Here is a 288,358-nt window from a genome sequence, read left to right on the forward strand (position 1 = left end):
ATGTCAGACTCGAGAAGTTGAATGTGAATTATAGACTAGACAGACTTGTACCCACATTAAAAATACAGTAATCTGTAGGTTAGAGATGTGATATAATTGTATATATCAAATATTTGTGATATCAAATGATATTTCATAGATTTGTGTCTTGCAAAATATCAGTGAGTGTCAAACAAGTGTAAGCAAAAGCAAGCCATGTTTTTATAGGGTAAGGCAGTGTCTTTCATATGTGTTGAATGAAATTCACTTCTCATTTCATAGCATCTCCTTAATCAAGAAACAGAGAGGGCCATCACATTTCCTACATTCTGCCTCTTGCACCATACAGTCTGCACACTCCTTAGCTGATTCCTTAGCTAGTTTTTGTCAGGCGCTGTGAGTGTCGGTTAGAAACAGGTGAAACCTGATTTTGCCCTCGCCCTCCACCTCTTTGTCACAGCTTTCCAGCTCATGCCCCTCATTTTCAGCAGGAAAAGATCCTTTATTATGATATATGTCATCCAGATACTTCCATGTTTGAAAAATGAGATACTGTGTATCTTATATAAAAGAAGATTGACCAGTTTTTTTTACATTTTATATCAGATTTCTGCCACTTGTGGGAGTGGAACAGTCAAACAGCTCACACATCAAGCTGTACCAAACGGTCATTGCTGTTCCTGTGGAAATGTGCTTGTGTCCATCAGATACAACCATTATATATATATATATATATATATTTACATTTCTCATTTTAGCTCTGCATTTGATCAGCTCCTGTGACGCCAACTGGTCCATGGTCAAAGTTAGGTCTGTGCTGGTAGAGTTGCTGCTGGCTGAACTTGATCATGACACCATGAGAGTGGTGAGATTGAACCAGAAATGTGTGCTTGCACTCTTGGCCAGAAAACCAAAGAACAGAAGTGATGTTCAAAGGAAAGTGGAGACTGCTACCACAACTGACCTCTTTTACATTACATGTGGTCATTTAACCCTTTGGTTCGACAAAAAAAAACTGCATTATAACCACTTACACCTAGTGTACATCAACAATACAGATTTTAACATGTTAGATAGCCACAGAATAGCCTTAGTAGTTAAGTTAAAAGGTCACCAAGTTTTTCATTTCCAACAGAGCAGCAATGAGGCATGACAGATGTGGGCATCAGGGGAATGGAACAAAGTACTGGTTCACCTATAGCAAAGTTGAGGTACTTAAACATACTTTGTATATATTTGAAATTGTATTTTTCTAGATGTTTTTCCTGCCCTATTTCTCTATATTTGCTTTAGTCATTAGTTACTTGTAAAAAAAAGAATTGATTTGTATGATAACATGTATTCACATTTTCTATTTTTGCTTAGAGCGATTTTTGAAAAGTATGGTCACAATTTAAACACATATTTGTTTAACTTGAGTTTGCCCTTTCAGAGAGGAACGTTCATATTCACTGTTCCTAAGAACATTCAGAAATCATGTATTTTCTCATGTCTTCCAGTCACAGTTCAGTCGTGCCTTTTCAGGTCGTAGCAGCAGTTTGTTTTTCAGGAGAATTAGGTGACTTTGTTTAACCCTGGAGCTGTGTCACTTGTTGAATTTGCAGACTTAATTTTGTGGTTCCCACATAGGCTTGAGGCAAACAAAGTACAAAAGTGGTCAATGCGTTTGTCAGTTCACTAGAGGAGCGGACACTGCTTCCTTTGCGATATATCATTAAAGATTTCGGTTACAAGTGAGGGATGGGGTGGAACAAGGTGAATTACTAACTTTGCCATTCTTTTTTGAGGTAATAAATGATGGGAACGAGTCAGTCTGTTCAGAATGAGTCTGAGTAAGCTTTAAGTGGGGAAAACCCAGCACAAATGCTGAGAGACTTTCCTGCAATATGTGAGAATGGAGGAGAAGTCTGGCCCCTAAAAATAATCTGGAGATGGCTTTGGGGGGTTTCTGGCTCAGGGCCGGATGGTCGTCTTGGATGGTTGGCGGTTATGGTAATTAAATGTGTTCTTTAATGTAGAGTCAGCATATCCTCACTTTGTTGGACCGGGTCTCTGTTGACTAAATGCTGCCAAGATTTCTGAGCTAATCTGCCAAACAATTTTCAGTAAGTATATTTCTGCTGTTGTCTGTCAACACAGAGCTAAAGTCCAAAGATAGCATTTGTGATTTATACAAGGTCGCTTTGTTTTTGTTCAAGCTCTTTAAGAAACAGCAGCTATGTTTCTCTTTCCTTTTGTTTTAGAATCAGAGAGGAATCTTACTCCCACCAGTGTGTGATGCCTGAGATGTGTTTGTCCATGTTCAAGCCTCATTTCTGAAGTGATACACCTGCCAAAGTGCAGATGAATGCGGCCCTCAGGACAGTTTTGTGACATCTCATGTTTGCACAGAAAATACTTGAGGAATTTATATTAAGACACTAAAACAGGGGCTAATACAGCTCCATGCATCTGCTTTATTTCAATATTTCACCGTTATCCTTTTTTTCAGATCTGGTATGATAATAAAATGCTACTTTGACATTAATTACTCATTACAAAGATGAACGTTTTTACATATTTGATTAATATGCCCATCTACTATTTGTTTTGTTTATGCATTTTTTCTCCATTTATATCCATCTGTCCAATGGCATGTGTTCAAGTTTAATGAGATCATGTAACATTCAGAGGAGGCTTTTTATTGTATTATTTGAGGTTTACCACAAAAACGAATATTAGAAGCTGTGTGCTCTGGCCTGAATTTGCTCATACAATAATGTTTCTATCACTAATGCATGTCATATACAACTAAAAAGAAACCAAAGTGTTTTATAAATTTGCTAAAAAAAAAAAAATCTGTGATATCCATTTTCATAAGGATTCAGGCGTTTCACTCAGCACTTAGTTAAGCACCTTTCGCTTGGCAGCTTTCCCCATTTTTATGGGCAGAAAATTTTCAAGCACAACCAGATTGGATTGGGAGAGTCAGTTTCACAGCCATTTTCAGGTCTTTCCAGAGACTCCAGAGACTCGGACTGTGTCACTCCAGGACTTTCACAGTTTCCCTAAAACCACTCCTATGTGTATTTGGTGGTTTGGTTTGTGTGGCTTTGTTTCATCATGTTGAAATGTAAAACCTCTCCCCAGCCTCAGATGCTGAGCATTCTAGATACTCTATATCTTACGGCATCAAACTTTCTCTCCTCTCACTGCTTCCTAACCCCTGTCACAGAAAAACATCCCCATAGAGTGATGCTGTCATCTCCATGTTTTACTGTAGGAATACTATTGATAAGGGGATGCTCATTGCCTCGTTTCCTCCACACACACACACACACATCCCCTCAGCACATTTACATGTACAGTTGAGTCGAGCTACAGTTACAACTTGATTGGGCCATTTATTATGTACCGCTGTCCTTGTAAATTTATTCATGCACAAGAGGGCAATCAATTATTGACTGAAGTATGTCAAATGCTATGACACCGTGGACAGTCTGAGAAAACGTTCCAGACATTCTGTCACTTCTAACTTTCTCTGCGGGAAATGATTGTGATAAATACATGAACACATACATGTAAGTACAGCCAAATTCATTGCACAGATGTTGTCTTGAAAGCCCTTGAATGGTGATTATAAATTCAGGAATTTGGCAAAATTGATATACATTTGAGTTTTACTGTTTTTGTTAAAAGATGGGATTTGTGGAGCATGTGCGGAGTGCCTCTGGCAATTTGAGTTGAGTGTATATAGCTCAACTCGATAACAGGATTCTATAGGACATTATGCATGGTAAGCACTGTATTGTGTGTTACCTAACAGGCTCTTTATCTTTTCAAATTAGCTGGACAGAAGAATTGATGAAACTTGCAAAACGTTTATAAATTTGGTTCAAAACGTCTACAATTTGGATATGATGAAGGCTGCTTTGCTTTTGGGAACCAAAATATTTAATCCTTCCCCAGATCTGTGGCTTTACACAATCCTGTCTTGTTGATCAGTGGAAAATTTTCTCAACGTCATGGCTTTGGTTTTCATTGTGACATAAACCCCTGCTAGTTTTGTCTTATATAACAGCATGCATAAAATTAAATGCTGTTGCGTCATAGCAAGGTGTGCTCACTAGTTCGCTCACCTTCGCTCTCCAGCATTACCTTTGTCAGGGGGATTTTTTCTGAGTGATTCACTCATTCACGTGCAGTTCAAAACCGTTTGTTAAAAACACTGTAATGTGTTCTTCCTGTTTTTTTTTTTTAAAGTGAAAGGACTGATGTCAATCACTTTAAATATTTTACATTTATTAAGCAACCTTGACACAAATCATATGTCTTTGCTTAAGGACAGAATAAAAAGAAAACGGTAAGCCTAGTAACAAATCAACCTGCATTTTGCTTTGTGTGTGAATTCACTCAATATGAGTATGTTGATCAGTTAAATTAGAAGCATAGGTGGATTTTATTGAATTCAGATAGAGGCTTAGATGTGCGAGTGGTATCAGACGGCCGTGGCTCAGCGGTGAGAGTGGGTCATCCAATACCCTGAAGGTTGGCGATTCCCACTCTCACTGTTCAAAGATTGTTGGGAGCACCCCCATGCTCCCTGGACGCTGTGAATGGCTGCCCTCTTCTCCAGTGTATATGACATCTGTCTCCATGGGTGTGTGATTCTGTGCATGTGCATGTGTGTTCAACAGGTGCCAACCTGGATGGGTTAAATGCGGATGAGTAATTTTGTGTATTTCGTGTATCTACATGACAATAAAGTCTTAATCTTAAAATCAGTTACTAGAATGGGATTAAGTACTTTCCCAAGCTGTCAGTTTTTCATTAAAACCAGTTTGTGCACTCAGAGAAAAAAGAAATAAACTTAGGCTACTCACACAGTTTTTACTGGTTTTGCCACAGAGTGCCTGTGATCAAAGAGTCATGAAATTTTACGTCAACCTCAGCTCTCAGTGGTGACTGCCTCTTAGAGTTAAGTATGATGCCTTTAAGATTTTCTTGACAATCTGAAATTCTTTCTTACTTAATCATTGGCCTGATTAACTTCCCAATGTTAAGCTGACGGAAGAATAGCTCAAATTACTTCAGCGAGAGCCAGCTCTGACTAAACAATCGAAAGTTAGTCCTTCTGAAGTTGACCATTCATTCCCTTCAAACCAAAGACTGATGGATGCTGATTAGATCAAGAGTCAAAAGTGGCAGTGCTTCATTGTTTCCCTTTGCAGGTATCCCTCTTCATCAGTAAATCAGCAATGCTTTCTCATTGTGGGAAATTGTGTGCAGATTGCCAAGAAAGAAAACTAATTTAATACATTTTAAGACAAGTTTGAAGCATTGCAAAATATGAAAAACTTTTGAAGAATCTCTGTCAACATTTGACGCTGTGATGATGTCATACATCATGGCTCCATGCAGTCATTAGCTCTACAGCTGTAGTTTTGTGGTTCGGTTTGATGTTTGGTCATGTCAGTGGGTGTTACATTCTTGTTGTGTCCTGTGCTGTTCTGTCCCTGCTTTGTTAGGGATTTTAGAGTGTTTTCATCCTTTCATTGTGTCTGCTGTTTCTTTCTTTTTGTTTCTTGCTGAGTCATATCAACGTGTACTTGGATTAATGGCAAAAAAATAGCCTTTTAGCTAAATCTGACACATTTTCAGTCATGGAACATGCAATGTGGACAAATGGTCAGAACCGAAGTGGTCACTACAGCTTTTCATAAATAGCCTTCATACTGAACCCACCTCCATTATTATGTACATATTTTTTTACAATTGACTGTCTCGAATATGTGTCAAAAACTCTTCCAGACCTGGAGCCTTCAGTCCTTATTCTTGGCTGATACTAGTACCAAGGGGAGAGCACGCTATAAGTGTGTAAGAACAATTATAAGTGTGACATGAGAGTGAGAAAGCTAAGGCAAAACTAATCCCTTGCCAGCTAGTTTACAGGTCATACTTCACTGCAAAGGTCAGTTGACAAGACTTTCACCAAATAATGTGTTTAATGTTTTTTCTAAGATGGAGGCTAGTTGGTCAGCATGCTACAGTGAAAAACTCTTTGTGTTGATTATTTTAGTTCATTTTTTTTACAATACAAACCATATTTCAATCCAACCCATTTTCTAATTTTGCCCTTAATGTGCTTTGGATGATTGAAGTTTATAACACATTCTCTCAGACTCATAATGTTATATGACAGCAGGAGTGAATGAAACATTTTGTTGCATCATTTTGTGTTGCAACCATGTTGCAACTTAGTGAGAAAGTGCATGTCATCTGACACATTATGTTTCCACTCACCTTTGGCAGGTAAATTCTTTCCAAGTGATTCACTCATTCACATGATCTTCAACACCATTTTTGAACACACTTTTTGTGACTAGTGAGTCATTCCTGATTTCTCTAATCAAGGAAAAGTACTGGTATCAATCTTTCTAATCTATAAATGCTTTAAATATATTCTTACACACCAGCTAGTAAGAGCTAGTTGATGCTAGTTAGCACCACCATCACTCTTTTGACAATCCTCTTTAATGAAGCTGAGGGCTTACAATGGATCATTTGGATGCTGTAGTTGTGTTTTATACATCTTAAAGAGGTCGATAACCTGCCAGATACAAGGCAAAATGGGAATCACAACCTGTCCTCTTGAGAAGCTTCATATTTATATGTTTAAGCAAAAGCTAAAACTTAGTTTAGTTACAACAACAGATATTAAAAGGCACGAGGCTCATAAACAGACCTTTAACCTACAGTAGAACACAGAGAACATATAAAATGTTGAAACTGAGACATTTTACTGCTTAATGAAAAACATTAGCTCAAAAAAGGTGTTAGAGGGGCAACAAAAGGCTGGAAAAGTAAGTGGTACTAAAAATAAATCAGCTGGAGAAAAATTATGCAACTAATCAGGTTAATTGGCAATGGGTTAGTAAAATGATTGGATATATATATATATATATATATATATATATATATATATATATATAAAAGAGCCCCTTAAAGAGGCAGAGTCGGTTAGAAGCAAAGATGGGCAAAGGTTCAGAAATCTAAATGGACTAAGGCAAAGGAGAAAACTGTTCCGTGGTCAGACAAATTAGAATATTAAATTTTTTGGGGTAATTATGGACACCTCCTCCAGACCAAGAGAATATGGATCTTGTAACCAGCACTCACTTCTAAACCTTACATCCCTTATGGTATTAGTGGTATTAGTGCTTATGGAGTTGGACACTTACACATCTGCAAGTGCGCTTTACTGTTGATTAAGAAGCAGATTAGACTGAAAGAAGTGCTTGATGGACCTGGATTTATGCAAAATGATGCAATACCCCCCTCTGCTGACTGGCTATGCTTGCTTCACAGCAAGGGAATTTTACTGAGCTAAACCAGACTGTGCGAGCTGTGGTATTGTGGCCTCACATCCTCCCCACAGCTGCTGATTCTGAGGGGAAAAGTATTCACTGGTATCAGCACAGCAGATCAGCCTGTTACAGTGATGATGACACAGGAATGAGGTGATTATTTCAGGGCAGAAGTTTACGTTGAGGATAGATTCAAATCAGCTTGAAGGGGCAAATATCTTCACATCTATCTAATTATCACAGATTGTGTGTAAACATACGTTGATTTGGAGGAGCTGCAGCACCTTCGCTGCCGTTTTATTGTTTCAGCTGGTTGAGCTGAGAGGGAGAGGAACAATAGAGGCCAATAACAATAATGTAGCTGTCAGGACTGTGAGGGAGGTAAGGTCAGTGAGGTGATGCAGTAAACAGGCCAACCCCATTCCCTCCCATGGCCTCCTGGCTTAACTTAACGAGGGTAAGAAAAGTTAAAGTTTATGCTATTTCTCATAAAGGTCTATTGTGGGTCTGATGAATGACTGGAAGGAAATGTTGATTTGGTTTTGGCTTTCGTGATAGATTGGAGCAGCATGGGATCAAATCAAAACAAAAAGCGGCATCAGATAATTCCTCTTACAGTTTTCTGTTAATAAACACATAAAGTAAAAAAAAAAATCATTCCATCATGGTCCAAAAAAACGCCTGCGAGCTACATCTGGTACATCTTTCTCCGGTGCTGTTTGTTCCAAGCCCTCTTCTCCTCTTTCTCTTACCACGCCTGTTTCCTTATTTCAGACCCAAATCCCCTCAAACCCCACTTCAACCCAGTTTTGCCTCCCCTGCCCCTGGGGACCTCACTTCCCCCTGCCTTATACCCCACCAGTTCAGCTTTATTTCCTGCTTGCTGGTGTCCTCAACGATCCCTCCAGTTATTTTGGTTAAACTTCCAAATCAATTAGTCTCACATTAACTGCCATTTTTTGTTATAATGAACTGATTTCCCCGACAATCTTTACCTTCCTCTTGTTTGTTTCTAGTTTTACATTCTCACATCCAAAGTTAATCCCATTAATTAATTTCAATGTTGTTTTATGACTTAAAGGGTAAAGATAATTTAGTCTCTGTGTGCCTGTAGATGTGTTAATGCTTTATATGAGAACACACTGAATTCTATAACTAACAAACCTGAAATCTTTGATTTTACAATTTCAGCACAGAGACACATGGGGGGAAAGTTTAAGAAGTTACATGACTCCAGAGTAGTGAAAAAATATGAGGAAATGCAGACTTTGTGGTCATGTTTTCGGCCACACAGCAGAAAAAGCTTGTGCATGTCATCAGACTTGTTACACTTTTAGCCTCCTCAGAAAACAAACATTACTCATGTCCCTACAGCACCAAACGCTGGCTGGGACTTTATCACTCGAGATCTTATGAAAAGAGAATTTGTTTGTATTTTGCACATCAGGTTCAGAATTAAGTCACTGCTATGTGTTTATAATGAGGTGCTGAAATCAGTGCAGCAGTTATCCGTCTCATTTGTCAACACATGCCTCAGAGGGACAGTGGGGTGATCACAGGGGGTATCTCCCACTGAACTCCCACTGAGTTTTTGTGTTTCATTCCAGAGGTGTAATTTGTCTCTGATGAAGTTGGTTCACTGTTCATTTGGGTTGTTTGTCTCCTGTTTGATGAACATAAATCCACCAGCGCCAGATTGTGTGGTCATGACCTTGTTTTAGTTATTGTTAAAACAGCTTGGAAGAAATTCCTCATCTTCTGTTTTTGCTGTTATCGCATGTCATAATCTGTTTTTAGATGTTTTTTGAGTCACATTGCTGCCCACATCTAGCAGTTAATCATAAATGGGATGGCCGTTCTATATCACAATACTTGTAGTTACCTTATGTTCATTCTCTCAAGTATTTTAATAGATGCTTTTATAATATAAAGCAAGCTCTACAATCCAGATGAGACAGTGGTTTTAAAAAAAATCACAATCAGAATTTAAAACACTTGACCTTCTTCAGACCAAGCTGAGGAGACTAGTAAAGTTTCAAGTGTTATCTTTACATCTTTTTGGTTGAACAAATTTTGGATGCACTTATCAGCAACATAAGTTTTCATCTTTTCATACAAAGCTTGTGCTTTGGGAGAGATTTCAAAGGAGAGATTTCAATGACTCTAAAAAGAAAAAAAAAGAAAAAGAAGAATTAAAAACTGCTTCTTCCAAAGAATTTGACTATCTGTGCTGGTTTATCTCACAACTGGCTACAACCTACCAGGAGTGTCTAAAAATACAAGATTTCAGTGCTCACAGAAATAGCCAAGCTAGGCTGACGGATTGCTAAAACATAATAAGATTAACACTCTCATTTGAGAATAAAATAAATACCCAAAATGCAATGTTTTCAAAAGGTTTCTGGACTGGAATCGGAGTTACTCTTGATAACCAGATGGCTAATTCATTCATTCAGAGCACTGCTTCAAGTCAGGCCTCTGTGGGGGGGCTACTGGTGTAAGATGTTATCACTGAGGATGAGCTAGTTGGACCTTTCTGTGTTGATGATGGCCAAAGAAAATCAACTCACAAATCTGCTGCCAGTTTCTGGAAGGTCTTCCTGCAACAGGAAGAAGGGCACGATCTTTATGCAGGACAATGCTGCATCACAGTCCAAAAATTAGATATGTATGATGAGTTTTTTTCCATATGTAATGCATTGTTATGTGCTTTGTTGTCATCTATAGTGTCAATTTAATTTATCTTTATTGATTACCACTGTTAAAAGCACATTCATATTAATCCAATTATTTAGAAAAATCAGTCAAACTATATTATATTATGCAGAGGGCTTTTCCTGCTTTTCTAAGTAGTCTTTTTTTTCTTTTTATAAGTTTATTTCTCTTATCTTTATTTGTAAGTGAGTCTTGGCTCAGTGTAAGATTGCTGCTAAAGTAAAGTATATTTTAAACTATGCTAATGCGTATTTTATTTTAATTTAATTTTGATGATATCGATACACAACGTGGGGGCGGTATTGCATCTCTAACTAAAAAAAAACTCAGCAAGGAAGAAAGTAATCCGGAAGTGAGCTTTGTTTTGGTTTTAACAGGGCGGGAAAGCTCGGCTGGGAAGTCTATATTCTATATAGTAAGTTTTCTGTCAAAGCTTAACTTATAGCACAAGTTTTGTTTCAATGTAATATCAGCTAACTATAGTTAGTTGGTAATTGTCTCCACAATCTGTCATTAATCGGCTTTGATGACGTTGCTGTTAGCAACGGAAACCTCAGTTGTCAACGGGAGCGGTGCAAAAACTAGCAAACTGCTCTCTTTAGCTTCTTCCGTCCATCAACCACACTCGAAGCGATTCGGCTTTGTTACTCCCCTGACAAGAAGCATGGATAAAGTCAATTTGAGTTTTCTCAGCCATATCCCTTTCCTGTATAAACGGAGGACGTTCAGAGCAAAACACAACGAACTACTTCATACGAAGCGTTCATTTTATGACGCTTTCAACTAAGGTTTATAAGCTGTATGTGCTGTTAAATCAGACTTTCTTATAGTCAGATAAAGAACAGAGAACTGAGTGATTTGAAATTGGTAAGTAGTCTTGACTGATTGTAGTGATATTTGTCACTGTCATCGGTTCTCATAAAGGGTTTCACCTCTGAGTATGTAGATTGCTGCTGCAAAAAGAAATGCTCTCGTTGATGCCAAAATTACAGCCATCTGATAGGAATCTGTTTTAACATTTAATTGCTTGACTGAACATGTGTCCTATATATGCAATGGGATCCGTCTTCCTTGGACAAACTGACTCACTTTTTATACACATCTGTATTAGGTTTCTTATTACATATGTTTAAAGTTTAATTCTTGCACGACAGAATTATAGTCAAAATACCTTTAAATTCCTAAGGTATCTTTTTAAGTTTAAGTTTCAAACAATCACGATTTTTTTTTTTACAATAATGTATAGATTGTAATGTAGAGTAATGATATCTTCACCTTGACCTGGTTCTTTCTGCCTGATATGAAGGTCATAACAGCTAGACTGAATTAGGGTTTCGACTTGGCATGATTAAGTTGCAGGCAAATGTAGTTCAGCATCACAAACTACAGCAAGTGGAGGCAAGAGGAGTGGTTTGGTATTCAAGCATGCTGTGGGACTGAAACAGAAAATTCATGCATTTATTCATTCTTTTTTTTTTTCACACCAGCTTATCTCAGCTACAATCAGGTGGCAGGGTATGGTCAGGACACATCGTCAGTCCATCACAGAAACTAAGAACTCTGCCCTTATTTATGATGATGCAAATTTATTATGAAGCATGGATATTTTACAAGATCCATTCCAAATGCTTGCATAAGTTTTCCAGTCACCTCCATAGTGAAATCTCTAGAAGATCTCCAAGTGAGACAATCTGGGAATGTTGCAGTTGATCTTCAAAATTTACTATGAGCGTTGTGATAAGTCGCTGGTTTTGACTCCTTCATGTTGATCTGTACGTTCGATTGCACTCTTCAGCTGTATCATAGATAGTTCACATACATGCTGCACTGATATCAAGACAAAACAGTCATCTATCAGCTTCATCTTGCACCCTCTTCAGCATCCTTTGCACTATACCCTGACACCAGTCCCTCACATTTCCATTTGAGAATAATTTTCCACCACAGAGTCTTCTGTTGTAAAGTGTATGCGCAAACAGCCGGACTGTGGTGAAAGTCTGGACTGCGCTGTCTGCAGACCCTCAAGAGCAACATGGCAACAACTACTTCCCCTGCCGTTACACAATGAGTATTTTTTTTTTTTTTTTTTATCTGCTGCTGCTACTTCAGAGCGGTTTGAAATTTGAATATGTTTTCCTGTGATTAAATGTCATCTTCCAGGTATCTTGACCATGCCATCGAAACAGCAAGGAGTGTCTCAGTCAATTTCCCCAGTCCTCTTCATGACTGTGGATGGTGCACCCATGTCTTTCTTCCTGCGACCGGGTCCTGTCAAACGCAAGCTCCAGCCGCTCATCACAGCTGGAGGGGGGTTGTTGTGCAACGTCCAGCAGCCAGGAGCAATACTGCTGATCGATCCTGAAGAAAGGAGCTCTGTTCTTGGATCTGCTGTTCACTGGTAGGAGCCTCAGAAAGGAGTTCTACTCTTGGCTACTTCTTTAAAGCTCGCTAACATTTACTAGTCAACCTTTTTTTTTCCAGGTACGTGTCCACCCAGTATATTCATGACTGTATTGAGAAGGAGGAACAGCTGAATATAGAGGACTACAGGTTAAATCCCGAAGTGGCCCAGAGACACTCACCTCGACTCAACAGCAGCAGAGACGGCTCTTCTGCGCTCTCAGGAGGTACGATGTAAACAACAACAGCAGTGAACTTTGTAAGGAGCTTATTCTGGGTCATCAGATGTCACCTTCTGGGATAAAGTTTCCGATAGCTTGCTTGTTTTGAGCCGCACTTACCTCCCCTCTGCTTTCTGCGTGTTACTATTTTCAGTTCTCTTATCTCATTTTCCGCTTTGCACATCCTCAACTCCTACTCCTTGCCCATCATTCCAGTCATTCACACAAGCAAAGGGGACAAGGACAGAAATGAGGAATTGAGATTGCAGGAACAGATCAGATTTAAACGGCCGTGCTTTGGAGCAACGTCAAAATAAGACATCAGTCAGACATGACGCGACACAACTGTATAATCTAACCTTCTAGGTTTTTCACCCTCATCCATTAATGTTAAATCTTCGCAGCCAAACCATTTTCCAGCTCTGACAATATAAGGACTGTAGCCTCTCCTACAACTTCATTGTAATTCTGTCTAAAACTGACTTGGGAAGTAAAATGTGGTTAAATTACAAACCGTCGTCTACATTTTTTATTCTTAAGTTTGTTCTCAGATTAGGAAATTGTATAAATCTGGTCAAAGCTTGAATTTACTCATGTATTTACATTTAGTCTCTCCTTAATTGTCATCAGGCAGGGTTGCCTACACCCCTGAAGAAGATGCTGCCATTTTGGAATATGTCAGCAAACGGAAGACAGAGACTGGAGGGAACCGTCTTTGGCAAGAGATGGAGAAGGGGCGTGTGACCGGGCACAGCTGGCAGTCGATGAGGTCCCATTACAAAGAACAACTGGCTAAGAGAGAGTCGGGGGCTGTGGGGGTAAAACCAACAGAAGATGACAGGAAAGCAACAGAGGAGAAGACAGAGGTAACTAACTACCTGGAAGATGTAGAAAGGTATCGTTTCAGGTACACTGGTCCAGATCACATATTTCTTTTTAGAAGTACGCACGTTTTCTCACTGGAGCATCACAGAGCTAACACAGTGAGACAACCTTACACACAAACACCTAAGGTCAATCTGGCCTCTCCAGTTTATATATGACGTGAATGATTTTGGCTTATGGGAGGAAACGGAGCACAGGTACAGGGAGATGATGCAAACGCCACACAGAGTGGCCCAAACTAACCAGCAGCTGCTAACAAAACCTTCTTGCTGTGAGGTGACGGTGACCACACTTTTCTTTCCTAACAATTGTTAAATGAACATATCACGTAGCAAATTAGCTTTCGATTAGTTGGCACGCAGAGCTAACATTAACCAGCATTTATATGTTCCTATTCTGATGTTTCCTGATGTCAGACAGAACTGTCAACCTCTTATGTTGTGGGAGCAGATTATCTCTAAGGTCTGGAACCAGGCAACATTTAAATGACATTGTTCTACAATTTATCAGAAGATACCTTTTTTTAACTTTTTTTTTTCACATGTGTAGCCATAGCTGCCACTGGGTGGCGCCAGTTTAAAATGATATTACTTACTACTTAAGGTATATCCATTTTTTTCAAGCATTATCATGAAAATGAACACAAATGAAATGCAGTACTGTACTGATGTACACATTCAGCTGTCCCAGTGCACCTATAACAGCTTCTCATATGTCTGCTTTTAGGTTGGAGCAAATCAGCAGCTGGATGCTCGAAAACCCTCAAGTGAAGGAAGTGACGCTCATCCTCACACACATCCAGCAGAGTCAGACTTAGCACAGGTACTGCGGTGTCCAGAACTCACTTGTGTTTCGTGTATGGCTATGACAGCTGAAGATGTGAAGATTGTGACGTTTGTGTGTGATTTCATAATTAATTCAGTTGACAGAAGTGGTTTGATGTCCTCACAGATCGATATCCAGTTCATACCAGCAGAAAGTGTCGACACGCACACTTCCATCCCTTTGAAAGAAAAAGAGCAGCCTGTGAACCAACAGACAGATGAAGAAAATGAAAGCACACAACCAGAAACTGAAACGTCTCACTCCCCACAACAGATAGATACCCAACCCAGCACAGCTGACACCACAGAACCAGACAGAGATGGACTTCAAACAGCTGCACAAAAACAAAGCTCGCCAGAAGACTCTCCTTCAACCCAGCTCGAGTCGTCCCCCAAAGATACTTCTTCTAAGAAACAAAAGGAGAAGCTAAAGGCCTCTGACAGCCTGGAGCAACCAATGCGTCGAATAACACGCCGGCAGCTTGATCTTGAGGCTCAGTCATCCCCCGAGCCTTACGGGAAAAAACTCAGATCGTCCTCAAGCAGTGCCACATCATCTCCCCAGTCCTTGAAAAAGAACAAATCAGCAGTGAAGTCTTCTCTTCAGAAAGACACGGCGACCAACCAACCTCCTCCCAAGAGAGCAAGAGAAAAGATCTTGGCCGAGGCAGAGAGTCGGCCAGAGCAGAGTGGGCAGGATGCTGCCTCTAAATCAGGTATGTCACACGTGGGAACTATTACAGCGTGGGAAATATTACAAATAACATGGAGAGTGTTTTATTTTTGACACGCTTTACACTACAGAGATTCAGGTAAGTGATGGCAGACTTTCTCTTCTGTTTTTCCAAGATGAATCTAATTCGGCGCAGCAGAAAGCAGTGAAGAAAAAGGAGAAGAGACCGCTGGGGATTCTTGAACTGGCAACAAAGGAGTTTGAAGATGAATCCGAGGTAGGATTTTTGAGACAGTCAACACGATCAGTGCCTTGTTAACATGAAAGGTAACTTGTGTGGTATTTAACTACTAGCATAAAAAGTTCTGTCATGGAAAGTAAAAAAAGTATATCCCTATCTTAAAAATACTTTAATCATCTTTGGTACAGTTCCTATAGATGCTGGTGATATTCTTAATGCCTGTCCTGACATTAGCTTGATTTTGCAAACTGCAACATGTTTGCAGGTTTTCCTACATGCTGGTTTCAGATCCAACCGTTACATTTTACTGGGATACAGACTAAGCTAAATATTAAGTTGTCACCTTTCTTCAATACGAGTGCTTCTCACCTCCTCTGGTCAGAGCAAAGAAGCTTTCATTTTACAGTGAACGATGTTGTATCTTGATGTCGTAGTCTGGTGAAGATGAAGCTCCAGATCTCCAAAACAACGCTGAAACAGTAATCAGGCCGACAGGACCCACCCCCCCTGATTCAGACACCGCTGCAGATCCCGCCTCTGCACAGTCCAAACCTGACACTGGACCCAGGCCACTGGAGAATGTGCAGAAGTCTCAGGCCTCGAGTGACAACTGTGTGCCAGACACAGGCTCCCCCGATCCTGCAGCTGCTGAGCCGGCCGTCTCTGAGCCTGTCGGTGCAACCTCAAAGGCCCACCTGTTTATATTTGACAACGAATCTCAGGAAGAAGACTCGCAGTCTGTTGTTGGCGAATGTTCAGCGGCTCCATCCCACCAACAGCCCAACGTCAACAAAGACGCTGCACTTTCTCTGACTCAGTTGCAGTTAGAGGAGGACAAGCAGCGAGTCAGAGAGCTGATGAACCAAACAGGACAGGTGAGGGTCTTGAGTTCATGGCTTTTCATTTCATGTTTACAGTGCAACTCATTTCAATGCACACTTGTACATCTATTGCAGTCTTTCCTTATTGGATATTTTCTTTATCAGACAGAAAAGAAGCAATGACACAAATCACCACACTGATAAGGTTTTACTTTCTCTCTGTTTCTTTTCCCTGAAGGACTTGGTCAGCGTCACCAAAGCTTTATTAAAGAGCAATGGAGACTTCTCTGCTGCACTGGAGCTGCTTTTGAATCCCTTCACTGTTTCTTTAACTTTTTGGAATCGCCACGACGACGGTCTGTTGCAGTCAGCTGATCCCGTTGTCCGTCAGCAACTGCAGGAGAAATATGGTGAGGAGAATGTGGCCAAGAGAATTGTGTTTCTGGAGGTGGAGGGATAAAAGGGGAACACAGTATCTTCACCCAAGACATCAACTTCCAAGAGACAAATCAAAAAGCTCGCTGCTGACCTTTAAAATGACAATTTCAACGTTTTAGCAACATTTTAGCAACAAGTTGCCTGTTCCTTCTAGACTGCTCTAGACTGCTCTTACCGACAAAATTTGAAGAAATGAAGATAATTGAAACTGAAGAAACAGATTAACTCTTTTTATATAAATTATGGAGGCAATACTGGATTTGATGTACATTTTTGTTTGGTTACAGAATCTGTTGTGCTTTTTAGCATGAAAATACCTAATTGTATATGTCTTTTATGTGTTTTCATTAAATTTCATAATAAATATGTGAATACCGCTTAGTAAGTTGTTTTTTCTACATGCTGTATTAACAGGGAGGGGATGGATAAAATGTGCCCTTTTCTCCAGTGGTTTTCCAGATTTAATCGTGTTTAAGGAAATGTTCGACAAAAGAAACTTAATTACTGTATTTGATTTGTCGTCATGTGGAGTAAATTCTCATTGGCAGAAATGACCTCATGTAATGTTCTTTGTTGCAGTGGAGCTGAAGAAGCCTCTGCCTGAACACACTTCTCTGTCTGATCACTAGTTTGTGCAGAGGGTGAGCAGTATTGTCCATTATGTTGAGCAGCTTTTGCAGCACAACCAGCACCAGGGGCTCCAGAGCAGTCTCCAGCTCTGACCCGGCCCTTCTTGATCAGTTTGTCAAGTTTCTTTGGATCTGGCTCTGATGCTGCTGATCCAACAGATGGCTGCAAAGCAGATTGTTAATACGCTATTAATGGCTCAGTCCTGGTCCTCCTAAAATCCACAACCATCCCTGTTGCCTTGTTTATGTGCTAGATGGGGTGATTGGTCTCTTGTTCATCACTGATACAGTTGCACAGTCATCTGATTATTTCTGGAGATGACAGGACTATGAGTAGTACTGGAAAGTCTGAGGTGTACAGAGCTAATAAAAACGGTGAGGGTACAGTCCCCTGTGGTGCTGACCACTGTCTCAACCCTTTGAGTTTGGTTTGTCAAATATTTCTAAGTCTACTTCATTAGCACGCTGAATAAAACCTGATTTACATGCAAATGCAAATTACTACAGCCTGAAGCCAGTTTGAATAAAGTCCGTAACCAAAAAAGGTAATTTAATATGTCCAAATTTGTGGGTCTCACCAAAAACTGACGAACAGTTGAAGCATAGTTAGAGTCACATTCACTGATATAACTGTTTAAACTATTAAGGTTTTGTAATTGTGAATAAACTAGAAAATAGACACAAGTTAGCCTGTTAAAAACCTAAAGTGAACACATCCTTTACACAGGTTTTTAATATTATTTAATACTTAACCCTAAGATTATATGCATGATCTGCATCAGAGATATTGACAAGTATGTTCTGTTTTAATTAGGTTAGTGCTATCTAAGGCTTCAGCAGGATACCTTGTTACTCCCAGATTGACAGTTGTTCTCTTAAAGGTCTGTTAAATTAAGTTGATCGTTATGAGCCCTCCCATCCACATATTTTCTGTACCTGCTTTAGTTAGAAGCACCAAACTCCAAACAGGAAGGCCACAGCAGGCTCCGATATGTATATATATCACATAGATATATATATATATATATATATATATAAATACACACGTGTTTATACGAAAGAGGATGTACATAGGAGACAAAACAGTTTTTTTAATAATGAGACCAGAGAGCTTTTTTTAACCAATCCACCACTTTATTTACTTTTACCCCAATATCAACTGAGTACATTCATAATTTTGAAACTATGTCTGACCTACACCCACATGAATACATTGTATGAATAGTTTGAACCAAATATAATAAACTTACTCATCTAAAAATAAAAATTTTAAATAAATCAGCCAGGAAAATCAACCTGATGCTACCTGCAGGGGCAGATCAAACCCAAAGACCAGTCTCTAACATGGTTCAGCAGCTTTTACCCAAATATTGCTGTGACTTTTGCACCCCAGCATGTTTTCTGAAATTAAAAGTGACACTGACGTCAACAGCAGACATGTATGCAGGTGAACATGTAAAACTGTATGTTGACACAACAGTTAACACAACCATATAATCCCAGCGCTTCACACATAAAAACCGCTCATATAAAACCTAATTTGACTATGAAACATTCACATCCACCAGGACCTAGTTTACATACATGTCGATCACACACCCTAACTTGAGTCAGGTTGAGAAACTATTTCGTAAAGCAAAACATACCAAGGTTTCCAATAGGTAACAGAACACCGTGTATCCCTGGGTTTTTAACAGTTTTTCGCTCAGCTTTTACTTGAAAGGTCTTCAGAGGAAGCCTCTAGTCAAGCTGCACTGAACAAACAGAGGTGCTACAGTATTTTCAACTGATATAAGTGGAACCTGCTTCAAGAGATGGGCGAGTGAAGATAATACACGTGACTTCAAATGATTGCTTTCGGAAAACGTCGACATTGTTACAAATAATATAGAAGTCTGCAAACTAACACCTGTGTGGTAGGCATGTACACTGAGACTGAGAGTGCAAAACTCCAGAGTTAGCAGGATTCATAGCTTGATTTACATCTTTGTCACGTTACTGTACATGTTTGCTTTGGTCGGCTGGTTAGTGTGATGGTCAGAGTTGCGTGAAATGCAGCGCCCTGCTGCTCATGGATGTTACAGCCACACAGTCATTAAATGTCCCCCGTTGCAAAGTGCAGTGCCAATAAAAGAATGGCTCTTTGTGACTTATCAAGCTGGTTGTCAACTCAGATAAAAATGTGACATGTCCTCTTCGAGCGAGGCAACTCCTCACTCTTGTCTGATGTTAGTTCGTTTTATTATGGCGGATGATCTGTTAAGAGTCAATAAAATGGCCAAAGTGATAAAAGCTGAACATGGTGGCACAGTTTTTGGTTAACAGACTGACTAAAAACAGTGAAAAATATGCTTTCTGCCACAAGTACAGTTATATAATGATTAGAATAGACACTGTTTGGATTAAAAAGCATATCACACAGTTTGTATTGCAGCTTTTTAGTTCAAAATATAACCTTATAAAAAAATAATAATAATAAAAAAAAAAAACAATGGTTGTCCTCCACACAGCATGCTTAAACAAAAGGCCGGTATTTTAATATTCTGCCTCTGAAAAACTTCAAGATTGAAGTAGCACTTAATCTTTGTTCCAGCAAACCGTACATACGTTATAATACAAAGACGTGATTAAAAAGATCTCCTCTGTCACCATGCGTCGATCAGTTTCTGCGCTGAACAGCAAAATTGTCGGACGTCTCAATCTGTCACAAAAAGACAAATACAAACACAAAAGGCCTCTGGGGTATATACGATCGCATGCCTACAGCCCTGTATGTACAGTCTGACATTTCTAGACCCATTCGGAGAAACAAAGCAGGAAGTGCAACCCGTCTGGAACAGATTCCCCCTGCAGGACAGCAGGAAATAGTCTACAATCAGATATATAGCCACCCATACTGAAATCCCACATCAGAAAGCAAGTCATTACTTAAAATGAGTAAAAATGATAACATGTAAGGTTAATGTGAAAGAGAAGCTTTATAAAATGTGTCCCTTTGGTTTTGTTTAAAAGGTTTAAGGGAGTTGTTTTGCTTTGATAACATTTATCATTCAGTTGATTCAGGTTCTTTTAATGCAACTCCTGGACCTTATCCTTTTATAATGATGTGAGATGATGTGCAAAAATAAACTGTACAAGACAAGAGTGATTCATCGGAATCAGGGCAATGCACCGTCTGCTTCAATAGCAAGTAACACCTGCCAAACACTTGGTGTTACTGCCATAAATTAATAGAATATATTAGGGGGGCGCTGTTCCAGTCGACATTCAAAAAGAATAGTCTCCAAACAAAAATGAATATAAGACAATCAAACATGTTAAAAAACAACAACAACAAAAATCTGCTTTGCTTAAAAGGCTAATGAAAAAAAAAAGAAAGAAGGGACAGCCAGTCCAAAAAATACGGCCAGCTGAATTGCATAGAACTTCAGTAGTGCACCGATGCATTAAAAGGCTGTGCTGCTTTCCTCTGTCAACTTTGGCAAGCCTGCAGAGTTTCCTCAGAAACCACCAGAACTCCAACACTATTTGTTTCCACTTTTTGTCTCACCGGCAGAAGACACTTAAACCCCATCACTTTAATTTGGACTGTAAATACCCCACTTGGACTCATATAGCTCAAAAACAACACAATGCCAATGCCAAACAAGGGGAGACGCTGTTTTGCTATCTTAAATGAATATGATCAAATCAAAAAGATGAAAGTGTTTTATTAAGGTAATTAGAAGAGTACAATATGTACTGTATTCAATTCCTTTAGAAAAAAAGGACCATAACAGGGTAGAAAATACTTTTTCAGCCAGTTAACAGAATTTTTTTTCTCCTCTTCACGACAATGACGTGAAGACCTGGACAAAGATCCAGCAAGGCAGCAAGAGGAGGAGAGCACAGCTTGGTTTCTGTATTCCCTCTTTTTTTTCTTTTTGAAGCAAAGACACCCCCACCACCACTTTCTAAACAACAGAAACAGTATAAAAGCACCAGTTCTGGGCCTGTGCCAGAACTCTAGTCAAACAGGCCCAGATTTAGGTTGTTCCACCTTCATTCAGGTAGAGCTCTATATGCATTTAAACCCCATGATTAAAAGGAGCAGTCAGGAAAGTGATGGGACAGCATCCGGCTGTACAGCTATCAACTAACGGGGACTTCAGCCTCCGCGTCCTTGTCTGAGATCTCGTCCTGGATCTCATCTGTGTTCCCTGAGTCGCTGCTGGCCACAGAGCTGAAAGAAGGAGAGTTCCTGCCACCTTTAATCATCCGCCGACAGGTCTCCATCTGCACATCGAGGCCTCTCTTCATGCTACACATCTCCATGTACTCGTGCAGATGTCGATTCATATCGCTCTTTGCTGTGGCCAGTTCCATCTGAAGGATTAAGTCAGGATTTAAATGACAGATGTTAAAATCATTACAAAGAATCCACAGCAGCTCTGAGACACAGCAGCTCACAAACAGTTGCTGGGAAGCATTAAAGACAAAGCTCAGTTGTGAAAGAAATAGAATTGGTTGTGCAGATATTTTGTTACAGATCAAAATATTAGACAAAGTGAGTCAGTGTAGTGGCGACAGTGCTTGAAAAAAATATTTCAAATGTCATTCTGAGGTAGATGCGGATGCATGAACCAGACTTTGTGACAAAGTGGTATTACATAGAAAGTCATGTTAATCCTGAGGTTTTTTTTTAAGACTTGTCTGCACTACAGAAAAGGTCTAAATAACCAGAGTCTTTGCAAGTTGTCTTTTGAGAAGTCACATTGGCCATCGTCTGATGCTGCAGCCTTTGAGGGCAAAAGACAATCAGTATGTTTACAATACATAAAAAATAAATCGTTGCGGTAGTATGACCAAAATTCAACGGAACTAAGCTCATTAATGTGAAGGAAGAAAAAAATTGTGTCAGGTTTACTTTAAAATATTTTGGAAAAATGAAGGTCCAACTGCATGTGTTCACTCAACATGACTCAAATGCACCAAGGAGCTCCACACCTGCTCCAAAGTTAAATGTAAATTATATATACAGTATGTAATAGTATATCAATACATCCAAAATTCCAGTAAAAAATGCTCTCATTTGCATATTTTTCGGTTTAGTGAGATGGCTAAATACGTCAGAAATAGTAATTGAAAATCACACCATTAAGACTGCCTGTCAACTCAGACTGTTGTTTTGCCCTGTTAAAATCCTCATTTAGTAACTGCAGAGTCATCAGACATAATCACCATTAACGTAACTCTAGACACTGATGATCTCCCACTAAGAGAGCATTTTGAGCATTTTCTCACACATTCCACAGCGTCGCTGCATCAGACAGACTTTAGTCAAAGCTTCCCCTCCTGTGCATGTGTACTGGAACAAATTAGATTAATCCAATTAACTTGCACAGTCGAGCTGTAATCATGGCTCAACTTGACTGTCCATGTGAACGTACCGAATGTCTGGGGCTTCAAGTGAAGCAAGCAAATATCGGCATAAATTATATTCTAGCCAGGCCTTCATTCAGCTTATAAAAAGTTCAACATTGTAACATTGTCAGTGATTTCACTACTGTATTTTTACTAAGGTGTTGCACCTCTTTTGCTCTCCAGGTGTTTACTTGCAAGCAACTAAAAAAAACCATTCAAATGTGACTGGTCAATGCTAAAGACCACAAAAGAAACCAGAAAGCTTCTAAAACTGTGATATTTTCCCTTACCTACAGATTCAGTACATGAATTTGTGCAGATAAAAATTGTCGCAATCAAACAGATAGCTGCCACAAAACTTTGGTCTGGACTGACATGCTGGACTGACAGACCAACTATTCATTAACATAGCAAACAATGATCAGCAAGCTGCCGAATTCCCTTGACTCTGTGTTTCGTTTTCATGCACTTTGGTGTTCCAGTGTGCAAACAGAATGTTTTCTTTTCACTTCAAATTCACACACAGATCAGTCTACCTCGATCTGGCCGATGGTCTCCTGGTACTCTTGCTCTCTGGTCTTAAATAGGGACTCTGTCTCATCAATGAGGCTGCCAAGACTTCCATCCTGGGAATCCTTAGAGAGCACAGACATAGGTCTCATTCATCATGCATGAGTTGATGTCTTACACAGCATTCACAGAAATGATAAACAACAGAAATGGTAAACTCTGACTTTTATCAATTTGAAAACCCTGTGCTACTGATGCTGACGGCACTCACAGGATCAGCAGCTTCGGCGCTGCTATCGCAATGACCGGCGGTTGTGCAGGTTGCCGCGGCGATGGCGCACGGCACGTTGTAGTTTGTGAAGTCTTCCCACAGCAACAGAGTCTCTTCGTTTTCCTCCCACGTCAGGCTGTCGCAGTCATCATCGATTTCAAACGTCTCGCGCCTGGCAACAAAGGAGTTATCTGAACAATGTCTGTGCGGGACAGAGGCAGAGAATGGAAAGGGACAAGAGAGAGAAAAAGGAAGGAAAGCAAGTATAACAGCCACCAGATTCAGCACAGGTCACATGCAAAGAGAAAGATACACATATAAAGATGCTAGAAAAGGAAAGAAATACAAAAAAGAGCAGGAAGGGAAAAGAGGGAACACGCAAAACTAAAAACTAACTGTACTGGTATGCAGAGCGAATTCAGCTTCATTCAGAGCACAGAGGACTTTTTCTGGTAGAAGTGCCTGAGAAGTCACTTACAGCTGGTTGAGCATGCGTTTCATCTCGTCTGTTATGTTGAGCGATCCCGGAACCTCCTCCTCCGAAGTGCTCGGCTCTGCATCCATCTCCGAACTCTCCTCATCAGACACAGCTTTACGCTCTTTTCTCCTGCAGCACGCCATGGTGCCCTGCAAACACACCCAAAGGCATACACTCACACTTTGTTTGAGTATAGCCTGAGAACCTAAGGAACCGTGCAGCGAAACACAATTTCAGTTGCTCAGTTTCTTGTTTCATCAGCATCTCTGTTCAGTAGCACTAAGCACAAATTGTATAAAGCTGAAGGGAAACTGCACCTCTTCAATGTAAAAACAACACAAAAGACATAACAGACTATAGTTCAGTGCACTGTAGGTGTGTGTCTGTGTGTATACATACACACCCTACTGTGATTTATATAGCCTGTTTCATAAATAGAACTAGATAGAGCCAAATGTAACAACAAATGACGTGAGGTAGCTTCATTCACAGAGGATTCGTATACCTCGGCTTCAGCCAGTAGTGTTAACGTGATAACCTTGCGTGCAGCGAAAAGATGCCAAATCAGCATTCGACTTGTGTGTGTGTGTGTGTGTCTGTGTGCATAAGTAAGATTCAGTACTGTAAGTGTCTTGCATGTCTACTGTCTATTTATATGTTCGTGAGTATATTAGCGAACATGCACTGCTGCAGCTTCAGAGGGGTCACTAGGTGCACAATCAGCTGGCAATGAAAGTATCAGTCGCCACACAGTGAGCGACTGGTGGCTCCGATTTCATTTGCGCTGAATGTTTCCCGTAAAGAAGAATTCATATTTCGGCTGCATTACTGTCACCTTTTGGAGCCACAGTGGATATAAACTCACCTTCTCTGGGAGAGACCTGGCGGGGCTGACAGTGAACATTTTAGACATGTCCTCTGAGTTGCGTTGCTGAGCCACGTCACACAGCTTGGCCGTGATGTCGATCCGTCTGCAGATGTCCATGTCCACCCGCCTGGCTTTCTCCTGGATCTTCGAGTCCAGGTCAGACATTTGCTGCAAATGGATGGAGAGCTGTTAGATGAAACGAGCAATAATTTCCAGCATTGTTCGTTAGATATTTCATGGTGAATTCTACTTCCGATACGTGATGCGGTATGAAGCACTCTGACCATTTAGATATGATAGGTAGGCTTACTGTACAACTTGGCCTTTTAAATGTTGCTTTGACTGAAACTGATAACCCTGAAATCTCACATTTACAACTGAAACCATGTGTTACAAAACTTTATGTAAACTATCACATTTCATTTTCCCTCATGAGTTCATTAGGTTTATAGGGGTGCTGTAATAAAAATACAGACTAGCCCTCAGAGGATGGCCAGAATTTATTCCAAACTGCAATTTGATACATTCTTCTCTGTATTGTTATTGTACTTTTTTTTCACTGTGGTCTTTTGGCAAATTTGTTTTTTTGCTGATTTTTGCTGTAAGCCTGTAATTCACTGTTACTGCTGCTTATTATGGCCAAACTTTCTCAGGCAATGTGTGCCGTTCTAAAATTATACTTGTGTATTCTTATTTTGTCCTTATAAATTTGCAAAACACTGAATTCTGGTGAGGTTTCCGGGGGCAGATATGGAGCATTCAATTATACATAGTTGGCTGTAACTGGAGGACCACAACTTTCCCTGTGTAATGATGTGAGGGTCACCGCATCCAAAGACACATCCTCAGCCACAGTGCACAAACTGGCTAACTTCTACAAGGCAATAAGCAATCTACTCCTCCTAAGCTATCCTCTAATTCTGCTTCACTTACCAGTCTCTGTATTCACACATCAGGGATGAAGTAAAGTACAGAAAATGACATGAAAAATTGACAATGAACAGATGCCAGACGCGAGATAAGCAGGATAAACAACAGGGGTATCCAAAAACAAGGTCTGACTATATTTATCCATTAGCAAGCACCAGCTGTGACTGGGCCCACTGCAGTATATTACAACTGTATATCACTCCAGAGCACACCTGCCAAGGAACAATACAGGGTTGCACAGAACGGGAAGTGATCTTGATCTACAGCTGCTATATGAGCTATTTTCAATGAATGCTTGTCTTGGAGGCTTTATGGCATTACATATTTTTATGAACCCAAATAAGGAAGAGAGGAAGGGTGTGTATTACAGTATCTATCCTGATAATTCTTAGGGAAACAGTCTGGATGCTGTTGGAACGCATGCACAATTGCTTTGAGTATGGGAATTAAACTCAACACTCTTTGAAAAGAAAGCCTTGTCAGACTTAGGGAAAAGATGATAACATCAGCCTCGGGGCAAACAAATACTTACGTCACTCATCAGGCTCTTGAAGACCACGAGTTCAGCCTTCAGTCTGTCCACCTTCTCGCTCAGCTCATCCTGGACCTCTGATGACTGCCGAGCGCTCTGAGTGGACGCCACAGTGAAGGGATCGAACGAGACACAAAAGAAGTCAACAGAATACTTTTAAGCACAGTGGTCACTGCTATGAAATTCATTTGCATAATAAAGTTTGGTAACCATTTACAAAATGTTGAACATTTTTACAGCAAACATTTGGGGAGGAATTTGAGGAGGAAAAAGTAAAGCTTTCAATCACCGAGGATGTCACATTCTGATTACTGAGTGTACCGTTATGTTTATCGTCCAGTTTAGTGTACCTTTAGTTTACTGTTTAGTTTCCCCATTCAAAATGTACATGATCCAAAGAGGTTAACTGGAAATGTTAACGCAAACTCCAAAAATATGTCAACATTTTATAAAATACGCTGATTTACTTTCTTTCTCAGAGTTGGATAAGACGATTGAAACCACTCTTCTACCTTAGTTTTTTTTTCTAAATGATAAATTGCGTGATCTATTTTTTAGCAATACAGTACCTCTCCTAAACTGTCGTTTTGGGCCTAACTTTAAACTGTTTTACATCGTCACAGACTCTACAGCCTTGTATTTTGTCTTTATTATATATTTTCTTATGAGCTAAAAAGAATACACTCTTCCCATAATTTCTAAGCAAAGATAACTTAAATAAACATGTATCCAGTAGTTTAAAGGTAAAATTATACACAAGGTAAAATAAGGACTAACACTGTTTAATTTCTCCCTTGACGGGCCAGGTTATTCTCCTTTACATAGTATTAGTCTTCTGGCTCTGGTCCCTGGACAATAAACGGCTGCTTGCGCTGAATTTACTATCTTTGAACAGATTTCTGCCTCTTCCATACACAGCTGCATCTGCCTGTGCGCTCAACAAGGTTAAAGCCCCCCGGGGGATGGCACTCCACCTCTCTATCTGGCGTTTTTGCTGACCCAGAATCCAAGACAAACACACATGCTATCCCCAATCGATTTGTGCAAAAGCAGAAAAAGGGAAAGAATGCCAACTAGATGAGGTATTAGAACCAGCTGGGATAGCACTTTGTGAAGCGGTTATGGTATAGCCTTAAGGTGTGACAATTTAAATTGATTTTCCCTCTACATCTATTTCTTTTTGACTGCTCTGAGCAGAAACATAATGCAATATTTGATGTTCATATCTATATCTAGGCCAGCAAGCTCCTCTTGATGGGTTTGTAATGTGGTTTTTCTGATCTGACACTTGCTCCTGGCTGTTTCCAGTCCATGTTCATCAATGTTTTCAAAATGTTTGTGAACATACTTTCACTTGTATTCTGTTTGTGCTCATTGTTTACACATAGTGAAAGGTCCTTAGTAAAATTTTGATTTGTGCGTGTGAATGTTAGTAGGACATAATTCATTGTTTTTGTTTCCCAACCTGCTGCAGGGATTCCACCGTGGACTCCAGCTGCTGTCTTTTGGACAGCTCCTCCTCCCATCTGCAACACAGGGCACAGAGGTGAGTTAGTTACTGCTCAGCCCAGTCCCCCAGGGGCCCACCATACGGGGTAATGGTACTTTTGTGGGCTAATACTCTCATCTCTGATTACAAAACCGCCCTTGACAGTATGGGTCACACCCACTACCACCCTCCTTTTTCACTCTTTTGTCTCTTTCCTCCTTTGTTGTCTTTGCAACCCCACTGTCTCAATAAAAACTACAAAGAAGAATGGAGCACTAGCCTTTCACAAACCTCAACAAACATTGCTCATGAATAGTTTTTGAACTTTTGAGCTACTGCAGGGTGGAGTTTCTCTGCTGTAGCCTGAATTCCTGCAAGCACGCTCCAATGCTCACGAGTCTCAGGAGACAGAAATCTGTTTCTAAAATGGAACATTTCAAAACAAATTAAAATGTTTGACAGAGATAAAACCAAGCAACCAAAACTGCAAAGAAATTTAGTGATGAAATCCTACTAATATTGATAATAAAGTAGGCTGAATTATTACCAATACATTACCAATTCTGCAGATAAGGGTTAGGGTTATAGGTTTTACAAAATAATTAATTCGGAAAATAAAATTATTTGTGGCAGACAATTTAAATGCACTACGTTTTCATTTTGGCCTCGGCATAAGGTGTTAAGTATTCAAAAGGCTCAAGCCTGCCAAAGTCCCTCACAATGGGTGTTAAAATACAAACCAAAACCTTTTTTTTTATTTAGTTAAAGTCTAAAGTCATCAAATTTATGACTTGATTCTTGAACACATTATGCAATAACAATGTATCATACAATAACTTCCATAAGAGTAGTCACATTTTATGATAAACAAGCACAATGAAATGGATCATAAATTTCACTGCATTTTGTCACTTTGCTTAGGGGGTATTTTATTTAGGCCCTGCGATGGACTGGTGACCTGTCCAGTGTGTACTTAGTGTGTATTTAGCCTTTTTCTAAATAGCAGCTGGAATAGGCTCCTGTATCCCTGAAATGGATTACAAGGGTTTAGAGAATGAAAGGATTGTGTTTTGTTTAGCATCTTTGTGTAACTTGTTAGCATGCTAGCATATGTAAACTAATCACTTAATCACATATCAATGGTGAAAAAACACCATTATGTTTAGCTAGAAACCAACGCTAGCTGAAAATATATGGGAAACCACTAAAGTAAATACGTTTTATTCTGAGGTTTATATAATTATGTGTAGCAAATTCAATCCAGCAACAAGTTGGAACATTTAATTCAAATGTCAGCCTTACGGTTATAGGATTCCTCTGCTGTGGAATGTTAATATCTGTACAGTAGCTCATGACAGTCTGTAGATGGTTTACCCATAATCCTACTGACATTTGACATCCATAGAGTCACATCACTGGCGTTACTAAAAATAAAGAGCCAGACCCTCCGATTTGCTGCAAGCTATGATTAGCGAGACAGTTCTTGTTTCCGTCTCTCTTTCCCTCTCGTCATATGATTCTTTTGCACCACAGCAATTATGTATAAACAAAGATTAGGAGCCGATTTAATTGTCTTGCAGCATGTGTTGCACACAAATCCCAGAGGGCTCAGCTTTCTGCATCAGTCCTGCTCCTAATATACACTCATCTTGTGGGAGAAAGCAGCCGTGCTGAGTCACAGATGCTTCCCAAAAGACAGTTTGAGGTTCAGAATGAAGAAGAGAGTCATTCAGATGAATGAGAGTTATGCAGTAACCCCGCTGTATCACACACTCATGTGACAATGAGAGTGGAGAGTATCAAAACAAAAGTTGGTTTCTGTGTGTGTGAGAGAAAGCTGGAGGAAATCTGGCGAGCTGTGGGAGGATTTGTGTGCACCGGTGAAAGTAGCGCATGCCAGACCATTTATGTTTACTGGAAGGGAGAAAGTTGACATGGGATGACCACTGGTGAATTCTGGGTTGTTAGCTTAATCAGAGCCTTTTCCATGGAGAAACACAAACCCTGCCAAAAGTTCAAATATTAACTTTCACAACAAAACTTAGCCTTGTTTCCATTCAGAGCCTACTCAATGTACACTGTCTAATTAGAGAGAAGTATTCCTTGGCGGGGCTTGGCAGCTCGCTCTGCGATTGAATGCTTGTTCTAAAAATGCTGGCACTGGTGCTTAACTGTGTCCACAACACTCAGCCCGTCTGCCGCAGGACTCTGGCCGAGGTCACGGGAGTTCACAACTGCACCACATCCTCTGCAGACGCACACTTGTCACAGCATCTGCATTACTTGTGCTGCTACTTCCTGTATGCCCACCACAGCCTTTTCTTTCAGACTGTGGGTGATAACTGGACAACACAATTAAATGCCCACGAGGTGAAAGCCTCTCATCAACAATATGTCAGAGCTAACTATGTCATCTGTCAAATGTAATGTAGTCGTTTAAGCAGTAAGTGCTTCCACTTTAGAAATCAGTAATACATAAATGTAAGAGAAAAAAAAAACACCAAATGCTCATCAGTAACCAGATGAAAATGGCTGATCCAAACAAAGGTGAGATTACAGCAAAGCAATGTTTTTCCATCTGGCCTCTGCCTTAGCAGTAGCTCTGGTCTTCCTGTACTTTCGGCGTGACTGAGTCAAAACGAACACGCTGTGAGTCTCCTTACAAGGACAAAGGCAGCAGGAGGGTTGGAGCCTGTGTCACCTCATAGCCATTTCTTCACTGCCAAACATATCCTCTGAAGTCAATCTCGAATAAATCAAAACTGTGATATTGAAGATATCCTCCTTCAGCCAACAAAAACACCTAAAACTGCGACAAGAATCAAAGCTGTTGGTGTGAATCAAAATGTATTTCCCCAATAAGATAGTTGAAAGCCAACTTGTGTGTTCTGTAGTCACTGCACACTACTTAGATATGCTCCATCTAATCCATTATTATAACTGAAACATAAGTTAATAATTTACTAGATGCTAGTTGCAACAATGGAATTGAATGTGATCATTTCTCATAATTTTTTTTTGTCTGTTTAACAATAACATACCAGCAACAGTTGCCAACTAATACTCCCTACCTTGTTCAGTGTACATGGAAGTTATCTTTGGATGCGAGCTGCCAGACAGTTTTCCCATTACCGTGCCTGAGGACACAGCACAGTCTTATAACATCATACATGGATCCAGATGTGATAAACTAATGATCTGGAGCTTGATTCTATTTTGTGACCCGCCTCATGTGATGCTGTTCTAGCACTCATAATGATTTAGACTGATGCTTGGTTTTTCTGTGCCAGAAACAAATTATTGGAGATGACAATCAAATCACTGAATATCACTTTAACTATCAGACATTTGTGTGCAGTTCGGCCTCCACAGTTCCTGTGTGTGCGTCTGAATAATAATCTTATGCAACAGGCAGTAAATACCAAAAGGAGCATTGGGAAAACTTTGAGGTGTGGTGCGTATATTATCACAAAGCCTCTGTAGCTCATCGAGAATTAAATTCTTAACCAGACAACACCCTGTTTAAACTATTCTGTGCTGTAAAGAGTGAGTACAAGGAAGATGTCAGTAACAAGACATTCAATTTAAAGCTCAACCACAGATCCTATGTGTAAGACCAGATTGAGTTCCTTCTATTCCTGAAGCCATTTATCTTAAACGACTTTATGATGTCAAAACGAGTCTTGTTTACTTTGCTGTGATTTAGGATTAATTGTTTAACTTTTGGTATAGTTTAGAGTCATCTTAGTTTCATAGTGATTTGTGTCTGCATGCAAGTTGTAAAATCTGTGATGGATCGTGAAACCTTTGCACTTGTTTACCTTTGAGTTAATTATTTCCCTATCTTTTCATAGTTTAAGTAGGCTCGATCAACTTCTATGCATATGTATAAAAACGGATCTATATTTTGTCCATCTATCAGATTACTGTCAGTGAGACTTCACAGAGGTCAAAACATAAAAATAATTTATTTTCAGGGATATTCTAATGGTAATAAAAACATACGCAGTTTGAGTTTTGTGGGGTTCATAATTCACTTTCCAGCTTTTTCTTCATGGTAAAAAATAAATAAATAATAATAACATGTGAATAACATGTCAACAGGATGCTCCAAGAATTTTATTTCTTTATGTTTAGATTTATGTTCTGAAAATATGTGCTTGAATATGTTCTTGATTTAAATATTTAAAATTTCAAAGTCAATTCTGTTCAAAGTAATTCTTGAAACTAATGTTCTCAAAGCAAGAAATCAATAGTAGAACTTAGCTGTAATGTCTATTCATTTTAATTGATACCCTACATATTGTCTCCTTTCAGAGTTAGAAGGTAAGTAATGACTTCTTAAAGGGGAAATATTGCTGTATTAAATTATAAAGTTTGTACAGTCTAGAAAGTTAAGTTTCACTGCTGCCTTAAGATGAATATGCAGTCAGATTTACTCCACTATAATGACACTAAAAATATAAAAATGTTATCATAAAGAGTAAGACTGAAACTAGCCACAAAAATTTGATATGTAAAATAATATTAATACACTTTACATCTTTGTTAGTAAAGACCTGATTCATTTTAAGTAGCAAAAATATGTAAAAAGACAAATCATCATGTGCTTTTTCTGAAATGAGACTCCACCGAAGAGAATCTTACATTAATGAAAATTAATCCTTATGAGAACAGGCATTAAAAAAGCAGGAAGGGCTGGATGATAACATTAGAAGGGATCGATACATCTGGCTACGTACAGGACAAACACTTCATGGAGCTTGGCAGCATGTATGCAATGAGGCTAGAGACAGCAATGATAAATCACATCCGAGGGTCCAGAGCGTATGTGATTTCTCCCTTGGCGCTCTGTAGGTGTGTCTGAGCTGTCTTCTCCATGACAGCAGCATTCCCCATTAAATGTTACACAGAATGTAAAAAACATTTTCAGCATATTTTTCCAGGGATCTTAGCTTTTAAGGAGTAGAGTACTGTGAACACATATCTGTTGCACAGAGACATGAAAAGAGGGAGCAAAACATGCATTACCTGACTACAACTTTAGTAGGTCATCGATTGAATGTCGGCATGCTCTGTAATCTATAGCCTCCCCAGACCCCACAGAGACACATATATGGCTCACTAATGAATCAGTCGCGTGAAATGGATCAGACTGGTATGTGGAGCAGCTCAGGATCCAACCATTTGGCTGCACAGGGATCTCTGCTGAGGACACAGCAACCCAAGGTCAAGACTCATTTAATTTCTCTGATTCAACTCCATTTTTGACCTTAATGAATAACTATTACTACACCCATACACACACATACATTTTGTAACCACATCTTCTTCCCATGGAAATCAGCATCCAATATGTATGCAGATGAATTCCTGGCTCACTCAGAAATGTAAGCTGTAAATACAGAAGATTAGATTTTACTGACAAACAATTCTTATGCTTTATGCTCCACAAGGATCCGCGGTCTTAAATATAACCATGTTATTCCAGACAGGACACAGACACCAACAAGAGGCCTGTTGGTGTTGCTAAGTGACTACAGACTGAAGAGCTCTTACATGTGTAATATCTAAAAGATGTTGGATTTTTGTGTGCTTATGTTTTGTTGATCATTTTCGTATAGCATCTTTAAACTTTACAGTCTTCACGATGGTATTTTTACTTAATTCAAGTTACAAAGATATTAAGTCAAATAATTTACAAAATTAATTTGGTAAAATCGCTTGTTTGGGGGAAGAAACAATTATAAGTGTCACAAATAAAACATTGGCTCTTCATTGAAACCCAATGTTTTAAAAGTTTCTCTTCAAAAAGAGAGATTGAGAGGTTGGGAAATGAATGGCAAGTACTGTTGCCAGACAAATATGTTTTTCTTATGAGATAAAAAGCACGTAAATATGTCTTTTTATTTCTTTTTTTCCCCACTTCCATATCTCTATGTTTTATATAGCTCACTTTAATCTAAGGCCTGTTTGCTGTGAGAGGTACTGTACTGAACATTTTACCTTTGAGAGACATTTTATCCAGGAAGAAAATACCAACAAATATGATTCAAATCCGAGAGGTTCAAAGAGAAGTACATTTCACAAGGTTTCTCAAACTCTGAATGACACTCAGTTTTATCTTTTATCTAATGATGTGTCATATTTTTATGTAAATTTGCACTTATGGTATGTTGCTTTCAGACAGATATGACCAAAACATCACCAAGACAGTCTGTGATCAAATGAAGACACAGAAGACACTGAGATCATTAAAACCAGAAGAACATCAGAAAGTTCTCAAAGATAACTGCACAGCAGCGGGTGTTCATGCGCAGAGGTCAATATCTAGTAAATGCAGCGACTCAACCCCCACTTATTTGTAACTTTCTAATATCAATTTCTTCTTTATTTTGCACATTTCTTATGTGATTATGACAGACAGAGTTTGGTTTATTTTTAATTGGAATGTAATTGAATTTAATATCATTCAGAAAAAATGCCACAGTATGTCGTTTTTAAAGTATGTCGTTTAAAGTTTTAACCACTTTAAACATGTGTTCAGAGGGGCCTGATGTGGTTCTCACTATGAAAAATGCTCAATTGAACTGGTAAAGTGACACTACATGATGACCGTAACATGTTTACATCTAATAAGTGGAAAGTAGTGCAATGTCTTGAGACGATAAAAACTTTGCACGGTATTATGTCATCTTGTAGTTGTTTGCATGAATGCAATTATAGCAGCATTTCATTACATTTACAAGTGGAATGCAAACTAGGGACATACTCTGTGTAGGGAAATTACCAATAGATACAGTATATATGTACAAATGCATGTGTGTTTCTGAATTTGATGGATGTTTTCTGTCTAAATGTTTAAGCAACAGCAGTATGTATGTGCAGAACAACGCCATGGGCTAACTGTGGCACAACAGGGCAACATGATGGAATGATGTTCCTAATGCTCTTGAGAACAAAGTAAAGTCATAATAAAGTACTCATCACTAATCCGAAGGTATGGCTCAACACCCACAGATCCTCCTGGCATGTTGATGACCTGGCAGCATTAATGTTTCAACATGTCTGACCCCACAAAACTGACTTTCCCCAAAAACAAAGGTGTGTGAGCTTGATTTGTTTGCACAGTGAACCTGAATGATCTAATTGCCTAACTCCCAAAGCAAATCCTACCACCCTTTTCTTTGGCCAGAGGGCAGAAAGGTGTTCCCAAGTAATTACGAGCTGTTTGCAAGAAACTGGTCTGACTTTAGAATGTTCTGAAAAAAAAGGAGGATAATAGCTTATTTAATTGTTAGTGCTGGCTTCAATTATTTTAACTGAAAGAACTTGCAAAGGTGCTGACACTGTGAACACACCCAAAGATAATAGTTTTTTCTGGCTATGATAGCATGGCAGCTGGCAGTTACATGTCTTTGTGGAAAGAACTGGCAGAGATGTAAATGATTTTGTGCCAACCAGAGCTTGATAATGATACCTGAAAGTGAGATTCTGTTTTGTAAGCTGTCTTCTTGATAAAGTCATGAAAAAGAATAAGTACAACTTTGAATGACCAACATGTCCTTAATTGTTTAACAATTTTTTTTCTTTTTCAGCCATTCTTTTGCAGATTTGCTGCTGTGCTTGGTAATGTCCTTCTGTATAAGTCAGTTTCAGCCTAGCTTTAGCTGTCGGACAGATGGCCTCATATTTGACTCTTGAATATATATATTCTGTATATATACTGTATTTTATTTTATAGCCTAGCTGACCACATTCACCTACTCATATAACCACTCATGTCTATAAAAATGTACACAGTACATAGTGCTTCTTTTCACTATCACACACTTCGACATGTGGTCCAGGGAAACTCAGGAGTTTGTGGTCAATTAAATGACCATGCATGTTGCAAGGTGTCCAGGTCCTACAGCTGAAAAACAAGCTCAAATCATCAGTCCTCCACCTATGAGACAGTTGATATGAGGTATTTGTGCTGACGTGCTGCACTATTTGGTGCTGTGCATTGTGACCAAACGTCTGGTCTGTACAAAGGACATTATTCCAGAAGTCTCTTGATTTGCTCAGATATAACTTTGCAAACAAACTTAGCAAAAAGTTGTGCTGCCATGTTCTTTTTCGAGAGAAGAAGCCTTCTCAGTACGGAACAAATCATTTCTTAGTATGTCCTGAAACCTTCAAATTAAAATAGGTTACATTGCTGTGTTCTCTCCCAGAATTGTGAAAAGCAACCAATTACAAGGATCAATGTTTCTGTGCGTCCCATTTGTGCCCTATACAGGAGTAACAGAGCAATGTGACAGAAAGTCACTGTTTTCCCTGCAGTCTTCACATCTCTCACTGCATCTCTCACCCCACCCTTCATCAACAAATCACACTTCTGTACTGTTAAGCTGTGATGTTTCCCCTGATTTAAGTTACTCCTGCCCATGTAACAGCATGATCATAACAGCTCTAGGCTCCTGGGTACTGACTTAACATGCACAAAGATGTTTAATTGCACTGAAAAGAATTATAAAAAACACTTCGCTTAAGGGGATAAACAACATCAGTGTGTTTAAAATCTGATAATGGGCTATGAGTTGGATGTTCTCTTTGACAGATGGCACATATTTGTGCGATTCCTTGCAAGTGCAAAAGAAAAAGCACACAAACAAAAGTCTGCAAGCCTGAGCAATGATTGGGTGGAGCTGTACTGGGAGTGATGTCCCATTGAAAAATAAAAGAGGATGAAGATGTTCTCTTCTGGCACAAAACCTCACTGGTCAGGGTGTGTACAGCGAAGTTATGTGACACATAAAGGAGCTATGAGACATCACAGCCAGAGCAGACAAATGTGCCTTTGTGCCTCCAGGTACACACACCTAGTTCTTGATGTTTCAATTGAGCATGTGCAACTGTGGTGTAAAGTGTAAAGGTACTAAGAGTCAAATCCAGCCCATAAATGGTATCAGGTTGTTTAGGGCTGACTTTGTTTGCTGGTCAAACAAAACCAGCCCTAAATTTGTCCATCCATTTTCTAAACGCGCTTAATTCCATTCAGTGTCTTTTTCGATATCAAAGATTCTTTAAAGGTTGTGGGCTATCATTTAGTGAAATTTCAAGGATACTTCTTGTTTGTCCTTGGTGCTCTCAAAGCACCCACAATCCTATTGACATGTGAAAGATGGAGAGGATGGACCCAGATTGATGTGATATGCATTTCAAATTTTCATTCGTTTTCGCCATATTAGTAACCCTCGTTAAGTTTTTAGCATCAAATTGTGCTTCATCTAAGGACAACAAAATATAAAATGCTGGGAAAATGCCTGTTAGCCAACAGCTACAAGCTAACTAACAGTCAGTTGTTTGGCTGTTGTGTCTGGGGGACGAAGTAATTGATGCTGCAACTTAGACACACTTGTTAGGACTGTCCCATTATGTGGTTTCAGAAAGGAGTTTTTCTTAGATGAAAAAATTATGTGACTTGGAATTATCCGTTCTAACAAAGAAACATTCGTGACCTGAACAGTGTAGGGAAAAACAAACCCGAGTGCTTTCTGCAAAATAAGCATTTCAAATTGGCCTCCTTTCCTTAACCATGACCAGGTCCACATTCTTCTCATTTTCCTCTTAGAGATTTGTTTCCATATATGGCATAGATATATAAATAGAACTACTACAAGGGCTTGTTTAGTTATTGTTTTTATTGTCCATAACTGAACAATGAAGCAAGCCTAATGACATGTGACGCATGCTCAACTCAACTTGAGTACAAAGTTGATTACTTTTACATAAGTCAGTGTGATTTACTCTTCAGGAGTCTCAAGGAATGCAAACATTTGGGAAACAATACTCTGTGTTGTTTTGAGTATTCAGATGTGCAGAAATTAGACTTCTCTCCAAAAAGCTTAAAGTTTAGGTTTAAATATTTTAAGATTTTAAATACAGTAAGTTTTTTTTCAGTTTTCTCCTACACAGAGTGTGAAAATGGAAAAAATTAAAAGCCATGCAAATGTAATGGTCATAAAAAAAAGTTAATATTGCACCAGGTTTCAGACATTAGTTACCTTTTCTAGAGTCTGGCTTGATGATAACAATTATTGGGACGCACATATCAAAGCTCAAACCTTATCCCTTAAAGTAAAATGACTGATGCAGACAAAGCAGAAACTTATAAGAAGAGAGCAGAGCACAATTAGGTAGCCGTTTCTTCATTTTACGTTATCTAATAAAGTGGCAGTTAACAGGAATTTTGAGGGTTTTCATGGAAGAGTCATCAGATGAGAACTTGTCCTGCATCTTAACCACATTAATTATCAGAAGTTTACAAGTGAACACATAAAAACAGCCTGAGGCCTAGTGGAAATCAGATCTGAAGTTCTAACAGAAAGTTTTAACCACAGTGAGTGAAAGAGTGTTTGGGGACAAAATGGTGCAGAATTTCATGGAAGAAACGCCCTTCCAACCGCACAAAAGACCCGTAAGACTCTTAGTGGCACAAAGTAGAGGTTAATAAGAGCTGAACATGCAAACTTTACTTTTTTGTCCTTTTCCTCTTTTTATCATTTTGAAACTAAAATAGATGACAAACCACTTTGATACCCTTTAACAAGGGGCTCCCAAAGTTTTGTATTCTACTGCATCTTTAGAGCAAAACAAACAAAAAATATCTCAAACATATATATGTAATTAGATTCAATATTTTCAATGTTATTTTAGCTGGTCATGAATATAAATACATTACTAATCTGAACAAATCTCAGCAGAGCCAGAAAAACATTACAGAATTACTTTCAAGCTTCTTTCCTAGCGATTGATTAACATTTAGCACCTTTAACAGATATTTCTTGTTTCTGTAAAAGCTTTAATGGAAATGCTGCCAAGGACAAATAAAGCATTTGATGTCTCAATACATCAGGATAAGACCAAAGAGCCCAGAGGAAAGACACATGTGGTTGGCTGTACTTTAAGGTCAAGTGTGTAGAATCACTCAGACAGATTTAACACTGCTGTCAAGACTCTTGCACGCCATGTTCCTATCACATGTGCAAAGTTATATACAACCCAAAGACATGCATGTGACTGTATGTGCTTTTTCAGGTGCCTGGCAAACCAGTCTTTCCTCTGGATTAACATGCCTTTGAAAGATAGAGGTAATTGAGTCTGCATACTGCATCACCATTCCATCTTTTGAGAAGGTGTAAGCTGTTAAAACTGATCAGGTCTGAACGAGAATATGAGACATTTGTGAAATTATCAGACGCAAGTAAGTGTTTGTACAGATGATTACGGACTTAACACACTTTGCTTGCAAAATGCTGCAAGACTTATCTGTGCTTGTCCAAAACAACTCCCGACTAAACCTGCTGCACAGCCAGGTTTGTCTCTCTCTGGGAGGCAGGTGCATACCTGCACATTTAAATATGGCACTGCACCACTGTTCTCAGCTGTATCGATACCTATGAATAATCAAGCACAGACGCACAGAGGAGCAGCAGCTCCAGACACATGCACAGAGTGAACCAAAGCCTCAGTTGCCATACTGTAGTCTTTTTCTTGTACTAATTATCATTTGAGTCCCTAAACAACTACTTTCCTCTCTCTTTGTGTAAACGTGTCCAATGAAAAGGCTTTATCCAATCGTGATGGATTTCTGTCACGACTTTCTGTCCTCTCAGCCCTGTTGGTAGCTCTCCAGTCTGCTGGAGATGCAGTATTTGTTATCAATACTCTGTTTTCCACCCAAATTTAAACATTTACTCAACCAATGTACATGGGGTATTCTTTGGGGTCTGACTGACTTTTTTAAAGCAAAACACTTAGATGCTCACAATCTCAAGCAGCATATGCACAGCTATACAGTATGTTTATTAGCTGTAAGTGGTTGACCCAGAACAACTTGTTATTCTCAGATAGTTTCAAATGAAAAAAAAGATTGGGTTTGTGTTGAAGAAAGGTGCTTATTTTCTTTCCATCTAATGTTGTGCCATCTTAGAGCCTTTCATTAAACATAAACTCATCTTAATGGAGACTTTGTCACTCAGTTCAAGTGAGGCTCATTGGCATATTTTTAGATGACAATGTTGTATGGTTCAAGAAAGTAAAGTTTATCGACAACTTTCCCTTTTAAATGGTTCCTCTAAAGATAGCTTGGGTTTATAAAGGTGATAATACCCACACAATAATACTTCATTGATGTGATGAAGAATACTTATAATCCCACACACAGCTGTTTGCATTGAAAACACAAAAACAAGTTGTGAGCTCAATAGGACGTAGCCCGCAGACAGGAAGAGAGAAACAACATAGACTCCAATCTGGAGCTCATTGTCTCGGTGAACTGAGCTCTGTGTCTCTCTGTCTCGCTGTAACTCAGCAGCAGGAAGTCTCCCACTTCAGCAGGCCCCAATGCAGCGCAGCGGCTGCGTGCCAGGACACAGCGCAGGGGTGGTTGGGTGTTGTAGCCTCGATGCTAGGTGACGGCTTAGAGAAAATCCCTCTCCTGAATAGACGGCCTGGATTATTAGCAGGGCAGGTCAGCACCAGAGACACACAGACAGAAAGGCTGAAGTGCAGCACACTGCTCTTCTTCAATAAATATGATATTTGAAGCACAAACTAAAACATAAACTTTGGAACCGCAGTTGACTTCAACTTATAATTAGTTCTTGTTCTTCACTGAGCCAAACTTGGATCCTGCCTCTCAACCCCCTAAAACCAGGAACCAAGATCAAAGCCTCGGAAAAGTGTCTCCACTGAAATCTCATTGCATTGATCCACACACACGCTAAATTCAGCTGCATGTGAATTATTCATGCAGGAAGAACAGGCCCAGGAGGCTCAGAGACTGTTCTGGTTCACTATATGTTCTGCATCACACGCACACTGTGATCCAGCAAGACAGCTGTTTGGCCTCTAATCTGATGGAATAAACATCCAATTAGAGTTGGCCAGAGTAATCAAGGGGGATCTTCGGCTCAAATCCTAACTAGACCACAGCTTTTCTCTGACGTGTCCTTTAACACAGGTATAGAGTAGATCTAAAAGACAGCAGTTTCAGGAGCCTAAAATTGGTTTTAATACTGTTAATTATTCTGCACCATGACTTCCTCTCACCCCAAAAGCTGCAGCCCACAAAAGTCATGTTAACTACAGTAACATCAATTGTATAAAGTGCCCTTATATTCTTTATTATTTGTAAATGAACAAGGCACCACTTATCTGCATTCACAGTATTTGAAACATTTTAGCATAATATTGCATGTACACTTGCCATCTTTTAGTTCCTATCTACAATATAAAGCTGTCTGCAGTAACATGCAAATTCTAAACAAATGTGCAATTTGCCTTTTTGGTCACATAAAGACAACTGTCACCGACTGCTGGACTTGCTATCTGTGTTTAGTCAACCTGCAGTGTGTGTTATCAGCTGTAAGATAAGCTCATCAATGTCAGCTACTGTCTCCATTGACTTTTAAACACTATTGCATGTTGATGATAATTACTGTTGGAGCCTCAACGATGATGCCAGACTGTAGGATAAAACAAGTGTCTATGAGGGAAACTGGCACTGACTGTACCCATCCTGCTTTTCCAGTCGTTTATCAGTGTGGGAGGAAGGTAACCCCACTGTCCACTGTCACATGTACATAAGCTGGTGGTCTGATTTATGAAGATGGTGCTGGGACAATAGTGTACGTGTACATATGTGAAAGACAAAAGGAAGCACTGTGTGTATGTGTGAGCAGGAATACTTCTGTAGATTAGAGCAAATATGACCTGAAATTCACTGTTTTCCTCTTTTGTCTATCTTTTAGTTCTCGAAAATTGGATTAGCAGTTAATGCGTAATATTGCTGACCAATCGCCATAATCACATAACCCCTGTTCGGCTCTTGCCTTAGCGCAGGAATAAGAGGCGCAAATAAAAAGGAACAATGTTCTCAAAAATGAAAAAGCCGATTAATCCACAAATACATGCTGTAACTTTAAAAGAAGAATAGAGTTTTGTGTTCAGAAATTTAATTCAGGTCAGATCTTTTCAGAGCATTGAACTTTAAACCGTTGATCTCTGCTAAACGTTTAAGAACTACCGGTAATATGGAACCAGGCAGCATTCAAGATCTGTAATTCTACGATTTAGTTAATTTATGACTCATGACGTGGCTTCGTCTAAATCTGTGACTGGTCTTTATGACAAAACTGCAGGTTATAGGATAAGGCTGTAGCTCTATGAAAGGTATTTCTACAAGATAAAGTGGAAAATTTGTATTCTGACTGTATTCAGAAGTGTATTCAAATCCCAAAGTCTTTGTTAAAATATTAAATAAACCCAAACAAAAACTATTTACAATCAAGAAAATATGTCAGATCAGAGATATATACACTTTCTTACTGAACTCACACTTGATTTTTTAAAATTTTCCTCATTTTTCAAATTTCCATTTCATCGTATATGTCATTTTATATTCTTATCTTCTTATTTTTCTGTTTCACAGACTGTTAATGTTAGTAAAGGTTGCCAAGATGAGCATTCAACACTGCTGATAGATTCTAAAGCACTATACTGACTTTCTAAACTATACATACTATTTATGACAGATATTGCAGCCACTAATTGGAGTGAATAATGACTGCAAACAGGTTTGTGGTTGTTCACACCACCTTAACAATATATAGGGGTTCAATCCAAGTTGAAATAAGGTTAAAGAAGTCCTTCAAAGTACAAAAGTGAAAATTGTGCTCTTTTTACTGTTCTTTGATCTATCTTCATCATTATCCTGGTATTTGCGTTTCCATAAAGCAGCCTCCCAGCTAAATTCAAAGTGCAACTTCCTAAGCATCCGTGTAACAAATTGCACTGTTTTTCCTCGGGTTTAGAAAAATAGCCTCTCAATCAGAGCGAGGGATACTACAAAATGACAGACCATAAATATCTGAGTACTTCATGGTACGAGCGCAAGAGGTTGAATCAGAAACAGGCAAACTAGCCATCGATCTTCTTGTGTGTGTCCACACTTGTAATACTTTAATAAATCAACAGGGCTGTGTGGTTGCTCTGGGTGGGGGGCCCTCTAGGAGCAAGGACGTCTTACAAAGCAGCCCGTATGTGACAGAGAGAGGAGCAGACGGGTGGGGGGCCTGTAGAAGGGTGGAGTGAAGGAATGGCTGAACACAAAGAGTACAGAACAGAAAAGGCACAACAAGATGGGGCTCGGGGATTGAATGCTGAAATGTGACTGTAGTAAAGGGGATTTAGACTGGGAGACAGAAAGAAAGAAACTAGGCAGTGAACTCAGCGATGCAATTGCTGAGCTCGGAGCAAGGAGGGAAAAGAGAGGCAGGGAAACCATTTGATTGCCAGAGGAAAGGAGAAAAGAGGAAGAGAATGTGTCTTTTTCCTCAACAAAATATTTGCTAGTTCAAATTGAAATTAATTAGAACAGTCTGTTTGGATGATTTATAAAGTCAAAAGCTTCTAGTTTTGCCTACAGATATCCAGACATGGAATTTTAGCTGCAGGAGGTTTCAATATGGCAGCTATCCAAGCCACTGCTGTTCATTTTGTCTGGCAGGAATACACAAAAAAGGATATGCTGGGGTTATAGGGGATGACTGGACAGGATATTCAGTTTCCCAAAGGAGTGGGAGAGCACGCACATTCTGTATGACTGACTCAGTGCTCTCACAGGCAAGTCAGTGGTTGTCATAGGCGACTTCGCCAAGCAGACAGAGGCCTGTTAAAATGCCTCTCTGCTTAAGTCATGACGGCGAACAGAAGCAGGCGGTTTGCTTGGCACATCTCCCTCCAGTAGTGAGCTAAGCCGGCCAGCAGCAGTGACGTAGTGCAGGCTGGGACGCTGCGGTCAGTCCTCAAGGAAGCCCGATTAATATGATTCAGAGAAGAACAATTGGTGGGGTCTGAGCCATGCAAAGGAATTTCCTCATAAGCATGAGAGAAACAGGACCAGCTCAACTCAAAATGCTGAGCAGCCCCTCACCTCTGACATCCTTCATGGGAAATAGCTCAAGTGTAACTCTATCGCTGTGATGTCTGTCATTTCTCCACTCCACAGTCAGATGAGCCATGATGGCCATTAACATTCAGACGGGAAGAAATGAAAGTCACAAATAAGTGAGAAGTCACAAAGTGAGTGGTCGATTCACGCAGTTTCTTTAACTCATTACTATTCTCTGTCATAAAACTGCCTTTTCATCCCTAATAATCCAATGACCTATTTCTATGAGAACGATTGGCTGTTTTGCAACAAAAGTGTCTAAAAAAGCTAAAACAGATTATTGCACAATCACACAGGAAGAAGTCATTTTAGACCGTCTCAAAATAAATTCAAAATAGTTTCTTAGTAAATTCCATTGAACTTGTCATTTGAGCTTCAATGTGAACCACCTAACATTTGCAAAATGAGTCTATCTTCAAAAGCAATATAGAATATGCTCCGAGATACATGTGGCACCACAGCAGAACTCCTTGTGTTGCAAACAGACAGATGTAAACTAAATGACTCAAACTTTGCGCATGAAGCAGTTGAACGACTGCAGTGTGGAATCAGTTTAATTAGACATTACTAACGGCACTGTAAATGACAGGATGTGGGGTGACTTTTCCTCCTTTTATTCAGACACAGATAGCACGCATATTTGGGCCTTATCTGGGCCACTTTTGGCACTTAAATCTTTATGGCACATGACAGGTGTTGTGACGGTCAGACATGGCCCAGAGGTCAGCAGACTTATGTCTGGTAGACGTGTGGTTGAGTTAGGGTAGCCACAGTGAGTCAATGCAGGCCATGAGAGAACTGCAGATGTGAAGGCTGTGATGGTAGCTTAAGGGCCCACAGACTTGTGAGTTGGTCTATTTAAACAGAGACAGGCCCCACTGTAACTGTAACAAGCTGCTCCCCTGCAGATGACACATTCTAGATTTGGTCACATCAGGAAACCAGCTCTAAATTGACCGTTTGATGAAGAAATTGGATTCATCATTTTGAGATGATGCTCATTTTACTCACTTTCTCTTGTACTCATCCCTCTCTCTCTTGACTTTAGCCAGCACGTTATACAGTGCCCTCACTTCTGGGGTGATGGTGTCAATCTGGACCCCAACTCCGTCCGGATGCGTCCACGTCACCCCGGGTCCGCGTAGGGTCTCCAAACGCTCCCCTTGCCTCCGGACGTGGGTGAAGCTCCAGATGGTGCCCGGCAGTCTCGACTCGGGACCGTCGGTCTGCACGGCAACCTCACGGGTAAAAGCGTGGCGGTATTGCGGTCTCTGCAGGGCTTGCTGCAGCTGGCTCTCCAGGAGTTTGTTTCTCCTCTCCAGCTCGTGGACTTTGGCAAGGAAGCAGCGGAATCGCAGGTTGAGGGTTTTCAGCACATGGATATTGGAGCCCAGGTCGTTTCGCAGGGCGCTGGTCACCGCGCCCGACCCGGTGGGGACGTTGCAGACCGGACCGGGCAGAGAGTCGGAGAAAAACAGCGAACTCATGTTGGCACACAAAAACAAAGAAATAATAATAATAAAAAAAAGAATAATCCAACTATGGCTCTGTCTTGTTTAATTACAACAACTTAACCTGTTGTTTTTTTTTTCCCTATCAATGCATATTCCTTCAAATTCCCACTCCCACAGGACGTTTCTCCTCACAATGCAGATGCTGAAGATGGGGAAACCATCACTGTCCCTGCTTGATGTTTACCCCCGCGACACTAACATGGACCCCTGCAGCGTGGGTAGCAAACAACAACCCCAAAAAGTCCTTTAAAAGGCACAGAGGGCATCATCTCCTGAAGGAACGGGAGTTTTGACGCAGACCGCAATAAGCACCAGCAGCCCTTCCCGTCACCCTCATGTCTCAGTGTGCCTCTGCTTCGTCAGGAGCTGCTGATGCTGTGCGGATGCATAAAGCCAGTCGACAGAGGAAAAATATGGTCCGCCTTCTTTCTTTATCATTCCCCGCTTTACTGTGGCTTTATCCGGTCTCCATGTGGCGCGATGCAGCACCGCAGAGCCCTGCCTCTCCGTGGATCATGTTGCAAAGTGCTAAACTAGGCACTATCACCTATATCAACCCCTCCCACATCCCTCCCCCTGCCTCTCCCTGTTTCTCACACTCAGAAGAAAGGCATCACAAAAGTACCCTATAGCCAGACTTAAGCCATGCCGAGGGATTCGCAACATTTTAAAACCTATTTTGATATATTTCAGTCTTTTATACGATTATTTGTTTGATAACTACCATAATTTCCCTCTGAGTTCTCTGTGGAACTTCATTCTGATACATTGCAGTCGTCATAATCTTTTTTTTAAATGCTGAAATATAATTATACAGGATAGATCTGTAACAACATCTCATTTTCTATACACAAGTATGTGAGCCTTCTCAACATAATTGGCAATGTCATTTCAAAAGCTATTGAAGTTTTTGTTTGATATCTTTTTATTTTTATTAGACAAACCAATCTTTAACTTAAAAAACAACAACAACAACTGTGTTTTGTCTCTGGCTCAAAACAAAGACTGTAAAGTTTGCAACTATAACAGTACTAAAATGTGCAAAAAAAAACATTTATAGGATGACAAATAGCTGCATTTTCTACAATAGGCTCCCTAACATCTGACAACAATACAATGTCACCATATATAAAAAATGTGTTTATTGTTATCACAATAAACAGTACAATATAGTATAAAGTGCCCTTATATACAGTATCATGGTTACCATCAAATCCTGAAGTATTTGTGTCATTTTGTTCAGAAATATTCTTTCCCACTTTAAATCAAAATAATCTGTATGCTATGAATCTAAAAGTGACATAACACGTATCATGCCTGCAGCACAAAGACATTTACATTTTGTCATATTCTGCCCCCCAAAAAAAAATCCAAAAAAAAAATCCTGATCCATGAAGATTGAAAAAAGAATAAATTAAAGATGACCATAGAAACACCAAAAATATGTCTCACCTTAAAAACAGATTTACTGATACCATCATAAAATTCAACAAACAGTTGAGTTATTGGTGTCTTTACTAGTATAATCTCATGCACCGGCATGCTGTTGTGTTGGCCCAGTTGCAGGTTACTGTTAATTCGTTCATTGCCTCAGACAGCCGCTGTTTTTCGGTCATGTTACACATACCGTTGAGGTAAAACATAAAAATATGAAGGAGGGTTGAAAAAGACCTCCCAAAAAACTCCTCTGCTAATAACGTTTACTCACTTTAAACGTGTCACATAAGTAAAATGTCATACATATCGTATTTCACGATTGATCCCTCTCGTGCATGTGTCTAAAAGGCCAACGTTGTTTGGCTTTTTAAATTAAGGTATTTTAGAAGTCGTGTTTTGATATTTTTCAATCAGGCGCAACATGGCCAGCTTCACCAAACAGAAACACTTGGGGTCCTTTTACTTCACGTGTGCGCCCACTGCTCTGCCATCGTGAGGGAACCATGCCGAAATCAAAGAGGGACAAGAAAAGTAAGTAAAAATAAGTTGAAATTGAGATATGTACAACATATCAGATTTTTTTTAGCTCTTTAACAGGTTTTAGATTAGTTAGATTTGTTTTTAGGGATGAACGCGATCACAGTGCGGGTTATAAGCAAAACTGTCTCCCGTATATCTGTAATTCAGCTGCTTCACCTCTAACTCTAACTCAGAGGTATCAAACTAACCACGCTTCGCATGATTTCCCCCCTTCAGTTTCGTTAACGAAAACCACCAAGAAGGGTCTGGAGTCAAAGCAGAAGTTAATCGAGGAGGTGAGTGTTTTCTGCTGTCCTCTGTCACCACACAACCCTCATCTGTGCCTGTGTGAAAATCTCCTCCTGACTCTCCTTCGCAGTTACGAAAATGTGTGGACACCTACAGACACTTGTTCATATTTTCTGTGGCGAATATGAGGAATAACAAGCTGAAAGACATCAGGACGGCATGGAAACACAGCAGGTAATGACACCTTGCATGCAGTGGTCGCACAGAGTTGCCATCACCATAGTTAATCGGGTGCGTGCGTGGCGAAATTAATCACAGTGTTCGTGCCTGGTAAGACCGCAAGCTTGTGGGGGATAAGCAGAGGTCATTGGGACAGACTTGGGTCACTCCATGACCTGACACAACCCTGTTCGGATGATTTTTTAGAACCACAGTGTTGCAGGAACAGTCAGGTGACAGTATTTATAGATAAATAAATTAATTTAGGGCAGAGAAGACAAAGTGAACTGATGAAGACATTAAGGTCATCTTAATGTCTTTATCAGTTCACTTGGTGTTATGCCCCAAAAATGAGTAGGTTTCCCTATCTGCCTGAAAAGCCATATAGTCTTTGTTTAAGCGTTATTTACTTTTATAATATTATGAATATTACTCAAAAGACATAGCAGGACAAGGCATGATTATATTTTACCTTTCAGTTTTTACACAGTCAGTGTTGATTAACATCAGACTTATGTAATAGAACTAATTTTGTCTTGACTTCCAACACATACTTGTCTTCTTGGGACCACTGAGTGTTGACAGTTTATTCCAATTTTTTTTAACTCCTATGACAACAGTGTGACAGGCTTTCGCCTCTGCTCCACAGATTCTTCTTTGGCAAAAATAAAGTCATGACCGTTGCTTTGGGGAAAGGACATACAGACGAATATAAAGATAATTTGCACAAGGTAAGCAATGTCTTGACAGCTGTGCCACACATGAAAATACAATGATAACCCCTCTGACCAATGACCAGAGACTTATTCTTTATACTTTTGATGTCCAGGTCAGCAAGTACCTGCGAGGGGAAGTGGGTGTGCTTTTCACAAATAAAACAAAAGACGAAGTACAAGAGTGAGTGAGGTTTTGCTAAATCCACTGTTGTTTGGCGGGAATCTCCAGATATTGTTTAGCAACAGACTAATTGTTGGGCTTTACCTGCAGATATTTCAATCATTTCAAAGAGATGGACTATGCTCGCGCAGGCAACCCAGCCCAGATGGACCTAACGCTGGATGAGGGACCTCTTGAACAGTTCCCTCACTCGATGGAACCTCAGCTGAGGCAGTTGGGACTCCCCACTGCTCTAAAGAAAGGTATTAGAATAAAGGACAAGTCTGCTGATGCATATTCTTCTCCAAGATGGGAAGAAAACCCATGAAAACAGAACAGCCCATTAGTTCTTACTGAAGTTTTAGCCATCCTCTAAGCTGCACAAGAGAGAAGGAAAGGGGAAGTCTTCAAAGTGCAACACTGAAAGGCAAAATGGGGAGAATAAAAAAAAAAAGCAAGCCAGCTTAAGACGTAAAAATTTTATTTTGCATATTACTGCTGAGGTGACCGTGTTCTAAACAAAATGAGTTGTTTCAAAAGCAAGTCAATCATTGCTCAATAAACCGACATTTAAAAGCAGATAAGAGCACTTTCCTTTTCCTTTAGCTACAAAAGATGAACTTATTGGCCTGACCCTTGTATGTGTCTCATTCCTTTTTAATCACCATTTGAATATGAAACGTGTTTTTCTCCTTTACTGTAGGAGTGGTAACGCTGCTCAAAGACCATGAAGTCTGTAAGGAGGGAGACTTGCTGACTCCTGAGCAGGCTCGGATTCTGGTGAGTCGTTTTAGTCGGTTTGAAAAAAGTTGACTTTCTGGTTCCGTTTTTCATTGGACTGGTGGCTGATGTCGTCTCCCTTTTTCTCCACAGAAACTCTTTGCCATCGAGATGGCAGAATTCAAAGTGCAGATTAAATGTATGTGGAACTCCGAAACAGGCGAGTTTGAGAACGTGACCGGTGAGGAAGAGCCCATGCAGGATAACGAAGATGATGAAGAGGATGACGATGCAGAGTGAAACTTCTGCAAGGGCCAGAGATTGTAAACACTCAGTTTTAGTCATTTTTACGTCAAACACCAGAGGAACATTTATTTGGAGCTTTTCCTCCCGACAGCACGTACGGTGCTACCCTGCAGCCTCGTGTCCATATATGTTTTTTTACCCTCTGAAACCCAAGCTTCTGACCTTCATCTTTAATTTAACGTATGGACAAAGTGGTTATTCAGTAAACAGTAGGAACTGGAGTCAAAGGAAACAACCTTGTACGTGTCAACATGCCGATGCCATCTGCTTTCAATATTTGTCTACATGAATGATTTCCATTAAAGGCAAATGCTTTTCCAAACAACCGACACCATTCTTGCTCATGGATCATGTTCGTGTTAGAAAAAAACATTTTATTAACATGAGATTGTGTTTTTTGTTGAAAATATTACATCATTTCTACATTTTTACAATTAAGTGCTTTCACGCATCGACAGAAATCTCTGCAGCCGATTCACTCGAAATAAAATTAATCTTCCGTGTGATTTAAAGAAAAAGCTGCAAGAAGGCAGTTAAGAGAATCTGAGCTTAAGCAGATGTAGATTTTGTCTCATGATGTTCGATTTCATTCGAATGGACAGGGATGAATCATCTGAAGTAGTTTGGACACTCGTGGGCTACGAGGTTCCAGGCATCCTTGAAGGCATCGACCACTCTCTGATCCAGAGGACCTTCCTCTGCAGCAGCCAGGTTTTGCTGAAGCTGCTCCATGCTTGACATGCCGATGATGACTCCGTCTCCAAGATCACCCTGGAGACAGATGTTGGAGAAAATGCATCAAAAACAAATAGTTTTGACTTAAAAGGGAAAAAAAGGCTGCCTCGCGACTCATCACCAGCAACAATTCCTCAACTGAGCATTTCGGGAGCAATGTAAGCTTTAGTGACGACTAGTGGTGAAAATTAAAATTGCAAGCAGTTAAAAATGCCTGCCTCACCTCACCTCACCTCCAGTTACAGCAGTAAGGACACTAAAGAGGCCTTTACAAATGTAGAAGGACCTGTGTAGAGCCCAGGGCTTGTTTCTTTGTAGCTCTGAGCTACTATCCACAGATAAAATCACATCTTTTGAAGTCTTTCCTTCTAGAAGACTTAGATGAACTTTAATTTGTTTAATACAACTGTATTGACTAAAAACAGGACTAATGTCATGACTCATACTTTGAAGTATCAAGTCTTATCTGCACACGAGATGTAGCATTTGGGATTTCTGTAAGACATGACAGTAGCCTTTTAAAATGATATCGGTCTATATATTATAGAATTGACCAAAGATTTTCCCTGCTCATGCTCTGATTAACTAATCTTTGCTCAGTAAATATTTGAAGTAATATAAGTAAGTATATTTTGTATACTGTCTTTTCTTAAGAACATAATAGGATAACTGTTGCTTTACAAGCACTTTGGGTACCTTAAGTTGGGAGTGGTGGTACATCCAACGCATGGCAGCAGAAGTCAAAGAGGGTTTCTCTGAGCCATACACTGTCTCTAAGGTCTTGAGGATCACATCTATAGCCTGGAAATGACTCTCCTTCCAGTATCTTACAAAGAACAGGATAACAGTCATGGTCACTTTTGGTGTCGTAACATGGTGGCAAACAGACAAGTGGTCAAAAGCAAGCCGCTGCTCATTCACCTGTCCCTGTATGCTGCAGCCCAGCTGTTGCCAAAGAATCGTCCTACAGGCTGAGAGCCCTCTTTGTCTTCATAGTGGTACTTTCCTGTCAGAAGGCCACCTGGGAGAGGAGGAGTCACGTCAGAGCTCAGGGTTGTCGGGGGTGTGCATGTATGTTACTAAGTGCTATGACTCAATGCGCAGTCTGATGCAATACTTTTAATGCCCAAACTAGAATATGAAAACTCTAAGAAATGTAAGAGGGCACACTGATACGTAGCAGTTCTCGTTTACCACGGTCGCTATCAATTTTGTGCTTCAGCATGCAAACATTTGCTCCATAAAACACTATAAGAAGTACAATTAAGGCTGATGGGAATGTCATTGATTTTTTTTTTATGTTGCTCCCATAAACCAAAATATCAGACAAATGAGAACTCCACAGATGCCTCAAGATAAAAAAAAAAAAAAGGATCACCAAAGTATACAACTGATGCTAAAAGGGGGCATCGATCCATTTGTGGAACAAATTTGAACTGATAACACTCCATATTTGAGTGTTCTGCTTTCTAAACAGTCTGACAATATTTTAGTCTCTACTTCAGCGGTGGATGAACAGAAAAACCCTGTCTGCCATGCTCCTAATGTGGCTAAACACAAAGATTTAAGATGTGATCTGTAAATATGCAGCACTACTCCTCCTCAGTAAGGGACTTATTTGTCACAATCGTGTCTACTTTTGAATGAATCATTTACAAACTGCAAAGTGCACCCCAGAAGACCGACACAGTACCTGCTAGAGGGTTGTAAGCGTAGAATCTCATGCCATAGCATCTCAGGCATGGCAGCAACTCTGCTTCCACCTGTCTCGTAGTGGCATTGTACATTCCCTGTGAAAAGTTGAGAGTCTCTTAAGTTCCAATGCAAACAGTAGTGAAACAGGCCAAATCCAAGGTGAAGTACATGAAATAGAAAAAGTACAGGGTGTCTGAGGGGGGGGGTGAAAGTTTGAGCAACAATGACTTTATTTCCTGCACTTTGAGTAATTATTTTTGCTCCAATTCTTGCATTTTCTGCATCAGTTCAGGATGAAAATATCTAAAGCAACTGCAGAGCTCAGGCTGTAGGTGGTAATTGTCGGCTCAAAGGCATCTTTTTATGAAAGATTCATTTATCCATTTCTTCCGTTGAACTCAGCAAAGTGGGCGTCGTTTTACCGTTTAAGCCGAAAGCAAAGCATACATCGCGTCAACACATTCCAGACTTACTATTTAGTCTTTGAAAAATGCCGATAAACTCGGGGGGTTGGTAACTCAGAATGAAAGCTTAAAGTCAAATCTCTCCACTGGGTTTGATTTCATGTTGCTAGTTTCTTCAGAGGCTGAGGAATAACAAGTTTGTGAATGGTTTGAAGTTTTCCAGTAAGCGCTCAGCTTCTAGAGAGTCGTTTCAAATAAAGCTTTAGACATGGAACTGGGTAATATCACCACTATCAGCACAAATTATCATGTTTTAGTTTTATTCTCCTCTTTATAGTGTTTTGTGTGGGGCAGTTACCTCTTAACATGTGCATGTGTCGCCTCTACATATTAATGAAACTGTCATTCACAAATCCCTGGACTCTAAGAGCTCATAATGTAGCACATATCCAACTTCTTCTCAAAACCATCTGCACATTCTAAACAGAACAGACTTAAGTGTTTTGGGATCATTTTACAGAGTTGTGTACATCTCAGCGATGTTACATAACCCAAAGTGCCTGAAGATTATATTAAAATCAGCCCTTTTAAACATATCCTCTCCGACTATAACCATTATAGAACCATTTAGGAGTAAAAATTAACACATATCTGACCTCCTTCTTTTTCCTAACTACAGACTGATCATATTCCTTTAATGATAAGAAGTCCAATATTACCTGATACACTGTGGGAACAATCCAGTTGTTATGTCTGCAGATGCACACTATTTCTGCCACTTCCCACGATGCATAGTTCGACAACCCGAGCTCCTTGAATTTTCCCTGAGGGCGTTATTTTAAACATCAAATCAGACAGGAATGTAATGTTGTTACAGGCAGAATACGCGTCTGCACGACTTTTAACAGAGTCGTTTCATCAGTTTTGTGATTGACACACGTTTTTCTTCAACTTAAAGCGGATACTGTCAGCTCACCTCTTTGTGCAGCTCATTGCAAGCCATCAGAGTCTCCTGGATGGGGTTTTGGTGATCGGGGGCATGGAGGTAGAAGAGGTCTACGCAGTCAGTCTGCAGCCTCTTTAGGGAGGTTTCTAGCTGGGAGCGCACACTCTCTGGTTTCAGCGTCTTCCCATCCCAGGGGTTGGCTTTGGTAGCTATGCTCACTGTGAACGAATAGAAATTGTCACTTGCAGGTTGCGATATAATTTCATTACAGCTCTTTACTGTAGAAAACCGTGTGACCGTTACATTATAACATCAAATTAGAACAAATCACGTTTCATGGAAAAAGCTAAACTTTACTGTTGTGGGTGGAGCTCATTTTGAACGGTGTTTATAAAGCTGGAACAGAATGCAAAGCTTTTAAAAGAACTATGTTTAAGTGGAAATTGATAAAAGACAACACAATAAACACAGAAACTCAGGAATTTGGGTTTTTTTTGTAAAAAATGTTGAAAATATGTTTGAAAATAGTTGCCATGTTTATCAATTTGTGTTGCATCCCATCCAACTATAATGGTGCATTTTGTAACTGAGGTTCCAGAGTCTGGAGTTATATTTTCCTCCTCTTGCTTGATATGGGATGTCAGGGGCTCCTTTGTTGAAATGTCTGCTTCATAATGTACTAACACGGACGATATGTGCAAAACGTGTTTTGGCATTATCCTGCTGGAATAAGCAAACCTTTCCATGAAAAAGACGCCTGCATTGCAGCAAAATGCTGCTCTAAAACTTTGTTTTATTCAACATCAATGGCGTCTCCATGGATGTTCATATTACACATACCATGTGCACTAATGCACCCCTGAGCCACCACAAATGCTAAACTTTCTGTGGATGACAAGCTGGATGGTTTTCAACTTGCATTTAAAAACGCAGCAATAAACTTTGTTCACCAGCAATGATTTCTAAATAGGCTCCCAGGACAATGCATTGATTTCAACCACAGAGTCGAGCGGTTTTTAATGCTGTGCCATCCGAGTGCCTGGAAATCAAGGCCAATCAGTACTGATCTCCCATCCCTCGTTTGCAGAGATTTCTCTGGCTGCTGTAAATCTTTTAGGAACGTTAGAAACATCAATGATAGTCAACTGACGGACTCTCCCTAACATAAGAGGTTGAAAACGTTCCAGTTGCATTTTGTTGTCCCTGTTCCAACTTGTTACAAAACAGACAAAAACTTTAATATTGCGACGTTTGGACGTATGAAATTATGCTATTCACGGAGTCTGTAAGTGGCATAAAAGAAAAGAAAGAAAATACACGTCAAATCCAAATCTGTGCACGAGCACACAAGTAAATGTGTTTATTGGGTCCCATGAACTGCACACAGCTGATGGAGTTAACCGCTGCTTGCCCAGAATTTAAAGGAAACCCCAACTGTCAACTTGCATGAACGAATTTAGGTTACTTTGACATTTCAAGTAGCAGATTGCACCGTGAGCTGCTAATATTACCTGTATTAGGCAGATTCATGTCCCCTATGATCGTCTCAGACTTTCCGTCCACGTACATGAAGGCTGTGTCCAGCTGTTTGTGGCCACTGTCCAGGAAAGCCTTCACCATCACCCGACTCTGCTCGGCGTCAGCTCGCCCCCCAAACGCCATGGTTCCTAGCAAGGACACCGGCCGTTTAGCCTGGGACGACATGCTTCTACCAGCCACGAACTTCGGCAAGTGTACGAGGACGTCTTTTATGGTGTGAGCCTGTCGGAGTGTGCAGAGTCCGCCTGTCATTACCCACAGCATGCTACAGTACAGTTGCTAGCTTCTTACAAAGGCCAAAGGTCGATAATTAGGGAGCGTCGCGAAGCTACTCAGATGGCTTAAAACGGAAAGTATTCAAGGTTAAATTAGATCAACTATTCCGCTGCTTTGCGATGTTGCCTTTGAAACAGTGCAAAGTTCATTTTTTTGTGACCACTTCCTGTTGTTTTAGACACGAATGTTAATATTTGTTCACGACTCTGTTGCATCACATTCAGGGTGAGTGTGTGTAGTTATCATTTTTGACCACAAGGTGTCAGCAGCTCACTATTTTACCAAAGGTGTTCACAACACTCCTGCCTCAGCTCTCACTGTCCGATGGTGGGTTTCATTTAATACACCATTTTATCCCCTTCTTTCCACCCACACAAACAAAGCCTGTTCATGAAATAAGATACAAATGAGTTATTTGAACATAAACACTATAATAATATAGTGCATCAGCCGCAGAACAGGTGGGTTTGCATATGGCAGCTATATATTACTGGCATGTTTTTTTTTGTTTGCATATAACATATAACATTTTCAATTACAGACTCAATACTGATCACAATAAACGAACGTTTATTACTAATTTGATGTCTATTATTATTTGTTTTACTGAATTAGATCTATGCTCATTATACAGTAAGTACCAACTTAGTAAATGCCCACAAAAAAGAAAAAGATTTCAATGCTGTTTAAAGCATTTATCAGCACGTTGTTATATCCATTGTTTCTGTGAGCTAATGAACATTTGAAAACATAAAGCAACGTGGTCTCAATAAAGCTGCTTGTGTTGCGTCAGTGTGTGTGTTTTTTTTTTTTTTTTTTAGTATCTAAATAATGGATTAGTTTAAATGTATTAGACATCGTGGTCCTGGCAAGGGCTGGAAGTTCAATTTGTAATTTCTTTAATCTGCTCATCAGTTTGATTAAAAAGCACATGGTCACATTTATGTGTTTTGAAATACATTATTTTCGTTTGATCAAGGACTTTGGTCGTCGTGGGTCGCCTGGTTTGTGCGCTTATTTGTGAGATTGCCTCCCAACTGATAAACCCGCTCCTCCACGTGTGTGGATGTAGAAGAGCAAAAAAAAAACCAGCAGATTCACCTGACGGTCATCGGGCTAATTTGGGTGGTAGAGGTGAAAGAACAAGGCTCGTTTCTCAGCGGTCACTCTTGGGAGCAGATGTCTGAGATGAGCTCAGATAGATCTGGGAGCTAATTAAAACAACATGCAGCGTGGCCGGTAGCCTCGGAGGCTGCACGGACACCACTGACCCGGGACTCTTTCGGGTCATGAACACACATGAGGGTAATGAAAGCTTTGTTTAGCGAGTAGCAGCGGTCACTTGTGGCTCCTGACCCTTTGACCCTTCCCATCAGCCGTTTTACCCTGCAGAGGGACCGCTGCCTGCTTCAGGCACCCCCCCCTCACCCCAACCTCCAGATATCCACTGCTGGTATATCACTCAGGTTGCCTTGATATCCACGAGTGAGTTTCACATTCCCTCGTGCGAAAGCTCGCAGCGAGCGCAGAATGCTGGCACAATCCTGGGGAAATAGATGCATAAATCTGCGCAGATTAAAAGCGTCAAAGTCACAGGCTGAAACACTGAGAGCTTCCAGGTTTTCTAGCGATGATTGAGACGTGATGAAAACTTCCTAATTCAGACTCTTTGCCGGCTGCGGGGCGTCTATCAGATGCTGCAGCAGTTTTGAATAATAGATGGATCCCTTTGCCCCCCCCCCATCCCACTCCGCCCTTCTCCTACCCACCCCAAACCCCTTCCATCATTATCAAGTCAATGGAGGCGCAGCACAGCCTCTTCGGGTTGTTGGCCGTCACTCCAACATCTGCCGTGACGACTCGTAGGTGAGCTGCGCTTTTCAGTCGGCTCTCACCGCCTGGCAGAGTGGGAGCGACACGCATGGGGCGGCTGTGTCGTTTTTGGACAGTACCTAATGGTCTTGTCCGCGCCGAAGATAATTTCCACGCATTTAAAGCTTTTTCCAAGTTTGCCTCTCGGATTTTTTTTCTTTTTTTAAACATCAATTTCGCGCTTAAGATATGCTGGGAAGCAATGACATAAACTCAGGAATGAGTTTGTGAATGGTTCATATGTTGTTTTTTTTTAAACTAATGGTTAATCTATGAAGATGAGGATGGAGAGTGTGCTTTTTTCGTTTTTCCTAATATTTATTAAAGAGGCTCATGCTTTCACTTACAACATTGCCGGCAATCTCCAGCCCTATATGTAAGTAAAGTTTTGTTCTGTTCATACAGCTTCTAGTCTCTCTTACTTGTATTTAGTTGCACTTTCTCTTTGAGGATGATACTCTTCATCTTCAGCTTCACATTGTCTTTGAAGTTTGAGGGTTCACCTGTTCATCCACAAACTTGTGGCAAAACAGAAGAAAACACAGGCAGGAAGGAGTATGAGTCAGATGTATTTTGCTGCTGTGCTCTCTCATCATTTAGCCTTTAATGGCTCTATGGTGTCTCTGTAATTTGCATGATTTTGAAGCTGCAGTATCGGCTCCTGATGGATAATCTGCATACAGTTCTGAACTCGAAATCTGTTTGTTTTAAGCTCCTTAACTACAGAGTCAGTTGGCTATAACAGACATTTTAAACCTCAAAATAATGAGGAATTCTGCCAGGAGAGATCCCTTAACAATAAGGTCTTTCATCATGCAATTATGTGTACAGCTGGAGGTGATAGTGATTACTGTTGTTTATGAGACGAGCAGCTGGATGTTGCCTAAGGATTCCTGCTGATCTCCACATGCGGAGCTTTCCTGTCCCTCTTTGGAGAGTTTCCAAAAGAGTAAATGTTTCAAAGATCATGTTGCACTTTTCTCGACTGGACTCCTCTGTGCGGCGCAGGGAATGTTGGGCAGACGGATGTGATGGTTAACCCAGACAGACTTAGTGCAGCGAGGACCTAACATCAGATTAGAGGGCTCACCATATTTTACCTGAGGGAGAAAATGTTGCCAATCTTTTCTCTCTGCTGACGCTCGGCCTCATACTGACAAGTAAAAACATGAATGTTCTGAAAATGTTGGCTTTTTAAAAAAAACTTTTTGGTCTGTTTATTTATTTTGAAACTTGCACATTGAAGTTTTTACACTTTCCCTTTTTTTGTGAAACATACGGCTCACATCTTTTTTGACGTCTTTATAATTTTGTGTTTTCTTACTGTCAGAGTGGAATATCACTGGCTGTATATAGAATATACTCAAAATTAATCTGAAACACATTTCAGATTCATTTTGAGTATGTTCTGAAGCGTGGATCTTGTATCCTCTGCTTTGGCCCTCAGCATCCTGCAAGGTGATGTACTATATGAGGAATTCCCCTTAAGTCTTTAAAGAAATACCAAAACCCAGACTCAGCACAGGTAATGATCTAACAGGCATTATGTTGTTGACAACTGGAAAAATGGCTGACAGAAGCTTCTTCCATCTATCTTTGCCACTTGAAGCCATCATAAATTGCCCCGCTGCCATCCGTACATCTGTAAAAACACGGCAGAAGATTTTGACACGTTAAGTATTTTCACTGCTGTTTTTTTTCTTCCCAGGCCCAACGTGTGTGTGGAGAAGGAGGTGACGCTGGTCGCCCAGAGGCAGCCGTGTGTGCAGGCCTTCACACGCATGGTTAAAGTGTGGAAGCAAGGCTGTGTGGGGCAGTCGTGGTGCATGGGCTATGAGAGGAGGTGAGTAACATACCTCATTTGTTGTCTGTCTGCTCCTCCCTTTCTGCTCTCAGAGCCTTTGAGTCTGTTCCTAAACAAACACTCCCAACTTCACCTGCAGGGGATGCAGTGCTTTGCTGATTAAGCTCTTTAAAGAGCAAAGAAACTATTGATGTTTTTTTTTTCTTTCTGTCGTCTCAGTGACTCGTGCAAACAAAATAATTTATCCAAAAGGCAATGATCCTTTATTGAACTCCATCTTCAGACAGGATGAGCCGTAGCTTCCTGATCTCCTCCTTCCTCTTCACCGCTCACTTGTTTTGTAATCGCAGCTTTTAACCTGTCGTACAAGCGGTTTAACACACAGCTTGTGTTGGCTGTCTCTGCAGCCAACATTCCTTTGAAGGAGAGTCCTAATGTGAACTTTTTTCTTTCCGTCTCACGGAGAATGTTACAGAAGTTCCTCACTGTGTTGCTCACGCTCCATTTCTTCGCATTATTTACCGTGTCACAAAGTCAAAGGCTGCTTTGATGGCAACCAAGGCCACAATTACTTGCTTTAAACTCAATGCGTTTCCACGGTGTAATGAGAGCAGAGCAATGAGAGGGGTGCCAAAGTACAGGGACAGGCTTCCGATAGTGTCACTCTTTAACATCTTGGAAGCCTGGGAAATTTTGCTTAACTTCAAATGACATCTACTTCAAAGACTCTGAGCTGTTTGATCCAGTGCTACATGAAACAATAAAGATTACTATCAGTATAAGAAGTAAGCTACTCCTTAGCATGTATGTTTTGAATGTGTGCTTGAATTTCCTTCGGGATCAATAAAGTATCCATCTATCTTTCTCACATTCTACTGCTTTACGATATAATATTGTGGAAAACGAGCATGTTGTCACTTGTTATCCAGCTGCCTTTTGTAACAGGTTTGATGAAAAGTTTTTAACTGGATGTTTATCATATTAACAGGACGGCATACTACACAGCGTACAGACAAGTGTACCGACAGGATTTTCAAACTGTGTACAAGTGCTGCCAAGGATGGTCTCAACTGAATGGAGAGGCAGGTTGTTTGTATCGTGAGTATCTTCAGTTTTATCTTTTATCCTCTGTGCTTAAACAAATCAGGTTTTGATTGGACTGTATCCTCATTGTGCAAAGCAGAGCAAATGCAGGTTATTTATAGAATACAACCTGTTTTTTTTTCTGGACTCAGCAAGAGGATGGTTGTCAAACATCACTTCACCATTGGCAGAGACCTCTGAGTGAAAATGTTTCAGAGAAAGGTCTGACAGGGTCAAGAGTCACTTTGCCCGTCCAGACTCCTAAACAGATGTTATCAGTTAGTGCCACGTCCAAAGTACTTGTGTTGTTGCAACACTCTTAACTAGATGCAGATGTGGATGCTGGGGAAAATCCTAATTATTGACAGAGTCTAAGTGTTGACATTTGGTTTCCAATTGGATTTACGTTGTTGTGTCTAGTTCTATGAAATAAAAAAATTTAAAAAACATGCAGAATCTGAGTGTTGACAGGGCTCTGCAGCGCTCTGTCTGGTGCTCAGCTCCTGCTTGGCTGCAGATGTTATACAGTGTACAGACAAGTTGCTAATGGTCTAACGGTTAAGTCTTTGTTCACATCCACCTAGCCATGTCAGTTATTTTTCCTGCAGGTGTGACATGGCAGCACAGGTTGGATGATTGCATGCTGGATGGGAAAAATGGCCCCGTGCAGTCACAGTTGCTACTTCCCAAGATGAATATGAATCTCCCCACTGGTTCCATGTATGGAGAAGTGGTTCTGCTGGTCACACTGAAGCTGCCAGCAGCTCATCTCTTTATGGATAAGCTTAGCTTCACACTGCTGAGACCAAGAAGCCTCCTTTGATGGGATTTTACAGCCAGTGATCCAGATCGCATGGCCTGCATACCATGGACCGACCCTTGGCAAAGCTTTCCTGTAAACAGTTTGTGCCTTGGCTGGTAGACTTGCAAGAAAGTTCCCACTTTGATATCCTGCTCTCATTATGTGCTGAAGAAGATTTTCCATTCTTCTCTTATTCTTTTTTCAAAGTGGGGTTGTGTTGAAGTAGGCTACTTACGAATATTCAGTGAATTAGACAGCAGTCAGAGCCCTCTCAGTTTGTAGAGGCAGGGAGGGGAACTGATGGATGAGCCAAGTTCGCAGCTGCTCACACAGAGGACAGGACAGGTGTGAATTTTCACCATCTAAAACAAGCAAAACCTCTTAATCTTCTAGCAGTTTGAGCAAACATTACATCATGGATTTTTACACCGCTTCACTTTGTCCTTAGACAAATGTCGACGTCGGCAGTATATTTTTTTCAGCCAGGGCATCCATGTTGTGTTGGTACCTGTGCTACACTGATGTTCCATAGTTGAGAAAATATATTGCCAATGAAAACCACCTGATGCGAAAGTTGAAAAAAAATCCACAATCTGACATCCGCTTGAACCCTGATGACAGTTTTGAGGTTGTTTCAAGAAGGCCAAAATTCCTCCTTAGTTCTGCAAACTGAGAGCACTCTAACTATTGTCCACTGCAGGTGAGACATTAGCTGCTCACAAGTACTTGACACAATTCCACTTCAAAAAACAAAAAAAAAAAACAGCCATGCTCAGCTGTCATACAAAGAACATCACCAGTTCAGGGGAATCACTTTTTGGGATCACCCTTTAATGGGGAGCGAGAGAAGATCTCCTGGATGTTCCTGTCATCACGTGTCTTATTATTGCCTCTATGCACTCTTCAAAGAGCTCTTTGTTTCTAAGGGGAAGGTTACAGTATTAAATAATACAATGAAGCAATACACTATCTGCACTCCAATGAGTCTGGTTTGTTTTAAAACACTCAGAGAGAAATGCCTTAAAGTGACATTCCTCTGCGCTGCTCATTGCCTGCACTTAAGTTAGTCTGTTTGGCGCAACAATGGCTTCTCTCTTCGACATGAGGCACGGCTTTTATCCCTGTAACCAAAGATGTGGCAGCACTTTGAGATGGGACAAACTAATCACCCCTTTCTCTGAGCCATTGAACCTGGATAAAAGAAAGCTCACACCACAATCCTCCCACTCCTGCGCGGTTTGCTATGTGCTATCGGTACTGTACTTCAGTCAGCACAATGCAATCTGTGTGGTGTTTTCAACAGGACCTCCAACATCCAAAAGAGAAAATCTCTATGCAAAACATACAGCTTTAGCAAATCCTTCAAAAACCTCAGAATGGGAGGAAGATGGGAATGCTTTGTATTGAGATAGTGATTTAGTGTCTTGTACATTTGAGATCCCTTTGTGCCCTTTTCTCTTTCATTCCTGTTGTTCTCATTCTGTGTGCGTGTTCTTCACATGAAGCTGGTGTAAAGTAATTAGGGCAATGACCCCTATTCAGCTGAACAGAATTGAGGATGTAATGGTGTACGGGACCTGCTAGTTGAGTGGTTGAGTTGCTGGTTACTTCCCACTCAGCCCTGCTCTTTCTAAATGTAATTTTGTGTAATGTCTCCTTTTAGATCCATAAGTCTTCTCACAGACTTGCAGTCTGTGGTTTCAGTTGTTGTGAGCTTTAGCATTCTTTGCAAAATATAATTAATCACATATTTGGAGAGAATTTACCACAGCACAGCAAATGTCTGGTTATTTTCTGGTTTCATTGCGCTAATTCACCCCCCCCCCCCTCTTGTTTTTCATATCTTTCTATTTCAGAATTCTATTTAATTAGGAGGGTTTGTGCATTTTCCGTTCTCACAACATGATTCAGAATATTTGAGCAATTTGCAAATATCTGAGATGTGGATTTTAAATTTTTTCCCCCAAAATTTTGATATTTTCAAGCCTTATTGCACAAAAGTTTCACAAAGGGGAGAAATTGCACAACTGAAACTCCTTTTAAAATATATAATTATCATTATTATGTGGGGGTTTTTCCAAGGCATTTTATTTCTCCTTTTGTGCATAAAGTCAGCCAGGTGGAGTGAGGAGTCAGAATGCTGTGTTGAAAAGCAAAACAGTGGTGTCCTTTGTGTGTTTGGAAAAGCTCAGTCACTATCTCGTTCTATTAAAAGCGAAGTGCTCTTAACTTTGTCATGGCGACTTCCTCTACTTATGCATTTGGAGGGCCACTCAATCAGCGAGTTAAACCTTTTACTTTGCAAGCAGCCGAGGGATGGGTGAGGATGGCCAGGGTGAACTGGGATGTAGAAACGAGCAGTTATGTTGACTGAATGCAACAATAAGCTTTGTGACAGGGGCTGAGGGGCAGGGACAATAGCTTCTGCAGTTTGTCGTCCTCGTTAACTGCTCAATAGGAACTGGCCTCCTTTTGTGGTGGGACTGGTGAAGGTAGCTCCATGTGAAATGGACGCAGTCGTCAGAATGGAGGAAATGGTCCTCTGTCTATCCATGGGTGGTCTTTTTTTGAGTGTGTCATGGGACAGTGGAACAACTACAGTATATCAGTGCTGTATAGCTAAACATAAATAGACAAAATTCCCAGCGTTGTAATGAGTCATCTGCAGCAGAAACATTTTTTAAAGCCTGTGGAACTGCTCTCAGATATGAGGCTCGGAGCATCTTGAGACCTGCTGAAAGCTGTCTTTGCCAGCCGGAAGAACTTGTCACAGGGGCACTTAATTGAATTACATTTAATCTTGTGTGCATCTGGTGAGCAAATACCAAGGCCTGAGACAAGAAGTAGACAGGAACCTGAACCATCACATGACATTGCTTGCCAGCTGTTGGTAAACATGGCTGTGTGGAAGTTCGCCAAGCTATCGCTGGAGGTGGAACAGGATGCAAAAAAAAGGAAGCTGCAGGATTTTGTTTACAGAATATCGACAACTGAGGACAAAGCTACTTTTGTATCCATAATATATATTTTTTTTATCTTGATATCTATACTATATGTGTTTGAATGTATCTGCAATGAGTAGAAAGTAGAAATATGCAGACAAGCAGAGTAAAGAATGACATTTTCTGCACTTAGCTTGCAGGGTACACTTTGGCAAAAGTCCAGCTTGTTAGGTACAGTTACAGTATGTGTTCTGATACGCAGCCACTTAAAAATGTGTTAAAACATTTATGGGCTTCGGTGCATGTGTGAAAATGTTTTTTTTTGCTTAACCTTATTGTACTGCTTTGTCAAGCCAACCTGATGTCTTGAACAAATAGTATTTAGTGTTTCAAAGAGGTATTCTTGCATAGCTGGCCTTGGTTTTCACAAGACCTATTTGAAGTGACACATTCCTCAGCGGAGCAAAACATGATTTGTTGCCTCAAAATACAGTGCTTGGCTCTGCGCGTACCAATTATGGCACCATACCGAGACCCGAGTGCAGGCCTTTGTTTCTGTGAAGTGCCCCGAATGTGGTCTCCCAGCGGATCTCACTCGGGGGGTTAAACAGATCTGCAGAGCCTAAACAAACAGAGGGGTGCTTCTGTGTTGATGTGGTCATCCCTCTCAGAAGCTGTAAGGGTGACAGCAACTCCTCTGTTTTCCAGTTCTCGCCGCGAATCACTGACCCCTGCCCTGTCCTTTCAGTGGAGGCTGCTAATCCTCTCAGAAAAGGTGTCCGCAACAAAGCGGAGGCATTCACAGCAACGGATGAGAATGAGTTTTATGCCATGCTGTATGCCACATTAAGGATTTATTTCAGTGAAGATTAAGCAGTGTAAGGGGCTCAGGAAGGGGGGAGGCCCAAAAATGCCCTGGTTAGCTGCCAACAGTCTTGTGAGTCTCGCATCTCTGAGGGAATGTACTTTTCCCGTATTGTCGCTTAGTTGTGCTGCCCTGTAGTGACTCAGAGAGACACCTGACCTTTTATTGTGCTGCTGCTGATTTAGTTGATTCAAAAAACTTTTTAGGAATCTCTCATTAGTTTGATCTTTCACAGCTATTTGGATCTAGTTGTAACTGTGCAAGTACACCTGAGCACTGGCTGTTATTTTTCTGGTTGTCTGTCATCCATTACTTTCGCCACATTAAAATTCCTTCACATTATGTAATCATAGAAGTAGGGAAACATATTTTACTGTGTCATGGCCTCAGTAGCCACATAATCTTGAGGAACAGGAAGTCATCAGGGAGCGATGAAAGGTGGCAACTTTTTGCGGTGGGATTTTAGCAGCTCCACAAGTTGAGCAAAATGCTACATTATGACATATTAAGCATTACATAGTGTTTATTGAGCTTCTGGTGACTGCTGGTTTGTTTATATAATGCACAGAAGACAGAAAGAGATGTCTTTTTTGGGTTGTTTGTAATATAGACTGTTAATATAGACTGCTGCTCTAAAGGATCCAACTGTTAAGCAGGTGTCTGAAGCCGGGGCCAGATGACAGACGGATGTTTAGGCTACGGGTTGATCTCCGCAGAGCTGTCTGAATAAGCTGAGAGACATGCATGAAATTACTCTGGCTCATCTGTAATTATTAGAGAAGCCTTCTCTTCACATTCTCCTTTGTCCGAAGATGTTATGTGATGCCACATGGTACAGCTGAAATTGGTGCAGCTTAAGCCTGATGGGAGATGTACTTAAGTCATCTTAAACTTTCACACCCTGAAGCATCCTCTTGTTTCCTAACTAATCAGCAGTGCCTTTTTAATTGTTCAAACCATCTGGGAATGTAAGGGGATGAAGCTAATACTTGTTTTCCTTGTCGGTCAATTAGTCATCTATTTTAAATAAACGGATACCTAATCAGTTCATACCTAAAATGTTAGAATCACCATCTTCCAGAATGAAGGGCTTTTTACAGCAAATCATTTCAATACCTTAGAGGAAGACCAAGAAAAATACTTTTTCTGACATGGAGATCAACGTGCTTATGGACCAGGACATTTTTGTGGTCCCTGAACGCTCATTCTCTCCAAATTCTTCCATCCATGCAGTCCTTTACAAGCACAAGGGGATCCATCATGCAGCATTATGTACAAGTATCACAGCAATAATCGGAGGTAATGCTTCATAACAATCACTGCAATCCTTCAGCCAGAGATATCATTCGTGATTTTTATTCATCGAGTTGAATTCTAAACTCAAATACCTTATGTATCAAAGTCATAATTAGGATATGTAGTGTAACAATTGAGTCAGCTCTGCCATTAGCTTTATATCTTGACTGTGCCATTTTACACAGTCTCCATGTTTAGATAGTGATTATGTTGAAACTGATTGCAGAAGACAGTTGGTGAGGAAGCCACTGCAGTGTTTCCAGAGCACAAACTGCTGTCTGTTCAGTGATTTTACACAAAGATATATGAGACCTAAAATCTAACTTTACGGTATATTCAGTTTCCAAAAACATCATTGGAAACCATCAAAGCTCTGTTCTGTGATTGTTTAATGCTTTTTGATGTTATGTTGAATGTCTGCAATGATAAGAATTTCTTTAGTTCGCATCATTAAGTAGTTAAGGTAAAATTACTTAAGCATGTTCACAAAGTATAGAATGGCGAGCCAGACTTTTCTCAGTCTTCTCACTCCTGACATCCTTCGTCAGGATCCTTCCTGACATCATTTCAGAAGCTGCTCATTACACATTTGAAGAGGAGTGTTAGTTACAATTTAAAGGCACTGAAATGTTTATTATTAAGTGTATCTGTAATGTGTGATATAAACTGAAATAAATGTTTGAAAGGCTCTCACATGGAATTTATGCAGTCCAGTCTTAGTTCACCACCTCTCCACCACTTTTTCCAAAATGTTTGCATAAACATGTGAGTGTTACTGTCCGGGAGCGCACAGTCATCTGTCAGGTTTGTTTTTAGTAGATTACAGCTTTTGTGGAAGAAATGCCTTTTAAAAAAAATGTGTCTAATAATTGTAAAGATGGTTATTTAGGTCTTCAGTGATAGAACATCAATTCTCTGGACTTGTCAGCAGTAAGCACTTCACTCTGCTCTGGAGAATGAAAACTACATGCTTGACTTAAACAGCTGTACCTTACTTCACAGTTACTTCCCATGGATAATGGCCTTAACACAAATCAGATATACATACAGGCAGGGACGCTCAGGCATAATAAACACACAGCGTATGGCTGTCATGAATAATGTGAGTGCTGTGTGGGTTTATGGAATGTGATGGTATACCTATTAGATGAATTCACATGTTTTGAGCTACCTAATGGCTCTGCTGGTTGTGTGTCCTCGATTCTTTGAATTTCACGTTTTAACTAGTGAACAATTTGAGGTATGGGGGATTTATGGACACAGGTTTTGGCTGGTTTCAAGAGATGGATGAGACACGCCCACCCTGTGGCAGCTTGATTTTACTCCGTAACTCATCCAGACATATCTGAATTATCCCAGTTTGTGATAGTGATCAAACATTCGCTTAATCAATCACTGTCATTCTCAGACAATGTTTTTTTTACTTTGTGTGGAGAAGAAGGGAGCTTCCTTTCAAACAGCCCTAAAAAAAAGCAATCTTACAAGCTGTTGCTGTCAATCCAATCACTACTGTGATTCTGTGAAAACAAAGTTGGCAAATTTCTGTCAGGCTGCCAAAAGCATGCTCTTATTCTCCAAGCCAAGTGGTGGATTCCTCTTACATTGGTTAGTGTGAATAGAGGGGAGTCGGTGTCCTTCTTCAGACAGGAGTTAACAGGCTGATGATAAATCTCTGATAGAAAGAGGTCAGTGTTTGAAACCACAGATGTTGACATGTTATGAAAACAGCCAGGTGTCCCAACTTCACTCACGCATTTGTTCCGTCTCTCCTCTTTTACCTTCTTGTCTGTCCACATCTGTGCACATGCAGCGGTGTGTAGTTATGGAGTTTGCTTCAATGGGGGCCAATGTCGGGAAGGATCCACCCAGCTTTGTGACTGTCCTGCAGGTTTCAATGGGCCCAGCTGCCAATATGGTAAGTAGAAACATCCTTGCAGTGTTTCATATTCGCATCCTCATCTTTTCCTCTTTTTTTGTGCTCCACATCATATTTTTATCACAACGGTTTGCATTTTTCAGCGTCAATTTTTATTTTTTTATGTAGTTAACAAATGTGATTGTAGGGACAGAAAATGTCTCCATCAAGAGTTAAATTAAGCTGTTAGCATTCCACTCGTCCAGTTTTCTTTGGATGCAGTATGCATTTTTAAAAGCAGGACTCAGGAAAAAACTAAACTAAACAAACTAAACTCTCTACAGACAGATTAAGACTGATCAGCTGCTTTCCTTTCCTGAAAAACACCTTTTGAAGATGTTTGCTTCAGCCTACAGTCCTTATACATTGCAGACTGACTGACCTCAGTTTGAGTGCTAATGAGAATCTCTCCACATCAGCAGTTGGCTTACCCCCCAGAAGCCCAAGTATTTTATCAGCTACTCCATTGTTGAATTTGAGCCGTTGAAGTTAAACAGTGGAAGACTCTATTGTTTTTCAGATAACACCACACGACAGGAAATTCTTTTTAGTGTCAACTTTTTACCACCATGATCCAACTCACACCCGAGTTAGGCCCTCCTAGACACTACAGTCTTCATTGCACAAGTTCAAAGTGAGGAAAATTAATATTAAAGTCTCTTGCTCTCACATAATCATTCATTCTCTGTCTATCCTACAGGAGCTTTTACATTCATCTCTAACTTACCAACTTCATTATCAGCTGTTTCAAAAGTTCTCTGGTGCAACATACATTATGTAGTTTCATGACACTTCTTAGTACTTTTCCATGGCTCTACATTTTCAGAGTCCTCCGGGCAGCTTTGCTGACTTTCTTCATGTCTGATTTCTTTCCACTTGAATGACATACTTAGTCGTTAGGAGAGATGATCCATGAACACACTGTGTGATCTACTCTGAATAAGTTCATTAGGCAGTCTTATCCTAGCAGCACTCCATTTTTTTCCTAACACATAATGTAAACATGAAGTTTGTTACAAGAAGGTGTGATTCCTACCAAAGATTACTAAATACCGAAATAACAGGGTGCAAAACTTTTGCTCTGAATTCTTTTCCTCCTTTGTTATTTTTATAATGCAAGAAATTTCAATTAAAAAGTAATCTTGGGCCAGCGCAGAGACTAATGCGAAACACAAGAGCTCACACTCACTCCGAAGGTTAATTTAGAATCAATAATTGACCTAACAATCATGTTTTTGGATGGTGGGTGGAAGCCGGAGAGAACCCACACATACATGGCGAGAACATGCAAACTCCACACAGCATGGCCTCAGCGCAGATTTGAACCAGGAACTCTTGAGGCAACAGTGTGGATCAAAGAGATGTGATCCTTATTCTTTTTATCCGCTTTTCATCTCTTCTCTATTCACAGTAACAAAAACTGTTCCAAAACTTTTGCATTACATTGGAGTTTTGATCTCTAATCCTAACCAAGTGATGTCATTTCCAAAAATCCAACCGGGAAAGGACAAAGGTTTTTAGTAAGGTGCTGTTGTTTTATTAGTTGGACATAACTCGGCTCAAATTGAATGAAAGTGCTTTATGTAACTGGGGCAATAATACAAGAGCTTGAATAAAGGCAACTGGACTTCTTCTTGTCTAGTTGTTTATTCGAGCTCTTGGAATGACCATGACCTGGATGACTGAGAATTTACACCAACATAACTGAGGGAATAAAGTATCTTGACAAACCCCTCTTTGCAAGCTTTGATGAGACCGGTCATGTTTCTCTTGCTTGCCTCTGATGCTCGTAGTTTAATACAAGAGCAGCCATCACTACTCCTTGCATTTCCACGCATTAAGATCTAATGTTATTGTTCTGCTTTGTGGAGGATAGGTATCAGCAATGGGTGACTTAGAGGCCCTTGCTGGTGGAGCAAAGTAGCCTCTAGTCCCTGATCTCCCTTCTACTAGAGCCTATTCGTCTGTAAACACTGACAGTTGTATTGCTCTGTGACTGGGACTACAAGGGGCTGCTGTTTGATGGCGTGGGGCTGTCGCCATACCAGGGGCAACACATGTGATGATGGAAGTCCAACACAGGGTGAACTGAACTCACAGCTGTTCCTTGTTGTGGTCCCTCATGTGCCAAGTAAAGGTCATCTTAGAGTCCTGAGGGCAAAGTGAATAACTGCTTTCAGAGTACAAAGTGGCCCACGGGAGAAAGAGCAGTGACATCACTTTAACTAATGACTGTTGTTGAGTGACAGCTTAATATATTGCTCAGCAATTATGTGGATCTCTCCAGTGGTCAAACACATACCATTTTTCTGTTATTGTCATATTCTAGAGCTTTGCGGTTAAATAACTTTAGCAGTTGCATAGCTTTTAGCACATTGCTCATATGCTAACGTTCTAATGGAGTTACCAGTGTGGTCTGCATGTTTTACACAACTGCCAGTCTCTCCTGCTGTCATCTGACATGATTATGTTAAACCTGAAGCCACAGTGGAGGCTGGGCTTCAATCCACTCAAAGATTCACTCATCTTTTTATCACTTCAGACTGTCCTCAGCAGCATTCCTCTGCAGTCGCTTGTGGTGATATCACCCCAAAACCCTTCTGATGTGGTTTGCCCTTGTTTGTGTATGGCAGCTGGGGTGTGTTTAAGTCATTTAAAGGGGCCAATTAGTCTCCTACTCACAATAGTTCTCTGAAGTGTTCATCTGTTTTGCTATTTAGTAGCATTGTGATGTGTAAGACAGTAATTGCTATTTTGTTTTTGTGTTTAAACTATGTAGTAAAGTAAGAAATGCTGCCCAGAGGCATTAAATGTCATGTGACAGCAGAAGGCTTATATGGATCAGATACTGTACTTTTGAAGATCATCATCTTCAGTAATGGAGTTCTACTTGAGCACAGCATCATCTGAATGAAACAATAACTTGTATTGTTCTGAAAGAATGATTTTCTTTCAGATTTTTGCAGGTTTTTATCAGTAATTGGAGGTGGCTCAAAATGGCTAATGCTAGTTATTTTCATACCTTAGTCAGAATGTCTCCACATTCCAAGCAAAATGTAACTATGTCTAAGTAATGATAGGAGTGCCACAAAAAAAAAGAATGAATCGGGGAATAAAAAGAGAAATAGATTTCATTGAAGACTCTTTCATTTAGTTAATGGAGGTTATTCATTCAAAATGATTGGAGGCGTTAAGCTTTTGTAATAAACTGCCCAGGTGTGGCTATTTATTTATTAATGATTAATCAATTAATTGGTAAAGGTTATTGGGGTGTGTTTTTTAGTGATGCATTTCCATCACTGTTGAAGCCGTTTCTGTAAACCAGTAACAAACAGGAGCTCTCACCACACATTAAACAAAGCATCCATTGGCTGCAAACAACTAAATCAATGCAACACAAAATAACAAATGATTGGACGGATGAGACAGATGTGGAAAAAAAGCTGTGGGAAGGCTTGAAACAATTTGTGATCCGTAACAAAACAACTTCATCTGTAAAAAACAAAGGGAGTGTGATGGCATGGGCTCTCATTGCTTCCAGTGGCTGTGGGTCCCTAATGTTTATTTAACATGTTGTACAGAGCAGCCAGCATAGTCATACGTAGGGCTATATTTAGCCAATATTATTGGTTTAAAGAACAAATGTGCAGTGACCGAAAGCAAACTACGACAGCAGTCCGTGATTTTTTTTAAGGTAAAGAGGTGAAATATACTTCAGTGAGATTAAAGTTTGATCTCGTACTGACTTAGCTGCATTTAATTTACGGAAAATAAATTTAAAAGGCAGAAAAACTCAAATAAAAAACAACTAGTCAGCTGCTGTGAAGGCCCGATGAACCATCAGACAAGAAGAAACCTGTGGTTTTGAGACCCTTGAGGCCATCATTACCACCAAGGAGTTCCCAACAAGGAATTAAAAGTACTGTAGTGCAATGAATTATTATAAAGTACATGTGTGTATATTTTTCCAATTACAGTTGAGCCCCTGAAATGAGTTTCTTACTTATTAAAGAACTGTAATGACTATAACCTTCTCATTTAGACACAGACACCCTTCACATTACTTCCATATTCATTAAAGAACTGTATGTTGCTCAGTAAATTAATAACAATCTTTTTACTTCAGCTTAGTATTTTCTTTTCCCCTATTAGTGTCTTATATTTTTCTTATTTTATCAAAATATATTGTTTTGGCTCTTGTACCGAAGTGGCAGCCCTCTGCGCATGATGTTTTGTCTGCTTTGTGCTGCAGTCCCTTTTAACATTCTTGTCTATATCCGATAGGATTTAGTAACTTGCTGTCTGATGTACTTTGTATCCAGCCTGTCATCAGCGGACAAGTGCTATCCTCTGAGATCAGCACCTTACAGGCTTTCAGGCCACTGGCAGGGCAGATGTCTTCATACCAGCTGACATCTGTGCTCAACAGCAGACAAACGGAGCGGATGGCCAACACTCTTTGTAACACAAAACTTTTCCTCTAAGTTTAAGAGTCTATAAATTTCTTATCTCCTATGTTGTGTTTTTACGTCAAACGTGAAACAAAACTTGAGTCAGACCTAAATCTTTGAAGTTAGAGCAAAAGATTATTCAAACAGAAAAATGCAGTGTCTGAAATGCTGCGCTGAAAGAGCTCTTTCTCTGACAGAAATTTCATCTGTTTTTTTTAGATTTCTAAACGATCAGCTCATACCTTGGCTCAGATTTTGGTCACTGCAATGCCAGGAAGACCAGCTTGTTCTGGGCATCACTCATGACGGATCTAGTACTCATGACTATGATTATTATTATTATAATACTGTATGTGTCTCAACCTTGTTTTTTCAGTTACTGCAAATGCTACTTTATCATTCAAAGTTGGTAACGTTCATCAATCCAGAGTGAAGCTGAATAAAATAATTCTATTAAAATCTTTTTTTGTACTTTATTTTAATGCTTTAAGACTCTTACCAATAACAATAATAACAATGATAATAAGTACAGAGCACCTCTGCTTAAAGCATGCCCTCCGAGTTTTAGGTAAGCATATTAACAGTTGAATGAAGAGATCAGTTATGAGGTCGGTTATGAGTCTCTCTGCTCACGATGAAAGTCCTCTATAGTCCAGCAGTTGTTTTTATTGATGTTGATTAAGATGTCTGATGCCAGATTTCAGAGCCCCAATTGGATCATGAAAAAAAAACAACCTATGTACGTGGGTACAACTTTAATGCTTTGGTTCTGATATTTTCATATACTTTCAGTATCACCTATTCATGTTACTGTCACAGTGTGGCGTCGACGTGGAGATGAAGGACCCGAATGGAGATATCAAGTAAAACTGGAAACTAGAACAAAAAAAACACGGCAAAAGGCAGAATTCAAAAACCTAAATTGCCAAAACAAAAACCCTAAGAACAGACAAAAACCTAACTATGACTGAAAAATAACTTGAATTATGACAAAAAACCTGCCATGAACAGTGACGGTAACAATAATGAACCTGATTAACAACACAGATGCTGGTGAGGATTTGACAATGAGTGTATGACAAGAGAGGGGGGTGATTAGTGAGGGAAGGCAGCTGAGGGAAGAAACACAGGTGAAGTGAGTGGAGCTGACGACTGGCAGGAGGGAACAGGGGAAATGGCAGGACTAAAACACTAAAACACAGACGTGACAAAAACATAAGATGCAGATCATGACAGTTACTACATCTAGATGATTGTATTAAAGAAAAAAATGGATACTTTTTATGGTTGTCAGATAGATTTCTTCTCCAATTAACTGATAAAAATAGTTTAAATCTAGTATATTTTTTACTTGAACGTTGGATTTACAATATTTTGAGTGTTGATAAAACAAATGTATAAAGGCGGTACGGTTCTATTACAAGAGAGAATGTTCCCTTTCCCTCTGTGTGTGTTGTCGCCCAGACTTTCCATTCTATGTTGTGGCAGCGTGTTGGGCAACATGTACACAATAGTTTATGTGAATCCACCCCTGGCTGTCCCAAACAGGCAAACATAAACCACATTCTTTGTCTGAAAATGCTTACTAATAGAGGGGGATGAGACCAGTGTCAGTGTAGCTCAGAGTTTCCCAGGTAAGCATATAAATGAACTGTGTAAATATAAGAGCTGTTGAAGGGCTTGAGACTCAAATCTGATGCTCTTTGAGTTCGGTATCGAGTTTCTTCCTTCTGCTATGCTGAATAATCTGGTTGTGGCTACTTTGTAAAGTTGGATGCTTGTCTGGATGGTTTCAAGGCTAGGGCAGAAACCCTGGTGCTATTGTGGGAATTCATTGTCCCGTTAAAGGTCTCTTGTTGAGTTGCACACAGCCTTTTATGTACACAGACATAAACCAAGGTCATCTGGTCAAGGGACAAAATGTCTTACTGTAATGTGACAGAAATAAAGAGCTGCATGAAATAATGTCAACCAAACTGTAAGAAAAACTTTTATTAGTAGTTTGTAGTTGAAAGTAGTCTGATAGTTACTTAAACTGTATTTGACAGGTTATGTTTGCACATCCGTCTTGATCCCTTGCATCTTCTGACTGATGCTCACCATATTTGTTAAGGTGAACAACTCGTTTAAAGGCACGTGTATTTGGATGCTATGTGCTTCCGTTCATCTTCAAAGTTTGTGTGCATAACTGTTGTCAGCTGAGTGATTTCAGATGTTGCTCTTTGAGCTATCTTTTTTTCCTCCTTAAAAGCTGTCTTTCTCTACACTAAGGTCCAGCAGTGTTCTTTCCTGAGACTAATAGACCATCAGCCTGTTGTAACCTGCCTTTTTGACACTTCCCTCATACCTTTTTAACAGTGTAAGCATCATAAAAAAAATCTTAAAGCTAGTCAAACGACTGACCAATACTGTTTGTTTTCATCTTTGACACACCTAGACTTTCTGTCTATTTGGCACAATAAGGTCAAATGTAACCAGAGATGCATGGGATATGCCAAATTCCAGTTAACACAAAAGTAGCAAATTACAATGTTGGACAACTTATAATTCAGTGATAATGTTAATACATTAAGGGTAAGAAGGATAATGGTTGTTGGATTGTTATTTAAACAGCGACTTTTACCCGCTCCCTCTGTGTTGAAAATTTCAAGGGAGCAGGGATGTCAAAGGTCAAGTCTCTGCCTTTTTAGCACAGGAGGAACTTCTTAGCTGTAGTCACCTATAATGAAGAGCAAAAATGCCACATGGCATCTCACCATATTTGAAAATGCACGGTCGCGGTTAGTTTGTTTTGCTCATCAAGCTGTTTGGAGACTGATGGTGATATGAGCGAGCAGCAGTGACACAGATGGCACCAGGTGGCCATCTTTTTGCAGATGCTGGTTCACAGGGGTCATGTAAAAGGGAACATCTCTTTACCTTATGGTAAAACCTTTTCACACGTGATTCTTACCCATGCTTGGGTAGGAGGTTTTCGGTGGAATGTGTTTAATCTATATAATCTTGTTTTTCTGTATGTATATAGTCCACGTGTTTTCTTTACGTGCAGAACCAATATGAAATGTGATGAGAAATCTGCTTTTGGTATGTCGACGTTCTGATCCTCCACATTGGAAAAATAAATCCCTCAACTCCAAGACCCATTAAATGTTTTTTTACATGGCATAAAGAAAAACATTTGCACAGCCTTCATGCTGAGTTAGCTAAGCACTTAAGCAAGGAATAGCCCCAAGATTAAACTCATGTGTGACCTGTGGATAGTATAGTTTCATTGCTTGTGCACGGTTGCTGTCATGTTGTTTGAGTTGCCACTTAGCCTTTATTTAGCAACAATAGAGGGTTTTGGGGTGTTTTTGAGTCTGTAAATCCACCGAAGAGGGAAGAAATGGAAGACACCCAAATATGGTCATGAAGATCGTGTTAAAAAAGATTAGTTTTTTTAAAGTTTTACTATAACTTTGACCTTGTTAGATGCCTTAGCAACCAACTTTGATGAGTCAGTTACTTTGATTATTACAAATTATAGTAGTTTCACCATGAAAAGGACTTCTCAACTGACTGTGGATCACAAATGGGAACAGTAGGTTGTGCTGGAAGGTTTTAACGCGGCCCCATAACTCACAATTCAATATAAGCATGAAGGATTGTAAAGGCGTGAGATACCCAGCTGTGGCAGTTTGTCTCGTGACTGCTATGTCCATCTTTCACAGAGAAGTCAAAGGATTTTTAACATTGGGGATTTATATCTACAGTATTTGCTTTAAGTGCTCATCTAGCCCTGTTAAAGTGAAAGGTTGAGCATGGCTCTGTAAATGTCTCTCAAATCAGAGTCGATATGAATTCTGTTCAGGCTGTTTGGTCTGTGATGGGTTTAAGAGGCTACAGCTGAAACTTCTGTGAGCAAGTTCAGCAAGTTGAAGCCTGCTGGGGTTTTTTTTGTATAGTGGAGAAAATGTATGTATTTGGTTCTAACCTTAAAAACACAAACCTAAGGCAAAAAATATATATATATTGAGGTCTGTGTTAGTAATAAGTTCATGGAGTGGACTAATCATGCTCTTGATAACTTGTATTACAATGAAATTTCTCCTCTCAACCATAAATTTGAGTGTAAATGGTCCATTCAGAGTCATTGGTATGTTTTCTTTCTTTTTTCTTTAGGTCATTTGAAGGTTTAATCCTGTTCTTTCAGTATTGTTAGCAGTCAGCATAGTGAGAAGTTGAAATGAGGGAGACCCTGGTGATGCAACTGCTGCAGAGCAGAGCAGAGACTTCTGGCTGAAGTTTTCTCACGCATTCTTCACCTCTTTGTCCTGAACTCCTTTGTCTCAGTCTCTTTATTTCTTTACACCCTTCTCATTCCCCCTTTCTAACCTTCATACTTCAGTCTCACAAACTAAGCATGAAGAGATTGGTCTTAATGTTGGAAAGTCATCTTTTCTGTCCAAGGAAGCATTTGGTAGTTTTTTCAGTTCCCATAGATATGTTGATGAAGTCTAGAGGGACAAATCAATCATTTGTTCTTATTATAAACTTATTGAGTTTTTTTGTTTTAGTTTGACAGTCTAGTTTAAAATTGAATCGAAGTTTCAATTATTTGAAATGGGTAAAATAAGCAAATCCTAAAACGTAAGCAATGACGAACCTTGGCATGTTTGGTATTTTTGCTTCAGAAATAACCAAAATGTACTCAGGATTACTTTTGATCGTCATCAAAGAAAAGAAAAAGCACATATGTTGACAGACATGATCAACACTGTCCCCCAAACTGGTTTCAGCTGGTTACTAATAGAGATGTGATTATGGGCCATCAAAGCCTTAGAGTAAACAAGGATTGTAAACAATATTCAGTGTAGAACAGTATTTTAGAAACAATTTATCTTTACAGACACTTTTTAAGGAACAAAATGCAATCAAGAGGCTTCTCAAGCCGTAGATACAAAATGTTTTTTGGTGAGTACTAACAAATGAAAGCAAATATATAGAAAAATGTTTTTTTTCTCTCTTTTAGACAAAAGTACAGGCGTGTTAAGTTACTGTGAGATATTTACATTGAGCCGTAAGGGAGCAGCCATGTGCCTGTGAAGTCAGGAAAGACGTCTCTAATTAGAGGGAGTGCGTTGCTGTCAAAGGGTGAGGCACATCCTTGCCCATCTACCTGCCTCTGCATCCTGCGCTGAAGCCTAATCTCTTGTAATTGTTCTGAGTCTGGGCTCCCACCCTGTCTCATTAGGCTCTTTACAGCATTCCTGATGAAAGGTCACTCCTGGTCACAGTTGGGTAAAGGCCACTGAGTCTGCGTAAATCAGATGTGACAAGAGTTTGTAAAATACAGTTGCAGGACTAATGATCGTGGACTGATCCTTTTCATCAGCCAGTGTTGCACTGATTCTCCCGATATGTGTTACATATTATACAAGTGAAACTTCTTTATCTTCCCCCATTTGTGTCCTCTTTGTTCTTCTTATCAGACCTCTCTGTAGTCAACTGCTTCTGCTCTGTATATTTACTGTATTCCACTGTTGTGTATATTTTCCATATGGGAGCCACTTAACTGCAGAATATTTAGCCAGGAATGTTTTCTTTTCTAAGTGCTGTTGCTACTGTGGGTGTAAAAAGCAAATGCCAATTTGTGCAAAAATTAAATGAGACATATCAGTGACCTTTCACAGGCAAAGGCTGTTTCTTGAAACCAGACTATTCTTTTAATCTTGCTCTGTTCCTTATCTTAACTCAGGAAAGACTAATTTACTGACATTCCTTCTATATAGTCAAGTTAAATGTCCTCTTTGGTGAGATAAACTGTGCAAAACTGTCCATTTGTAGCCAAAAGATACGCAGTTGATCTTGGCACAGGGCTCTGCTTTTTGAGGGACTTTTGAGGGTCAGTGATTCTGTTGATAGGTCACTCTTTAATAAACACATGCTCAAACATAGATTCTGTCACGGTTTGGAGGTTTGACAGGAGCCAGGAGGAAACTTAATGTCAGTTTTATTAGAAAATAGAAATGGAATCCTTGTTTACGCTGGAATACCACAAAAACTAAACTTGAAAAACCAAAAACACCAAAGAAAATAACAAAAACAGATTGTAATGTACAGGCGCCAGAACAAGCCTGACAGGGAAAACATGGGTACAATGACAGAGGATCTGACCAAGAATGAGGAGAACTGGGATACTAAATACTGTGGGGAGTGTGATTAGTGAGAAGGTACAGCTGAGGATGATTAACACAGGTGAAGGGAGTGGAGCTGATGACTGGCAGGAAAGGTGAGGAAATGGCAAGGCTAAACTAACTGGAAACTAGAGACTAAACAGAAAAACAAACACAGATTGTGACAGATTCATGTTCATGCAGTGTGTGTCAGTAAGAAAAAGCCCATGAGCAACTGTGTTGCAAATTATGTTAGCTTAAAAAGAGGATGTAAAAGCATCAATTAACTATCACTGTATGTGAAAATGTGATGTTGCCTGGCACAATTTTCTCTCGTTCAAAAAATCCAAATATAAACATAGTTCTTGATTTTTAAATTTTAAATTTTTTTTATCATCATTTGTAAAATGAATGCTAATAGCTACATTATATAAATTATGCCATTTCTGCTTAGCATCTAGTCGTGTTTCATGATAGAAACTGTCGCCCGCTTCCACCTGGAACTGGATAGAAACTAAACCTGAGCATGATGGCGGATGTTTTCCCACCATGTTGGTTTCCATGGTGGCAAAATATCACAGATGTTAGAATTATATGTTGTGTTGACATTAAATCATGATGTTTTGCTGTTGTTGGGTTTTTTGGTTCCCATAGTATTCTGTGTTAAGCTGGTATCAACATAAAACATTTTGAAGATGCTGGATTTTTCAGTAGTAAATGGCAATCAAAAATCTCACAAAAATATCTATAGTTATTCTGTTGTTCGTCTTCTATTCAATCTAACATTGTCGGAACACTGAATCTTGGTAAGGTCAGCTTGAAGTTCCCATTAAGTTGTGACTCTCCTCCCACCTTTTTTACTTTAGGCATAAAAACAAAAGACACTGGCAAAGCTCATTTCATAGTTGGGCAAATAACTACTTTCATTGTTTTCCGAATCTATTCTAGGAATATAGTTTACTGCTTTTGAACTACACATACCCCAGGGTTATGTGTTTTAGTGTTGTTCCTTTCAACTTTTACAACACTTCAAACATGTATTGTTACACTTGAGCAGGTGAAGCAATAATCAGGGGCCTTAACATTTATTTGCGTGGTATACCTTGAGCGTGACAGTCTGTCACGTGTCTGTCCCCTTTTGCCCCGTAGGTAAATGGATTTGGTGACGTTCTATCTGCTCAAGTCCGACACATACCTGTGTTGCGTTTGGCACAAATGCGCCCGAGAAGGAGACAGGCTGGAATCACAACAAGTAATTTTTGGATTCCTGCAAGCCTTCATGTCACGTTCCAGGCGTTCAAAACTCCTGGGTCAAAGCTGGAGAAGACAGGTCGCAACAGGAGGCGCACTGATGGCGCACACGCTAAGGGTCAGAAGGGCAAACGCCTGAGGTCCATGAGGTATTTGTTCCTCCTGTTCAGCTGGTTAGACCATAAAAAGTTATCCTGGAGACACGAGTCGGTTCATACAGCGTACTTACTTTTTTCGGACTCTTTCTTTGATTTGTAAAACTTTGTAACCAATTGTGAAAATGATCGACAGAAGTCCGGAACTGTCTCGCTTGTTTCTGGAGGTAGACACGTTGTAAAGCATTTTGCCCTTTTCGGCTTCCATTGTACGTCAAAACAGAGCTATGAAAGAACGTTGTGTTGTTCTTACCCAACAGGCAACATTCATATTTCCAGTTTGAGGTCACTGGCCGTTGGTGAAGCTTTTTGAGTCTCCCCAACACGATTTGAGCTGTTTGTGTCGGGGAATGAAGGAGTCGTGATAGCGCTCTCAGCTTTATCACAGAAAAGAAGTAAACTTGTGCAGTAAGAGGCAGCTGGCTCCAAAGAATGAACAATCCTTTAACTCATAAACATACAGTACATGAGCACACATGTACACAAGAAACCTTTAAGCTTGCCTTGCAGCGCAGTGAAATGGATCATCAAAACAGGGATTAGACGAGTTTAGGACTCAGCAGAGCAGAATGTTCACTAAACAAACTTAAACACTGGATTTTACTGTCTTTGATATCACATGGAATTCCTGTGTGGTCAAACATGAACAAGTAATACATCTGGAGGCTCAGTGGTCAGTGAGCTGCACATACACTGCTCAGTGGTTTAATTGATATTTGTATTTATATCCCAAAGTAATGTAACGTAGCGCCTCTGACAGAGGAACTGTCTGCTGCTTGTCGCTGGTGTCTTGTCAACACATGCCTTAGAAAGAAGAGTGTGATAAAAACAAAATACAAAAACTGAAATAGAACTTGCAGTTTAAGGGAAACGACAGAGCTCACTTTGATTAGACTGTAAATAAGGCAAAAACACCTTAACACATAAAATAATTCTTTAAATATGTTATGTTTCTTTAATGTAGACAATATTTTTGAAAATATACAGCCAGAGTTTTGACTGAAGATGATTAGTAATTGATTATTAAGTAATTTATATTTGGTGAAAAACGCTGACGTCACCACACCAGACCCTGCTTTTTGTTTCATTTCCAATAAAATTACTAGTAAACTTATGACAACAGCTCCACAGAAGACCCTACATAATATGATTAGGGGTTTGAATATAAATCATAATTATTAATGATTTGTTTACATGGTCTTTTCTATAAATTCTAATGCCACTTTAGTAAGTATAAGCCAACTAATAGTCACTCACTCAGTTTTCTATCAATTTCTATCAAAAAGGTTTAAATATCTATTTTATGATATTTGGAGATGATGATGATGATTCTGCAGTCATGAACATGATTATCTGAAATTATCATAATAACACAATTAATTATTGATTGTGACAGGCCTGGTTATGATGATTTAATATTTCAACGGTTAAATTGGAGGGTGTTTTGTTGACCACAGTAGATAGTTATTCCAAAATATTCAAAACTATTCCAACACTCCCCCCAAATTGGAGACAGATTGTTGATTACCTCATGGAAGCTAAAGGCTTGCTATTAAACATCAATAAATATACATCACAGAGGTCTGTGTGTGGTTAGTCTTTTGTCCTTACAGGGACATTTTTAACCTCTTTGGTTCCTGGGGAAACCTCACCACTTCCAGTTATACTGTCACTTAACAACTCTACTGCCACGTTGGCCACAATTACAGACCCTCGGGAAGAAACTCTTGCTCAAAACTGGCACCAAGAATTCATCAAATGGTACTAATGATGGAAATTAAAGGCTACAACGTACGTAGCTCTCTGGTATAAGTCAGTGTGGTAAACCAAAGTGAAAAATGTTTTACCAGAACAGAGACTTTGACAAGTGTGGCCCACTTTGATGGTGAAATATTATAGTGTGGCAGCTGTGTTTTAGTTACGTGATTAATAAGAGTGGAGCAGAATCACATAATTTAAACTTTATAAACATTCAGCTGCACATCTGGGCTATTATTGAGGAAGTAGAGATTTAACAGCAGGGGGCAATGTTGAACTCGGGCTGAGGCCTATGATTATTTTTTATATTACAGAACCACCTGTCAAGTTGTTGTCTTTTGTAGTTTCAACCATTTCTTTTTATGTATTGATCTGTTTTTATTTTTCACTTAAACAAAGAACTAAAAATCAAGTCACTGACTCAGCAAATTATACACGTGAAAAGTAAGCCAGCTTTAGTTGATCTCTGCTTTGTTTCCATGTTGTCTATCTTTAAATATTGTATCAGCAGTCAGTCAGTCAAGCCTTGCATTGAAACCTTTGTAAGTATGTAAGTATGCAGTTGGGACACTTTTCACCTGCAAAGCAAACACTTGAATAAAACCTTTTAAATTGATTTTGTTGTTTCTCATTATATCTGATTTCAGTTAAGATTCTCAGAGTGAAAACGCTCATAAGAAAACTTTTTTTCCAGATTTTACGAGCTTAAATTAGCATTTTTCCCAAGTTTTTGTCTGTTCTATTCGAGAATCTAAGAGTCAGGTTTATGCTGCTGTCTGTCAAACGGGTAACAGAACATGCCCTTTAGAATAAACATCTTTAACAATCAGTTATACGAGAGGTCAAAGGTGAGGATGAGTTTTTTGTGAAAGGGTGTGAAGTAAATTGTCAGTTCCAGTTCATAGATGATTAGTTTGTTAGTTGAACATGTTTCTAGATCATGTTTCGCTAGTTGCCACATGTGCAGGTCAGCAGCAAAGACATGCTCCTCTAACTCTTCTCTGAACGAAACCTCTGACTCAGATACGTTTAATGGAACCCACAGGCGGTCCCCATCTTTATAGCACCTGGTAAATGAAACCAGCTGTGTGGACTGCAGGGAATGCAAGCAGGAATGAACATTAGAAAAGCACAATACTACACCAGAAGGCTTCTAGATCAGGGCACTAAAAGAAAACAGGTTGGAGCTGTGCACAGCATCCCAGCTCATGATCCTTGAATGAATGCTGTAATTTTCTGGCCCATGACCCCCCCAAAGATAATATCAGTAGTCTCGCAGTTTTCTTTGGCCCAGTAAGCCCCTCGTGGTCAGCCGAGACATCAGCTTTGTCGCCCTGGGAGCGGTGGTGGTCATCCTTATCAAAGGAAGTCACACAATACAGCAGAGGAATGTAAACCCAAAGCTCTGCTGCAGCTGAACTTGCAGAAACATCATCATAAGTTGTTGTGAAGATTTGATTATTTTTCATTCTTTTCCAGGTTACTTGGGAACAGAGCTCCACAGATTAGCATGTTTTTACCAAATTCTCCACGTTTGTATTACATTTCTTTCACCAGAGGACATAACAGCATAATTTGGCTCTCACAACAGTCGTGTTAAAACTCCATCTTTATACATAGAGTATGTGTTGGTAACAGGGTTTGGAAAACTCCAAGACATTGTTTAACTGGCTTTGGGACCCTATAAGGTCCTTAGAATTTTGTCATCTTGTCATGAGTTTAGTCAGTAAATTGCGGTTTAAGCAAGAGTCACACAGTAAATATGTTGTGTTTGTTATGTAAAAATGCTCTTTTCTACACAAACTTTACATTTTTTAATTTTATTAAATCTTTTCATTAGTCGAAGTGGTCTTGATTTCCGCCCATCTCTACTGTAAATATAACATAAAACCTTAAACATTGCAATAAAATACAAATGATGCAGCATTTCTTTGATAGAAAAATAAACCACTGCATTAATCATATAAATATGAATTGACATTTGCCTAAAACAGTTTACTGAAATCTGTCACACTTTTTCTTGCATTTATGAAGGAATATACAGGAAACAGCTCAACATTTTCTGAGCAAACTTGTCCATCTCAGGATACTTATGAGACAAGCTAACTAAGAGAAACCCTTCTCATAAGTTTGATACTACTTTTATGTTATTTGTTTACCAATTGATTAATTTCCATGCTTTAAGCTACAGTAAGATAACTGATCATCTCATCTTAGTGCCAAATGTTAGCTCATTCTTTTTCTAATTCATCACAATGATTACTGACTAATCGGATTTGTCAGTCCCAGTCATATACTTAGATAATAGATTTGACTGCTCAGATATTCCTTGTAAAAATTTTACTCCGTGTATGATGTCTTGTTAAAAATATTTTAAAATATCCTCTGATTTTTGGATGGTGCGAATGACCTGTGGTCGATTTTTCTCTTGCCAAATGGATACACGTGCCACATAATTTATATCTGAACATCTGCCGCATAGTCTTGTGTGATTCTTCCTGAATGGGTTCAACTTGAGCGTTGCCCTTTGACTCTGACCAAGGACATAAATTGGACTGCAGACAGACCGCGATGCTCCAGGCATCTGACCTCTCTCTGGAGAACGAGCACTGAAACACCCCTCCATGGTGATTTAATGTTCATGGGAAGGAGAAGTTTAAACTGATGTTTAAACACTTTTCTTCTGTAAAGTAGGTTGCAAGTCTTGTTTTGCACCCATAGATGTGTCTGGACACACTGCTGGAGGTTCAGCCAGGCGATAGATTGATGGATGGGTGGGAGCGACGTACTATCGACTGGAAAAAAGGACGTAGCATTTAAAGAGAATGTTGCCTCTGTTTCAGCCACCAGACTCACTTCAGAGGTCACTGAGTTTAACTCAAGTTTTTTCGATACATTTCTTTTTTCCTTTTTGTGCGTGTGTCTTATGCCAAGTTTTTTGGATATATTTCACACGTCTCAAATTTGCTCCTCACTTGCAAGTTTTTCGATGATGTTTTTGATTTGCAATCTAAAAGCTGTAAATAAGAAAAAAGTGAATGGGAAAGGTGAAAACTGTCTGTTTTGAACAAGATTTGATATGCATTAGGGGGAATGGAAACACAAATCGCATCGGCAAAGATTTGGGGAAAAGAAAATGATCGTCTTCCCAGATATATTATCACAAATGAAAATAATTCCTGAGGAGGAACTCTCAATTTTCCTCTTGTAGATTACCACTGCAGTTTTTTCACCCTCCTCGAGGTTTGTTACTTCATAAAACAAGAACACCCACACAGCCTAGTTTGTTCAGTAACTCTTAAAGAAAATAAACAAAAGAAATACATCGCAGTATTGGTTATTTTTACAGAATGCCTTGAAACATCATCTTGGTCTTACGAAATTGCTGACATGATGGCAAAAATAAATACTTTCTGTCCAGTATTTGAAAGAATGAAGGTACCCAATTTGACATAGATATTCAGTTTTCCCCTGTTGCTTTGTGTCGTCTTCTGACCTGCAGTAGTTAAACATTCCTGCTCTCTTATTGGGCAGAAAGATGTTGAGAACGATGAGCATGACACTGACCCTTAGCAGACCTCTGCTTAAGCTGCTACACAGGTGTGGGACCTCAGGGGGTAGAGGATGGCGGCGGGTGGGGTGTCATGCACATACAACCCAAACACAGCCGTCTAGCCGTAGGATGCTGTAAGGACTTTAAGTCCCATTCAGCTCTGTTACCAATGTATTTTCTTCAAATCTGCCATTGCAATGCTTATTTTACAACCTATAAAACTGCACTAATGGGCGGGCACTTGGGACACGGACTCATTAAATCGAACTCATGTGATGAAGTGGCTAAATGAAAAATTAGTGAGCATCCCATTTTAAATTTTTGTAACCGCAAACTGTCTCACACTCCTAAGGACTGGTGTAATAAATTACTTATATTGTTTGACTTATTGTCCAATAAAAAAAATTGATCTTGATGTTGAACATGACACTTCCTGGAGTATTGTACTTCTTTCAGGGTTTTGCAGTTTTCAACCCTGTGACAATACTAAGAGTGCAGTATTTTTCATGTGAACATTTCCAGATGTTTTAAACGAAGAGGGAAATCACTTAATTGGCTGGTAAAACACTGGTATTGCACTGTACCACCATTTGCTATAAGGGGGAAAATGTTCCGTGGGGCTGTTTTTTTTTTTTTCATTTTTTTCTCTTCTATCTGCACAATAACTCTTCTCTTTTATGAGCATGGAGAGATTATACAAGCTGATTTTGCCAATTTAATGTTCCTCCTTGATTTGCTTCACCACTTTCACCTCGAAAGATTATATCTGCTGGCATACAAAATAAAACAGCCCGGTGTCATGAAGAATAAACTTTTCGGTGAGCATAATCTCTCCTGACAAAGCCCCATATGGGCAACATGAAATGTCAGTGAAGGGAATGTGTGTCTGTGTTCTGACAGTGCCACGCAAAACTGGATAATCCACCACACGTTCTTCCTTTCATTCTCAATTTTAATATCTCCTTATACTTCAGAATCTCTGCAGCTCCAATTATGGTAGACAGAACTGTCAGCACCTGTATATGACCTTGGTCATTATGTGTAGTTTGGGAACTGGAGGGAAACATTTTATATGGTTTAGTTGATGACAGGTTTGGCAGCATATTTAGCTAATGGAAATTAAATGGAAAGCTGCAACTTCGTGTAGATATGTTTTGGATTTTTTCTGTATGATTAATGAAAACGAGTCTTAGTTCGTGTTGGATTAAGTTAAAAGACAATCGGGTGAAAATGTCCCTGCTCCACATTTCCTTTTGTCCCATTTAATCTATCACTGCATACATTTTTATTCCATTCTGGCTGCATTGTATATTTTTAAATTCTATTGAAGTTTCTACTCGGAGACCAATTAATGGATGGAAACAGTATTCGGTGTCCCACAGCAATACTTACAAAAGTCATATTGAAATTTGAAACATTCAAGAATAAACACAGTAAACATTTTCTTTTTATTGCAGTTGTTCAGAGAAGGCCTAGCCAAAAACAACCAGAACACAGTTTTAATAAACCCTTTAAAACACAGAGTTCCTTTTTGCAGTTTTAACATCTGGATGGCTAACTTTGTCATGTTTTTTCCTCAACAGATGTGAATGAATGTGAAGAAACCAATGGAGGCTGTGAGGCTCTGTGCTGCAACACCATTGGAAGTTTCTACTGCAGGTGTCCTCCTGGGCAGAAACTAAATGAAGATGGCAAAACATGTCAAGGTTTGTTGTTTTTTTTTTGCTTGGTTTCAGGTTGAAGGAGCACTCCACAAACGTTACACAGTTTATTACACTTGTAGGTAAGCAGTTTGCTCTGGAGGGATATTCTTAAAGTTTTCTTGGTTATCTCCATGCAACAAATTGGGGTTTTAAAGACTTGGCTATTAACCAGTCAGAGAGAATCTTGAGAAACTCGCTACTGGTTTTATTGTGGAAAGTCGGGAAATAAAGTCGATCAAAAGTAGGATATTCTGGCGTGTATTGTTTTGACATTTACTTTTTTGAGGGACAGCAGTTGGCGTCTGACCTGAAACCTACTAATATGATTTCTGGATCAGTTGGATACATCTGAACTGGAAAAGTGAAATAGCAGAGCATGCTTTTCAGCCATTACCCATACTGAGTTGTGTTTGAGCAAAGCTTTTAATCATATGCTTTTTTGAGGGAAACCTGTGTAAGGTTTCAGTTATCATTATTATTTATTCATAATGGGAAACCTCTTTGATAGGTACTGATCCTCATATGCAGTTGGTTTGTCACAGTCTGCATGTCTCATTTGAGAGGAGCACCAGACTAAGGTCACATCAGCAATATGAGCAGTCCTCACTCAAAAAAATGAATGTCACTTTAAGTATTTGCTGTATTTCTACATTTTCCCCACTTCATTATGCCATCAGACTGGAAGCTTTTACAAGGTTACTTCAGATCCAAATGGTTAATTTAAACCCTAAAATTCCAAAATAACACTAACACACACATAGATTGAGGCAGTGGTGGACAAACAAGTTTGGTATTTCAGGGAGTAAAGTTTATTGTTAGTGTATTGTGTTTAAGTTGTATTTAGAATGCAGCAACACCATAGACTGCATAGTCACATGTAACAGCTTTTTTATACAAACCTTCTTTTAGAAATCCAAATCAACACTTTAATGTTAAGATTTTCACAAATAAAAATATATATATATATATATATATATATATATATATATATATATATGTATGTCTCGGATATCTTGGCGAAAAACAAACAAACAACTTGTCAGTCTTTTGTAAGTGTGACCGAGAGCAGTTGCATCTTGAATCTTGTATTGCTTTCATAAATCTCACCCCACTCTTCTGATCGTGGTTAATATCTTTACTTTGATCAACTTCTGCAACACTGCCCTTTATTTTGTATTTCTTTTCTTATGTTTATGTGGCCCAAACTTCACTACATTTTGACTCAAATGGGCATCAGTATCAGATGCTTTTAACTTTTCTTCCTGGAATTATTTTGGCTGCAGCAAGTACATCTATGCGTCTTCTGTCAGTCTCCGCTCACCAACACAGACCTTTTTCCGAGCATTTTCCCATGAGATTTTCTTTTGCTCCATCATAGTTTGATGTTTGTAATTGGGGGATCTCCGCGACTGGTTGGTTTAATCAGAGTAATGATTCTTCTGTGCAGCAGCCAAGTCTGGAGGAAAGATTGTAGCTGTCTGCGGGAGGAACCCAGTGAGAGATCTGATCCAGGTCACGGTTGTTAGGAGGGCTGATGTGAACGTGGCCACAGCTGGCTTTCATAGCTCCCTGCCCTTTGCCATCGGTGTGGTTGTTGGAGGAAAACGGCAACCCCCGACATTAATGCCCTAATTGTCTGTAATTGGCAGGAATATTAACAGTGGTAAAAGAAGCTGGCTGGAAGTTTTTTGTTTAAGTTAGATGTGCATGTGTGCTGTGTCTGCAGAAAGTGATCTGCTTTCTGCTTTTGCATGGAGGGCTGCAGAGCAGAGCTCTTTAGTGTAGTTGAGAGACAACTTCCATGCAGTTAGCTCAAAAGATAAATAAGTCTTAGATGGACTCTACATAGGCACATATGGGGAATCTTGTCCTTGGGGCTGTGTATTTTTTTTCAATGTGGAACTTTAATGTGAGATATTAGTATTTGGCAGGGAACGAAGTGAACAAATACAGCGTTTGTTTTGTGCAAATAGAAAATATTTCAGATTTTACAATTTAATTCCCCTTGCTGACTTCCTCTGGGGCTCCCGGCTAAAATTCTTTTTAGTTATGGCTTTTGTTGGACTCACTGGAAGCATTGACACGAATGACGTCAGTCAAAACAGAAGAGGCCAACAGTAACAGCTGTCATGCTGGGGGCAGTGTAGCAGTGTGAACATTTTTGCCGTCATGTCAAACAGACTTTACAGCTCAGGCCATTACAAGCATGAAGTTCTGCCAGTGCCTGGCACGTGTCACGATAATGAGGCACCAAAATCAACAGGTATTCGTTTCTTCTTTACCCCTTAAAGGCGGGCAGTGTGTGTGCATGCGGGGCTGTAAATGTGCTGGCATGCGCTGTCACAAAAACTATGATTTTTTTCTGCTGGGCTGACTCTGACTTGAGTGCGTCTGTACAGATGTGTGTTACAGAGGCTTTAAGAAAGAAAGGAAAGTCATAAATGTTGAGCTCTCGGTCATTGAATGTTGTAGAGGTCTCTGTGGGACATTTATCTACAGGCCATTACTCTTCAGATCAGGGAAGGATTCTGAGCACAAACATGCTTTTTACAGTTTTATAAGTTCTGTAAAGTGCTGCTGTAGTCCTGCTGCTGAGTTCACATGTGTTGGCAACAGATGAGAGAGCATAGTGCTAAGCTCCTGAATAGATTATTTCACTGTAAGGCTCATTCCTTTCTCAGATGTTTGGATTAAAATATAGAATTTGACTTCTGGCACTTATCAAGTTTGGCATTCCTTTAGTGGCATTTTCTTTTTCTTTTTTATTCATGTCAATATCAAAAGAAGAATATAGACAGCACATCCTTTAGTCTTTGTTCTTTAGCACCTTAAGTATGTGCCCTCATAAATCCTTACTTTGAATCACATATTCTTTGAAGAAACAGTCAAATACAGTGGCCCAGTAATGAAAATATATATATATATATTTGTAGTTCATACAACACTTGACATATCTTTTTGTGAAAAAGAGAGTAAAGGCTGGCAGTGAGAGGGAAGTGTGAGGACAACTGGGGAAAAGAGAGACGAAAGAGGAGGATCTTTATATGTGAGGTACATAGCTTTGGTGGATGGGAGGGTGAAAAGGAAAAGAAAAGGAGATGGAGGGAAGGAAGGAAGCACATCAAATAAGAAGTACTTAACACTTTATTCCAGACCAGGAATCTTTACTGGAGAAGTGATCATTATTTTGTGTTTGAGTCGTACTTCGGCCATGGCTCTGGCATCAGAATGGTGGATTTTCTCTCTCGTGGTCATTGAAGCATGTCTGGCTGCAAACTACCCACATATTTACTATAGAAGGATTTGCTATAGACCTCACTGTTACCATGGAAACCATGGCTACAACCTCGGCTACCTGGCACCAGGTAAGTGATGATATCTCATGCTGCAGGATTAATATTTGTGTCATAATAGTTTATTAACAGTCAGAATTTCACACTGTGACTTTGACTCGAAGTTAATTCCTTCTGGGGACGAAGTGGGAATGAGTTTGTCTGCGTTGCTGTGTTCATTGTTGGTGTTCAGGTAACTGTGTCAGGTTAGAGGAGGGGAGATTATTGCACGTGAATATATGAACTATGACTCATCAAAGATGATGTGCAATGTGAAACCCAAACAGGGCTTCATGCCAGATACTATCTAAACCCATTATGTCAGTATTCTTACGACTGAATATTTATTTTCACGTTTGGCAGGACCAAAGTTCTCAGGGATAAATGCGCATTATGAAAGATATTTTACATTTATTATCACCATATTTCTGACATTCCCCCTGGTCCTACTGTTTCTTTTTTGGGGATGGGGAAAGACTTTTCTGAAATGATTTATCTCCTGTGCACAATAAACAAATCAGCAATTATAAGCTGACATGCAACAGTTTTCCATGTAGACGAAGAGTGTACTGTGGGCAGCAAATTAATGTACTTACCACAAAATTCAGCGCCTTCAGAGGCCTTGGCTCAAGTTTACTTGGGATCATGTTCTGGATGTGGAAAGCGAGCTGGAGCTGACTGTGAGCTGCAGTCGACAGGGCAACCTCAGCTCTGCAGCGCTGGTCTCGTTACATGAAAAACCAAACCAAGAGACGGCATGCTGCATTGATGGAAAAATGAATGGATGGCTCCAGCCAGCTTTCCTGGATGAAGTGAAGCTTAAGTTTGGCAGCAAAGAGACGAAGAGAAGGAAAGTTTAGAAGCTTGTTTCTGCTCCAAAGACTAAATCTGAAGATGATGTGGGATAATACCGTGAGAAGATAGGTTTAGCCAAAGGTTTTACAGGAACCGTTATGCAAGAAAATGTTTATGTTTATGCATTTAGCAGTCGCTTTTATCCAAAGCCACTTACAAATGAGGATATAACATTACAGCTAACATCAAAATCCGCGTCTTTATGCTCCTGCCCTGCATGTTTGTCCTGATCCTAATCCTGTCCTTGATTTTATTATAAAGTATAGTATAGTATAGAGTCTGTTTTTTATGTACCACATAAACTGTAAAGCTCTAATACTTTTCAACCCTGCTTTTCCTCCATGTGCTATAATGTCAGGGGTGACAGTCTTTGGGCCTTGTAAAGACCTGATTTATCTGTAGATTGAAGGTCACATTCTGTAGCCAAATGAATTGACATGGATGTGATGATCTTTATTGTGCACGGTGAGGTTAAGATCCTGAAATAAGCCTCGTCCCACAAAACGTGATACAACCTCTTTGGACGCCAAGATTCTTTCTCGGGGTTATAGAGAGTCACAGATTCATTTTATTTCTCTTTAGACGCCACAAAAAGTAATACTTGAGCTGCCATAATCAATATTTTCACTCTGTGAAATACATTTCGCTGTGTTGCAGGGAAATGTGAGAGGGGTCAGGTGAAGGGATGAATCAGAACTTTTATAGCTGCCACTCTTCTCAGGTCTTTGGGGTTTTATATAGTTTCGCTTTATCCTCATCATCACCGAGTGAATAAAATGAATAGTGAAATAGAATTTTTTTTCTCTGTAATTGTGATGGTAATTGGGTTATTTATTGAACAGGAATTTCAGTGAATTCTTGGAATAGTTTCTTGCAGAAAATAGCTGCCTGGGGTCAGGACTATATTCTGAACAACACATGTCTCAGCGAGATAGTTAACTTGGGACTGACTAATAGTATTTTATGAAGTGTAAGCTATTTTTACAGAAATCAGCCCGCAGCCAAAACATTTTCACACTCACCTTTTTAATGCGTCACATCTCTTTCACTCAGCCACATTTCCACAAACTCCACCGTGATCATTTTAACATTGTTGAAAGAAATTGGCGACTTGTTATTAGCGTGGAGGTGAGGTGGTTTGACTTAATGTCCTAATTATCTTGATCACAGCAGACAGGCTGTTAGCAGGAGTCTAAACAGAGGCAGGCTTCATAAATCAGCTCAGATCTCACAGGGGGTCTGCTGTGAAACCCTCAAAACAATTTATTAGTCTTTGACCCTGAAATAAGCACTGTCTAGGAACATGATTTGTTTCATTAGAAATCTGCCCTCAGTGAGGCATCGTGTTTCGCTCACCGCAACGTTTCTCCGATGAAGAACCCGCTTCTTTATGTGTTTACAGTGGACTCGCTCAGCTGAGTGGAATGTGTGTGTTTTGCATCCTCTGATTTAAGTTTCCATATGTTTGCTCACCCAGGGGACTTTGACAAGAGGTGGAGGAATTTAAATTGGGTTTTAAATGTTCAGTAGTTGTTACCACATGGGAGATATATTTGTTTGAGCTGTGATATACTTACTGTGTAATACTCTTTTCCCCTTCTCATCCATCAATTCCGTTTTTCCGATGGCACATCTTTATCCTAAAGATTGCATGGTTTAATGACCCTTGCAGCCTGGTAGCTCTTGTACTAGCGATTCAGTTCGAGAGGACTTTGAAATTGCACCAATTTTTCTCCCCATTCTTTCCATCTTCCTACTTCTCCTCAGATATTGATGAATGCCAGGTCCATAATGGAGGCTGCCAGCACAAATGTGTTAACACCAGGGGCTCCTACTACTGTGAATGTCACCCTGGCTCTCGCCTTCATGTGGACGGCCGCACCTGCCTTGGTGAGTAGAGTGACAGCGATGTGGCAGGGCTCGTTCTGCACAAGCTGAAAACATTTTAAAAAACATGCACTTATAGACAAAATGTTAAGAATATCAGAACAAGTAACATCAACTGGAACATTGTTATGTGATAATTTGTGGTCTCGTACTGCATTTAATTCACTTAAAAATGGAATACGAAGCCCTTCAAGAGGCGGTATGAAATGAAACACTCACATAAACAATGAAACACTGTCCTGGAGTGATCTCAGAGTCTTTACTTAAGCATTTTGTGGTCATTATATAATTGAAATTAAGCCACATTGGGTTTTGATGCGGGCACTTCATCATATGGGGAAATTCATACATGTTTGTTGGTTACATTTTAAAAAATGAACACAGTTGGGACGGTTTGATTTTTCAGTGTGTAGTTGGAGATAGCTACTTTTTAAAGCTTTGTTTCTGCAGCTGAATCACATCAACCAGCATTAATGCAACTGATGGTTATTTTTCTTACAGGCCACACTGTCAGTTTATTTCACCATTAGTCAAATATGTGTGACATCTTCTCTCTACAGACAAATTTCTAAAAACTGTTTTTCATTAAATGGCTTTTTAAAAAAAAAAAAAAAAAGATATTCAGGCTACAACAACAGTGCAACAGTGGACAGAAAGACAACAAATGCTCACAACTGATTGTGTGGGACTGTATCATTACACACGCCTCACAGATATCTATAAAGTAACTTGCGGGGGGCGTGGTGCAAGGTTTTCATAGCACAGAGTTTGTAAAAATGAAATATTTCCTGGTTAATCAAAAGTGTGTATGACATATCATAACTCTTCAGATGATATTTGACTCATGTGATTGAACGCACCAGAACACAGAGTTAGAGCTGGAGAGTGTTGTGTCCAGAGCATCTCAATCCAAATAGCATATTTATTTTGTTAAGTTGTCATTTAAAGTAAAATACCCAATATAAGCAATTATAAAGTACAAAGCTATAGTCTGTAGAAATAAATGAAGCCATTATCAAAAACTGCTCATGTACTGAATCTCACATGAGCAAATGTAAGTGAAGTCCCATCACTTGACCTCTACAGCATTCACTCATTGCCCGTATGTAATTCCTGTCACAGCAGATGCATTCGCTTTGGAATTATCACAAATGGCTGATTGAAGAAAAAGAGTATAAACCTGGCTCTGGTTTCTACAGACAGGAATGTATACAGAGAGTGCTGTCTGACACTGACAGTGTAAATCATCCTGCTTATCTTGGCTTCATGAAGAAAAGTTGTTCCATGTCTTCTAGTGTAGATATATTAGCAAGGACCCATCTGTCCCTGAGAGGCTTTTGCTTGACAGCTGTTACATGAAGAATTGACTGATTGCACCAATAATAACCTTGTGCATGTAGACTCAGTCATGGTGAAGATCATGTTGATGCTAAATATGTGAATGCAGGAATCTTGCTTCTCCTATTTATGAATAAAATGAGATTTTGTAGTTTGCCCTATGTGGCAACAGCTTGACTACATAAAGGACAACACACCAAGAAGCACAGAGTTGGATGTGCTTGTATCAATTCTGTCTCAACTTTGCATGTCTTATCCAGCTCGATCTGCCAGATAAGGTCAGCTGTATCCCACACACTTAGCATGAAGCTGCATAATATTTGAGCTGGAAAGCCCTCTGTGGTTTGACATGCACTTGAGATGGATGGATCTTGACTCCAGCCTCTGAGAATGAATAACACCATCATTGAGAGCATCGGGCTGTTTGGCCTCTACCTGTTATTTTCTCTGAAGAGATTCAGATCCATCTGTTGCTTCAAAGAAGAGAAACACTGGCTGGAAAGATTGCTGAGCTCAACTTCACTCAACCTCATCAGCACACGAGTGTGTGTCCACCACAGGCACCCTGTCATTCAAGGCTCTCTGTGATTTTTGGCCATTTTATTGTGATGGATCTCTCGAGGCTCACTGCATAGCAATTCTCTGAAGTAATTGGTGCGTCTGCAGGAATGTTAATATATCAGTTATGGCCTCTCTGGATTTCTGTAGATATTTCTGTGATATTTTAGTCTGTCACTTGATTTGTTCAGATGCCTTGTTTTTCCTCTTAGTGACCCTGTAGCTAGTTAACTTTGTCCTTTTTTTTTTAGCTGTCCACACTTGTGCCATCAGCAATGGGGGATGTGAACACTATTGTGTGCAGCAGTCTGCTGCTCATTTCCGCTGCCGCTGCAAGCCAGATTATACGCTGACAGAGGATGGCAAGCATTGCAAATGTGAGTATCCATGTTTTCAGACTCCAAACATGCATGTAACAGAAGACAAAAAGGAGGAATAATAAGTTGATGTCTTGCTGAGGAAAGGGTGCCAATAAAGCTGAGAGCTTTGTGAGATGACAAAGGTGTGATTCTGAAGATTAGATCATACCATTAAAAACACATTTGCTGCATCTGCTGCCAAATGTAATTATCTTACAGGATGTCTGAGCTGGAATATGATTAACTGTCATTCATCGGATAAAACATCAAGCTGAAATGAGTCACAGCCATCCTCATTGTTTTTTTTTCTTAATTTGTGTTTTGATGTCCTTGCTTCTTTTAATCTCTTCAAATCTCTGAGGCTGTGCAGTCAAGTACAGTTCTCCAGAGGTAGGAAATGATACATATATGTATTTTAAATTACTGTCTTGCAGAAGCTTTTACTTTGTAATTGTTGGCTGTGAACAGTCTCCTCTAATTTTTGCAGAGCTAAAGGTTCTCATCCCAGATGCCAGACAGGCTTGCACAAGTTAAACACACGCATAACCGTGCAGAGAGAGCAGTAAAGATGAGGTGGAGGTGAAGGGTGGATTTAAAGCTCTCCACATGCTGTATATTAGGATGTTGAGCAGTCAAGTTTTACAGTTTACTGTTGTGCCTGAAGCACTCTTCGCTGTGTGGGTTTGTTTTAAATGTGTACTGTTTTGTGTTACAGTGCAGAATCCGTGTGCAGATCAGAATGGAGGCTGTATGCATGAGTGTCGAGTTGATGGGGGCAAGGCTCACTGCGACTGTAAGGTTGGCTACATGCTGGCTGAAGATGGGAAAACCTGTGAAGGTAGATTCAAACTTTAACTATTATTAGAGATATCAATGCATCTTGAAGTAAAACTTGTGTAGACTTGTTTAGTGAGAAACACATTACAAATGTCATTGAACCTGAACAGGCCAGATGCATGTCTTCCCCACAGTTAAGTTTTTTTTTTTTTTTTAAATGCTTTGTTCCCCAGATATCGATGAGTGTGAGACTGAAGAGGCCAACTGCGCTCACGGCTGCCACAACACTCTGGGCTCTTACACTTGTGTTTGCAATGCAGCCTATGAGCTGGGAGCTGATGGAAAACAGTGTTACAGTCAGTTTAAATCCTCACCTCAGTATTATCACTTGTTTAAAAAGTCATGCTGAGCTTATAGAATATACAGTATGTTAATGCTTATACTGTTATATACACATATACACATTCTGATCTGAAGGAATTGAGATGGAGATAGTGAACAGCTGTGAGAACAACAACGGTGGATGTTCACATCACTGCCAGCATTCAACCAGTGGGCCTGTTTGCACCTGTAACCATGGTTACAGGCTAGATGATGACCTAAAAACCTGTGTTGGTAAGAGACTGACGCACCATGTAAGACATAAAATCAGTGCTTTTTCATAGAAATTCTCCATAAACTGCAGTACTAAATAAATTTTTAGTCAGTTTTCAGTGTTTTATGAAATAGTGTTTTGGCAAAACACTATTACCCAGGGTTACCCAGGGTTCTGTTTTCTATTCCCAGTTTACGTCAGCTTCTAAACTTGCAAAGCATCCATATTTTCTAAACTTCAAACAAGAGTTCATCAAAGCTCAGTCGACGTGAAAAAACTGAAATAATTCTGATTGATGAACTTGATGTCTTCACCGTTAAAGTGCCTGGTTTTGGTTTCACCTCAGTCTGTCTGTCTATTGTTCTTATTGAAACAATATTTCAAGAATGGTTTCACTTCAATGAATGTTTTTTTTCTTTTTAATGAACCAAGGAGTTATTTATAGCTTCTATTACATAAATGGTTTGGAGCCAAACTAGCACACCCTCAACAGTTACCAGTTTATTTGGAACAGCTGGATAAAACCAGACGGCTCATTCAAGAATCATTTCCTCTGTTATGCCCCTGCCCCTTATGGAAGCTAGCACCAGAGTCTGTGTGTTAATGGATACAATTTATTTTGCTTCATAGCCTTTGATTGGATTTTTGGACCCATTTTATAGAGGACCACAGGAGCTGAGAACAGCCCTGTTGTTATCTCGTGTTGATAGATAATGGCTTAATTTTTATCATTATCTCCAGAAATCAACCTTTTTCTTCATTGGGATGAGGTAAAATAACAGATAAACTTTGCAGACTATTGTTAAAAGAAGATAGGATGCTACACAGACTTGTTGTGGCCATCAAATTCAAAATGAGGTTACATATTTCATGAAGTTGCTTTCAACACTTTATATATTTTCTATGTTCTTTTTATATATTGGTTTATGAAATTTGCATTATTACAGCTGTTCTTATTAACATGTTACACAGCAGCTCAACGTCTTTGGAAATGTGGTTGTGGAACTAGTTTCCTGTAATTTTTCCCCTCTTTCTGAAGTAGTATTCAAGTCTACATCTTCCAAAATTACCTTGAAGTTTAATCAGCATCTTTCTGATTCTGCTTCAGCTAAAGCTGAACTCTAGCTTCTTTTTAAGTGCAGGACTCTTGAATTAGACTGGATTTGTTTAATTCAGCTGCACTTAGAAAAATCGACAATTGAGCATAAATTCAGAGTGAAGGATTCCGGTTCTAACATTTCATTCAACATCACACGATGTAATAAAACACGTGAGAAACATGGCTCTGCATGGTTCCTGAAGTACATAAAAAGGGTTTTAAGACAGGCTCACAAAAATCCTTTACCACTTAAGGGATTTGTAGTGCTTAGGTTAAAATGTTGCTTAGGTTAAAGTTTATGTTGTCAGAAAACAATTGAACATTTACAGATACAAGTCACTGTTTATTGGGGGAAGAGAAGAAGTTCAGCTCCACAGTATTGTTCTTTATATGTAACTTAATCTTAATTGGCTGTTAAATCAGCACAGTTTATATTATGTCATTAAAAAAGTTTCAGTCAGTGAACCGTGAAGCTGCAGTTGGATCATAGTTTTTGTCGTCCTGCTTGTTGTGTTTGGCAGATGTCGACGAGTGTGGAGAGCAGAGCTCCTGCTGTGAGCAGGACTGCACCAACTACCCTGGGGGTTATGAATGCTACTGCTTAGCAGGATACAGGCTCAACTCAGATGGTTGTAGCTGTGACGGTATGTTTAACCTTCATTTAAAACATATAAACAGTGTAGCGTTTGTTTTCTTGAGCACCATGTGGTTGTATTGACTTTTCTCAACTTTACCGCTTGATGTTGCAGAAGCCTGTGACTCTGGGTTGTGTTTGTGTTGTTTAGATGTGGATGAGTGTCTGGCAGCCAACGGCGGCTGTGATCACACCTGCCAGAACAATGCAGGCTCCTTCCAGTGTTTCTGCCGCCGAGGTTTTCGGCTGGATGAGGACCGGCAATCCTGCATCGGTGAGTGTCAGCAATCACGTTGAAAAATGTGTGCGATGGGAATTTACACCAGAAATCTGACAAATGTGTGCCAGATCGTACAGCCAGCCAGCATCAAATTTATTTTTACACTGGAGAAAGAAGGTGAGTCAGGATTAATCATACTAATAGTAAATCACAGTGGTAGTAGTTTTTGATATGAGAAAATTTAGTTTCCCATGTGCAAGCAGGGGATTGACAACTAATCAAAAGGTCGTTGTACCCTGACTCCTCCAGTCTGCATGTTCCAGTGTCTTTTGGCAAGATACTAAATCCTGATTGCTTCTGATGTGCTCATCCTTGTCTGAATGTGCGTGTAAAATAAGCCCCTTGCACACATGCACTGCTAATTCAGCACCGCTAACTGAAAAAGTGCATGTATGTTATCTAAAGAGTGCTGCATGAATGTGTGGGTGAATGTGTTTTGTAACTGTAATGGACAGTGATGATAAAAACACTATAAAAACTAATTTACCATTAGATGTGCCGGTGACTTAAATAAGTATTTCCTCTTTAAGGTTTCAGTGACAGATAACCAAAAATCAAACTAAAGGATGACATTTTTTTCATCTGATGAATGAAACATTATAATGATATTAGTAAAGCTAAAAGCCAAATGCTTATGTGATCTATGTATTTTGAAAAATAAATGTTAAGATAGTAAACAGTATATTCATAATTTAGTTTCAAAATTTGCTGAAGGCGTAAGAGGTTTCCTATTGAATTTTCGTGTAAGCTCACCCCAAACTGCTGTGTTTGCTTTTGTGGTCTAAAAAACACACTTAATTAAATTCTTTTGTCAGAAAATACTTCAAGTGCTGATTTTCAAATAAGTTCGTCACCTGTATTGTGTTCGTCTGTGAATCCAAACGGGTGCGTTACTACGTGTCTTGAAAGTATCTTGATGCTATGGTCAGTTTGATAATCTCCATGAATTGGCAGGAATGTGTTCGCATCAACTGTGTGCACCTAAGAAGAATTGTGTGTCTTTGTGCTAATAAATAAGAAACCCATATTGGGCATACACTCATTATAAAAAAGCCACCAGTCCATGTTCATACAATCAAACTTGTGGGCTGTTTTTTTGCCAGTCAACATGTATACAGTCCACAGTCTTGCCTTCATCCACAGTTGAAAACTGTATGAAATTGATTATTGAAGAAATATTTGGAAACATATATCTGTGTAACAAATGATACATATGCATTCTGGCTAATGTGTGCAGTTTGCATCTTTTCTGCCACTGCAGCACTTGAAGGTGCCATCGAGGCCCTCTCCAGCGGAGGGACCATTGAGCTGCCTCTTGCTCGCCCTCAGCTCACCTTGCTGCAGGACTATGGCCAGCCACTGGAGCGCTTTGATGACTACGAAGAGGATGAAGGGGAGCTGAGGGCTGAGAGCAACCTGGCAGAGAAATTCGGTGAGTTCCCTCACTGCCATTAATGAATCATTATCATTAACAGGAAACCTGTATCTGATTACCTGGCTCTAGTGAAGCAGTCTGACAGACTCATTTAGTGAAAGCAGAAGCAGACCACACGTTGGGGGTTAATCACTTTGCTTCATGCCCCCAGACTGTTCGTACATACCAATAAACCACAACAGTTCTACTGGCAGGAATGCTGAGGCTCATGTGGCCTGGCAAATGGTTTGAGTCTGAGGCAGGGAGTCATAGCTCTGCTTTGTGGTACTCAAACTTGATGGAAGCACTTGTTGAACATGTAAAATGTTAAATGTCATAGTAAGGCCAACTATAAGAAAATCTAAGCTTAAATTTGACTAGCTATGAATGTGACTGTAGCCAGTTACTTGAGTTAAAAAGCCATGTGATAACTCTTTTGTCTTCAGTGTGTTTGGATGACACTTTTGGCAGCGACTGCAGCCTGACGTGCGACGACTGCACCAATGGGGGAAAATGTAATATTTGGAAAAGTGGCTGTGATTGCCCTGATGGATGGACAGGCTTCATTTGCAACCAGAGTGAGGAATGACCGAACACACACTCCTTACACACAAATATCAGCCTACACCTGTGTGTTACTTTCATTCCAGGTTCTCCTCAGAGTTACATGTGTTAACTGTGATTTATTTTTCTACCTTACAGCGTGCCCTGAGGGTTATTTTGGTAAAAACTGCTCCCTCCCTTGTAAGTGTAAAAACGGCGCCAGCTGTGATCCCGTCAATGGAAGCTGCCGCTGCCCTCCTGGTGTGAGTGGAGACATGTGCCAGGATGGTGAGAAGCCTCGCTTTTTCCAGACAGCAGTTCAATAGTTTTCATTGACAGTATCTAGGATACGACTGAGTCATTGCAGGGTTGAAGCGGTTATTATGTTTTCTCCCTGTCCAGGTTGTCCTAAAGGCTTTTATGGGAAACAGTGCAACAAGAAGTGCAACTGTGCCAATAACGGCCGCTGCCACCGGACCTACGGAGCCTGTCTGTGTGATCCTGGACTCTATGGACGCTTCTGTCACCTCCGTGAGTCCCACCGCTCACACATGAGTAGCTTCTCAACTCTCATGTCAGACGCTACAAATTATAAGAACAGTTTGAACTTTAATGTCGTATCAGATGGTTTCTCTGCACCATGACGTGAAATCTTCCACATCTCATTCTTTTCATTTTCATCTTCAGCGTGTCCGAAGTGGACTTTCGGACCCGGCTGCTCCAAGGAGTGTCAGTGTGACCAGAAAAACACTCAGGAATGTCACCGTCGTCATGGCACCTGTGTCTGCAAAGCTGGTTATCAGGGCAACACCTGCAAAGAAGGTGAGAAAATGTAGCTTGTATTCTCCTTTGAGATCGTGTTTAGTTTTCAACTTTCAACGATTATGTAAAATATCATCCTGAAAACAGACTAAATCTGGTGACACCTGCCTTGTGCATCCACAGGCAAAAGAAAAAAGCTAGAGAATCAAATAGTTTTCAATGCAAGCCAAAATTTGCTGTATCTTTAATGTCCATAGGCACTGCAATGCAAATATCCACATAAATGCCACTTAAAACAAGTCAAATGCGAGTAATTAATAAATAATACAAGAAAGTTGAACAAACATTTGCAAACAGACAAAATAAGCACATGCAACAGTATGTATTCTATGTTTGATTCCCCTTGGCACAAAGTGATGTCCAACCTCTTTTAAAATCAAAAGCATTTAGCTGTTCCATATGGCCAAACTCAAAGATAGAGTAAAGAGATGGCAATTCCGGAGAGATTAAGGATGCATTTTCAGCCTCTCTTGGGTGGCATTCATGGTGTTGCTACGGTAATATGAGAAGTGTTAGAAATAGTGTTAAGAATGAAAGAAAAGTGACATTCAAATGTTCTCCTCCACACACCTTGGCAATCGTGGTGTGAAGTGGGTGTAGAAGTTGGAAAAGTTGAAGGAACAGACAAACACATGCTTCACAAATGTGACAATGGAAAATCTGGGCCTTCCACAGCTACTTGGCCATCCAACAAACGATTATACGGAGAATAACGTCCCCTGAAATTGCAGCCATTTTAACATATTTACAAAGTGGGTTAGACAGATTAATACAGTGTTTTTGTTTATTTTGTTTCTAATAAGGATAAGGAGGAGAGTTTTGTGCCTAGGCCCTCATGACACTATTCTATAGGTGGTAATTGGAGCGTCACCGTTCTGTTTCTAGAATGCAGACCTGGTACTTATGGAGCCGGCTGTGAGAAGAAGTGTGCCTGTCCACCAGGGGTGTCCTGTGATCATGTGACCGGACAGTGCCAAAGAAAATGCCCTCCTGGTCGTCATGGCGAGAACTGTGACCAAGGTAGATGAGTGGATAGGTGGGCTTATTTGTGTTACCTTATTGGCATCCTGTGTTGATGAATATTCGTCCTGGGTGTGTCCTCTGTCAGAGTGTCCAGAAGGAAGGTTTGGAGAAGGCTGCATCCAGCCTTGTAACTGCACCGGTGCCCCTTGTGACAAAGTGACAGGACGATGCCATTGTCCGGCTGGCACTTTTGGACAAAACTGTGAGAGCGGTGAGTGCAGACATATCGTTTTTTCAGCTTTTGCACAATAGTTTTACATGATAACAGCTGTAAAGAATGAATAATCTTTCAGTGTGTGCCGAGGGCTTCTGGGGTCCCGGCTGCACAGAAACCTGCCCGGCTTGTGCGAATGGCGGCGTGTGTGATAAACACAACGGCTCGTGTCAATGTCCTCCAGGATTCATGGGAAGACTCTGTCAAAACTGTGAGTAACAGCAGTGGGCTTTTTTTTTTACAAGGCTTCCATAGCAACATGCATTAAACAGTCCAACAGATGAGGAAGATGGCAGCACTGTGGAATATTGATGCAGTTTGGATGTGAAATGAAGCAGCATGCTGGAAGACAGAGAACAAGTTTTTCTCAGAGGTCATTAGTTGAAATCCTTCAGCAACCTCCAATGTTTGGTTTTTTTCATTTAATTGATTGGAAAATAAGCTCTTATTAACAGCTCTTCAAGGCTCACTTGACGGCTGAATCACAGAGCAGAAACTGTCACGGGAAATTGTTGTCCTTCACATGCAGTCTGGTGGAGTTTGTTCCAAAGATTCATTTTGATGTTTGTTTGTTTTTTTCTGTTTACAGCGTGCCCGATTGGACGTTTTGGTCAAAGATGCCAGATGAAGTGTGTTTGTGAGAACAATGCTCGCTGTGATTCAGTGAGTGGGCGGTGTAGCTGTGCTCCTGGCTGGACTGGTCACAGCTGCAGGAAAGGTAAAAAAAAAAAAGTCATCCTTGCAGATGTAACCATTTGCAGTTACAGCTGATTTTCTTTGACTTTGTCTGATACTTGCACACTTCGTGTTGCAGCCTGTGATGCAGGACACTGGGGAGCTGACTGTGCAGAAACCTGCAACTGCAGAAATGGAGACAGCAGCTGTGACCCTGTGACGGGCCTGTGCAACTGTGAGGCTGGCTTCACTGGACCGCACTGCCATCAGAGTATGTGATGTGTTGGTGATATGGCATTGAACACAAGCAGGACTCATTCTGCTGTGATGTGAAATTATGATGTGATACATTTTTCAAGATCTTAACGTCTTTCCATATTCATTGACAGTTGTGGCAATTAAATTCTGTGACTGTAAAATAATCACATGAGGTTATACTCTATCAGACTCACTCTAATTATACTGTTTGGCTCAGAGATGAAGGTCTTTGGACTGAAATGCCATTAGGAAAATTAATACAAGTTTTAAGGATTAAGAAACTGCTCTAGATGTACAGTTTAGAGTATTTCACCCAATCTGAATTTGTTTCTTGTAACAGGGAATTAATGCTGATCATATCAACACATTCTTTCACATGTATTTTTGCAGTTTACACTGCAATCACATCTTTATTTCAGTTGTCTAATTTCAAATCCACTGTGGTGGTGTATCGAAGTCAAATTACACAATATTTATCCATGTCCAAGTACTTCTAGATCTGACTGTATATTGACTTTACAGAGTCACGTCACATGATCATTATAAGAAGACATAAATGACCACCACCATAGAGCGAGCTGGTTAAAAGTACAAATCCTCTGTGAAGAGTGAATGATTATGCCTTCTACCAAACTTCCAGCATATAGCCTGCAGTTATGGAGCAGATCACTGTGACTGCACTATTTAGTCAGAAATTCTTTACAGTTTTGTTTGAATTTTACACAGTTTGAAGAACTTGAGGTTACCTCATGATGGGATGATACCAGTGAAGGCAACACCAGTGATGAGGATACTTACAAATGCATGAAGGAGAGAAAAGAACGTGTGAGAGGGTTGTAAAGTGGGAAGAAGCCAGTGGCTGCTTGGTCCATCTTCTCCTAGTGACTTTTACTCACTTCTTAGTTGGGCCATAGTCATTTTTTGATTAAATTCTTGCGCAGTTCTGATGCTGTCCTGTTGATAAAACGTGAACACAGGCGTTTAAGGAGATTGTGAAAGTTCTCATTGCAGTGCGAGACTCTACTGTCTATATTTTGCTAGCGATGACAAATGGACTGACTGAAAAGGAGAAAAACGAGCCAGCGATGTTATTGCTTTCCAGTTATCGATTTAAAAAGTTGCAGAAATTGGTGAAGTGAATGTTTTTCTTTCAGCTCCTCCTTTCATTGTGTCACTGATATTATAAAAGCTATCAAATATTCAAATGCCCCACATAACGTTTTTGATGTTCCCCTGAATATTTGTTGTTGCTAAATGTTGGAATTTTTCACTTTGATTATTTTATCAACTGTGTTCTGGTGTGTGTGTGATATTCCCACAGAGTGCCCAGCAGGTATGTTTGGTCTCGGTTGTCGCCATCAGTGTCAGTGTGAAAACAAAGCGTTGTGTGACCATGTGAGTGGAGCTTGTACGTGTCAGCTGGGATGGACAGGCACCTTCTGTGAAAAAGGTAAGAGAAGCTGCTTGATTGTTACGCCAGACTCACTGAATGTACAGTAAAACATGGTGCTTCTCATGTGTGTGCGTGTGTTTCAGCGTGTCCTCAAGGTTTCCACGGTTTAGACTGCCAGGAAAAGTGTTTGTGTCAGAACGGTGGGAGCTGCGATCACATCAGAGGTGCTTGCGCCTGTCCTGCCGGCTGGATCGGTCCATTCTGCAACCTGAGTGAGTGACACGTACTGAAAGATGGTGTCATTAGAGGCTCAGTATCAGGACGTTTCTGTAGCAGCTTCACATCAGAGAGAGCATCTTTCAAAGTCTCACTCAAAGCAGAACAAAAAAAAAACGCTCTAGGTTTCAGGATTATTTGGGAAAGCCCAAACCAGTCACACATGAGAAAGTACCAGCTTGATGTTCCCCATGCCGAGGCCTGTATTACTTACCAAACACTGGAATTCCCACTTTTGATCAGCAGAGTTCATCAGGAGGTAATGATATTGTTTGTCTGTCTCCTGGCAGCATGCCCAGCTGGTTTCTACGGGGAGGGATGTAACCAAACCTGTAGCTGCCGTAACAGCGGCATCTGCCACCCGGCCAGCGGGCAGTGTGTGTGCACGCCAGGTTGGACCGGGCCCAACTGCACAGAGGGTGAGTTTACACCACAAAGACAAGTGATCGTCCATGCTACAGGTAAAGAGGAGGTCACTAAATGGGTTTGTCTGTGTTTTTCTCCCAGAATGCCCTGCTGGGTTTTACGGTACAGACTGTCGGCAGCGCTGCTTGTGCCAGAATGGAGCCACCTGTAACAAGACTGATGGGAAATGTACATGTGTCAGCGGATGGACCGGTACAGCCTGCGAACAGGGTAGGACTCAGAGTCTTTTATATATAAAAGGTCCTATTTTAGTACGTGTTATTATAAATTAGTACGTCATTTATAATAACACTGAACTCTGAATAATAATCTAAGCTAAATCTGGAAAATGCTGACTTCAGCATGAAGCCCAATGAGGTTCAACCACTTTATGTAAACCATTCACTGTGAAGGTAAAATCAATGCAGCCAAAATGCTGCAAGTAATTTGTCATGGAACAGGAAACATTGCACATGCCCAAAAACAAATGTCTGCAGCTGCAGACGGTTGCTTTGTTTTCCCTCAGATACTGTTAACTGAGCTGGGACACCTTTTTAAAACTATCACCATCCTACTATATGTGCTCTATATGTGTTTTTTGTTAGCTCTAGTTTTATATTGCCAGCTGGAATTGGCTCCAGCTGCCGGCGACCCTGAATTGAAATAAACGGGTATAAAAGATGGATAGATGTCATATTTGCAGTCAGATCTAATTTTCTGTTTGTTCCAGTGAGAATAAAGACCAGAACTACGGTAATCAGACCCAGTTTGTTTGAAGCTTTAAACAAGATTCAACATTAGGAATTAATATTTTAGTAAGTTTCTTTAAACTGACATGAGCTACAACCACTGCAGGCAACTAACCAGAAGATAAACCAACCAATTAATCGACGGGCACACCCATATCTTCAATGGGATACACTGTAATATGAAATAAATTCAGTCATGCTGAATTAATCCTCATCGTTCAAAACCATCCTGTAAGACACAAAGACGTCTGATTTTGCAATGCCATAATGATGATGGTTGTTTTGGAGACGAGAGCAGAGGATCAGCATCACCTGAACCCAGAAGTCAACTTTTAAAGCAGCAGCCTGTGGTTTCTTTTCCCTGTGCTCTGGAAAGAAATCAGTCTGATCTTGTTTAATTTGCAGGCTGAGCTCATTTGTTTTAGCCTTAAGTCTGGTTATTTGCTGGAAGTGCGTGTGATTCTGCACCACAACAGTCTGCTCAGCAAAAGGGAACAGGCATCGACATTCCAGCTCCTTTTCCCTCCAACCTCTCCTTCTCACACTATCCTCGCTCTGTGCCTGCAACAACATTTCCCCGTTGAGCTCTGTCAGGCCCCGCCCCCTTCCATTCTCAGGAAACCTCTAATTTCATCACAGGAATATCTTTACCTACCAAACTCTGTGGCTCCTAACCCTCATTTCCAGCCTGGTTCTTGGTTTGATTATAAAGTATTTGGAAAAAGAAAGACTCAGCAGAACAGTGATGGGGCAACTTTCCCTGTTGTCTGTGGGTCACATCATGTCACTGTGTTCTTTCTCTCCTCTCATACCGTCATGTGTGCATTTGTGTATGCTGCTGCATGTCTCCACAGAGTGTGTAGTGGGTCGATTCGGGGCAGACTGCCAGCAGCAGTGTGAATGTGAAAACGGCGGCCAGTGTGAAAGACAGACGGGACGCTGCAGCTGCAGCACCGGCTGGATCGGACAGCGCTGTGAGAGAGGTGAGCCACTGACTCTGAATGATGACCTCGTGTGAACTGCTGCACTGTGGAAACTAAGCTGCCGCGATGGCGGTTCTGGGACTTTTTGTCAACCATAAATTCTAATCTCCACCTTCCTGCGAGCAGCTTGTGAAGCGGGCCTGTTTGGTGTCGGCTGCGAACAGCGATGTCGGTGTGAGCACGGGGCTCCATGTCATCATGTGACCGGAGAGTGTCAGTGTCCGCCAGGATGGAGAGGGAAACTCTGCGACAAAGGTAAAAACCTGCTGTTGAGGAAGACTTTAGATTTTCACACCAAAGAGCGTTATTTTCTCTATCATTAGACTCTGCTGTCAGAGTTACCAGCTAACATCAAAGAGAAGTCATCAGTAAGAGGATTTGTTGCTGAAATGGCAAAATGATGTTATGTGTTTTTATTTAATGATTCCATTATGTTATGATGTTAAACTGTAATTACTACATATGATACACATAGAACTTGTGTCTAACTAACTAAGCTGAGCACACCTGAGTCCTTTTCAGATTATCAATTAATTAAGGAAATTCTAAAATGATTATTTTGGAACTGTAACTTACTAACCAAACAGATGTAAACCACACGGAGAAAGTCACTACTGCTAAAGGCAGTCTTATCGTACTTCTCTGCATAAAGTAATAATGTTATTTAGAGATAAAATAAGCACATTATTTTATTGAACCGAAAGAGACGGGGAGCCAAAAGAGAACATTTCAGGGAAAAACATATTGCATCAATGTAAAGCATAGAAACAATTATGTAAGTATATAATGAACTGAATCAACCTTATCAACTGAATCAACTTTATGATATGATATCAACTTTAAGATGTTGTAATTATTTTCCCCCATAATTGTACCTGTTCCTATCTGTAGTACAATAGGGTAGCAGTAATTGCATATCTGGCCTGGATGAGTGAGCCCTGCTTTGTTGGTCATCAGGGAACATGTTTTACTGCAATCACTGTCAGATTAAAGATGAGAATAATTGATTTATTGACTTGTATCTGGTATTGTTCTGCGTCTGTCCTCCAGCATGTCTGCCGGGTACATATGGAGAGGGCTGCAGGCAGCGCTGCAGCTGTGCACAGGGAACGTCCTGCCACCACGTCTCTGGAGAGTGCGGCTGTCATCCTGGATTCACCGGCAGCGGCTGTGAACAGAGTGAGTCCGCTGCCATTCAGTTCTCAATAAGAAGCATCTGTTATAAGTTTCACCAGCTCATTTAAGTGTCAATAAAATACAAACTCTCGTTGAGTCAGAGAGGAAAAACACCTCCGGCACACTGCTAAGGCTGAACCTCTCTCTGTCAGCTTGTCTCCCAGGAACATTTGGACAAAACTGTAACCAGGTCTGCCAGTGCTCAGAGACGAACCAGCTCTGCCACCCGGTGTCTGGATCATGTTACTGCGCCCCTGGTTTCCACGGCCTCAAATGTGACCAAGGTGTGCCCAAACAACCATGTCATACATAAACAAGACAACAAGGGAGTGAGTTGGAGCAACGGGAATTGTCTGACTTTGTTTTCAGTTTGTGGAGAGGGTCGTTATGGTCCCAACTGTGAACGAGAGTGTCAGTGTGACAACGGAGGAAAGTGCGTTCCTTCAACCGGAGCCTGTGAATGTCCAGCAGGATTCATCGGCCCGCGCTGCAACATCAGTAAGTCCGTCTCAAACTTTGATAAATAACTGATTGGACTGTTACGGCGTTAGGTGAGAGCGGTGTGTGTGTGTGTTTCTGTGGTGACAGCGTGTCCAGCCGGGCGTTATGGCGTGGACTGTGTGCAGATGTCGCTGTGTGGAGATGGAGCACAGAATGACCCGGTCACAGGTCGCTGTGCGTGCTTTCCTGGACACACAGGAGATGACTGTAGAAAAGGTGAGCTCTCGTTACCGGTGACATGTTTCTGTGGCGTCTTCAGATCTCTGAACAGGTCACAGCAACTGTGTGAGTTATGGTGACCTGTTCACTTGCAAATTTGTTAGTGAATTTACGATATTAGGAGACCTTTTTAGGTCTTTTCCTTTTTAACTATCATGCACCTTTACTTCTGTGGAAGTTTTCCTCGGTTTAGCTCGAGCGTGTGTGTGTTCCACCCCAGGCTGCCCTGCAGGCTGGTTTGGGGCAGATTGCACCCGACGCTGTGACTGCAGTAATGGAGGAGTGTGTGACTCCGAGACCGGCAACTGCACCTGTGCTCTGGGCTGGACTGGTGAACACTGCAACACAGGTGACCACATTTTATGACTGGGATCTGTTGTGGAGCGTTGAGTCTAAATATGGGACGTCATGAGGTTGATATTTTTGTCTTCCTGTCTTGTATGTCAGAGTGTCCTGCGGGTCGATTTGGTGCCAACTGTCAGCTGAGATGTAACTGTCAAAATAACGGCTCTTGTGACAGAGTGATGGGAACGTGTCACTGCGGTCCGGGCTTCTACGGACATCTGTGTGAACACGGTGAGAAGTGAACAGACAAGCACACAAAGAAGGGCAGAGGTGTCACAGGGTATCAATCTGGATTTAAAAAAAAAAAAGGATTCTATTTTTTTTTTTACTAAAATCCCACTTATGTTAAAAACAGCAATCTGATATCATGTCTGAGCAAACATACCCTGCTGTCGTGCGCTCCTGTGTGCCTCAGGCCTCCACTGTTGTACACATCAGTGAGTCAGAAATTGAACTGGCTGACGCATTCTTTGATTATGATGAACATGGACCCAACAGCAACATCCTGCCGCTGCAAATACTTTTCATGCCTCTCTGTTGTCGAGTCGTCACAACTACATGACTCAGCTTTGCCTAAAGTAAAGTCAGCTCAAGACAACCCGAAGATGTCGTGGAATGTACAAGACACCAAAAACCACCAGAAGCATCAGCAGACAACGCAACACCGCCCCCGTAGTTTCACCCTTCGTTACCACACACATACATGCTGATCTTGTAGTTCCAGAGGACACTTCTGGCCCTCAGAGATCTGTTTCCACTTTTGGAAACTCACAGTTAAACTCTCTGGTTATAGTTGTTTATTAATTGAGCTTTTTACAAGCTTAAAGGTCAACTTTAAATCTCCTCCCTGCCAGCCTGCCCTCCTGGACTGTACGGCCCGCTGTGTCAGCTGCAGTGCGACTGTATGAATGGCGCCTCGTGTCACCCCGTGTCGGGCCAGTGTATCTGTCCGCCAGGATATCACGGAGCCCGCTGTCACAGAGGTCAGTCGAATCTGTTCAACTCCCCCCTCCCTCCACAATTTAATGACAGAATAACAGGCTTACTGACATTTTTCTCCTCCTCTACCTCTCAGTATGTGAGCAGGGCAGCTATGGTCAAGGCTGCGCCGAGGTGTGCGACTGCGAAGAAGACGCTGCATGTGATCCCGTGACGGGAAAATGCGTCTGCCCCTCAGGGAAAACCGGACCCAGATGTGACGCTGGTAGTTTTCTATCCTTTTTACTGGAGTCGCCGAATTTAAAAAAAGGGAATTAAAAGAGAATACTAGATAGGATTTCCTTATAGCAAGAAAACAAAATGTTTTCCTGTCACAGTTATCAGACATCAGTGATGTATGCCAGCATGCAGAAACAGCAACTTAACAACAGAGATGTCTTAAGCTGTAAAATCTGTTGATAGGTTTTATCTGAGCGGCTGCTGGCTGAAGCAGATGTGGGAGCTCTTCAGCCACTCTTCTGTGCTGGTTACAAGATGTTTTCTGTTCTAATGACTAAAGAAAACATAGATGACACTTTAATACCTTATAAATCATCCCTATAATCCTTTACTACCATCTTGAGATGTGATCAAATGAACCAAAACACAAATTTTCAGATTTTCCTGATGCATTTCATGATGTACCCCAAGAAAAATTCTGCATGGTCATGTCAACAACAATCTGTTATATTTCTGACTACAAAATAATCAAGCTGTGATCTTGAGATAACCGTTTGAAAATCCTTACAAGTCACAGATTTTCTTGGCTTCATTTAATTTTTTTTATATAAATTTAAGTGCTGTTTTTCAAGTGGTTTCTTTATTCAAATGTGCTTCATAAAATAGAGGGTGTTGTTTGTATTTGAACTCTGAATCTGAACGACAGCAGTACAAATAATATGTTATCATTATCGAGTCAATGCACTTTATTACCGCCATCATATTCAGTCACATGACTAATCGGGGGGGTGTTTACAAACACGCTAGAGGCAGGTCAAGATCAAACTGTGCGTTTGTATTAAACTGTGTTCTTGTGTGTTTCGTGTCAGACTGCAGAGCCGGTCGATTCGGTCCTGACTGCACAGAGACCTGCAGGTGTGAGAACGGGGCGCCGTGCGACCGGCGCAGCGGCCGCTGCCGCTGCCTGCACAGCTGGATGGGACTGTCCTGCCAGGAAGGTAAATAGGAGACAAACACACACTGTGGCAACAATCACCTCATGACTAAATCCACACCGATGGCAGGTGACCTCCTTTGGTCCCTCGAGTCAGAAGCAAGCAGGCGTTCATGCTGACTTGGTGAAATGAGAGTAAGTGCTGACAGTGTTCGGTTACCGTCTGTGTGGCGTAGAACTGCAGCTGCTGCGCTTTTTTATCGCTGTGACTTTTGTTCTGATCAAATACGAGTGTTTTTGCTGAGCTGGACTCACGGCTCCGTTTCACTTCAGGTGGACCTGCACGTTATGTCTCTGGGAGCAGCAGAGGGGACTCGGAACACAACAACTCGTTATAGCAGCTCCGTGTAGCTGGAAAACTCAAACTGGGAGCGGGAACTAAAGTGACTCATGTGAGAGAACACTGCTGACAAGAAGCTGCAGCAGCTGGAAGATCCAGGGAAACAGACTCTGATGAGAACAACAGCTCCTAATGAATGTCCGAGCAGGATTTTATGAGTATATAGATAGATGTGCCAAAGAGTGTGAGCTGGTGCCATCGGCCTCGTGGGAACATGAAATCTTCAGAATAAGAATGTCGACATTTCCTCATCCAGAGTGCAGCATCAACAGACTGTGGTTGTTTTACTGCACTTTTAGTACTTGATGAAATACTTTCCTCAAAATACCTTTTTGTAGGTACTGTATATATATAAATCCCAAAACAGTTTTATGCAGTTGGTAAAATTAATCCAAGCTGACACTGAAGCCGTTATGAGAATGACATTTTTTCACTTTGAATTTATTTTTCTGTCTACAAAATGAAGTATGACCTTCAGCTAAATGGTGCCCTCCTCTCAGATTATCACAGCCGTTTGTTTCTGTTGACAAAAAAAAAAAAATGTAAAGCTCGAATTTTACTTCTCTTACAAGTCGCCTGCATTCACGTGCACCTTTTGGCGCCGTCGCTTTTTTCTTTTTATAGATTTTCTGTATAAATTGCTTCGTATTTATATTTCACATGGTTGTTTACGTTTGAACGAACCATGAGTTTGAAGCTTAACTGTTTTTCCACTGATAAACCCACTAAAAAAAAAAAAAGAAAATTACAAATAAAGACAGACACATCCAGGTTTGGTTTACCATTCTTATCTTTATCATTATTTCATTGAAGATCGAAGCTGTACATCCTGTCTAAAGTTCTGATTCAAGCACAGTGCAGATAGCAACGCCTGCAAAAGAAAAATCAAATGAAAAGAAAAAAAGGCAGAGGTGATCACAACGAGAAATATGTACAAAGGTCAGTATGTACAGGCTCTCACTAGGCCGTCCTCAGAGTGAATTCAGTACACTGCTGCATTCGAGCATTCCTCATAATGCACACACAGCACAAAAAATTGCTTCTTTTTGTCAGTCTTAAAGTTGATACAATACTGACAGGATAATGCAGCATGATGGAAAAAAAAAATAACAGTTCTTTTAACTCTCTCTACAGCATTAAAGGCTAAAACATAAAAATATATTCTCTGTATCACCGAATCTCCGTCTGTGGGTCTGTTTCATGTCATCAGAATGTCAGAAGAGCAAACATCATGAAACCAGGACCTCTTAAAGCATTAATTATACCTGCACAGGTAAGGGCAACACACACACACACACACACACGAGCCTCCAACGTGAAGGTTTTCCTACAGAGTGAATCTTTGTGGAGCAGGAAAGCGAATAACACGAACAGCCTCACAGCGTAACAGTTCAAAGGAAAAGAGACAGTTTGGGAAAACTTCTTTTTTTTTAAAAAATTTTAAATCAAATTTCTTGCCAGATGAGAGGTTTGATAACACCATCATGCCCGGCTGCTAAGTATGATGTTACACTCAGAAGTCTGCTGGATTAGATAAGCATAAAGACTGGCAGCAAAAAAAAAGCACAACCTGTCTAACAGCTCACTTTGAAATTCATCACGGGAGTTTATGAACAGCTCACGTTGTCGGGAGGGTTCTTACATGAATAAAAGCGAGAGACACTGTAGAGATGAAATATATATTCTTTAAAAAAAAAAAAGGCAATTATGATGATTTTCACATCATAAGCACAGAAGAACAGAAATTCACAGAACTATTCCGTATTTTACAAGGCGATAGAGTGAGAAAATGAGCGGGAAGCTGTGGGACTTGTTTGCTACCAGTGTGTCATTATTGTTCAGGTTCAGGCCATTCGAGTTGCTGCTCATAAGATGTTGGTTTCTTATCGTCACTCGAAAGGTACAGCCAGTAGACATCCACTTAGAGACTAGAGACTTCCTGGAGTCTCTGCCGGGCTGCCAGAAAAAAGGAGAATCTCGCTGCAGATCTCGCTCAGACTGACCTCCGTTTGCTCAACTTGTTTTAGATCGAGGCTTGACCCAAAGTTTTTCTCGGATTTTTTTAAACCACTCACCCTTCTGTGGTGTTAAAACACCAAAGCAACTCCTAAGTTGTTGAAGGTCAGCTGTTTTTGTTAATGGACTCTAATGAGAGCATAAAAGGAAGGTAAAAGGCTGCCTGAAAGATTTTTTTTGCTTTAATGACTTCAGTCACGTTATTGTTTTATTGCTTAGTATCAGTTTAATTGTCTGCTTTATTCAGATTACCTTTAACTTGACCTTTTTACTCCCTCCTGAGGTTCCAGTTACAGCAGCTGACTTTTGAGAGTAAATACAGCACATTGTGAAATCCTTCATCTGGTACCTATGTGAGTGGCTTGAGGAGCTGGACTCAGCCCAGCTCATTATTACTTGTAATCATTCTTCTATCACTTTTTTGTTTTTGAGTAGAGCATTTTTAAGGAGACCAAATCTCAAACCTCTGGTTGCATAGTGAGAATTACATTAATCTTAAATAACACTTCAAACGTCACACTGCAAATGATCAATTTTTACACTGTCGTTATGTATGAATAAACAAGCTCTGACATGTTAATTAGTGAGCTTTAGAAATGCTGACAGGTGGATTTTGTTACTGTTGGAGAGCGTCACAGCAGCTGTTTCGAGTGTTTCCAGCTGAGCTACATTAGGCTCATCGTTAGCAGACAGATATGAACGTGATATCAGACTCCCTTTAAGTTTCAGCAAGAAAGAAAATAACCGTTTCCCCCCCCCAATATGTCGCACTTTTCTTTTAAGTCTCAGACTTCTTCTCCGCTCCCTGCAGGTGAAAACATCAAGAACACGTGAACTCTACAGACAAATCAACTCTTCTGAGAAAACAGCATCTGTATGTGCCGGTTTTATTCACTCAGACTTTACACAAGAGGTCAAATCAAACTCAAACAGGGATCAACTAACACGACAGACTAAAGCGTGGGATTAGTTTAGTTGATCCCCCATTTCCACAACACGCACACGACAACACACACAAGATTAACAGCAGACACCTTAAATGACGTTAAAAATAACCTACGAGTAGAAGCAGACTGTTAACCTCATCCACACAAATCACTTTGATTATCCCCTCCACTTTAGCTGAGAAACTCTTAGATCTCAGTCATTTGCCCTTGACAGTTTGCTCAATCTGCGCTTATTTTTTTCAGCTAAGAATCCACAGCTGATCAGCTGTTAGTAAAGACTTGTTATCTACACGTGTTAGTAAGCTGAGAAGCTGCACCTCTCTTGTCCTTTAGGTACTGTAGGCTGGGTGAAGAAGGTCCATGCTGAGAGGATGTGTCACATGCTATCCACTTGTGCTTTAATCACAGTAAGAGAGCACCCAAAAGGACAAAGAATGATACAGGGCGGCGTCATAATGTCTGTAATAATACTTCTGATACGTGTCAGGCCGTGTGCTGCCTGAAACAAACCTTATCAATACTAAAGCACTTAGTCGTACTATGCATTCTGTATATGAGGGTCATAATTGTTAACTAGTATAACAGCTTGGTCAGGTAAAGATATATACTGTATGGAGTACAGTCCATACCATAAATAGATAACAAGCTGCACATGCTTCAAGATGACTTCTATAATCTTGCAGGAAGTGAGAGTGAAACACTGGAGTGTGTCGGCTAACGGAGAAGAGGGTGAAGATGATCTTTGGCTCAAGCCACGCTAAAAAGTCACTGGTCCTCCCCAGTGTCCACACATCAAAGAGACAAAAGACGACAAAATACAACCCGACCGCAAACACACCTGAAACCATCTGCTCCGTTCCCTGAGCTGCTGCCACCGGCTAATTTAACTGACACACAACTCCTCCGTCCAACAAACACCTCCACCAGTCAGCGTTCACTGGGGACATGTGACCAGCTGGCCAAAGAAGCAGCTGTCGAGCTGCTCGCCTACACCCAAGCACAGTTTGACGCAACTGCAAATAAGGCAAAGTACACCAACGAAACTTGATTGAGGAGCGATTTCTGTGAGATATGATCACTCCCCGTGCAGCTGAGCCTCAGCCTCAAGGCCGAGGACGGCGGCAGGGGAACACAGTGAAGCATGGGGGGGGGGGGGGGGTGACTGCAGCTCCTTGTTAGGGAGGAAAGAACAGCTCATCTGTTCAGCGGCAGACAAACACATCAGCCTAAGCTCATTTCACTGGTCAGGATGGAGAGGTTTCTCCTGCAGAGGGCAGTCGTTTCTGTTGAGTTCTGGACTTCAGAGCGTTAGGCTGGACAAACACACTGCCAGTGAAGACACAGAGGGAGGACGAAGAGAGGGGATTTTCAAGAGGCGACGCGATTCTATAGTGCAATGGTTGTGAGATAAGACTATGTTAATACCCATCCTCTCCCTTGCTTAAAACTACCCTCCAACACCTTTACTGACAGTACTAAAGTGCTGATTGTTGCAGCCCACGAGAGGGCCGGTAATGTCACAAACTTTCCTTCAGAAAAACCTTGACGGACTTTTACAGTACACAAGTGTTTGTAAACGGAACGTCTCGGGAACAAATGCATGGCTATGGTACATGTGCAACAGCAGTTCTCATATATTCATACAGTATGAACTTCATCTACCTTTTAATTGCATTCAGTTTTAGAAAAAAGAGCAAAAAACAAAAAAAAAAAAAGAAAAAGAAAAGAAATTAGAAATCTGGCTGTCAAGCAAGCGTGTGCTTTATTTTTTAAAAAGATATTTTTTCTAATTTTTCTCTATGGTTTTAAAATACGTTCAGCTGAATTGATGTATAACTGATTTTACGTATGAGCACATAACCCTAACCCCCTCTTCCACTTCTGTCTTTGTTAATCTGGTCCTGTACTGTAGAGGTGACTATTTTTTTTTTCTTCCCCCTTTTCTTATCTTATCCCTGTAACTCTAAATGAGGTGCCCTGCGTGGCCTTGGTGTGGCCAGACTCATGCGTCAGGGTCTCACTCAGTAAAAGCTCAAGCAAACAGAGGATCAGGCAAAGGTGGGGCCGCTGCAGCAGCAGGCCGGGTGCAGCCCTGCCGGGCGGGGCCGCACCGCACGTTAGGAGCGGTAGTCTTTTTTACTGTACGGCTTGTTCCCCAGGATGCTGTCCACTTCGTGTGTGATTGACGATGACAACTTTGGAAGAACCTGTGAACACACAAGACGAACATACAGTTTGTGTTCATAGTCACCGTTTGGCTTAGATAAAATCATTAGAAATCGTCAGTCAATCAGTCATTTAGGTGATTTTCTTTCATTTTCTTAAGAGTGGCAAAAAAATATCATACAATTTCAAGTAATATTAACATCAAATGATTTTAATTATTTTAATTCAAACTTCTCATCATGTAGCAGGGAGCTCCGGCTGTGTTATGTTTCTATTTAAAACATTCTGTTGCACCTGATTAAAGGAGTTTAATCGCCTGTGCATCGCACTTTTCAAGCTGTTAAGCTTTTCTGCGACAGATCAGTATAAAGTAGCAAGTTTTAAGTTGGATTATTTAGTAAATTTCTGTTTATAATGAAGAAATATGAATATATCACATGTGCATAACATTTTTATTGTGCGTTTAACGTAAATGGCTGCTACAACAATCTAATTTCCCCCCTGGGTATCAATAAAGTCGTCCATCTATGACTATAAAAAGGTCGTTTTGTCAATACAATATAGACAATAAAACAACAAATAAATGCTGAATAAAAAATTAACTCAATTTCTTTGGACTTCCTGAGAAAAAAAAAAACTGATTTGCACCAGAGACTGTGGTCTATTTCAGGGTGTGTGATTCAAATTTTGGCAAAAGGAAAACTGCAGAGCCCTTGGGAAATGTGAGCATAACATTTGGAAACCGAAATATCACTTGTACAGGAGGAGAGGAGCTTTATAGTGCACACACGATGCATCAGAATGCAGGAGAGGTGGATGCTCTTTACTGCAGGCCACAAATCATGTGAAGAAAGGACGTAAACCCCCACCAGTCTGAGAACCCCATTAAAGAGTGCATCTTATCAGCAGTGCAGGAAGTGGCTCGTCTCCCGTCCCCCGTGGCAACTGATACTCCGCTGACCTTATTAACGCAATACAGTAAAGCAGCCGAGTGTGCGGCGGCAAACTGCCCAAAAGGCCGAGCTGTACTCACGAGTAGAAGCTGCTGTTAGGCACCGGAAGGCACGAACATGGGCCCGATTAAACGGGCCCGGTCACATTTTTCACAAATGAAGTTTCTCATTTGAAAGGACACACAAACACTTGCTCACATTTTGCGGCCTCACCTGAATCGCTCCTATGTTCTCCATCAGCTGGTCGGTGCTGGACGCCCCTAAAAGGACAGAGCTCACCCCCTCGTTCCGAAGGCACCACGCTGCAGGAGATCAGTAAACAGCGATGACACCCCCACCACGACTAAACACACACACATTCACGCTGGCAACATCCATGATTCAGACACAAATATATGCTGCACAACAAGCCACACAATAAGCTGTTTTTTTTTAAACATAAAGAACAATAATCCCTTCAAGACTAAATTATCCTCCTAAACAAATTCATAGATGAAATATGACAACATTATATCCGGCTAAAAACCTCACACAATCACACACAGTGCTGCTCATTTACGTTTCAAAATGCAAAAACCCCCGAATTCAATTTCATTATTGTCCAATTTAGGAATTATTCTGAAAGCAGCAGCATTTAACGTGCAGTGGATTTAAAAACACATTGTGATCCTTTCTGTGGAATATTTCCTTAAAGGTTAAGACGTAACTTGAGCTGTGAGACTAACATCACAATCAAATCAACTCCATGCGTGGAGTTCATTGGATACACGTTTCCTGCAGGTACTGAGAGGCAGGAGGCTTGCTGCGTCTCACCTCCACTGAATAAACGTAACCAAGAGAAGAACAATTATTTCAAAATAATGTTGACGAACAAACGTTTGATGAAGATCGGTCTGGATTTGCTCCTTATCAGAGCGATGCTTGTTCGCTACGTGCAGTGAAGGAGAAGCAGAGGTGAAAACTATCCACGAAGAAAAGCTGCGTAAACGCACGTTGTTGTGTTCCAGCGGTGCACTCTGCGGAGGACATGAAGGAAACCTGCCTTTCTGTAAACACTCTGAACAAACCGACACAAAAATAACACATCTCTGCTCCATGTGCCATTATATTTGTGAGCTGTATTATGCAATACAACAGCTTGCTCTTGCAATTGAGGAAGATACCACTTCTAAGAAGATTACAGTATAAAGGGAATGAGAATATGGCTGTAAAAATAGCAGGATTATGATTCTACACAAATCTTCTGCCAAATGAGAAAAAAAAAGAAAGAAAAAAAAGTGGACACTTGAAGGTTTCCTTGATTTGAAACAGCAGTAAACTGTCCCTCATGTCACTGACACCCACACCATCTATTAACTCTGTTCTCCGGCCACAGCCACAGTCTGAATCCTGAATTTAACACCTGCTTCTGCAGCACCCGCCTCAAGCAAAAGTCAGGAAGGAGTGTGTCATTGTTATCTAGTTCTTATTCAATATTGGAGTGCCACCGTGATTTAGAGGGCTACACGGTACATATAAATCTCCCGTGCTGCCTTCAGGAGCACTGAAAGGATTTATGGAAATTGGGAGAGTTCAGGCTGTCCGCTAATGGGCCGTGAAACCTAATCCGTGACAGTATATTACTGTGAGGATGAAAAATCTGCTGTGATCTGCACTGAGATCTGAGCCCGAGCTCCAGATTTATTCTGGACGTCCCTCATGTCAGTCGCTTTAACAGCACTCACAGAACTGCGCATCTTTGGGGTTTGCACATTCTCACTTGGCTGCCTGGCAGTGAATCGATATCTGTCACCCACGAGATTTATACGTGGGACGCTATTTTAATGCCAACACCTTAAACTGTCAAATAAATGTAAACACCAAGGAGAGCCTCACACCTGCATCTACAAACATACACTGTGAGAGCGTGTTTGCATTCCATGTGTTGATATTTACAGCGTCTTTGTAGGAATGAGTCAGATACGAGCTTGGAGTCGTTTCTGTATTTATGTCCCTTTTTTTACACACCGTTTGCCTTTTTAATTTTCTTTTTTTTTTACAACCAAGTCTTTCACACTACACCGACTGCAACACAAACACACACACGTGACAGCACAACAGTCAAACCAGACGGCTGCGATGAGCGCCGCTGACCCCGGCCCGTCCGAGGCAGAGGGACGAACAGACAGACAGAAAGAGAGAGAGCGGCAGAGTGTATCTGCGTACCGATGGCAAGTTGGGGCAGAGTGCAGCCCAGCCGCTCCGCGATTGCCTGCAGCTCTTTCAACTTCGCCTGCTGACGCCGGCCCTCCTCGCTCAAGATCTTGTCCTTCAACCACTGGTAGCCCTGTTGAAAACACAGCACACCTGCTCAAAAACACAGCCCTGCTCACACTGCTGCGCTGCAGCTCCTGTGTCACCAGGGCCTGTTTTTAAACACGTGACTCTGTCTCCTGCTGTCAACGCCTCAGCCAAGTTGGTTATGTCATAACTGCAAGTTTACAAACATTTCAGAAAAATTCGGTACGAAAACAGACGACCGCTAAGCTGAAAGAGTACAGGAAGCAATGTGTTTTCTAACAGGAATGTAGAGCGTGAAAGGATGCTATTAGTAACACATTAGGACCAGTGAGAATAATCAGTTAGTTAAAGAGCCAAAACCACAAACATCCACAGGCAACACTGAGCTGAACAGGTACAACACCAACACAAGGAGCTAGTTTCATGAACCAGAGAGGGTCCGACCGACAGTCACTGACACACAATCCACAGAAACACAACATGCCACTTCACCACAGTGGGACACAACACTGCATGAAGTCGGGTGTTAGCTTAGAGTTTACAGCTGAAGCTTAACTCAACAACACAATATGGCAGCAAAGTAGATAATGTATGACCTGCCTCTTTACAGCAGAATATCTCACTTTATAGTGTTTCTGAATGTTTACCCTTTAAATCCTGACAACCGCTTCCTCTCTTCATTAATGTTCAGTTAAATGGGCTTTTTGTTTCCTCACGTTGAAAGCAAAGCAAGTTTCTCGCATATGATTTGCCTGAAAAAACACACCGAGTTGGGTTCATGATTCAGTTTGCTCATTTAGTTTCAGCTAATGCTCGCATCCATAGCGTTAAATTAAAGCAATTTGTAAGGGTGCACGCATGCTGCGGTGCTGCCGTTCTGTGAGTTCGGGTTGGATCGTGTGCGCTTAAGTGCGTGCGCTAAAAATGCATTAAGCCGCCACCGGCTGGCAAACTGCTTGTGAAGAGGTGCCCAGTGCATGGCATCAACATGGCACTGAAAACACACAGGTACACAGTATGCGGTGCGCTGTTACAGAACCTGAAAGACACAAAGGCACAATGAAACACACAACCAGCAACCGGAGGGAGAAACACCAAACAGTGGGAGCGGCACAGATGATCGGAGTGGGGTGAAGGCGGGAAACAGCGAGCGGGGGTTCGTCTACCTTCAGAGATGCTCGAGAGTAGGGAGGCACCCTGCCGTCGTATTTCCCTGAGATGATCCCGCAGGCCAGCGGAGACCACGTCATGGCCCCGACACCTGAGAACAGAGACGAAAGCAGGTACAGTCGAATTCACGGCACAGACGTACTTAAATGGGCATTTTGTTTTTGACACTGCGGTTATAAAAATCGGGATTTTATCAGAGCAGAACGACAGTCTAAATGCTTCAAGTCTTAATGGGACGGTTTTCAGTCATAATTGCTGGTGTGTTTAACCATCTCACGAAAAAGAAAACCACATGAATTTCCTGGGATTTGGCTGTATTAACATACATGTTGAACTGCTTTTGAAAAAAGATGCACACTATGGCTTGTGGTTATTCTTTGTCGTTACCAGCTTCTTCTTCTGTGTAGTGAACAGGGATAGTGGAGCATGTCTGGGGCACCTAGATCCATTTGAGTGTAGTTGAGCATGTGCACGGCAGAGTGATTTGAGTCCCACGTGCATTTTCTGAGAAGGTCCATTTTGGCTGGACTAACATAATCACTTGCATTTGAAAAAGTCTAGTTTTAGTCTGACGAACACAATGATGTTTCTTTGCTACACTTATATGGTCATATTGTATCGATAAGGAACTTAAAAATGCACTAAATAATGTGATGCTGCGACGACAACAAGGAAATATTCTATTCGTGTTTCTTTTAGGCTGAACTGGAGGTTTGTTCATGAGTCAAAAATCTTCCCACTGAATTCTTGTGGATTAGTGTGAAAAACTTTGTTCAAACTACGTTGCTTGAAGGCAGCCATGGCTCAGATCGGAAGGTCTGCAGTTTGATCCACAACCCCTCCATCTGTTAAGAGATACTAAACCCTGCACTGCCCTTGAGTTTCTCATCACTGTGTGTTTGTGTGTGTCCACAATAGGAAAAGACAGCAGCACACTTACAGAAATAGAAACACTGTATGAATGAGTAACACATTGTAAAGCTCTTTGAAGAACCCAGCCAAGGTTTAAAGGTGCTGTATGAGTCAGGTCCATATACCATGTAGAGGGATCCATTCCGGCATCGCAGCTTACCTATCTTATGGAAGAGCTCGGGCAGCTGCACCTCCACTTTCTCCCTCTGAAACATGTGATACTCAGCCTGCTCACAGATGGGAGGAATCTGGTTGAACTGCCGTGCAACCGAGTACGCTTCCTGAAGGAAAACGTATTATTAACACGGTCAGGCTTTTGATATGATACATATGGGGACTGAAGGCACAAAACACCCCTATACAGCATTACGGCTACAACTCTGCCTTATGAATATCTGATTTTATAATTTACAGTCGTCCACACAGGCACACTTTGTCTCACCATTATTTCCATCGGGCTCCAGCGGGATGTTCCCCAGTACATGGCCATGCCTTGATTTATCACATGGGTCATTGCTCGAACCGTTTCTGTAAATACACACATGCAAAAATGCTAAAAACACCACCGGCGCTGGCAGGATCTTGTGTTTTCTTCAGCGCGCTACTGTATGTTGCGATAAATGCCCTCTGAGACTACTGTATGTGTATCCGTTTGTTCTTTAATCCTAAAAAAGAGAAATGCGTTATCATTTGCAATCCAAATTGCCTGCGCCATTCAGGAGGGAGGTGGAAAAGCTGATTATGTTAATCAGAAAGCTGAGCGTCCTGATGCGGATGACATCTTTCCTTAAAAAGGCACACTTGAATGACATTCATGTTAAAAATTCACAAGAATCTGCCTATTTTTTGGGGTTTTGTTTTTTGATCTTCAACATGCTGTATAAAGAAGGAACCCGGTGAAATAAATAAGAGATGACAGCCATATGTACACCAGTTCAAATCTTTAATCGCACACAAAGTGGGTTGACACACTGAATGACTGCTTATGCATTTTAAGCACTGAGGGTTGAAAATATGTTAGGGATGATCCCCCCCCCCCACCACACTTTAGTGTACAGGGTGAATGTTAAAGAGATTTATCTCATGGCATTGTGTTTTCACATAACTATCATTTAAAGGTGTGGATTTCATTTAACAGCCGCATCTGACCTGCGTGTGCAGCTGACTGAAATCTCACATCACTCGGGTCTAATTTACGTCTTTTTTTTCTGTCCGACGGCAGAACAAATTATCAAACACGTTAGAGAACGTTCGGGATGAGAGTGTAAAAAAAAACCAAGGCTACGTCCACCCTTTGTAATCCTTCGTCCATTTATTAACTTTACTGATGCTTCTCTGCTTTAACACATCGACCCTCTACATCATAGAGAGGGCTCTTGGCTTCAGGGTTTTTTTCATAATTGACAAAGAAGCAATTTGCCACCTTTTCACCCTGCTTACCCCTTTAGCTGCTGCCAAGACTAAATACACCAGATGGCTTAACCACTGGAGATTTGCAGACACATTCCCAAAGCTGTCTATGTGAGCTGCGTGCAGTCGCTAAAGGGCAGATGGGCTAAAGAATCGCCTCGACTTCTCCACCAAACACCGTCAGCTACTTCTGCCAAAAGGCACGTTGAAGTATTGTGAACGAGTCCAAGCCAATGAAGCATCAAACTGGAGGCAGCAGAAAGATGACCTCTGATTCAACTCTAACCTGAGGAGGAACTCTACTACTGGAGCAGATGGATACTGTGCGACCAGCTGAGCCCACACACGGTTAAAACTCTGCCATTTAAAGGTCTCCAGCATCAGTATCTATCATCGTTCGGACTGTGGAGGTGGAAGCAACCCGGACAACATGCCGCATTTTAAAAATAGATGTTTCAGTTACAGAGGGTTTGTAAATCCCAGTCTTCTCACAGCAGTAGTCATAGAGACGAAAAGGGGTGTTTATAAAAATGACAAAACACAGCAAAAATGTGAAAGAACAGAGAAAGATACATCTTTTTCTTAAATAAAGAGACTTTACAGTTACCTTCCATGGGTGTGTTAGGGTCCGGTCTGTTTGCAAAAACCACATCGACGTAGTCTAATTGCAGTCTTTCTAAGGAGGCTTTTAAACCTAAAAACAAGCAGCACACATTAAAATGCACCACCAAAATGAGTACAGAGGATTCTTAGCTTAACTGGGTTATTGTTCCCAGAAGTTTTCTATGCAGCTGCAACAACCTCAAGAGGAATTTGTCTAATAAGATGCAGCCATGATTCCCTCGACCCCAAAGCAACTAATTAGGAAGTAATTTGTTGTTGCAGCAGCAACCTTTAATCCATTAGCACGTTGTGCTGCTACCTACCTTCTATAATGTGCTTTCGGGATAAACCTCTTTCAGTCTCCGCTCTACAAAAGAAACAAAACGCAGACCTTGTGTTATGGACAACTTTTAAAGGCTCTCACTGGTGGCATAACATCATCGTTGTGAAATATCAGAGATTTTTTCAGTTTGTCTGGAAGAACCTGACAACACATCCCATGACCACAGGTACCAGGAACATGCAAGTCAGGGGATTCACGCAGGATAGTCTTTCATTTGGCAGCCGGATGAAAACTTACTTCCCGCCCCAGAAGATCTTTGTCGTTATCACCAGACTTGAACGTCTAAAAATGGAGAAGCACATCTGTAAGAACACCTGCCAAGCAGATCCACTCAATAAAGTCAGAAGTATCAAAGCAGCAGTCCACTCTAGACACGGGGTTTATATTCCAACAAACTATGCATTTCTACCTTACTCTATCAGTGTCATAATCACCCACATCCTGCAACAAGTGTGACCGCCACTGACTGAGTATTGTGAATGAGTGCATAACCTGATCTCATATAACATACAAATGCCAATCCAGGAGTGATAAGATAGAAGACAAGGCACTAGAAGTTCATCCATTATTCAGCATCTTTGAGGAGGGACACTCGACTGAGGGCACAGCACGGCTGCCCACATTAATCTCGCGTGTTGTGAACTGGAACAATAAGTTTCCAGCTCACAACACACAGCTTCCTGACATGAGCGAGATGATACAAGATTAAGCACGCTGGCAGGGACGGAAATTAAAAAAAAACAAAAAACATGCTCAATCGAAGCGTGCCTCGTACCTCCATCCCTTCTTCTTTATGATGTTTCCGAGCACCACCTCTGCCCTGCGGAGCAGACGGAGAGAGAAAGATCAAATAAAGATAGCAGAGAAATTAAACGATCATTTACACGACACAGACTGGGGACTGCTCTCTAAATGAAAGGAAGTGGTCTGACTCGACACACCCGCTGTATAATGCATCAGGGGAGCTTTTACGAGAAAGAGCACCTGTTTAGGGGTTGGCGGGTGTGAATGAGCTGCCAGGTCAGAGTCAGCCGGGCGTGAGCCCAGCTGTGCTGTCAACCCACCACTATGTGGTTCATTAACAGTGGAAGGGGTGCTAATGAGCGACATTACGTTCAACATGGGGCTCATTAGGGCTGGGCAGAAAGCTGTCAGTAGGGTGTCTCTGTGGTGTCTAACGCCCTCCCCCCTGCAGCCCAGTTTTTTTTTGTGAAAAGCTTTAAGATACTAAGGGTTAAAAAAATAAAAGAAAAAAAAGGAAACAACCAAGACATGTTTGGGATTTATTTCAGGTGCAATGATGAATAAAGCTACGTTTTGCTGGCAAGTTTCAAAACTGTGAAACACTGAGTAATGCACCTCACCTACAACGCAGTGCACTCCTGCCCCAGGCAGTGTGTGTGTGTGTGTGTGTGTGTGTGTGTGTGTGTGTGTGTGAGGCAGTCCGACATGTTATAATCAGTCAAGATGTTCAGTTCCGTGCAAAACTTTACATGTACAGGATCTTATCGATCACAAGCTAACTTCAGGGTGGTGTTCGATCGATCATCTGAAAATGGACTCTGCAGCAGGACGAAGAGTCTAAACAGGCAGCTAAAGTCACAGAGAAATTTGTTCAGTCACAAGAAGAAAAAGATTTTCTAGCCCGACCATCCTGTCCAGTGTTTATTGACCGTTGTTGTTGTTTCTCGGTCTTACTGTCCACTCACCCCCACTGGTTGAGACAGATGGCTGCCCTGCCTGAGTCTGTGTCTGATGAAGCTTTTTTTGTTGTTAGTCTGTCTTGAAAAGGGTCAAAATGTTGGTCTGCATCTAGCAAACAAAACAACTGAGGAGAACTATTAAGACTGAGTTAAAAACTGTTCAACGCACACTTATCACCCAGAGGGACAGTGGTTATCAGTTCACTACAGTCTTCTGGGAAGAAATGTGATCATCAGCAGAATTCACCACAAGGTTTAAAAATGAAAGTAAGAGCATTTCCACTTTGTACAATGTGAAGTGAACTTAATGTACTGGGGCTAAACAGGAGTGTAGGCTTAAGAAAACCTGTTATCGGGGAGGTTAATTGGAAAAAAAATGTACAGCTCGCCAGGCAGCAAAAAGACTGGACTCGAGACAAAGGTCATGTTGTCTGATAAGTCCAGATTTACCTTGATCCAGAGTGATGGGTGCATCAGGGTAAGAAGAGCTGCAGATGAAGTGCTGCACCCATCATTCTTAGTGTCTACTGTACAAGCCTGTGGGGCAGAGTTATGATTTGGAGGTTGCTTCACTAGTGCCCAAAAAACCGTCAACTGACCGACATCAATAGATTTTTCTTCTTCCCTGATGGCATATTTCAAGAAGATGACAAATGCCAGGATTTATCAGACTCAAACTGTGAAAGAGCGGCTCAGGGAGACACATGATTCACACACGGACTGGGCACCACTGAGTCCTGACCTTAACCAAATTCAGAATCTTTGGGATGTGCTGGAGTACACTTTATGCAATGATCCAATTACCAATACAAGATCTTGGTGAATAATGAATGCAAAATATAACAGTGAGTCACTTTTTGTTGTGTTTACACAACTTATGTGACGGTGCCAACGCAGCAGAATCTTCTGATATCTGATATTTCCTCTTGTTTCTTATACAATTCAATTCAATATTTATACACCACCCCAATAAAAACCCACTGACTCGTGTGTTTATGCCTGGTACGCCCTGCAGATCCACCCAGTACAGCAGTTGCCTCTCTACGATCAGCAAATGCAGATCCTGCCAGCTGGATGCACATATTTTCAAACAGCTGAAACGCTCTCCTGAGAGTTAAAAAGGTGTTTGGGAGCTTACGGTAACGACGTGCACGTGTCCTCCTCAAAGACCCACGCAGAGCAGGAGGGTTGTCCTTCTGAAATGTGAGTAACTCGAGAGCCCAAACAGAAGGTTCGGGGTGCCTTGAGCAGGCCGACTTTCTTCATCCACTCATTAATTAGGCCTATATGCTGCAGAGCTGACGCTATGACTTGTGGCAGAAGCTGTGATGTAACGGTACATTATTCATGCATTAATAAGACTGTATTGCTTTCATATTTCTCAGTAATTAAGACGCTGGTTTCACATGTTAGACATGTACTACGCACTTAGAGTAAAATGGAGTTTCTTGCTGATAACTGCAGCTTCATGGCATGAGAGGAGCAGGGCAGGGTTTATTTGTGCATATTTACCCATATTTACTTCTCAGAAATGGTGGCCTGCACATTGGTACGGAAATGCTAGTCAAGCATGATAACCAATGTTTAATTACTCTTGTGTGTAGATTTTTTTTTTTTTTTTGCTTTGTGACTGTTTTCTATGGCTAAGCTCCAACAAACAGCTTAAATGTCGTGTTTATCTGTCCAAAAAAAATAAAAAAAAATCAACATTACAGCAGCTGACTGCACAGCGACCCACATCGTGGCGCATTCTCAGAGGCTGGCTGATTAAAGAAACAAAAGCCAGACGGAGGCCTTCACGTGAAAGCGTGTGCATGCAAGTAATATCGGCTCCTTGGTACTGCTTTGCAGAGGAGGCTGTCAGGACTAACACCTGTGCAGCACAGACAGATCGGTGCTGCCACACAAACACTCGCACTGGGCAGATTTGGCTGTTTAGCTGGGGGTTGTTTTAAATAAGCTGGTCAAGGGCAGCGGTGTTTATACTTCTGTGTCAAAGATCGAACTTCACTGGCTCCGACATAAAACGAGCAGTGAAGTAAGTAGTTATGACGCGTCAGATAGCATCTGCAGAGGCATGAGAGGAAGATAACCACTGAGACCTACAGCTTATTTCCTCTTTGTTTTCTACCGAGACACTCTAATGCAACTCTAAAAACATAATGACAAAAGTAGAATATTCTTGGGAGGATTTAAAAAGGACCTGCTGTAGTTAATCAGATATACTGTTTGCGAAGATAATCCCTTCGATTATTTTGAAGCACCCAAATTGCTACAAAGCCAGATTAATCCACAAAGGAATTTAAACCATCCTTACATCCGTACGTAAGGCAGCACGCACAGGGCTGCTTTCTGAGCTTAGAATATCATCTATAAACATCCACCAAATTAACCACGACTGGATCTTCGTGGAGACAAATAATTTCATAATTTCAGTTGCGTGAATTCACTGTTCAGCTAAAGGGTGAAATAAGTAGACGTAATTAGCAAGATGTCAAACCTCAAATGAACTATGATGTGGAAAACGTGACTGAAAAAGAGTGTTTATTTTTGTTTTATAGGTGTGGGAGTTTCAGCTGCCAGAATTTTTCATCTCTCCACTGAAGGTGAAATTTCTTGGGTATTTAAGTCCCATGCTGTGTGCCCAACTTCTTTAATAAATCTGTTTTCACTGCACCCTGAAATTGAATTCATGAATTTCTCCACCTTTTTTTCCTTAAATTTCCAGCATTTCGACCTCTATTAGTTGGAATAAATTGAAGATGCGAAGAGAGCTTTAACATGTGTCTTTAAGTGCGTTGCTCTGAACGCGTGTGAAAATGCCCTAAAAGTGCACTCATATACATATTCAGAGGTGATTGAGCATATGGCGATATTCTTTCAGCAGTGTGAACACACACCTACTCGAGTCACGTGCCTCGAGCCAATAAAGGGCCAACGACACATTTGGCAGCGTCCTGCGTTGTGTCAGATACCAGCAGCTATTTTTAGTCATTCCTTTTGAAAAAAAGTGGAAAAGGTGTTGGCCAATTTGCTTCCGTAAACTTAAAACATTTGAAAACGAGTGACACTTAATTTGACTTGAGCGACACTTGTTTGCATCTGTACATCTGCTCTCTTTAAACTGAAAAAATGTAACCCATTTCTTTAGATACAAAGCAAAAAAGTAACATCTTTACTGGAGATGAAGATGCTTTCTAATACCAGCTGCAAACTGGCAGCTGTCTGCTTGTGATAGGATCACTCAGGACAGGTGTTAAAGACAGGAGAGAGCAGGTGATATTTTTACTGCTTTGAACTGCTTTCAAAGATTGTTGTGGAGGTTCTCGAAGCTTCTGCACATTTATCAGCAGTGGGCTTACCACAGGTATGAATTTACACCCATAATGCCAGTAAATATTCGATTACGCACAGTCTATCAGATACTTCGTAACGATTGTAGTTATTGTTTGCCGATAAAAGAGCAGGACACTCACTTCCCAGCAGCGTAGACCTCTGCTGTGTCAAATAGATTGATGCCATTTTCATAGGCCAGAGTCATCAGCTGCTCTGCCATCTGTTGAGAGAACGGGGGGTAAGGAACAAGGAGAAGGTGGGGGTGAGAGCACTGATGTGAGGTGTTAGGTCTTTTCAATTATTTATCTTCCCTCACAGGACCAAAGAAGGCCACAGTAGCTTCCTATACAGTTTATTCTGACTGTGTTTTCACTCCAGGTACATATAGGTGTCTGAGAAACTTCCGATATGCCAGATCATATGGAAGGTTTCCATTCCCGAGCTATGACTGATGGAGGATGACAAAATCCATCTGCTCTCACCTCATCCGTTATTTGTCCACCGAACGTCACCCATGTTCCTACAGAAGATGACAGGGAGGCTGGGTCAGGGTACAAGCACACACGCTACGTTCACACAGATTAGCAGTTGAGCAGTGATGCCATATGTTGTGCACAAGTGGCACGAGCATGTCATCTACAAGAAACAAGATCTGGCTTTAAAGGAAAAAAGAAAGAAAAAAAAAGGCATTTTACACCTTCTGGAGACTCAGTTTTCCAGGTGCAGCAACGTTCTTACCTAATCCCAGGCAGGACACCCGCAGGCCGGACTTCCCAAGGTTTCTGTCAAAACAGAGAAACACATTTGCATTAAGTTGGCAGTGATTTGTGGTGCTTTCGCACCCCAGCTGAAACCAGCAGGCCGCCACTGCGAGCCTCATTTTTTGGTTATTTTACAATGACAAATACAAAAACAACATTAGCCTCTCTGTTCATCAGGTTCCTCTTTTTTTCTTCCTTCTGCAGCGGAGGCTTACAGTCATGGAAGCTGAGAAGAAAGAACAGGGCTTTGTATGGATTTGGAGTCAGCACTGAGACAGTAACGCGTGAGCTGATGATGAGAATGTGCGTGTACGCGTGCACAGTAAAATGTCAGGGAAAATCAGAGACAGGAAGTGGGTCTTAAGCATGCCCACCATGACATCCACTGAAATTTCTCACAGCACGCCAGGATCCCTTCGCCTCCCTCTGACTAAAATCCCCTGCAGCAATGCGGGAGCTTGACTACTCACAACAACTTGCTTCTAAAGCTGGCGTCTCAGAGCCAATCGCAGGCCAGACCTCCTCCTTACGCCTTTGCTCTGGTCTTTGATTTGTGCAAACTTTTAAATATTCCAACAATGCCTGTGGTTCTTTGTTAGAACGCAGTGTCTTAGCAGAGTTGTCGAGCACTGAAATAACCCCTCTGTTACAAATCATTTCAAAAAAGGGACTCGAACCGCGTCGTCACACCTGCAAAAACTGTCAAATGTCTACGATTAAATGTGCAAAATTAAGTGTGCTACTTCTGGTCAACTTTCCTCATGAGATAATCTGGCTGTGTGTTAAACATAAAATGTGCCATCGGTGGTGATGTAACATGTGCAGGAGTCAAAGTGTGCATGTGGGAGGAAATCTAATACATTTTTACAAGACCTGGCTGTATGGAACAGTTCAAATGAAAAGGAGTAGAGAAGGAGACCGAAGCGTGTGCACGTGTGCAGATGCACGTGTGCAGATGTGTGTGTGCTATGCGACTGCTTGGGACTGCATGTTTGAGTGGGACTGTGTGTGTTTTTGAGCGGGGGTGAGTTAGGAAGCCGTGAAAACATTGCCGAATTGCCGCAGTGACAAGATAAACACATTCAATGTAACGCTGTAAACCATTTCACATCTCAACGGCATCATACGTCCCTCTGGGTGGGCTGGCTGCATATATATATATATATAAAAACAGAAAAACAACAATGGAAAAGGTGCCGTTTGTTTTTTGTGCCCATATGCTTTCTACTTTTAGAGGATTTCAACGATCACTGTGTTGTCCAATGTTAAGAATTCCAAGGTAACCAACAACAATGCTTCTCGGATCCCTGCATTCACTTTTATTCTTTGTTTTCCAACGCAAGCAGCTTATCAACACAAAAATGTACCAGTGTCTGATTTACGGGAAATAAAACAATATCGAACAATCAGTTTGTAGAAATAAGCTGAACGCAACGAGCTTACTTACAAAATGCACAAAGAGCCTCATTAAAAAGATATTTTTTTGTGGTCAGTGACGTTCGTAATCATGTTACAGTGGAGCAGATCAACAATTAACTGCCTCTTAATTGCATGAGTGAAACAGCCCCTCAGGGTGTTGGCTGCTGTGCAGCTTCACAGACATCACTGAAACCAAAGGCAGCTTTCTGGCCTAAACTGTTCGTGGGGCATTTTTGCTCGGGTGTTTTAATGATGGACCAAGACATCTGTCAAATGTTCAAGCAAAATTTCTCTGATTCTGCTTTCTTTAAATAGGCTGTAATCACCAGATTCTTCCAAATCTCTGCTGTGTGGTGGAGCAGAATCTTTGTCAGAGATGGGACAAATCTAGTCCCGTTTAAAACGTGTTCGCGGCACACAAGCGTGGTGAAAAACTGAGATGTGCAGTAAACCTGGCTGTTACTGGAGGTAAGTCAGCGTGCTATGGCTCATAAAAGTGACACAAAGCAAACTCGCTGCACAGCGTGCGAAAAAGCGGGCTTTAACCATGAAAACGGCACATACGAGTAGTTTAGAAATGTAAAAACAAGGATGTCCAACGAGGATATCGGAATACACAGCTCTGCCCTTGCCATTGCTCCCATTGTAAGGATGTCCCATTGTCAGCACATTGTTCTCTTCAATATTTTACTAGCCTGGCCTTGTATGCTGTTTTGAGCCGCAGCGACCCTCTGCCAGGGGCTGTGAGCAGGCAGGGTCAGGTTGCAGCTGAGCCTCAGCAGACATGAAGCCCCACAGTAAAGTCTTCCCTCTCACACCCTGCTCAATAATGAAGGAGAGGGTACGGTACAGCACAGGACAGTAATCCACTGCAGCTGCACAGACAAAGCCTGGGAACGTCCTGCTAATAAGCACACGTAGAGACCATAGCACACGCCAGGTCTGCTGGTTTTCTCTAAAAGACTCAACTCTCCTGTCCAAACAGCACAAAGCCCAACAGCAAGGCAGCGTGTTTTATTCTTAATATTATCATCAGCTAATCGTTGGAATTACATTTTCTCTTCAGCCAGGAAAGCTTTAAGACAAACGATATCTGGGGTCACCCAAGTACCCTTTAGTAATCAATTATTGATTATTGAGTTTCCCACTTATTCTGCACCCAGACAACGACCCCGGCGCACGGTCGAGGAATCAAAGAACCTTCCTCAACAAAAACCTCAGGGTCATAAATACTTCATATTTTCTTCCACGGGTATTTCCATTTGCACTTGCGACACATTTTTTGAGTCTACCAGCTTCATAAGTAAGTTGATACAACACTCAGGACTCTCCTGAGACACTGAGCAGGACACACAGCCGTCCTATAGTCATTAATGGCAATGTGATACTCTTGTTTAAGAGCATCTTGTAGGAACTTCACACTGGTTTGTGATTTGTTTTTCACTGGTTTGTGATTCTCTCAACAGAGTGATTAGGAACATTTTAAAGAGCCACTCCAACGTAGCCGTCTGGTCATTAATGATTTTGACAAATTCTGGCTTTACGAGGCTGATGCTGATCCATCAGACTCAGTATACTACAATTTTGATCTATAATAGCATCACTTTGTTGTTGTTTTTAAGGTCGCTTCATGTCACAATAATGCTGTGATGATTATAATAATAATAAATATGCTAACATTACATCAGTGATGGTCCATTATTGGCCCTAAGAGTCCTACTTTGCATCGACAAAATGTCCAATCCATTGTAAAAGTGTGCTTTAGATTTATTATTGTTGAGTGCACTGACTGGGACTGATATCTTAATTAATCGCAGATTAAACGGCTCTGTATGAGAGCGCGTGCATCGGTTAAAGGGCATGAAGCCGCGTAGACTGAGTGGCAGGAGGCCGTGCTGTCAGCGAACAGGACAGGACAGGATGATGAACGAGGAAACAAGGTCACAGACATGGAACGTGTTGAGAGATATGTTCACCGAGCAGAACTATTAATACAACCTCACCCGTGGCTTTAACTGCAGAAAAACACACATAGCGAATGCCACTTGCACCTGGTTTCCTCCGTTCCTTCGTTCAGGTTTATGCAACATCGGCTCCACTTGGAGGGACGGCGGGATGGACTTGAGACACCGTTTTAAAACTGTATAGTTATAGGGATCAGATAGAGGATCGAAAGAATCCAGCAAAACAGTCACATTTCATCATCATTTGCTCTTTTTTGTATTAAAAAGCATACAGCTCGCTTGGCCCAATTATCCAGTAACCTCAGCGGTATGAAACATGAATCACTGATCCCTCTGTTGTGCACAGCCTACAGATTTCCTTCTTGAGGTTTCATTAATTTCCGCCAGCTGGATGACCTTCTTTTATAACTCCGGACAAAAAGCTTCTGTTCTTCTTCAGATGAAAGCCTCGGACGGATTTGTGAGATGTCAGTCTTGACCAGAGGTGAGCGAATAAGAGATTTTTCATGAGTTGAATTGAGGGGAATAATTTGACATTTTTGGGGTATATGCTCATCTGTCTTTGTGGTCAGTGTTAGATTGATACCAGTCTCATATCTGTATGCAGAGTATGAAGCTACAGAGAAGACACAATAAGCTTCACTTGACAAAAAGTCTGACAGGAAGGCAAAACAGCTGGTCTGGTTTTGCCAAAGATATCTACAACTCCATACATAATACAGTAGACCATGCATCTCTAACCCATCTAATGTAAAAAAAAATAATCACAAGCTGGGATTTTCCTGTTTTTACACTTTAAAATCAACAACAGCAGCAACATCTGTCTCAACTGACATGTTAAGGACAAATGTCAAACAGCTGATTGAAACCCATAAAAATTGTTTTCCCCCCAAATTCTTTGTTTTCTTCCTTGAGGCAAACGCATTTTTTGTTGTTTTACCATGAAAAATATAAATATTATAACCAGTAAGCATGTTAATGTGACACACACACACACACAAAAAAAAGAAGAAACAATTACGTTCATCAGATAAACATTGGTCTTTTAAAATGTATGCAAAGGTGTTGATCTGACAAAAATCATACTAAAAAAGTATGGCAGGACTAACAAACTCAGAATGTGGTTGGGGTTTGAATCACTCCTGTATGTAATGACTGAAACGGGCAGAGCTGCTGCACACAGGCTCCAAAGTTTGGTCCTCATACATCTTTCTTTTACAAAAAGCGTAATTGAATATTAATGCAGCTGAATTTCCAATAAAGCTGCTCTCGGCCACAATTTTCCTTTCTGCCACTTTTGTCAGACGACTAAACACATCAAAAACTGTGACTGATGATCAGCCGCATTAAGACTTGTGGTTGCTTAAAGCATCTCTACGCCACTCTATTCTGTTAAGTTCACAAGAAATGTCATCTCAAGGCACTTCAGAGATACAGTCCAAGATATTAAAATCCTTATTAATATGATCAATATGATGATCGACTAATGTTTTTACTTTATAATTAGCAGAGAACAGCTTCTCTGACGTGTCCTGAGTGTGAAAACAGTCTCCATGCCGAGCCTTTAAAAGGCAGTGCGAGCTGAGAAGCACGTCTCATGCAACCCTTGCAGATGCTGCCATTTTGTTAACATGGAAGCCAAAATAAAGATCATCACGTTCTGCACATGTCGCTCTCCCAGTGCGAAGCAGGCCTGCCGTGGACGATGGTCTCTCACAGAAAGTCAGAAGCAGCCGGATGTCTTTAACTCTTTCTCATAGCGTTGCATCTTCTGACATCCTTTGGTTGCTCCCCTGTCAGTGGATGCCGGTAAAAGGACAGTGGTCCAGCTGGAACTAACCATAGCTCATCTCAGCTGTGGTAATGCAGACCTCAAGATTATCACCAAACAACTTTAAAGACTTTTAAACACAGCCGCTCCCATTTTCTTGATGATTTGGCCAACTACGTCTAACATGAAGTTTCTTTCAACTCAAATCATTTTAGGTTATGCATTTAGAACGGACTTTTGTGTTTGTGTTTCTTTTGCAGAATGGAAATTTTCAGATATTATATCATTAAAACACTGCAACACGCTGCGTTTTGCTATTTGCTTCCAGTGTCAGCTCTGCCAGCCTGAGAAAATGTCAGATGTGATTTAATTTGCTGAATGGAAACAGCTTCAAAAGCCAGATACATAGATAGAGCCACTGGCATTAAAGCACTTCAAGACAGCTGTCAATGGCAGTTTATTCTATTTTTTTTTTTTTTTATGCTCTGGCATTAACAGATTGCAGACTCAGAGGTTTTTCCTCAGGCTGAATTTGTTTTTCGTCTAACTCATGCATTTCCAAAGGCACTTGTTAGGGAATAAATCTGCCAGTGCCCACAGAGACGGAAAATCATTTGCTATATGGTGCAGAGGAGAAAGCTGGGGACTTCCACATCTATACGATGGTTCTTATACTCTCTTTAATGCGACATTTGGCTGTGCTCTAACATGATATCAAATCACAGCCAAACAATCCTGATGGTTTGTTCATGAACAATGTATTCAATAGATCCCAATTTAGTAGAAAAATGGATTAAACAGCTTTAAAAGGTGTCAAACTATCCCATCTATCCATCTATCTGAACTATCTGGGCTCTTTTCCCTTGAATTTGGGTGTAAATCATGGAGCTGCAGTGTTTAGCTGATCTAAAAGTGAATTTGCTCTGCAAACCTTTCTCTATCCTCGGAGGAGTGAAGTTGGGACTCGTTGTGCTGTTTGTACACTGCGCCTTGCAGTGTTGACTAGGAACAGTCAAATAAGAGAAGAAATCTCTTATCGGAGAACTTTTTCCTGAATAAAAACGCTCCTCCAAGAGCAGAGAGGCCCTTCTGGAGCCAGAGTTTAGTTGCTCAAGTTCACTCCCCTCTGGCTGTTACTCTCCTCCTCATGTATTGCATTCAGCTCTTCTTCTGTATACTCCAGCTGAAATAAATATAGGGCAGAAAATATGATTCAAACATCGCCTTGACCAAATAGTTGAAAATCAGCTAAATATATGAGCCACTAAATCTGCGTCTGTGGGCAGTGATGGATCGAGCAAAAGTTTAGGCCTGATTAGAACTGATGTCTTAAGCAGATCATCGCATAAGACGATGCCCCCCTGCACAAGCAACACAGGCTCCGAGGGGGATGACGCAGCTGTGATCGCAAGAAGAAAAGCAGAACAAAAACTCTTCTCTGTAGGAATCCTGTCCAAAGCGTTGTCACACACTATACAAATCTGGGACAGTTGCAAATACAATTAAGCCGTGTTTGAGTCGGTGTTGAAGGAAAAAAAAAAATGGAAACGAATTTAAATATGTTTCTCATTCTTGCATGGTTGCAAATGAAATATCTCATCAGGAAGACAGCCGGGGGATTAGAGGCGCTCCGATGGACCCTTTTTCATTATTGTCTCTTTGTATTTTAGAAACCAAACAATCAATCAAGAAAAGCCAAAAAAAAAAAACTAAATAGAAATTAAAATTCATAGTAGCCCTAATCACAAATACACACTGCCAGTGTAGAGATCTGCCTACATGTATAAAAAGTATAACAGTTTATGTTTATTCATTTGGCAGACGCTTTTATCCAAAGTGACCCCAACATTTGGGGTCGAGCGTTCATAATACACATGACTGAGCACGATGTCGTGTCGGCCTGCTGATACAGTACAGCCCCGCTCCAGTGTGTGCTGCATTTCTTCTTCAGCCACTGGCTTACACGCTATGTGACGAGCATAAAACGTCTGTCAGGCAGAGACTAAAGCTAAAGCTTTAACACCGAAACACAAATCAGCATTAGCAGTAAAACAGTCAAGTGCAACAGTTTTTTAAAGCTAGGAACAAAGCCTGTATATATGTAGTATGTACCAATGGTTGTGATTGCAGCTGTATGTTATCGCACAACATTATAATACAGAGAAATATACTCAAGAATGTTCTTTGTCTTGGGAGTGTACAGCAACATTAATAAATCTAAGCCAATTCTGGAGTATTAATGAAAATAACATGCAGAGAATTTGCTGGTGATGATGTAACACACACACACACACACAGAGGCTCTAATTAAACCTTATCAGTGAGGCGAAAAAAGAACAGCTGTCTTGTTTTTGTTCTTCAACACAACACAAGTGTGTTATACACGCAGACAAGCTTATTAATGCACGCGCAACATATTCCACACAGACAAAACCTTTTCTTCTGTTTAGTGCAACACAAGCCCACTCTGCAAGATTGACCATTCCACTGTTTGGCAGTGTCTCCAAACATGCCCGGTGCAAAAAGACGCCAAATGCCTGCGCGCTAAAGTTGGTACCAAAAGTGGCTCCTGTGGCCTGAAATCCCGACAGCGGATGAGTCCTATTGAGTCGTATTGCCTTCAGAGAGGCTGGAGTGTATTGCAGTATGTGTGTTCTGTGCAGCTATCACTGCCTATTTATGATTCATATTTCAAGAGGGAGCGCAGGCAGTGGAAAGTTGGCTCCCTGATGATGAGAGCCCTCAGAATGCAGGAAAACGTCCCAGCGTTCACCCACACTCACGACGCCCCAAATCTCACACCCACAGCTTTTAGTCACTTGAGCCAGAGCGATGGCGAGGTTTTCCATTTGTGCAACAAAACAGCAATTGGTAGCTATTCTTAAGAATTCCTTGAAGCTAAAAGGCGTTCCAGTAATTGAGCTCCATCACTTCAGCTTTCACAGTCAATAACATTAAGACCGTACAGTGATAATTGATGTCTGAATGTGTTAAAGTTTCATTTGCAAATGTTGCCACTCTCACATTTATGTGATCTTTTTGGTTTTTTTTTCTACCATCTGTTTTTAAAAGTGACTTCAAGGTGTGCTAAACAAAGACAGCCATTGCGGGACAGGATTTAGGAAATTGTTGTGATAATGATACAGGTTATCTTCCTGCAACACAACGGTGGGATTTCAATGCCATACGCTTATACATGCTGCCAGTGGCCATCCACCGAGTGAACTTCCAGACATGAGAGGAATGCTAAGACGAGTTACTTGTAGATTTATACCCGGGGGGGTCGTGAGTCAGCTCTGACTTGCTTGGCCTTTGCAATAAACGACACTGAGTGCAGAACAGCAGATGCGCACTGTGCTGAAGATACTTTGCTTTTGCAAGTGCATGAAGTACAATTGTTAAGCACAGCGGTTTCAGGGGAATTCTTACGTTTTTGTCAGCACAAAGCGCATAAGTGGCGGTCCAGCTGAAAAGTGATACTGAGGCTCCACTACATCAGCATTACTTTGCATATTTTTGCTAAACCTTAGAGAATAAAACGCTCATTCTGCAGGGTTTGGCTGACTGAAAGAGGAGCTAATACCAGAATAAACTGCAGGGGACTGGTGCCTCACCTGCGCTTCTCGCCCAACCTCACAGACATTCTTCCATTCTCTGAGAAAGACTACTTTACATAATCACAAGCCGTTTTGTGTGCATCATTAATTCAGTCCCGACTGAAAGCATTTAATCACTCCTTGGAAGAGGTGCGGGCTCAAAGTCAGGCTTGATGATTTCAACCAGTCGTATCAGTCAGAAGCAGAGTCCCATTAAAGGACAGGCAGCCCAATAAAGCTGCTGCAATCTCTCCGTTCTTTGAAAGACTTTCACTTTGATGGTTTCCGCGGCCTTGTGGAGAGAGGTCACTCCCTACCTCACCCGCATCCTTGCTCATGGATGCAGACAGGCTTGATTCAAGGCTCACATTCAAGGATACGGTGAGTACCGTATGCAAATGAGCCTGATCTGAATTTCACACGACGACTCTGCAGTGCGGATAATCGAGGGGAAGTTTTGTTTGGTGGATGAGAAGGCTTTAGCTCGATTGATTCGGGGCAGTTATAAAACTACTAACCTCTTTAGCTGTCAAAATGGCAAAATGAAAAAAATTCTCTCCATCTTTAGCGGAGAGAAAAAACACTCATGGATGAAAAGAGAAAGGGACGGCCATGCTAAAGAGTTTCCCAGCTTCAGCTCCAAGAGGCATGTTTGAGATATCCACAGTGACATGAGGACAGATCACTCCGGCCCAGTGTACTTCCTCTTGGGCATAGTGCATGCTCCAGCATTAACCTTAGCTATTCCCCTTCCTTTCTTCCGCTCTCTTCTTCCTTCCCTTTCATTCCTCTCTCTTCAAAACAAAAACCACAAACAATATGCGATGCCCTTAGCGCATGAATTTCTGAGCTTTACGCTGCAACAAGGCGTGCAATACCTTCGGCTTACATCACACACAAGCCTAGCTAACAAACACACATCCCGTTATGTACTTTGCACAACACTGCAGGAGCAAAGAACACAAACAGCCGCTGGCCCCTTGAGCTGAAAATCGTTTTTTTCCTCATTCAATATCGTTAGCCTCAATAATGACAGAGTGCCAACATGATGAGGCTGCCGCCAGCAAAGATACAAAGATACAAAGGATTGTGATGCGACTTCAGACAACAGCACTGAGGACGGGTAAAGTTGTTCCTCTAATCAAGTCTCAGATCTTGCTTATTTCAGTCTTTTTTAGCTACAACGTAATCTGCTTTAAAATGCATAACAGTCAGTGAACTTCAGTTGTGTCTTCGTTATCTTCAGGTTTGGGGCTTGTGAAGTATTTCTTAAAAACAGAAGAACACAAGTACAGCCGGGCAATCGTTTGGAAGCATTGTACACAGATAGAAAATAAGATCTTCTAGTGTCATGTGCTGAAAGATTAGACTACATAAATTACAGAGGGTTTAAAAAAAATGTACACATTTTGATTGAGTTTATTTGTCGACTTCTATATTCTGAGCTTCCGGGTGCAGATTTAATACCAGTGCTGTAACAAATACCTGCATTTCATATCAGATGATGTGTGATGATTGTAATCTTCACTAATAACACACCTTTTAGCAGATAAACAGTTCTTTGGTATCATTTAGGCCAGAGACATGAAATGAGATGATGAATATCAGTCAATATTTTCATATATCATTAGCTTGCTGTGTAGAGAGTGGCTGAAAACATAATGAAAATGCTCGTACTGTTCTGCTGTTTTTGATTTTCATTTGAATGAGTTCTTCGTATCAAACCATCAGACGCCAGCAGGGTCACATATACGCTGGGAAATAAAATGCCAGCACTACATCGGGGGTGATGCAAAGCAGAAACGCCGCAGCATTACTGACCAGCTTGCTGCAGATCATGATGCACTGTACCTGACGGTGCTGATTCTGCACAGACTTTTAGATCTGTGCCACTGCTCAATCTGCCACTCACTCCCCAACCCTCAGTGCTTTAAAGGAGTGTCAAATGATATCACACTTTATTCGTATTCCTCTCCTTGTGTAACAGTGAGACTAATCTGAATAATTCACCACGCAAATGGAAGACATTTGCATTTTGATATAAAGCATTTATGTAAAAAAAACCAAAAACATTTGCCTAAATGCTTAAAAGAAGGGGTGAGATAGATAAAACTCAGGCTTTATGTCCCCTGAGGTTACTGCAGACAAACCAGCATAGTCATTTCTCATGAATAAAATAATAAGCCATTTAACCACCAGATCAGAATGAAAGTAACTGAACTGTAAATACTACAACTACTGACTGAAAGGTAGGATAAAAATTCTGTGTTACATCATACTCTGCATACAAGCTCCTGCTGTATTTCCATGACACTCATTACGCAATGTTTGTTTTCAATTACATGCAGAGGATAATCTTTAACGTCGAGTATAAAACCAAAAATATGTCACGTTGTGTAGCCTTTGATTGAGCGAGTGCGAGAAAAATCTAATCATTTAAAGGATGCATCTAAACTAACAATTTAGAAAATCACAGGATAAGGAATTCAAATTTAAGCAGTAACAAAAAAGGTAATAAAAAAATAAATAAATTGTAAAGTATTCTTGAACTAAGCAGAGCAATCTATGAAAACAGTAATTGGTTCCCCTTTAAATCTGAACAAAAGCAGCTTACTGAGCCTTGTTTGCAGGGCTTGTCACTGTAGCATAGAGCAGATTAGACATCAATGAACTGAATGAACTGCCAACTGAATTGTAATTACATACCAACCACTTAAATGGCAACTTATGCATAAATAAAATCTGATCAAATTAAAAGGTCAGCTATTTCCTCATCGCAGATGTTTAGGGGAAGTTAGAATATCGGGATTCTGTCCTAAAGAGGAACTGTTGGGCTTCGGCCAATTTTCCCAAAAAGGTAACAAGGCTGACAAACTAGCAGAGCAGAGTGGTAACACACATCATTCTCTGTCCTCTATTGTAGCCTCAACCAAAGACAGTTTTAATGCTGAATGTCTTAAAGCTGTGGAGCCAGATTTCAAGGCTACCAGTTAACATTTCAGACGTGCCCTACCTATACTTCATGCCCGTCTTGATACTTTGCTCACTGGACAAAGGCACACTCTGAACAGAGAGTTGCCCAAGACTGCGAGCCACCATCGCCACTGCTCTGAACTTGCTGCGGGTGCCTGTGTTGGGGCTGTTTGCATTCTGTCGGTTTAGCCGGTCCTCCGTGTTGCGGCTCACCCCCCCACGATGGTCCGTGCACACTAATGACACCTGCATACTGGCTTCTGGGCGACAGTCCCAATTAGGGTTTCTTTAGTTGGATTCTCCTCTAGATAAATCAGACGGAGAAAACTCCCCGAGGTGGGAAGTCTGAGGATCTTCTCAAAAGTCTGAGGCAGTTTAGTCCGAAGGATGCGGCTGCTCCGAATCGAGCCTCACACTGTTAGAAATCACTGCCCAGTCTCTATAAATGCCTCACAAGCTCAGAGATGTTAAGTTAAAAAAAAAAACAGGAAGGGTAACAGGGGTGGGAGGGCAGATGAGAATGTGTGCAAAGAGTGATGGTGAGGTGAAAGTCTTGTTAAAAGAAGTCACAGGAGCTACATCATAGCCTTCTCTTCCTCAGCTGGTGTGAGAAATAAATCTGTCCAAAAAGTCCAAAAATCAAAAACCGGTTGTGTGAATTTCCCTCCAAGTTGTTCCTTGATTCATTTGGTCGTCGTCTTGCTTTTTCCACCTTATCAGAGGCTGACAGGCAGATTCACGTCCTGCAGTTTCCTTTTAAAACTGAGCTCAGAATGCCGGAGATAACACCTCTCACAGCCAAGCTTTAAGAGTGGCAACGAATAGATCCACACAAAGAGATGAGAGAATAAAACACGGCACACAGTTCCAGTAGCTTTTCATCTCCTCCTCCTTGTCCGCCTTGACAGTTGCACCGGCTGATGCACGTTATGCAGGCTACTGCTGCATGTTAGTCAAAGGGCAACCTCATATTCACTTCCCAGCTTTGACCGTTGCCTGGATTAAACTTACATCTGCATGCCTTGTGCTCAGCATAAAACAGCACGGAGCACACAGGCGAGAGATGGGAGGAGAGAGGGGGAGAGAGGGAGGGAGGGAATGTGGTGGGAGGGATATGAGGAGGAATATTCAGAGAGCCAAAGCAGCGTGAGAGCAAGGCACAGAAATCTGCTGTGTTTACAGCACCTCTGTAAGGAAAGAGTAGAGCATTTTTGTGCACATCTTTGTCCGTTTGCTGTCCTGCAGTGGGGTTTAATTTGGCTCATTCTGTCTGGAGAAAATGCATAGAATGACTTCTCCGTGGTCAGGACTTTGCAACAATCTATGACCCCAGAGAAGGGGACGTTCATGTGGGTTTTGTTCAACTGCCCATGAAATATTCATTATGTAACTTTATCGGTTACAATATGAGTCGCATAAATAAAATCAGTTGTACCGTATTATAATGATCAATTAGAAATTATTGCATTAAGAATAATAGCTACTCCTTGGTGAACATTATACTCACAGTTCAGGAAAAAAAAAATGGAAAAGTATCTATGAAAGCAAACACACGGAGGCTGGATTCAATGCAACACTGACTGCAGATTGATGAGACAATAGATGAGGCACGCACTCCCAGTAATATAATACTGAAGCTTATCTGAGTGGACCAGCGTGTGTGCTTAAGAGATAATTAAAAGAGATGCCATCAGGAGCAGACATGTATCGTGTAGTAAAGCAGTCAAAGAAGTGGCCTGCATCAAAGGAATAAAGCAAAAGGGCTGCTGCTAACTGACAGGCCTATTCTTGGAGCAACAACCTTTTGGTCTCCTGGCCTTAAATAGAACCTGAGGGGAAAGGTGGTTTAATTGAACTGGGACTCTGATTTCTGTCTGACAGTGAGTGCAAACAGTGGACAAAGCAAGCTCTAAAACTACCTTGTGAATGATCCTTCCTGAGACAAAAACAGAGAAAAGAGTTCAAAGACACAGCCTAATGCTGTGCAGGTTGATGGTTTGGGTTTTGTTGCCTCTGACATTTCTGCTCATTTTGACAGCACAACTGAGAACGAAAGCAGCAATCGGACCGGACGTCTCTTTAACAAAGGATATGCTCCATGCGCTTACAAGCCACCGTTCATCCTGCTCTGCTCCAGGGCCCCCAGGACTTGTGACATGGGGGAAATACTTAGAAGTGGGAGAGGCCAGGGACAGGAGCCCAGGCCACACAGATACAGTGACAGCCTTGTGATTTATGCTTCCTCCATGCACATGCATGGCAGAGGAAAAAAAAAAAACAGCAGCTTGCAATGGGAACATTTTCTCAACATCCAGCTTTAACACGCGTTTAAGTCCTACAGCATATCTCTGTCACAAACGTGTGTTTACAGACACCATAAGTTTTTATCATTACCACACCATCTGGTCTCTGTTGACCCTCGATCCTCCCACAGCTGAAATCTGCACATTTATTGACTGCTGCGCAATGCAAGGTACTGCAATCAATATAAGCCTGCATCATCTGACTGGCGAGTGATCCATCAACTAAATGACTCAACAGGGCTTCTATCTTTTTTTTTTTAAAGCAAATTGCTTCTTCTGGCATTTTATACAGCTGACCAACTCCCTCCGTCAAATGCAAACTGTATTTCAACAGTCTACGTTCACTTTAATGGTCCTGAAAAATGACTAACAAACGACAAGACACCACATGCTCCAATGCCCTGCAATCAACAAATACAACAGGAGCTATTAACTGCCACAGAAACATGCCAACACTGTGAGCAAAAAATATGCTCAATCCAATAAGCCCTGCCTGTCACACTTACTATGATTTAATAATTCACAACTGGCACAACTGCCAGCTCAGCCTGACAGCATGCGTTTCATTCCTTTTTCCACTACATCTAGAAAACAAAAATGACCCAAAAGAGCAGATACACAGAAGAGACGATCATTAAACATGATTGACGCCTCATCGCCGCATGATGACATGTACGGCTCTCTGGAAGGAATCGCAGCGTTAGCAGGCCTCGCTGTGAGCAAGTGTGACAGACAAAAAGGTCCACACCAACAGCTGTCAAGTGAAACGATGAGCAGGAAAACCTGCGCCGTTGTTCTAGGAACCAACATATAACACTGCTGAAAGGGAATAGTTTCATCCAAGTGCCTTTCAAACCCATTAACATCTGTGTGTTTGATCATTTCTAAAGCTTTCAATTGGAGGAATCGGATTACTCTGCGCAAGGTAAGACGGAATCAAAGTTAGTTTGGAAAAATACCAACACTTTAATGATCCTCTTCAGTCATCCAATGAAAACATTAATGGATCATTTTTTTCCTGACACCGTTATCGAGTGAATGCTGGTCTGAGCTATGATCTGCTTTGTGGTCATTCATCAAAGCGCGCCAGAGAGCACGCAGAATTAACTTCTACTCATTGTTTGTCACAAGAAAGAAATTGGATGCCGAAGTGGAAATAACTACTGTAGGTGCCACTGCTGAACTGCTCATTTGCAACTTTGCGGTTAAGGTGTACGAATAGGGCAACTCAGAGCGATCTAAAGCCAATCGTCAACTGTTCTTTGACGATAAAGTTTATCTTTGCATTAATGTAGACACAAACGACTGAACAATACCTGAAAACCAAATCCTATTAGTTTCCATTGTTAGACTTAGTAGCTGGTCGTTAGATAGCAGAGCTGAACAAATCCCCACCCACTCCACTTATTATGACAATGTCCTCCCATGTGTCGGGGTCTTCGCCCACTTGCTTTGATTGAATGCCCGATTTATGGCTATCTAAAAATCTAAGCTTCTAAAATCCTTTAGACACTCAATCACCATGAGTGAACGTAGAGGACTGATGGAGCCCTTTACCTCGCTCAATGTGCGGGGGAGGAAGGGGAGAGAAAAGCTGAAGATTCACAGAGGAACTTGTGTGTTTCCCTGATCACGACTGAGTAAAATTAACCAGAACAAACGGCACCGTTTTTCCAGAGAGTGCAGAGAAGGAAGCAAAGGACTGAGGCAGAAAAAGGAATTTAATGGCTATTAAAAAGGATGGCTCTGGAAATATGTCCAACCAATCCTTTATTAATGAGACTGAAAAAGAAAGTTGCCAAACACACCCTCAGAAAATCTCACATATTGGTTTTGTTCAGCTCGTCTTTGGAGCCCTGGTCTGAGAGAGGCTGAGGCCATCGATGATGCCATGCCATAATGAGGCCTCGAGAGTCTGTCCTGCTTCGACAGGAGTGTCAGCACAGACAACTGACCTCTGCCAAACCACAACCCACATACTGGAGCCAAGAAGCCCAGTGGAACAGAGGAGGAGACAACTACTTCAATCAGAAACTACTCGGACCACAGAAGTCCTGTTGGGTACTGTCACAAGCAGAGATCCTTCCCCACAATCACACCATCAGCTCCTAAATTAAACTTTTTTCAAGTATATACTCCAGACAGTTCAAGCGCTCCATTTCACTCCTATTCAGCCATCCACTGCGTACAAACCTGACCAAAAGTGCTTATCCGGGGGCTTTGAGTCAGGATGACAACTGTCAGTGAAGCATATAACCAGCCACAAAAAATAACCTCAGCTGTATCATTTCTAACTATCCGCCAGCTGTTCAATAACTATTCAAATACCCCTTAGTCAGAGTCTGACAGCACATCATTCAGCAAGATTTGACCAACTGAGTGAAAGCAAGCTTGAGACGTGGTGGGGAAACAGGAGTGTGTACGGGAAGTGAGTGTGTGAGTGAATAAAGTACTCTTTTCAGTTCTTTATTCTTTATTAAGAGTAAAGAATAAAGAACTGAGGAAATGGAAAGAGATGCGAGGTCCAGCTTTTCTCATAGCTTAATGCATCCAGAGGGTGTGTCTCTCACATTTCTGAGTGCTGACTGTTAAATCCCTGTAACGAGAATGTAAAAAACCCCAAAACATTCGAATACTGCTGTTCGTGAGACATCTTAGCTCCTGTACTTTGATCAAACACCTCCAGCAATTACTGATCTGAATGATGTCAACTTGCAACAAAAGCGACAGAAGGTTTCCCATAATAGACAACATAGACATAGACAACATAATTCAGACAATTAGGTGCAGCTCTTCAGAGATTCTGGGAGTTCCTGATGAAATAGAAGAGAGATGAGAGACACAGGTCACATCTGTGAGCAGCGAGTGCTGCAATTCTTAACTCTCCAGTGAACATGACAGATTCCCCGCAGACAGCAGAGCTCAGGAGGAGTTGTCAGCTCAGCTGTCCCCACTGACACGTCCAACAGTGCAAGAGAGCTGAGACAGTCAAAAAAGAGAGGACAGGAAACCCCTGTACTTATGTAACATAGAGTCACGATAATAATTATTGGCTTGGACTTTGTTATAAAACAAAGTATTCTGTGTCAAATGTGGAAAAATGGTGCTGATAACGGCGCATTCATAATGCTCATTCCACATTTACACAAGATTACACACGCATCCATAAAAGGGTTTCTAATATACCATATGTTGAGCAGTAAATAGACCATGCAAGCGGATATGCTGACTATTACAGTACAGCAGCGATCTCAGATTCATGTAGGCATGTCAGCATCATGACCTGAACAACAAGGTATGTTTAAGCCACACAGGGCTGACTTGCACAGTCGAATGGAGCACGTTCACTAATCTGAAGGAAGAAAGAACGAGCAGAGGAAACAGAATAATGCGTCCTGATCCTCCTGCCTGCCTGCGTGCATTTATCATAGCTGCAGAAAACGCTCACACAGAGGAGCCTTGTAAGGCAGAAACGCCTTCTACTGCATCACTACACAGGAAGGATGAGGGTAATTGCTTGTGGTGCACTGACACACTGTGTCCATAATATTGGTTCTAAACTTTAAGCAAATAATATTTACCATGAAAATAAATATCACAAAATCCACAGAGATCCAGCGTTCCAAAGGCCAAAGGGCTTCTTGCAATGACCCCATCACCTTTAAGCAAATGCCATTTGAACTACGCTTTTGAGGGTCCCGTGCACATGAGAAGAAAGGGGTTAAACTGAGCCTTATATAAAACAGATGGCTCCCATTTTATTCTTAGCTGCTGATTCTGTGACCCTTAATGGCCTCAACCTGTAGAGCACAGAAACAAGGCAGCTATAATGTGGTCAGATGTCTGTTATTAAATCCCTGATCTCCCCAGTGAGAGGAAAACCTTTTTTCTGCCTGAGGTATCAGTCTGTACAAATACAAGGACCCGATTACGATTACAATATGTTAGAGCACTGGATTCAGCAGGATCTCTTCCACCGTGTTCCCAACGATGACGCCAAACAAAAATATAAAGGGCATCAGCAGAGCCAGCAGTGAGTGTTCGGTGTGCTTTAAAGGTTTGCTGAAAATTTGCAAATTTAAACATTTTCCGGCTTTTAGTACAACACCTGTGTCAAACGAAGACCTTCTTTTTTTTTCTGCTTTTCTGAAAACTCTGTCATGTGTGAAACTGAATATTTCCCTCTGAATTAAATTTGCATCCCCCACAAAACCATAGAAGTGTAGAAAAATATTCAGCAGACTCACGACAAACACTTCAGCAAAGCGAACGCTTACCACAGAGCCGCGGTAAGGCAGACGTCATGCTTATCGAATCATATTTTCAGCTGCCTGAGGACCCATTGTGATTCATTATTGAAACACATTATGACAATTAACGCCAATGCTGCATCTTAAGTGATGCGAGAAATTCAATAAATGCGGAGATGCGTAGTCGGAGTCCTGTCACTGTGAAATAAATGGAAGTTCTCATTTTATTCAGATAGGAAATACGGACACAGTACGTGCCGACTGTTAAGTAGAAACTTTTATGGGATGCAGAATGACAACGGCACAAATGCAAAGCCTCTGAAAGGCTGCAGACAGCCTCCGGTCACAAGCACATGTACACAAAAAATAAAACCAAAGTAGGTGAGAAAAACGGTGTTAACACAGGAGTGAAGCTCGTGGCTCAGTGGTTAGAGTGGGTCGTCCAATAACGGTGGTTCGATTCCCACTCTCACCACTCAAAAGATTGGTGAACTGACAGCTGGAGGGGTGGCAGTCCGCCTCCTTGCCACGGCCGAGGCGCCCTTGAGCAAAGCACCGTACCCACATGCTCCCTGGGTGCTGTGAATGGCTGCCCACCGCTCCAGTGTATGGCATCCGTCTCCATAGTGTGTGACCCTGTGCATGTGTGTGTTCAACAGGTGCCAACCTGGATGGGTCAAATGTGGAGGAGTAATTCCATGTAGTTCCCTTAATCTTAATCTCGATCAGCCACCACTAAAAAAAACAACACATTCAATATGCATTTGAGGTTTCCAAACTATTTAAACGTGTTAGTGGAAGTATGCATTACAAACGCTGGATATTACTGTAGGAATTATGGTAAGTAAGGAGCTGCACTTGACAAACCTATGATGATACAGTATTACAACTAGGGACTCAAAGATTTATCTGCCCAATATTACTACTCACCAGTATTCAGCTTGTTGACCATTCAAATGTGTTAATGTAAAAGGTTGCAATAAAGACTTTTTGATACATTCAAAGATAGCAATGAAGGGCTGAAATACTGTAAAACCATTCAGTTATTTTCCTATAAAGCATATTTGATTGTTTTCCCGACATTAAAGAAGAAAAGAAAATAATAAATATATATATAAACAATCTGTATGGACAATATGCCACCAGCCACAATATACTTTGGTATCAGTCCAGACTTTCCCAGTAGGGGCAACAGTAACAAGCGTAACAAGGATTAAATTATAGTAAAGCACACCATCATGTCACACTCGTGGCACAATCCAAGGTAGGAATTATTATACACTGTCAAATATTTAAATAAAAATATATATATATACAAAAAAAAAACACACAAATGATAACCGAGGATAATTTATTTGAGCTGTCATACATGACTGCTGAAGTAAAAATACAGCAATCAAAGAACAACTAGAACACAATTGTGTAATCAGTGGCATTTTCACCTCTTGTGCCCACGCTACAGATCTGACTAGAACATTTTGACAAGCTGTCAGACTAACTAGCCCGAGTTAGCTCGAAGAGGAACTGGAGATGTCACCACAAGGAACCAAATCTGTATCACCCCAGATACTTTAACATCTCCTACACTTGAGCTAAAGATAAAGATACAACAAAGCTGAACAAAGTTACACGACTATGAGGCAGTTGAGGAAAAAAATAGTGGATGGACAGGTTAATGTGCAGACCACTCATCTGTATCTAGCTACAGCTGTGGAAACAGGGTTAGTTGCTAAATTAAGCCTCTGAGTAGGGGATTGCCTGAGGATAAACGTCACTGCAGTCCAGACTGAAACACATGCTGCAGTAATACTGAGATAAAGAAAAGGATAATAACAGCCTGGAGTGTCTCAGTGCAGACTTGTCTTTCATCATCAAAAGGTTTGTGTGTGAAGATAAAGAGAAAAATAAGTGGAGAAAAAGGAGACGGGTGGAGTCGATGAGAGAATAAGAGACAGAGGCACGAATGTTCAAACATAAAGCAAAACATGTCTGAAGGATGCTCCGGGGAAAAGGCAGAAAAATTTAAAGCAGAAGCATTCCTCCACACTGCCACCTTATGACTGGCTGCCATTTTAAACGTCTTCACTTCTTGTTCATATTGCAACAAGAAACTGATACACATTAGTTGACAGGATTTTCGACAGTGTAGGAGTGCAAAGAATGACGCTCTCGCTGAATTCAGACACTGCACTGTGAGGTGGGAGGTGTTTCCATTATGAGCCACTTTTTCTGCTCAAGTGGTGCATTGAAGTGGTCCACCTGCACCACCCAGTGGGGGCGCAGCGTCAGCTCATCTCCACAAAGCCTCTAAAAGGCTGGTTGGATAACTACAGCGATAACAGGGCTGATGAGAGCGACTGAAAGAAATGGTTTGTATGTAAAATGTCTCAAAAAAGTGAAAAGCGGCTGTGGTTGTTTCTCGCAGCTTCATGTGAAGACATTAAATGTAGCTTTGTCTCACCATCACGCAGAAATATTCAACGCACGGATTCGAGAAAATATTGTTGCAGATCTGCTGTGATTTGGCTGATAAGTTCATAGAATGATTCCGGCAGCCATATCTGTCCAATCACACTGCAGGATCTGAGAAAGTTCATTTGCTCAAGAAGAACTTCAGTTATGAAAGAGTCCATGTTTTTTAAACTTGCATTATAGCTGAAACTGGTAGACTAATAACAAGTAAATCAGCAGAAAAGTTATTTGAAATTAAATTGTTCTTTTTTTCAAAGACAGTTTTATAATTTAATTAACAAATAGGTGAATAGATCACCTTCGTCTGTCCACATCTTTTAGGCTGGAGTATCAAATCATTGAACTGCACATAGGTTAGCTCCAAGCTCTAAGAAGCTTTTCGGTCCTCCATTAAATGTTTCAAAAGCTGACTGATAAGAAAGTATGACTATTTGAAGACATTTTCTCAGAAAAGATAATTCATCAACAGACCATAAAGAACTTAGACTCCAAATTAATGCCAATGCTCCTTTAGAAAGCAAAAACAATGGACCTACTCGGTACAATATGAACCACAATGACTAAAAACCAGTGTGTTGAGGTGTATGTGCCAGCTTTAATGTTCTTCTGCCCCCTAGTGGAAGTTGGTTATTACTGCGTTGATGAGAGAAAAAAAACAGAACTACACAAAAGTCTCAATTTAAACGAGGGGATCAAAGAGCCTCTATAACAAGGTGGGTTTAAGTATATTTCATTAGAGAAAGGTGAAGCAAAGCTGTGCGTCAAAACTTCTCACAATGATAAGGAAAGCTTTACTGTACATAAACCCTTATAGTCAAACGTAACTTTCCATCTATGAACACCCAAATGGACATCATTACCACGTCCATTAGTGTTAAAGTCACTCAAGAAATCTATACTCACTCAGTCCTCCTCTATACAGTCCAGGAGAGACTGGACTTCCTGTCTCGCCTCACTGAACAGAAGCTGGCTCCGTTACCCACAGTCTGGCTCTTTCAGTTGGAAGACATGAACACAAGTTTACTGTTGTTCAGAAGGACTTGCTTTGTGGTAGAGTCTTGTTTTAAGGGGGATATAAGGGAAATGCTTTATTCATTGCTTAATGCATAAATTAATGCTTTTCAATAATGTGACCTGCCTGGTTTTCATAACATTAAAAAACATCCTTAATTTAGATCACAGAAATGGAACTTAGGATAAATGTGGGTCAGCAAGCATTCATATCTGAGCATTAGTATGAAAGCTGCTCATCATGTCTGATACACAGTCTGCTTTAGAGCTGTAAATATTAATCCCATCTTTTCCTGCTGGTGAAAACAGCCCCTTCATAGCACTGAGCATTCATCCCCGTGAGTAAGAGCTCAGGGGATATTTACCCTTAAAGGTTTTCACACACATGTAATTGTGGGGAAATGTGATGTGCTAATAAAATTAGTTACAGTAAAGAGGGCCTAGTGGCAAAGCTGGCCCGCCTTCCTGACCACACACCTGAAATAATCATGAGTTTGAGTCAGGGGTTGCATACACTTGCTGACCCAGTTTCAGCCCTAATTACAGTACTGAAGACGATCACAGGAAAGGGATCCTGGCAGGATTTCCTCAGAGATGAGCCAATACTCATGTGGTAACCAATACAAGCAGTTAAATACAGCAACAAAAGAAAACAACATCATTTATACTTAGTTTTGAACTTACGACTCTATTTTAGGAGACTTTGTAATAACAAATAAGTGGAGGGCTACATATTCTATCAATAACTGTTTAAGCACACTCAGAGAGCTGCCTCAAAGCCCGTCACGGGCCACTGACTGAGCTTTACAAAGCAGGAAGGTAACTACCAGAGGTGACACACAACACTGCCGACAGACCACAGGCATACTTGGTTAATAAATTAAAAAAAAAAAAAAAATCAGCCAGCGTTCTGGTCGGTGGTCCGAGTGAAAGACAACAGCAGCCATGCCTGTGTGTGATGAAAGTTCTCCATGTCAGCGACAATAACAACATCAGCCCAACAGGCCGTATCAGCCAACACAGCAGCTTGCTGCTCTGTCAGCTCAACAGTCCAGAAAATAACTTGTTTGGAAGCCTGTCATGGATGAAACGGGCAAACATTTCAAATTGTGCCTGCCTTGCTGTTGCACGTCATACACATTTGAAAAGTACCTGTACCAGCGCTGTGTAGAAAAAGTAAATCAACAAAAACAGCATATGCTTCATATTCCACTTCTGCCCTGTGATGGACTGACGACCCATCCAGGGCGTCCCTCCCCTCTCGCCCAGTGCCAGCTGGAGTAGCCCCCCCCCCCTCCCCGACCAGCAAGCTTGTTTAAGTGGTTATAGATAGTGAATGGATGGATGGATATTCCACTTATGAATTAAAGCTCAGCCCAGTGTTTCTGACATAAATGTTCTAATCTAGTATAGATAATACAGCCAATATACAGCAAATTACTGTATAAACAGCTCATCTTCAAATCATGGTGGATCAAAAGTTGTAGCCTTGTTTACAACTTTAAGACTCAAATTTTAGTAGAGTAGTAGAGTCCACCTGGTTGTTCAGAAAAAGAAGTTAAACAAGAAAACGTTTCAGATTATCAGGCACATGTTTGGAGGCATATGATTTTCACCTGCCATGAAAGCATTTATCACTTAAAAAATAAGAAACTCAGAAAACTGTTTGCTTCTAAAAATATTACAACATTATGAAAGGTCAAAACCATGAAAAATATCCAACCTAATACTATCTTAATAACTAATACTGCTTTTCTCCAAACTACGTTGAACATTTTGGTTTTGAGGCTGAACGAGAAAGTAAAGCTCAACAGGAAAGAAAGACCAAGATCAAGGGGAGAAGGAGTAGACAGACTGTGTGAATTTAAGGGGCCAGATAACTCCTTATGGAGCACTCCGTCCTTCCCATGTAGTTGTGCAAATATGCCACCGACCTAGATGATTAAAATAAAACCTGGGCCCCAGTACCTTTGCATGAGTGCAGTCTGACCAGAAGGCAGAACAAGGCTGCGGTGATGCTCACAAAGAAGGAGCAGATCAATCTTTAAGACATTTATCAGTAGAAAACCAAGCAGTCTGAGACAGACCAAACCTACTACAGAAACACAGACAACTGCACACACCTGTTCAGGAGACCGTTTCACCTCCACAAAACTGATTTCACCTGCTGCCTCTCAGCATCCACCCATGTCTCGGTCTGGGGAGTAACTTTAGTCCCTGTGCAGCTCTGCCTCTCTCTTACCTGTACTTCATGCCTGTTTGAAAAGACACACACTCCTCCAGGGCCAAGCCATTCATCTTCAGGAAGTCTTCCATGTTTTTAATCTGAGCAGCGATCCTCTGCTCTCGCAGTCTCTGGAGCTCAGCCTGGTCAGTGGGCCTGGTCGGAGGCTGATTCAGCCCCTGGTCCGAGTGGTAGCGGTTGATCCCGCTCCGGATGCTCTCGCTGTACGACATAGACAACATCTTGCCGCTGCCGCTGCTGCTGCTCTTCCGAACACCGCTGCTTGGCGCTGGAGGTTTGGAGATCTGCAGATTTTCAGGAGGACAATAACTGGACCTGCGCCTGCCGGGAGGCCCCAGGGGGCCGCTACTGTACCCTCCCGCAAACATGCCCCCCCTCTGCTCCTTCTCCTCCTCGTGATGCTGGGTTGACCCGTGCAGTGAAAAACAAAGTAGCGACACGGACGAAGCGAGAAGCTGGCAGGGCACATCCACCTCCTTAAATAGCACCTGGCCCCGTGAAAAAAAAAAGCTCTCCTGCTTGGGGCAGCACACGGCCATGCATCCTGTAATCAGAGTCGCGTAACATAGCCTAGCGCCGCCCTCCCCTTACAGGTACATAATGGCAGGGTTACAATGATAGGGAGCATCCGGGTGACTTGCCGGTGATTAAGGAACAGGACAAAAGGAAGGGCACATGCCATGTGCAAAGGGGAGACATTCAAACATGCACCAAACAACAGGAGGGGACACATTCCTTCCATCACTGCTGATCCAAGTAGAATAATGTGGAGAGCAGAGACACAAACTTGCTGAGAGTAGTCAGGGATACAATTTGAGTGTATTCAACCCAAACAGTGCAACAAACTCATCTGGATTGAAAAGGTAAAAATCAGCGCAACAAGGAGCAAAAAAAGCCATCAAATAACTGCACAATATGAACTTGCCACAATTCCTTAATCCAACGTTAGGCTCAGTGTCAAGTTCAGAGTTTAAAGAGCTTCAGGCAGCTGAGTTTCCCTTACAAAGCAGTATTCTAATGTTAAGCTGTTCCCTCTTTTCAAAAAGTAGTTTGCTAAAATGAATCAACAGAGGGCAGCACTACGTCAGTTCCACCGTCACTACAACAATGAAACTTGATACCAAAAGTACCAGTGAGCACTGACCACAAGAGCTCTTTGCAGTACAGGCAGTGCGACGCGTTAGGACTGCAGCTCTATGTTTTTACATATCTGGTGCACAAAGACGCAAACCTATAAAACAGTATTATTTGAGTAGTCAATATTTTGCATAATTAGTATTTTCTAAATTTAACTTCTTAAAAAAAAATGCATAGGAATGGATCTAAAATGGATGCAGCTGTTGAAAATCAGACATATTTAAAAAATCCTGCTGAAATAAAACGCCTCTAAACACATTATCACATAAACACAATCTCTTTCGTTGCTATATCTCATACCACACAACTTCCTTGTTGAATCTAAAATTACTCGAGGTAACCTTCTGCAAAACCTCATTTTAACAGTATTTTAAATAAAACTGCAACTCCACGATGCTTCTTATGGTCTGCAGCCTGCATCAAATCCCAATGCTGCTGGATGCTGGTCTGAAAGACCGCTTTAGCTCCAGACTATATTGATCCTTTAAACACGAAAAACAACAACACCTGAGCAGCACTTTCTTTGCATCTGAGCAACGCTTCATCTGAGCGGAGTTACAGCGAGACTGAAACGAAACCTCCATACAAATTAAGATTTTTACCTAACAAACATTAAATTTCACATTATGGACGCAGTTAAAAAAAAAAAGAACCACTGTAATGCTACTGAAAACAGAATTAGACATATCACTGATGCCATGACGACATGACTAAAGTCCCAATTAACAACAAACCTCATTCAGAGTTTCTTAAACAACTATTTTCTCCACCCGCAGAAAAAATACCTAAATGCAAAAGGAGACTTCAGGCTAGGCTGCATGCAGACTACTCACACACACACACACACACACACATACATCCACATAGTCTCCACACACTCAGCTCCTCACACACAAACAAACACACTCCCGACACGTTCTTAAGTGCAAATCATTCCTCGAACTCACCCGATTTCTTGGAGGTCGGCTCATGAGCGAGGTTGTGGGGTGACAGTTTGCTCTTATAAACACACACTGCGGACAGTCATGAAGCAGGTCCACCCAAACTGGGAGTGTCTTACAAGGAAATGTCTAAACCAATTAGTGAATGAGAGAGTGCATCCCTCCCCTCGCCACTAAGACCGTACTCTATCACCACAACCGACACCTCTCCTCCTCCCCTCCCGATGAGATCTCATGGAAGAAATCCATTTATGCCGTTTAGTGGCCCCGTCTTGTTTTTGCTCACCGCAGCAAATAATATCAGCCCTGAATTATTCACAAAAGCTTTTGCACTAAAAGCCTCTGATTGTTGTTCCACAGGAAAGAATGCTAAGAGCTGGACAAAGATGAGTGTTGTGCGGACACGTAGCACACAAACGCACACAGATTGTATGTTTATACACATGCAGGAAAATAAAAGCCACAAAGCAGCTCCAAGGATTCTTTATCCAAAGAATTTTATCCAAAGAAAGTTACACCGGTTCGTATGTGCCCAGCATCTCTTCACATATCAGTGGCCTTATGCTGAGGTGAATATTAATATTAGAGACTTCTGCATCATAATGACACTCAAAGCAGCACACGAGCGTCATTTTTCTGCCGATTATGGCAGCACACGAGACTCAAACTGATCCGTATCACAGCGAGAAAACATGAACTGACATGACAAAAGTACTACAAAAGACACAGAGGGTTCGCGGAGAGCTTTCTTTGGCACTGTTATTTGAAAGCTATAAAATCAGAGATGCCTTTTTGACACAAAGACCCAGGAGTTTGGTTTATATTTACTCTTATCTTCCAAAAAAGGTTTTTAAATTGATTGAGATACAAGCAAGCAACTGGTGATTTCTTCAGAGATTTGGCTATTTGAAATGATTCTGTTGTAATCTCACGTGATAAAGAATCAGGGTCAAATTGAACATTTTTGTGTACATTTGGCATGTTTGGAATTCAAAGTTTAAGGCATCTGGCAACGCACAAATTTATCAACCGAGTGCTTTTCCTGTTGTTCACAGGTGGGGAGACCCATAGATGCAGGGTTAACATCCAAGTCCATGTTATAGACCCCTATAAACGATAGAAAGCTGAGCTCTGTCCCACCTGGAAACTAGAAGTAATTCCATTAACTGAACTTAAACAATCAATAACTGACCCTCAATCTCAGAGTGTGCCTCTGGTCTTTATGGGTCCATAATTTCATTATTTACTTTAAATGACAAAAAACTAAATACAGTGGCAGCCATCCCTGCCACAAACACACAGCGACATCTGCTAAGCATGGTTAAAGCTTTCAACAAAGCACCTTGTTCACATTATCTGTTTTTTCCCCTCCATTTGGCCTGCTCTACATTAAAGTCACAGGTCATAAGTCCACCTCCTTTACTTTAGGAGAACTTGCAAAGAACAAAAGTATGGCTCCAGACTGGTTAAGTTATAAAGTAGATGCAAAATAGTGCAAGTGTCTGTGTACATTTTGAGCCATCCAGGTAATGATAATAATCGATGCTCTGGAATGCAGATACTACATTGTAAACTCTAAATCAGATGCATAAGATGCAGCTCTGAACATCCCTCCCCAGGGCAGTTTCAACACCAGCCACACTTAATTTATCCGACTACAACTTCTTGCATGATGGACTTGTAAGTAAGCAACCCACAAGTGACAGTGGCCCTCAATAAAAGAGGAATGTTTCATCAAATACAAAATGTACAGCAAACAGTGTTCAGATGATGACAAAGCGGGGCTTGGACTCTGTCACAATAGGATAAAACCTGAGTGTATGTGCACCCAAGCAAAGGCTGCGTTGATGAAAAGATTCCAGTTTGTGTGTTCCAATGGTAAGAAAACAGAGAAGAATCAGAAGAACTCCCCTTCCCAGCATCATCCCACTTGGCTGTTTGAGTGATAGACGGACAGGGATAGGAAGCTTAATCAATACCCCTCACACAGGCCGGGAGAGCTGCTAGCAGGACGGTTTGCACTTTAAAAAGGACAGAAATGTGCCAGGCGCCAAGATAAAAAGCCGATAGTGTGCTCATTACAAGCACATCCACATAGTAAGGGTTTTTTTATAACTGGATCAGCAGAATAAGGCCCGATACTAAGACCATAAAATATGATCCCTTCTCTAAAGCAGCTGAAAGACTGACCATCGAAATGCTCACTTCTGGATGAGTGTGTGGCCTACTCTACGAGAGCATCGTCTCATCCAGACAGGTCGAAAACGATCTCTCTGGTTTCAAGAACGAGACACATGAGATTCAAAACTCAAAAGCATGCAATTTAGAGGAGAAATGACGTCTGAAATAACTGAGTATTTGCTTAGTTGTGCCAAAAAGGGTCTAAAAAAAACAGTTTGGTAGAACATGAGAGGCTTTATCACAAAAACAGTCTGACAAGCACAACAGTGCAGGTCTATAATGTCACAACAGGAAAAAAGAAAAAGATGAAATGAGGGGGAAAGAAAAACAAACTCGGACTGAAATTGTTGATTCAAAGGTTCAGTGAGGAACCTTGCAACAACATCCACCCCGATCAGGTTTAAGGTGGATGTGCATTGGTAGCTAAATACTAGATGATAAGTGTTTTCTATGCTGCATAGGGTGGATGAATGGTTTTAAATAACAGAACAACAAGTCTTTACCGCAAGGTTACAATATTTAAATACAACAAAAAAGAAATGCTAAATGTACACAAAACACACACAAATTAACACACGCTTCACAGTCAAACAAAACAGAAAGCTCAACTTAGACTGTGACAGAACAGTAACCGTCAGATACAGAGACAGACAGGTACCTGTAGAACTGCAGCTGTCGTTTGGGGCTCCCATAACGAGCGCTGAAGACATCGAGGGAAAGGAGGAGAAGGGAAAGCTTTCATTAACAACGGCAGTGAAGAGGAAGAGTTAGTGGCCAAAGATGATGGCAGATATCAAAAGGAAGTCAAAGACAAAGCAAAAGTTAGGAAACGGGGGGAAAAAAAAAACTCATAACAGACATAGTTTAGTAATCAAAGAATTCACAAAGCAGTGCATTCAATAAGAAAGTTATTGACGCTGACAAACCTTCACAAGAATTTTCCCAACTGTCCACATGCCAACATGACAACTTGAGATGCTAAAATCTGCATTTCATGGACATGGATTTATAAAAAAGAAATAAAACTTTGATAAAAAAAAAAAAGGTTAGGCGCATTAAAATAGATCACATTTCAGCTCTGAGGACATTTTTTAAGTTTAGTAAAAGCAGAAAGACAAAAGCACAAGGAGTACTTTGTGGGCCACATCTAAACAGAACATCTGGGGGTGATTATAGAACCATCCCACAGTGCTGGGGTGGGACAATAAAACAAAAAAGAAAACCAAGGGGCCTTCAGCCAATAAAAAGTTAATTAATCAATCAAACTAAAAATCATTCGTTTAACTCAAGCAAAGTCACAAAACTATTTCCCATCAAAAGCAGTTAGATTTTCATCAAATGTCGTCCAAAAACAAGAAAAACTGAATGAAAACGGAAATAGCCAACATGCTGCAGAAAAGAACAACGAAAACAACTGTCCAGCCTTGAGTTAGCTGCATGCTGACACAACAAATAGGATCCGAGGTCTCTGAGAGCACTTTACTTTCTTATTTTCTTTCTCTGAATACGTTCTACACACAAACACACAACAGAATGACTGAAACACAGGTCGAGTATCGATGATTTATAGGAATCTCAGGCTAATATTGACCTGATATCAACTGTTTGAGTAAAATTCAAATATTATAATAATAATTGGTCAGGTGTATTTATCAACTTTGTGTCTGCCATCAGAAAGACAGGAGCAGCCCACATCATCTGATGCTTGATGCAGCATTTTGATAAGGTACCGGTCCATTTCAAGCCTTTAGATTGGCTGAATACAGTAATCAGGCAGTAGTAGCAGCCGAGTAGCTCTGGTGATGTATCACTAAACAGAGCACCAGTGATGAGAGGAGCCATAATGCTTATTGAGAAAATGAACAGATGCCTTTTGGCAACGTAAGAGGACGGGTCTCTGGCACCACATGCTGGTGATGCATCATAGTGCAGCACAAAGTCCCAAAGAATTGGGATCCAACTGCATCGTCATTTTAGCATCCGCATGAAATGACCCCAAAAGTACCTAAATGGCAGCCATGATGAACTAAAAAAAGGAGCTTGCTTTATAAACTCCTTTAGCTTCATAAAAAGCGGAGCTCCCTTTTTGAGGAAGGTGTTCACTTCATCCCACAACTCCTTCCAACGGCAACGTTCAAAGACCCTCATTTATTTCCATACAGTTACAATGATTCATGTTAATGCAAATATGAGGAGAGGAGCAGGGACGCGAGGAGCCTATGAATACAACATCTTTCACTTTTTTGTCCTTCTGTTTTGTTTTTTTAATTACCAAACTCGATAATCCGCGTTTCATATCTTATTATAGTAAAATAAAATCGTGCTGCAGTTAAACTTCACAATAACAACATATCGGGTGAAGTAAGTGATGCGTTTGTCTGGAGTTTTACCACAACAGACACATAACAGCTAATCTTATCATTTAGATTATCACTGAGTGAGGTCGTCTTTCTTAAAGTCCTTACAAATTCCTCTGACCATCCCTCCTTGATCTAATGATGTTTTTCCAACCAGGCCAATAAAATGTCATTAGGAAAAGACCATCAGAGGTTATTTTTATGATAATTTTGTGTACCCAAGGTATGGGCGTTTAACAAAGTAAAAGTTTTGAGTGAAAACTAAAAATGCTGTGATATATCTTCATGTAAGTTTTCAACCTACATCTTAAATCAGGGGAGTAATTCAGATGCATAAGCACAGGACAGCAAATATATTTCTATTATTTATCCATTATCTATATCGTGAGCTACTCACATAAACTAAAAACCTTATTTTCATGAAAGGTAGGCAAAGCTATATAAATCAGAGAAAAGGTAACAACTGCAATATAAATAAGTGTCTTTTTTTGGGTGGGGGGCATATATATTATAACATAATAAATATAAAAAGGTTTCAGTTCATATTTTAGCTTAATATTGTTAACCAGACAGAGCAACACATAAATAAAGAGCACTTTAGGCAACGCTATGTTTAGATATTTTCATATATTCTATCTTGTCACTCGTACTCCGGCCCTACAATAACAAAAGTAGCTTAATAGGGATTCTTTAGATCAGAAATTTTCTGAAAAACTGCTTAAAAATGTGGATGACTGTCCTATGCTCCGGGGGGGGATTGTTTTTCCAACTTTTGATTTTCACCAAAGCTGAATCCAAATAGTGGGAGGGGCTTGATCAGGCCACTGAAGCTAACCAATCGAAAGGGGATGGGCTCATTCACAGGAAACAAGTAAATTTATGTAAGAATTTAGCTGCCAGTATCATGAACTTTAAATTATCTCCTCGAAAGCTTTTTACAAGCAATACATTTTAATCCAAGTAAGCCTTTAATGGGCTGACAAATGGGCTTAGACATACATGAACAACAATGTGTTTGGATCTTAGTCTACCAGCTCACCTGTAGATCATGGCAGGTGAGCCAGTCTGTCGGAGGGAGGGGCGGGCAGGGGAGTCTGTGGTAGATTCAGGATACATGGAGGCAGGTGGGAGGGGGTGAGGCCAGCCTGCCGGGGATGTTCTTCTTTGTTTGGGGCCGCAGAGTACAGTCAGTCACTGATCAGGGACTCTGAAAAGGAAAAACACACGAGTCAGCAGATGATTACGTTTTTCTTGCAATCAAAAGAAAAATAAGAACCGTTTTATTCCAAACGGTTAAACATAATTCTCATATCTCCTCCAGAAAGGAAAAACAAGGGAAAAAAAAAAAGGTTTACTTCACAATGCTAAAGCTATTCAAAGCATGGGGCAGACTGAGATTCAGAGGTGGACAACAACTGAACTGTTTAGGATATCTATAAAATTATTTTTAACACAATTATATAATACAGAATACAGAAACTTCATCAAAGAGGCTTTTCCCCCCTGTTTCCCACATCTGTACCTTTATAAAACACAAAGCCCAACATCCAGCCATCAAAGGGAGTTATTCTTTCCAACAAAAGACTCCTTAAACAGTCAGAAATAACTCGCTTATTGGCCAGACAACAAATAGTTCTCGATCACTAATGAGATTACAATGTAATACTTCAGCCTAATATCCTGCTTGTGATTATTCCGGCAAACAAAGAATGAACAGTCGCTTCACACTTCACATAAAAAGACCTTAAACACTTTTCCTCGACAGCACACGTCAAGAAGTCTAAGATCGAAGGCTTTGGAAATTCTTACGAACTTCAGGAAAAACAAGCACGCTCAGAGACTCTGGCTGCCCTTATATCACGCTCTAATGTGGATCTATGTGTTGTAACAACAACAATCAAAATCAAAAACCATATCCAACCCATCATGCAGTGCACTCTTATCACATTGTTGCATTGAGATATATAAATGTTGACAACCCAGTGAAAACATGTGCTTACGTTGGGTAATTGAAAGCAAATAAAGCGAAAAATATTGTGATCGTATCGACAAAGTTTATTTTGATTCATCCTCCTGTCCTGATATTTATTTACAATCCCACAAACTTGAGCGTATGAAAATAATGAAGCTCTGCTTTGGATGCTGCCGACGCGAGAAGCTGCGGGGCAGCATTACCTCTTCTTCTAAGACTTGCTCTCATTTCTTCTCATTAAGTATCCAGAATTTATACAGCTCTTATCATGGAACTACTTTCTGAGCACAACTGAACAAAAATAATGTTTTTCTTACATTAGAAAGTATGAACCAGCGCCACCAGCGCTCCAAAGTAGATAAAGGGGCCTCTTTAAGGTTTCCAGCCAGTAGCACACCTGCAACTATGCATATAATTACCAATAAAAATATCAATCACGGGGTTGGATTTTGTGTACACTGAACGAAACACACAGGTAAGACTCAAGGTCAACATGTTATCGGGGCTTCTGACATTTACTGCAACATTTGATCATCACAAAGAAGCATTAGATAGTGAAGCCAGTTCCATTTGTCTGATTATTCACATTAAAGACCACTAAAGACTCAGGTAGATTTTATAATAACTAACACATCCCACGCAAAGTGAGAGGTGTGAAAAGAATAATTAAACGGTGGTGCAGAAGCACATTCAAAGTAGAAACACTTTCAGGATGCCTTGAATGACCCAATCAGCCACCCAGTTGACCAGCAGCACATCCGACTGCCAACAGATACAATAAATGTGCCTGTGGCGAGTTAGTTTAATTTGTTTGGACATTGATGGGCTGAACCTGAGCAGTTAAACAGGGTGAACTGTCTGAACTTTTTATTTTTCAAAGGACTAATACATGCCTTCACCACTAGATGGAGTCATTTCCTCATTCTGCAGACATGAGCTGAACGATTAAACCATCAGACCAATTCAACCTTTCCAGGTTTTCCTCTACTGCCAGATAAAATTAGAGCAATAAAAAAAAAACAGATTTTCTAATAAATAGATAAATAAATGAATATGTAAGTGGATAAATAAATGTACTCCTGCTATAAAAGCCAGTCAAACAGAAAGGAGGAGACAAAAAAAAAGCAACACAACAGTCATAAATGCAGAGAACTTGGTCCTTACTTCATCTAGTATGGCTGCTAAGTACTGCACCTATGTGCGCTTTCACTTCAGCAAACCACAGCCGATCCAGTGCTTTGAGCAACTTCATTCTATGAATAATTCAACATGTCTACCCAAGAAGCAGGCCACTGCTGTAGTGAGGTCTCTAAAAGAGAGCTGGTTAAGGGTTGGTGGGCGGTTGGGTGTGTACATCCATGCCATTAACACAAATTCCAGACAAACCTCATGAAAACATTTCCCCCACACAACAGCACCCATGAGCGAGGAGAGCCGTACTGACGTTTATTTTTTTTTTTTTATTTTTTTAGCCCAGTTTATGGCTGTGGATGAATCAAAGCTCAAGACATAGAGGAATCTATGTCACCCTGACCGAGCAATAAGCTGAGACCATCACGCCACTCCATTTCACCAGTGGCTGCACTCCCGTAAGTCATGGCTCGTAACCGACGTCGTAATGATAACGTGAAGGTGACTTTCTCCGCCCATCAATTTCCCAGGCAGTGAATACGTGTCCCATGTTCCCAAGGACGCCATTTAACGCTCCCTGCCCACTCGTTTCACATCACGGCACTATGGATCACAGGTCATTCCTGCTATCAGATGATGATGATGATGATGATGGCATGACCCCGATGGGCAAAAGGCATGATGGTAGATTCGCTACGCAGCACAGCAGAGTCCTTGTGCATCATTTGTCACTGATGAGGATCAAAGGACGCTGTGGGATGGATGGACAGCTTTTAAAGCAAAGATCTTCAAAACAGCTGTTCCTCGTTAGAATGAAGAGAAAAGATGAAAAAATCTGTGTAAATACATTGGTAATATCAGTCTTTCATGTAGTCAAGGTCAAGAAGGACACCATCATCTAAAAATGTCTTCAAAGACTGTAATTAGGACAAATCTGTTTGCGGAATATCATTCCCGAGCTGACATCGGGTTAACTATGGTAGAATTTTCCAAAGTCATCACCTTTCAGTTTCCAGCTATTGGTCACATAAAACAGACAATGTGAGATGGCATCATGTTGGACTTTTTAACATTTTTAGACAAAACCATGAATCAAATCAATACTTTCCCATCTATTTTTTGTTCCGAAGCTCATCATGATTTTTACATCCTGACATTGACACCAATAACTGACCAGATATGTTAGAAATCACCATGAGCATGTGACTGCTTTGGTTTGTTTTGTTACAGATTTTTAGAACACGGGTAAGAAAGTTCAGTATAAAGTAGGTTCTTCTTCTTTAACAACCACATTTATCAAAAGCAGCTCAGATCCAGAGTACAATTGAACATCAAACATTCTTTGAAAGGGTAATAAAGAATCATCAAGTTATAATTGGTAGACAAAGTTCAAGATTTGATATACAAACCAGTTTTGGGGCTTTCGTGTCTCATATGCCATGAAAGTTAAAGCAGTCATATTCTGACAGAGACTCAAGAAAAACAACAGCAAAAACTCACAAATGTCAGCCATGATGTCTGTTTCGTGTAATTATAAGAAAAATAATAAGAATATCTGGTAAGACAAGTGTAATGTATTAATTACAAATTCAAATGAACAATTATAAAAAATGGTTTAATGCATAAATTTATGGTAGTTTGCTATCTTTCAATCAAAGTTAATGGCCCAGAAATCTTGTTTTATCACATTTTCGGGGGGACAGAAACCAACTGGAGGTTATATTCAGTGTGCATAAGAACTGCAGTGTCCACCTGTAACAGCCACAACAGGCATGAAGAAACATCCACTGGTAACTATCGCAACTTCTCCAACATAAAAAGACAGGAAATTACAAGAGATGAAGAAGAAAAAGATCTAAATAGTAAAGGCAAACAGCAATCTCTTGAACAAATAATACACAAGAGAACATTTATCAAGATTTATCACAATAAGAAATGTACAGTTCACACATATTTACAACATTGGGGCTGCATTAAAGTCAATTTGGGCTCCAGTTTTTATAAAGTTCCTCATGTAAAACTACATTACATCAGGTCAACAATACTAAATGATCGACACCCCATAACATCACAAAAGCAGAGTGGACCCTGGTTACATCCAGTTACTGCATAAATGCACACGAGAAAATGAGGCAAATGATGCTTCTGGACTCCAATTCTAGCTTTAGCCCTCTTCAGAGTCTGAATGTAGACAGTTATCAGTCGTTTCAATCGGTTTAGATACCTCTCGAAATACCAGCGTGTACATCAGACCCGACTGTACGTGATTGTAGAGCAATGCACCAATCTCCCAAAGATGCCTGTAGAGAGCTGCAGTTGGAGAGGATGCTGCTGCTGACTGCAGCAATGCGGTACACTACAGACACATCCTGGCTCAAGTTAGAGGGCTCGGATTTACTGCACTAATGGGAAAAGGTGCACTTTGCAGATTAAAACTGCAGACAGAGAGAGAAAGAGGAGAAAAAGAGGCTGATGCTGAAGAACAGACGTTCGGTTTCTAAAGAATCTTGTTCACCCATGTGCAGTTTGATCTAAATGAAAACTAACACAACTGATGTTCAAACCAACATTTTAGACAGAGATGCTGTGAAATCCACCCAAGTCTGATAAGTATACGGCACAGTTGATGTTCAAAAGAACTATTCGCTGATAAAAGCGCTCTTCTTCTCTGGTTAGATAGGTCTTCCTCATCTAAACTAAAGTGCAATGTTTCTTGTTTGCACGTTTTTTTTGTCAGAAACAGAGGAATCAGTCAGCATCTAGATTTACGATCAGCGTTCACTTTAACTTTTAAGTGTCAAGCAACACACCCACATCAACACAACCCCTTGGGTTTTGATGCAGTGTTGCTGCTCATCTCCTCATGGCCTGAAGCGACATGAGTTATGTGATTCCACATGTTTAGATGCCATTTCAAACCATTTCATCAGCAGTTTATTTCATTCACCTCCAGGAAAACAAATTTAAAAACTTACATGTTAGCACTTGGTATCCAGCACTTATTGAGTTGCATCTTTGCCAAAAACAAACTAGGAGGTTCACACTAATAAGAAGAATCAGACAGTGATCTGACTCGCTTATTAAATGACTGACTTGGACAGTTAAGAAGAGTTAATCCGTTGTCTGATATTTTAATACTCACATGCACATTAATAGAAGGAATCAATATATAGAGGCTTTTAGGGAGACAGAATGTGCAGCCCAGTGACTTAATACACTACAAATGGAGATGGTGGTCAGAGAGGAGCGTCAGTAAGGGAGAGAAGGTAAGGTCTTCAGTGCTTAACTGAAGCTTTTTTCATACACCTTCCACACGAAATACAAAATTGAGTCAGAAAAGGTTGCTCTTTATCCTTTCCATCCATACATCCACCTACACCCAGCCTGAGTGAATTCCCTCTTGAGACAGGGCTTACGTGAGCATGGTGAACAGGCAGGCATTGCTGGCCTGGAAGCACAACACGGTGCTGTGTAGTATGTTGGCAGCTGCAGAAGACACACACGGATCCGAGCAGATGGCTGCAGGAGAGGGAGACGGGCTAACAGGCGAGAACTGCTGGGGATATCCTACATGGGAGTTCAGTGAAGCTGAGAGAGAAAAGCTAACCTTCACTTTATTTCCAGGCAACAAGGACGATTCAGACGGAATCTCTTCTTCATTTGCAGCGATACTCAAAGGATGGAAGTCAAACACATGCAACAGCATCGTCTTTTTATCTATGACAGTTTCTTCTTCTTTTTTGTTTTTTATGTAACTCTCTCTCTTTAAAGCTGCAGAGGGCTCTTGATTATAGAAACTACAGGTCACTGGCTGCCAACTGAGAAAATGTTTTTTTTTAAAAATCTAACAGTAATTTGCATAAATAGCCTATTTATACAGCAAACTTCTGATACAAATCCTCCTTCCCCCCAGCTAAAAGACATTAAAAGCGCAACTGAGAGCAGTGCTGTCAGGAATCATCAAAACCTATGACAGCTGAAGCTGTGGTGCACACAAGATGTTAGCGACATATTATGGTCAAACTTTAAGCCAAGCCCATCATAAGCTGCAGTGACTGGGCCCCACACAGATTAGAGTTCAGCTGTAAATGTGTCATGTAGTGATTCATACGCTGACATTATAATCCTCAGCATCTTCAGCGCACCAAAGCTAATTTTCTAAAACCATTCATGATCTGCTCAAACTCATTCATTTTTTATTCGTTAATTGCATCTCTTCATACCACCCTCTGCACATGGGATATAAACTACATAAAACAAGCCACAAAGGATGCCAAAGTAGATTATTACAAAGTAGGAGATGTGTTGTCCCAGGTTGCCTGTATCTCTGACATAGTGAGGAGGAATCAGCACTCTCCATGTCTTAACTCAACATTTTCTTTGCGCTCTCATGTTGACTTGTAGGTACTCCCCAACGTTAAAGCATAGTGCAACAACAGCTTCTGCATGAATGTTATTACAATGTTATTACAGCATAACTTAGGCATACAGACTGCCTGTAAATATGAAAAGCTGGCAAGGGACTGCACACTAACTTGGGCCTGTGAAGCTGAAATGAAGCATTTGTTACCACTGCAGGGAGAAAACGTACTGCAGTGAACGAGGAGCACAGAGGAGGACACTGCAGTGGAAATATGAAACCATCTTTATCGTGTTCTGGCTCCATCAAAAGGTTAGGTGAGGTTGGATTAGGCTGATCCTTTTAGCATATGCTTAGACCTGCCGAGTGGACTGGTCAGACCACACCTCACACACACTTTAATGAACCAATAAGAGCCGGAAATCTCTGCTTGGCTCACAGTTTGGTTACGATTCACATGTTAACGTTTCAATGCTTCTAAAGCCGCATCTCGTTTTCCTTTTATGAGCGTGCAAAGAGACGGAACTTTCTTCTAGTTTGATTTTTTAACCTTTTCTTTTTGTAAATACGAGATTTTTTTCAAATCAAGACAGCAACGCTATCATTTGCCTTTTGGAAAAAGATCTTGCATCTCTAAACAACTGTATGAGTGTTCATAGCAATATTTTCATTAACTAATGTAAGCAGTCAGATCAGTCTGAATTCAAAAATAAAAACGGCAAATTTTCAGGGCCAGTGCCTGAGAAACTAACCTTCCTCAGCACTGTGCATACTTTATATTTGCCTGTGTTCACCCACTGAAATCTGTCCCTGGACTTTAACTTGGCTGCATCGTTCAGGTAGAGTCATTTCTGCAGAGAACGGCCTGCAGCAGGCAAAACCCAGGCTTCTCCACAAAAAAAGTCTGTCATTTCTAAAAGCTGCCGCAGATTCTCTTCTGAGTTGGACCACAACGTTGGCAGAGCCTCGTTAGTACTTGACTGATTAGTCTGTGCTGGCTGAGTTCCTTGAGGTTGCAGACGTTGGGTCATTGGTCAGGGCAAACACAGCTAACAGGGTTCCTAATATTAGCCATTTCAATCAAAATGATACATTTTTACAAGGCAGATCATACACACCATGCGAGTTTTATCTTGTTCATGCTTTCAGGCAAATAAACGACATCCAAAATGAGTCAAGATGTCCACTTTCAAATGTTTTTTTGCAAGCACTTGCGGTTGAGCTCCGTCTTCCACTACAATATCTCCTATGACGTAGGAGCTACATATGTATTCTTCTGCTGCTGCTGCTGCTTGTATTTCTTTGGCGTTTTATGGCAGTTGAACGTAATGCAACATATCCAACTTTAATAATCGACTGAGGCCAGAAAATAATCAAATATTGATCATCTACCATAATTTTGTGCTAGCTTTAAATTCTTAGTTAAGTTTCGTCATTTGATCGCTGCGTTATCGTTCATATCCACATCGAGATGCATCTTATAGTCAAGAAATGTCCTAATTTCTTGTTCAATTTAACTGCACGTCCTTTTGCCTCGACTGGATTTGGAAACCTATACTTAACAACATACTTAACGGCCAAGTTATGTAGACAAAGAAAGCGTCCGTAATATTTCTGCTAATTACTGCGTCAGTTTTGTCACGCCTCAATGAATGATTTAAAAAAAATAAATCAATACATTTAAAAAAAAAAAAAAAAAAAAGAGGAAAGAAAGCTGTGGGCTTGAGCTGGTTGTCAGAATGAAATTTAAAAAAAAAAAAAGAGGTGAGACCAACTGATCTAATCCACAAACACCTTGGGCTCCGAAACTGATGTCATTTATGGATCAGATGTTGGTTTGATATCACCGATTTGAACATGGACTCAGACTTTATAATCTGATGCTGAGTCTATCATACGTCGGCTACATCAGCCTATGCTGTAAAAGTTTAAGCTTGCAACAAAATGGCGTTTGTTAATAAAGACCCAAGTTGTCATATGTCTACTGAAAACATTCAGAGGACTGGAAACGGCGTTGCATCAGACACCGCTAGCAGCAGACACTGGTGATGCTTTCCAGAGCGGCCTCGAACTCCAGCCGACAACACAAAGGCTAAACAGTTTACAGAGAAGTTGCTCTATTTTGACATACTAAACAATCAACCACCCACCATCTGCATGGAAAATGTTGGATTTCATAGCCTGTGGAGGGAAAACATCAAGCCAAGGTAGGTTATATTTACTGTTTGGGAAACACAGAGAGACTGCTGTACCTGCACACCAAGTGAGTGTCAAACACCCTTAAAACTAGTCATACATAGATTAAAACTCTTAAGAAACACACACACAAGGGTTGAATATATGATCATACAACAGAGGATGGCTTGAATTACACTGTCACTAGATTTAATGGCTTTAAAAACATTTCTTTGCAAACATCCAACGTTTTGAATGACTCTTTCTGTGGCTCCCCGTCACGCTTTAACCCCCCACTGCCTCGCTGCTGCAGGCAAACATGAGAAATACCTCTGCAGTCTGCTTTACAGCATCGTAATGATATCAGCACAAGATGTGCTCCTTATTTACAGACACCTAACTTGACAAACTTGACGCGTCAGCCATTGTGATCTCAGTATGCTCGCAGTGGCAGAAAGGACAGAGCGGCTCTGCTGCCGACAAGGACATAAATGTGAGTGTGAGAGAGGATCCGTCTGTCACCTTCCATGTGATGGAAATATAAATACAGGCGAAAATTATGGAGGCATAGCCGACAGTGCTGTGTGGTTAATTGCACAGCTTCGAGCAAACTTACACAATACCGCTAACATCACCACCAACAGTAACCACAAAAACATGAGTTCAGGTATCGGAATGCACCGACATAAGCAGTGACCCAAATTCAGGCATTGGAATCAGATCAGAACCAGAATAAATGGATCAGTGCATCTCTAAAAGAATCGTTGGTATATTCGTGGTATTGCCTGACTGTAACAGCCCAATTGAGGACCGATCTGAAAAGCAGACACTGTCTTTCTATTTCTACAATTACAATCGTCATTTAAACAGACTGCCGTCCGATAACTCAAGTCTTTAATCTTATATCTTCCTGTCACACCAGATTCGATGTTTTTAGTCTTGACCTGACACACCGATGCTTTTTCTAACTAACAGGGAAAACGGAGCGAGTATGGTCCAGAATCTGAAACTAATTCTGGCGTAAATGCAGCAAGTGGCTGGCAGCTTTCTGAACAGACTGAGTGGCCCCAGGAGAACCAGGCCCACAGCAAGAATGCCTACATCCACAGTTAAGCTGAGCAACAGTAAGAGTTTGACCCGGTCTTTTGATTGGACCACTGTCCTTGTCCCAGCATACATGTACAGGAAGGGGGGTCCAGTTACAGACCGAACTATGTCCGCCGCAGCCAAATCCGCTGCACAGACGTTATCTGTAAGTTACTTTAGTGGTGATTTTGTCAGATTACGCTGTGGTTAAAAATCAAGATTTTATTAGAGGAGAGAGAAAGTTTTGAAATTCTTCAAGTGAGTGTGAGCTGACACATGATCTTTGTAAGCTGAAAATCAAATTTTGGGGAAAACGACGTGAGGAATATGTGGTATGGGATGAAAAAAAGACCACAGGCTTTAAGGAGAAGGGGGGAATCACACTGATGAAAGTCTGAAAAGAACTAATGACTTTAACATGTTTTTAAATCAGCATTCTCCTGCTTTGGCTCCAGCTACAAAAATCTCTCATCTTCCGTGGACCCACAGCTTCCCTGTCACACCTCCATAACCTCCTCCTGCACCCCAGTCATCGATCTTAACACAGCCTCACTGACATTTCACCCCCAAACCAGGACACACTGAGACATCCTCTGCCTCCCCTTACACCCCATCTGTCTCAAGCAGTCAGGTGAAGAGGCAGCAGGACAGACTAAACCAGAATAATGCTGCAGGTCCAGATGGTGTCAATTCCATCCAGAACAGCCATGTGGGACTCTACAGCACCTCTGTTGTTCCGGTACCTAGAATATCTCATCCACCCACCCTGCCCTAACATCCTCCATCATGAATGTCCAAGAGAGTCTGTTACTAGCCAACATAAGAAAGTAAGTGAACACCTTTCAGGACCTTGTGGCTCTGGGGTTGGTGTTAAAGGTGCCATTATTTACCTGCTTCAATGAGCCAACTCATCTGGACAAAACAGACAGTAATGTGAGGATTTCTCTAGCGTTTGTTACAATGCAGCCTGCAATGAGTTTAATTAAAAGTAATGGAGAAGCTATAGACAATATGGATGGATGCCTTCACAACCGCCTGCATTGTTGACTACCTGAGAAATGGACCAGTTTGTGAGATGTGACTGAAGCGCTGTGCATTTGTGAGGGTGCTCAGCAACAGAGGTTCACCACTTAAACTTTACAGTTTACCAAAAGGGAATAGTTAACTTTGGAGCATTTGAAGAGTTTCTAGGCCCATCTGAGCCTAGCTAAGCGTAAATGTACAGTACACGAGTGATTGAATCCCCAGCCGTATTATCAAAGTGTGTTAGTTTGGTTTTGAGCACTTTGACTTTTAACGACTTTGGTTGAACTACCGTGCTTACATTCATTTTAAAAGTCTGGTTTTGGTCTGACTCAGGCAATGATTCCCTTTTTGTTTTCTAGCATCCTGTGAACATTGTAAGTGACGAGCAAGCAGCACATCTTTTGGGAATTGGTCATCTCCCATTCCTTATAACCTGCCTGGTTATAACCTGCCTGGTTATAACCTGCCTGGTTATAAGGAATGGGAGATTAACAAGGAGAAAACAGAGAAAAGAAAACTGCAGCCAAGTAGAAACTGTGAGGAAAAGAGCTGAGTAGGTAGTTCAAAGCAAGATGGTCTAGGAAGGCCTGATACTGCAGAACAGCAGTGCTATGCATCACCCGCACTACGGCCTCTCTCCTACTCACTCTTTCCCTTCCCTCCTTGTGTATCCCGAGTGATCCAAGTTTGAGTTGCACCCTATCCTATGGATTTAAGAACTTAACAAAACTTCTTGGGAAGGAATGACCTAAGCAGGAATTTCAAATAATTCCAGATTAGACTGAGCAGGAGGAATTTTGGACTGTTCTTCCAAATAAACCTGCTTTAGTTCAGCCATAGTCTCAAAGTTTCCGGTGTGAGCAGCTCTTGTTAGATCACTCCACAGCATTCCCACTGACTTAAAGCCTAAAGCCCTGATTGGATCGGTCAGAAAGGGGGATTTTTTCTGAAGTCGCTCCATAGAGGCTCATTGTCTTGCTGCATCTCACAACTGTGGAGCAACCAGTGTATTTCCATCTGAAAAAAAAGGATCATTTGCAAATGATTGTCTTCACGACTGGATCAACCGCTCACGTCCGTAGGACTTCTGTTTTTTTGTGCCTTACTAAACATTCATTTTTACTAAACACAAGTGTCCCGTTGAGGCAAAGACCAACTTTGTGACCTTTAGCTGATGACTTTCCTTTCACTCCGTGGGTCACTGTGACTGAAGAACTGAGGGAGGTGATGTGTCTGTGGCGTTATCTTGCACTAACCAGCATTTCAAACAGCGTTAAATGTGCTTTCACACACTTCCAAGTTCTGCTGTGGTGTTAATGTGACTGAACTCTGCACAAGAAGGAAAGCCCCTTACACCTCTAACCCGAATTATCACCACGCTACTGTGTGCATGCTTGTGTTACGGGTTTTAGGTGTCAAATGAAAGCTGGCAATGTGGTGTCCTGGTACGCTGGTAACAATCACTAAAGCAACTAATCTTCTCATATGGCTTGGAACCTTTGAGTAGAAATGAAAATGAAGAAATTCACTTAAGAATCGCAGATTATTTTTCTTACATTTGAAGAGCCGTTAGGAAAATATCAAACCTTGAATACGAAGAATGAACACAGACATCCATTGTTTCCCTACGAGGATTTTCTTTTTTCACTTTTTTGTGGGGTTTTTTGTGAAAAAGCAGGACAACAGATGCAGCTAAAACAAGCAAATATCGGTCAGACTTCTCTAAAGTCACGGCCTCAACCTGAGCGAATGTGTTCATATAAATTTCATGCTAAAAATTCCTCACGTCCTCTCTCCACGACCACAGTGCTGTCAGTATTGTGCCAAACAAGTTACACGTACAGTAAAACCACCCACTCACCAACATTCCTCACTCGCAGAGTTCATGATAATTTGTCCGCTTAGTGTGGTAATACTGACGAGGACAATCTGTACACTCACAGATCATTCTGTGCACGTTACAAATTCCTAACAAGCATAGTTTCCCGTGCATGGATTATATTAAAAAGAAACTCATTTAAGTGTAGTGTAACGTACACCAAACCTACAAGTTGGCATGTACCTCAGTTTTTGTGTAATGGTTTGGAACAGCATAATAAACAAAGGAAAAGCCCAATTTTCATGTGTCCCCCCCCCCTCCCCTCCCCTAATTTCCATCTGCTCTGAAAAATGTAAACAGGCTCAGTGACTATTATCATAACTCTAACAACTGAGGCACTCGAACATAGTCATGGTGTAAATTAGAAAAAAAATAAAACCCCAGAAATCAATACCACTCCTTCGAAAGGTTCTGACCTGCAGATCCCGGTTTTAAAGAAAGAAAAAATCATTTAAAAAATCCCTTTGAGAAGAGCATATTCATACTCCGAGTATTCATAATGAGCTAAAAGAAACCAGTTTCATTTCAGCTTGACAATAAAATCTGCCCTTTGCCAACAGTGAGGACACAGCCATCTATTGTTCAATCACTTTGTTGGAACTTTTCATAACGAAACTGACCAGAGGTGATGAGTTTATAATGAGTGGTGGAATTTCTGTAGAAGACCACAGTGCAGGCAGGAAATTCATCTTCACAAAAAAAAAACAAAAAAAAAAAAACAGCAACAGCAACAGATCACAGTTTTGGTCTGATTTGCCCAGCGAACTAATCTTTTAACGGCACCAGCTTATGGTTTATAAATGGTGTTTTAACAGCAGTTGCTTTTGACAGCTCTCTGGAACGCCGACCGTTGTTTCCAAACACAGCAATACAAATGGGATTTATACATACCGTTTCCAGCTGGGTCTATTAAAGCCACCTAACTTCATTAAAACACTCGACAATGTTAATAAAAACGCAAACGATGATTGGGAATCCCACGGTGTGGAAAACTAGGTGGCGTTCCCAGACACGAGCGGCAATACAAAACACTGAAATGGAAACTGAGAGAAACACTGAGCTCACCTTCTTCCACCGCAGCTTCGACTTCACATCCACACGGAAACTTTTCACTGTTCTCCCCTTAATCAAGCGGCCTGGAGGCTAACCTGGCTTTGGCTCCTCTGGCCGAGCAGAAAGCTGGTGAAAGTGTCACTGGTTTTTCTCTGCTCGAGCCAGAGCTTCAGTTGGGTTAGGTTGGGACGGAAAGAATTGTTTCTCAGTTAGGCTCCAGACGAGCACTCTGGAGCACTGCTGTAACTGGTGCACTGCTCAAACATTAGAGGTGTGTGCTGTAAATGTTCTGTCACATGATTCAAGAAAAATGCTCAAGGCACATATGACCAGATATCACAGCTTTGTCATGATAACGTAGCACTGCTGAATGAAAAGCATTCCAAAGTCAACAAAACACCTGCACAATGCTGGGTGTTCCCACAGCAATGCATAAAAGGGGTTTACCAGACTTTAAATATTTAGTACATGCATGACATCAGCAGTTTGTTTAAATGATTCATTTAATCTTCACTTTAATGCTTTTGCTTTAGACTTTGAAGCTGCAGCACAGCACACGAGAACAAGTAGGCTGGATAGTCAACACTCATAGTTTCCATTTGTATCAGTGTCTGTCTCGTGTGGCAATGGCTTCCAAAAATCAGTTTCATACCATGATTAGAGAAAAGTACAATCTTTCATGTCAAGTGAAAGCAAAACGGCTGAAATGCATTGTTACTGCGCTGTGCTCAAAACTGGACACAGGGCTGCCATCGAATCCATTTCCTACCAGAGTGGTCTACGGCTCAGGGGCAAGAAGCCTTGCTTTGCCAGTGATATTTTGTATTGTACGTAGCGCAGTCACTCGTGAAAAGGTGAAGGATTACTTCAGGACAGAGCATTTACTTCATCACTGAGCTTATCTGTTCCACTTTTCTTCTTGCCAATGACCACAAGGGATGTAACTGTTGGTAAACCAAAACTAAATTCTGCGATACACACGTCCACAGTCTTATGTTGTGGGTCAGCGTTCCCCATTTTTTCTCATCCCCAACCCAACAGTTCTACGCTGCTGAAATTACGACCAGCATTGGTTCCCCTTGATTGACTTTTACGCAGAAAGAATATTAATTTTGGCCCCTAAAACTAAAATCCTTCCAGGTCACTCTTGAGAATGATCTTTATTGTGTGACGGGGTGCAAAAAGAACAAGAATAGCTGCTAACGTGGAGAGTAGTGAAGCTCAATACCCACGCAGCTCCCGTAGCAGGTGAGATGGTGTGCTCGTGGTCCCTCGTGTCAACAAAACCACAAAAATACACAGAATGATGTGAACACCGCGGACCGGCAAAAAAGCTGTCGGTAGACACACTGAATTAAAATGATTCAAGTCCAGCTGGGCTCTGTGACATTGTGCCTCTGACACAGCACTTAAAGCCGGAAGATTTCTGAACACAGACAATCTGCCTGTCTGGCATAATGTGTGTGATTCAAACATGCTTTAAATGCCAGCTGAGGGAGGTTGTGACCTCTTCTGTGGCTATCAGCTGTGAGACAGAGACAGCCTGCACCATTACGCTCCCTCTTAGCCATCATTACAGCTCCAGCATCAGACGTGGACTGTCCAATCCTCCAGCATATCAGCTGCGAGTGCACCGCTTCCATCCCTCTGATAACATACATGTGTACAGATCGGACTTGGCATGGTCACTTTCCATAAACACAGTCCACCTCAGGACATGTAGGCAGCTGCCCTTTGACAACATACTACTCCTTATTGTGGGAGTGGGAACATCACTCACTTTATAACTAAAAGGATTTGTACTCCAGAAGGCCCTACGGCTAATTACCTTTAAAAAAATACCTAAACATGCTAAATAACAGATTATTTTAAAGCACGGCATACACGGTTTATGCAACCAGTTACCATCTTCTTTGCAGTATGGAAGTAGACTATTGCTCTGAGTGCAAACACGAGACCTGCAGTGCAGCACGCACATAAAATACTCAGCCTTCTGCTGAAAGTAGGACAAACTTAATGGCCATACGCAAGTGTCTGCACAATGAATGTGTAGCAGTGTATGTATCCAACGATTCATGGTTTCACATTAGAGCTATGCGAGCTTCTACAGAGGGATGTCCGATACCATTGTCAATCTTCGTTCTGTTTGTACAAACAAATCCGTGGTGCTTGCGCGGTCAAGCATGAGCTTATTCCCAGGTTTCCTGAAGCATAAAGGGTTAACGTCATGCTTATTCAGGTCCACATGTATGCCATTGGCAGGCCCACAGTCTGTGTCACAGACAATGATTGTTTAAGTTCAAATGTTGGTTCACAGAGCCCCCGAGGCAGCGGCATCCACACTGTACGAAGAGAACGCTTCTATCTGTAGGAATATAAAAATCTTGTTTTGATCCTATGTGTCAGTACTATGTGTACAGGTGTGATGGTGAATCAGCGTGTCATCTGCACCGTTACATTAACCTTAGTAAACTGTGAGAAACGAACAGCTCCCATGAAGATGTGAAAAAACAGCTTAGAGCAACCCAATGTGTGCATTTGCCTGGGGTCAGTCATTACCATTCTGCTACTGCTGGATCTGCTCAGGACTCTTAAGGGTGACTGCTTTCTTTAAGATGCTTCGATGATCATTTTTCTATAGGGTTCCTGCTTCCGCGCCACATCAGTTTATGGCTCATCAGACTGTAGGCAAGATTTTCAAATTTGCTTGTGAAATCGGGAGCTTTATTTGCAAATCATTTCATTAGACTCAAAATGAAAGCACTCGTCTACATAAGTGCAGAAAGTGATGTGCACGACTCAACAGACACTGTTAAATGTATTAAAAGACGCATTAAGGTAGTGTTCCCCCTGCAACTTTCAACTGTAATTTGTTCAATGCATCAGCGGTACTTTGGGGTGAATCGTGGAACCATTGAGATGAGGATCAAGAAAAAGACTATCCTCTTTATCCAGATAATCTTAATGAACTTTTACAACTCTTCTATTCTTGTACTCGTCTTGAAACACAAGCGCATCCATTAAGCAGCAGAGCAGTGCACACAAGTGTTAGAGCAGCATTTGTAAATGACAGCGATCAAACTGACACACGCCTTATCAAAATCCCTGCAACAATCAGTTGTGACCCCCTACTCTTTGATATCTTTTGAAAATTGGATACTGACAGATGTACACCATCTATGCAGCTATCTTTGTCAACAAGGCTTGCATTAAGAAGACGCAAATTGTGAGCCAATTTCGTCATAACCTATAAAAACTATATAAAAAAACTGCACCTGGAAGCATATCAAATATTTGAAGACATTTTTTTTAAACTACCATTAATCTGTTGAGAAAATCTTAGATGGTATTTAATGACATGCTGGATTTTGTACAACAGATGATGATGATTAGAAGACAAACTTTCCAGAATCCTGCCACCTGCAGCATCGTGAGTGTCAGCGCCCACAGTCCAACTTCTGCATTACATGCAGGTTGGTGCTTGAGAAGGTGAGGCTGCACAAATTAAATACTTTGAATTAAACCATGTTTTACAATCAAAATGTAAGGAATACGACTCACTGGCACATAGAACAGCTGGTCTGAAGGTTTACAATAAGGCAACTCCATATGTGATATGACAGTAAAATTAGGTTTTGTCTGTTAAAATTCATCTGCACAAAATCTGTGTTGCCAACATCCCCACATGCATGTTTTTCCATGCCAGTTCAAACGATCTCCAGCCAGCTCTTATTTCTTTTTGGTTAGAAGTAGTATTCACAACAGTTGTAAACAAGGCCAATAGACCGTAGTGATAAACTGTTCGCTCTCTTATTTGGAAATGACCAAAATGTGATTTGCGCATCCAGCCATCACCAACCTATCAGCTTTGGTTGCTGTGGTAACAACATTGGCATCATTAACTCCTTAGCTGGGCTGGTGAGACGGCACCCAACTACCACCTAGAGATCCAGCTACCTCACTTTTTCTTTGAAATATCACATTGTTCCCAATGCAAGCTGCAGTGTGTGAGAAAAAGCGCTGCGTGGGCTAGAAAAACTGCACACCCGAAGAGGTGATCTATGGACGTGTGTGTGAATGGAATCTGGCTTGTAGTGTAAAACACATCGAGTGGTCAATAACACTAGAAAAGCTATATATCAGTGCGGTTCATTCAACATTTATTTCACCCCCCCTCCGACATCCCTTCATTTTTCTAATTTGTTAAAAACACTAAAAGGAGGTAATATTGGCTCCATATTGTGATGTCTATTACCTACCTGATATCTGTATCTGTGTCGGTGCCTCTGCCTCCCACAGTGCTTTCCATCTGTCTCTCAACCTGTCTGATGTACATCTAAAATGTTACTAATGATGAATATAGTATCTGATTAATTAGCCACAAAGATGGCCCCTTTGTTTGTCTCGTTAGTGATTATTGGAATTCGGTTTTACAAAAATGACTATTTTTGTTAGATGCCCCCTGCTGCCAGTGATCAAGTGAACTTAGCGTGTTCTGCTGTTTTTCCACTCTGTAGCATTAGAAGCACATACATTTGGTTGGTACATGGATGAAAAATCTCTGATGACAAAAGCGGCATCATTTGGACCATAGCAGAACCAAACGTACCCTTAATTCCTACATTAATGTTGGGCTGGATCTGAAAAGGCTTGAATATTAGCTATGAATGGTTTCTGCTGTGATACAGCGCCGTGTGATTCAGTTAATAGCAAGCATCAGAGGATTGCAATAATCACACTTATGAAACTTGTACTCAGTAGTGTATTCAGTACCACCCACAGGACCAGTGACAAGTTTTGAGGATTACTGAAAAATCAAGAATGCTCTCCAGGATGTAGATGTCCTCCTTTCATTGCCTGGCTTAAGAAAAAAGAAATAAATAAGATCAACATCTATGAGTGATCCTAAACATACCGATCAAAGCGAACACAGATAATATCGAGGGTTTAATGAATTTTCTAAGTGAGGCTGTGTGGCATACCTTTAAGTAGTCAGTGTCTTATGTGCAGTGGGTGTCAGTCCCAGCATTCTCAGAGGGATTTCTGAAGGAGGTAAAAAACTACTCAGAAGAACAACTTTTGCACCATTTAAAAACAAGTCAAACCTTAAAAAAAGTACAGCTATTTAAGTGAGAACTTTATTGAAAACTTTGCTTCGTCACGGCACTCTCACAACCACAGAACATCTGTGTTGCTCCCGGTAACCGGTCCGTTCTAACAGGGTTAGAACAACTCACAACTCACTGGCACAGTACAGTAGCTTACTTCATTTAAACATACTGCATTTACCACTTCACATTAAATCTTAATGTAAAAAGGGCCTGATTCATCCTGCTCTTGTAAATCCACCTTCTAATGGGTGAATATGAAGCACTAAATAAAATTATTGGAAGGTTTGCTTCCTCTCTCGGTATTGGTTTTCTCTGCATTTCCCTTCTCCCCCGCCCCTTTATCTGAGAATTATGTGCCAGGTCAGCCAGCCCTCTACTTTCATTACAGCACACACACACACACACACACACTGGGAGTGACAACCCTCCGACTGAGGGATGGCATTTCATTCATTCGGTTTTGTCTGCATTAACACACTTCGACTCATCTTCATCTTGTGTGAGCACAACTGAATAAAACTAAGACTCCTCTAATCTTATTTAGCAATGTAAAAAGGTAGCCAACGTAGCCTTTTTAAGCCAGCAGCTGGTCCTAAACAAATGTGCAGGAGAACTGGCAGACCCCGGAGCAGACGGTGTCGGTGAGGGAAACTTGGAGAAGAGCGAATGGACTGCGACACCATCTAAGGCATCAGCTCTCTCTAAACACTTCCCCTAATGTCCGAAAGAATTCACAGTGATGTGTACACACCAAGCTAAAACAATGTTAGTTTGCCTAAGGTGGATTTTGTTACCATAAAAAAAAAAAAACACACATCACACAATGTAGGGTAAATCAGGGATCCTTATGCTAGGCAGGCAATAGAGTGTTGAGGGTTTATCAAAGTAGCCCCCAACAACGAGCACAAAAATCCCACGGTGTTCCAGCCCGAGACAAATCAATCTCCGAGGTTTACAGCAAAATATAGACATGACCCCAATAACTCAGCCATCACAAACAGCACGATGTCTCATAAGTCACACGCACATGTCAACCCCAACAGTAAGCGCTAAGCTATTATTCACACCTGCTAGACTGTGCCCATAATTCACATGGGCTGTGTACACATAGTCGCAGGGTATCATGATTAATGTGGTTTTGTCTTTGTCAATTGGATCTATGCTCACATATCACATGTGATGCACTTTACTTAAACCTCTGCAATACATAGCACAATAACTCGTCGGGATGCCACTAAATCTGGGTAAGATCAGGAATTAGGTGAAAATCTAGAGGAAAGCAGCCCCACTGCACATCAACACTGACTAGTATCGTCTAAAAGTAGGTCGCATGCGTGAAAATGTGCGTTTCGCCATGCAGGAGGTCCAGTGCTAAGAAGGAAACATCATGAAGACAGCAAGTCAACTTATTCCTACTTGTATGAGAATTCATCTCTTGTCATATAGCAGAGGCATGCCTCTCCAAAAAGAAGTTACTAATAAACCTAAATCAAATAAAACCTCCAGAGGAAACGAGCCTCTTGTGTCACATGATGAATTAGAGTATTTCTAGATTCTTTGCTAAACTGATCACAAACCATGATAAAAAAAATTTTTTTTTTAAAAACATGATTGTAATTTTATTACAGAACATGTTTGCTTTGCAGTGGTCAACCAAACTAATATTGCAATTTTGAGCAGAACTGCAAAACAATCTCAATTTTTTACTTTAAAGTGTGGAAATTCTTTATTTCAGGTTAGGAGTGGACGAGGAAAACCGAGTCCTTTTCTTGCAGATATAAAGAAATTACTTAAACAAATGCAACAATGTGTGAACCGGCATGTAAAATGCTGAAAAAACGTCTTAAAGTAGAACGAAACAAAGACTTTACACAAGAAATTTGTTTCTAACATAGATAAAATGTGACAAAATTAATAAGCAAACTGCACAACTTTCACAAATAATGCCATTTATTATTAATTATTATCATTTCTGAACAGCAGGCTGGACGAAATGCCAAAAAATATCATCATAATGTTCATTTCTATACCGATTGATCTTGATCTTGGTCAAGATATAGTTAGTTAATGCTGTTAATATAATGACTAATGACTAATAATGACCGCAGCATAACTTCTGCAAACACAACTTCTTAGAAACAGAAAAATCTAACTGTAATCACAAATTCCAAATGAAAGTCTGGATCACAAGACTCTTGTTCATTCAAATCATGTCGTGTGCAATGAAAAATTAAACTGGTGCTTTAATCTCTGTGTTTCGGTTTTAATGAAGGGGGGAGGCGGGCAGCCACTAACAATGACATTATGCTTTTCTGTTTGACTCACCAACTCGCATCCACCCGCATTTTCATGTTTCCTGTACAGTCGTTGGGGTGATACTTTTTCAGGTGATTAGACAAATTAGTCATGTTTCCCGTTTTCGACGTTCCCCCAACCGGCGACAGTCATTCATCACGTCTACTGGATCCAAACCGCTGATGTAGAGGGACCTTGGTCAGCTACTTCGACAGCATGAGAAGAGCTCAGTCTCATACTTTTTGGCTACACTCATTCTCTCCTACATATCTGCCCAGTTTCCTTCCTCATTCCGCTACCAGGTCATTGAATTTTATTTTTCATTTAGGGTTTTCTTGGTTAGCAACCAGCTAAGAGGCGGATTGCACAGCTGGGTATGTAGATGGATCGACTGAAGGTCGACGTAAATTTAATCACGATCAAAGTATCACCCTGAACACCGATAGGTATTTAAGTTAAAACCATCAGTGTTTTAGTAGCCCGGAAATTACGATATTAGACATCCGATACCTGCCACACAGCGAGTACATGCAATAACAGTCAGCACTAGCCATTAACAGCTCATGGATCCTACATAACTACCCTTCAAAGAGAGATTCAGATCTGACAAAGTGATTAAAGGAAAGTGAAAACAATGAAAGACCAAAGTACCAGTAAAACTGATTCTTGAAAGGCAACTTTCGTCCGATGGATGATCAGCCTCTTTGGTAAGTTGCATCTCATGGAAATGACCAACTGAAAAGTCTAGAAAGCGGCATCCATCTGATTTTCCCTGTGACATCAAAAGCAGATATTTTAATGCCAAACGCTGTCAAGACTACAGGTGGAGAGGTCAAACAGAAAAAGGTACATGTCCTGCAATCACTCAGGCTTGAATTAAGGGCCTCCCAAATATTTTATATAACCAAGGTTGGGTTTTAAAGTTACTGAGCCTGAGCTAAAACTAAAAATGATGGCATTAAAGAACAGTTTTTTTTATTATCATTATTGTTGTTGTTGAGGTAAATCTGAGCTTGAATTTAGAACAAATAGGGTAGTAAAAAAAAAAAACAACTGAAAAATGACACACAGAGGTCACTAAATAAGAGGAAAAGTTACTCTGGTTGCTAGGCAACAGCAGAAGGAAGGAAGTTATGAGACTGTATGAGCAGCTTTACAACAGGAGAGAAATCTATGAAAATATGCGCAGAGTCAGTGGTTCACAGCGATGCAGCCGAAGAGAAGTTGAATATTTAACTGAAATCGTTCTCAGCAGTGAAAACGACCAGAGTCACAGTTGGCGAATTACTGACAGACATTTCGGGGAGGGGACTGCTGCATAACTGTGGCTGTATACAGGCATGTTTGCTGGGTTTAGCTAGCCTGTATCCAAGCATGTTAGCCCAGTAAAAGCAGTCGTGTTTAAAGACTGAAATCCTCGGCAGTCAGTGACATCATCTAGACTTCCTGTATGAACCCTCCATGTAAAACTGTCCTGTTGGTCTATGTGGTTCATGAAGACACAGAAGAGGATGCACCACAAAGTTTACCCATTCCTGGCTGCAAAGGAGGGCTATGCTGGCATTGCTGCCACAACACTCAAACAGAAGAGCTTAGATTGCAACACTCAGAGAGAGCAAATTCTTTCTCTGATAAGGCCATTATGCTGCTGTGTCTTCTGTACCGATGCCTGACACACATATTCAGGCCTTAAAAACTAAACCAAGCGTTTGTAATCTGCTAACCTTGTAACTACCTCAGAAATACCCGTCACGTACCAGCACAGCTTCACCTGGTGCAAAAAAAGGGGATCATCACTTTGGTAAAACACTTTCTAAACATGAGAACATAAAAATATATATTTTTTTAATGGGATAAACATAAATAACCAATACTGTTGTTAGTTTAGAGCCATTATACAATGATACTACTGTATAACACAGTATTGTTGCATACAAATGCACCCTTTCAAAGATCTATTCATTTTTATTACCAATATTAAAAGATTGGAATTGAAATGTAATACAAGAATACAGAAGCAGTGCAAACAGAAACGTTAGCAACAAAAGTCACAGCAAAGCTTTTCATATGTTCGGTGTGATTAGGCAATGCACCGAATCTGTGGCATCATTACAGTAATAAATGCAACAAGCAATATTAAGGCCAACCAAAACTGACCAAAGTCAATAAGATTAATTGAAATCAACTTATCAAGCAATAAATAAGTAGTTACTGTGGCATTGTGAGATTTTAAATACTGTTACACCCCAACCAAAATGAGACCTACATGAACCTACTGGCTAACAACAGTCATCTTCATAAACAGCTAAAATCAGTGGCTTCTAGATATATTCGCACAGTTTTTTCATGTTTACATTTGATAAATATCAGCAACAGCTGAATCACAGCTTCTACAATCAGCAAACTGCACTCTTTAAATAATTATGTCAATTTTTAATTCAGTTCAGACACCATCAAAGTGAATATAACAGGAGTCTTCAGACTACCTTACAAATATGGGACTGGAAAGGAGACCAACGCACGAGCCTCAAAATTGCATCCTGTAACTTTACAGCATCGTGCAGTTCCTGTGTGCATGTGAGCTTCTACGTGTGTCTATGCGCTGCCCCGTGGGAGTCCCAAAACAGGCCTAATGATGCTAGACGGGCTGCTAAATCTCAACAGCAAAATGATAACTGGGCTCAGTTTAAGAAACACCCCCACTGCAGCATCCAGCATCTAAGCTGTGAAAACTGTAGAGAGTCAGGATGCACGTTATGGATCAGGCTCCCTTCAGCCAGTGGCAGATTATACATCTTTTCATCTTGCTTTGAACGATTGTCCAGCTAATGAATCTAAACTCACACAATTCCACTTCGACCACTGCAGTCAACACAGGCTGCAGTGAGTTAAACCTAACTTGAGCATTCAGTACATCACTGACCATAATCACGTTGCACATAAACTTTGCTGTTTGGGCTGCAGCTGACAGCCAAGCTCTGTCAAAAGTGCCTTCAGAATAACTCTAGGGATGTACTTTCACAAATGACATCTTATTTATCGAAGACAACAGACACCGCAGTTCGGGATGCAGCTGGCAGCGTATAGACTGACATCAGCTACTATCAGTTAACAGATCTCTTCTATGCTACTGTAATTTCTTTGCGCAGTAACTGCTCAAAACAGTTCACCTGTGCGGCAGCAAGTTGCAGGCCCAGCATAACTGAAGCATCGGCAGAGAAGGAGCACTTTGTTTCTAGCATTACCCAACAAAAGCATTTCTGCAGCTTAATCAGCAGGCTCTTTTCTAACTGGGTGTCATGTTTAATTTATTTTGAGGGATTTAGTTTGAAGTGACATTAGAAGTATTGTTTCTTGCTCCCAATCTGTGCCTTCTTGTGAAGAACCAAAAAAAAAGGGAATAACCAACCTTATTACTGTTCAGTCCAGAGTCCTTGTAAAACTGTCATTTTAGATAAGTTAATAACAGCAAGCTCACTATAAGGATTTCCTACCCAAGGATATAGTGACTGCAGACATTTCAGAAATGCGTTTCCGCAGTACAGATGTACCAGCCCAGTGGAAGGACACCAGCACACGGGTCTGTCTCTTCTTTGCTTGTTACAGAGCATTCAACAGCTTACTGCACCAAACCGAAGCCCTGCAGCATGCCTCTCCTGTGCTTTCTTCTTGGACCAGAGCCCATGGGCACGGAAGCACGCACGCTGTACATAAGAATGCAAACGCACACACCTGCACACATGTACAAGCACACACACACACCAGCATGCAGAGAGAGTAGCCCATTGTAATCAGTCTCAGCATGAACAACCACACACATACACGGTAGCACGTTTGGCCAGCCATGGATGACTGTCGCAACCTCTCAGCAACACACATCCCAACAGTAGGAGAACAGTTAAAGCCTCGCTTCGGGGTGTTGCTCATTGTGGCAACTGCAACAGATGGAACTGCAGCAGCAGGGCAGGTAAGGTGAAACAGAGCCAAACCTGCTGTGTAAAAGACCTGCACCCATGTCCATCACCCCGACTATTCAAAAGGTAGATCTCTATAAATTCTGGGGCATAACCAAGTCTTAGGGAAGAATTTAAAAGGACGGAGCATGCATAAAACATGACGGACACTCAGACAAAAGGGAGTAACGAAGTAGAGACTGAAGAGAGGAAAACACAAGCCAGTATAATAAGGTATGCAAAGACGGTTTTCAGTGCAGCAGCAGCGCTATCAACCACACTGACAGCTCTCAGACAGTCAGAGAGATCTGGAGCGGTAGATATGCTGCCTCACTAGCACAGTGTGTGACAACGTTAAATGCTGCTGCATAAAGATAGTACGGCACTTGTTCCCCTGTAGGAACAGACAGGCACGATCATCCCGACTCACACGGACACAACAAAGTGAGAGCAGAGGAGAGAAGAGGGGAGAGCGTGAGGAGAGAAAGACACCGAAGACATGTAGGAGACACAAGACGATGATGCTCTTATAAAAAAATTTAAAAAAACACCACCCACCTCAGTCTATAGCCGATTCCTCAATTCCTGACGCAGCGAAGACAAACAGGGCAAACAGTGAAAGCAGCAGCCAAAATCCAAGAGACTGAGCAGGAAAACAGAGAGCGGAGGGGAAAGAGGGATGATACAAGAGTGGAGAATGGGAGGTTATGAGCATGTATGTCTGACATTAGATCATGAGACAGAACTAAAGTGACACTAAAGGGACGAGAACAGGGACGGAAAGAAAAAAAAGACAGAATAAATGTGAAAGCTTGGAGTCACTGAGCAGAGCAGATGCGATATAGGAAACGCCCCTCCCTCCTTCCTCTTCTCAGTCCCTCACACACACACACACACACACACACACACACACCTCTCTTTGCACTCTCAGCATTTCTGAAAGCTTGCATTCAGTGAGTCAAAGTGCCCTGTAAAAGGTAGGCAAAAAATAAGGATGGGCAGGACGAAAGCAAACAAACAAAAAATGTGTGTTAACTCTAAATTCAATGGCAAGATACACTGGATGGTTTCCAGGTGAACTGGCTCGCCTTTAGTTGGCTTGCAAAAAGCTTTCTGGTTGAGAAAGCCGACTCTTACTCAGAGAGAAAGGTTTGCAAGGTGTCAGCGAGCTCCATCAAAAAAAAGAAAGACAAGCTAATCCTTAATATGCCAGATTTTTACAGTGAGTTGACAGATATCTGACCTACGACCAAACATCCACCAAAGTTCCACCCTTTATGCTGAAATGTCTCTAAGTCATCAAATCTATTTCAGGTTCAATGCCCTTTTCATGGCTGCGCACTCATACAGACATCAAACTGTGACATTATTACTTCCCTAAATGCATCAATAAATTGTTATGATATATACTTCACATCAAATGCGTTTATTCTCCAAGACATAGTTTGAATTTTAAAGGCAACCCTAAAGATGCCATCTTCAGAGAAAGTGACCCCGTCCTGCTGCTAATGTTTGCAAGTAATGCAAGCACAAATCGATGGGCTATAAACCCACAGCTCTCAGAAAGCTGATGGAGGTTTAACTTAATGCTATCGATGTTTAAACAACATTTATGAAACCGACCACCTCACAACTCTTAAGAAAAATAAATAAAGAGTGAGTGCGGGAGGGAGGGAGGGAAGAAGGTATTTCTGGCATCCAGGTTACTTGGTTCTCGAAGGATGTTGACGGGCATCAGTAAACTGGAATGCCAGATTTGCTCAAACTGGTTTTGTTTGAGTACAGTTTGTTTTCCATATAAAGTTAGTGAGTTAAGAGATAAAACCTTGGGCCTATCATTGGCCCCATCCGACTATTCTGTCTAAAATAGATATTTAGCAGTATGCTATCAGTGTATAAATTAATTAGTGCTTAGGCCAGAAAACCTGGAAAAGGCGAGGGATTTTATTCTTTTTTTTTTATAATGGATCTTATTTTTCCATTGTATTATGGTGTACAGTATTGATTGTCACACACACACAAACATCTTTACAAATGGAACCATATGGAGCCAGAATGTCATGACCGTCAGAGGCTAAACAACTTAGTTTAGTAACGCTTTGTATTTGCGACTGAAAGACTTCGATAATCATTGTGTCTGATTTGTCTTTTACAAAGTATGCATCGTGTAACATGCAGTACATAAAAAGACACTGACATTTACATTTTCCAGCTACGTTGTGAAAAAGTAGATAAAAAAAACCCAAAGATAACCGGGAAAAAAAAAACAACCAAAAGAAAAGGCTATTCTACATCTTGTAGATGTTATATACCTCCATAGTTTGTTTGTCTTCAGAAGTCTACTTAGACCAGCTTCCTTTCAAGTTGTGTTAAAGATCTGCCTCGGCCTGTGTGCCCGTATACATAAATATATGTTTGTGGTGCCCAGAGCCTGAGGGGAACGGCTACAGCTTCATTGTTGCGCACCACTGTCTCTGGCCTCTCACTGTGCGCTCAAGCCCATTCACAGCATCAACGTCTTCTTCCAGTCAGACTCCAGCTCCACGGACTGCTCCTCTGCAGTAATGACACCAACCATGATGGGGCTGCCATTGTTGTGCATCTGCCTCCTAATGGCAGCTCTCAAACAATACTGCACCGATTGCAACCATTCATTTTTGCTCTCCGTGAAATGGATCAAATCTTTTCAGCGACTGGTTGGAAACCATCTCCAACTAGGAGGCCCAAAAAAATTATCTACGTTAATATGTTTCTTATACAAAATGCACTATTTCTACAGCTCCTCAGACAACTTGAAAACCAAATCTCAAAAAGTTGTCTTCCAAAGCGTATGACTTACAGTTCTTTCCAGTGGGCATGTACTCTGCGTGTGATGCTCTGGAGCTTTGCCAGGCAGCTGCACAAGGGAAGGCAGACTCTCCTGTGATCATGCCAGATGCCTGCATGTTTGCCCCCTTTTTCCAACCAGTTCAACCGTTTAAAAAGAGAAAAAAAAGCACTCTGGCCACTAATGTTAACCCACACCTTTACCGCTACTATCACTACTACTATTCTTTACAGAAAAACATCCATCTTTCCCTTCTATACCCTCAACGAGGTCTGACCGCAGTTTATTTGGAGTGTGGAAACACAAATCCTCAGGCCAGTTATGGAGGCAGGTTGGCACCAATTCAGATACCATCCTTGAGTGGAACTCGCCACGACCCTGGTGCAAGGGCTGCATTAACATAAGCCTTCAGTTCAATTAACGTGTCCATATAAAGAGCAAACAGCGTCTATGGGACCGTCGCAGAGAACATTTCAATATTTAGATTAAAGTAAGGAAAACTGTTTTATGCAGTGTTGGTGCAGCGAATGAGGACAAGTTGCTCAAATCCAGCCCGAGTTTCTGTCCAACAGTGGCACATCCCTGCTGATACGTGTATTAAAACCCTGGGACACCACAGGCCATAAAACATCACAGTAAAAAACACAGATAAGCTGTGAGGCAGAATATATATTGATAGCATAAGGAATAAATGACAAAGGGATTATATAACCCTTTTTATATAGGACTACATTAGTTACTGTAGAAGTCCACGACTACCAGCTCAAGATTCAGATGCAGATTCTAGCAAATGTGAAAGGATTAAATAGGTCAAAACATGAGACTTGTGGTATGTACGTAAAATTTAAAAAAAAAAAAAAAAAGAATCATTCATACATGAAATCACTGCTACGAAACTAATTAAGTACCAAGACTTTTAAGGAACAGTTCCAAGAATATTCTAACCGCGTTCTGAATACAACAAGGTTTCCCACATGAAGTTAATACCCACTCACATATCTTTATTTGTCACAATCCAAAGTAGAAAACTCTATTACCGTAAAGCTACTCGCACAGCTACAAAAATACAAAAAAAAAAAAAAGAGTCGTTCTGTAATGCATTGTTTGGGGTCCCAGTTTGGGGTCATGAAGTAAGTTGGCCTTGGATTGTAAGAGCAAAAAATACATATAAAGATCAACAACAGTCACAACAATTAAGTGGACAGAAATAACATGAAAACCACCATCTTCTGAAGGACTTTTACAGAGGGTTGGTTATTCTTTCAGCTCCACGCTGAGCTGAATCCGGTGTCCTTTGGGTATTTCTAAGGAGAAGGCCATTAGGCTTTTATTACTACAGTCTCTGCCTGGTCTCGCTGGGATTACAACACAGAGAGCAGCACAAGTGACAGACATTAAGCAAACAAAATTACAGACTGAGGAAATGGGGCCAGTTTATGGTCTCTCACCGGTTCTTACCATGTGCTCTGGAGCAGAGGAAAACTACCACCACTAAATGAATATGATGACATTTCTACTTTTCTTAGGTGTGTGCATCTCTGCATCTACTGAAAGTTTGCAGCTGACGGCTTAATCGTGTCGGCCTCAGAGAACAATAAAGTTGAATAGTTACACCATTAAGTTCAGACGACATTAAAGCCTCAAAGAGGGAAAATTTCATTTCTGTAGCTCTGATGCTATGCTAATATTCCTGTGATGGGTGATAAAGTAAAGGAATACAAACCTCTGCAACAAGTGATGTCTTGAAGGAGGACACGCTTTCGATCTTAGCCATTACCAGAAAGTACAAACCGAATAAAGCAGGCGAGGTGTGCAAATTCTGCCTCGCAAGAATGAGCAACAATGCTAACCATGCTCACTCTCACTTGCATGTCTGCAGCCTCCAGGTACACGGTCAGCCTTACTAATCGGGGGAAGAATTAGTGAGGTTCTGTCAATGTTGTCCTCCGACTCAGTTAGGGAAGAGAATCACCAAGTCTGGAGAAATGTATTGATCTGGTTGTAAAGAACCCTGAGTTTCACCAGCTGTTGAAGCCCTTGAAGCCAGAGTTTCAGTGGAACTTTAAAAACACAAAGTTCTCATCGAGCAGCCCTTACATGGGATTTGTGGACTGACTCATATATAACTTACACTAAAAACATGCAGTAATTCATATAAATGTCAGATTTTTTTTTAGAAAAAGACGTTCAAATGATCTTAGCGCTTGTAATCATTGATGAGTGGGGAAACAGGAATTTGACAACGCAGGATATGAAGCTGCTTCGATTCATGAACAGATAAATCCTAATCACATTCAACCGTGAGGCCAGTGAATGGTTACACCTCCAGCTTGAGTCTTCTTGTGAAACACGAAGCTCGACATTCATCACGCGGCTCGTGACCTTGCAGATGTGACGATGAGGTGTTTCAACATGTCCAAGTGTGACAAACACAGAGGAGGGACAATGCCCAGCCCATTGAGATTTCTGAATCCCTCAAAAATAAGATGTGTTACGGAGGAAAGCCTCTTAGAGGCATCAGAATACAAGAGACGAGAGTTTCAATGAAGCACAAAAGGATCCACAAAGCAATTGTTTTTTCTTGATGACAGAACACATGCGAATGCGATTATGTGCCAATTATTCCAACCAGAAACGTTGGAAGCCATGCGACCACGAAACGGCACAGCATCAGCACTTTTGCTCACATTTACATACGGCACAGAAAGAAATACAATTATTCCTTCAACAAACACGCTGAGGAAGTTAATGACCTTCCCGTTTGATTCAGGATCCTCTTTGGTACATTAGGTCAAACCCATTCACTTCTGCTAACTGTAGCTGGCCTGTGGACAAACAGCAGGGAAAATGTTGCATCTAGAAAACGCCGTCACTTAAATGAAGTCTCAGCCGACACCATTACACCAAAACTTCCACATTCATTTATTCAGACTTAAAGCTTGCGTGTTTGTCCTCACAGAAGTGTGGAACTTAACGTGGAAAAACCAATTACAACCGGGTGATAAGTGAAAGTCTGGCCTGCTGAGTTCAGTGTGTCTCATTAACCTTTGCATTTGTATATGTTCTCGATTTAAAGGGGAAAAACGTCTTGTGTATCTGTGCAATTACCTTGTCATGCTCTGTTCTGAGAATGCATGAACACAAGGCTGCACTTACGAGAGAGTTTTCCAAACCATGTCACTGGAAACAAAGTTCCCAAGAGTAATTAACAGGGGGGAAAAGGCTGCTAAAAAGACCTCCTTCTGTCCCACTTAAACACTCTTATCTAGAGTCTGATTACATGTTTTATACCAGTTTCTGGGTATTTGTTGTGTGATATGTGCCAATATGACTCTCTATGACTCTATTTATTTTTCTTTCAATAGAATCTAATGGAGAAAACAAATCATCAGCTGATATGTCCATTTCTAACTCTCTTGTGTGGCGACACTCGCTGGCATTACGACAGCTCACCTAGCAACAGTGGAATTCTGGATTGTAACATACAATAGTACCAGTTTTGTGAAGATTCTCACTCGTTTTATACCTCAAGTTTACTTGCACTGCAGTTTTCAGGTTTGCAAAATAAGCAGTTAGCAATGATTCATCTTCCTTGGCTCCATTACTCTCCGTCTTACTCAGAATGTGAGATATTTTTGTTTCTCTCTGTGCCTCCTTTAATCGACAATCATATGTGTAATAAATCCAGTGAAGGGGAGGCCACCGAACCCCACAAGCGAGCTACTCGTACACAGGCTGGATTGATGGGGGGGAATCCCCAGCCTAAACTGCGTTTGGCACATTATTGTCACACTTAAAGCTTTTGTTTTTCATTTTAAACAAGAACAGTGAAGTCTACATACATCAGATCCAGATCTACGTCAAGTAAATCACTTCTAAGCTGGGTCGTGTCCTTCTTCTGGTCAAATTTTATGCAAATCCATCTGCTTAATCAGTAGTGCAAACTAAAAAAAAACAACAACATCATTTCCTAAGGGGTACAAAGCTATGCAAATGGAAAAATGTTGATAAAGCTGGACACAATTTAACACAAAATGTCCATTCCATTCAAAAGCTTCTGTGATTCCAAACTGTAAAACAAACAGGAACTATAATTTAGATTCTTCATGAAGAGGCAGAGCCAAATCTATCCATTTGTTGCTGCTGACGGGGAAAAAGAAATGTTGATGCCTGATAAAGTCCAACTGCTTGAAAACTGTCTTGTACCGTTTTAAATTCATCTCGAAAAAAAAAAAAAGGAACTTAGGCGAGCAATTTATGTCTTCACTGTCTGCAGGCCAAAGCAAGTAAGGGATCTAATCAGGAGATGCAAAGTGCAGCAGTCTAATTGCATAATTAGCTAAACCAGTGACTCAGTCGGAGACTTCAGCCTCACCCTACCCCCACCCCACCCTCCTCTGCCCCATCCAGAAATAGGGAGTCAAGCCTCGAGCTCTTTACTGTACAGCTGCTCAAGCAGAATAATTCTAACATGTTATGTGCAACAGCAAAAAAATGTTAACGTTACAGAAATATCTCACTCAAAAACACTTTAACAGCTTTAACGAGACTCAGTGCTATACAGTTGTCATCAAGACACTATTCAAACTGTGGTTTCTGTCCTTCAGGTTTGGCAAAGATTAGTTATTCAGCTCAGGAGCGTCACATAATGATGACGCCTCAAAATGGCAGGCATGGCCTGCAGAAGACTGTTTTCCTGCAAAACAGCAAGCCTGGACTTACCAAACTGTACCCGAAGGCAATCGTATTAAGCAGGTACACCGTGATTTTGACTTTGTGTGACTATAACAGTGACAAATCTCTCTTCACGCACTGCAATGGCAACCGAGCCGGAACCTTTTATTGCTTATCTCTTTTTGCTTGTATAATGGTGGGTGTAAAAGCCATTTAATTTGGATGACCCCTGACTTCTTTGTGCTGGTTCTGCATGCTTTGCGAACCATAACTGCTGTCTGGAAGTGGAATAAGAGGCAGTTTCCCAGCAATTGAACATGCAGTCTACCAGAAGAGAACTTGCTTTGCATTTCCTGCCTGCGAGAGAAGCAGAGATAGCACCTAGTTCTTCCTGTTTTAAGTGTCAAAGTGAAGATGAGAGCTCAACTTGACACGTCTGTCAATGAGGATCTCTGAGTGACGCAAAGAGATTTTGCAAAACGCTGCAGCAGGTAGTATTTCACCGACTAACCATCAGAGATTATGCCATTTCCAGTGGTCACGGTAGGTGAGATCACAAGACAATGGCTTTTCAGATCATGATATTGTGAATCTCCTCGTCATCATGGTGATGTCTCGGTCTGATGAAGGACTTAACCTGGCCTCTGCCGCACCGTGCAACCACAGTCGGTGCATGCAGCACAGTCTGACTGCGGCTGCTGCTGCTGAGGATGGAGAGCTTCTGGAGCTGACGTCTGCATGTCGGGTCACATCTGCAGAGGGATCTCTCAGTGTTAAGATACGATGTTCAGCTGGTTTCAGTGGCTCCTGTGCGCTCAGTGTGAACACATCTCTGAACAGCGAGCATGCCGTGAACGTTAACACTGGTATGCCCGGCTAATTTGAGACACTGATATCAGTCCATTATGTCCACGGATTGCAGCGAACTTAGGGCTCACCACTCAGCAAGCTAATCACGGCTAATGCAGTGAGTCTTACTTGCAAACACCCACTCTTTTAATGACATAACACCTCTCCGGGATGCTCTATGGTTTGGAACGTTCTAGTTTTATGTTAATTTCAATAGCGTTTATAGCCACTTACCGTGATCAACGCTGCGTTAAAATTAAATGGCCGGCTTGACAAATTTCCCAGAGCAATTAAACGGAGCATAAGCGTTCATAAGTCAAAAATACACGTGCACTGTTTAAACTTAATGAGGAAAGCCCAATGGACTTACCTTTAGAGAAACCGTTCTCTTCCTTCTTGACTGTGCTGAAGACCCCTCCGGATTTTGTTGCTCTGACACAACTACCACGCGCTACGTCTAAGCCCCGCCTACTCACCATGAACGAGCTGCCATTCGTCAGTTAGAACACAACTGCAGCCAAGACGGGGCTTCTAATTGGCCAGGCCACTTGCCAATCTATTCGTATTCTTCTTCCCGCGTTCTAATCAGCGCTCAGTAATACATTATATTATGCAGCCTATATTTAGGTGTCAACAACCGCTGCGGGCAAGTGAAAACAAGTCAGTGACCTCCGATATTAATAACCCAGAGTAAGAGAAACATATTTGTCACACTTTTTTTTTAATTACAGGTGGCATAAGTGAAACTATCAAAAATAATTTGTAATAAAGCACAATGAAACTAAATAAATGAGTCTAATTTAAAAAGCTTGTGTACAAACGTCTCATAGCTGATCTCAGTGTTTATTTCAGAGCCTCTGATTGACAACAACAAAGGAAGACAGCAACCCATCAGAACAGAAACAGAGGTGTGTTCACTGGAGAAAATGATTTATTTCATACTCTGTTCAAGCTGCATATATTTGCCTTCTCAGTCATTTCAGAACTTTAGAGCAGGCAGCGGTGCTTACTGCTTTGCTGCTTGCAGGGCTGTAAAGTCAATGCAGCTACAGTCAGTCTTTCATGACAAGTGGAGCCTTGACTTGAGCTGCAACCTCAGCTCCCAGGAGTTCCTCAACGATCGTCAGGGCAAACTCAAAACTGGTTCCTGGCCCACGACTGGTGATGTAATGTCCATCTTTCTGTACTCGAGCCTCTGAATATTTATAGTGGTCTAAAAAAAAAAGAAAAAAGACACAGCAATACCATAAGGATAATGACTATACGAGAGCCTAAAACAACAAACTAGGAGCCACACAGTCATAAGGGTACTACGAGTGCATACACTCAGATTATCCATCAACATTTCAATTGACCCAGTTCCAGTATATTCTGTTAAATTCCTGCATCCACTTTCACCTCTGAGTGGTGTGCTCTGTTACTGCAGAGTGGCATCATTCTCTAAAGGCAAAGAAGGAGCCAGTACAGCACCATCTGCTGCCTTTCGCAAATGATTACAACAGCACGATCTATACACGAAGTCTACTTGATTTACCTCCTGCCATCATCTTGTCCTTCATGCCGGGATGCGTGGTGACTGTGCTGCCGTAGCCGATGCCGTGTGCCAGAAGAGCAGTAGGACCTGCAGAGGGGGGGAAAAGCTGTTTAAGGTTCGTTTAACAGCTTCCTGTTGTGAAGTGACATTGACGAACAGGATTTGTTGCTTGTGTCAGTCCCGGTTGTCATCTTTATGGAGTTGTCAAAGGTAAAATAAGACAGAAAGCTGCATACTGGAATCCCTGCATTCATGTTCAGCACAAACTCACAAAAAATAAAAAAAATACACCATTAGAAGCACTTTACATTTTGAATTTCAGTTAATAATAAATGAATGACTCATGTATAAAATATCTGATAACACGGTGTCCTAAAGATGTCCTCAACCGGACCATTGTGTCTAAGAATACACTCGTACAGTATACAGTTTCAGTTTCTCTCCAAAGACTCTGCACCACGTTGAAAAGGGAGGAAAAAGAAGGAGACGCTGAGGACACCGACTGCTGCTGCATTAACTTTGGTAATGTCCTAAGCACTGCAGTGAGCTCATCCAAAAACTGTTAATAAATAGAAAGTTATTGATCATGCTCCTTTGGCTGCCTTCCCGTGCAGTCTAAAGATTACACTTTCCCCCTGGCAGAGCAGCAGACTGCCGGTTAAAGCCAAGCTACTCCAGTTACGAGTCCCCACCCAGAGGACGCCAGAGTGGGAGAGCCGAGCAGCGAGGCAGATGCAGCGAGGAGGGCGGCGATGACCACTTTTCTATCATCCGAGGAACGAGAGACACGTTTGAAATACAATTTTCAGCACTGAAGTTCTTTTTCAATTAACCTTATTCATGTGTCACGATAATAAATTCCACGTTACAGCAGAATAATAAGTTTTGCTACGAGTCCTCGTGTTGGCAGGTTCATTAAAGTGTATATTCCTGTGAGGATTTCAGTCATTTCTAGGACACTCTTCAATCCAATTTGCTGCAATGGTCCCCTGCCCCTATTCAGAGTGTCCTTCCCGTGTCCTTTCTCTGCTTATGGAGCCCATCAAATAAAATCTCAGAGGTTTTGGGATTCCGTGGGGACAAAATAAAACAACCTTCCCCTTAATATGCCAAAGGTGTTCACAACTGAATTCACTGTTACAAATCGAGTATGGAATTTATTTATGTCTATATGAAATGTGGTTAGGGTGTATGTTAAACATTTTCAGAGTGTATCCAGTTCCTAAAATACCAGAGAGTGGCCTGAATCGACAGCCAGGCACAGCGATGCCAGGGTTGCTTTCTCAGTACATTTTGGGTCATTGTCCATCTGCCCTGTAAAGAGCTGTCTAATCAACCCCTCAGTATTAGGCTGAATCTGAGCAGACATTATTTCCCCGTACACTTCACGATTCACTGGACTGCTTCTATCACATCTTCACTGAACACAAGAGATGCAGGGCCACTGGAAGCCATGCATGCTAATGCCATCATACTGTCTCCATGTGTTATACAGATGATGTTTCTTTTGATCGTGAGCCATTTGAAGTCCGCCATACTTCGTCGTTCTGGCATTATTGTGCAGTTTGATCTAAATGTAATCTGTCCAGAAAACGCAGCTCCACAACGTGTCTGCCTTTTTAAGATATTTTATCCGGTCAGGCTTTCATTTTCTTTGCACCTTGCAGTGAACCCTTTCGTTTTGCTCCTTTAAAGTCTTCTCTGATGGTAAACTTGGATAACGATATTGCAGCCTCCTGGAGATTGCTCTTTACTCGGGATTCTTTCTAGTTTTTTTTTTTTTGTCCACTAAGTAAGCGCATACTGTTAAATGTAGAAACGCAGTTCAAAGCCAAGACGACTAGCACTTTCACATGACAATTGTGCTTTGTACACTTTTTCTCAGATGTGAATTGTATTTCTAAAACAAGTTATCAGTAAAAAAAAATCCCAGTTGAAATGCACTGACAGAGTGTTAAGAGCTGGAGTGTAACAGGTGATCAACAGAGTAGAGGAAGCTGAAAGATTCTTGGAGAAAATCTGCTGCGGTGCCCATAGTTTTCACTCAACACACAGTCTTTTTTCAGAGTGTAAGAACATTTGTCTTCCTCACAATCTACCGCTCTAAGCCAACAGGCTTACATTTTTTGTGCTAGAAGTCTCCAACTGACATGAACGTTCCGGCCAGCCCCACAGACTCGAGATACAAAATTAGAGAAGGATTTCTAAAGAAAACCAAAACCGACTTTTTATTTAACTGCTATAGGTCCCCGTGTTTTCTTTTTTTTACAACCGAAACACATTTGTCACACCGCTGTGAGCAGGAAAACCATACGGTGTTCAGACTGACAAACTTTGACAACAGGAGTAAAAGTTTTTCCTTAAAGAGCAAAAGTTCAAGACAAAATCTGTGAGTTTTTAGTCCCAAGTCAGACTGTTGCGCTCAACTCAGCTGATGGATATTTACTAAACAGCTTCCTCCATTCGGATCTACTTGCACACGATTAAGATTAAACTTTTCAGGAGTTAGTAAGAAACAAGGGCAGTTTCAGCAATCCCAGGGCAATATTCCATACTGCAGACCTTTGACTGCATGTTACAGGTTCATAGTAACAGTTACCAAATGCTAATGTCGCTCCCGCAATTATCTCAGTGCTTTACCTGTTTAATTCATAAAATAAATAAATAAAGTAACATAAGTAATAATCAAACAGCTTGTGAGTCAAATTACATTTGAACTCTTTTAACTAAAAAAAAAAAAAAAAAAGGGATCTAAATAATGAAGAGCTATGCTGCAACACCTAAACTGTTTCTCCATTTTGGATGTAAATACCCAAAAATTAAAGCTGCGTCTACCCATATTTGATTTATGTAGCCGTGACAAGAATATGCTCTTCAAAAAAAAAAAAAGTGTGCAAAAACATTTGGACCGTCTACATTATCATATTCTAATCAAAAACATGACGGTCACGTTAAAGGTCACAACATATTCAAGCTTTTTAGCGCATAGAGAGACTTCACAGCTAGAGGTTGGCGGTGTAGAATCAAGGCTGGTCTGTTTTCACAAACTGTACCTGCACAGATGGCTGCAATCAGGCCTTTTCTGCCATCTTGATCCTTTAACACCTCCTTCACAGCAGGAGACTGCGAGAGAGAGTGAAAACCAGATGCACTGTGAGTCATTTGCAGGTCATGTGATTCCACTGTGTATATGCTGACTGTACGATAATCACACAAACAAACGCGTTTTAAACACATCCATCACACACAGCTTCTCTGCAAAAAGATCCCGTCTCAGCACAAACGCTAGTTTATTAACCTAAATAATATTACGTAAATTATTCATGCTCGCCACAGGATGACTTTAGTATTGAATTTTATAATGATTTTAAAGATGTTTTCACATTCTTGTATTGCCTATATGATCATTTATGCTCGAGTTGCTCCCTGCTTCATTCAGGCAAACCCACAACAGAGACAGAGAGGGCACACTGGACAGTTCATGTTAATTCATATTAGTCCATGCAGCACACTGTGGTGGTGTGATCAAGATGCACTTTGGGGATATTCTGAATCGATTAATGGATGTCAAAACTAATTATTTTTAAAAAATTTTGTATGTAATTCATAAGCTAAAGTTGAGGGAACAACGTGGAGAAGCAGAGGTGACGCGCCTGGACAGTCCATAGCACCCTCTGCCTTTAAAACTAGCAAACGGAGGCACTTTGGTTTCGATTACGGTGAAATAAGATATTTGCGGGAAACACAATAAACGTGAGAAATCCCATTATACGTTTTCAGCTGGGAAAGAATGAGAAACACGTGGCTGTGGTTGCGACAAGCCCAGGGGGAACCATCGAGCAAATGAGGTCATAGAAAGGGGCGAAGCGAATTACAAACCATGGCGACTTTGATCGCCAAGGATTTGTGTCTGCATTCAGTCTCAGAACCAGGGCTTTTGTATCATGTTGCGCACTTTGGAACTGAAGTAGTCACCGTAACAGCACACTTTATCACGCATGATCAGCAGGTAGCATCCCATGTGCTCCAAACAAAAGCAACAAATAAGTCTTTGCTTTGCACTTTAAAAAAAATTTTTAAAAACATTCATATCAGTGAATCAGAATGAGCTGATGTCTGTATCAATTCATCACAAGTACGCCCCTACAGGCACACTTTTCTATTCTGGTTCTTTTTCAATGGTCGGAAATACAGAATGTTGGCAAATGACACCTGCCAGCTAAGTGGCCACATGTCCTCCATCTGTTTTATTAACAAAAGATATTGGGAGTAATTGAATTATGGATTGTTACTAACACTTTTCTTTGAAAGTATCAAGCACTCTCATGCTGGGAAAAAGAAAGGAATATAAATATATGCATATGTATAGAAAAAGAGAAAACAAAACAAAGCATTTTGGGATTATTAAGCCAAGCGAGAATGACCAGTGTGCTCATTCAGACAAGTTCAGCTGATATAAGATTACTGGAAAGAATGGATGAGTGAAGTGAGGTTTTTGTGGTCTCCACACTAACATGCTTGGTGTTGGTAAGGTTAAGATTTAGACATGTTACAGTCCCAGGAAATATATTTGTTCAATCAGCTTTTCTACGTGAGCAACAGTGTCTTACATTAATCTGAAATGTATCATTCAAACTTCAAAAGGACAAAGTTTTGTGCATTTTTCTTTTGTGCCTCCTTCTGATTTGAAGGAGCAACTCTGGAGGTGATGACACTGTAGACAGACCGCACACTTCGATGCTACAAAATAACAGGGGGGGGGACACGCAGAACAGTTTGTGTCACGTTAGCATGTGTGAGCATTTCTCACCTCTGCCAGATTCTGGGCCCCTGGCATTCCTCCTGGCAGAAGCACCACATCATATGGCCCCTTGAACACAAAACCAAAAAAAGCAGAAGCAGAAAACCTTTGATATTACGGAACACCAATCATCTCTAGTGAGCATATCAACCAAAATTTAATGATAAAACACTGAACATAATTATGAAACTTGCAGGATCATTCTTAAGATGCGCTTTAAGAGCCGTGTCAGCGAGTCGTGGCCCCAAGACCTCACCGTGACTGCATTTTGGTAGATTTTGAGCCCCACCTGTTTGCTGGCTTCCTCTAGACTCGCATCAGGACATATGACGACGTTTCTGCTGCACTGGACTGGCTCTTTTCCCGTCAGGCCTGCAACTGTCACTGCGATCTACAGATTTAACAAAAAGAGTATCATCACTGGAGCATGACGATAGAAACATGGCATCCTGTCTGAGCTGCGTACGGTCTGAAGAGATTTAGTTTGATGGTAGGAAACGGTGTTGAGGGTGAACAACGTTGGACATTACACTTAATTTGGCTTCTGTGTGTACTCATAAAGCTTATAAGACCGTGTGCAGTCAGCAAGGCAAAGACTGGACTGACGCTTTGCTGACAGAATAATAAAAACACGGGGACAAAATTGCTCGTTAGTCGAGTAAATGCTAGCACTCAGTGTAACTTTAGCACACTGCACAGACCTCTTTTTTATTTTTATACACGGCTGTCTTCGTGTTCACTGTGATAAATACAAAAAAAGAGGCTGTTTGCCTCACAAAGTCATAATCATGATACTGTCGTGATCCAAGGGCAAACGGTGTGACTAACTTTATTTGAAGCTAGCAGGCTTCGGTGCTAGCTGTTAGCGTCTCATCGAGTCTGCAAGCAAATACAAACCCCGGCTCTGCGCATGATGTCCACAGGAATAACAGTTTCCATCTCCTCTGCACCTTTAGATAGGATCACTAACGCTCTCTTTCCTGCCATGGTTGGCTTGCAGTTTTATTTCAGCAGGTGCAGAGACGAGACAACTTCAGTGCGCAACTCCAAGCACTGACAGGCATGCCTGGCAATGAGGATTTAATAGCAGAGGGGTTGCCAGATGCGTCGCTCTATCCCCCTTTTTAAGGAAACAGCGCTTATTTCACGTTTTTGCATGAAAACAAGTCCTCAAAAAGCATGTCAGTTAAGCTGCCATCTTCCTTCTGCAGCGAACACAGAAATCTCAGCTTTTCACCGTTTTTTTCCATTCTACATTTTATCTGAATGATTTAAATCTGAAAGTAATTCTGAAATTAAATGTGTCAAATATGGGATAAATCTAATCTCCAAGTGTTGAAACAAATTTCAAACATCATCTAAAATCCTGTAGCTCTGACCACTGTCAGCATTATTTGTCTCCTGAACAAATGATAATATACAAACAGAGCTTTTTTTCTAAGAGCACTGGCGCTCCGACATGAAAAGTAATAAGAGCAAGGTTAACTTAGGGCCTGGAAATAACTCTCATGCATCTAAGTTTTATGTGCCTGCACCCTGCACACCAGTGCCTTTGAGCTTAAATTAAATTATAACATCAGATCGAAATTTGATAACTTAACTTAAGACAGGACTTAACTTGGAATACTGATCCTATCCCAGCTGACGTTGGGGGACAGGCAGGGTACATCTTGGACAAGTTTCTCAGGGTTAAGAGAAACAAAAAGACGATCAGTCAAACTCAAATTCAGTTCAACTTCATGTCTCTAAATAAAGCTGATAGTTTTTAGTTACTTGGAAACCATGACAAGCATAAATCTAAAAAGGTTGTACCAAGTAAAAAGTTATAACAGAATACATTGATTTTCAAATCAATGCAACCCTCTCTGTATTTGAAAAATAGTCAGCATATCACCTGCTGACAGTATAATTAAGAACTGCTTTTGGAAAGACAGGACAATAAAAAATGCAGTGGAATAAAAAGTTATGGGCCGTTGGTCAGCGACATGACGAAGGATAAAAGGAGCATCTTAGACTATGAGATTCATCGCTCCTGAGACTCTGTGTGGGCGAATACGTCAACATTTTGAAAACAATGTCTCTCACTTCACAGAATTAGAAGATTCCATCTTCTGTGATATGTATGATAGAAAATAATTCTGAGAATCCTGAGAAATCTTGGTTCTGAAAACTAACGAAAAATCACTTCCTGAATCTGAATCTGCTTCCTAGGAAGCACTGCATTAAAAAACAGCCTAAAGAATTTGTACTGAAAATCTCTGAAGTGCCTTCAGGAAAACCTCTGACAAACAAACAAACTGATTCAGAAACACAACATGCTTCTCGGGCTCATTTCGGACAACAGCCAGCATCTGTTATGGTTATTATGGTCAAATGTTATTGTGTGCATAACTGCACATGTATACAGAGTATGTACATACCTGTACATATAGAGTATTTATAGCAGATGTGATACAACGCAGTAGTGAAAACACCCCTGTTCCAAGTTTTTATGAAATGTGTTGATGGCATTAAAGTAAAAAATTATATTGGAAAAAAATTATAAAAAAATGGATTGGTCAAAATAGCATGGTATTACTTTTGATTCAACATTGAGGATTTGCAAATGATCCCCTTTCTGTTTCTACTCACATTTTACACTGTTTAAAACCTTTTGGGATACAGGGTCGAAACGTTATAGAATTAAAGTGATAACACTACTGTTTCAGCTTTACTGTGTTAAACATGCACAGTAAGAGGTGCAACATTAAAATGTTTCCGAATGTGTGTGTGAGCTACAATAAAAAAATCTGCACTTTTTTAAATGAGACGTTTAGCAACATGAAAGTGGAACCACTTTTGATGCTGTTCCTACACTCTCATAAAGCAATGACATTACCATTGTTGTGCAGTGCAGGACGAGAAATAAAAGGTTTTTGTTTCATTCACAAAAGCCACAAGCACACATTTAACCAAAGAGCTTGAAATTCTGGCTACAAGCAATGCACTCTTTCTTCCAGTAGGTGGAGGCATTAGCATTAAGATTCTGTGGAGAGTTTCATGTGAAGCTTGAGGAGGATATTTGCGTCTGAGAGTTATTTTCACCACATTCTTGAATTTCGAGACAAATATGTAACTTTGACTTAGTTCCAAAGGCAAAACCAAACGTTTTCTTGAAGAAAACATTCATCAGTCTCCAGTTTGCTTAGGCTTTGGCTTATCATATTTTATATGGATCAATTTTACATGCCCTGTTGTCTAGATTAATGTGATTTTGAAAACAGATCTCCAAGATCACCAAGTTCTCCAAGATCTGTCTGAGAACTTCTGCAGCAGTCATTCGAAAGAGTTTGGAACACATATTTCAGTGTAAATCCCAGGCTTGATGATTAGGGCTTTAGTGTGCAGGCGTACCCTTAGTTAATGTGCCCCTGTGCGCTCTGCAGCAGAGATACACTGTCATATTTGTGCAACAAACTAGTGCCCAGTGAAATGGCAGATTAGACAAAAGCGTAGGGGGTGCTGGCACCCGGTTGTTTATTGCGTGCCTGTGAGTGAATTTAAAAAGCAGCGGTGATTACCAAAATACGCAGCTGGGGATCAACAGAACCAGACCTGCGATGGCACTCAAGCTAATTTCCATACATTAATTCACTTATGTACATTTGTTAATTCCCTTCGGTGTGTTATCATCAAGTGCATGATTAGACTGGGAAAATGTTTCCAAGTGACTTGTGATGCAGAACTAAGGATGAAACATGGGGAAAAGCTGATCTAACAACTGACGGATAACATTCTACAAGGGTTTTATCATTTCGTATCAAAGTTTTTGTTAGTGACTAAAATCATGAAACAGAAAATGATTTAAACACCTTACAGAAGATGGTTGTCCACTTTTCTTAATATTCTTTGTCATTTGATGGGTTTGCAACTCCTTTAAACTCTCAAATTCTCAAAGTCAGATTCTTGTTTGCTCTACTCAGATTGTGATTTAGAAAAGAAAAAACAGCTCCAATCTGACACATTTATTATGATATCCAATATATATATATATATATATATATATATATATATATATATATTTTGTCCCATTCAATCTCCTGCCACTACTGTATATTGACTGCTACCTGTTAGCCTATGGCTAAATAGAGTTTCCAGCTAAAGCCAAAAACAGCAGTGCCCACCAGCTGTATCGAATTTATTTTATTGATTTAGCAACATGTCTAATTCTTAGAACTTAGCTCTTGTGTAGAAATAAAGGGAATTTTGGAAAGGGCAGAGAAACAAAAGATTTACACACTTTTCTTTTATTTCCAGTTGACAGTATAGTAAACGTGCATAAACTACATGATCTTGCAGTCTATTTGGAAATTGCTCTGACATGGTAGCAAATTATTATCACGAGCGTGCAGAGCATGTGAGTATTGTATGTTTTTTATGTTTAGAAATTTGAATAGCCTGTGGAGTATAAGTGTCTTCATCAATGGATTCCTTGGCATGTTATTATTTCTCCTGCACTCTCCCTCATGCCTGCATCGTGAGGCCTGTCTTTGCTCTGCTTTATCTGGGCCCTCACAGAGGTCTGCTCAAAAACCTGAAGGGCTTCTGGAATCAAATCTCAGGGGGGGACAAGAACATGGAAACATTTTTTTTTATTTTCTATATTAGACGGGCACAGGGCAAAAAGAAAATCCTCACACTGAAATGGGGGAATTCCACAAATTACTGTTTGTCACAAAGTAATCCTGTTACTATTGCAAAGAATATGAAACGGTGTAAACATGGAAATAAACTGCTAATACGGATGTAGCTTGCAAGCAGGGGCTCTGTTCATTTGAGATATATGATGTCGTACCCTGTTTCAGAGCCCCAGCAATTCAAAGTGGTTATACATTGAAATTTGCTTCTACAGGGAGAGATTAACAAATTCAGATGTTTTTCTTTATTTACTCTCTGCAATACTTAATTTCAGATCCTTTTGGTCGTTACACTTTTCTAACCAGTTTCCTCCTCTTAGGGATCTAATGGCAGCATTCAGGGTTTGCATTTCTGCAGTCAGAAAACTGATGAATATTTAGGAGCAGTTTATCTTCCCATCTGTGCACAGGCTTTATCTTGTGTCTGTTTCACACACTGTAAGCCACCGAGTGCATGGAATGAGTGACAAGCATATAATCTTGATTGCATCTTGATGCTATTACCTTATGCTGCCAAGCGCTCAGGTGACAGCTGGGAGACAGTGAGGAGATCTGGGGGAAAAGGTGACATTGAATTTTATGCACCTGCGCCTGCAGTACTCTGCAGCACTCAGACACAAGATGGCGCCAGTTGAGTGAGGACAACCGTGAGAGGATATTTTCAGCAGCAGAATCAGAGGAAAATGACACAGTTGTTGTGCTTGTATTGTGAATCTTCTTCGAATCATCAGAAGTTTTTAGATGTATAATCTATTGCTAACCAAACATAAACGACTAAATACATACGTTTGGATGTACAGTGTGTCTCAACATTCATTAAACAATTTGTGTTAAATGCTTTAGAATATCCAAAATGAGATTCTTTCAAATCCAGTCCATGACAAATTGTTTTCAACCGCAGAGGCTGTATTGTAAATTAAGGCAGTACATTAATGTGTTGTTTAGCTTACTGAGTATGTGTAACAACATGGACCAGAATTGCCTCACAGTCATTTCTGGTTGCAATAATCTGCCTCCCCTCAAATTATGCCCCCCACCCAAAGAGGAGGAGGAGGTGTATATTTGAGGACTCTCCTTTTTCTTTCTTCTCCCTCTCTGTCTCACAGAGTATCAGTTTGTTTTGCTCTCAGCTTGCCTCTATTAGATGTCTTAATGCTGTACAGTGTGGCCTATCTTCAAACAGGAGCGCTGATGATAGCGGCCCTGCAGCGGTGCATCCCCCCAGCCTCAGCTCCGGCCTGCTCCTCTGCACAGAGGGCAATAAAGACACAAGGAGGATTAGTGTTGTGTGCCTAACAAAGTGGCTGCCAGAGAGTGAGAGGGCCATGCCCATGGGCGCAACCACAACCCCGCTCAGCTTCGCTCGGCTCTGTCGAGGTCCCCCTCCCCTGCCTGGGCTTCCCTAAGGTCCGCTCTCTCTCAGGGAGCTCTGTGGATGTGTGATAGACTTTGAGTGGGTGAATTCATGTTGATGCTAAAGAGGCAGAGGACGCAGACAGATAATCCATGGCTTAAGCAGTGCTGTCGTAACTTTCCCCCTTAAACAAGGGAACATATGTGCAAACAGTTAAATGTAATTCAAGCACATATTCATGGCGACTTTTTTTAAAGTCAGACAAAAAAAGTTCCAACTTTGGACAAGAAAGTGCTTGAAAAAAAACTCGTGTAGTTTATCCTACACAGCAACCTCTTGGTCCAAGACAGGGATAATGCACGACTTGTAATACGTCTTTCTGTGTTGATTTATCCCACTCACTATCCAGTGGACAAACACACAGAGCACAGGCTGGCTAAAGGCCCTATGGATATCTTCTCCACTAAAACCAGGGTGCTTATACAAATGGAACACCATATAATTGTACAAGTGTGATAAACAGAGGAGCTGTGGTCTTGTAAATGTTGTCACATTAGATAGCAGTGTTACAACTGTCATTACTGTGGAAGAACGTGTGTTGGTGCAGGCCAGTGAGGACAGTAGCCTCTGGTTTGATGGAGAGCCGTGTACAGGACAGGACAGGTGAACTAAACAGCTGCTACCCCCATTTTTCCTCTTAAAAAACCCCAGCGTGACAGATCGGGCCAGGACTCTCACACATAATAGCGTGCTTTTCACACGGTAGCTGTCTCAGGCCACGTTACACACGTCCTTTAGATGGTCCATTTTGTGCGATGGGTAATGAAATTTAGGCGGGAGACTCCAGAATATGCACACATATGGTGTCTATTAATGCTACTTTCTCTCTTTTCTGCTGAAGCTCTAGAGTGTGGTCTGCTACTGCCTGTCTGGTTTGGGTCCTCTTCATTCCTCAAGCTGGTTGCCTTTTTACTTTTGTCACGCCAGCCAGGATCTGAACAGCGGCATGAACCGCTGTGTATAGAAGAAAAGCCAAGTTCTGTTAATACCTGGCTAAGTTTACATGTTCATTCACACTTGATTATTGGGGAGCCCTAAGTTCTGAATTGTTTCAGTATGTCAGAGTACAAAAGCGTAAGAAGCACAACCAGGAAATATCAGATACAGAATATAAATCAAATGTATAGCAAAAATATTGTATAGCATAGTTTCAGCTGTTTATGTAACCATCATACCAATAATAACTTCTATGCAGTACATGTGTTTTAAGAAGATTGCACTGTTTGTTTGGACTGGTTATGGACAATAGTGTCGCTCGGCCCCTAGATATTATTTGTTCATTATTTAGTGACAAATTTTGCAATCTGAATGGATGGCAGCTGCATTGTTCGAACAAAGTATGGAAGCCACCCTGAAAACTAATGGCAAAATATCCTTTTTCCATTCCTTGGTAGTGGAATGGCAAGTATTATGGTGGTAAAAAGGCATGCAGGTGTAGTTTATTTTTTACCTGTGTAAGCCTTTATAGATTAACACAGTTTACCAGTCCCAGCTCAGCTTCTGGTTTACTATCCTAACTCTGAAATTAACTGGATTCTACCCACTTAATCCCCTACTTTTTTTTTATATAAATGCATACTACATTATCTGACTTAATGTCTGAGACGTTTCCAGACAATTTTCCATTAAAATTCCCTGGAATTGGTATGAAAACATTCCCACAAAAATGATGGGTTCTTTATTGTTGTTGAAAGGGATGTTTGCTGCAAGGGGTGTAATTTTTCTGGGTTTTGGAGGAGACAAACCACCTATAAATAAATCCTATGAGATCTCAATTATGTATTTCCTTTCTTTTTTTCTCCCCTCTCACCATTCCCGAACGTTTGATTTCCACTTTAAAAGGAGAGTGATATATCCCTATGATTGGAAATGTTCAATGCACTTCTGGAAGTGGGTGCACTGTCCTGTGCAGATAAGGTTGCCAATGCGAGATCTGTCTCTCTGAAATAGAAGCCTGACAAACAGTGCTGTCTCTCCCAGACACAGTGGGAGAGGAGTGTGCTCAGATGGAAGTCTTTGAGACCAGCCTTTTTAATATCGGCGCCGCTGTAACATCAGTAAGGTGACATTTCGGCAGCACCATCAAGATCCAACAGTGGCCATGCTGCTTCGACAATCAATTATCCATGCATAACATCCCACCAGTGTGTGCGACATGAATCAGTCGTGGACCAGGCTTCTCCTCTGCCTTGATTCTCAAGAAAAGAGAGACCTTTCATTCGACCCTTAAGAAAGAGAGAAATGCTCTGTGTACTGATAAGGGAGTGAAGAGAGAAAAGTTGGGGAAAAAAACAGGCAAATCAGGGCTGATATTTATTTGCATTATCTTGAAAGGAGCTCAAATTGGTTTCATTCCAGTGGCTGTGAATTGTGATCCAGTGAGCACAATGACCATCCCCAAGCGGATGCCAGTGTTATGATTGAGCAGGCAGAATACATTCTTAGTATTGCTCGCTGGACTACAGGGAAGAATGCATGCTATCTGTTGCCCAAGGAGAGGGAAATACGTTTCACAGTACATATTGCTCATATCAGGTTTTGAGACTAGTTTAGTTGTTACATGATTGTTATCAAGGCAGTGGCTGTACGTAATTTATTTCCTCAAATACCTGGCATGAATGACAACTTCTCAGCAGATTTTCTTTTTGGCTCAGTATAGCTTTTTTAGAAAAAGTGAATTCCGGGGCAATAGCAGGCTCTTTGGTCTGCATAAACACTCATAGTGAAGCGTTTAAAATCCGTGTTTGTGAAATATCAAATCTACTCTACGACATATACTTCATCTAGCTGTAATCAGATCAGATTAAGTCTTAAATTGGGCCAACGTACAACATGTATGATGTTAAGTGTAAGATTTCCCGTGCTCAAACCTCACACTAAGTGAAGTCAGAAGACCCAGTCTGGCGCAACAGACTACTCCCTGAACCCAGAAGCTTTTCTCCAGTGTTTGACAAACAGCACCATTCCTCCCTGCTCGCCTTCATTTCCATCTGTATGCTATCACTTGGCTGTCAGCGTCCGGATTGGCCTGTAGTTTCCAGGATGAAAGGCAGAGAGAGATCCTGTTGAGTGAATAATCTTGCCAGTTTACAGAAGAGACTGGATGTCAACTTGACAGACTGTGAGTAGCACACAGATTTTGGGATTCACTGGCAATCCCATAGTCCCCTTAAGTCTGGACGTGTGAATGTGAAATCAATAGTACATCCATACAACAGTTTGTTTGCTGGACCCAGGAAAGCTTTGTTATGAAAATAAGAGTCATGGATCTTTACCTTGTGGATTGAGGACACAGAAAAGGGGGTCTATAAACATGGGATTTAAGCATGAAAATCGGCAAACATTTATTTTTACAGTCAATGAAGGCATGCACCATTCAAATACACCTATTTATGAATTTAAAAACATGAAACCAGTTAGTGTTAATATGAAATCTCTCTTGTGTAAAATTCCTAATTATACTCTCCATGAATGGGTTGCTTTTAATTACTATATTCACCTGTGATGCTTCAAATCAAAAATGTCACATCCGTTAGGTAAAGCTCAGCGTTTGAGACGTCTCCTCAGAACTCTATACACTCCACATACAAACACTTCATCCTCAGACACTGTGTCACCATGACCTGCACCATTGGAGGTATTCAATAGAGTATGGTGGCACCTTTACAGACACATGCATGTGCTTCAGCGTGCACATACAACATTGCCGTCTGGCTTGGCACTGCCATCGCGCTCTGCTGTTTATTTGATATGCAAAGGAGCGCTGTGGAGCAGCTCCACGGTCTTTGCTAAAGTACTTTACTCCTCACATAACCCAAAGTGGCAGCAGCAGCATCAGGATGAGCTCCAAGAGCGAGGTGGCTCCCTCTCCGTAATTTATAATGCACTTAACTCCTCTACCCTGTTGATTGTTTGCATTACCAAGAATCAAACAGGAGGCAAAACAAATAAAAAAATGCCACTTTTTATTCAGGTTTAACACTGTCAAGAGCACAAGTCTTTTATTATTCCTGCTCGTTTACACCAGGGGCTGTGTGGAACAGAAACCAGGGATTATGGTGGCAAAGGAAAACCGCTTCAAACTGCTTTCATTAACACCTTCAAAGAACAGCGGCTTGAAAAAGAGAAGAAAAACATAAAGTGTGTCAGCTGAAGTGTCGTCAAAATTGAAGAAAGTTTGGAAAAACGCCCAAAATGTAATTCATGAAAACACTATGGTGAAGTTAGCAAGAGAAACCCAAACGATTCAGGGAGCCCAACCGCACCCTTTATGACATTCTGACAACCGACAGCGTTCTGAAATGCTGCTGCTCCAGTCCTTGCGTTGTACAGACAGCCCATTGCTTTGGAGAGGGGGGGGGGGGGCATTATTAAATGTGCTCTGTGGAGGTCCTGCAGGTAGCTCCCAGGATCAGACACAGGGAGAGCGAGAGGGGGTTGTTTGGCTTAAATGTTTTTTATTAGGCTAGATGGAGACCTAAACTCCATAACAGAATTTCAGCCCCTTCTCCCAGACAGGGGCCCTCTTTCCCTTCTCACTCCAAACAGGCTCATATCAAAACAACGGCCCCTCGCAGACATGCCATGCCAAAATGGCGTGCTCTCTTTTTTTTTTTTTCCACGTGGCTCAAATTTCTCCCCGTCAAAATGCACCACAATTTTCTTTATCAACTGCAACAAGCCTATTTCTCAACTTGTAAACCTGCAATTATTGTTGCTGAAAACAAAACGACACAAGGAGAATCTGTGGGCTTGCATGTGCAGGAATAGACTGTAAAATTGATGACATACGTAGATAACTTGTACAAACTCTGCTGCGGATGCCTTTTGTCTGTCTGCACCCTAAACCCAAAGCAAGAAATATTGTAAGCAACTCAGCCAAGTTTGACTTTTGGCTCCACCTCTGCTCCATATTTTTTCACACAATGCTGCAGCTCATATTAGAGCCAGCTGGCTCGATGACATAACTTCCTCCTCTAGTTGTAACGATATGGTGACATGAACATGTGTAAGCCTGCTTTTACGCTGCCCATCACTGATACTAGAACTCCCTGAACATCTGCTCTGAACAAGGACAGTAAGCTGGAGAAGGAGACCGCCCTCTGAGGCCCGTGCGTTAACTGACGAGGAGGACCAGTTGTGAAAAATCTCTTTGATGGAATAACCTAATACAAACTTTACAGTAGCTGTTTTATGTAATCTAATGTATTCCTCTACCCATGAAGTGTTACGAAAAGTATGAAGAAATATTCTTCCCTGACGTGATGATCGAGGACTTTACCTTATCTCGACCCAGCTGCTGTCATTAATGGACTGCTGCGAACTCAGAAAAAAAACCTTTCCCATCTGGTTTGCCATCACTCCAACTGCTGCTGTTATGTGAGTGGGAACTACAATGGTCTCCACCGGGCACGGAGGACGGAGAAAGGAGGAGGAATAATTGAGGAGAGGGACGGATCCAGTTGAAAGATCCAGCTGTTAGGCCATCTGAACCCTGGGAAAGTCTGATACTGTTTTTAATGTATGTGTGATCACCTCGCCAGCACATCAGCCTGACTTATAAAGCCTCCAAAAAAATGTGGGGAACAGGTGGAGGGGGAAGTTTGGCAAAGGGTGAAAAAAGGCTGAGTGCCAGGTCACTCTTACTGCCAACATTATGTGGTACTTTGAACCCAAGTTTTTGTCCTTCCAAAGCAGTAAATCATTTTTATCTTGCTAATTTTCCCACAGTCTAATTCTTTTCAGAGCTGCTTCTCTACCTCGTTGTCTCTGTATGTTGCATGTGGTATTTTGTGAACAGATTCAAAGATAGGGAATGAAAAAAAAGAAAAAATGTTCCAGAGTATTAATGTGGTGCAATGCGGGTGCAGACTGTACATCATTGCGCCTACTGACTCCTCTGTTTTTGTAATGTTTCATTGAACAAAACAAACAGCCAGCCCCTCAATTCAGTTTTATCCATAACCTCTGAAATGAGACTTTATGTTTCATACAAACGGCATCTCGGTTACATCAATAATCCTGCAAATGAAATCGATTTCCCCTCCCGCTCGTCCAATTCTGATCACAGCTGGGTTCCCCATATGGAGTATTAATGGGGTGGAGCACCCTGAGCCTGATCTAAAGCTGGAGAATTCTGGGCACACCACAACATCAAATCCCACTGTAATTACCTTCATGCAAACACAGGGGCCTTCTCCAACACAATATGGGTTGAATAAATGGGATTTATGTGCATTGTTTTTGACGCTGGAATTGATCTTGAAAATTGTTTGGTGCAATTTAACAAGATGCTTAGGAAAACTGAGGAGAACTGACAGCGTGCCATACAAATGTCTCGTTGTGACGGGCTCAGGATATCAGCGCTGTGTGGCTCATCTACATTTTTGACAGCAATGACTTTCATGTACAATGCAACAATCAGCTAATCATTGTGTTTTCTATAAATTCAAATTACAGTGATCATGGATCTTGACAATCGTCACTCATCGTTTTCCTTAAGCAGAAATTCTCCAATTAAAGATGAAACCAATTTTAGCCAAGCAGACTACTAAGCAGCTGGTTCTTCTCAATTAGCTTACACATGTATTCCAGCTCTATTTTGGCACAGCAAATAAAATGCCATTTTGTCACTAGATTATACCATTTGCATTAAGGCTATTGTCTTTATTCCCCTAGGCTGCAGTGTTGAGAAATCACTAAACATACACAGGGCCAGGCTGTATCCTGTCTTACAGACATCCCTATCCCATCATGCACACCCCAGCCTGCTCTCTCCAGCAGGTGGGGGTGGTCATGCACCACGCAACACGGTTATGGGTTTAAGTCTGAAATCTACATACTGAAATGACTTCAGCTCTCTCTTACAATGCCAAACTTGCTGGAAGTCTGATGAGTTTATTTCATCAATTCCAGAAATGCTGCAGAGAGGAAGTGGGTGGGAGGCAGACACGCAGAGAACCAGGGATGGTCAGAGGGAGAGAAGAGAGTCAATTTTTACATACAGTGGCCTGTGTCCATCATCTTCTAGAGTGTATGTGTGCACTTAAAGCTGTCTCCCTCTTCACTGGATATATATATATAGATATATATATACATATATAGATGTGAGGAAGTTAGTTTGATGTCAATCCTCTCTGCCCTCTGAGTAGCTGTCCATCTGAGACTGCTGTCCATCTGCTCCAGGGTCTCAGGTGTGTGTTATCGCTTTCTCTGCCCCTGGGAACTTCCAACAGATATGCCAGTCAGCCTGGGCAGAACTGCTCTTGTAAATTGCTCACTAAACAGCCCTGCCCTGGATTCTGCATTCGGGGGAAAATCAATTATTTGACCCCCCCTTGCATTTCACAGTCCATTTTCAGCATGCTGGGGCCAATTACACCCAGCAGAAAGACTACTCTTTATGTCATTCCCACGATGACCTCCATCTTGCTGCTCCACACGGAGCACTGTTAATGCAGCAACTACAAGCACTTGTGCCACGAAGGAGCGTGCTAATGCACTGGTTACCCACACTTTAGCCACACCAAGCACACCAATACAGCAACTGAGAGGCTGCACCTCTTCTGCACACATTCAGCTGCAGTGTCTCTCAACTGGGAGGTGATCATCCCGTGTCCAGTGCACTGAGCGAATGCCACTGACGGCTTGACAGCCCTAATGAAAGCTGATTACCAGGAGGCATCTATTAATTTGCCCTTAATCATGACAAAGAGAGTCTGTGGCTAACAGCTGTGAAATGGCAGCCGCCGCGCGGAAATGAGGCTCAGGGAAAGGCCGGGGACAAGGGGTTAGGCCCTGCTCTGTCATTAACTGCCTGCCATTGTGTGCGCTCGCTCAGAGCTTAGCTACAGGTAACTCAATAAGATAACACAGGGCGCACTTGGCCCTGCTCTTTGTGAAAACCTACTGCTGTGAATCCTGGGCGGCTGTGCAAAGAATAGGGGGATATTGGTTTGCATGCTCCAAGCAGGAGCTCTTATGATCCAGGTGAGAAGCTGACAGTAACAGGTTTAAGCTCTGTTCCTTCATCTGCTGCAGGGTGCTGAGAGAGAAGTCAATCACGGACTGAAGAGGTTGCTGAATAAGGAGCCGAGCCAGCTTTTCAAACAGACAGTGCAACAAATGTACGCTCAGTCAAGCCCTGAATTTAGACTTTTAAAATGTGAAATCCTTAGCCTTCCTTGTGATTTCGATTGAAATTTTAAAAATGAAGGAAAACAACCCACTCCGGCAAATTTCATGCAGTAAAGGCAGATCATAATGAAATCATCATATTTGAATATTTACATCTGTGTCTAATCCTGGGTGTACCTTCTTTTACAGTTTGCTGTGCTGATGCTGAGAGGGGGAGGCCCGTACAGAAGTCTGAATGATCTGTCTGGCTTCAGTGTCTAATGTGGTTTATGGGACCCTTGGGAAACATTGGGAGGGGAGGTAATTACAGGGGCTGTCACAAGGTCTGTGATATAACAACACCACTGAGTATTTAACCCTTACAATGATCTGTCATGAGACTAATGATCTTTGAGTTTCTGTTATGTTAAGATCACAAACAAATGCTTTTCAGTGTAAAATCACACCCATGTGTAGACAGTGACAAATGATTTTTGAGATTAAAACTCATGTTGAGAAAACCTTCTCCATTCAGACTTCAGCAACCAGTACTGCCCATGCCCCAACTTAATGGTGACACGTTTTCTGTACCATGGTACTGGGAAAATTCATTGAGAAATCACTTTTTTCTCTATGGGTCAGTTCCAAGCTGATTTTTTTTAAGCCATCTTGTCTGTTGTTAAATCAGGGTTTTCACACTTTTAACCATCCAAAGAACAGCCATCTGAAGGAAACAGTTCATGTCTGATCCACTGTCTGATAAGCATCTACCTTATTAGTGGGACAGATTAATTGTGGTTATTCTGCAGTATTTAGGAACTTTAAACAGTCTTGGTTTGAGTTACTGTTTTAATATCCTCATTATTGTTGAATTATCATTGTTACATGTCTGTTTCTGCTTGACCACATGGATAAATTAGATTATTTAATGTTATAGAAGAGGACCTTCTATAACATTAAATAATCTAATTTATCCATTTGATATTGTGATAGATTAAGACAGATATGCAGAGTGATGTTAAATCTGTCGAGCTTCAGAGGACATGTAGCATTAACTGATCTGTTCTTCGTTGTTGTTGTGATTTGCTAACCAGCTAAAGAGGCACACCAATGACATGTCAACCCGATCTCATGGCAGAATGTATAGTGGCCAGAATGTTGCACTTTTCACAGTTTTGCCGTGACTACATTTTCCACACCAGTTTCTTTTGTCTGCACAGGGCACATCTTGCGTGGTGACCTATGTATTAACTGTCCACTGAAGTTCTCTCCACATCATGACGTTTAACTGCCAGGTTCTGCTGCATGACGATGTCTTTCACTTGCAATGTTTTGCTACTTGACAACAAACTGTTGCCCACTATTGATTTCGTCACTGCTTCTCAATGTTTTTAACAGTTCACTCTCACCTGCAAATATTTCGTGTTAGGGACTTTAATAATCATGGTTAGATTTAGAAAAATATGAATGGCGGAGGATTACACATTTAAAATTTCTGCCTCAGTCATTGTAATGTGTCATAAAATCATCTCTATCCAAAACAAGCTGTCAAGTGAACAAATGTACCTTTTACACTTTTAACTGGGGATGTAGCCAAGATACACCTATACTGCAAAAAAGAGAATAGATCTGACACCACTGCACAAATGTGTAGAATAGTGTGAGTCAGACAGTCTGACCTAAGCTTTGTGATATTTTCCGTGATGTTTATCTCCTGTTTTTCAACACGAATCTCAGCAAGCACTGCTTAATGATTACACGGGAAGTATTTTACCTCTGCAGATTTGTTAATTTGTTGCACAATTTACGCAGGTTGTGTGAAATAATGAATTTGGATGGGACAACTACAATAATGCTGTGTGTGTATATGCTGTGACTGTAAACCCACCTGCCTCATTAGATGTCTCATCCATACAAACACTTTGTTCACACAACATTCGAAATGCCCACACGAACACGTTAGCAATCGATCACAATGATTGAACAAGCTACCACAAATCAGAACAAAACAAAAACAGGAGAAAAACACATTGATGGCGTCAAAACATAACACACACAACCCGTCATAAAGAACGTCACAAGAGAAACATTTCACTATACTCGTTTCAGAAATTTGCAAAAAATTTACAGCAATATCATATTATAAATGTAATAAAATGTTTGCAATATTCAGAGACACAAAACATAACAAAACAAACTTTTTCCAAAACATAGAATTCATTATTTCAGGGCTACCGCAGTTAATCACTGATCTAAATGTTTTTTTCTAGAATACAAATGTGTAAATTATGCTTTTCGGTATGAACTCCCCTCTTGAGTTTCTGTCGGTTTGCTTAAAATCTAAATGAAAAAACTATTATTCTCATTAGGACCTGACTGCAGGAGGACTGCAGGGCTTGGATGTGACATGACGAACAAGGCAGAACATTTCGTTTGGCTTCGTATGAATTAATCAGTGGAAATGGGCAGACGTGTTGAGCAAACAGTCATTTGAAGACTCTGCTGAGACACTGATGGGAGCTGTGATTCAATTAGATACCGAGCTCCTAAAGATGCAACAAGTATTTTAGCTGGGGGGGGGGGGGGGGGGGGGGGGGGGGGGGCACAGCAACCACAGCTGACTGGTACTCACTCACACAACAGTAACGGGTGCATTCTTGAGAGATTTTGGTTGATATGAAAATAAATATTTCTTTAAAAATGGTAGAATTGCAGCTTTGCAATCAATTGAATTTAATTTAATTCAGTTTTATTTATATAGCTCCAGATCGCAACAAATGTCATCTCAAGGCACTAATGCTATACTTATGATGCAGGTGATGGACACAATCCACCTGAGTGAAGCAAAACTCTGCTTGATTTATTTAGCTTTTTTCATCTGATAATCTGAGGTTGTGGCAATTTCTACACCGCATTAAAAAAATCAGCATAAAAGCTGTATCATCATATTTTCAAACAACATCCGTCCAGCTTTAATATGGCAGTTGTTGTTTCTGCTTGTACAGAAGTGTGGTGAGTCTGCCCTTCGTAACATAAAATCACAAACTGAACTCACAGCCACGGAAGTTTTTAGTGATTTTTCAAGTAGCCCAGCAACCATAAGTTTGACTTTGATGTATGTGTTTGTACATGTTATTGTACTTAACTTTTCAAAATACATTGCAAATAGAATTTTGTCTGCAACACTAAAGCTCTTTTGCTTGTGGTACAGAGGACACAAGGGAACTTACTCCCCTTACATACAAATATGAGCGTTAGTCAACAAAACAGGTCATCTATTAAAATTTGACTCTACTGGAAAGTTTTTATAGCTGAAATATAATTCTAGCTAAATAATCTGGCACTCATTCCGTTCTTATGTTAACAAAAACCACATAAGTATCTGATTTAAATAGTATAACATCATGAAACAGTCAGGATTTCAGAGAAACTGATTGGAATTGCTTAAAGCAGCCGTAGTACGGAAGTGTGTCATCAAAGACATGAAGTGTTGTTACTGTGTGAGCTTTAGAAGCTTTTTCAACCAGCCCGTCTCCTGTCAGTCAAGCTTTGTGCCCGTGTTTGGATATATCAGTCAGACGATTACAAAAGCATTCTTTCTAGTTACTGGTTAAGTGCTACTGTCAAGCTTATTTGCATAAATCAGTGGCTGAATCTACGTGATCAAGTGACACATTTTAGTGGGAAAATAGAACTCCCATCGCAATCAGTGTACAGCTACCAGTGTAGCCACATTGGAAAGCCTGATATTCAGACTATATTAATGTTTTGTTTTATTTAGTCACTACAGACATTAAAGTGAGGGGACTGGATGATGGAATGGCGCATTGTGAGACTTTCTGTATTTATTGCTCGGCATGTTTTGGGTGTTGTCAGTTTGTAGTTGGGGCGGCGGGAAGTTGAGAGGCACCCCATGCCTCATGCTGAGCCCCCTGGTGTTGCCCCCCTCTCATCTATGAGAAGAGTCTGCTTTCTCCTGCTAAGTTTGCAAAGTCCAATTTTCAGCTAATATGGAGGTCGCAACAGCAGGCGCAGAGGGCGTAGTAGGACATAATGGCTATGGGATTGTAAATATTGGTTTTAGAGAGACACAATTGGAGGGCAAGCGGAGAGAAATTTCCATAGAGTATGCGCTAGCACCATTGGAGGCCTTGGTGCAGTAGAATAGATTTTCCATTCTAGTGTGTCACATTAGATTTTCGGAGGTGCTCAGTGGCAGGTACATGTCATTAGTAACACTTTAGCACAGTAATGAACCTTTTTATTTATCCGGTGCTTCTCTCATGAATGAATAAGGAGGCGCTCTCCAACTGTGCCCAGCCGTGAGAAGCAGACAGAAGAGGCAGAGACGCAGAGAGCCTGCAGCACTGTGAATTCGAAAAGGGGGACGAGGAGCCCTGGGGAATGCTGAGCAGGGTTAAATGATCATTATTGTGACACTCATGTGCACACCGGCTCACACACACACACATGTGCACACGTATGCATCAGTGAACAAAATAAGCACACAAACACACACGCGCGTACACTCCCCACCTCCTCTCCCTGGGGTCCTGATCTGACACTCTATTTACACACACATTTACACAGTCTACTCCCTCCTTTATAAAGCTGACAGGTACTTAAGCAGTACATTACTCTGAGGAGCTCAAGCCTCATGGCGGTGTAACCAAACTGTCCATTCACTGCGAGCCTTGTCTCACTGTTCATTCAATAATGGCTTCTGAGAAATGCACAAGTAACGAGTGGCTTCTAAGTGGGCAGGCAGACGCCGAGCATCAGGGCACTTTTAAAATGGCCCCGGCTCATTGGTGAAAAGGAAAAATCTGTCAGGGTTCAGTAGCTCGTGTTACTGTGACACCTACAGTTAAAGCTCCACAAACCTGCAGATGCTACTAGAGCGGCTTGATGTGTTTCCGCCTCTACTGGCATCTCTACTTCCTGTGTGGTGCTGCTCAGTTTTAAGTTTAATGAGTAATTGTAATGGACTGACATGCTTTGCTTTGCATTTTCCCACCATACTCAAAAGCTGTCTTTCTGCATGTTTCCATACAACAGGGATCGGCATTAGCGAAGCTGTAGAACTTAACAGCAACACCATCAACTACAGGATGGCTTACAAAGATCCATTTATTTATTTTTTTATGTGCTCAGGTTTTACGTATTGTTTCAGATTGCTGCTCTTATTTAAGTTTGCCCACCTTTCGTCTGCCAGTTCCAGTAAATCTGAGCTCCTACACCTATGACCTACAGGTGGAATAATTTATGGGTGTGGTGACCCAGGTGACATTTTGAAATCTGGAGCTCAGTTGAGTTTACCACAGTTAGAATTTTATTTCTAGTGTGTACCCAGAGGTATAAAAAGAGAACCATTCTGTGTTAGATTTTGTGATAGAAATATGCATTCAGCCATTACCTCGCACATTTTCATTCATTGCAATCTTATGGAACTGTTCCAACATACCACAGTTTATAGAATAAAATTGACTTTCTTTTAAAAGGATGTATGTGTAAAACAAAGTTGAATATAAAAGCTCTTAGTATAAGACATTCTCTTATACATATTACTTTGAGCTGTAGGGCTGGTATCATGGCACTTTTATTAAATCCCCCATCTCCAGAGTTGTTTTATTCTGCACATTTTGCTTGTGGCAGGAGTCAATAATGGATCAATATCTTTATTTTGCTGTATCAAATAATATAAGCTTCCAATTCGTGAAGGTGACATGGTTGTGTTTGGTTCTAGTTCACATAAAGTATCTAAAGCCTCTCTGTGCAAAATGTTTCGCCCCCCCAAAAAACATTTGAAAGAAATATTTGCCCCTAAATCCAGCCGAACCCACCAAGGTAGCTGACCGAACAAGTGCACAAAAGCTTTTCCATGCTGGTAAATTCAGTGTAATTTTCTTTTTGAAATCATAAGAGGCCCAAACTTGACTCTGCAGTGCAAATCTTGTTTAACATCAGTGTAAATGGTGTCAACGAGGAAGAGTAAACCTGGAGAAGCATTGACAGCCTGTTGTGGATGTTTCAGCTTTAATACCCAGTTTAACAAAAAAAAAAAGATAAAATATAATAATAGTAAGTTACATTACATTGATTAGTCAAACTGGCAAAATAATCTATTATGTTTTTTCCTGGGTTACGGACATCACATTGCAAATATAACCTCCCTGGCACTAGCAATCAGTACATATCTGTTGTAGGTCAGTGACTTTATCCAAACCTAAATGTTCAGACCTCCTCTTGAGCTCACCTCAGATCCCAGCCTGGTGCAGTGAAGCGGTTAGAGTGGCAATGGCTGGTGTGGTCAGGGCCCCATGTCACTCCCAGCGTCCTCAGTGTTCATTTCCCTTTCATCTTGAGTGTGAAATCGTTGCCGGTGCAGCACTGACCTCAGCATTAAGAGGTCAACTATTGAAATCTGATGTGCGCCTCTCTGGCTGAGGGACTTCAACAGATGGAGGGAGAGAGAGGGGAGGTAGATGGAGGGAGAAAAGAGGTGCTTTAGATTAACAAGTTGTCCATGATAGATGCTTTGATTAAAACCCATGAGTCCGTAAGTGAGGTGAAGAGCTTTTTCTTTTTTCTTTTTTTTTTTTTTTTAAAGGAAGATCACAAATGCTTTTTTAGACCCCGTAAATAGATACCAATCTGACAATAGTCTGATAATTTTTAGACTGAAGTGGACATGAGTTAAAGAAAAAAAGACTCGGTTATGATTTTGTACATATATATATACTGAAAATGAGGGCTGGTACTTGATCATACCTGGTTTGTTTTGACCCCAGACCGTTTCTACTGCCACGTTGGACACTTTTAAATAAATTTGTAATCCAGAAAATCATAATTCACTTATTATGTTTCATCACATTTAAGGCCACTAATATCTTTGAGATGAGAATCCCCCCCCAAAAAAACCTTCCAAACTTTGCAGCTCTTGGCAGCTTTCTATAAAGTACATGTCCAAACTTCCCATCTCTGTGTCTCAAACGCAGAGTTGAGCATTTAAAGTCAATTCGACACCTCATCTCAGTGTGAATCCCTTCTGAAAGCATATGTGATATGAAGCGTCAGAGAAGTTTGAGGTCTTGTCTCATATTTCCCATCGGCTACACTTTCATCCCTCTCTCTGCAACAGACCACCCCCAGCAACCTTGCCCAAATAAGGTGTTCTGCCTTCAATACCCTCTTCTCTGAAGAATCTGAAGAGTTCAGAATCCGTCGAAACTTTGGATCTCAAACACAAACATCTTTTATTCAAAGGGTATCTGTAATCACAAATAAATAGCTTTTCTGGCGATGAGCACAAGGCACAAGAGAGAGAGGAGCCTATCTCAGGAGCAGATAACTAGTAGATATGATTCCTTAGATAAGGAGCAGTAATTTGGCTTTTAGAGATAGCTCCGGGGGCTGCTGTGCGGAGCTGTGCCGATTTACTGTGTGTATGGGAGGTTGTTTTTTTTCCTCACATTTTTATCTCTCCTGTTGAAGGGCTTTTCATCTCTGATGATTTTCTCTCTTTTTTTTTATGTATTTCCCCCAGAAGGTGAGATCACAAACCCACAGAAGGCAGAGTGGCATGTTTTAAAGCGATGGACAAAATACAAATATTTGAAAATGTATTTCATGGTAATTATGTCAGGTTTCATGGCCTTGGCACAGTACTGAGGCACAGCCTGGATGCCTTAATTTGTATAGAAATTGTAATCATTTGTTCATTTCAAGGTGAAAATTGCATTTTTTAATTTAAATTGTATCCTGCGTGATAGGCTATTATCTAGAAAAATTGTCTCTGTGTATGGCGGTCTATGCCCTGCCGTCACGCCTGTTTAGAGCCCACTTCTCCTGAGAAAGGGCTTGTATATGAATCTCCTGACTGAATGCACCCAGCTTGTTCTTCACTTAGGTCTGCCGCTGCACTCATTTCCATTTTTGTTATTAATATTAATTAGTTTGAGAACGAAGCTCGGATTTTAAATGTAAATCGAGCTCAGCTTCACAGTGATTTTTATCTTGCTCAGATTTCTTAGATTTACAACTTTACTTTGACTTTTTTTCTGTTCCTTTTTGTCTTTTAAAAACTGCTTTGAGGGAGGTGTGCAGATGTGCATTGGATATAAATGTCTAGACTGATCTTATAACGTCTTAGTTAACTAATAGAATGATACATATGTGAAGGATTTCATGACACTGATGTCTGGTAAATCAGATTACTTCAATCTAGGACAATACGTATTTGAGCTTCTGCTTTTTACTTATACATGAGTACATCTGTCTATAATACCTGAGAGAGGTAGCCATGAAATTCAAAATACCTGAAATATTCTGAAAATAAGATTCCCTCCCAATGCAAAATGCGTAGTTCGGAAGGAGATATATGCACAGCAAGCTGTGTGTCTGTGTCAGGGGGATCCTTGAGGTGACGAGCACAAAGCTGAGGCTCAGGTACACAGCGTATGCTGGCATAATTACAGGATTTGGGGGATTATTATACTGTAAGTACTTTCATGGCGACAGCTGGGAGCTTTTTTACTCCTTGTGACACATAATCTTAAAGAATAAAACCAAGACCCCCAAAGCATCTCTTAATCATTTCTTAGCATACCTACACACGGTTCTGAACTCTTTCTGAAGACAGATTTGTAAAATTAGAATAAAATCAACATATCTGGTTAAAATCGTTCTAAAGTTATGTTTTCAAATGCAATCTTTCTTTAAAATTGTGACGTTATTTTGACCCGTTTTTCTCTCTCGTAGGCTGTTTATGTTCTACCCTCTTCATCTCCATGGCTTTCCTCACTCTTCAACAGCAGGTTATTTATCACAGCATGCTCAGGTTCAGGAGCCTGGTCCCAAATTAGATCTGAATCAGAGCCTCTATTCCATGGCTCATTGTGAAAGTAAGTATGACCAGGCTGAGGCTGAGCGACTCCTCTATCGCTGCCTCCTGAGCGATAGGGCCTCCTGGTTTCTACAGCAAGGCTCAGGAGTTTCATTTCCATCCCTGTGATCTAGACAAACCCATTACTGCCAGCCATTTATGCTCAGGGGCAGTATGCAAGCCCCAGGCCTGAGGACACAGCCTACAGCTAAGTCACCATGGCACAGCGCCACCTTCAATGGCCATATGACCATTTAGAGGAGGGAGAGGAGAAATGGAGAGCTCGGGCCTCTACACTTTATCTAAACCACTCCAGAGGGGCGAGTGGAATCGGCTCTTGTGGGCTCTGTTTATCCTCTGCTCCTGTAGTCAATCAATTAGGGGATCAAAGAAGGAGATGAGGGAAGTGTCACAAAGCTCTCCCATACACCAACGCCTGAGCCGCCACCTCGTCCAGTCCCAGTGACAGCAGACTGGAGAGAGACAAAACTTCTGGGCCAGCACCTCTGGAGACAAGCTGGAGCAAAGGGGACAACCATAACACATGCCAAGGTCTAATCTGGACAACCAGAACACAAACTTTTAGAGGAATATATGAGGGATGACACATAGCAGGCAGAGAGCCTCCTAACAATACCTATTTAATGTATTGAGAGGATTCACTGAAATCTGTCAGTCACCCCTCAATTAACTCACAGAGACAACTTGCTTTGGAATTTGAAGATTGACATGTCAAAAATGAACGTGTTGTAATTAGACACTGAAGAGAATTTCATTTGCATTAAAATTAAATGAGCCCTGATGATATGAAGTGGTGTTAAGACTACAGTTTGTAGCTTATTTGATTCTGCAAATCTAAAAATAAAAGCTGAATATTCTAAACTAGCTAAATAACTGTTTATTATGACTAAAATATGAATGATCTTTCACTCCAGGTAATAAACTCTGAATACAAGTTTGTTCAGATGAGGACAGACTTGCTTTTGGCATCTGATTTATCTCCCAAAACAATTTGGTGATAATGACAATAATTCTGATTTATGATGCTTTGAATTTGTTTTGTTTAAATGCAGATCAATTAGTACTGATTATTATTTTGTCATACATAAATGATCTCTTACAGTGCACTATTATTGGCACTATTTACTGTCTGTACCAATTTACGTAAGATTATGTATCATTTAAAGATGCTGTGACTGCAGACCCATCAAACTTATTTGAAATGTGCTTAATGCTCTCAGTCAGGACTGAGAGAACATACCTAAGTCGTGTTTGACACATCTCCAGCAGTGCTGTTGGTAAAAAAAGTGAATGAGCTCCACTGTTCTGACGTGTAATATAAAACACAGCGGATGCTGCCATACGGCACCGGTTAGTTCCCCTACATTCACACCATACCGCAAAGATTTGCAGGCTACATTCCCCGGCCAGTGGCAGGAGTGCCGATAGTTGTTGGTCAGCGGGCAGAATGAATTACTTCCTACAGCTGCAGCTCGACACACTCTCTGTCTGTGTCTCAGTCTTGGACGTTTGAGCTCTCATCACTCACTAATCACATCACCAGTGCTGGAACAGTAAATGGCCCAGTGACCCCACAAATGCAGTTGAACACACAAGGAGTAAAGACACTCACTTACAAAGCTACTGTGAATATAGTTAGGTGTAGATGGATATAGTATGTTGTCGAATCATTGCTATTAATCTTCACATTCTGTTATCTTGTGTGACTTTTTTTTATCTTTATTTATTGAAACTCAGCAGTGTCACATTTGACAACACGTACAACAACACAAACCAAAAGATTTTTAGTTTTGAATTCATATAAATCAGATAAAAATGAAAGAAAATCAAAACAGAGAGTGTTTAGCCTATTTGCCTAAAGAACGACTTAAATTATCAATAAGTCATTAAATATATAATGACTAATTAAATCTAACAAGTCCAAAACATGCTTGTGTCATAATTATAGGAGCAGAACTGTTAGATAGCAACATTTTTCAATGTTTGTTGTTTTTGGAAGTGTTTAAGCCATGTAATGCCAGCCTGTGAAAATATCATTAATATTCAAGTGTAACCATGTGTTTTTTATCCTAAAACATATTTCTTTATTAATATCTGAACCTAACAATGCCTTTTTTTTTTTTTTTGCTTGACCATAACCTTTAGCAAATGACAACAAAGTTATAAAGTGGGAAGTTGTTGGGCAATACTGTAATGGGTGGGACTAAAACATTACAGTCAGTGGTGCAGCACCACTATCCATCCCCATCTGATTCCTCCTAAGCCTTTTTGAACATTAAATGGTTGCGTAAGATCAGATTTGTGACAGACTCACATGTCGCAGTTTGCAAAGGAAATCATAAGCATGTATCACTTTTGGAACCTTGAAACTTTGAAAAATTCTAAAATGCTAAATGTAGACACGTTGCAATTCTGAAAGGCAGATGTAGGCAAACAATGATTCTGAAAGTGGAGTAATTCTGCAGATGTTTAGCTTTCATTATGAAACCAATGTAGAAGCTATATGTTCCTTTGTTAGGCTACTTTGGATAAATCAGTCCGGCGACATCAAAAAGGGAAATAAGTGCAATCACAGTGAAAGCAAATTAAAAACAGATCACACAAGAAAACAAAGAGACAACTGGAAAAATCTGTTTTGGATCTTTAATTGATAACAGTTACGCCAGTGTTACAGTAAACACACCAACAGGCTGAAGGTAGTAAATACCAATACAAGTTTCCCACTACTCTAATACTTCATACAGCAGAATAAATTATACCATGATAATATACACACATGCGGAACAGAAAAAGGAGTAAAGCAAAGCACAGATGTCAAAAAGCAACTAAACAGGTTAAGGGTGAAACAGACGGGAGGAGGGGGAAGGAGCTGTATGCCTTAAATATCCAAATGTTTTTCGACGCAAGTGTTAGAAATGGGTTTGATACACTAAAGACAATTCTAAAATTCTTCCTTTTTAAAATATACACGAGTGAGGCGTCTAAGTAGAGCAGCTCCAGCTGCTGCGATTCAGTGCGGAGTCAGAGTTGCTTTATCCTCCTCAAGTCTTATTGGTCCACAAATCAAACGTGACTGTTCAGTATTTCCAGACCAGACAGGCTGGTGTCAGTTGCATCGTCGTCACAGTCGCGTTCATCGTTAGCGCCACACCACAGAAAGGCTGGCAGGTCCGTGGTCCAGTCAGAGCTGGTCTGCGCTAGTAATCAGTCTGTGAAACCAGGTGGTTGAAATATTCTCTGACAGGTGACGACGCCTCCTCCAGCCACCTTTCAAATATACTGTGTGGTCCAGTCCATCTGAGACACCGAGCTCTCATTTTCCTACGAGCTCAGTTTGATTCTCTTCAACACAGCGTTAATTGGAACGCTTTCAATGGAATTGATATTTTACTAATTTATACAAATTCATCCTCACGTGGGCCAAAACCTGAAACAAAACTTTTGGCTGAAACAAGGGAACCAATTAAATACATTTAATCAAAACAAACAGAAAACAACCCAGTTAGAAAAACTCAAACAAAACATTTACTTCCACATATTCCTTGCCTACCTCCCACTCAATGTAGCTTTGTTTTAGTATAAAACATACTCTTTATAAAGAAACAATACACAATCTTCTCCAGCTACTGTACAATGTTTTTCTTTTCAGTTTTAAAGTCAACATAGGATCAAATCCATCTTGAGCGGTAACAACTCTGTGTACATTATCACATTGATGTCAATTAAAAAACAGAAAAAAAAAAAAAAAAGAAGAAGTCACATTCACCTCAAGGGAAAGCTGGTCCTGGTTCATGTTGAAAGTCAACTATGAGTGTTACACAAAAGTCTAATTTCCACTATTACTTTCATTTTTTTCTTTTCTTGTACAATTTGAGAGTACGTGAGTACGTCAAAGCAGAGGATTAGACGGGGCTCCGCTCCAAACCAGAGTGGGGGGCCAAGCCGTGGTGTTACCTGTGCTCTTTCACAACTGACTGGATTATGTGATTTTCCAGAGTGCATGTGAATGGCACAGCTTGTCTACTTTTTAATCTCACAACAGAAAACGCTGGAATGCTGATAGTGTATTTGTAGACGGAGCCCGAGGAATGTTTCGAAGGAATGCTTGTTTAGTCAGAAAGAGGAAACCATCCGAAGGTGCATTTACAAAATGTGCTAAGGATGCTAAAACAACTGAAATACTGGCGGGTACAGGGAAGGGTCACTGTGAATTATCTTTGACATTATATTTGTGTGATTTAATCTGCTTTACACTGTTTAAGTGAAACGGGATTCCCTGGCAGATGGGATTTGGATGGATTGGGGAGGGGAGTTGGGGTTGAGTTAGCCCTCCTTGGCAAGGTCTATATTTCAAAATACATTAATTTCCCCAATCCTGTTTTTGCAAACAATGCCCCCCTCCCTCTGGGCCACAGCTAAGGATGTGATGGAGGTTACAAGGGGAAAGCTATTGGCCGCCAAAATGCTGCTTAAATTCCCAGCAGAATTCATCCAGCCAGACTTCCCACAGAGTGGCCAAGTTCTTTAGGAATGTCAAGAGGAATATGAAAGTGGGAAGGTCAAATCGCTCATGAACATTCGAGCTCGGGGAACAGCAGCTTGGAAAACAATCATCCTCTCTTGTGTGAATGTGCCGACACGCAAGCATGCACACGCAACAGACACTCACTCCCAGATCGTCTCAGTCATCCGCTGTGTTTTTACACACCAACATCTAACAGAGAAAAGAGATACGAATGGAATCAAAGAACAAAATTACGTTAACCATAATCATATAACAGCAACAATAATCTTAACAATATCAAAAAGGAACAAGAATAAGAGTCGTTCAAATGATATTGGCTTTGTTAACTACTATGAACAGCAAGGTCAAAGTACATGTTGTTGATGGCTCTAAATGTGTGCTGGACTGCAGCCAAGACATCGAGGAGTCCAGGCCAATGCAGACCCACCATCCTTGGAGTCCTGTCTGGCCCTCTAAGCAAAAATAAACAAGCTTTGGGGGTTGGACTGAAGTACAAGTTGCAGGCAAATGTGCCTAAAGAATTAAGAAGAAATAATGCAGAGCCGCCTGGTGGTCTAAATCAGTTTGAAAAGTTTAGCTCCATTCCCCAGAGCGACTTGTCACACCCACAAGTGTCACTTTCTCTGATGTATTGGCTGAGCTGCAGAGCGAGCAGCAAGCTGGAGTCCAGACTTGATGGAGCATGGAGGAAGGTGGCAGAGGGTGAAACAGAGAGAGGGAGGTGCAGAGTGTGTCTCAAGTGGCTTTAGTAGGCCTGTCCCGTCTCCACCTGCAGCAGCCCCAGCACTGCTGAGTGGTCCCCGAGTTTCATCCTCCTCTGGGTGGACAAGCTCACGTTCTTAGCCAGGTAGTCTACAGCAGCTGCACAGAAACAATAAGAGAGAAACAGGCAGACACACATGAGACGTGCGGTGGACAGCAGAGACATATGTGCTTGTCACCCTCATCGCTTTTCTCTGATGAATGCTGAAATAAGTTGTGGCAGAAAATAATGAATCAAATAAAAAAACAATGCACACAGCAAAAATGAGAGATAAAAACCCTCCTGTGTCCCTTGTCTGAGGTTGGCATGCTGCTGGCACAGAGCATGTGCATCCTGGTAAAGTCTCCATGCTGTCACTCACACGGGTACCCGTGTGTGTTCTGTGTGCCAGTCTTCATTACTCCTGGCATCTCTGATTTCATGCCCTCCACACTCCACATGGCCGATCATTTTCATCCTCAGACAGCAGCTCTCTCTTCACTCCTCCATTCATTACCCATCTACTGTGCTCAATCACCATCTTAATTAACCTCACATCAGCTCACATCCGCACTGCCATCAGTTTCTTGCTGCTGACAAAACACTGGAACGCACACTCGAAACGTGACAGACTGGCACGTGCACACTTGCATTCATGTGCAACAAAAACACATTTTTATAAAAAAAGGAAATCACCAGATGCACAATAAGCCAAGCCACCACTAGAACCAACTCATAAATACAAACAAATGTCAGCGAGTTGGTGCTGGCTGGCTTGTTAGGGAAGTGCGCTTCATTTTACCTCATATGGATGTCTGTGACAGCATCAGTCAATTATACTAATCTAATAAAGCAAACTCTTTCCTGCCTCGAGGGTGTATGTGATGGAAACAAGAGAAAGAGAGGTGGGCAAGAGGACACTGTGGCCCCTAAGGGTGTGCCGTTCTTTGAAGTGGCCCTCTTCTCTTTCTCATCCAAGCGGAGTGGGGTGTGACTAAGGCAGCTCTGTACCAGGATGGAGGTGGTGGGGTGGGGTGTGGGTGTGTGTGTGTGTGTGTGTTGGGGGGGGGGGTCTTTATCAAGAGCACGTGTCTGCCTCCACCATCCAAGGGACAAAGGTCACAAGGCTCTCTGGCCTGGCAGCTGGGCATCACTTCAGATTTTTTAGGGTCAACTTAGGTGTAGGATAGAAAGAAATAAGCATCTCTTGTCACATGAACAGAATAAATGAAGAGGGGTTACTTACTCTGGCCATACTGGCTGTACTGGTACCCTGCAGTGACAGGGTCCACGCTGTAGCTGGTGGCGCTGTAGGTGGGGGGGCAGTATGACTGGGAGGAAGCCAGGCTGTCCACACTCTTGATGGTGTCCGAGCGCTGGCTACAGCTGGCTGAGATGGGGTTAGAGCTCTCCAGGCTGCTGTGCAGAGGGGAAATGGAAAAGTCGTGCTGGGGCTGAGAGGGTACAGCGCCTGGGTTACTCAGGATACTCATCACCTGGAGGGAGCAGGAGAGAGAACGATGAAGAGGATCAAAGCATTGAAAAAGTTGAGGAAAAGCACTTTTTTTCCCTGCAAGTATAGTGCCATTGTTGCTCTTCACGGTGAAGATGCCAGTAGAAATAAACCATTACAACTCTGAAATAGGGGAAAGGAGAAACTTCCCCATCTTTTTTTTAAGAGCAAGGGGGAGGATATAAGTAGGGTGATGAGGTTAAAAAAAGGAGAAAGGGAACAAGAGACACTGTTTCCATTAACTGATGCTGCCAGTAAGTGTTCTGCTGTGGGACAGAAGGGTCCCAGGGTGATAATAGACCCACCATCCTTGCCAGACAGCCCCTGTCCCAGAGCCTGAGGCCTGAGCCCGAGCCCGAGCCTACGGCACAACAAGCACCAAGGGAGTCCCTAATCCCTCGCCCCTAGCCTACCCATCTCATGAATAGTAATGGAGTTGGAACTAGTAAATGATCCCCTCAGATCCCCACACAAAGTAGGCTCCAGAAACCAAAGTGAGGGGGCCGCTGATACGCCAGGTTTGGGTTTTCCTGAACATTACAGTGTGTATATTACCCATAGTACATAAAAGCCTCCAATTCAGTATAGTATATTAATGTAATAGCAAGTGACAATAGTCAGAAGAGGGTCTGAAAATATGTTAAAATTGGAGAGATTACTTCCAGTGCTGTAGCAATCTGGAGCACAGAATGCTGTGAAGAATTATGTTTTCTCATGCTGTGAGTTTCTTTAAGTGAAAAAAGCAAAGTAGTGTATGTGTGCATGTGTGTGTGTGTGTGTGTGTGTGTGAGGGTGTGGTAAAAAGGGAACTGTCCCAGACTTGCTTCCCACCTATAGCAGGGAAGCCTTCCTTTCAACATCAGGTTCATGTTGAGCTTCGCTATGCTGCACTGGCCTTTGGCCCCTTGGCTGCTAAACCAATTAGCCCATCATGGAGGTGGTTAAACAGGGGGTGATACACACAGAGACATATGTTTGCAAGCATGAGCACACAAACGGAGACACATGCATACACATTCACACTCACATGCAGCAATGCAGGGGCAAGCCAAACAGTCTGCAAATGATGCGCCAGACAAGGAGCATCCCACAGAGGGGAAATTCACCACATTCTGCAAATTAATCATATTTTTAGAAAGGGCCTCCCTGGAAATATGAAGCACTCGCAGCGCATCAGAAACATAAAGGCCGGTTAGTCATTTCCACATGTTAATTCTATCAGTAAGGAAACCCCCACGTCCCCTCCACATCTGTGAACAGAGCATGTGACATTTATCCATAAGAGAGAGATTCATGGACTTCTTCATGCCGGACACATGCTATGCTCCCTCACATATGGAGCTGAGCAGAAAAAACTGAGAAGGAAGAGGAGTGAATGTCCTGATGGGTTGCTTAAAGTGAAGGGGGAGGAAGCAAAGTGTCCTGAGAAAGACAGCTGGAGGGCATGAGTCCATTTTAGTCATTGGTTAATTGAAGTTTGATTACATCGCTTCCTTATGAAATAGAATAGCCAACAATTGGTTCAATTATTATTCATGCTAATAAAAGTTCTTCAAAAGAAGATGACTTCTTATCGTAGACATGTTGCAGTTTTGCCATTTTAGCAAATTAGGAAGGGTCGGCCACTTTCGAGTGTGACAAGCGTTGGCATGTGTGAGGATATCCTTCAGATGTCCTCACACACACAAAAAGAGCATGGTGTGTTAAGTTTTCCATGAGGGAAACTGTACATTTTACTGGAGAGGTCAGATTCTAATTTGTATTGTGTTCACACTTCTAAATAAAAATCAATACAGTTTCAGCATTGTGCGCTGAATCTGATGAGGACACAGATAAGGGTGAACTTATCTGTCATGAGCAAGGTTGGAGTCATACGTAAAGTTGTCTTCTTTCGCCCACATCTACAGTGTTTTCAGCAATTCATAGGTCATTTGTAATTGGAGGGTTTTGCCGCTTTGATGTTCCCATAAAGTTTTTTTCCTCACATTTAAGGTGTCAAATGATACTTTGCCACAAAAGCTCATAAAAACCATTTACGGCTGGATACATTCACATATTTCTGCTGCTGCACGCTACATAAAACCAACTTTATAGGGATGAAATTTTGGCACAACGTGTATTATTCCTGCTTTTGGCTTTGATTCAAAATCTTCATCACGAACAGTTGAACATGTCAGTGCTATATTGATGGAGCATCACACAGATGGAGCTCAGATCTTAAATGACACATTTTTGTGGCGTTAGAATTCTTGTAAAACTTTAGACGAGAGGAAATTTCTTCTTTATACATACATACAACATGTTCTTGTAGAGCAGTGTTTCTCTCTGCTCCTCTTCCTCCCTCCCACCATCACCCCCTCTCCCCCCACCTCCCCTTCCCTCCTTGCACACAGCGTCCTCAGCAGCTCGGAGTTCGTTTGTTGTTTGACGTTGTGAGAGTGCTGGTTTGGGAGATAATGTGAGCCAGGACCTAGTTTAAAGGACAATGCTCCAGGGCGTTCCCTGCCCCTCTCTCAACCCCCCCTCCTTTCCCCTCTCCTTCTTCTTTTTCTGCTCTCACTCTCTACAGATAGATTACTTTATAAATAATAATAAAAAAAGTAATTAATTCTCTCAACTTCTGAGCCCTCCAGCCTGTGGCAAAGTGAGTGGGGAAGTGTAAATTGATACAATGTGCATCCTTTCAGATAAATAAATAGCACACTTGAGACAAAAAGAGGCCCTTTCATACCTTCCTAATTTCTTCAACAGTCAAATTACATTTTTTTTTTGTATGCACGAATGTTTGAATATTTGTTCTTTGTTGACTTTCTCTTTAGAATAAAACAACGTGACACAGACAGAGCTGGGAGTTATACAAGAGAAATTAAAACAAAAAGAAAAGTCAGTAAAAAAAAGATAACGCAAATATGCCACTTGCCATCTTCTTGGAAATTATTATACATATCATGAAATTAATTTGTTGCATTGGTTAACCTTTAGCTACCTAAATCACATCATATACAATAAAAAATGTATAGTATTTATCTCTTTAGACTTAATAGTCCAACTTTCAATCATTAAGATCATATTACTGTCATGTTGCACCAAACCTTAGTAAGTGTGCAGACTCACACTGGATTAAAACAACACAAATTCACAAGTGCAAAGAGAGGAAATAGAGCACTGAGGATATGATAGCCTTTAAACTATAGAATGAAGGCGAAGGGGGCAGAGGAGAGAGTGATACAGAGTGAGTGAGAGGGAAGTGGAGGCTTTGGGAAGTACAAAGACTCCTGTAGGACTGTGTTGGCCTGAGGGCCAGCCTGCCTGGAGAGCTGATAGGAACCCCTTCTGTTCCATTCCCAGCGCCAGCGCCAACACACCCCACTCCACAAATACTCTTAATCTGCGCAATACTGGATTAGTTCCTCTGTCACCGATACCTCCTCGCTTTGCCCAAATCAAAATGCCCTCAAGATGTACCTTTAAGTTAGGCAGAGGTCACCGGGGCTGAGTGAGAAAAATGAGCACTCCAAATGTCTGTAAGTTATCTGAGCGGTGCAGAATAGCATTGTGCACCTTGGCAGATCTGCCTGGCTGATACTCGCTCCAGCAGTGAGAGATTAAAGATCCACAGTGATGGCACTGAAATTCAGATCAATATTTGAAGGCCAGTCCTGAGGGTGTGATTACAGAGGAAGAATCTTGTCTAATTCTGTGACCCACAAGTGACACAAATTTAGTATCTGGAAAGTATCTGACTTTGGAAATAAAAAAAATTTAAGAGTCACAAGTACTTATAAAAAATGTAGAAAAACTTATTTTTTATTGTTTCGGATAATTTAAAAATCAAAGTCAAACTCTTCATAACCTGAAAAAAACTAAAACAAATGGTGCAAATAACAAATGAAAATATCAGGGAGCCCCCCCCCCCTCCTGCCAAGTCAGTCAACTCTTACTCCCTCGGCATCCCGCCCTTCCCCCATCGCTCACATGAGAGGGCCGGCCCAGCGGGCAGTAAGGCCCCTCATCTGAGCAGACAAAATGACTATTTAAAAATAACAGTGATTGCATAAATTGAATTAAAGCGTTTTGGTCACGGTGGAGGTGGCGCGAGGGGTGGCGTGGGGCCGCAGCAGACAGCCAGGGATGGTGGCAGGCAGCAGATGATGGGCTCTGGCCTGCATGCCACTGCGTTAATTGGCCGCGGCACATTAATAAAAACTGAAAAGTGTCCTCAACCAGTGCCGCAGGATGAAGAGACAGAGGCAGAATGAGAGGTAGTATGGGAGGAAGGGCAGGGTGTGGGGGACGATGCTGGTGCTGGAAGGAGCGAAATGGGCCTTTGAAGAATGTAATGCATGTGGGGGGTTGAGGTGGGGTGCTAATTGTGTTCAATTAAGTGGCTGATTGGCACTGACAGAATCTGGGCATTGACAAGTCAGGCACAGATGAGGACGATTAGTGGGCAATGGAACAAGCTGTCACTCCTCCCAACACGTTAGCTACTCTGTGTCTCGTCTATCTGAGCTCTACTAAGTTGTTTATGCAACAAAGGAAACTTAAAGGAGTGGAAATGGAATATAGTTCATAGTTTATGTGAGCCCTGTCCACACCCCCTATTACATATTTTCATTAAGCTAAATCCTTTCTGGTCCACTTTTGCTCACGCTAGCTTTAGCGTTCAAGAAAGCACAGCTGTTCAAGCTGGAGGAAGATCCTCCTCCCTCCTAAACGTCCCACAGTATAAGCTATAAACTTGGCCCTACACTAACCAGAGGTTAATATGCCGTCTATTGGACTGCAATTGGAGAACGTGTGGGGAGCAATCCTCTATTCTCTGCTAGTGATATGCTTGAGTAACTATGGGATGGATTCAGCCACTGGGAACAAGAGAGGCCCCCTCTCAGTGCACCCACACACGCACACGCACACACACGCACGCACACACACGCACACACACACAGACTTCAACTCTTCGCACCTTGCACAGATGCCTCTTCTAAATTAAACGGCAGATTTTCTGATTCCAGGAGAGTGGTTTCAGCAAGGCAGGCACTGTGTGTGCGCGGGAGAGCGGCTCCAAGAGGAAGGCGAGGCGGATCGAGGGAGCTCGGAAGAAAAAAGGGGGAGGGAAGAAGAAGAAAAGGAGGAGGCGGAGGAGGCTGTTTGCTGAAAACAGCAGGGGCCAGGTCTAGTGAAAAATGTCAGGTCAAATTGTTCTTGACAGTGTTAATATCTGCCCCTCATAGCCATAATTACATGTAAATAAATAGTGAAATAGCTCTCAGCTGGAGACTGAGAGGTGAGAGCTGCTGCATAAGACAACCAGCTGAGGACCCAACAACCTCCCCTATTCTCATCTTTTTGTCAAGGAGGAGACGAGTGCAATGAAGCTTGCTGGCAATATTCATGTTTTTTTTCTTAAAAGAAGAACCACTAAGAGATCTGCTTATATTCTGGTAAAACTTTGCAAAAGGGCGTATGGTGGAGAGGACAAGTGGACAGAGTGTAGAAACCAATGAGGGACACGCAGAAAGAAAGAGGGAAGAAGTCAGGGTGTATTAATCACAGCTATGCACCTGTCAGAGTGGCATCTGGAACTAACAGGAACCACATGCAGCTAGACACCATCCCAAACCTTGGGCTAGCAGGGCAGGTTCACAGCAGACAAGCCCTCCTTCCTCCCCAGCCATCCCATAACCCCCTGCACCCTGACCCCAGCCCCTGAGGAGATGAGTCATGCAGGATTTGTGACAGAGACACTTCCCCTGCTCAGCAGTCTGTTATCTCTGACTTATATAATCATTATTATTATTATTATTATTATTATTATTATTATTATTATTATTATTATTATTATTATTATTATTATTATTATTATTATTGTTATTATTAGTATTATTAGTATTATTATTATTATTATTATTGTTGTTGTTGTTGTAGCGTGGGTCACCCTCACATTGTGTGTGCATGAGGCAGGAAATCTCCACGGATGAGCTTGTGGCACTATGTATGTCTGTGTGTTATAAATGTTTTAGATAGGATCGATGTCTGCGACTATACTTTAATAAAGGCAGGGCAACTCTCCACCTTATAGGCATTTCAGCTGCGTGGGACACATAGCATGTGAATCAGTCTCAGTCATTTTCCTCCTTAAATCCCCATCTTCTAGGATTTACTGAAATTCATATTGGCTGCCTCTGCAAGATAAATGTAAATCACATTCCCTTATATTTACTATTTATCAGGATGCAGCAGCTCACTTTCAGCAGGAAATATCTCTCACCCGCACACAAACACCCTTGCATTTAAATAGCATTTTTATTGTCCGCCATAGCCTTTCATCTGGGTGTAGGGAGAAGAGCTGCCTCTCCAGGGGAGAGAGCTGGAGCAGGAGAGGAAGGTGGGGAGAGGGAGAGAACGCAAAGCACTATTGGCAAGGCATCATTGGATGACAAAAAGCCAAGCAGAGGGAAGCAAGGTTGGTAGGTGAAAAATAGATTATGAATACACCAAGCGCCAAGCAGAAATATTTTGGAATGAAAAAGAAAATGGCAGCAGTCGGCTGCTCGAGAGACTTAAAAGATGGAGCGAGCAACAAATGGCTCTGGTGCGTGGATGCTAGAGAGATGCAGCACTATTAGAGGAGGAGGTCAACATTTAAAGCTGCAGCTCTGATCATGATGTGCTGTGTGAGTGGTGATTCTCATTTCTAAAAGTGTCCCAGAGCCTCCTCTTTTGACAGAGAACCCAAATTATTAGTCATACTCTGCAACAGCTACAGCTGATACTGGCGCGTCTGCCTGCCATTAAAGCAAACCGACATAGAGAAGACCAACGCAAGACAACTACGGTGCACGTAAAGGAACATTTGTGGTGGAAATTTTTTCCCAGAGTTCGAAAACAACGGAAAACACTAATAATCTGTTCAGAAACAGTATAGCCAGTGGATATGATTTACAGTCCCTGGATTTTCTTGGCAACTGCCAACAGCAGGTCTCTTTTTTCTGAAAGCTTCTTACATCTTTTTTTATACTTGCCAAATTGAAACAGTATTTGTTTTAATGGGAGTTCTAATTAACCAGTATGTATTCCCCCACTTGCTCTGCGAGTGGTTGAGCTATGAATGCAGGCGATGTGCTCATCCCCTTTGATTTGTTGTCAGTGGAGCCTGCCAGCTGACACTGTGCCCGGTGAGAGGCTTAATGCCCAAGTTTTAATAATGTGGGGGACTACATGAATCTCCCCCTCTCATTGGTATTCAGGTGCAGGATGTCTTGTTAGAAGTCAGGGAGGGAGGCGGAATGAAGCCAGAGCTCCAGATTGTTCCATATATTTCCCCCTCTCCATTTTTTTTTTTTTTTTTTGGCAACGGCAGAGCTTGCTTCTTAAAAATAATTCATCCCATTTTTAAAAGAAGCGTCTGCGCTAGCTAATGGAAGAGCAGCAGCACAGTTTGGAGTCTCCCCTGGCTTATCTCTCTCAGACAGTTGTGGGGAGTCGCTGGTGAGCATGGTGTCAGCGTGCGTGGTACGGTGCAGCGCCGCGCGGGCAGGCAGGCCTGGGGACACAGATCAAAGGGAGGCAGGGGTGAGAGCCGCTCTGCCTCTGATCCTGTGTACGTTTGTGTGTGTGTGTATATGAGTGTGTGTGTGCGTAGGCCCGGCCCACTCACACAGCCCAAAGGCCCTCCTCTGATACATACACGCACATCCTTGTCATTCCAAAACACATAACACTTTCACAAAACTGCAAAACAGAAAAAAAAGTTCCTCACAAAACTTTGCGAACTTCCTTCATCAAAACTGCAATAAAATCTCCCTCCACCGCACTTATCCAATTCACAGTAATAATCGTGCTTCCTTATCTGAAGACGTTACCTGTGAGCACCCTGCGACAGCTCTGCTCGCACTTTTTCGTCTACAAATGCTTCTTGTTCTTTGTATTCTCTGAAATTGAGGAGTGAAATCCAAGTTGTGGCACTCAGCTCATCTTGCGGCTTTCCAGCCAGTGCAGTTGTTTTCTTTCCTCTCCCAGCAGGTGTCCCTGTCATGCAATAATGTTTTCACACTAATGCAACGCCCATGAAGCCTAATTCGGAAAATCATCTATAAGTCTACAGGTCGTCTTGCAGTCTCATATTACTTGCCTTTGTTGAAAGTAAACTGTAATCTTTTAAGAAGATTGAGTGTTGCCTGTCAGCGCATTACTTAAAAGAAAACTGTCTGTCAAAAGATAGTTTGGTTTTTTGTTCCTTAACCTGCAAAACGTAAAATTGAGATTTTGTGATGGTGAACTGTAAGGCTGAGAGGTTGAACTCAAAATACCGGAATGCCCGTCCTCCATGCCCTTGGTTTTCCCTTTTTCCAACACCTGCTGTCCCACTAAATGAAATAAGACCAGCAACAAGACATACTTCTGGTTTCATACCTTTCGCCCAGCCAGCCACAGCTTCACTTTCACAGCCCCTTAATATACTGCCTCCATCAGCCAGCAAAACATGTTGTATGCCCTACAATGACAGCGACCAGTTTGGGGTGTGGATGGCATTTCCACTGCCTGTAATGGGAAAATGCGTGCTGTCGGGATAGGTTATGGGATTGGGATGGACGCGAGCTCCTGTCGGGACTGCTGAACGCTGCAGGATTCCATTACAGCCTTGGCACCTCGAAACCGCAGCCCATTTACTACGAATCACAGAATTTTTGTCAATCTTTACAGCAACAGCAAGGCCATCAATGCCAGACACTTGAAGAAATAGCTTGCACATACCAGTGCACAAGCATATCTCCTGCAAACAGACGCAATCTGGAACTTATAATATCATATTCTCATTTCCATCTTGATAGAGAGTCTCTTTGTGTTGTTTTTTTTTTTCCATTACAGGAAAGAAAAGCAGGGAAAATCATGAATTGAGGTGTAGAATATCAGTGATTTTCACAACTATGACTAGATTTGCCATTAGATTGCCATTTGGTTTAATGTAAATGTTAGATAAGAAAAAAGCAAAGTCTGAAGTTAACCGGACTGTTTATAGTGCCAGTTTTATGTGTTGTGAGTTTTATGTGGATAACCACATGCTTGTGAAGTGAGAAGGGCTGCCCAGCACAGCAGGATGCTGCACCAGAGAGTGAACTCCGATTCTGCTGTCAGTGGGAATATCCATCTCCATGCTGAGAGGCTGATAGGAATGCTACACAGCATTCTGTATGTATTCAAAGCATTTCACTTCAGTGCAGCATGAATAACTGTGGAGTCAAAACATCAGCGGCATATGCTGAACACGGAATCCACAATTCTACTTTAAAAAAACAGAGAAACAAAAAAATAAACAATAAATAAAAAAAAGTGCATGACAGTTGAGTCTTTACAGAGGTTTTCATCAATCACTCTCGATAGAGTAATTGAATACTGGAATTCATGCTATACAGTTGCCCAAAGGCTCCTGTCCTAATCCTCAGTATGACAGGAAATGTTTAATATCCCAACACATTCCTGAATGCCTGCAAAGAGAGGGAGAGAAAGCGGCAGTGCACCCCATGCCAGTATTAGAAAGACCCATTAATGAAAAAAAAAAAAAAAAACACTCCATGTTCCTGGTGTTTTTCTGCAGGTTTGCAGTGAGAGCATTAGCAGTTAAAACCCCTGTGCCACGATTAACAATCAAACACGCTGTGAGCCTCCATGTTATCCTCCGTCGCTCCAGCAGGAGAGAAAATCTCTTTTTTGTCACAAAATCCTTAATTCTTTCTTCTGTGAAGAAAGAGGGTAATACCAAGAATGTTTCCAATCTGCTTTGAGAAATATTTGAAGAAAAAAAAAAAAAACTCCCAATAAAACACGTGTGAACGACGGGGTAATTGTGGACAAATGCAGCATTGAAATTCATTTTCAACTCTTTACACACCATTTCAATCTTATTTTCTGCTTGTTAACCACATCTTGTTGGTGAGGGTGGGCAAGACTGGCCAGTATTGATGGGTAATTGTGTATAATTCAGTCCGTACACACGATTTGCATCAATACAAATCATTTTCCATTCTGTACTACTTAAAGCTCAACCCTTACCATAGAGTCGCATTTAAACGCTCGTTAATGGAGGTGTCCAAAAGAGGTTAACAAATGAAATCCAGAGCTTCTCAGAGAGGGAGGCAAACAAACCTCACATACAGCTCTATGCATTAAGATGGCAAAGAGGAGTGGGGATAAAAGAGAAATGTAGAGGCTTATCATCATATGAAGAGTGCATAAGAGCAGATGAAGTGACCAGCATGCAGACAGAGCTGTCTGGAAATCATGCAGTAAAAGACATGAACAAAATCACACATAGCACTGGAGTCTTCCAGCTGCAGACAATTACGTGAAGAAGATTATGGGTCTACATTTATAAGCTTTAGCTAATTATTTCATCTGCATGTGTTCTCACTGTGCTGTGCAGGATTTAGACGTCCCAGGAAAGTCGAAACTGCTGTTTGGAGCAGCTTGAGTACTTGCCGTGCTATCAAGATGAATTTTAATTTGTTGATGTTAATCCAATTGTTTTACAAATGTAGCAATTTGGAGTAGCTAAAATAAATCCAGGGCTTTGGAAAGGCGAACATAAAAGCCCACACTGCCAGTTATTTTGCTGAACATGCTGTTTCGCAATTATAATTTCAGTCAAATACAATTAGATATTCTGAACAGTGAGAGGAGGAGGTGGGGGAGAAGTGTGGTAGTAGACCAAGGAACGTTAACACCACCTATGAAGGAACATTAAATTTAGAGCGTATTCAGATATCAAGACGTAAAGCCTGTTGGACTGACCTGTGGGGAGAGCCCGTTGCCAACAGGGTTCATGTGGTTGCTGGATGCTGAGGGGCTCATGAATGTATCGGAGTAGCTGGAGAAACTGTGGCGATTGGATGACAGACCATAAGCAGAGCTGCTGTCAGCGCTCAGACCTCCCTGGTGCATGGAAGACGGAGGTAGGGGTTGGGGTCGGTGCAATGTGCTGCTGCCCTCTGACACACAAAAAATATACGCAACATACAAATCAAGGTCAAAAATCTGAGCAGGGGCACAAGAATCCTAAGGACAGTGTCCTCAAAATTAAAGCTCAGAGTCATAAGTCATGCATTAAGTGTCCTTCCTGAAAATTATTTAGAAAGTACAAACATGTTTATTCATGAAAAGTGTAAAGCACTGGCATGACCCCAACTCATAATGTATGACTTTTTTTTTTCCCTCTGTGACAAAGATGTGATTGTAAAGATAACTACTTGCTGCATGGTTCTTATATGCAGCACATGATTCTTACAACTTTATTAACATGTACATGAAATATGGATGGCATACCACAAGTAAACAGGACTAATGGAATCTTTACAAAAATTGGATTAAACTCACACAGCACACTGTATGTTTTGGATGTTGTACTGCAGGAAGTATCAGTTTTACCCTGTGATAGTGTGGTGCTGGGGTAGCTGGACTCCGGCAGCTGGTATGTGGGTAGAGTTGGCATCCCTGTTGGTGGGAATCCTCCAGGAAGCAGGTGGTTGAAGGCCGCTAGCTGATTGGCACCGGCCTGCTTACGCCACCGAGCCCGCCTGTTGCTGAACCACACCTGTGAGATAAGTCAAAACAAATACATTTCATAACAAAGCCATGCTTATTCTTTGCTTTGAACAATTTCTTGTGCCTCATTCATTTAAATATTATTTTTGCTTGTGTGAACTCAGACTCTCGGTAGAGTCCCGCCACCTGTAAAAAATCTGCTGATAGGTGTTGCTGGCTTCTAGCTGAGTGTCTGCAGCCCATGTGGGAGCTCTGTGGTTTGTTCCTGCTGTTCCTAAGTGGTTGAGGTTATGATCTGTGTAAACAGGGTCCTCCAAGCCCCCGTCAGAGGGAAGAAGTCACTAAAAGGTCAAGCAGGCAACTAGCCTGTGCATCACACTCCAGTTTGTCAGAGGAGATTTGGGAGAAGGCATCGCTTATCTGGAGATGCAGAGAAACAGTATCTGTTATACTGCTGATGTGTTGTTTTATGTGGCTGGTTTCAAAGCTGTAAAAGTCATTTTAAGGAGGGAGAAGTGCTTCAGCTTTAGAGACGAGACAAGTTTTAGCATAAAGCTCACAAAATGAGCAGCACCAAAAGCACAGACACACAATGTCAATTCTCTGAATGAAAAGGAACAAAATAGGACTCTTTAGAACGGCAAAGATTTACACATTTTAAAAAGGCTTCTGCTTCAACAAAACATGAATATAATCAGGCCTTTTGAAAAGAGCCAGCAACCTGTTCCATTTAACCAAGACAAGGCCTGGGCTTCACTGTGTGCTTGGGGTTGAAGGACATTGATCTATGCCTTGCACAGGCAATTCATCAGAGTTTAATACACTGTCAGCGCAGTTCATCTACTGTTGTGTTTCAAACGGCCAGGGCTATTGTGAGAGCACATGAAAGAGGGGGACAAAAGCCCCTCCATACGCCACAGAGAACAGTGGACACAAAGAGGGGGCGTCCCTTTTAAACAGGTCTTAAAGAGGGACACTTTCAAGGGGACTTACACAGCGATGTCCTCTGCTTTTTGGGGGCTGCCTCTTTTTGTACACACAAACATACATATAAACTCGTATAGGCCTAAAAGGGGTCTTAATTCGAAGAGATCTTAATTCGAATGTGGTTCTTTTTCTGCACAGTCGCTGCCTCTATAAAGACCAGCCACCTTTTTGCCTTTAGCTCACTTTACAAGGAAGAAAATGAGATACAACAGGCAATGACTGTGTTGGTGTTAGAGAATAGGCCAAACCTCAGTTGTCAAAGTGGAAAACCAACAGGAAATCTTTAACTCAAGCCTGATTGCTCCTGAAGACCAGGTCTGAGTCCCTCAATTAGCTATTCCAAAACAAATGTGGTGTGTGGCTCCAGTGAAACTTCTGCTATTGGGATGTAGTGGAGCGTGGTCCGAGCTCTGAACTAAGCTCCAGCTGGGCCAGACAAACAGCTGCCTGACCCAGAGGAGGGTGGTGGGAATGGTGGTGGTGGGGGGGCACACCCCTTCCTTCCACACACTCCTGATCACCCCACCCTGCAGTGCCACTTCACCTCCGACCTCATCCACTCACCCCACCCCTCTTTTATGCTCATTTTAACTTCCTTCCCCCTTTGTCATCCAAGCTTTGGAAGGAGGTGCTCCATCATGGCAGACACAACTTCTCTTAAATATTGAAGCCACATTTGACTTTCATTTTTTCTTTTTCTGAGTTTCATTTGAGTTTCCGTCTTTGCAACTTCCAACTTTATTTAAGCCTTACATTTTGTTTTTGATTTACATGTCTTTTTATACTCAAGTTTTTGAGTATAAAACAAGGTTTTACTTATTATCTCTGTCTTAGCAACACTATAACATAACATATTTAAACAATATATGATTTTGTGATGCAAAAGATTATACTGAAGGGAGAACTAATAGTATAGGTGGTCAATCAATGCTTAGTTTTATATGACTTGACAGATATATGTGGAATTGCCTCCGTGCATGCAAGCATGGGAAGCGTAATTCACCTCCTGTCATTCCTGCTGCCAGACAACTTCAAATAGGGGAAATCTACTAATTTAAGTCTACAGTTTATCTATAATCTATTGGAATTTGCAGTATTCTATGGATTTTAATAGGCATACTGCAACATTACTTTGATAAAATAAGCCACTCTACCAAACAGGCGCCAGCTCCATCAAGTAATCATGTACAAATAGTGGAGGCTGTACATCCTCACTAATATATGGGAAAAGAGAAAACTATGTGGCAGAGACCGAATGGCTTTCTTCAACAGTCATCAGGCTCACAGCACAGACAGTAATAAAAATGCACTCAAGTGGCGATTCACATGTGTCTATATGCAATCACACGCATGCATACATTACAAGCACAGTCTTGTACAGACACACATCCATTCTCACACTGACTAACACACAGCCTGAAGCTGAGGATTTGAGGCTGTGCTCTGGAACCTGATCACAAAGTCACCTTGGACCAGAGATTCTCCTCTGCTCTCCCCAATCCGGTTTAATTCCCTGCAGAACAGAGAGCTTCCTCTGTGTCTCCCTATCTACCTACAAGAGTGCAGCCAAATTCATAAATTCATGTGGCTCACTTCTGTCTTGTTTGCATGAACTAAAAGGCTTCCCTGCATCTAGTGTGCTTGGACAGGTCTGCATCTCTGGTTCATTGTGGAGAAAGTTTTGGGATGAAGAGAGCTGTAACTCATCAAGCGTTAAGCTTAACCCAGCTCAAGAAACAGATGGAGAAGAAAGAAGAAAGGTGGAGAATTAAACTATGTTTAGAGCACAACCAGAACAGGGGTTATATGTGCAAACCTCAAATGTGGAATTGTGTAACAAACCTGAAACGTTCTGTGCAGTGACACAGTTTCAGTCTCCGGTTCATGTTTGACTTGATGCATCCATTCATCTCTCTTAATCTTCCATTCACAGTCAAAAAGAATTGATTCCTAGCGATAAAATGGCATTTTCTTTTTGCTGATCAGTGATAATACACAGTCATACCAACACTGTAAAGGCGTGACACCGCACGGCAGTAAAAAAAATCCTTTGTGTTGTTCCTCTTAAATAGGATCACTCACATTTTAGAATTGCCCATTTATCCAATCCTCCATGAATTATTTTGCCAAAGACAAGTCCTGAATGTGTGACGCGTTTCAGGAGCCAATTTGCAACATTCGGTAGATGAATACCGAGTGCTGAGAGATAATGACAAAACAAAATGTGCTGCTGACTTCATACCCACAAAAACACAGGGAGGTGATGCAACCAGCTTCAACATACAAATCCTCTTCTGGCTCATACCACGCAATACCCCCCTCCTCCTCATCCTCTTCCTCCCCTGCCTAACACCTCCTCCCTCTCTATGCTTCCCCTCTTCTTTCCCCTCTGATTCCCTCCCTGCTTGCCTTCCAGACTGGCACTATGCTAATTATTAGTAGCTAGGAGTGTGAATTTGTGAGGAGAGTGGGATTAGCTTGATAAGTATCAGGAGTACAGAGGCACTGTACCAAAGTCATTTAAATTCTAATAATAAGAAAGTGTTAGAACATTCACACTGATGCATTGCAACAATTTCTCCCCTTCAATCTACACAAATCCTATTTATTCCTTTATGAAAAGTAAACCCACACTAGCGGGAATACAGTTGCCTGTTGGGTTTGGTTGCTACCACTCGGCTCTATTGAAACGCGGCTGACAGTAAGACAATGAGGAAACATCCTCATTACATCATATTTTCATGAGCTATGTTCAAAACCTGCTTAAGAACATCTGTATCGGGTTGAACTCAGCTGTACGACTCTGAACCACAAATCTATAAAGGCCATCAAACAGACTCCATATAGGCCTTTTCCCTGTGTTTCAGGCCAGCACAAGCCACGGATAGAGAAAGAAACTTTTTACCAAATTGATTTGCACGCTTCGTAAAAAGCTATGCTTATGCCTTATTAGATTCCACTAACTATAATAGCTACATGCAGAATGTTTATTGGTAATGAAAGAGGACCTATGTGACAGATTTGGTAAAGCGAGCCGGCAGCGGCATGCTGAGCTGATGCGCTTCAGCCAAGACTCAGGAGTCAGTCTCTTAAAAACTTCAGTCTAAATAGGAGGAGAATGTAATTTGCTTCATCTGTAAGAGCTGATTTACAGCGACCTGCTGCCTATTGCCTGTACATCTCTTCCTCCTCGCCGCTTCCCCCCACCTGGTCCACCCCTCAGAGGGAGCGGACATGAGCGATGCTCTCATGGAGTGGCTTTGCTGCCTGCTCCTCTTAAGACTGAGGGGTTATCAGATGGAAAGTGGCAGAGCACACTGCATCAGTGGAGGATATAGTGAAGGTAGACTTGGCAGCATCCCCTCCTACTGAGACAGCCTGGAACTAATTGTTGAAAGATATGGATCACATCACACAATTTGTCAGCTGGGGTGATAAAACCATTGTAGGGCTCATGGTGGTAAGGGAGCGCCAGTAGCTCCCCTGAAAGGGGCAGCGGGGCTGATCAAGATAGATGGTGAGAGGTTCTTAAGATGGCAGGCAAGGGCAGGCAGAAGGTAGTAAGCTCTGTTTATGAGTTTAGGTTTTGAGTCAGTGCTAAGCCAAACACTCGTCACTTCTACAAGAATCTAGGTGTTTAATTTACAGCACAGCTTTGAGTGCCAGGGCAGCCATGTTTACAGAGGCCCTCTGCACACAGTTTACCTCTGCGTCCGACCTAAAAACTGCTTTCCACATTATCACCATGTTTAATGACAAATGGATAGCAGTGAACCATGACAGCTCACACATATTCAAGTTAAAATATGAGTGTATGAGACCCTGCCACAACCCCCTCTCAGCCTAAAACTGCGGTTAGTGTCTGAGCGACATCTGGAAGATGCGTCATTGCAGCTGTGCTGGAGAAGCTTTGCGTTCAGGCCAAAGGGTCTCCTCTCATCTGGCCTGTGATGGGCCATTTGGACACTAATATGGAAGCCCAGCTGGTGGACAGCTTCTCATGTACACACGAGCAAATTTACATTTTAGCATTCTTCCACATTGGTTTAATTTTGGTTTAAAGGTATTCAAAAATGTGCTAATTGTACTTATGAGGTATGTCCAGCAGTCACTAAGAAATCAGTTTACAAACCTGTGATACATTTGTAGAAAAGCAAAGACAAAACTATCAGACTTTTACCAAAGTTACTCTTTACCATGTGTTCCTTGAAGCATGCAAACTGCGGCATCACTTTGGGTATTATTTATTTTGGCTACCAGAACCCTTTTCTTCATAACCTTCTCAGAAAATTAAATTTGAGTTGACCTTTAGAGACTTTCAAAGCCTCAAAGAATTAGATTATGAGGAAAACAGCATTAACAAATTATAGCCATGACTCAAATTCCTTAGATTTTCACATGACATCATTTAAGTCTATTATCTAACTGCAAAGAGATTGCAGTCACTCAGATGTCTTTCTTCTCTTGCCCTCATGTTTTGCCACTTCTGGCAAGCTGCTCCATAAATACACAGTGATTGATACAAGCATGAATTATTCCTTTAAATGAGGTGTCACTGTCCTTTATAAAGACCCTGAATTTTAAGTGTGAGGCAAAAAATTTGGTTTGGTCACTCCTGTGGCTATTTTTTTTTTACAATGTTATGATTGTTTGTAACTCAATCTACAAAATGCAAAATTTAATTTACTTTCCAAATAAAAATTATCAAAACGTGTTAGAGAACAAAAAAATATCACAAATGAGGCTTTCACTTTTCCATCTCTTGCATTTAATTGTTAAGCACTAAATCCAAAAAGAAAACAAACAGCCGTGAGATATATTTCTCTTTCCCTGAGTGAGGCATTAAACACTCGGACATATTGGACACCCTTGCATGTTGGGGGGGCTACAAGATGGACAAAGACATGTGTGGAATCAGTTACCCAAACTGCGTGTTTGTAGTGTGATGAACAGTTAGCATGCGGTGAGGAGTTTTGGGAGTTTTAGCGTGAGTGTGAACGACTGTGGTAAGAGGAGAGGGGTGCCCCAGACTTTCTTTTTTTTTTTTCACTAGCGGCTGATTGATTAATGTTGTTGTCGGGGCATGGGGTCCCTAGAGAGGATGAAGAACCCTGTGTGATATGTGGAGGGTTTTACAAGCAGCGGCGAGCTTGAAAGTGATGGGATGAGATTCTGGCCAAAGGCCGAAATGAGAAATCCATCAGGAATGCATTCCCTTTCTCTCCTCTCCTCTTTTTCTCTACCCTCCATCTTTGGAAGAACAGCTGTTGCTGTAACTCTACTGTACACATCTTCCTTCAATCTTACAATCTACATCTGTAGGGCACTCAGGCTGTCAGAGTGGGCTCCGTGGTCTAAGGGCACGAAGGATGGAAGTATTTCTTTCAAAGTTCTTGAACATGAGAGATAATAGTGAGGAGCACATTTACAATACATTTCACTGTGAAATATGATAGAAAGGGAAACATGGCCCTGATGGATGAATACATCATTACCATGGTTAAAAAGAAGGAAAATAAAGTTGCATTTTTGCCTGAGAATTGTGACCTTTACTGCACTGTGAAGGCTGCACACAGGCAGTTGAAGTCTTTAAGCTTAATGTCAGTTTCACATGCACTTAAAGGGTTATAAAACCTGAGTGATAAAGACACAAAATATAATCAGAGGCATCAACCATGCAGTGTTACAAAATGTTCCACTTTGAGGTTTCTGCTTAATGTAATTTTGTCTCAGTAACATCTCAGAAACTACTTTTGTCTTAAAGTAGTCCCTATAAAAAACAATGCACCATATCATGGGTGTTAGCTCAATAGCAGGTTCATTGCCTCTTGAAACAACAATAACTGATTGCTGATTACTCTGCCATGGGTGTCTCAAAATATTAAGGAATTCAGTAACAACCATCTAGATACACCCAGAGATAAGCCTGTGTTTTCATGCAGGCCTTACTATGCACAATATAGGGAGATTAATTTCAGTACTGCTACTGTTTGTCTAACCTGTACTCTCGCCTCTGTGAGTTTTGTCCTTTGAGCCAGCTCTTCTCTGGTGTAGATGTCGGGGTAATGTGTTCTTTCGAAAGCCTTCTCTAGCTCCTCCAGCTGCTCAGCAGTGAAGGTGGTGCGACTGCGCCTCTGCTTCCTCTTCAGTGGCAAGTCGGGCTCCGAATCTACGTCTGAACCATCATCTGTGCGGTTACCTGAGGTGAAAAGAAAAGGGGCACAAGGTCATCTGTGTGATCATGTAATAAGAATTGAGTTAAGAGGTCTTTTGTGTGAACTGGGTGAAACTGAGGGGTGTTTGTAGAAAATAACAGTATTATCTGCATTTTAAAGGGCCTCTTTTGTCACTGAAGAGAAGAGGTCTGGCTTCAGAGGGGATTCAAATGACAGCTACTTTTCTCTCAATATACAACTGGGAGAATATTATCTTAATCTGTGGATATTTATTTAATATAGAAGAGGCCCTGATATACAATCCTGAGTGTGAGAGGGGCCCCAGAGGCTGTGGAGGCTGAGAGCTGAGGGGGAGTGGGGTGCTGGTGGGTAGAGGGGTTAATCTGCACAGGCCACCTTGCTGCTGCTCAGCCGTTTTTTTTTCTGTCATTGGCCCAGGGCACACTGCTCATATACAGCTCAGCCAAAGTGTATAAAATGGAGCACAAGATCACACCAAAACCATTCAACCCCATGTGTTTCCACCTGCTGTCATTAAATGAATTAGAGCATATTTTACATTACTTTTTAGGCATTCAACTAAGCTGAATTTTTGCTCGAGGAATATAGATACAGCACAAAGCTGTACAATCCAGGCCGACAGGGAAATTTTTGACAGCAAATACGTATTCCCATTGCACATTACCATTATAACTGAATTTAGAAAATTGCATCATTTTCACCTCCTCTGCATGTCTATTCAAACTACATGGCCCTTTTCATTTCATGTCATAAAATTCTTATTTTCATAATTTCCTCATTGAGACATTGACAAGGCAGAGTGATGTGCCAGTGTTGCTCCAGGCCTTGTTGGATTGCATCATGCACCGTCCAGAAAGTGTGGGAGAGAGAAATAAAGGGAGATATTGAAGAAAAGGGTGCAAGAAGAGATTTCTGCTACTGACAGAGACCCCTTTGCCATCCAACTCAAATGAAAATGCTCACCTGAGTGTCTCGCCTGAATCTAATTCTTTGTTTAACCGCTCAGATCAGTCTTTGCTGCTCACTCTACTCAAATCTTTCAGTTTAAGTGGACAAAAGAATACTCAGACCTTGCCTCCAAATAACAACTGTGAGAACAAAAGAGCAACAGAGCTGGCGGAATCTCAAGGCCAGCTCCAGAGTTTAATTAAACAAGGAATTATGGGATTATATGGAGACTATCATTACAGGCCACTCTATGAGTCTTCTACGAACATTTTTTGTCCCCCTGAGCTCATGCTCAATGATTCTCTGCGGATTACATGTGGCCACAGGACATGAGGCCGCATTCATTAAATCAATTCTTCAGTCTTATCCTTTTTAATAAAGATTGATTCTTGAAGCACGAGCTCACTCTGCTGCAGAACACCCTTGAACATACAAAGTTGAATATGTACATACACCACATATCCCTTTGTTGGTTTTCATGAGGATGCGCACATCCATTTGCCCAGTAACTTGCCATGACGACACTTGAGACCAGACCAGCAGTCTACAGATCACTTTCCAAAGTCACCTCTCTGTCCCTACGGGGAGATGTCGGGGTCGGAGTTGAGACAAGCTCAAAGGGGTTTTGAGACAGACACCAAACTCTTCTCCTCCCTAAATTATTTTCTCACCCTCTCCTTTGTTTGAGGCACATTCAACGACTTTATTTTGCAAGTAAACCTCTATGGCAATCTGTGTCACATTTAGCATGCTACCAGGCTGATGACTGATAAACCTCCAGAGACAATGACTTGCACTGCAGCTCGTCATTAAGCCCGCAGAGCCAACACATCTGCTCTTGTACATGAACCAGAAGCACAAGGTCAACAGCCCTGTCTGTAACGAGTGAGGGAAAATGGAACACGGCACATGCTGCATGGAGACAAATGGAGCTGAAGATGGATGTAAACTCATCTATATGCAGACTCTATTGGAGAGTGGAGGACAGAGAATGTCCTGAAACACCTGGCTGCTCTCCTTGATAATGTAAGACAGAGTCTCAGACAGAGTCTGAATACACATCGGTAAACACAAGCACGAATACAGAAAGACAAAAGAAACACCTTTCAGACTGTTTTGTTTAATATAAAGACAAAATAACAAAAGGCAAAATAAGATCCCTGCAGCACTATTAAGGTCAATTCTTTAATGGCCTTCAAGGCGCAAATGTACACTCTGATTAGACCTTTATAATATACGACTGCTGTAAGATCTATTCACAGGTCCATGGGATATTGATAAACCACTCATGCCTTGTCTCATTACTTATTGTCCAATTAGAATCTCATTATGTGCCATCCAGTGGGCATGATTAGTGTTGTGTACTCTCCTCCAGGGGCTCTCGAAGGTTTTACCTCGATATTGATTTAAAATTGCACCCATTATAAATAGGAATTAATGAGGTTTACACTCTTCTTTGTCAAGGTAAATGCTTGATTAAGATTAAGAATAACACCAGAGGCAGTTTAAGTAAATGCTACCTTAACCCCCATTTCAACACCTTTCATGGCTTCTTAAAGACATGATTTCAATACAAAAGAGTTTAAAGATTTAGCTGACCAGTAATAGAGCTGTTCATGCAATTAACAATCCAAGAGACTGATCACCATAAGCAAAGCTAACGCAAATCTCTGCGAATGCAGGCTGGAATTAATGCTGTAGACGGAAACTGTTCTTTGTATATATTAAAATTTGTGTACTAACAGGGAATACTATACTTGTGAATACTTGTGCAGTCAAATTTGAATCTGAAAGGTTTATTTTCACAGTTTACCTCAAAGTGATAGTGGATGGTGTGTGATGGTGGAGAGGTGTAGCATGGACAATAAGAACTTATTGAAATTTGGTGCAGATCTGGATATCTTTGTTTGAAATAGCTAAATAATCGGATGATCTTTGTGGAAGACTAAGCTGCCAGAAGGAGATCTGTTACAGGTGCGTTTCAAGAACATTGCAAAAACTAGAAAAAAACCCAAAACAAAACAATGGTGCACTGACAACAACTGTTGACCGTGTTTAATTAATGTGGGAGAATTTCAAACCACAAATGAACTTTGCAGATGTGAAGGACCACATTAGCTTTTCTCACCCCGCTGTGACTTTGATTTAATGATTCTTTAATTCTGACCAGACCGTTTAGATAAAACACAGCTCTTGAAGGACTTGAGGTGCTAGTTAATAGTTTTAAGGTTGCTGTGAGGTTTAAAGCCTGCTCTCTCCCCTGATGCTCCTCTGCTGACCTTGCAGACACACCATAGGCAGATGGGATCCTCATCACCCTGTTTTCTCTAAGACAGCCCTCATGCCGACCCCCTCCCTGCTATACTCCTTCACAGCTCCTTCTTCTCCCTCAAAACCCTTGGACTCCCCCAGTCCTCCACTTTTACCCCTGAGACGATGAGGTAATACTGATTAAATGGACAGCTGTCCACTCAATGTGGCAATTAACCAAGTGATCTGTAAGGTTACGGGTTTATAAAATCGTAACAACACCAATAAACTTCATGTCGACCAGGCTGTTGAAATATGTTGGCTAAATTTGTGCATCTGATACTTCACCAGTTACCTCCTTTAGTTTTCTTAACAAACCTTTACAATTTTAGACCTAATAGCTTACAAAATTGTTCCATGACTACAAAATGTTCTTGTATGCATAACAAACTGAAAATGTTTAAAACATAAGAAAGAAGTGGCTTAAAAAGGTGTAGACAAATTAAACTTGACTGTGCAACACATTCATTTCAACAAAAATATATAAAAGGAGAAAATTATATAAAAATGTGTTAGAAAATAAGATAAAAACTCTTACGAAAGTGAAATAAAATGGCGCTTTAAACCCCTCATCTCTAACTCACCTGCGAGCAGCACAAGCCTAAAGTAAAATAGCTGTCACTTTTATATTATAACCTATAGCCTCAACATTAGCCATACCTTTGCAAACTATCCAAGACAGAGGGACAAAAAACAGACAGGGCTTTGGCAGTGCAGCATTAGCTCATAATGGCTCATTTTGAAAAGCATATTAGTTCCAGCATAATTACAATCAGGCCTCACGCTCTGTGTTTTGCAGGCATTCACAGGACCAGCCTCTGAGCACCGAGTCGCACCAGTTGACTGTGACTGACAGCAGATTTAGTTAAAAATTCTGTTTTTTCCTCCCTCTTTTTTTCCCACAGGACAAAAATAACACCACATCTTTTCTTCCTATTTATGTTGACTTGTTTATTTTGTGCCTACCTTTTGTTGTATTTGATACTGCAATTATACTTTTTGTCAGTCAGAGGGGGTGAATAGCAAAAGGCCTAATTATGCAAACAGGCCTGTGATAAGAAGCATCTGCCTCAGATGGGATCTGCTATCTCTGACATGCATCTGTCTCTGTGCTGTCTTCTCTGCTCCAGGCCTGCATATAAACAGCCCTGCCTGTCCCCAGGACTGCATGCAATTCAACCACCAACACTGGAGTGGAGGGATGTTTCGGGGGCGGGGGGATCGTGCAGCAACATCAAATAACTAACAACTTCCCAATTTGCATTTTTCTGAGAATGGTGTGGCATCTCTGTTTAATGCATTTGCCTGTTCATCCTAAAGGGGTTGCCAAGTTAAAGGAGGCATGTGATTCAATGCATTTACCAAAGGATGTATGAGATAGGACGCTTATGTGAATACAAGATAGAAGACAACGATAATCATAGTGGTTTAAAGACAGATTGTCTCCGAATAATCTTTTCCTGTGGATATTTCCATGCAATGAAAAACAAAGTCAAAACTCTAAAAGTGAGCATTGCATAAACTCAGTTAGAATGTATTTATAAATATTAGATTATAATATTCAGATCGACATACTAACTGAATATGTGGCAAAATCAAGTTAACTGTTTACTTGGTCTGGTAACAAGTCAAAATGCATCATCAATTTCTTCTGGTTGTCAGTGACCTTCTCTGGGTCGTAATTTGACATTTAGCTAAAATTGAATCTGGATGAGATGTGTAACTGTACATAATACATTAAAAAACCGCAGGCTATCTAAACTAAAATCATTCTCAACTCACCTTTATGGACAGATGTCAGTGGTTTCAGCTTTATCTCATGCCTACCACGTCAATTACTAGTTTATGGCAGGTGGCCGAGGGCCACGGGCACTTGTGCCAAAACCCATTTTGAGTGGAGAAAGTGAGAAAACACAGTAAGAACTATGAGATTTTGTCAGTAACTTTTGCAGAATTCATACACGTGATAACTTAATGCAAACTTCCATCATCCTTAACAGCTGTCTGATAAAACTAGATAAGAGTGCCCTGCTTTTTTTGCGACTGAACACTTTCACTGCCCGAGTGGGAATTTTAGGCTCCCTTACGTCGACATTCCTCAGGAAAATTCCAACACTTTTCTTCCCTTGTCTCTCTGACAGAATCACAGTCTTTAGAAAAAAAGGAGTAGGGGGCTTTTAAAAGAGGAGAAAAAGGCAAGGGAGGAAGAAAGATGGGAGGCTCTATAATCTTTGGCTCTCACAACAAACAATTAGCCCCCTTCTCTCTGTTTGAGGTGGGGAGAAAGTGTGTGTGTGTGTGTGTGTGTGGGGGGGGGGGGGGGGGGGGGCACACATAAGAGAAAGCTGAGGAGACAGAGAAGGAGAAGCAGCGAGAGCGATGCTCTTTTATAAGTCTTGTCATATGGATGAAGGCGCAGCGCGTCCATGAGAGCGCACGCTCACCTTCAACAACAGGGTGTCCACAGGGCCTCCCGGCCTTTTCAGCCCGGAGAGACGAGCTCCTCAGGGGGCCATTAGAGCATGAATAGAGGCCTGACAGCCCTGTGCAGCTCTGCAGGGCATCCATAAACGCTGACATATTGACTCCCCATGCCTCTGCGCTGCCTGAGTTTGAAAGCGTGAAGGGCTTGAAGGGTGGGATTCTTTTTCTTCTAATATACTTCTGGTTAAAAGTGGGATATTAGCGACAATATAAATGTTTGCTTTTGACTTTAAGACTGCTCTGCACATGACGTGAACATTGTCTGTTTCCAGAGCACTGTGTACGTTTTGCTTTTAAAATCTAAACTCTTCTTTTATGGGGCTTCTTTTGATGTAGCTGCATGGAGAAATATGCTTCAAACATGACAAACATGCAAGTTGTCATCATGAATTTATCTGCTAAATTACCAAGCCCTCCCCGACAATGACAGTTCTTAAGAACAAAGCCAGATTACAGGGGATCTAAAAGAACCTAAAAGAACCACATGGACCTTTTAAGACTTCAGACGATACACCTTTTAACACCAGGTTTCCTCTTCTTTGGAGCAGAATGTCACCGCCTGAGCCCAAGTCTTTGCTAATTGAGGTCACAGTGAAAGTAATGAAATTAAGAGAGCACAAGAAAGTAAAGAGAAGCCCATGGGGGTCTCTGCCAAATGGCACTCGAGCCAGAGCTCCGGTCCCCTGGCAAAAAACTCTAAAAACATACGCAGGAAATCAAACAGCTCCGTCTCAGGGCTGTGATCCGAGGTCTCCTGGAGGAACAAATCATTTTCTTGACAAAGCCAGGCAGAGATTACTGGGCAGCGTATAGGAATGCACAGTGGACATTTTTATGTGCCCAAAGGAAGTATCCTAATTTTCTGGACAAGGATGGGCAGCAAATATTGTGGAAAAGTTTGTGATATTGAAAAAACCAAGAGGGTAAGAGAAGTTGGTAAAGGAGAGAATGATGGAAACTACGAAAAACTAAGAACTGATGTGACCAAAGCTCAAAATATTTAATCAACAAAACAAGTTTAAACATAACAGAATCCTCTACTATTCCTGTACATCCTGACACTGGATCATCTTTATAGTAAAATCTAATAAAAACAGCATAGTTTGTTGCAAAACTCCAGACAAATGCTGCTAATCTTCAAGTAATGTCCTGAAATACTCCTAAAAAACAGTTCCCAAAGAGCGCCTTTATGTACAACAATCTAATGAATATTTCCTATAAAGAGCTTTTTTTTCTGGGCACAGTCAAGCATTACAGTGCTTGGCATTAATTTCTGAGAGCCCTCCATATTGAGGGGTTGTAATGTGCACAGTAGAAAAGCTTTTTATACTGAGACTACATATTCCCCAAGGAGAGAATGACTGACGATGCAGAAATAAGCCCATTAGTTGAAAAGAGGGGACAACATTTGAAGTTGTTATTTTGTCGGCGAGGACAGGAGCTCCACCCCACTGTTTGGACAAGCGCTTTCACATTTTAACTTGGTAGGAGAAAAACACATTTCTGATTTGCAACACTTAGGGAACATGTTTATTGTTTTTGTGGTTATGAAAACACATGCACAATTAAAAACAAATGAATATTTCATTGGTGCAGCACATCAAGAGCATAAAATGTTAAATGTTCTGGCCCTAAGTAGCATAGGCTAATGGCGATTTTTAAACTAGCAGACCATGGTCAATGTTCCTCATTCATCACTGAGGGAGAGCGCGGGCGCACTGTGCTAAACATAATTACTGTTGCACATTATGTGGGCTATTCCTGTATTGTAATAAAATTAGCCAGAAATGCTTTTTGTCTTTTCTAATGCAGCTCCATGGTAACCAGCGAATGGTCATAATGCAACACACTGTTCCGATCTGTGCCAGCTGTCAGAGTTTGACAACCTTAGCTGGCAAGGCGAATTGGAGGAAACTACAATTCTTTCAATAAATTAAGTGGCCCTGACCCGCTCATCTGTCGCACAATTTAACATGGACATAATAAAGCCTGAGATGTCCTGATGCACTGTACTCTCAATTTTGTGTTCCTTTATTGTTTAGCGCAATGAATGAATTAGTCGCCAAGACAAAGATCTATTTCAGTCAAACATCCTACTTATAATTTCAATGCTCATCTTACATTTTTTACCTTAGACAGGCAGAAAATTCAATTGGACTAGAGATATTAATCCATGCTCCTCAAACACACAGAGAACTTCTTAAGGACGGGAATAGAGGGAATATAATTTGACTGTTTCAACATATTCATTTAAATTCAGTCATCATTGTTAATATGTCAAGACCACAGAGAGGAAAAATGGAAAACTATGTAAACTATGTGACACCATATGTTATGTTATTAGCCTCCAAACCATGCTATCGGGGGTTTGTTTTTATTTGGCTGTAATCAAAAAGCCATCTCAGGACTTCCATCTCCTGACTGATGTTTCCCACACAAATATCGTGCATAATTACCACAAATTTACCGGTCTTTTATGTGACACTATCTGTGAGCTGGCGACAACATTTTTGTTGTCTGGTAGATAACTTATTAGGCAAAATGACTACAATTTATGAAATTACATGCTTAATTTCATACTACTTAGAGCTGAATTTGTTATAAACTGTGCACCCTCTTTGGCAGTTCACCTACAGTAATGGAGACATACAAAATGATTTAACGTTATAGTTTATCTACGGTTTATATCTGGGGCTTTTTCTCTACATTTCATCATGTCCTGATGCCAGAAATGCTCAGATTTACTTCATTGCTGTTGTTGGAGCTGTCTGACAAAAAGCACCATTGTTTGCCGAGGAGCTGAGTTAATTACAATAATTTACTGCAAGAAAATGAGCGGCTCCTCAAGTGATGTGTGCAGACTAAGTGCACCATGAGGTTTGTTTTAGTCTTTTTTTTTCCTGGAAGTGAAGAGGAAAGACACAAAGAGGACATCTCAAAGCAATTAAATGAGATTTCTGTCCGACAAGTACCATAGGTTTTCCCATTAAAATCTTTGAAACTAATCTCCTCTGCTGGGAACACTTGTCTCTCCTCGTGGCATGGCCAGGAATCAGCAGTGAGACATAAATAAATAGCCTTTAAAAAACATTGGCCCTCTTGTCAGGACACATACCTACTCAACAGCAGCAACAGTCCACATGTCAACTCATTCTCTTCCCATTTCCTCAGATCTCTGCGCAAAGACACTCCTGTCTAATGAAGTAGAAGGATTGCAATCCCACAGGGCAAAGCAAGGCTCTGTCATCCCTGAGTGTTGTTTTCCCTCCGGACAGCTCGGTCATTGTCCGCTATCGAAAGTAATACTCGCCAGTAAGGATTCATTACAACACCAAATCTGTGAATGAACTGCCCACTGCAAGCACAAACACACAACTGGCCGAGAGAAGAAATAGACCTCCCAGGGACCTCCTAAAAACTTAATTGGATTGCCAATACGGCCCACAGACGTTCGAGAAGTCGAGAAAAAACAATGGAGCAGAAAATAAATACTCCAAAGCCACTATGATGACTCCACTTGGTAAACTAACACAGTATTGATCGCCTTCTTCTTTTTGTTTGTTTGTTTAGAAAAGCCTCATCCCTGCTAATAGCTGTCTGAGAGTGTAATCTCTCCCTTGTCCTCCCCCTTCTCTCCTCCCTTCAACATTCCCTATTATGAGGCTCCTTTCAGGGAGCCTCAAATAGTTTAGGTTCAGTGTCGCACTGGGGTATGGGGCATGGGACTGGGGACCAATTGTTTGCTAATGTTGACACCTGCCAGAGCAGGCTTGGCCTATTTGGGGCCCGCCAAGCTGTAAACTGGATGCTCCCCCTCTTTAGCAAGATTAAGTGTGGGTTGCTGGGGTCACAAATCACTGGACTCCCTCTGATGTTGTGAGGCACAGAGCCAGAGACTGAGAGGACTAAAAGAGAAAGCTGGAGAGGGAGGGACAGAGGAGGGAAGAGGGATAAAGAGTGACAGTCCATTGTCTACTGAAAAGGAGAGGAATAATGTATCTTCTTGAGTGCGCGTAACCACAGTGCCCCATTCAAAAAAAAAAAAAATACATCAACGGTGAATGTATGTTGCCCTGCGAAAGCACACAACAGATTTCTGGTTGCATGAGTGACAAGAGATTCGACAGCTTTTTGTTTCAAATTCAGCTTTAACAGGAAATGATCACACTGTTCTCTTGATCTCTACACAACAGCTTGTGTGTTTTCCACATCAAAAATAAAGCAGGGGAAAACCGAAAGGACGGAGCACATAAGACCATCTTCTTTCATGATGACTTGCTGAACAAGCTTTTTTGAACATAACTTGTGATCTTCGAGAACAAACAAACACGGAAAATGGAGCATACCGTGGACTTACACGCTGCCTATACGCTATAGCTGGATTCAAGGAATCTGAGGATTTGCTCATCTGTAATTTGACTCATAAAACTTTGCTTTTTTCAGACAGATATATTACAAAGCCAAAGAGAAAACCAGTGGCTATGACAGACAGTGCCCAGCTCCTCCTCCTCCTCCTCCTCCCTTCCTTTGCAGATGTACATTAATGCAAAAAAGGCAGAGATCTGAGCTGCAGCAGAAGCACCCTGTCTCCCTTTAAAACTGCTGCTGTCCAGCCTGATCGTGTCAGTTTGAAGGCCCCTATTCAAAAGTATTCATGCATCTGCCTTTGAGGCACAATAGCTGCTAGTTTATAAACTGTCTGCCCAGGCACCCAAAGGCTTTAGTTCTTATTGTTTTCATCCCCTTAATAAACTTTTTGGAGGAGTTCATCAACTTGCTTGAATAGCCTATGCAGCAAGTCTCAAGACAGAAAATAACAGAAGGGCCTTTTCTCCTCCCTCTTCTTTCTCTCTTCCTTTTCTAGCGGCTGTTCACCAAACAATGGTGAGAGTAGGCTGTCAGACATCACAGGGCTTTTTTTAAAGAAAAAGAAAAAGCAATACAAGAAAAAAAAAGTATTCCAAATAAAGGGAGAAAGCTTCTCAAAATGGAAATTTGAGCCCAATTTTAGTTGCACATAAGCACAAAAGACAGGGATAGGACATATCAAACAGCTAAAAATGTTTTATAAAATTAAAATATAAAGGTTGGTCGAAGCAGAAACTAAAATACTGATATTCTGTCTTATTAAAAATGACAATTAAAGTTTTGGTTTTTATTTCTATAAGCTTGCCTTTGTACTGTTAGATTAAAAATGCTGTTAGAAGTGAACAAACAGCAAAATTCTATTAAAATATAACATTTTCATTCATTATGAATTCACAGATTGCCTGACACCTGTTAAACAGGCAGCACTAAAATGATGGGATGCAATGAAATGTAATTTTGGGTGTAAGCCATTAATCCACTGTTATACCTTTAAACTCTGTCAAAAAAAGAAGAAGCAAAAAAAAAAAAGCCCAACTTTAAAGTCTTTAATAGATGTCTACTCTAATTAATTTCATACCTAATTAAGAGAAGGCCACAGTCCACGCACGCTGGCCTGTTTAGCCCGCTGGATGGCCATAATTGAAGTAATAGCGGAAAAAAGGGGCTGCTTAGAAATAAAACCCTGCAGTGATCCAATTCAACAGCATCACCATCCAACCAAGCTGCTCCCCCCCATTCTCCCCCCTCCACCATACGACCCAAAAAGGCCTTATTGGCTGCCCCGGACCAACCACCTACTGTTTCCCACCGATGCACTCGGTGCGTTTTAACACCCTAATTAGATGTGACAAGTTCAACGAGCTGGTTTCAGAGGAGGAAAAGCTGGTCAGGTTATGATTTCCGAGTCAGACTCACAGGGGAATCTCTGGACAGCTGATTCCTGTCAGCCTCATTCATCTTCTTCCAGCCAATTAAACATTAATGCTAACAAAGCGCTGGCAATTTGGGAATACATTAAACGCCTGAAGTGGAAACGTACACGATTGAGGTGCAATAAATAGTAACAAAACAACCAATAAGGATAAGAATAAGAATAAGAATAAAAACACTGTTGCTTATATCAGCAATTGGAATAAAAGGGTAAAACATGAATTAGGAGCATTCAGCTGAAAAATCCTTTAACAAAAATAACACAAGATGACCCTTAAATAGCCTGTAATGCCATGAAATTCCTCATAATTAGGGCTACAAAATAATTTTACCAACATTTTACAAATATTTCTGCTGTTTCACGCCACTCAAATGATCCATCATTTCTTTTTAGAATAAACCACATTAAGGGTACATAAAACAGCGAAAAAACATTCGAAAACAGGCCAAGTTACACAAGCGTTTGAACGAACCCCACCTGTTGACATGAATGCGTGACGCACGTGTGTGAGAGAAAGAGGGCAGAGGAGGAAAAAGGGAGGAGGCGCGAGAGAAGTCAAACTCAAGCGAAGGAAGAAGATGAAAAATTGAGATTTTCTGTTTCTGTTGGACCACAGCCCCGCAGGCACGGCGCAGGATCCCAGAGCCCCATAGTGAAAATTGGCGGAATAAAACACAGACAGAAATGAGAGACGCGCTGAAGCACCCTACTGTTGTGACAGGATACCTGGAGGGCAGCGCTTCCTCTTTAATTTGTCTCGTATGGCTTGAGACCCCCAACCAGTCATTCAATCCTCAGAGCCCGCGTAAGCCTACGGAATTTAATTCTCGGTGGTGAAATTATATGCTATAATTAAATATCACATCATTTTAAAACTGCTCGGTTGCATGGAGGCGTCTTATCGACTTGGTCTTCCTCGTCGTCGTTGTTATCACATTAATAGTAACAACATCTAAAATGGGCCTATCAGCGTTTGTGGGTGAAGTTGCAGGCTAAACAAAGGGCACCTATGGGCTTACAGCTTATATTCTGATATTTCTGAGCAGGAAACGTTAACCTTGAAATGCTGCTATCTGCGTCTAACAATGTGTGATCATAACCCCATAAATGAGGGGAGAAATTGAATCCTTTTAAGTTATTAAGCAGGAAAGGATTATAAACTCGTCTTTATAAATGAACTAGAAATCCCCATGTCTTCTTCTGTACACTTTTAAATTTCCCACAAGAAGCTGGGGAGGAAAGATTGCCCCTTTTCAAGAGCCCCACAAGAGATGGAAAAACCATTTTTGTGCCCAGATAGGAAGTCGTCCCACATGGTAAGCGCCACTTTAATTAATAGACAGCCTTGAGAGGTATCACTGTCAGCCTGGATAATGGTGACAGAGCTAGTGTTTGTGCTTCCATGAATATTTCTCATGTGATCAAAGTCAAATGCCAGCACAGAGTGAATTTAAGCCTACTCAATTTTTTTTCCCCTTAATGCTGTCGACACTTAAGGCTCCTGACACTGAAATGCCTCGCCGGGCTGGTAGGCCTGCAAGCTTAAACTGCGCTCTTTAAAATTGATGTTCATTACTCATAAGAATTGGGTTTCATGTTATTGTGTTGCACGGCTTGCTCGCGTTACCTTGCTGGAACCAACATACCGATTTGTTACACCAGCGGTAACTCGTCTCATCAAGTCTCGCGATAAAATAACGACTCAACTCTAAAATTATTTCTCATTTAAAAAGGTACAATAAAAACATACTTTCAAATATTTTGATCGTTTCCTTATGCAACATCTTCAGTTCAAAATCTAGCTTGAAGCATATACTATTGAAACTGGAAGTAAACTCAGTCACATGCTTTTGGCCAACTGACCAAACGGATGTTCAAATAGTAGATGAGTGGTTGCCAAGCGACACGCGAAATATCACAACACAAAAAACTGTGCTAAGCTAAAAGAAATTTAAGCTAGCTCCAGGGGGTGAATGAGCTCACTACTCATCCACTTGATGTCTTGATAACTGTATGGTATTATTGAGCAGTTTTTTTGAGATTATAGTAAGCTTTCTCTGAGACTTTTTTTTTTGCAGCTATCAATAACACAAACGATAACAGGCAGGTGAGCTAGCTCGCCAGGCCTATGCTAAATGAACGATTGAAATAATTAATTTGAAAAAAATACAAGTTTTGTATCTATAAAAATAACAATACTTTTCAATTCAGAAATATACATAGGCCTATATATATATATATATATATATATATATATATATATATATATATATATATATATATATATATATATATATATATATATATATATATATATATGTTTGATTGAATGTATATATATATATATATATATATATATATATATATATACATTCAATCATTTATTTGTGCGGTCCTAGCTGTAAAATAAATGACGTCTTCAAGTTTTCTGAAACAAAGATTTTAAAACGCATAATTCTATTTTTGCCTTTTTGATCAACTAAATATTTTCATTGCAGAGCCAAACTGCACTGGTAAAAATAATGAAAATAATAATAATAATAATATAGAATAATAAAGTCGATCATGTCGTGTCTTTCAGCTCCTGCCCCCTTTATAAGAAATGTAGGCCTACCGATGTAAATTCCAGTGAAATGTGGCTTGAGTGGCTGCGGGGACAGGGGAGGTTAATCCGAGTTTAATGCAGTGAAGCACAGCGCAGGGTCTGGGCTATGATGGGTATGTTATCTCTGCCCAACATTTGGGTCTCCCTCAATTTCCACCCAGCCAAATAGCTGCGAGAAAGTGCAGATGGAGTCACTCTCAATGCCTGAGGAAAAAACGTTATTAATAGCTAAATAACTTCCCCATACTTTCACTGAATCTCTCTCACACACTGTTCCAGATGGATTTGTTTGAAGTGGTCTCTCGCTTCATTCCCCTGTCCTTCTCATTCAGCACGGCTTTAGACCCGAAATATAGCTACATTATATTACCATACACTTAGAGAGTGGGTGAGCGCGCGGGAATGTGTTCGTAAGCGCAGGCGTGCATGTGTGTGTGTGAGAGAGTGACGTGGGAAGGCACGGAGGGGGCATCTTTCACACTTTCATTTTATGGCAAGCAAGTATTCATTGTGCGTTTCTTTCTTTCTTTCTTTTTTTTTTTTTAGGAAAAACAAATAGGTTTTACTATGTTGCGTTATTGGTTGGCGTTTTAGTTAGATTAAAGAATCGCACAAGTAATTGGTGCACAACCTGCCGGAAATACAAAAAGGAAATCAAGTAGACATTTATTTACTCCAATTATAATTCGACGTCTCCTATTCACTGCTTTACAAATTGCGCCTCACCAAATGGTAGTCACTTCTAACCCAGCCCTAGTCTGGATCTCTGGGCTGTCTCTCCGCTGCTCTGTCACTTCCCCTCCCCGTTTCTCTGAAATAATCCCACCTGGCATCTGTTTAATTACACCGGGGACCACAGGTAATCCTGCGATTTGCTGAAGTGTCCATCTCCTGTCTCCACCTCATCTGACGGTCAGGCAAGATGGATCAGTGTGGCAGACAGCTGATCCTGTTTCCAACCGGTGTGGCGCAAAACAAAAGCATGCCCACGTTTGCGTCTTTTGCATTTTGTATCTTGGATGAACTCCCTCTTAAATTATGAATGAAGGAGAGTCGGAATTGTCAGAAATGCAGAACTATTTTGGGTGCAAAACGCCCAGTTTTGCTTGGTTTAAGCCCACGCTTTTTGTTGCATCCCGCTGATAGAAAACTGTTGGCTCTTAGCAGGAAAATAAAATGTACATTATTGTGACATGGTTAGAAGTTTAAATACACGTTTGATAGAGCTAGATTAGAGCTGGGATAAATCCCTGATGTAACCTTTGAGAAAATCAAATACGCAGACCTAATAAACAAACAGATAAATAAATAAAGTCTTAAAAATCTGGATAAGTAAACGAGAAAAAAAAATCTCATGAATTTTGTGCCCAGGGCGAGCAACTGTGAGCTCCGCTCTGAGATGAAAGTGAAAAGAAATAAAAGGCTCTATTTAATCTGCTTTAAAACCCCTCTCCACATAAGGGCTGTGCTTCAAACTCGGAGAGTGAGGGGCTGATTGGGGATAAATACATTTCTTACCATGCCTTCAAGCTATTACACCCGGCATGAACACAGCCACCTATTCAGCAACCAACGTTTCCAGCGCTTACTCTAATAAGTATTAACATTATTAAATGCCATCCGGATGCCGGTAGTCTAAACTGCGCTGCGCACATGGTGCGTCTCTTTTTATAGCAACGTAATTCAATCCTAATTTAAAACATAAGCAGCTCCAAGAAGAAGGAAAAAAAAACGAGGCAGACACACATTACGTTAATATTTTTCTCCAACAGTAAAAAAGAAAAACAGTCAATGATGATGCAGTTAACACTGTACGTGTCAAATAAGTATCACATTATCCAGCAAGCGTGTGGCTGGTTGTGCGTAAAGACCAGGCTGCACCGCAACATGTCGGTCATTTTTTCAGCCAGCGGGGTTTACAACTCATCTGTTTGGACACTGGAGATATTTGCAACAAAATGGTGACGTTTTTTCTCCTAACATCAATGCGTGGTGCGAGAGAAAAAAGAAGAGCGTTTTCACGCTATCAACCGATTCTTCTCCAATCGGCCATTATACAAAATTACAAAACTATCTAGCAGCGGGGCGTACTGAATAATTCATCTCCTTTTATGTCTTTTCTTGCCCTTTGTCCAAACTTTTTTCCAGCTTTTTGAATGAGAATGGATAGGCCCATACTTTCCTTTTTTCGCCGCCCTGCTTTCCAGGATTTGCTTTTGTACCTCGGACTCTTCCCTTTAGAAACGCCTCAATGGAGGGGAGGTTTTGCTCATGAAGTTCACCTTCAAGTTTAAAAATGTTTTGGCAGTGTCCTTTTGAGGAGAAATTGAGGCTTTTGTGAATTCTTATCTCGAATCCATTCACGCGTTTGGTTATCAAAAGAGCCATCGTTTGCAAAAAGGGAGGCGGTGCGCTTCTCAAAATCGTGGCCAACAGTCAAGGCACCAAACCAATAAAATACGACAATAAAATCAGGCGTTCCTGTAAAATGTCACCTGAACGCTCTTTAAAATTTTAATTACCCATGGTTAAGAAATTCCCCGTGCTTTCTCGTTCAAAATTCAGTCAACCACTTGTGTTATTTCTCACATTATATTGAGACTATAAAAAATAACGCATTTAAGATCAGTTAGGTAACCATAAAAAGCAGATAAATATAGAAAATAAAACAAATTGAGGTTTATCGTAAGCTCGCAGCAGACAAACACCGGCAGCAGACAGCCGCACCGCTTAGTTTCTCTCATACCTAGCAGCACAACCGATGGAGCAAATGATAATATGAACATTGATTTCCACTTTAACTGACAAGTGGTGAAATGTCAGCGAACTGACATCGATTGTGAAATGGGTCAACTGTCAGCTGTCGTTTAGGGGTCGTTAAATGAGTGAGTGAATGAGGGGGAAATCGCTACACAAATTAATTTTCAGCAGCTAAATACCTTCTGCCATGGCTCTCATAAATAATTGAGTGAATGAACAACTGCTGGCTCGGAGTTAAAAGCAGGAATAAATTCTCTGCGTTTAGCTGCAGCTCGGATGAGGGACAATTTCCCAAGAGGACGTGAAGGAGGAAGTCTATTCAAAACATTTGCTTCTAGTTTACAAATCTACTCCAAATAATAATAATGATAATAATTTGTTATTTCAGACATAGACTTTCTGTAGTTAACTTACATTTATCACCGAGGATGCCATCGATGCTATGCTTTGTTTTCTTTTCTCCATCTTCATCCTTCTTATCACAGTCATCCTCGTCATCTTTTTTGCCAAATCGGGCCCTCAAAACGCGGCTGATGGAGCTCACTAATGGCAACAAAAAGGTAAATGGGTGATTAGCTCTAAAAACCCATAAAAGAACCATAATAATCCTATCATACATTTTTTAGAAGGATACAGAAATGTCACAGGAAAAGTTTTTACATGAAGTAGCAGCGTGGAGAAAATGTTTAAAATGAAACTATTTGATTTTAATGGAGGGAAAAAAATCAAATAAAAAATAATACAGTGTCTACACAGTATTATGAACTGACTCTGAACTGAGCACTGAAGCCACATTTCGACAGGAACATTTTTTTTTTCTGGGTCAAACAGCTGTAGGTATGCTTACTGGGGCGATTTATTATCAGAAACGGGGGCTTAAAACATGGTGAATTCAAAGTGATGTTCATTCAGAAGTGATGCTGCAGTGTTCGCTGTAGTAAGGAAAAAAAAAAAAGTGCAGCTTACCAGATGAAGCCTCACCTGAAGGAACTGTGCTTCTGTCGCACACCCCGTCCTTCAGCAGCTTATCCCGGATCTCCCAGCTGAACATACCCGGGTTTTCTCTCTTGTACTCTTCGATCCGCTTCTCCACGTCAGGAGTTGCCACCTGCTATAGGTTTGAAATGGTGTCGAAAGGAAGGAATAAGACAAGCGAGGAGAGAGGGGAGGGGGTTCAGTTTTAACTGGTGTGATTTTTTTTCTGTGTAAAGTATTTACAGGAAACTGTCCATATAGACAAGACAAATGTAGAAAAATAGAAGTCAAAACTCTCGGTTGTTAGATTTTTTTTATGGGGGTGTTATGGGCTTGTGACTCATAAATAGGGAACAAACAAACGGACAAACCTGTGTTTATTAGCACTATATTCCAGTTGTTCTAAATATGAATTACGTTCAAACGTTGCCAAAAAAAAAGTGTGAGAATATATCGCACAATTCATTCGAGTATGAATTTATGACACTGAGCCATATGAGCATGAGTCACACGACGTTTTTAACTTAAAGCTTCTTTGGTTGTAGGCTACATGTTTTTCAGAAATATAGTGTGGAAAAAAATAATATTCATTGTAATAGTTTGAAATGATGTGAGATAAAGATTTCATTTCCACCGTGATGTAAAACGAATAATGTTACAGGTGGCTGCACGTGCGATAAAAATTGCGAGAGACTCGAGCTAATACTGATTGGACAAGGTATTCGTTGTCATTATCATTATTATTATCATTATTACTATTGTTAGTATTTTTCTTGTGTTGTGCTCTATCTATAATCTTCACAGAGCTCGGGTAAGAGCTATTAGGCTCGTGCCACTGTGCCACTAAAGCTCGTGCTGCTGTGACCCAGTCAAATGAATCACGGTGCGCCACTCACCCTGGGCTTGCTGCCTCCAATGGCCCCTGGACGGATCGAGCCGGTCTCCTGGTACCGGCAGAGGATCTTGGACACGCAACCGTGAGAAACTCGCAGTTGTCGCGAGATCACGCAGGGTCGGATGCCGTGGTGGGCCATCTCCACTATCTTGTGTCGGATGTGATTTGGCAGGGGTCTCCCGTTGATGAACACTCCGCCAAGTTGGTTCACCCTACCCTGGCCCAGAGGGGTGGACACTGCGCCACAATAAACAGTGACAGTCTCATAAAACAACGAAAACAGCAACAACGACAACACACTGCGCCTTCTAAAGCTTTATTTACCTTCAAGTAGATGGGGCTGCAATTTGATCAAATAGTGGCATCTTTGATACTGATTTTTTAATAGGACGCAGATTATCATATTATACAATTTCAAGGGAGCGACGTGCCAAATTCATCCAGCCTCAGTCTGGCTGACAGGATGCATCCGAGGCCACTTCAGGATGCAATTTCACATTCAAGAGACACTAAAGAGGGTGACACTCCCCACCTTGATTATTCCTAGTCATGCTGTACAAATATTGATGTGATCCTTTGAGCCGTCTCTTTGCTGTGTGTATTACTGCCATTTCCAGCAGCAGGACACTTGAGCAAATCCCGGAGCTCGAGTAACTTACGAGCTACGTGGTTTTTGTACATTTCAGTCCAGAGCACTTGAGCACGGAGGGAGTGTAATGGGAAAACTGTTTCCACAAATGCATGCAAATACAAAATGATCTTTTTTTCCGCCCATATGTTCAGACGACTTGAGCCTGATGGGTATTGAAGTTGAAAAAAAAAAAAAAAGAATAAAATTAAACTGCTAACAATTGAAGTTGGAACAAGCTAACAACGTTGTGGGCTATTTGTGTTTGTTTCATCTTGAGGTTGGTTTAGTATGATTTATAGTTCAGTATTTTAAACTGTCATTTGAAATGACAAATGAAACATTTGAGCAATTAAAAAAAAAAAAGAAAAAAAAAAAGAATCTGTGCTTTGAAAATCCAAACATTAAATAAACATCTATAGAAAACACATTTACACTATCGGGATTATTCCAGACAGACATTGTGTGGAAGGCAGAGACCATGTGTGTCGTACATGTTTCAAAAGTTACAAATAAATTTGGGTCAATACATTAAAAAAAAAGCACCAAAACAGCTACATGGAGCGAGTCAATTTAGAGGCTGTAAACTGTTTTTTCCTGCAACTATAATTCCCCTCTGACCATGACTTGAGGTTAACTTTAATCAGCCCTGACTGCAGCGCGCATTGTTCACCCATCTTTTTTATTTCCCCGATGTCACCGATGACAAACCGTGCTCAGCGCCACTACCAATACAAGCTGACAGAGCGGACAAACGACTTTTAATCAGCAGAACTTCCAATATGAAACACACGCTGTCCTTTCTCTTACCTTCCAGAGGGAAGCCGGTTCGGGGGTAGTTCTGGCCTGGTGCAGGGCGCATCATTCGAGGCACTGTTCCTGGTAAAGTAGCCATCCCGTAGCTACTCGGACAAAAGCACGGAACCGGACACTGCTCGAACCCGCTGCTCTCAGAAAGTCCAAGCCAACAAAAAAAACAAGGAATGAATTCAAAATGCTCAAAAAGATGCGCTGCTGCTGTCAAATCCCAATCCCTGGCGGAGAATCTGGACAAGCCCTTCTTCCACCGGGGGGAAAAATAAAAATGATGCTCTCCACTGACGCGATGGATGTGCCAAAAATAAGGAATAAAAAGCAGCAACAAATGAATTAAAAACCTCTACAGAGGTAAGTTTGCAAAATGGAGGAGTGGCACCTAAATGATCAGCACTGGGAAAATGCGGTGTTATTCTTTTCCCCTGGTGTAGTTTGGGTTCAGTTTAATGTCTGCTGGCAGGCTGGAAGTAGTTTAAGTGGCCAACTTTCGTGCTTGTCGTAGGAGGAGACAGCCGAGCGCTCCCATAGGCTCCCTGCCCTTTCTTTTATGGATGAAAAAGAGTGGGTTTAGCCAGAAGCCGGTCGACCAATCAGATCCACACATTACACTTTTAATTCACTGCTGCCTCTCTAATAAGACCCCATACACCGAAACCAACGCAAAATGTTAATATATCTAAATGTTATTCTAAAGCCTGAGTTTCTGAAACGTGTCTGCCTCAGTGACATTCAGCTCATCGAACCCCTGATATTTGAAATCTTTCTTTCTTTCTTTCTTTCTTTCTTTCTTTCTTTCTTTCTTTCTTTCTTTCTTTCTTTCTTTCTTTCTTTCTTTCTTTCTTTCTTTCTTTCTTTCTTTCTTTCTTTCTTTCTTATAAAAAATAAAGGATAAAAAATTTAAACTTACAAAACGCACTCATAGCAGAGCCATGAATTCCTACTCAAAATATGTCTTTAACAATTAAAGAAATCCAATCGTGTAACCCTGTTACAACCATTCAATGATTCGACATCCATTCGGTTAAAAAAAGGTCAATTTGGAAAAATATTATATATATTCAAATATAATTGGTTTTCAAAATCATACTTCTTTCCTATAAAACTTGGGATTTATGTCCAACCAAAGTTACTCCTCCATGTCCGGTGCAATACAATAATCCGAAAAGCACCGAGTCCAGAAGTGACAGAAAATGCGCTGCAGCAGCCCTGCCAGGCGAAGGTTACCCTATAAGACGCTTTTAGCTTGTTAACCTTTCAATTAAGCAAATGTGCGCAGCATGAGCAACCAAATCGCTCCTATAGCTTTTGTGGTAGCCTAATTAGACGACAACAATTGGATCGACCCGGTACTGATGACAACAGGTTGGCTCGCCCTGGAGTAATTGCTTTAAGGTAATTGTTAAAAAAAAATAATGCGTCACTATTAAAGTCAAATAGAAAGAGCACATATGGCAGAGGAGAAGAGGTGCATGTGTTAACTCTGCGGGCCCACCGTGCATATAAAATCGTGTGACAATTGCCGTGGAAAACACTCCTGGTGGAAGGCAATTTCACAAATAATTTTAGCAACAATTAGGGAGTGTGGAGGGGTGAAATGGCGATTTCACATGCAGATGTGCCGGTGGGAAGGATCTGGTACCCTGCCGAATAGCTATGACCCTCACTCTCCCACTTTGGTTTGCTTCACATGGGACAGAGTAGCACAAAGAGACCGCCTCACCCCTCCTGGGAAGGCGCAAAGACCACTGGATTAAGTCGAGCATCAGTCATGTGGAATCCAAACAACAGCACATTTCTGTTAAGGAAAGCACAAACATTCCACCTCTCCGTTGCTTTCGCTCTCTGTGGCTACAACAGGTATGTTTTTAAAACGAAGCTAATAACTCCATATTCGTGAAAATATCATTGGTTCAGCACCATCAGGTCTCGCCTCTGTTATCCTAATCATTACAAGCCTGATATTCATTTGCTATGCAGCTGTTTATAATTACACCAAAAAGAAAAGCATTAGCAGTGCGCAGAGAAATTCATTATAATGAATTTAAGTGTGATGCTGCGCATAGTTTGTAATATTTTTGCAAACATGACACCCCCCCTGCAATTTTTACCCAATTAGATTGTAAAGGTGGTTATAAAGTAGGTCCTCTGTGAGAGTTTTGTTGTCATTTTTCACCCAAGACGAGTAAAAGACCCAACAATACCGTTTCCAAAAAGCATGTAACCTTAAACAAAATCAATGTCTGAGCTGAATAAAAAAAAATGTTTTAATTAAAAAAGAGAGAGGAAAAAAAAGGCAACATGTAAAGTCTGAGTTGCACATTATTTATGTTTATATTAATATATTTTTTTTAAATTATGAGGTCACAAGTAAAAAAAGATTGAAAGCTGTCAAAGTGTCCAATTCTAAAATCATTACAACTTCATCTGTCCATGAATATAATCAAGTTATTAGAGACATTAAATAATAATCAATATCATTCAATTTATATGTGCTGACATGGAATTCTGAGCTCAGTGCAACAGAAAGGACTCATTTTAATTTTACAGAGTCCTGCAGTCGGTCTGCAGGACTCTGTAAAAATAAATCAAAAACGATTTATTTGGGTATTTTTAGTGTTTAGGCAACAGATGAGCCCACAGGGGCAAACATGCTGCTACCATAAAGACAACATGTCCACTAGTGGGTGATTACCGCCTCACAACACCTTATGTTGAAAAAGGGACAAAAGACATTTTACTGTGAGCTTTAAGCTGCATCAAACAACGGTTTTGTAGTCCCATGTGTGCATTTAGCATCTGAAGTGGCGTCTGACTCACGCTCATCCTCGTCACACCCTAAACCCCATTTAGCCTGGTTGTTTCTGCAGGGTTCGGCTCAGCGTCTGGCTCATATAAGTAACTGTGTCACTGAAGTTTCCTCTCAGCTGCAGCAGACAGAAAAACACTTCCTCTCTCTCATGATACTGTCTCCAATCTTATCTTGATCAGGACCGCTCTTCAAACACTTTCCTGCATAGCCTCTCATTATTTGTGTTATGGCAATTACCAAAGTTTCTTTTTTGCTCGTAGGTGAACACTTCTACCCCCTTTCATATCGCCATGTATTTTCTCAGTGCACAGTTTTCAGTTATTCACACTGAAGAGCACAAAAGAGAAAACACCTTTGATCAGATGCATCACCACTTTAGGCTTTATCCTTTTTCATCTAATTATTTTTCAAAAATGAACAACAGCAAGAATCAAAATAAGTGCCCCAAAACAATGTGTTTTTTTTAAACTTTTAACAATTCTTTAAGTACTCCACTAGGTGGGTGTTGAATGCAAGCAAAGCACCAGTGAATGTTTTTTTTCTTTTTTCTTTTTTCATTTCTGTAACACAGAATACGACCACTGTCTGAGAAATATCCGTCAGAGACACTGGTTCTGCACACTATGAGTACACAAGTTTATAAATAGAAATAACCTTTTGTTTTCAGTTCAAACTCTTTAAATGGAGAAGACAGGCAATGAAATCCATGAAACTCAAGAGTCAAAAATATATATATTTGACAAGCATTATGCACATTTTAGCTCCTAAACAAACAGCAAACATTCAAACAAAGACTCCATCTCCTGAGCCCTGGAGGACTTAACTGTAACAGCAGGATGAAACTCATAAATATGAACTGATTATTTCCTGGAGCTTTTTTCCATTTCATGTGCATATTAATGCTGAGGGCATTCTCTTCTGTTCTTTGTTGAAAATGGCAGATGTTTCCAGAAATGATATTAAATCTGCAAAAGTAGTCAGTGCATCAATCAGCTGCTTTTCTTTCCAGCGAAGGCTTGTCTCGCTGGTGTTGCACTTTAAAGTTTGTCATGCAAAATCTGCACATGTAAAACAGATGTCAGCATGATAAACTGCAGCTCAAAGATTTCAAGACGGATGTTGTTGTTCACTGCTTGAAGACAAAAAACGGTGACTGCATTTTTACTATCATCCTGCATCTATTCATATTTTACCTTCAGTGCAAAGCTCATAACTGTGGAGGATGTTTTATGCTGCTTCGGTGGTGGCAAAGTCTGCACTTCCGCCAGTGTCTTGTTAACATGTTGAGACATTTTCACATCTGCTCAGAATTATCCATATGTGTAATCACCTCCTTATGGGAAATTATTTTCATCACGATAGAGAGCAAGCGTGTAAAATGTGCTCTTAGAAGGAGACTGGTGAAAAGCTTACTATGTGTCGTAAGTGTAATTAAAGAAAGCTGATTGGAGATATTCATCATGTTATGTGTGGCACAGGGAGGAGCTCTGAACATGCATGCAGGGTCCGACAAGGTAATGTTTGGTTAATAAGGAAAGCGAGGAGGCAGGAATGCCACAAACTCATTTGGAACAAGTTAGCTGACATGTGAACCTTGCCTGACATCTCACTGCTCAGTATCCACCTAGCTGGCTCTAAACATGTATAGGAAACATGGACAGAAGGTAAAATGAAGACAGGTGGAAGGCACTTAGTTTGGAAAATGCTGTAAACTCTCTAAAGAGCAACAAAGAAACCCATTTCATACAGCCATAAAGATTCTACAGTGTGTGTAGGCCTCTCAGGATTGCTGTCTCTTTTTTAAATCATCCTTTTGTGAAAAAGCAGCTCCAAACCTGGACGTTCAGAGAGTTTGAGCAAAAAGAACAGAAAAAAAAACAGATGAGATGAACCAAGCCAGTCACCAGAGTGCAACATTTCCATTTCATGTTTTGAGAAGACACAAATGAACCATGATCCAGTCTGGTCTCATGGTAAGTTCAAGTAAATATAACCATTGCATCTTGCATTGCATGTTTGTGTTATTGACAGATTAGTCTACACTTGTCCTCCAATTAAGCCTTTTCTAAACCTTAACCAACCAGTTTTTAGTTCCTAAACATGGCCAAGTGAATGGGCAAAGAAACAGAGAGTGAAAAGAAAAGTACATTTTGAAATTATTTAGAATATAGTGGGACCACATTAGAGCTCTCATCTCATGGATAGCTGTCATTTTTAAAAACACTGACACACTCCAGCTACTAGATAAAGACTTTTGCCTTTTAAGTGTAATTATTCTTATGTCAATCTATATATTAAAAAAATGATGTCACAAATTTTAAACTAAATGGAAATATGTTCATCTTAAAGGAAAATTAGACTGTTGCTCTATGGATTAAAATAATATATATGTACAATAAAATAATACTCATTGGAGAGAGTCATTATGTCAGGCTATTGTGGTGGGTGTGAATGACCTCTTGTACCAGTCCTTATTGCAGCGGAGCTGGAGAAGCCTCTGGTTGAAGACCCCCTGTTGTTTTGGCAGCATGTTGTGCACTCCATTATTGTGCAACATTCTTTTTTTCCATAATCACCTTTAGGGGCTCCAGATGACTCATTTCACCAACTACTTTGCAAGTGTGTTCAACAATTTCAACATATCTCAGCATCACTCTGCAAACTTGCAAAAGTGTGTGTTTTATCAACCTGTAAACAAGGCAATAGTTTAGCGGACCTTTGTTTGGGAGACCCAAGTTTGAGTCTAGTTGAGACCACAGAAATACAGCCTGACATGTAATCACTTAACAAGGTCAGAGTGATGCTGGCTACTTTTCACTAAGAAAAATTGATGCCATACATATGTGTAAATTCTATAAATATGAAATAACTACATTTTGATCTGGCCACTTTGCTGGGTAAAAAAATCAAATCACCAGTCGAAATGTTTCATTTTGAGGCATTTCAAGGCAAAAGCGTTGGGAACCAGTGCTTTAGAGCAAACAAAACATTCATTCCTTACTACATGTGCACTGCTCGCACACAATGTGTGGTAGAGGAGAGGGAAAACAACATATGTTAAGTTGACATCTGAGTCTGGCGTCTGAGTTACGAGTCATGGAGAAATCTATAACTCAACCAGTGATCAAACACAGTAACAGGCCATTTAGGGATCGCAGCTTGCTTTGGATTTCCAAAGAGGTCAGAAGGCTGGAGAGGGGCTCGTTTTTTTACTAAAGATGGTAAAAACTTTGACTAAAATTAAAAGACAGCTCAGTTATATTTAGCCAAGATCTGAAGATGTGAAGGTGTACATTACCTCTTTGTTGCGGTAGAGTCAGCCAAAGTAAGGTTTGAGGGTGACATCACACAAACAGGCGGACTCAGCTGGATGGGTGCAGGTGGGTACAAGGGTGGAAGCACAGTGGCTGGGGGTTGATCTGTGTCAGAGTGGGTGACATCCTGTCACTGTTCATTATAGCGTGAATTCTGTTTACCTTCAGTAAGACCTTCTCTTGGCAGGAGCACTACAAACTTGTGACGTGACACTGTAGGTAGAAGTCAGCAAAGGAAAGGGAGAGATTCCAAATCTGGTTTGATCTCTAAAGAATAGGGGGAGATGGTAGACAATCCACTGCACAGAGACAGGCAATCTTAAGTCTAAAATGAGCGCGATCTCACACTTTGAAGCCAGGGAGCAAATAAGCGTACAAATACAAGGCACATGATACAGACTGTTGTCTCCTCAGTGTTTCAGGAAGTGCAACAGTACTTCTTTATCCCCCTTAAACAAAATGTTAAGAAACCTGTTGTCTGGATATCCTGAGGCTCTTATCACCCCACAGCAGAACTCACCTGCCCTCTTCCGTTTAACGCAACACAACACAAAAAGAGCTCTCCTTTCCGCTCCAGTGTCACATGGAATCACACCAACACATCAAATACACCAGTTTGTTGCACATTTGTTTACATAAGGATGACGTGAGAGTTTAATGCAATGCCTGCTTGCCTGAGTTGTGCATAAATAAGGTACCATATCATAGCCAACTGCTGATTTCATGTCTTTGATGATTTGCCTCAGACCAGCTCAAACACATGGAGATAATACAACATTTTAAATGGTGTGTAACTTGTCATGGCCGCCTACAATGTCCCTAAGATAAGGCTGTTCTGGGTTTAGTGTCAGTATCCAGAGAAGGGCATTTTCACAGTTACACACTAAAAAATGTGCATGTTGCTACTGGGTGTTGAACAAACAGGTCACATGAACACGTAAATGTGAAAGATCACAGATGAAGAGATTTCCCTCAAGCATGCGTGAGACTAAATCAGTCAACCACCATTTTGGAAGAATTTATCCTTCATGATATCCGTCACTAGCCTCAAAATCTCTTCAAAGCTTTGACTTGAACACAACCAGGAGGGCTTTTCTAGTGATTAGAATGTTTACTGATCTAATTAAACTAAACACATTTGTCAAATTTAAACTCATTTGTGCTCTGTCCACATAAGGAAAATAAAGAACGGCTGTGCTACCATTACCAATAGGCTGATGTTTTAAATGTAAAATTGACAATAGTAGTGAAACAGCTTTTTTCTTTTAATGCTGTAACCACAAGACTGGACAATGAAAGCACAATCAAACCTTTAGTGAGCTTCCTGTAAAGGAACACTGTGGGTTGCTGGCATCATTTCATTACAGTGACCAGTGTTACAATCCATTTTACACGACCAGAAATGCTCTGCGTGTGTGTTGTACTTGTGAGGATGTGTGCGTGTGTGTGAGTGTCAGTGTGTGTGGCATGTGATAGGACCAAAATGCTTGGGTATCACGCTCTGATGTGCATGCCAAATCCACTTGTCCTCTCACACAACCTACTAGTGTGGCTCTGCTGCTTCAGCTCTGCCAACTGAGGTCTGGGAAAAGCAACAGCATGGGAAGAAGATCATGACCTCTTAGAGCAGAAATCACAATGTGGTGTGCTGGATGAATTTTGCCAAATATTACCTAAAACCAGTTATGTTTGCTCTGTCTGTTTTCCCTGGTTGTAAATCCTTTTCTTTTCTTTACATCTTCGTCAACAGAGAGAAACCTCAGCTGAGTTAAATATTTTAAAGCTGTTTGTTTGTCTCTCTGTTAGTCAGTTAGATTACAAAAAATAAATGACCATGCATGTTTTAGTGAAACCGGATGTAGACGTGAGCATGAGCAAAGGACAAAGGACTTAACACCGCAGAATACATATGCCAGATGTAGCTAAAAAGCTCCTTTCCAACCAAAATCACTGAGCAGGGGCCAGGCTGAACAGATTGAAGAGATTAAAGATAATAATCACTTGTCACAAGACACAATCTTACACTTTAAAAAGCAATACAATACCATAAATTAAAACGAACAAAAACAAACAAGAAGCTACAGCTATCTAGGAAATAAACAACATATGAAGCAAGGGTCAAGGAGATATCTGTTTAGGTGTAGTGCAGATATGAGCAAGGTAAAGAACTGGTCAGGATGGGTGACTGTACTCCATTAATGGTTTCCAGCTATTCAAATCTGGCTATTGATCAGATGAGCTAGATTAAGATAAATCAACTCCCCGTGTTGAAAACGTAAGAGTTTTGAACTGTTTCAGATTGTCTTGAATTATTTTTCTTATTATGGCTTAAACTACCAGAGTAACTAGATGAAGGCATGCAGCGTCTGTCATTAATCAATGGTCCTAATCCTATTTGGCAAAATTCAAAATTCTCCTTGTCTCCATTCAGTCAATTTGGCCTGGTAAGTTTTGTCAAAAAGACTAAAAAAACAAACCATAATTGTTGCATACATATAGAATAAGAGGAAGAAAAATCTGAAGTAAAGGTGCATTCTCACAGAGTTGATTTTTGTACACCATGTCTGCATTATAGAAAAAAAAAATTGGAATAACACAACTCCAGTAGAAATCCAGTATTCAAAGTGTTTCTTCAGTATCATCAACAGAATGTGCAGTGACACAAAAAAGCATTTTATTTTATGATGCTGGAGTTGAAATCCATTACTAATGTATAAACATAAAATAAATGTTTTAATAATGTGCCAATTTGTGCTGTAGCTACTTTGAAAAACTTTAATCTCTAACAATCCTTCATATATTTCACACTGGGTTTATGTTTTGTGCACACATACATATTCATCCATACTTCTCTGGAGTCTTTAATGTCTCGCCACTGATACAACTGCTTGCTGGGTTTAAACGCAGCCTAAATGGTTTGCTATGGCCATAAAATACTAATTTTCTTCTTGTGAGCAATAATTAAAATCTTATTTAGTTTTTTATGACCTAGCTATCTTTTTCTAAATAGTCAGAAGACATAGTTTATTGGTGGTTTTTTTGCACGTGCTTCTATTCCCAGAGATATAAAATGGTCAAAGCAGATGAATGTAGTTTTACAACCTCGCAAAGATGAGCTGATCGTACAGACATATGTAACTATACAATGAGCTGTTTATGAAGCTTTTTTCTATTCTTTCAGGATTGGAATGATGTTTAAATCCAACAAGAAATGGTTTATTCATTACAGCTGAAGCCATCAGTGAGGTTGCCTTGTACGACTTGTAAATATTGTAGAGTAGTGTTTTATGGAAGGCCCTGTTGAAACACAGATAGTACAGTCAAAATTAAAACAAAGCTTTTGGATTTTAGCGTGTTTTTCTAGGAAAATGGGTTATGTTTCACCGATAACATTCACTGCCTTATTAACTGAGGCAAGTAAGCACATGCTTCTCAATTCCAAAGAACACAGAACATCTTTGCCTTAATCAGTGGCTGCAAGAGTTGACAAATCTTAGAAAAAAAAGGAACAGAAAAAGAAAAAGTCTCTTTGTTAATAAAGATAAAAGTAATGGCTCCATTTTGCATGCTATCAGAATTAGTCTCACCACAACCATCTGAAAGATCCTTCTAGAAAAGGGAGATCACTTGACCCCCCATCTGTGACCGAATCCCATCTTCCCATTAGGTGCTCTCTGCAACCATAACATCTATCTCTACTCATGCTGGACACAGATGCTTAAAAAAGAAGAGGGCATCACAAAGAGCTGACAGTCTGGAAGTCACACGGCGCCTGTGATTGAAAAGGTCCATTATTCTGACTAACCAAGCTGAAGAATCTTATGAATATGCTGCTCCTTTCAAAAACAAACTTAAAACAACATAAAGCTGCCATGTGGTCGAAAAGTTCCCAAGTTTAAAATACCACCCTTGATCTGAATTTATATGCACACTTTTTTAGGATGCATATCTCATGGTCTTAAGTTTGCAACAAGATAATACACCCATTTAATATTATTATTTTTGTCACTTTAACATCATTTATTCACTGGCGAATCCTGTTCAAAGTATCCTCTTACCTTCCATATTTGCTCCAACCCCCTAAACTGCCACGTATATAAAAATACATTAATAACTTCATTTATCCTTTTGTATTTTCATTATTTTTATTCATTGTCAGATTATTAGTTTTCACAATTTTAGTCCAGAGTCCAGGCAAGTACTTTAACAACTAATGTGACTCTATAAACTTATGTTGGTGCAAACATAATGGACCAAAAAGTTGTGTGAATGGACATAAGTCATGGCATTATTTGCTGTTAATTCAGTGAGGCATGAAGAAGGAGGTCTGGTTTTTCAGAGTAGCAGCAAAGTAATATGAAGTGGTGTAATCGTTCCTATCAGGGCAAATTACTGCTCTATGCTATTTAACCCTAACCATAACTCCTGTATGAAAATAAATAAAGATATAAAAGCTACAGGCAGCAGGATGATGCAAAGGACAAAAAAAAAGAGAAGAAGAACGTTTTACCATCTGAATCACAGTCAATATCAATTTTATCCTTGATAGCAAGTAAAAGCAGAGAATTAGTCAGTTGTTTTGCTCTTTGGCTCCCCCTACGACTGTGGACTGTAAGTGTCATAAAAACAAATCTCTGTGGGATCCCTGCAAATGTGCAGCCAAACACACATATTTGATGTCAAGTTGAAGAGGCCACAAAGACGCCAAAACCCCACAAAAATATCAAGTAACCGTAAAGCAAAACGATGTGGTGTGGGGCTGAAAACCATAGTCAAACTGCAGTATCTCAGCCTGCAGGCGCTACAGTGCAGTTTCAGACTCATTAATGGGCATAACAAATGTCAGTCCGCTTGAAAAAGTACATGGTTTGTCAGGTTTGTCATGGCCAGAGGTACATGGTTTTCAGGTTCACAAACTTAGTGTTGCTTTAAGATTATCTTTTCACAATAAGAACCAAACTATGTGAAAAAATGTGCAACAACCCTAAAGTTACCATGTGTAACAATGAGAAAGATCTATGAGAAAATTAACTTTCGAATCACTTTGCTTAATGAGCCGTTATGTTTTGATTACCTAAGAAAGAGCCAATTATTAGCGCTGCAGATACTTAAGTTTGAGGGTAAGAGGAAGATTGAGAATGGGAAGATCATTATTATCACGTAATGCAAGAACAGGTAACAGCACATGGATCTACTTTGCTAAAGAGGCAAAATGGTGAAGAGGCAAAGTGAGTTCTGGAAAAGCAATGGCAGAAACCAAGAATAAACAATAATGTGGCTTAAAAATCAACAGGATTAAAAAGTCCTTCTTTGCGCTAGTTAATTATAAATAAAGCAAATCTCAGGCCAAGAATGCAAGTATTTAGAAATTTGTGTTGACACAAACGTAATGAACCTAAGAGTCACCTCAGTCTCATGGGTTTCAATAACTGCAGTGAAACAATGTTGGTTATTATTTTTGACATTCATATTTACGGTAAATGTAACTGGGTTCCATTCACAAATACGTGAATAGAGACTACCATAAAAGTCTCTATCTGGGATTCTTTTTCGTAGCCGAAATGTCACGAAGAAAAGTGACACACTTAGTACACCCAAATCAGGCTGGTCTCATAGAACAACGAGTATGACATGTTAACGCTGCAGTACATGGTGAAGTTTGACATAACATGATGTTTCTGTGAGGTCAGGTTGCCCTGGATCCAGCACAACATACAAGCAATACCTCTTGCAGAGATTTACAAACAAATTCTCACATTTATTCATTCAAAAGAAGAATACAGGCAGCTGCCAATCAGATCAGTTAAAGCATCACTAATGTGACTCGAAACAGGAAAATAGTTTTCTTGCTTCTGTCTATGTGTGAGGCTTCCTGTTAAGCTCTTTGATAAATATACTTACATTGCGATATGTGTGTGTATTACACACTTGAACTAAAGTGTTGGTTAGAGGTGCTGGCAGGCAATTTGGTGCTTGTCTACACAAGCTGTTTCACCATATCTTTGGACTTCTGGCTCAGCTAAGCTTCTGGATACAATGGACACACTTACATTCGACGAAGCTGGATTTGTGCAAGATCCACAGGAGCATAATCATGAGAGAATCTAGCTTTCTGGGTTCCAAGCTGATAGTTTACAGCGAAAATACAAAAGTTTGGACACGTCAACAATATACTGGCAGATGCGTGTAAGCTTTATGTGTGCTGAGAGTTTACAATGTCTGGCTCCAATTGTGGCACTTTACTGATGTGATCGGTTGAGATTTGTTCATGATTTGCTTTGACAGATATCATCCAGTTGCTAGCTGGTCTTTTTCTGCCTGGCCTTTTATAATGGTCAATGGACAATCCAGCTTGTTCTAAGAAATAAACCATCTGGTACATCACCCCATGGCGCGATCAGAGAGTAAATCTAAATATGTGAATATATATATATATATATATACACCTGTCTATATATACATGTATATGGATAAATCGACAAGTCTTTTCATCCAGCTCTTTGCCAAAAAATAAAAAAAAACTGTCTTTCCCAAAATGTTGAGCTGCACCTTACAGAGGCTTTAAGAAAACCTTCAGACAATTCTTGCTGTCTGTATGCATAAGAGCGAATCCTGAACATTGACCAAAATAGTGAGTTGGCATAAACGACACATTATTAACTTGCACTATGTTGATGGATGAGGTTGCTACAGCTTCTCAGCTCTTGTCATTGTACATTATTGTTTGAAGGTGAACGATATATTCTAGGCGATAGATTACATTTAAATCTCTATGTCGACTTTGATGACCAAAACCAAAGTGAGGTTCCTCGTCAGTTTGAAAGCTCTGCCTATGATGATTTCTTTTACTTCAGTCACAATCCTGTTTAACTGGCTTAAAGATTAAAGACTTTATTAGTTTCTTTCATTTTGTGCTCATTTAAAGTTTGTGAACAAGTCTGTGTTGTGTTTGGAGCTGCGCATTTATTGACAGTGGCAGACTCCGTTTCTAAACTAATGTTAGCTAGCTTTAAATCTGTTGGTGCCGTACGCCAGGGGGACTGGGACAAAACATTTCCGAAACATGACTCTTACACCCTTAACATTTACCTGGAAAATTCCTTTGTGCATCTCACTCCACAGAAGATTAAAGGCAGACAAGAAAGTTGGGGAAGGCCTCATGTTTTCTTACAATCTGCTCACACATTGGCAGTAGAGAAGTGGTTAACACGTGAAATTAATCACAAATCTTCTCTCGATTTTCAGCAGTGTCACAGATACACATTGTAGCTATAGATTTTTGTAGCCCCTTTGTTTGGGAGAGATTTTCTGAAGGTTGTCATTTGTCACCACACTGCCGAGCACAGCCAACACAGCTCTGCGTCAATCAATATTTATCCTTATTTCCTAATGAAGTAAACCAACATTTCAGAGAATCTCGCCTGCCCTAAACTGATTCAAAACTAAACAAGATTCTCATCTCAGGTGAGTTAACAAAAAAGGCTTAAAAAAAGACACAAAGAAAAAAAGAGGATGTCCACCAACCTGAAATTCTTCCATAATCTGACATTGAAAAATATCAATTTATAATAAAGCACAATACTACACAATATGATAGAGCAATAATGTCAGCAAGCTTAGTGTTTACAAGGTACCAGAGGCATCTTCCATATAATCAAATTAAACTCAGACATGTTTGACTAAAATGTCTGGAGCAGCCTTCGTCACTTCAAGCAGACTCCTCTTGCTTTTTTTCCAAGTAAAATATCTGGTCATCTGAGCGTCCCTAACTGAACTGTCACAGATGATTAGAGGAGGAACAACTCGTCTTGGTATCCCAAAGAGCATGAGGTCCTCACGAGAGAGTGAGCCACAACTAGAATCAATGTCACCGTTCAGATAATCATGCATCGCCGATTCACCATGTAAGATGCATTTTGTTTGCTGCCTAACTGTGTAAAGCCTCTATTCATTTTCAGATTTTTCCACAGAAAAACGTGGTCAGCTCAGTAATGATGCTTTCCTCTTAAAATTCCAGCACTGCTTGTTGAGAAGAAACTGTTCTGTGATGCCTTTTTCATCTGGTTGCTGGGATTATTCCTGTGACAAACCAGACTGACAAAATTTTCAAATCTTTTTAAAGTAATACGCTTGTAATCTTGTTATTCTTTCCTATTAAAGACGTGTGAGACTCAATTAGATTTGTTTGAAATACCATTAAGTAATTCTCATTCTTGAAATTAAAGCACTTAGTCTTTACAATTTTTCATGTTTACCATGTAAAATGTTAAAATAATTTGCAGTTGACACATCTACAAGGCTGATTTAATGATTCACAATTTGGTTAAATTAGTCAGACTATAAGAGAAGAAGCTGTTATGCATTACGTGGCCATTTTTGTCCTTTATGCCTCTGAAAACCAGTGGTGACACTTTACAGTAAGTAACCTAGTTTTGAGTAGTTAGTTACTCCTAGTAGAATAGGTTCTGAATAGTCGATCAGTTAATAAGAAAACCAATGACAATCAGACCAGAATATCTTGTGGACAACCTCCTTAATGATTCCTAAGGGAGGATAGTTTAGTTAATGATTACTTATTACTTTAGAACAGAGTGTAATATCCTATATTGATGGATAATCCTGTAATGGCTAGTTCATAAATATCTGTGAATCTATCACAATGATCAGTTTCTTCAAGTATTGCCAAAAAAAAAACGACATCTGCAACTATTACCTGCAGTGTTCCATAAAACTTTATTGTATGATTAATTACAGTTTTTGTCTATTTAGGTAAACTAGTGCATCATAGTGGGTGATATGTATTAGTTCCTCGTGAGTGTTTATCTATTTGTCACCAGAAGCCACCCTTTGTCACCCACAGTGGTACAACATCCTAACTGACAGATTACTGTTTACTGCTTTATGTGTGCACTCTGTAAAGCATGCATCTGTCTAACTCAGTCTGACTGACTAATTGATTGATTGGGTCAAGTCATTGATACTGAATTATTTCATGTTTTTGCAAGTTATCTATCATAACCTCATGATTGTATCACTCTGAACTGTATCATTTGTGAAACCAGATAAAGATGAAATTCAATTCATCCAACCATCCATTTTCCAAACACATTTAACCTTAAAACCTTCTTTTAATCTTACACATAAAGGATATTTCAGTCTGATAAGAGTTACAACAACAATAATAATAATAGTAATTCATTTTGTAAAATGTTTTGTTTTCTCTTTGTCAGATCATTGTGTGTTGTTTTTGTCCACGTGACTCCCTCCCGGTTTGTCCTTGTTATCAGGTATTTGGATTTGCATTTTCACCAGTCTTTTGGATTTCCGTTGGGACTTTTGTGGATTCTCTGCTATGCGGTTCCTGCTCTGGAAGTATATTAGATTCTCTCAGTTCTATATCTCCCTTCCTGCTGACTGCTGTCTGCAGTTGGGCCCACTTCTTACATGAATCCTGACATCCCTATATATCTCTCTGCAATTATTTTGGTTAACTGGGGCTCAGGCCTATCTCTGCTATTATCAGACAGTACGTAGACGGGTTGTCAGTCCATCACAGGGCCAACGTAGAGACAAATCAGACAAAACCGAGTCAGAATGACCAGTTAACCCTACATGTATGTGTTTGGGCGGTGGGGGAAGCTGGAATAAATGGAGATAACATATGAATTCCACACAGAAAAGCCAAGATTCAAATCAAGATTCCTCTTGCTGTGAGGTGACAGTGCTACTCATCACATCACTGTCACCCTAAATTGTGCATTTGAATATGTTGAAGCTGTTCTCTTCCTAAAAAAAACCCTCTACTAATTATTCATAAATGCAGGTAATAGCAACCAATAATGATGTTCAAACAACATAAGATATCTAGTTGGCATGAGAGCTACTTCATGAGAAATGCCGACTTGGTGTCAGTAATGCCAAAATGCTAATGGTGTTAAAGTGCTAAAGGTGCATTTTAGTAATAACCATTATATTTATTATTCAAACACTAAACAAATAGTTTTGATTTCAATCCTTAACCAGAAAATGTTTTAGCCTGAATCCAATCTGGCAGTCAGACAGTAAAATGGTTACGGTCGGGGTGACAATGATATTGTAAAAAGAATGTATTTCAGCTCGAAACACGATGTTGTCTAACCCAAACCAAGTGATATTATAGCTTAAACCCAACCAAGAAGTGCTGAAAGTATGAAATGTGATGGACTTAATTGAGGACAGAACAAGTAGTTGTCAGATTTGGGTGTTGAACTCAGGTGCCATAATTGACAGCACTGTGTATAATTGTGCCATCCAACGTCCCTTCTTAAGGGACCTTAAGAGGACTTTGTGGCTTTTCAAAAGAGGCCTTTGAGACCGAGGTTTGCTTCGGTGAGTATATTCTATGTGTGATATGACCCTGACATCCATGAGTTTAGAAGGCGCCATTATGGGTCTTTTTAAAGGGTATAAAAAAAACATCATATGGGATTGTTTTGAGTTGGTTAATATTTAGAGAAATTAATAATAAGTGATAAAATGTATTTACTACATTATTCAAAAACAAGACATTCTCAGTACTGTATGTAGCATTACTTTACACAAGGGAACACTAAACCAGCAAGAAATCTGCAACATAATTTGGGTCTAGTTAGAAACTAATCATCTGGCAAAACTAATTACTGATGTCTATGTAACTAGTAACGTATGAGCTGTTATTAGTTGGTGCTCTTCACTCGTTGGTTCAAAGTTAATCAGGAACAACTTATGTAGAAAGTAGTCACTGTGATGGATTAGCAGTGTGTCATTATAAACTGAACATTTGCTATTTGAGTAGAAATCACTCATTAACTAATAGTTAACCAGCAATTACTTCTTCATCTGTTCCTTAATGTTTCCCATGAAGGGCTCAAATTGCGTGTTCCCATAGTTTAAGGTGCTACCAAATAAGTTTATTAGAGATATGCAATGGTAACATCTCCTAAATCTATTTGCAATGGATTATAAGTCATTATTGGCCTTGCGTTTAAGACTAGAACAGGCACGTTAGGGTATTTTCAAATTACAAACAAGCGCCCATTTCTTTTGTGTCTCCATTGACCTCTCCTCACAGAAAACCATGTGTTTGTCACACACACACAGAAAAACAAGCTTTACACAACAGGAGTGTGAAATCACCATGTTCCAAGACTGGGAGTGGTGGCTGGGCTGCCGGGCTCCCAGTGGGCTGGAATATCTGCGCTCGGACAACAACAGGCAATGCAATGACCCCTGAATTCATGATCAGTCTCAGGAAATCAGTGTTTTCATCTCTGCTGGGGTCAGCGGTGGAAACCGATTCAATGTGTTCTTGATGTAAGACACAAAACACATGTAGACTGGAAATTATAGAGAGGAGAGAGGGAAGGAAAGCATGACTGATAATATTATTCTAACCTTACTTCAAGTGATAATATATTTACAGATGCATCACCGTAAATAAAACACGTGAGTTTATATATTGTTTAATTTTCTTGTAAAATATTCAGTATTTCTAATGTCATAACCTTAACTAAAACAAGAAAAATAGATATTTGATC

General features: G+C 40.9%; 8 protein-coding genes across 15 annotated transcripts; 3 read left to right on the forward strand and 5 right to left on the reverse strand.

Annotated features, from left to right (window-relative positions):
• The first annotated feature begins 10,391 nt into the window (after positions 1-10,391).
• Positions 10,392-16,873, forward strand: terf2ip (telomeric repeat binding factor 2, interacting protein). Its single transcript, XM_072381906.1, has 9 exons — positions 10,392-10,455; positions 12,201-12,438; positions 12,522-12,667; positions 13,292-13,527; positions 14,273-14,368; positions 14,498-15,086; positions 15,220-15,320; positions 15,719-16,159; positions 16,344-16,873. Exons 2-9 carry the CDS (start codon positions 12,212-12,214, stop codon positions 16,563-16,565), a joined length of 2,058 nt encoding a protein of 685 aa, XP_072238007.1. The 5' UTR covers positions 10,392-10,455; positions 12,201-12,211; the 3' UTR covers positions 16,566-16,873.
• Positions 16,874-18,290: 1,417 nt separating this feature from the next.
• Positions 18,291-45,713, reverse strand: iffo2b (intermediate filament family orphan 2b). Of its 2 annotated transcripts, none has more exons than XM_072381908.1 (8): positions 44,668-45,713; positions 27,630-27,690; positions 26,165-26,260; positions 24,700-24,870; positions 23,835-23,983; positions 23,357-23,528; positions 23,112-23,210; positions 18,291-21,537 (listed from the first exon to the last, which is right to left on the reverse strand). In XM_072381908.1, the coding sequence occupies exons 1-8, from the start codon at positions 45,141-45,143 to the stop codon at positions 21,304-21,306; spliced, it is 1,458 nt and encodes a 485-aa protein (XP_072238009.1). In that variant the 5' UTR covers positions 45,144-45,713; the 3' UTR covers positions 18,291-21,303. The 2 variants fall into 2 exon arrangements, with proteins under 2 accessions (XP_072238009.1, XP_072238008.1); XM_072381907.1 differs by having other exon boundaries at positions 23,357-23,558.
• Positions 45,714-47,065: 1,352 nt separating this feature from the next.
• On the forward strand, positions 47,066-49,823 carry mrto4 (MRT4 homolog, ribosome maturation factor). The gene is made up of 8 exons (XM_072381910.1): positions 47,066-47,138; positions 47,364-47,422; positions 47,506-47,609; positions 48,244-48,325; positions 48,424-48,491; positions 48,582-48,733; positions 49,174-49,250; positions 49,344-49,823. The coding sequence occupies exons 1-8, from the start codon at positions 47,111-47,113 to the stop codon at positions 49,488-49,490; spliced, it is 717 nt and encodes a 238-aa protein (XP_072238011.1). The 5' UTR covers positions 47,066-47,110; the 3' UTR covers positions 49,491-49,823.
• Positions 49,546-55,239, reverse strand: akr7a3 (aldo-keto reductase family 7, member A3 (aflatoxin aldehyde reductase)). The gene is made up of 7 exons (XM_072381909.1): positions 54,788-55,239; positions 53,307-53,494; positions 53,050-53,154; positions 51,925-52,021; positions 51,153-51,252; positions 50,928-51,057; positions 49,546-50,267 (listed from the first exon to the last, which is right to left on the reverse strand). Exons 1-7 carry the CDS (start codon positions 55,077-55,079, stop codon positions 50,106-50,108), a joined length of 1,074 nt encoding a protein of 357 aa, XP_072238010.1. The 5' UTR covers positions 55,080-55,239; the 3' UTR covers positions 49,546-50,105.
• A 1,659-nt stretch (positions 55,240-56,898) lies between these two features.
• On the forward strand, positions 56,899-113,304 carry megf6b (multiple EGF-like-domains 6b). Its single transcript, XM_072381912.1, has 38 exons — positions 56,899-57,339; positions 58,672-58,806; positions 59,756-59,865; positions 67,566-67,670; positions 86,577-86,699; positions 92,651-92,773; positions 94,918-95,043; positions 95,741-95,863; positions 96,036-96,158; positions 96,280-96,417; positions 98,018-98,140; positions 98,282-98,404; positions 99,672-99,842; positions 100,271-100,402; positions 100,527-100,655; positions 100,770-100,898; positions 101,055-101,189; positions 102,075-102,209; positions 102,298-102,423; positions 102,506-102,637; positions 103,016-103,144; positions 103,241-103,372; positions 104,681-104,809; positions 104,896-105,024; positions 105,319-105,447; positions 105,536-105,664; positions 107,037-107,165; positions 107,292-107,420; positions 108,216-108,344; positions 108,494-108,625; positions 108,711-108,839; positions 108,930-109,058; positions 109,282-109,410; positions 109,509-109,637; positions 110,261-110,389; positions 110,482-110,610; positions 111,434-111,562; positions 111,832-113,304. The coding sequence occupies exons 1-38, from the start codon at positions 57,236-57,238 to the stop codon at positions 111,894-111,896; spliced, it is 4,809 nt and encodes a 1,602-aa protein (XP_072238013.1). The 5' UTR covers positions 56,899-57,235; the 3' UTR covers positions 111,897-113,304.
• Positions 112,671-195,962, reverse strand: kcnab2a (potassium voltage-gated channel subfamily A regulatory beta subunit 2a). Of its 5 annotated transcripts, XM_072381915.1 has the most exons (17): positions 195,880-195,950; positions 187,718-187,802; positions 162,158-162,325; positions 159,420-159,461; positions 130,476-130,519; positions 130,220-130,257; positions 129,878-129,957; positions 125,474-125,518; positions 124,936-124,980; positions 124,679-124,722; positions 124,360-124,446; positions 122,785-122,870; positions 122,503-122,623; positions 121,427-121,521; positions 120,186-120,306; positions 118,194-118,282; positions 112,671-117,068 (listed from the first exon to the last, which is right to left on the reverse strand). In XM_072381915.1, the coding sequence occupies exons 3-17, from the start codon at positions 162,232-162,234 to the stop codon at positions 116,979-116,981; spliced, it is 1,104 nt and encodes a 367-aa protein (XP_072238016.1). In that variant the 5' UTR covers positions 162,235-162,325; positions 187,718-187,802; positions 195,880-195,950; the 3' UTR covers positions 112,671-116,978. The 5 variants fall into 5 exon arrangements, with proteins under 5 accessions (XP_072238016.1, XP_072238017.1, XP_072238018.1 ...); XM_072381916.1 differs by lacking the exon at positions 187,718-187,802 and having other exon boundaries at positions 195,880-195,962; XM_072381917.1 differs by lacking the exons at positions 159,420-159,461; positions 195,880-195,950 and having other exon boundaries at positions 187,718-187,985.
• A 456-nt stretch (positions 195,963-196,418) lies between these two features.
• park7 (parkinson protein 7) lies at positions 196,419-202,923 on the reverse strand. Its single transcript, XM_072381918.1, has 6 exons — positions 202,742-202,923; positions 202,134-202,235; positions 201,854-201,913; positions 200,097-200,166; positions 197,044-197,130; positions 196,419-196,722 (listed from the first exon to the last, which is right to left on the reverse strand). The coding sequence occupies exons 1-6, from the start codon at positions 202,829-202,831 to the stop codon at positions 196,562-196,564; spliced, it is 570 nt and encodes a 189-aa protein (XP_072238019.1). The 5' UTR covers positions 202,832-202,923; the 3' UTR covers positions 196,419-196,561.
• A 25,489-nt stretch (positions 202,924-228,412) lies between these two features.
• Positions 228,413-271,179, reverse strand: pax7a (paired box 7a). Of its 3 annotated transcripts, none has more exons than XM_072381920.1 (9): positions 270,675-271,179; positions 269,238-269,473; positions 268,348-268,477; positions 267,781-267,909; positions 250,262-250,461; positions 243,159-243,324; positions 242,526-242,722; positions 231,468-231,717; positions 228,413-230,340 (listed from the first exon to the last, which is right to left on the reverse strand). In XM_072381920.1, the coding sequence occupies exons 1-9, from the start codon at positions 270,757-270,759 to the stop codon at positions 230,225-230,227; spliced, it is 1,509 nt and encodes a 502-aa protein (XP_072238021.1). In that variant the 5' UTR covers positions 270,760-271,179; the 3' UTR covers positions 228,413-230,224. The 3 variants fall into 3 exon arrangements, with proteins under 3 accessions (XP_072238021.1, XP_072238020.1, XP_072238022.1); XM_072381919.1 differs by having other exon boundaries at positions 268,333-268,477; XM_072381921.1 differs by lacking the exon at positions 267,781-267,909 and having other exon boundaries at positions 268,333-268,477.
• Positions 271,180-288,358: the final 17,179 nt, after the last annotated feature.

Source organism: Leuresthes tenuis, unplaced genomic scaffold (genome assembly GCF_036924035.1).
Source record: "Leuresthes tenuis unplaced genomic scaffold, fLeuTen1.0.hap1 SCAF_3, whole genome shotgun sequence".
Lineage (NCBI taxonomy): Eukaryota > Metazoa > Chordata > Actinopteri > Atheriniformes > Atherinopsidae > Leuresthes > Leuresthes tenuis.

Coding starts and splice junctions, on each gene's coding strand:
- akr7a3 (XM_072381909.1), bottom strand. CDS start 55,079: ATGCTGTGGGTAATGACAGGCGGACTCTGCACACTCCGACAGGCTCAC. Junction 53,155..53,306: donor GCAATGAGCTGCACAAAGAG/GTGAGCTGACAG, acceptor TAACGCCCTCAG/GGAAAATTCAAGGAGCTCGG. Junction 52,022..53,049: donor TTGTTCCCACAGTGTATCAG/GTAATATTGGAC, acceptor AACTTTTCACAG/GGAATGTACAATGCCACTAC.
- kcnab2a (XM_072381913.1), bottom strand. CDS start 154,723: ATGTTGTCTATGTCGTACAGCGAGAGCATCCGGAGCGGGATCAACCGC. Junction 130,520..154,499: donor CAAACAGGCATGAAGTACAG/GTAAGAGAGAGG, acceptor CTGTTTTGACAG/AAACCTTGGGAAGTCCGGCC. Junction 122,871..124,359: donor CCCTAACACACCCATGGAAG/GTAACTGTAAAG, acceptor GTGTATTTACAG/AAACGGTTCGAGCAATGACC.
- pax7a (XM_072381919.1), bottom strand. CDS start 270,759: ATGGCTACTTTACCAGGAACAGTGCCTCGAATGATGCGCCCTGCACCA. Junction 243,325..250,261: donor TCACAGAGGCGAGAGTACAG/GTTAGACAAACA, acceptor CTTATCTCACAG/GTGTGGTTCAGCAACAGGCG. Junction 230,341..231,467: donor GTACAGCCAGTATGGCCAGA/GTAAGTAACCCC, acceptor GTTTCTGTGCAG/CTGCTGTAGACTACCTGGCT.
- mrto4 (XM_072381910.1), top strand. CDS start 47,111: ATGCCGAAATCAAAGAGGGACAAGAAAA. Junction 48,734..49,173: donor CCCCACTGCTCTAAAGAAAG/GTATTAGAATAA, acceptor CCTTTACTGTAG/GAGTGGTAACGCTGCTCAAA. Junction 49,251..49,343: donor CTGAGCAGGCTCGGATTCTG/GTGAGTCGTTTT, acceptor TTTTCTCCACAG/AAACTCTTTGCCATCGAGAT.
- megf6b (XM_072381912.1), top strand. CDS start 57,236: ATGAAGATGAGGATGGAGAGTGTGCTTTTTTCGTTTTTCCTAATATTT. Junction 95,864..96,035: donor AGATGGGAAAACCTGTGAAG/GTAGATTCAAAC, acceptor TTTGTTCCCCAG/ATATCGATGAGTGTGAGACT. Junction 108,626..108,710: donor CGGCCTCAAATGTGACCAAG/GTGTGCCCAAAC, acceptor CTTTGTTTTCAG/TTTGTGGAGAGGGTCGTTAT.
- park7 (XM_072381918.1), bottom strand. CDS start 202,831: ATGGCAGGAAAGAGAGCGTTAGTGATCCTATCTAAAGGTGCAGAGGAG. Junction 201,914..202,133: donor TAGAGGAAGCCAGCAAACAG/GTGGGGCTCAAA, acceptor TTTGTGTTCAAG/GGGCCATATGATGTGGTGCT. Junction 197,131..200,096: donor GATTGCAGCCATCTGTGCAG/GTACAGTTTGTG, acceptor CCCCCTCTGCAG/GTCCTACTGCTCTTCTGGCA.
- iffo2b (XM_072381907.1), bottom strand. CDS start 45,143: ATGAGTTCGCTGTTTTTCTCCGACTCTCTGCCCGGTCCGGTCTGCAAC. Junction 26,261..27,629: donor CGGTGGAATCCCTGCAGCAG/GTTGGGAAACAA, acceptor GCGTCCACTCAG/AGCGCTCGGCAGTCATCAGA. Junction 23,211..23,356: donor GCGCCGAAGCTGCTGATCCT/GTGAGTGCCGTC, acceptor GTGCTCTCTAAG/GATTCCCAGGATGGAAGTCT.
- terf2ip (XM_072381906.1), top strand. CDS start 12,212: ATGCCATCGAAACAGCAAGGAGTGTCTCAGTCAATTTCCCCAGTCCTC. Junction 15,087..15,219: donor GGATGCTGCCTCTAAATCAG/GTATGTCACACG, acceptor TGTTTTTCCAAG/ATGAATCTAATTCGGCGCAG. Junction 15,321..15,718: donor AGTTTGAAGATGAATCCGAG/GTAGGATTTTTG, acceptor TTGATGTCGTAG/TCTGGTGAAGATGAAGCTCC.